Raw genomic sequence first — 223360 nt, forward strand, 5'->3', positions numbered from 1 at the left:
TATATGTTATGTATAAAAAAGACAATGAACATGTTTAGGATTGTGCTGTAAAGCTTTTTACATAAAAATAAGGTTCAGATAATCACTACGCTTTAGGATTGGAACCTGTCATCCTATCACACAAAATAGTAAATATGTATATTAATTCTGGAGTAAATATTGGAGAGCCGGTGGGGTGTAGAGCTTAGTGCTGGTTTAGAAATTGGGACTGGGGATAAAATAAAGTTAAGGAATTATTGGTATAGGTGTGGATAGGGGTTTTGATTGATGTATTTAAGTGCTGGACTGGGAAATCATTTTTGGCTGGCATTTTGTGTTGAAGTGGGAGAAATACTGAGCATTTGTTTCCATCTGTTGCTCATATTGTGTATTTACATGTATTTTATTGCTGGCTTTTAACTTAACTTTTTTAATTGATAGGATCATATGCTTGTGGAACCTAATATATTATAAATGGGAGAAAATGAATTATTAGGAACCAGAAGGGAGGCCCTGCTTGCATGTCCACCATCCACAACAATTAGATTGGAAGGCACAAGAGACAGGGATTTTCGTGGCAGCCTCATAGTTGTGGAAGTTCCTTTCAATGGTTTGGCCCAGTCTTTATTTACTTTTACACAGTTCTTGAAAATCTGTTTGTTTTTATCTTCTTCTAGCTAGCATCACCACCACTAGGACGCCAGTTCAGGAGGATGAAGATGGGCGAGGGAGGGGTTGGGAATGGCCAGAGAGTTACTGCTACTACCTCCAACATGAGCTACCTGAGGCAATGGCCTCAGTCTACCTAATGGTAGAAACCAGCTTTGAGTAGTTCATATTCCGCAAGTCCTAAACTTGCAGAACTGCAGTCGGTCAAAGCAAAGCACTTGGCAGTATAGCTCAGCAAAGAGCTATATTGTGCATCACAAACCTCACTGTTTCATTAAAGTGGTTTGGCTTGATAAAATCAGCTTATTAACAGCCTTAAATGCCAATAACATTGTCTTTGGCTAGTCTGCAGATTTAAATTTTATTATATTATTTATTTAAAGCATTTTTATCCTGCTTCTCAGCCAGAGGGGCTTATAAATGTAAGTGATAATGCAGTCTCTGTCCTCAGGCTTACAATCTAAAACACATGACACAAAAGGAAAGCGATTAGCAGGGAGGAAGCAAAAAAACAAACACAGGCAATGTTTCCTAGTTACAGAATTCTTGTAAGGACCAGTTGAAATGGAAAGATTTCAAGAAAAGGAAGAGCCAAAGATTGCTGGACTTTCACCAGAGTAGATGAAGAGGCTCTGCAGTGCTGTCTCTCATTCTCCTATAGTCTACAGAAAATACAGCAGCCATGCCATCGGAGGCCTGGGATTCAGAGCAGAATTTCTTGCAGATGATAAGTTCTATGAGAGCATCCTTAGACTCCTGATTAGATATCTCCAAGAAAGACCTCTGATAAGCAAACACTGACAGGGTTTCCTGTGAGAAACAGGATGTTGGACTAGACTGGACTTTGGTCTTGTCCCACAGACTTAGGGTTGATCCTACCTCAGGAATATACCAAACCGATTGTATACAACAGGATTATTAAAGGGGCTAAAGAGTCATTAGTCTACACAAACAATGCAATAATGCACATGTTTACTTGGGAGTAAGTCCTGTGTTCAATAGATCTTACTCCCGAGGGGGAGAGGAGTCCAAACTCTAGCTGGGAAATAGTGGTGTAACTGTAGCCACATACACAGCCCCACTGCTCATGCTGCCTAGGGCAGAAGGTGACAGGTAAAACCCTGCTACACCAGCCTGGAGCTGGCATAGTAATCCGCCCCACATAGGACACCAGTGTCATCAAGTGGTGGTAGTGGGGCCATTTGGAACTTTTTTGTGGGCTACCACCAGTGGGAATCCCAGCGGCAGTATGCCTGCCTGCATGCCACTAGACAGAATGCGGAGGTCCATACCTGAGAAGTGACACTGGTGTCACTCTGTGGAGACCAGCAGAGCTGTCCATGACCCTCACCCCCAAGCAGCAGATCCAAGGGTTTGGATTGCAGCATAAGGTTGCCTAGAATTGTACTGTTGGGGATCTTGAAAAAGCTTATTACATTTGATGGTTAAAAGAAAGTTAGTGAAAGATCACAGGACTTTATAATGTAGTACAAAGAGTGGAGCATAGAGATTCTGAAATGTTCTTGTAAACAGTTCAGACTGGTACCTAACTGCCGTGAATAAGTTGAAATAATGTATGTATAAAATTATCCCCAGTTACTGTTTACCTTTATCAATAAACCAACTCTAGCCATCCTGGTTTATTTTCTTGAAAGATTATTTATCATATAACTTATGAAAAGCTTATTTTTTATTATTTCCATTTCGGCAGTGAAGATCATTTGGATCAACAATGGATAAAAAAAGACTCCTTCCGTATTGTTGTTCATAAAAATTCAGAAATATGAGTTCATCTTGGAAAGAAAAAAATCAGGTTCTGGATGATTACAAATGTTACATCTTGGTGATTTTGCAGGCAGGATGGCATGTTTCCTGTCAACTGAAGTGAACTGGGATTGTTCAAATACACAATAAATCTCAACAGCATTGCTATTGGCATGCAAATCAAGAGAAGAGCTTTGTTTGCTTTTATATTTGCTGCTTTATTATAGTTGTCATTATTTGAAAAAAAATTGAAGGGGCAGTGAGAACAGCTTATGGTGGAAAAATAAAGAACAGTCAGAATGAAAATGTGTTGGGCAACAAACAACGCTGTTTCTGTTAATTTCTGTAGAGTACAAATAAACACCATGCTTTATGAATCAGATGGAGAGCAAAAGCTTTTCCCAAATTATTCACACATGAACCCCTCTAATTATACAAACATCCTAATGAGTATTTCCAGCCCCAGCTGTTTGACTTCTCAAAATACAGCTGTTACCAGATAACATAATAAGAATTTTTATTCAGAAGTGGATTTTCAATAACTGCAATATATTCAGCTGTCACAATCTAAGTGTGTGGGATATGGAAACAACAATGTCAATGATTTTTTAATGATTTTATCTTGTGCGTTTTATCAGTTTTTCATTTACATGGCTTACAGAGAATTTTATGATTAAGATTTTAAAAATCTTTCTAAATAAAAAGTTATGCATATGTGGGTGGAAAACAAACTCAATTGCACTACAGTACCAAAAGTGCCATGAAATGCATCTGTTTCAGGATTGTGGTGCTAGCCTTTCCTTCAGACAAGGATGATGAGGTGCTATCAAATTGCCTTATACTGAGTTAGACCACTGCTCCTTCTAGCTCAGTACTGTCTATACAGGCTGGCAATGATACTCTAATGTTTCAGGCAAAGCCAGGGATAGAACCTGGGACTTTCTGCATGCAAAGCACATACTCTGCTACTGAGCTTCACGCTTTACCTGTTACAGGTCTATTGATAGCTACATGCCACTGAGACATTAGTCGCTCTGATGCACTTGCACACATGCCCTGGATGACAAGGGGTCTTAGAATGTATACTGCAGATCAGGAATGGTACCACTAGAGCCAAGAAGTTAACAACCAGAGTCAATTCAGCTGAAGAAAGAAGGCTTCCTTCAGAGAATGAGTTGGTTACTATCTGTGGTGTCCATGTCCCATTAATTATCCAAAATGCACTGTCCCAGCCTATAGATCTATAAAATCTATAGTCCTGCTTCCACCTGGACCTATAGATTTATAAAGGGGTGGGTATTCCACTGCCAGATATTTATTTATTTATTTAAAACATTTCTAACTCGCTTTATCTTTCAAGAAACTCAAAACGGCGAACAATTTCAATATAAAAACATAAATACAATACACATAATAAACTATAATCACAAAAAATAAATATACTAAAACTACATAATAACATATACATGTTATCATAATCTATTAAAATTAGAACATTACCATTCCTCATTTAAGTTAAACACCATTTCTCCTTAAAAATTTTCCTATTCTTATTCCTATTCCTTATTTAAGTTGAACGCCACCCGGAATAGGAATGTCTTAACCTGGCGACGGAATGCCAAAAGTGAAGAAGTCAATTGCAGCTCAACTGGTAATGAGTTCCAAAGTGTAGGGGCGATGACAGAGAACGCTCTATCTCTAGTTCCCGAAAGATGGACTTGTGAAACTGAGGGAATCACAAGAAGGGACTCATCAGAAGATCTCAGGGGGCGGGAGGGTTCATAAAATGACATCCGATCGGACAAATAAACAGGGCCCAAACCGTATAGGGCTTTAAAGGTTAAGACCAGCACCTTGAATTGAGATCGGAAGCTAACTGGCAGCCAGTGGAGCTGTTGTAACAAGGGGGTTGTGTGGGTTCGAGGACCAGCCCCCGTCAGCATTCTCGCTGCTGCACGTTGAACCAATTTAAGCTTCCGAACTGTCTTCAAGGGCAGCCCTATGTAGAGTGCGTTGCAGTAGTCCAACCGGGATGTAACTAAGGCATGTGTAACCTTCGTCAGATCAGATATCTCTAGAAACGGGCGCAGTTGGTGAACCAGTCTTAATTGGGCAAAGGCGCTCCTGGACACGGCCGAAACCTGAGCATCCAGATTCAAAGCCGAGTCCAGAAGCACACCCAAACTGCGAACCTAAGTCTTCAGGGGGAGTGTAACCCCGTGCAACACAGGTAGATTCCCTATTTCCAGGTTTGTCCCACGATTGACGAAAAGCACTTCTGTCTTGTCTGGATTTAATTTCAACCTATTGACCTTCATCCAATCCATCACTGAGGACAGGCACTGGTTCAGGGGTTGGACGGCATCTTTGGCGTCAGGAGGGAAGGAGAAATAAAGCTGGGTGTCATCTGCATATTGATGATATCGGACTCCAAACCTCCGAATGATCTCACCCAGCGGCTGCATATAGATATTAAATAACAAAGTAGACAGAACAGAACCCTGAGGAACCCCACAGGTTAAAGGCCAAGGGGCTGAGCGGGAGTCTCCGAGTATTACCTTCTGCATCCAGCCCTCCATGAAGGAACGAAGCCAGCTCAACACAGTCCCCCCTAGCCCCATCCTGGAAAGCCGGTCCAGAAGGATACCGTGATCGATAGTGTCAAAAGCCGCTGAGAGATCCAGAAGAACCAACAGGGACACACTCCCCCTGTCGAGTTCCCTGCGGAGGTCATCTACCAAGGCGACCAAAGCCGTTTCGGTCCCGTGGCCAGGTCTGAAGCCAGATTGGAGAGGATCGAGATAATCCGTTTCATCTAGGAAACGTTGAAGTTGGGTAGTCACCACCCGCTCCATGATTTTACTTAGAAAAGGCAGGTTGGAGACTGGTCGATAATTACCTAAACACAATGGGTCTAAGGTAGGTTTTTTCAGCAATGGTCTTACAATCGCCTCTTTCAGGCATGCCGAAAGGAACCCTTGTTGGAGAGAAGCATTAACCACCCCACAAACCCACATGACCAGGCCCCCCCTGGCCTGTTTTATAAGCCAAGAGGGACAAGGATCAAGAGGGCAGGTGGTAGGTCTCATCCCTCCAAGAAGTTTATATCTCCAGGTTGAACAGGTTGAAAGGAATCCATCATAATATGACAAGCAGAGGCCAAAGGTACATCCTTAGAGACTGCATCAATATTGGCGTCCAAGTCGGAGCGGATCTGAGCGACCTTATTCGCAAAATAAGAAGCAAACTCCTGACATCAAGTTGGGGGGTGTTCCACATTATTCTGAGAATAGTCAGGGTTGAGCAGACTTTTAACCACTCGAAATAATTCTGCTGGCTGATTACTGGCAAACAGGGCAATGGTCCTGCACTTGTAGGGGGACAGGGAGGCTGGGCAGAAGGGGACACTGTTGCTCCCATGCATAGCAGTAGGTAGGAGCCCATCAGTGGCAAAGGCTACCTGAAGTCCTCCACCAGTCCTGAGAGTACATGGAGACTGCTCTCTCTGACGTCCAGGAAGATAATCATGGCAAGAGGTAGACCGACCTGCCTCACCCATTGGCTTGCTTCACCTCCCCTCTCTTCCTTCAGACTGCAGGGTTCTGCTCATTCCTACAGAAGGAAGGCTGCATATGCACATTTTATTCTAGAATCAAAGACAGTTCTTTTCTCCTGCCTAGTTCACACACAACCAAGATCTATTGCATATTTTTTTGCCCTAGAAAAGTGTTTTTTGACAAACGGTTTCATTCTGAAAACAAAAGCCCATTGCAGATTGATTCTGCATTGCCCCACATTTGAAAGATGTAGATGGTCCCAGCAATGGTGTATGTGCATGTTCATTTGTATCCAGACCTGCCCAATTCTGTTGTGGGTGGGTGTATACGAAGGTCATATAGGGAGGGTCTTCAAATACATATCAGGTAACCACACCCACCCACATGGATGGTGAGATCTGAAATGTAGATTAAGCGTGTTGAGGATGAGCATAAACAATTCTGTATAAAGAAAAACTACATTTTTAAACTGCTACAATTGCGTAAGTTTGTATGCAGCCTCCAGTGTTGTGCACAAGGGTGCTGCTGTGCCTGTGAAGATCTTCCAGACTGCTTCACTACCCTCACACATTTTTTTCTTTAAAAATGGGAAGGGAACAGTTGCAGCCTTGAAAAATGCACAAAAGTGGATGAAGAAGTGAGAAGGGTCTCTGTCTTTCTCAACTCTTTGAACTTTCCAGTCACCTGAGCAGTCAAGTGACTGGAAGAGAAAGCACCCTATAAAAATGTTTTAAAGACTGAAGAATTTATTGGGGGGGAGGGGAAGTTGCAACCAGACCTGATGCAAGCGGAAAGATGGAAAGTGAAGTTACAAAATGGGGGGTGGTGGTGGGAGGGAAGGAATGGAGGGCATTTGAAGTGAACCTGAGGTAATTGCCCCAGTGGGCAGGAGAGTTGGGTCCAGATATAACCAGAGGCTGAAAACAGTTTGAAGAATTTATTTAAAATAAAGCAGCAGAAAGTGTGTGAAGGCACTGAATAAGTCCTATAAGTGAGGGAGAATTCACTACCCAATGGAAAAAAACAGCTGGCTGTAGTAACAATTCTTCCATTGCTGCAAGGCACTGTGTCCTTGGGGCCTTCTTTGCATGCAGCTTCTTCTGTGCTCTGCCTTAGAGGCACAACTCTACAGTCTGGTTTTCCTCTAGGCTCTTTCATTACACCTTCCTTTTTAAGTCTGCTTCCAAAGAGAAATTTGTTTGCTATTTCATCCAGTGTTCTTCGAAAAGCCAGCTGGCGCTGAATGCTAAATGGCAAAGGAACAAAGGCACAAGTTCCAAAAGTATTTGGAAATGCTTTACGAGCTGCTGAAGCTGTTCTTTATAGCTTCTTACCCAGAGGCCTATGAGAGTACTCTTGGCTGTTGTTAGATGGTCATATCCTTCATAAAACAGATTTGCGTAAAACCTGCACATCTGTATTTATAGTACCTGGTTGCCCAAATAATGATTTGATTACATTAACATCATCATTTGGCTTGAGCTACTATTGCCCTATCACACAGTTATATGATACTCTTTATCATTTACATAGTGCCATAATGGGAATACGGCAAGGAAATGTACATAAACATATGATAACACTCCAAAACAGTCTATGGTGCCACTAAGTCATAGACCCATTAAAATCGATTGACAAGTTACTTGAGGCAGTTTTTATTTCCATTGCAAATTAAATGTGTTTTTAACTAATACAATTTATCTAGTGTGTTTTTCAATACCTGAATATATTCACTTTATATATCACCTTTCTACTTGATAGGGGTTGTATTAAAAACCAAGTTCTACAATAAAATCCATAAAAGAAAGAGGTTGCTTCTGTAGTTGAAGGATTAGAGCTCCAGAATAGTTTTTAAAAATCAGTTTTTGGAATAGGAAACATGTTTCCAATTATTACCAAAGCTACTCACTTCCTGTATTCATGTTAGATTTATACATTAGTCTGTATAGTGTATTATTTCACTTGTGATTATTATGATTGCATACTTGTATTTAATAGGCTCTAGAACAAATTATGCATGTAATAAAAAGATGATTCAAACTTTCTGGCAAATGGCCTCAAATCTATTATACATTCAGGAAAATATCCCTCCAGGTGCTCTTGTTTAACTGAGAAAACTGGCCAGCTGAGCAGTTGTGAATGGAACACTACACAAACTGAATGAAGAGGGGCAAAATGGAAATCGATTTTGACTTATGGCGACCCTATAAATAGGGTTTTCATGGTAAGTGGTATTCAGAGGTGGTTTTACGATTGCCTTCCTCTGAGTCTGAGAGGCAGTGACTAGCCCACGGTCACCCAGTGAGCTTCATGGCTGTGTGGGGATTCGAACCCCGGTCTCCCAGGCCATAGTGCAACACCTTAACCCAGCCTTTCCCAACCAGTATGCCTCCAGATGTGTTGGACCACAACTCCCATCAGCCTCAGCCAGCATTGCCAATGGATGAGGCTGATGGGAGTTGTGGTCCAACAACATCTGGAGGCACACCGGTTGGGAAAGGCTGCCTTAACCACTATGACAAAGGGATAGGAAAATTATTATGGGAAAACAGCAAAAGAACAGCATTGATTTGATTTCATCATTTCCAATAGCTTCATTAATTCACTGGTTATTTGTGGAAAAAACAAAACTATCTTAATGTAGCAGCATCTCTCTCCCCCCCCCCCAATCAGTTCAAATTAAAGATAATGGTGGAGCCAAATGCGATATATGCTAAGGTCAACATTCCCAACACCACCTCCTGCAAAAAGCAGTAACGATGCCCTGGACTCACCCAGTGAACCCTCTCCAGCTAGCTTTTATCAGCCTTGATGGGCAGAGATCCAGAAGCCACATAATTGGTCAGATACCTCTGTGCAACAGGTGTCATTCTACCTGCTTCATAGTCCAAAGGTTCCATGAAAATCAGGAGGGCCCGTAGGAGTGATTGTGTCAGTGGTCCTTTCTATCTCACAGTGACACTAGCTTTTTTGACAGAAGCACTGACCATGTCAAACAAAAAATCCCCAGAACTTGCAGGAATCCCTCAGATTCCATATGTTTTGGGGGGTGGACCATCCTAAGAGGTCCCCAGCCCCATAGGAAAAAGCTGCTGTCATTGCAAATTTCATCAGGCAATGGTCTGTCCGTGACAATGGCTTTATTAGAATATATATATATATATATTGGCTTTATTAGAATATATATATATTAGAATACACATATATCCTAGGTGTAAAACTTTGTGCTTATCCCTGTTAAATTTCATTCTGTTGTTTTCAGCCCAAGGCTCCAGCCTATCAAAATCTCTTTGAATTTTGTTTCTGTCTTTCAGGCTATTACCTATTCCTCCCAATTGCATCATGACTCAGCTTCATTTAATTGCCCCAGGTTCTATTGTTATGAAAGATGAAGAAAAACTTCTCTCTATCCACCTCCTGCATACTACTAATAATTTTATATGCCTCTAGCATGTGTCCCTTACTCACTTTTAAAAAAACCTTTTTTCTAAATTCTGCCAGACGAATCCCATCTCATTTTTTGATCAGGTAACCTCCCTGGTAGACTGTGGAAATCCTGTGGACATAATATATCTCAGCTTCAGCAAAGCTTTTGATAAAGTGCCCCATGATATTCTGAGTAGCATGCTAGCTAAATGTGGGCTGGATGGAACAACTATCAGGTGGATCCACAGCTGGCTACAGAATCATACTCAAAGGGTGCTTATCAATGGTTCTTTCTCAAACTGGCGGGAGGTAACAAGTGGGGTACCGCAGGGCTCAGTCCTGGCCCAGTGCTCTTCAGCATTTTTATTAATGACTTGGATGAAGAGGTGTAGGGAATGCTTATCAAATTTGCAGATGATACAAAATTGGGAGGGATAGGTAGTACTCTGGAAGACAGAAACAAAATAAGAGCAAAGTTCTACACCTAGGAAAAAGAAACCAAATGTACAGTTATAAGATGCATATACTTGGCTCAGCAATATGACATGTGAGAAGGATCTCGGGATTGTTGTTAATCACAAGCTGAATATGCGCCAACAGTGCAGTGTGGCTGCAAAAAGGCAAATACTATTCTACTCTGCATTAATAGGAGTATAGTTTCCAAATTGCATGAAGTATTAGTTCCCCTCTATTTGGCCCCATCTTGAGTACTGTGTCCAGTTCTGGATACTGCACTTTAAGATGGATGCAGACAAACTGGAAGTTGTTCAGAGGAGAGCAACAAGGATGATCAGGGGACTAGAAACAAAGCCCTATGAGGAGAGACTAAAGTAATGGCATATTTAGCCTTGAGAAGAGAAGGCTGAGGGGAGATGTGATAGTACTTGAAAGATTACCACACAAAGGAGGGCTGGGATCTCTTCTTGATTGTCCCAGAGTGCAGGACACGGAATAATGGGTTCAAGTTGGAAGAAGCCAGATTTCAACAACATCAAGAAAAACTTCCTAACTATTAAAGTGATACGACAATGCGACTAATTACCTAGGAAGGTGGTGGGCTCTCCAACACTGGAGACATTCAAGAGGCAGCTGGACAGCCCCAGTCGGGTATGCTTTAATTTGGATTCCTGCATTGAGCAGGGGGTTGGACTCAGTGGTCTTATAGGCCCCTTCCAACTCTATGATTCTATAATCATAAGATATGGTGATGCCCACCAAGTGAGATGGCTTTAAAGGGACAGATTCATGAAGAATCAGACTATGAATGGCTCCTAATATGGTGGCTTACACTACCTCCAGGATCAGACGCAGCTTGCCTCTGAACAACAATCCCTGGGGAATAACAGCAGTAGAGTGTTGTTACGCTCAGTCAGGCTTCCAGTAAGCATCCAGTTGGCCCCTGTGGGAAACAAGTTGCTAGACAAGATATGCCTTTGGTATGATCCAGTAGGATTCTTCTTATGTTACAAGATAACTAACCAAGCCCACAAAAACAAAACCAATGGGTAGAGCAAATCATAATGAGAAGGCCTGACCTTTGTAAAGCTCAGACTAACTGGAAAAGTGTTAAGGGGAGCAGTGCGCTCTTATTGTCATCAGATACTCTATTTTCTAGAGACACTGAACTTTTCACTTGTTTGCAAAATCTATCTCTCTGGCTGAAACTTCTCAGGCTGTGTACAGCACTACATTTTATTTTAGATTTACTGCTGACTGAGTTCTTGTTTGTTCTATGTAGTCCACACACAGTCTAGCATGGATAACCTAATCAAGAGCAATTATTAAACTATTTCCTAAAACACAGGAAACATTGCATATTTATTTGAAGTAATACACATTGCCATATAAAGAGGGCATTCCCCATAGGACCATTGGGTGAGATCCAATGTTAGTCAGATGCAGAGTAGAGTACTGAAATCAGTGGACCTACTCTTGAGTATGACTAATGTTAGATCTTACCCCTTAAGGACAATCTAAAATTACCTAACTGCCCCAGTGCACATTATAAAAACATATCTCCTGTCATTATTAATCTGCTACCCTATATATTTTTTCAGAAAACAATTTGGAAGAATAACACGGAATGCCACTGTTCATTCATTTTATTTGGGAGGCAGGGAAATAAAAAATGTAAAAACAAACAAACAATAAATCCAGCACCTCCACCAGTAGATGGTGCTATATTGTCATCTCAGTGCTGCTAAGCTATTGATAGCTGTTTTCTGGTATGGGGCAGGAAGAAATCAGGGGAATTTAACAATAAGTTAGATCTGCTTTGTTTGTTGCTGTACTGGGAGACGGCAGAGAGACAGTGTTCTCTTCTGAACTGCTACCTGGCAAGCAGATAAAAGAGCTTTACACAGGCTTCTCTGAGGGCCTACAGGTGCCTCATGTTGTCTGCTCCCGCTCTTTATATTGCTTTATAGGATGCAATTATATTGAATCCAACTACTGATTCAGCCTGCATCCATGGTTGCCATTTTAACACTGAATATCAGGTTCTCAATACATGCTACAAATCACATGTGGCTAATTAGAAAGTAGATTTCAATAATTAACTAGCTAGAAAGAACCACTAGAGAAGGAGCCCCTTGGCCTACAAAAACAAAACACTAGTATTACGCAGCGGAAAAAATCTGCCAGTGCACTGGAGCATATGCAAAAGAAAGAAGAAGAAAAAGCAAACACACAGAGACACAGCCTTAACAACTCTTAACAACAGCAGCCTTGACAACTGCTGTCAAAAAGTGCAACTTGACACTGAACTATCATTAGGATGCCTGCTGGAAAAATATGAATGACCAAAATATAATAAAGTCAATGTTTGTGCGTGACGGAGAGCGTAGAATTGGAAAAGTAGAAGGGGATTCAGTAACAGCCCAAGGATTTATTGATGTGGGACAATGATTAGTTTGGTAGCATTCAGTCTGGAAACCAGTACTGTCAACTGTGTAACCCTGGCCCCTAATCCTTGATATGTAAGCTACAGTGTTATTACTCAGTGGTAATAAGGAATTGTAGTTTGCATATCTCAGAGATGTTTCTTTTATTATTGCTTCGTATATTCCAGAGCTGAATTCTGAGACTAAAAATAGATTTGGGAGTTGCACTCTTCATGCAGAGCACGGGTGTGACCATACAACTCTCCTGTTGAAATCCTGCTGTTACAACATCATCATGAAAGCACAGGAGAACACTATGTCATCTTATCTTAAACAAAGGTAATGTGCAAGTGTTATCTAACGGATGTTTATCCTAAGCCCCACACAGTTGAATGGGGTTTCTTCCCAAGTAAGCATGGACAGGACAGCAGTTTAACTTTACCTGGACTTCATTTCCTGTAAAATGTACATCACTATAATTGCAAATCTCACTTATTTTCAGCTTAATGCAGGTTTGGCAAACACTGAAAGAATCAAGTTGCAAAAAATTATGTGCCTAATCATTTCTAAAGTGCATTCCATCTTGAATATGAACTTATTGAAATGCATCAGTGCTTCATATTCATAAACATCCTACTGTTTGCCTTTCATGGGGGTCTTTTTTTTTTAATCAAGCCAAGTTCCATCAGTCTCTCCAACAATAAATAAACATTAGTGAGGCCGCTTTTGCCCTAGCTAATACAACGCCATGGAATGATTGGTGCAATCTTGGTGAATCTTCTTCAGAAATCACTAAACTGAAAGTGAGGATATAGTTGTGTTACACACACATTAATCCACTTGGACGTATTTACTTTAATAACCATACAGTTTTAACTTTACAGTAGGGGTAGGGAACCTCAGGCCAGGGAAGGGGGGCTTGTGGCCCTCCAGGCCTCTCTGACTGGCCCTCAGGACTCTCCTCAGGCCACACATCCTCACCAGACCACACCTCTAGCCAGCCCTGCTCCATGCCTCTCTGAGTGTGTTTGCCTGCCTGAAATGTATCCTTGAAATGTGATAGTGCCTCTTGCTTGCTTAGACGGATGGTGGAGAGAAATGTGTGTGTGTGTAGAAACCTCTGGCCTTTTTTGTGGCTACAATATACACCACACAAATGTAAAAGGTACATCCCCGTCCACTTTTGCCTCTGGCCACAGGGCTGAAAAAGCTTCCCCACTAGGGTTACCAGATGTCCCATTTTTGGCTGGATACTCCAGCTTTTGGGGATCCTTTCTGGGTCTCTGGGTGAGTCAGCTTAATCTCCAGACTCTCAGCTTTCATTTTTTTAAAAAATTAAGTTTCTAGGTGGTCTCATTCTCAAGATATACACCAAAACAACAGCCCCACCCCACAACTGCCATGAAATGATCTCTTAGCTGGCGGCTCTAACCCCGCCCTTTCAGGTTTGTAGCCAATAAGTGAAGTCAGGGTTGTGATTGACAAGGGATTTCTGGGCCTCCAGGCAGTCCTTAGTCTCCATTGCAAAGATAGAAAACAATTGTTTTTTCCTGTTTATCTGAAAATCTCATAAACTGAGTAAGTATATAGCTTTCAGCAGTATCAAAAGTCTTTTTTTCTCGTGTTCACGTTTCAAACAACTTTAAATTTTCCTGGGCTGTTGAAGATGGCAGTGTTTTGAAAACCTTCCCAAGATGAAGCTTTAATCCAATACTTGCTTTTCTGGGAGTAAAGCTGCAATGTTAATCCCACATACCTGGCATAAACCCCAACTGAATTCAATAGGACTTAATTCTGAGTAGACATGGTTAGGCTTGTGCTATAAATTAATGGAACTTTTGAGTGAATATAGTAAAGAACTGTGTTTGTGTTGTAAATCTTTCTCTCCTCCAATCCTATTTTTAAAGCAATTAGGCAGGGTTTACATAGGTATCACTGCTTTTATTATGTAGGAAACCAATACTGATTTTTTAAAAAGAAAATGTTCTGCAATGACCAACTCATTTGGACAATAAACTATTATATGGGGTCTATGTATTTTTACATCTCTAGTGTGTGTGTGTGTGTGTGTATGGAGCCTTCCCAACAACCCTGTGAGGTAAGATTGCTGACTGGAAACCAAGGCAGCTCACAAGAAGAAATAAATCCTTTTAAAATCCAATAACTATAAAAAAAGTATAAACAGTTGCAAAACAGCTTAACGTGGTATGATTCTGAATTTTGAGTAGGGTGAGTGTTCCTTATCACTTGAGGCTGCAGTTGTGTGCACACTTCCCTGTTTGAGTAAGCCCCATTGACAGCATTGGGACTTGCTTCTGAGTAAACAAACACAGGATTGCACTACAAATATCTTTACAGGTTGTGTAAATAATAAACATCTTTGACAGTCATGCTTATATAAATATTTCTTTATTTAAAGCACATGACTTCCCCTAAAGAATCCTGGGAAGTATAGTTTCCCCCTCATAGTTCCCACCGCCCATAACAAACTACAGTTCCCATGATTCATGTGCTTCAAATGTGTGTTGAATGTGCTTTAAATGAATGGTGTGGAACTGCCCTAAGTATGATATGCATTCATTAGTGAATTGAAAAGAAGAATTTTAAAAGATACTTTTTTAAACAGAGGAAGGGCTGTAGTTCAGTGGTAGGGTATATGCTTTGCATGCAAAGGTCCAAAATTCAATTTCTGGAAAAACTACAGTAGGGCCCTGCTTTTCAGTGTTCCGCTAATATGGCAGCACCAGCGGGGCGATCAGCTATAGCGTGGGGAGCTCCAGCCACCCCGTTCCAGCTGACAACGATCAGCTGTAGCATAGGGAGCTCTCATGCTACAGCTGATCACTGTCAGCTGCAGCGCGGCAGCTGGAGCTCCCCACACTCCAGCTGATCATGCACTCCAGCTGATTGCTGCCAGCTGGAGCGCGGTGGTTGGAGCTCCCTGCACTCCAGCTGATCACTGTCAGCTGTAGTGAGTCGGCTGGAGCTCCCTGCGCTACAGCTGATCAACTGTAGCATACAATCAGCTGGAGCATGGGGAGCTCTCGCGCTACAGCTGATTGCTGTCAGCTGTAGCTTGGCGGCTGGAATACAGTAGGGCCCCACTTTCTGCTTTTTGGTTTTTGCTTTTCAGCGGGGGCCTGGAACGTAACCTGCTGTATAAGTGGGGCCCACCTGGAATCCTGGAGAGCCAGTGCTAGTCCATATCGTCACTACTGACCTAGATGGTATCAAATGGCCTGTTGGTATAAGATAGATTCGTTTGTTCCTAAAAGTGGAAAGAGAACCAAGGGCCACAGTGAATCTAAACTTTATTTATTTTATTTAGAACATTTATATACTGCTTTATTGTAAAAAAAAACCTAAAAGGAGTTTACAGAAGGAATTAAAACAGTAAAATGATTGGCGAAAATATTTAAAGACAGGTATTTAAAAACATTCAAAATAATAAAACCAACAATGAGTTAAAAACAGATAAAAAACACAATAGCTTCTACATGCCTGGATAGGCTTGCCTAAACAATAATGTTTTTAGCAGGTGCTGAAAAAAGTACAATTAAGGTGTTTGCCTAATGTCAATAGGCAGGGAGTTCCAAAGCAAAGGTGCTGCCATACTAAAGGACTTATTTCTTACAAGAGCAGAACAAGTACTATGTGGAACCCGTAGCATGGAAAGCACACCTTGAACTTGGCCTTGTAGTAAATCAGCAACCAGTGCTGATTTCGGAGCAGAGGTATTATGTGCTGATAGGATCTCACTCATGTCAGCAATCGTGCCACAGCATTTTGCACTACCTGCACTCCCCGGGTCAGGTTGTGCTGCATGGAGATTTCTGTGACCTTGGCTGACTGGCTGCCAGGATTTTTTTAGTTTTGGTTTTTGGTTAGGGATCCTGACTGGTTGTGGGATGCTGAGTTTCCTGCATTACTCATAGGAATTTTGTTGTTATTGGTATGGTATTGCATTTAGGAAATAATCACTTTTTTATTTTTCTCATTACATTTCATTTACCTTAACCCCAATCCCTTATATCCATAGCAGCAACAACAGTGGTTCCATGCGGTCAGCTCAACCCCCTTAAACCCACTGATGATGCACCTTGTTGGTTGCATGATTGTTTGTTTCTTGCCCAATAGTGACAAAAGAGAATTCACATACTGGGAAGTATGGCTTCAATTGTTGTTGTTCCCAGGCTGCTACCTGTGAAGGTAGATCAAACCATGTGTGTTTTCTCTCTGTCAATTATTACTCACTGGAATTGGATTGGCTGTCAAAGTGAGTTTATAGCAGCCCACAAGGTAGACAGAAAAGGGTGGAGAATCTTCTCACTCTTAATCATTTCTCAGAGCTCTTTCGGAATTGAAGGGTAAAATCTGTAAAGAAGTTTGGAGCAGCCATGTTGAAAGATAGGGGCAGGGCATTGCAGGCAGGGGGTTGCCAACCCTGCTTGATATGGATATCTTTGCGGAGCATCCCTAGTCAAGCTTTACCAACAGCACAATCCAAATCATATCTACTGAGAAGTAAGTCCTATTGAGTTTTATGGGGCTTAGTAAATGTGTTTAGAATTGCAGCTTTCAGGGGCAACCATCTTTACTCCTGAGTGCTCCCATCTAACATCTCCACAACACTAGGCTCCTTTCTTCCTACAATAGCCTTCTGGTGACTGGGATGGCCTGAGGGCACTTAAACCCTTCTTGCCAGAAGCAAGTAGGCTACATTAAATGTTCCCTATCCATCTCCATCGGTTAGCTAAGATTTCTATCTTAATTTCCAATCAGAGAAATGCTTTTGTTTTAACTGTATGCTCCAAGCAACTGTGGTTGTATCATGATTAATGACATCAGTTGGGCCCACCCCTGTGACATCACTTGGGCTTGCCCCTATGACATCACTACATCCCACCCCCGTGACATCACTATGTGCTGCCCCGTGACATCTTTAGTGCCCGCCCCTGAAATCTCAGGTTCTGGGATGTTTCTGACCTGGGAACCCCAGGGGTGTAAGCAGCCCTACTACTCTAAAACTTTTCCCTAGCAATGTCTATTAAAAGTGACCAGTTTGAGCTACATCTTATTTGCTACTCTGCTTTCAGGACACTCCTACTCCCATTCTAGGGCCCGAATGAAGTCTCTGTGCTTTGGGTGGCTCTCAATGGATGACTATTATGGAATTATAGGCCTGTATAGTATATAGCCACAAGAGTGGCTGTATACTATAGCCAGCGTGGATTCTTCACATTCCACAATGTTAAATTGAAAATAGCCCCCCATGCCATTCTGATGCTTCCCACAAGCTCATTTCAAAACAAAACCTTACAAAACTTATAGTCCTGAACTCAGAAACGCTTGCTTAACAACCCTTTCAATTTTCATGGTGATACACAAAACAGAGAGAATAAACAGTTCAAAGTGTAAAAAGAGTGAAAAAAAACCCAGAGCCCTTTTGGACTTTTTTCTGTCAGAGTTCTCATAATCTGTTGAAATTCATTAAAAATCAGCCATGTTCACAGAGTACCTGTAATCCTGTTAATGACCTTGCCCCATATTCTGACCTTCATCTTCTGCAGTTTAAAAGTTAAAAAATGCCTGGCTGATTTTTAATTAATTTAAGAAATATTGGCTGGAACCAAATTATAACATCAGGCATGCTCAGTACGAACCAACTGTCAGTGTTCTAAAAGCCAGACTCACAGCTGCTTAGCTTGGCTAATCAGGGGCCCACACCCACACCAGACCTTTATTTCACTTGAGACAGTCATGGCTTCCCTCAGAGAATCCTGGGAAGTGTAGTTTGTGAAGGGTGCAGAGAGGAGACTCCTGTTCCACTGAGAGAGCTCCAGTGGCCAGAGTGGTTTAACAGTCAGCCACTCTGAGTGAAGGTCTGTGAGGGGAACAGGGCGTCTCCTAGCAACTCTCAGCACCCTTCACTAACTACATTCCCAGGATTCTTTGAGAGAAGCCATGACTGTCTGAAGGGAACTAAAGGCCTGGTATGGACGTGGTCAGGGACAGCTTTGCTTTAAATTTGGATGGGAGGCCACATGTGCTTGCTGTAGAATAAAAAGATGAGGGAAACACTGAAAAGCAATGATACTGTTAACAATGTTTTCCTTTTGGAAAGGAAAGGGTCTTTGTGACACCCTTCCCTGGCTCTCCCTGTCAGGTTCCTACCTGCTTGTGGCTACTGCCTTTCACTAGGCACCACCAGGGACTCCACCAGTCCGGACTGTCCTTTTTTATGGTTTCTCTCTCCGCTCTAGCACAGATCTCAATAGATCCACCTGCTAGGCAGCACCACCAGTCACGTTCTACAACCAATGTTCCCAGAGACCTTGCCTGAGTCTCTCTATCCGGTTACATTTGTGACTGCGTGCCTATGCTGTTCCCAACCCCCTTGTATCAATGCAGATAACTCATAACTCGGGGTTGCTCTGGATACTTATAATGTTATCTTCTCCTCTTCACCGCTGCCACCATTTGTTATTGTTTCCCTTCAGCCTTGGTTATTACCTTACCCTCCCTTCTGGTCTGTGAAACCCCAGCCAAGGATCAGGCCTTCGGTAAACCAAAATAGTATTTATTAAATAACATTAATAACAAGATAACTTTGATAATGATCTACAAGCTTATGGTTTCATCTATTACTGTGATATTTGACTTATTACTAATCCAAACTCCACCTCCCTCTTTCTCCACACTCTTGTGACATACACCAACTCACACCCACCTCCAAACTCCACCAAAACAACCCACTAATGTCCACCACCCAGATTCAACTGTCATCCTTCCATTTATACTCTCAGCCATCCAAACACTCAGCCAATCATCCAGCATTCTACTGCTCATTTACTCCCCCCACCTCTTTCATTCCACTTACCACATATCTTCTATACAAACAGCACTTACCATATATACATTAATACAGGAACATCACAGTCTTCCTTTCTGCCCAGTGCCCACCCACCCAATCTCCTCCCCTGCCCCTCCCTCCCCTGCCCCTCCCCTGGGTCAGTGTTGGACTACAACCTGGGAGACCCGGGTTCGAATCTCCACACAGCCATGAAGCTCACTGGGTGACCTTGGGCCAGTCACTGCCTCTCAGCATCAGAGGAAGGCAATGGTAAAACCACCTCTGAATACCATTTACCATGAAAACCCTATTCAAAGGGTCACCATAAGTCCAGTCGACTTGAAGGCAGTCCATTTCCATTTTCAAACAGAAATAAATCCCATTGAACTCAAAAAGTATACAATCAAACCCTCCCTCCCTTCTCCTCCCTCCTATCCCCTCCCTCTTGCCCCTTCCCTCCCCTTCCTTTGCCCCTCCCTCCTATCCCCTCCCTCTTGCCCCTTCCCTCCCCCTTCCTTTGCTCCTCCCTCCCCATCCCCTTCCAATCCCCTCCTTCCCCATCCCCTTCCTCCCCATCCCCTTCCTCCTCCCCATGGTCAGTTTTACCTATCTTAAGCATCATTGCATGGAAGTAAATACCATTGAACTCTATTAGCATGCAAATGATCAAACTTGCCCTCCCCTCCCCCTCCCTTTGCCCCCCTCCAATATGCTCCTTCCCTTTTCCCCTCCCCCTCTTCCTCCCCCATGGTCAGTTTTTCCTATCCTAACCATGATTTCATAGGAGTAAATCCCATTGAACTCAATAAACATGCAAATGATCAAACCTGTCCTTCTCCTCCCCTCCCCCTCCTGCCTGCTCCCATCCCAGTCCTGCCCTCTGCCTTTCCTCTCCTCCTCCTCCCCTCCCCATCCCCTGTGGTCAGTTTCACCTATCCTAACCATGATTGCAGGGGAGTAAATCCCACTGAATTCAAGAAGCATGCAAATGATCAGTCAATTCTCAGCAAACTTGGACAGGATCACATTTCTTACCTCCTGGATTAAAAGGCAGGGAAATTTACTAATAGGCAAAAAACCTCGTGGTTTAAGAATGTACCTAAAGCCCACAGATATTTCTATCAAACTTTAAAAAGCAGGGGAATCGGGCAGCTATAGTGAATGCACCAGGGGAGCAGGACACCTGACCTCCTCTCTGAGATATTGTACTGCCCTACAAATTTGTCAAAATGCAAACACAATTTGGGTTGGTCTTTCACAGTCCAATCCACTTGCTGTGTAGCTTGGAAGAATTTGGTAACATGTGCCTCTTACAGCTTATGGATTTATGTTATTATCATTTATAAAGTGCTTATAGTGTTTATAGTATTTGAAGTGCTAAGTGCTCAGTAATGTTGCCTCAGAGTAAAGCTATGTTCCATTGCCTTTTACCTAGCACAAATTACATCAAAACGGAAATTGGAAAAAAATACTTTAAAACTAATTGAAGGACGATAATTTTGTAATTAGTGCCCAAACAACCTGTAAAACCTTTTAAAAAAATTAGACACTTACTTTTGCCAGCCTAGCTCACTGCAGACAGTACATTAAAGAAAAAGTCACTCAGCTTGGTGCCCCCTGCAGCTCAGTGTCCGAGACAAGTACCCAGCTCACCCATCCCTAAGGCTGGCCCTGCCACTAGGACAACCTTCCCTAATCTGGGGCTCTCTAGATGTTCTAACTCCCTCAGCCCTTGCCAACATGCCCATCAGTAACGGTTGGGAATTGTAGCCCAAAACACCCAAGAGAGTAGGCTAGGGGAGGCCCTTGCATGCACAGCTCCTCAGCCTGAGCAATTCATCACTGGGAGCTGTTGAGCAGCCTTGCCTCACCTTCCTTGTCTACCTTCTCCGAAATTTGATCATCATCCCGTCTTAGGCGGTGTCCTTTTGTTTCCACTCCTTTAGATCTTTAGCTGTACTTGAACCTGACCATGGTCTGTCTTACACACACCATATACTCTGCCTCTGGCCCTTGGTCTGCTTGTGTGTCAGATCTTGACCACCACCATCCCACTTGAAGCCAAATACCTTTTCTTTAAAGCAAGAGCTACTACTGGGCTAATTTATGTTGAAGAAGGAATACATATGCAAGCTTCTGGGTGGTGCAGGCTGTTTATCAAGCAGAACTTTTTTTTCTTTTTTGGTAGCAATATTAGCTCTGCAGGAGGTTGTTGTCATCTCCCCACCCCACCGACCCACAATCTCTCTTTCTCTCACACACAGTTAATATAGAATCTTTCTCTCACACACAGTTAATATAAAATCTCTCTCTCACACACAGTTAATATAGCAGCTTTGGTGGGGAAGAGATGATGGCAAAGAGTTAAACATCCTCTCCCGGAGAACTATTTCCTCAAATGGCCACCAACTTGGACGTATTTAAAAGAGTATTAGACAAATTGCTATTAGCATGATGGCTCTGCTTTCATAGGCCGAAGCAATATGCTTCCAAATACCGGTTGCTGAAAAAAGCAGGAGTGGAGAGTGCTCTTTGCACACAAGTCCTGCTTATAGGTTTCCCATGGGCACATGGTTGACCATTGTGAGAACAGGATGCTGGACTAGATGGGCCATTGCTCTTATGTTCTTATGTAACAACGTCCAGAAGAGTAGCTGTGTTAGCCTGTTGCAGCAAAAACAGTGTCTTGTGCCACTTTAAAGTTTTTTAAAAATTAAAAAGGCATAAACATTAATGGACCACAGTCCACTTTATCGGATGCATGGGGTATCACCCTGAGATGGCAGGTATATACATGGTGGGGGGGGGAAGAGAATGTTAGCAGGGAGAATAGAGGGAAATGAAAAGCCAAGCTTTTAATGTAATTACTACTGCTTATTACTGTGGACACATTGCTTGCATCTAGTACATACAGTTTGTACACATTGATGTTGCTGTTCTGTTGGCTACAGATCAGTGGAATAATGTGGGTAACATAACTTCTAACCTATGCTGTAACCAGTATCGCCTGACGTTGTCATTAGTAATTGTTCATGCAGATTTCTGGGGATAGTGGGAGCTTGCCTAAGAGCCACATTGCTACATCATCCCTGCATCCGTGAAATGACACAGGGTCATCTCTGTTCCTGTTGGATGCTCTATGCCCTACACTCTATACACAGACAGCATGAAGATACCCAATTATTTTAATGGGATTACACCCCTAAAACAGTATTACTTTAAAATGTCCAGGGAATGTATCATTTTTGTTTCTTTTCTTTTTTTTAAGTGCAGAGCTTCTAACAGCTCATTCCTATGGTATGTTTATTTGGAAGCAAATTCCACTATATTCAGTGGAGCTTATTATCTAGTTAGTGTGTTTAGGATTGCACCCTAAATCTGTTACTTTAACCAGAAAAGTGTAAATCAGATTTTAGGCCCCAATAAGTGGGCACTGCTGCAAGCCCCATGCATTATGTGGTGCTTCTGTATTCCTTTCTTCCAAAAGCTGGCCTGCCACCACACACTAACAAATCACCCTCTAAACTCAAGGGAGCTTTCACAGCAGCCTCTAACAGAGTGCAAAAATCTGCTTCTGGCAGAAAAATGTAAGACAACATTGGGTGCACCTGAAAAGGGTTTTCTGAAGCCTTTTCATAAATCCATCTTTATTTACTACTGCACCTAATTGCATCTCTTTTCTAAAATCTGTGCCCTGAACTTTTCTTAACCCATGTCATTTATGTACACAAATAAAACTGATTTTAAAAAAATTAAGTCACATAAGCATAGGGCAACAAATTTGAAATTTACCTACAAATTATCTAGTTCAGGCCCATACCTTCAAGTGGATCTGCCATGCATTCACACTCTGCATTAACCTACTTAAAGATTTTGACTGCAATCCTAACCCCCCTTATTTGGGAGTAAGTCCCACTGAATTCAACAGAACTTACTTCTGGGCAGACATAGTTAGATTGCACGGTAAGTCACCCCATTCTGATGTGATTTAATGATATATAATTCAGTATAAAGCTCATGAATTAAAAATTACTTTCAACAAGGGTAATGAAGAAGAAAGTCTGAAAGCCCATATTATTATTATTAGGGATGGGGGAGAAATTTGATTCAGTTTGTGTTTAAAGCCAAATTTATCAAGTTTGCACTTTCTGAAACAACATGAGAACTGAAACACAGCCAACCTTCAAATTTTGCACTTATCCAAATTTTGCAATGCAGTTCTCCAGGTAACGAATGTTGACAAAAATGCACATATTAGGGGAATGTGCATAAAAATGAATAAATTAGTAAAAATAATATACAAAAATTCATTGTATTAGGAGAAATTGCTTGCAAAAATGTGTACATTAGCCAAAACTGCATACAAAAATGTGTTTATCAGGAGAAATTCTCACTAAGATGCTGGAGAATTTTCATGAGGATTTTTTTAAAATTGCAAATTACTGCAGAAATGTGAAGGATGGAATTTAAGATTGGAAAAATATGAAACTGAGAGAACTGAAATTGACAGATCCTTCCTTCCTTAATTATTATGCATATTTAAGCCCATCGTGCTAAGCACACATAACTGAGTATAGAGCTTTAACCTAAATGTATTGATTTTGGGTGAAAATGGCTTTTGGATTACTAAGAATCTAACAAAAACTTTGTGAAGTTTCTCTAATGAACCTCATATTAAAGACAGGCACTTCGATCCTATACAGTCCCATTAATTTCAGTGGAACAACTCCAAGTAAGTTTGCCTAGAATCAGAGCCAGCATTAATCTGAGATTTCTGACCTAACTGTATTGGATAATCTGACCGAACTATTAAAATCTTAAACAAGAATGCTGTAGTGGTGGATGAGTTTCACTCTGAAATCAGCATCAGTGCTCAGAGATTAAGGGTAGAGACACACTTACTGTTCTGCAGGTTCCAGAACATCTCCACCTCTATTTTCTGAAAATAGAGGCACATAACACTAGTCAAACCTCAGCCCTTTTTACTGGTGAGATCAGCTTGAGTGCATTTTAAAAAATTTACTTCAAAGAGATTTTGCAACTGATCGGGAGATCAACCCGTTCTCTCTCCAGGTGTGGCCAATAGAAACGCTTCAATGTAGGTGACTAGTGTGCTTGCAGCCTGAGTCTAGCATGAAGTAATCAGAGCGCCACTGTAGTCAATGGGATTAGCACAATTTAAAATATAAATCAGGTCAGAATAAGGGCTCACATGCCTATGTATTAAAATCCATTCAACATTTCTGAAGTTAAATTGGGGAGAAAGTTGAGGCCTTGGAGATCTGACCCAAGGATTTATTTATGAAAATTTATGGCTAAATTCGATACCTTCTTTCATGAATAATCTAATTTACTATAATCAGATTACTCACTATAATAGGGCTAGACTGAATGGAATTACATAAATAAGTGTACATTAATTACAAAATATATGCAGGATTAAACTATAACAAGACAGCAGACTGGCTTACTAAACAACTCTTTGAAGAATGAAAGGTGTCAGTGCCTTTGTGGAAACTGAAGACCACCTGATGCATAAAGCATTATTTTCAGTTTATGCACACAAATACACACATGGAATGGGGGAAGGGAATAAGTAGTGGTGTTAAAAGACCATGAAATGCAAAGGATAGCCATAGATTTGTGACATTTCTATGCAGAGTCCAATTTTATAAAAGATAATGAACAGAATAACGCAGCTACCCCATTGGTATTTAAACTATAATAGGTTCAGTACATAATAGTGGAAAGATTACATCTTGTAAAGGGTATTTCGTAAGGATGACAAGTATCATTGGTTCAGTTGAACAAGAACAAAAGAAAACACCCAAGAAATATAGTTATCAGGAAGGTTTTGTGGCTCCACTGAGAGAATGCTCAAAGATTAGAAACATGGAAATAAAGTTCCAAGGGCTAATCTGTTCAGAGGCAAAGAGTTAGTTTGCTCTTCTATAAACTAAATACAAGATAACTGAGTGGGATATATCCTATGGACTCCCTATTATAGGCCAATAAAATTGTTACGCCCCAGTCCTAACTGTTTTGACTTAGAAAGGAGATCTAATTGACTACAATGTAACTTGGATTAGGACTGCTACTTTAACCAGAAATTACGTGCTGAAAAACAACCAGAAAACTGCTTCTCGGCAGTATGCCAGTGCAATAAATTAATCACAAACACAGTACTTTGCACCATAACATGCCGGCTGATCTCTCTGATAATGAAGACTAACCCCAGGTAATTAAAAACAACAGCTTGTACTCTATATTATTTATTATGTTTATTTATGTATTGAATTTATATCCCATCCTTCCTCCCAAAGGAACTACAATTCCAGAGTGGTTTAACCATTAATCTCTCTTCCCAGGGAACTCTGAAAACTGTAGCTCTGTAAAGGGAATAGGGGGTCTCCTAACAACTTTCTCTTCACAAACTACAGTTCCCAGAATTCATTGGGGGAAGCCATGACTGTTTAAAATGGTAAGATACTGCTTCAAATGTGCAGTGCAGGTGGTCCCTGAGATGGCATATAGGTCCGCTCCTCACAGTCTTCCTCACTATAATGAGATCTATTGTCTGCATTTACTCACTCTTTCTCCAAATGGCATGGGGCATCACCAAAATGGCTCATATATATATATATATATATATATATATATATATATATATATATATATGGTGGACACTGGCAGGGTTTCCATGCATGCAAATTTTGCTCCATTGTGAATTTTGTGGAGTGGTATTTTCCCCCTCCTGTTCTGGGGGCTGGGCAAGTATAGGATTTGGCAGACTTTGTTGCAAATTGTTCCCCAAATACTACATTACGACTCTGCCTTAATATGAGATTATAAGTTTTAAAAATATAAGCTGCATGGAAAAGGAGAGTGTGCCATGTCACCTGTGATCCCCTCCTCCCATTGTAATCCCATAAATCACAGTCAATAGTGTTTGGTAGGCTCACAACTCTCTGGAGAGGCTTCTTGAGGGATTCAGGGGGATGCAGATTAAGGAGGGGAAGGGAAAGATCATTTGTGTGAGCAACATTAGATATAACTGTATGTGATGCTGATGGTGTTTCTGCATTTATCACTAAAACAACAAACAATGGATAATAGAGCAAAAGTCTATTTTACATGCACAGCAACAAAGATCATTTAACATTTTATTAAAATTTTAGAAATTTACATTTTGAACAAATGTCTTTTTATTTTTGTCTGTTTTCTATAATAATGCAACATGTGTAGAAAAAATATAAATGTTGTTTTAGTGCATAGAAGGGCTTCTGTATAAGGAGTCTGGGCTCCAGGATAGAGACTATAGAGTGGCCAGAGAGCTAATCTAGAGCTGACTGGCTAGACTGTGCCAATTACCCAGAACACAATGGTATTGAAAAGTTTTCCTGCTCAAACAGACCCTTTCCAACTCTATCGTGCAGCTGACTTTACCCTAGTCTGAACCATGCTTATATTCCTGAAAGTGGGAGAACTGGGGAAATCAAATCCAGCAATAATCCATGCATCATCTATTTCTTCTAGGATACAGCAGGAAACTATGTGGGACAATGACATGTTTTCCTAGCAATTAGTCATGACTGTATCAATCTCCACCCCACATAAGCCTCCTGCTATCAGACTAGTGCAATGGTGCCAGGATGGACAAAGGTTGGGTTGATTTGTTTGACAGGCTAATTTATCTCATACAAGGCTGACCCTACCATTAGGCAGAAGGAAGTAATCACCTAGGCAGCATATGCTGAGGGTGGGAAGGGGCAGGAGCGGCAGCCTCCCCGACTGTTCTTCCTCCCCCCACCGGTCAAATCTTTCTGTTGGAGAGCAGAGCTATGAGTGTCACAGGCCTGCCACAGACCACTTCAACTAACCTGTTGCCTTCAGGTCCACTGGAAAAAACTCCCTCGTTGCCAGTGCTGAAGCAAGACTCATCTGCCAGTCCAATCAATTTCTGTACATTCCCCACTTGGTGCATAAGCCCCTTTGTTCCCCATTTGCTGCCCTTATGCCCTGTTAGGTTATAGGTATTCCCATCATAGCTTGTCAGTAGCAACCCTTTCCCATCAATTGAGGGTTGTAACCTACGGCCATGTTTGTGACCCCATTATGTTTGAAAGTAGTTTATACACTATAGGTCTTCATAAGACTTGATATCAAGAGGAAGTTCTCATATATATCACTATAATGAAGTTTTTAAAATATTTTTATTTGATTTTACATTATTTTTGTTTCATTTTGTTACATTATTTTTGTAAGCCATTTTGAACTATTTTTTTGGAAAACAAGCATCACAGTTCTTGAGACCAATATAGGTAAATTAGGAAGAGAATGAATTAACTTGCTTTTCTTGTGCTCTGGCATTCATATTTTACATCACTTCCCTCTCCCCCGCATTGTGTGAAAATAAATTTAAAAATCCAGAGATTATTCTCACAAAGTAGTTTCCCCTTCTTTCTAAACTTCTTCAAAGTAGTGCTGACCAGGAAAGCCCAGACCTTGGAGTCTGAGGTGGCCAATATAAGCAGCACCTACTTAAGACATTGTGCTGCCTGAAGCAAAGCTCAAATTGTGCTTTTCCTTTTTAGGGCCAATATTTAAAAAGTTGTCCTGTGCCATTCAAACATTCGTTCCTGCCTTCATCTATTCCTCCTGCATAGTGCTGCCTAAAGCAGGCCCTTCGTCCTGCTGAACTGCAGGGTCAACCTTTGATATAAGCAGATGCTTGTAAGCAAGTAATGGCATGTGCTATTTGAAGAATCTGATACTATTTTTTCAGAGTATCATACTGTGCAAGATTAGTTATAGTGCAATGATTTCTACAGTAAGGGGTAACCAATCTTTTTTGGACCTGTGGGCACATTTGGAAATTATATAAATTGTTGTGGGCATACCTCCCACAAACCAAGCACACACTGTAACTTAGTCTATTGGGTTCAGCAGAATGCTTCTTTCAAGCCTATTTTCAGCAAGGGAAGAGGACCCTTTGGGCAGCAGAGAAAGCCTCCATGGGTGCATATGTACCCATGGGCACCATGTTGGTGACCCCAAAATGTCTTGAAACTAGTAACATAGATGCAATATCACGAGGAAGTTCTCATATAGATCTTCATACTGTGTTTGATATGGAGTGATATAAGATAATCAAAAGCAGAATATGATTGCGATTTCGTTTAGATTGGTTATTAAGAATGAGAAGCATTAGGGTGTAAAAGACACTGAGAGAAAGGTACCATGAAATGGCAGAGATTTGGATTCTTTTTTTTTTTTTTACAATAATTTTTATTCAAATTTTCATAAAACATACAAAACAAAATCATAAAACATTCAAAGACAAAAAACAAAACAAAACAAAAATGATTAAACAAAAAAATAAAATGTTGACTTCCCATTTGTCGCAGATCAAATCAGTTATAGGTCTACAATATATAACAATCCTGTCTCTTAAATTATATTATAAAATCACTTTCCTCCAGTAGTTATCTTAATTAATCATCAAATCTCATAAACATTACTTTATTCTTTCCACAAAAAGTCAAAGAGAGGTTTCAATTCTTTAAGAAATATATCTATCAATTTTTCTCCAAATAAACATGTCGATTAATCCATCTCGTTAATAATAATAATAATCTTATTGTCATAACCATAGTCCAAATAAACATATCGATTAATCCATCTCATCAAAATCTGTTAGGTCCAATAATTTCAATAGCCATTATTCCATTATCCCTATTAATTCCATCTTCCATCTTCAATAGTCCTGTTAAGTCCAGTAATTTCAGTGTCCAATCTTCCATTATCAGTATTCCATAATAATCTTGCTGTCATAGCCATAGTCATATAATAAGAGTCTGATGGGAATTTCCTCTATCCCAAATATTTTCTTGCCATCAATTCTGAATAAGTTGCTGAAATATTGTTGTAAAGTCATATCTCTGTTCTTCTTTTTTACAAAATGCACTGGCTCATCTCTTGAGAGTTTTTCCATTGTCACATGGCTGCAGTTAATTCTATAGATTTTCTCTATATCAAGCTCCATCACGTCATTCCAGTCCAGAAGATTATCCAAGCCATTGATAACTTTATCTCTAATATCTTCATTAATTTCTTCAGAGATAACATTAAATTCCAAACAGTAGATTTTATTTCTAATATCCATAAACTCCAGATCTTTTTCCAATTCCACATTTGTTCCAATCTCCAGGGCTTGTATCTTCCCTTTATTTTTTCTTTTCTCATCTCTGACCTCATTCTCCTCTCTCACAGGATCCCCTATTTCTTTAAGCTCCTGCGTCATTTTGCTCAGTTCAATTTTCAGCTCCTTACTGCCCTGTCGCAGGGTTTGTTTCGTTATCTCAATCTCATCCATTATTTTCTGAAACATAATTACTTCCAGATTCTCAGCCACTTTCTTGATTGCCATTTTTAAAACCACGAAAACAAAACAAAACAAAAATAAAGAAGAACCACTTCTTATTTCAGCAACAATTGGGTTAATATTCCAGGCTTGATGACATCACAGTATAAACAGAGCAGCCTGCCTTATCTCTCTATGTTCAAGAATACAAAACAAATTTGGTTCCCAGCATCAAAACAGTTAGTGGCGTCGTGAAGAAGCAGATTCGTCAAAATAAAATAGACCAAAAAGAGAATAGTCCCAGACAATATAATGTTCCTCGGAATAGAAATCCCTCTTCTGTTTATATCTTTAGAATGCACTTCCAGGACAGCTTTTTGCAATAGAAACAGAGATAAGCTGTTAATTTCGTGAATAACAGAGAAGAGTTATAGCTCACCCAGAAGTTCTTTAAAGCTGATTCATTTGACAAATCTCTTTTTGCTGCAACAATTTAAACCAAGTAAAAAAAAAATAGAAAGAAGGGTGCTTGCCTGTTAGTCTGTTTTCTCTTTGAAGAAAAGATAAACGTATCGCATTAATCAGATAGAGCTTGTTCGGAAGTCCGTCCGGCATTGCTGGCTGGACCTTTTCTCATAAATTAATGAAATCCAGTCCTCCCAACAAAAACAGGCTTTTGAGGTTGATCTCTACGTTTCTCCCTGCCCGGGATAAATTTCAACAGTCAAAAAAAAATGTTCTGACTGATTTATATCTGAATAAGCTTCTTTTGAGGCGGAAGCCCATCTCAAAAGCAGGCACAAGCGAAGTCACCCTTCCCGGAAGTCAGAGATTTGGATTCTAAGAGAAGAAAATAACAGTGTATATTATGTATTATTAATTAGTGGATTTCGACCAAGTCATAGAATTGATATAGTAAGTCAAGTCCAATGAAATGTGATAAATTAGAAAAAGGTTAATGAAGTATGCTGTGTTTTAAAAGAAATCATAATAGAAGCACAGTTATAAACCATACCTGTGGGAAAAAAAATGGAAAACTGGGTAGTGGCCCAATGCAGTTAGGAGGTCACAGTGGTCATCATCTACATGGATTAATTAACAACTCATCTGTATCCAACCCCAGTCTCTTTACAATTGCTAACAGAATTCTGGAGAACTTTGGTACTGTTTGGTACCAAACATTACATTCTTAATGAGGGAGCATGAGAAATCAAGCCCCTTTCCATCAACACAAGACACTGGAAGAAGGGGTAAACGATCTCCCTTCTACCAGTAACCAATACAGGTAGTGGCAGCAACAATGACTAGAAAGTGTTTTAAACCATTAGTTCCATTCTCTTAGGTAACTGAGGAATCCCAAATGCATTCCACTCTACACCTATGTCTCTTGATTCATAGATCATAGAATACTAGAGTTGGAAGAGGTCTATAAGTCCATCGAGTCCAACCCCCTGCTCACTGCAGGAATCCATGTTAAAACATGTCTCTTAAATGGCTCCACTGTGTTGGAGAGCCCACCACCTCCCTATGTAATTGGTTCGATTGCTGTACTGCTCTTACAGTTAGGTTTTTCCTGATGTTCAGCTAAAATCTGGTTTCCTGTAGCTTGAGCTCATTATTCCATGTCCTGCACTCTGGGATGATCAAGAAGAGATCCTGGTCCTTCTCTGTGTGACAACCTTTCAAGTACTTGAAGACTGCTATCATATCTCCCCTCAGTCTTCTCAAGGCTAAACATACTCAGTTCTTTCAGTCTCTCCTCATAGGGCTTTGTTTCTAGTCCCCTGATCATCCTCATTGCCCTCGTCTGAACCCGTTCCAGTTTGGCTGCATCCTTCTTAAAGTGCGATGTTCAGAACTGGATGCAGTACTCAAGAAGAGGTCTAACCAGTGCCAAATAGAGGGGAACTATTACTTCACGTGATTTGAAAACTAAACTCCTGTTACTGCAGCCTAAAGGAGCCTTTGCCCTTTTTGCAGGCACATTGGCACTTTTGGCTCATATTCAGCTTGTGATCAACAGTTCCAAGATCCGTCTCACATCTAGTGTGCTGAGCAAAGTATCCCACATCTTGAAATGGAAATGGACTGCCTTCAAGTCGATTACAACTTATGGGCAACCCTATGAATAGGGTTTTCATGGTAAGCGGCATTCAGAGGGGGTTTACCATTGCCTTCCTCTGAGGCTGAGAGGCAGTGACTGGCCCAAGGTCACCCAGTGAGCTTCATGGCTGTGTGGGGATTCGAACCCTGATCTCCCAAGTCTTAGTCCAACACCTTAAACACTACACCACACTGGCTCTCTCCCATATCTTATAACTGTGCATTTGGTTTATTTTTCCTAGGTGTGGAACTTTGCACTTATCCCTGTTAAATTTCATTCTGTTGTTTTCAGCCCTATGCTCCAGCCTACTAAGATCATTTTGAGGGTTTTTTTCTTCCAGGATATTGTCATCTGCATATTTGATAAGCAGCCCCTGCACCACCTCATGCAAGTCATTAATAAAAATGGCAAAGAGCTACTGGGCCCAGGACTGAGCCCTGCAGTAGCCCACTCATTACCTCCTCCCAATTTGAGCAGAAACCATTGATAAGCACTCTATGCAGGCCCTCTTTAAAACGCAGCCCTGAAAGGCTCAAAGAAATGCATGCTAGAATAGGCTCCCATCAAGCAAAGCAGCATCTGAAAAATGCGTGTGTGCCATTTATTTATGTATTTATACATTTACACTGCTTTTCACTTTGGTGAAGAGCTATCAAAGTGGTTCACATGATTATACTAACAATGCATCACACAATAAAACCTAATCAATAAAATTAAAATCAAATAAAAAACTCAGGGAAACACAGGATCATGCTCATGTGTATGCATGCTCAATGCACAACCCCTTATCCTTTTGAGGATGTCCTCAAACTATGCCTTACAGTGCAATCCTAACTATGTCAACTCAGAAGTAAGTCCTATTAAATCCAATAGGACTTACTCCCATATAACTAGAGTTAAGATTGCAGCGTTAGGGAGCAATCCAACTCACCCTTCCGCCAAGCTGGGTGAGCTGGATGCTGCAAATCCCTGGTGGCGCTGGGAGGCTTGTGGCTCTGCCAGGCTCCACCAGCAGCAGCCCTCCACTGTGGCAGAGATGTGACTCCGCTAGAAGCCTCCCAGTGCCGCTGGGGGTCTGCTGGGACAGAAAATGGGGCATTCTGGAGGTGTGACAGGGGAGGAGCCACGAAGGGGGGACTTACACAAGATCCTTCTTGCATTCAGACCCCTACCCCGGGTCCCAATCCCCCTTTGAACGCAGCTGGCCAAAACGCCAGCAAAGTAAAAATAATAATAATTAAAATCCCATTCAGGCCTATGGGGAGTGCTTACTCCCTGGCAGGCCTGTTGGCTGGAGCCCTGCTTTCCGTTCAGCTTGTGTGCGTGGCTCCCAACGGAGCTGGTGTTCAGCTGGGCTGGCTGCTCCCGAAAGGATTCTGCTGAACTTTCCCTTAATGTATGAATTCACATATGCAAACCCAATGGTTTAAAAAGGTTGGAGGAAGGGAAGCGGACAAAGTGTAGAGAACATAAATTGTATATTCCCATCATGACCAGAGGACTGAGCATAGATAACAATATAAAATGCAGGATAACATTTCTGTGATATGAATTAACTGGGTGTCCAATTGTTTGCTTACCCAAAGGTAGTGAAATCTAGTTCAAATATAGTGTCTTACAGCACTTCTAGGGGAGTTTAAAAAAAACCAAATCCAGAGTGTGGCTTGTTTCACATACCTGGCTAGTTATTATTGGAGATATATCTGCCGTTATGGAGGCCATGAAGTCCCAAATTGACCCTAAAGAGAATCTTAGCATAAATGGTGAGGTTATTTCTCAACAAGCTCTTACATGATAGTTGCCATCATTGTGTGAAAGCACATTCATGTGAATCCACCAAAAGAGCTTAATGTTCCTGATCATTTTTTATCTTGACTATGTTGATTTACACAGGACTATCAGTGTACTTAGTACCCAACAATTACATAGGCCAAACCAGACAAATAGTCCCTGCCCCAAGGAGCTTACAGTCCAAAATAGAAGATGGAAAAGAAAGGTAAGAGAGCGAGGGAAGAATGCGGGCAAAGCTGTTATACGATGGATTCCGATGAGGATTAAAGACAAAAGGTGGGTTTTGAGAAGGGAGAGATGTGACATTCAGAGAGGGAGTTTCATGCACAAGGAAACCCTTCTCGTTCTAGAAGGCTGGTAGTAGGTATCATTTGGTTTTGTGGATCGAGGTTAACTATAGTTAAGGTTACCAATTGACCTGAGGGGAAAAAAGCCTTTTCTTGCTCTGTCATTAACAGCAGCTTGATCTGCAAGGGTCAGTAAGTGAAGCTTTTCACAGCATAGTGATAAACAATATCACCTGATAATATCAGCACAGTAACCTGCTGTCAAAGGCAGAACTACAGCAACTGGTTGAAAAGCTAGAAATCCTAATATTGTCGTTCTCTTATATTTTAGGCAGGAGTTGCCAGGAATGTATTACATATGGGACAAAAGAATATAAATGAAGAAATTTTCTTCTCATCACACTGATGTCTTAGAAAGGCTTAGATGACCAACTGATATATACCAGAAGAAGACACAGTGTCTTTCCTGTAATACATAGGGATAAATATCTAAAATTATCCATAATGCCAAGCACATTTAGCCACTCCATGAGTACTAGTCTCACAGTGTTCAAGTTGTGGATTTTTGCCAACCACTGTTAAAAAAAAATGTAACTGCCAATTACCAAGTGGTAGACACTTCTTTTCTGTCTTTTCTTCTGTACTCATTTACTTGGGAGTAAGTCCCACTGAAATCAACAGGATTTATGTGCAAACACATTGGACTAGGCTGCACAATGTCTATAGTAACATAAATTGGTTTCTCACAGAGTTGCCAACTCTTCAACCAGTCTCTGTAGCTATGCCTTCAGCTGCACTGTGATGGGACATAGGTGATCATATTTATTCTCCATGTTATTGAAAACAGCTTCTGATTTTTGTAGTCAAGCGGCTGTTAAAGGTTAAAGGCAGGCCGGACTGCAACCCTATTTCACTCTCTCCTCTTAACTCCTGGTTGCAGGATACGGATTCCATTGGCAGCTGGTGGGAAAGGAGAGCAGAAGTCAGCACTGCAGTCAGAGGAGTTACATTTGCTAAACCTCTACCTTCCAAGGAGCACCTGTCCCAACTGTGTACTTGGCAACCCTAGTTCACTGACAGTTATCTGAGGCCCTCACAGATGGTCATGGTGGGTGGAAATGGCACACGCTCAAATTGTTTGGGTCAACTTTGCCATTTGGCAAGTGGAATGATGCATACAAGCTCCATTTCCCCATGAAATACTGTATAATTAAACATGCTATTTAAGCTAGTCCCAGCAAGTAAGTAACGGAAGTATCTTAATTTTAGTTGGGTAACTGGGGTCAAGCACAGTTCCCTGCTTCATAAGGCTCCAATCCCCAGACATAAGATTTCTTAGACAGTGGCTTCTCCCCCCCCCTCCGCCGCCTTCATCTCAGCCTTCCCTGAGCATTTATTCCTGCTTTCTGCCCCATTCGTTGATCCGTCTAAAAATAAGAGGCTTGCCATAAAATGTAATATTGTGGAGGTGGCAGAGAAAGAAACGGACGGGAGGTGGGGTGGGAACCTAATGAAAAACAACAGCCCTGCCCTATAGGACAAATAAAACAAGGCAGTGTTCCTTGCGGCCATTTAGTAGGGGGAAATGGCTCGTTCCTCTCTCCGTTATTGCTGGTGCGCGGCAGCGTTGCAGTATAAAGCCAGTACAGTGGATCCGAAGGTTTACTTCCCTGGGATTTCATTTCGGGGGAAGGGGGGTGCGCGCTGAACGGAAAGCGAGAGAAAAAGTCCGCCATATTTCTGCCTTACCACGCCCGGAGAGCTGAGCCATTGAAGTCAGGCTGCCTACATATTGTACATGCACCACACTCTCTGCCTGCCCTCCTGCTTTCTTTCCCTCCCCCTCGGTACCCACCCCCCGTCCCTTACAGTAAGGGAAAGGCGGAACCGAGAAAGGAAGAGCTGTCCCTCCCTGGCCGCCGCTGTCGAAGACAAGCGAACTAAAGTCGCCTTCGTCTGCAACCTCCGAGCGGGGAGAAAAGTTTCATTTCTAAGATTTGGAGAGCGTCCCAGAGGCTTCTCGGGGGCTTGAGGAGGAGGGGGAGGAGGCGAACGACTTTCAACCATCTCCCTGCGTGGACAATTTGGGGCTGCCTTCAGTCCAGGGTGGGGAAAGTGGAAGGACGGGGGTGGGTGGAAGAGAGCGAAGAAAATGTGTGTGCGGAACGGGGGGAAGGCTTTGTAGCAATTCGCTTTTCAAGCTGGAGACGGGAAGGACACGCAGGGTTTAGGAAGCTTACAGGAGGTGGCATTTGAAAGAGGGGGGAGACTGGTTGCCGAGGAAAGCGGGGAGGAGGAGAGAAAGAGGGTGTTGCTTGTACACAAGGTCTTTTGCTCTCTGTTGGGTAGTGCTGCTGCTGCTGCTCTTTCTTCCCGGCTGGATGTTTCCCCGGTTTGGTGCATGACTGAAAGAGGGGAGGAGTTGGAAGCCGCGAGTGTATCTGGAGGGGTTGGGGGGTAGGTGAGGGAAGGTTGTGCTAGCCCGCGGCCGAGGTGTGTGTGGGTGAGTGGGAGGGGGGCACGTCGTGGATGTGTGTGTGCGCGCGCCTCCGCGTGTTAGCAGCTAGGGCTGTCCCTGGGTTCGCTTCGCTTTGCTGTTCCTGGGAGTGAGGAGGAGAGGAGGAGGAAGGGGGTGCTCGCAGCTAAGAAGCCGACGGGCTTTCTTGCGTTTGTGGCTCGGGGTGTGCGTGTTTTCAGAGTGGGGGTAGGGGCTGTGCCTCAGCCAGCTAGGAAGAATGACTCTGGAGTCCATCATGGCGTGCTGCCTGAGCGAGGAAGCCAAGGAAGCCAGGCGGATCAACGATGAGATTGAGAGGCAGCTCCGCCGGGACAAGCGGGACGCCCGCCGAGAGCTCAAGCTGCTGCTGCTGGGTAAGTCTGGCTCGGCAGCGCCCTTCACTCCATCCCAAGGCTGCTGCCGTGGATGGCCCTTTCTTCCTCCTCTCTCCTCCATTGCTTTTTCCTCCCGCACGAAAGTGTATGACGGCGTATGTGTGCCTGCAGATCTTCGATCTACGTGTAGCCATAGAGGAAATGCCCTCCCTTTTGTGAGTGTGTGGGGATGCAAAGACGCGTGAGCGGCTGGCTAGAGGTGGTGCTTTTGGTTATATTTGGATATATTGTTCTGTACAATTGTGCACATTGTGGCGCTATATACGAGCTAGCCGCCGCTGTAGGAAATCAGATCATGGTGGTGGGGAAGGTGTGTGCGAGGGAGGGAGCCGGAGGAGGCTTGGGGGGAGGTAAGGGAGGAGACATCCAAACTCGAGTTCCCTCCCCCTTCCTCCTTTGCTTTCTTTTTCCAGCGGGGCTTTGCAAGCGCCGTCGATTGATGTTCGGTATCGCGGGGTGATGGAGAAAGGAGTGCGGCGTGCCCGGCTCCCTTGGCCGTAGACGTCGCAGCCCTTTCGCTACATTGCCTATGCCTGCTCGTCTCTTCCTATGCAAAACAGATGTATGTAGCGGAGCGAATGGCTGCTTGCGGCTGCCTGTGGGAGGTTTTGTGTGGAGTAGGACGCCTGCCGAAAATGGAGAGAAAGGGGAGGGGGGCTGGGGATGAAAGAGAGGAGCCGCGCTTGCGGTGGGGGGAGGAGGAAGATTGAAAGAGACTGAGATGGCTGGCAAATAATTGAATTGGGGCTGGGAAGGCGGTGAGGGAGAAAACCTGTCAACAAAGCTGAAGGGGAATCAAGAGATGAGTGGGAGGAGTCGCCTTCCAGGATTGCTAGTGACAGGATTTAACATCTGCATTGTTCAGAGTGTGTTCCCGCCTCAGAAAGGCATGGAGTGACTCCTCTGTCTTCCTGCCCTGTGGTTGTGGCTCTTGCTTTTAAAGAAAGGGTGGCCATGCTTGGATCATAGGCTACTTTTAAGATGAGAGGGAAAATGGCTGGTTCTGCACCCACCCACGATTTGAACACCATACCTGAGAATTGTTAGCTTTCCCCTTGGACCTTCTGATGTGACATGGAATATACTTAAGGATGCTAGCTTAGAATGAACAAGGAGGCATACTTTGGACCAGGGATGACTGTAATATGGGCATTCTTTAATTGCTTTAAAATATTTAACTGCCTTTGTCTTGCAATCTGGCCTACTGCCTAGGGAGTGGAGAGTGTTTGAACCTATTTGACACACCACTCTACATCAGAAGATTCCTAGGGCAGTGTACAAAAGTATTAATACAACTATTCACACAAGACATTCTGCTATACGGTAGTGTGAAAAATGGAACTGTTACACACTTTAGGGCTATTAGGTTTAAGGATCAGAGCCACCCTGTTATGAATAAAAATACCTGGCAACTCTTTATGTATATTGCATGTTTTTTTAAAAAAAGAGTGGAAAGATTGTGTTAGTTATATCTGAACAACCACCCTGGGTCTTGCAGTGTGCTGTGGTGCACAGCTGAAGTCCAAGGGAAAGGTTGTGACTAGGAATAAAGGCCTGAAAAATGTCTGCATCGCTGTTAGTTGGGAAGGCATGGTGTTATAAAACTGGCTACTATGTGTGAAAGGCGTGAATGGACAATTGCTTTATTGAAGGCCCTCTCTCCTTTGAACACATTCAGCTTGTTTTAAGATTCAGTAAAGTTGTCTGCAATTAGGAAAGCTATAAACTTCATATTCAGTGATTGCATGGCAGGGTAGTTTTACCCATTTTTTCTTATGTAATTTCTGGGGTATGGCAGCGTATATGGAGAAGAACATGGTACTGAAAAGAAAAGGACCTTTAATTTTTGCCCTACATGCAGTTAGGTTATTCAGTGCTTCATGGGAGGCAGATTAGAAAATAAATACGTAGAACGTGTGTATGTGTTTGGTGTTATAATTCAATTGAGACACAATATGAACAATTTCTAGCATATTGTTGCTGTACTTGAGGTACATTCCAGGCTACACCATGACTGCATTTGTTCCCCATTACATGCTTTAATAAGACAGCAGTCCTATATAAATTAGGCATGATCTCAAATGGGAGGCAACATGGAGGCATGAAAAGTATGGGTTTGGAAACCTGGGGCAGACTCCTTGAAATATGTACATGCTGTTAAGCAGATAAATTAACCCATGTGTGGTGTAGTGGTTAAGGTGTTGGACTATGAACCCTGGCAGACCAGGGTTCGAATCCCTACATAGCCATGAAGCTCACTGGGTGACCTTATGCCAGTCACTGCCTCTCAGCCTCATGAAAACCCTATTCATAGGGTCGCCATAAGTCGGAATTGACTTGAGAGCAGTTCATTTACATTTTTACATGCTCAGTGTGACAGGTAGCAGGATCAGATCTTTGTAATCATTAATTATGTAAAGCAAAATGAACAGAAGTGGTTCAGTATATAAATACTGGGTTTCCCCCCTATTTCTGTATCTGTGAACATTAGGAATATTTGGCTGTTTTTCCCAACACCATCCATGTAGCAGTGCTGTTGGTTTAAAATGGGGTCTGTAGTAGTAGTGTGGCTTACTTGAAAGCTTATGTGGTTGGTCACTACAAGTCAATTAAAAAACCATAGAAGCAGCCCTACAGTGAGAATGTGCTGCCAGATTCTTTGACAAGGTAACCAAAACACTGTTCACCAGACACTCCTGCTGAGTACTGGGCTCTCTAAACAAGCTTTCCTGAAATGAATTAATACTGCAGGGCTTAGTAGATTTAGACTGTTGTAAACAAACTGGTGGTTTATACAAATTTAGATGAAATGTGGTTATCTATAACTAGCAGGTAAATTTAGGATTGTGAAATAAGCTCATTTAAACACAAATCAACCTCAATGAGATCAAATCTTCTTTTTTGAAGAACAAAGCCTGATACAGTTAGCTATCAAAGATGTAATAAATGTTACCTTTTTTTCTTAGTAGATCTTCTTGAAGCATCTGACAATATTTTAGGTAAAATGTTGATTCAACTGAATGTACCATTCAGAAAGCAACGAGACTACTTACATTTAAGCTAATGTTTTTAGGATTGGGGTGTCAGATTAATCTGAAAGATGCATACCTAGGAATGAATTTACTGCACTTACCTCCAGCTCCAAGTAAATGTGTTTGGTACTGGAGAATTAGCTTAAAATTTATCCTTGCATTGATGCCTTTTGCTTACTGCACTTCATCAGCAACATCTGTATAGCTGTTTATTGCCAGTTTCATCTTTTATTTATTTATCAGTGGTGTATTTTAAAATGCTTTAATATTTTCAATTTTTGTAGTGCATGGAAAGATGATTTGAAATGAAGTACTTTATCTTTTAGAAAGTGATCAGATGTTTAAGTAATGTTTTTAAGATCATGCACCTTAGTACAATCGTCTGGGAGCACCTAGTGGTGAAACTATGTGTGCTTTTGAGTATAGTGTACATATTGTAAACAATCTGATTTTGTTGTTGCAAACTTGTACTTTTATACTGTAAACAATAGCCATTTTCTAGGTGATCTGCAACAAGTAAAAATTGCTTTCTCATATCTAGGCAGGAAACAACTATAAAAACTAGCTCTTTCCTTTAAGCTGCAAATGACTAACATCAGGAAAATAAAAAGGGGCAATTTCTTCTATCTACACTCTTAGATATTCTCATTTTAAGACTTGTCAGCCTGTCTCCATATCTTGTCAGGTTACAGGGAGAAAGGTAAGAGGCCACTAGTGAATGCATAAACCTCAGCCCTGTCTTCCCAGAATTTACTCCCATCTTTCCTTAAATCAGTTTCCTTTTGTATCTTCCAGAGTTGTTAATAGCTGGTAAATTTGGGGCAACAAAATGCCCTTTTTCCTGTCATAAACTTAAGATTAAAATAGTGTCAGAGTAGGGGTCATAGGTCCCTTACTGAGATTTTGCAAAACAAAATTACTCTGCTAAAAACACTAGTATCATTGAGATGGGATGCGTTATATATCCTTTATTTTTATTTGGGTTGAAAAGCCCTAATTTTGAATAACCTCTTTAAATTTAATATTACATCAAATGAGATATATTTCCACCAATTGCCTTTGTGCACTGATTGTGCAGTTCCCAGAAGCATCTGGTTGGCCACTGTGGGAAACAGGATGTTGGACTAGATGGACCTTTGGTTTGATCCAGCAGGACTCCACTTTATGTATAAAACACTTCATTGTAGATGAATTATTCTAGTAGTGAAGTAGGAATGTATTTGCCACTTAGTCCTCCTTTCTACCTTTCTTTCGATATTTATCTAACTGAAGGGTCTTGCTAATATAAATTGTACATTTATCTGTTTAGAATCTAGATTTCTTGCCTGATGCCTATAGAATGTTTGGAATTTGGCCTGTTAAATCAGCAGTAAACATCCCTTATTTTTGACATAGTCACATAATAATCACTTGTGATCAAGTTTATTGTACGAATGGCCAATTGTGTCATTTTTGAAGAGGAAGAGAGAGAAAAAATGTGCACAATAATTGTAAGAGACATAACTTGGATGTTTCAGTTCTACTGTTGTTCAGTTTACATTTTCATTATATAACAATTTTATTGTTATTATTAGTTTTGATTGCTGAGACTGTTTACATCTCGATGTAGAACTCATTTGGTACCAGCGATGGCCTAAACAGTTTGCTGTTGAAAATTTACCTACATATATGAATGTATGTGGTAGATGTCAAGACACAGCTGATTAGTATGTTAACACTTTTCACATAAGCCACACCTCTCTGGCCCCAAATTGTGCTGCTTTATATACAGAAAATAGTTGGTGGCACATTGTAGAAGTAGGAAGCCATTTGGGGTAACTAACCTGGAGTTGCTAAATTGTCTAGTAATTTATATTTGAAAATATAATAAATTTGGAAATGACTTTTTCATGTTTGGTGTCTCAACTGCCATTAAATCTCCACAAATGAAGACCCCAACATTTTGAAGCAATTGTGAAGAGCCTTCATGGGTAGTGAGTTCTTCACCTCACACCTTTCCCTTCTTTTCGATTGTTGGGATGGACATGGTTTGTATAAATGAACAAAAGTAATTCTTCTACCCCTCAAATGCCAATTTAAAAAAGTTATGAATATAAACAGCATCCCCCTGCCTCGATTTTAAAATCAGTTTTAAAAGTGCTGGTGGCAATTTTGCTGGTGGCAATTTTGCTGCTGAGTCACATGTTAGGTTTATATATATATATGATTGAATTCCTACATTTTGTTCTTCCTACCCACAGTAATCTTCAGGTAAGGAGAAAGTGATTGGCTGGAGAGTCTGTCAACATAAATTGAATAATAGTGGTCAGAAAAGCAACTCCTTTGCTTTCATTTTATGCAAGGAAGATTAAATATTTCATTCACAAAATAATGAAAAAAGAAACAGGAAGTTTTCACATTAGAAGTAACGGTGAGAGTTGCTGTGAACTTGGAAGTGGGGGTAGGGGACGGGAACAAAACTTGAAGTAATTCAGTTTAACTTCTTGCTTAAATGGAGGAATGGAAATGCCCTCCTCCCTCCCACTTGATGGTATTAATGGATTCTAGCCTCTAGCTAGATTGGGGGAAAGTTCCTGTTTGCGGGTATAGGGGTGCAGGCTATGGTGTAATTTTTTTCTGTAAATCATGCTATCACAGTTCTTCGGACTTTCAAATAATTTGGAAAATTAGTGTGTCAGACATCAATAAGTGTCTTAAAATGGTGTCTGCATCACATTTGTATTGTGGATTTAAATGAAATAAAAATTACAAAGTTAGACATGTATTAGACATGTTATTACAGTTAAAAGAAAGGGCTATATTCCACTACTGTACAGCCATCAATGTGGATGAAAGGCTGACTGTATTAGGTTTGAGTAATCAGAACCAGAGAGAGAGAGAAATCCATGTTGTGTTCAGTTCTGATTTTTTTTAAAAAACAAGCAGACATAAAAGCTGCATAAGACTATATACTAGGATTCCATGGCAATGAGCAAACATCACCTAATCTTTTCCACTGAGGTTTTCAATTTCATAAACATTCTATTATGCTGCTCAGTTTTATTTTGAGCAGGATTGAACTGTTTTTCACTGTAATTTATGTCTTAATTTTTTACAGTTTAAGCTGTAATTTAATGTTTATAATTTCCTTTGTATGTTTTCCCCTTAGTATTCTTGCTAGAAACATAGCATTTTAATTTCATAATAAAGGTAAGGGCTGTTTAGATATTACATTTAAGATACCTTCATCATGAAAAAAATCATTGGAAAATATATACACAACCATTAAGTTAAAGTCTTATATCAGAAACTTTTGGTTTTAGAAAATTACATGTTTGATTCATAAGAAGCAAATGTAATCCATATAGAAAAGGTGGTTATTCTTTTCAGGTTTTTAAAAGCATTTAATGAGACAGCTGCTTGTTGGTTCCTTTGATAGTAAATTTCCAAGCTTTTTTTTTGTTCTTTGTGTGTGTGTAATATGCTACTTGAAGTAATAACATGTAATGACATGTATTAAAAATTGTAGATTATTTTATGCGCTAGCAGGAGTCTGTGAAGTGTGTGTGACTCTTAAACATTTGTGGTCAAATTGCACCCATCTCCTTTCTTTAAAAGGTGATTCTTTGGCTCCTTAAAAGAAGGAGATCTGTAAACTTCGTTGTGCTTTAGACAGACCTGGCCCTGGTAATTGGCCAGGTTAGGCATCGGCCAAGGGCTGAAGCAGCTCAGAAGGGCCCCTCACTGACATGTTTGAGTCTGATGCCAAATCCCACAGAGAGAGTGGCAAGGCTGATTGAAATCTGCCAGACCATGGATACGTTTGAGTAAGTAACTTGCTACTAGAAAGGTTGGGAGCAGACTGAGACTTTTTAAGCCTCTGTCTCCAAACTATCTCCTCCCAGCTCCATCCCCTTGTAGAGGATTTAAGAGTCTTAAAGGGCCAGCCATGTGGCCTGAAGATGGGCACTCCTCCTCTGTTCCATAGCTTCCTTTCTGGTGTGCTCTTTTTGCTGCCGCCCTGTGATGTGCAGTGGGAGGCATCTGGTTCTTCAGGGAGAGGTGCCCATGAGGGTCCAGGCTCAGGCCCTATGTGCCCTGGTGGTCTGGGATGTTCCTTTGTGGACTCCTGACCAACAGCGTCATATGCAGTGGTCTCCCTATGTTCCATGAGCTCTGAACCTGACCCGGCTCCCCGTTTGGTGCCCTTATACCCTCAAACTCTGTGTAGATCACTGCTGGATTCAGGGGTCATGACATTTACCAGACCAATCTGGCTGTGTGCCTTATTGACCTCAGCAGACCCCCAGGTCTTTTGAACAGAAGCCAAACTCGTCTCCCATCTGCAGTGGCCACCTGCCATTTTAATTTGTCTAAAATGCAATTTTAATTTCATAGATCTATGGTCAGGAATGAGAACCAGTGTGGTGTAGTGGTTAAGGTGTTGGACTACGACCTGGGAGACCAGGGTTTGAATCCCCACATAGCCATGAAGCTCACTGGGTGACCTTGGGCCAGTCACTGCCTCTCAGCCTCATGAAAACCCTATTCATAGGGTCGCCATAAGTCGGAATCGACTTGAAGGCAGTACATTTACATTTTTATGGGCAGGAGTATTACATTTTGGGTAAATTAAAACGGTGAGCAGCCATTTCAGCTGAGACCCAACTTTGGCTCCATTCAAAAAGTGGCAGTGATGTCAGCTCAGTGCTAAAGTGGATGACTAGGGGCCTGGCTAGAAGGGCAGTAAATGCTGTTACTATGGGGGCAGCAGTAGGTAAAAACATGACCTCATTGGGGGCTGTGTGTTGGGGGGGACCATTGACAGCACTGTGCTCCCCCTGTCGGGCCCTGGCTTTAGAAATTTCATGCATAATCTTTTGTAACACAAGGATTTTGTATGACTATATAATTCTGTAATTGTGGAACATAATTTGGTCTTGTATATACCTAGATTGTATTCTTGGCTCTAAAAGAGTTAGAGGACTATACATAGCAAAGTGAATGCAGCATATACTTTTTTCCTCAACTCTCCTACATTGATAAAAATAGAGTTATTATCAGGGCTGTGGATTTGTTTATACCTTCCACCACTGTTTAGTGTTGCGCAATCAAACTTTGTGCTTGTTCTGCTCTCTCCTTCCTTCTCCACCGTGCAAATCCTGCTTGATTATTTAAGGCAAACCATAGTTAGGATAAAATGAGAAATTACGATTTGCAGCAAACTAGGAAGTAACTTATTAAGTAAGGAGCTTGCAGGGAGAGGAGAGAGTTTGTGAGCACAGGGCTCATTTCATAGCACTAATCCATGCTCTCAGTGTTGTATGTGAAGCAGTTTTTGTGTTTTATTTTGTCTGTCCTCATCATTACTATGCAAGTGATTTGGTGGATTTTAATCTGTTACAGAATTCAGTGTGTTCAGATTTTCCCCCTAACAAGAGCATTTTCTAAACCTTGTGGCTGTGGAGAGAAACTTAGGAACAAACTGCTTTGTGAGGTCTGCCTAAATACCTTAAATAAACAAGAGAGCAGTGTCTGATGAAACCATGGGTATCCAAAGGACACAGGAGGAAAGAATTTCTAGTGGTTGTGATTTTGTGGGGGAAGAGTTAGTTCTGCAGTGCACTACCACCTTCTTGGCTGTACTACCTATCCTTAACATTCATACCCAGTCGCCATATTCCATTGGGATATGAAAAATGTAACAGTTAAGCATGATTTGTGTATATGCATGATTGTTTATAATCAGAGTCCAGTATTCTGCACTGTCACCTAGTTGTCATGATGGAAGGCAATTGAGAATAGACTTATGGTAAGCAAAAAGTAGGTCATGACCAGTGGGGCTCCACTTTATCTCTGTAGGGTCCATCAACCCATGGGTGATGTGACATGAGACATTATTACTGAACTGAGATGTATCTTCAGTTTGAATGGAGATGAAACTTGTACCCTGTGATGAGTTTAACTGAATGCTGGTTATTTTATTGCTATTCTGTGTTTTGATGTCTGTTTTAAGTTGCCTTGTGTAAAGGCAAGTATTTCTATGTACAGTCAACAATGTTGAATTTCAAATAAATATAGAACAGCAACAGAATCCTCTGAGTACATTAGTAAGCTATAGGTGTTCATTTCAGTGGCTGAGGTGGCTAATACTCTTGACTTGCAGTGCATCTGAGCTACTTGCCAGTAGTTTAGTACTGAACAGGCTACTTTAGCACTGCACTACATAAAGAAAAAGTGTGTATATTTTACCAAAACAGCAAGGGGGGCAGATGGGGAGGGAGAATTATCTGGCTCCAGCATACACATTGGGTGAGAAATATGTATGTGAGTTAAGAACAGCCATTTCCTTCTTTCCCCACTCTACTGTGTTCTGTATTTCTGTCATGGGGATGGTGGGAAGGGGGAAGGAACCTTAAGTTTGTTAGTTTGTAATCTCAACAGCAATTTTCTTTTTTCCTGATGAGAGAATAGCAGAATAGAATGCCTAAAGCTATTCGAGCTCATATTTCTGGGTAAATGGGTGTCAGCCAGGAAGTCAAACAAAAGGTTTCCTTAGTGTGACTACTGACTTATAAGGCCAAAATGAATTTGAGTACAAAAATTGGCAGGATGCCATAATTCCTTGATTTGTTTTTGTTCTAACCTCTAAAACCTGGGTGGGTGGGGAGAAGTATGCACAAAATACCCAACTCCTTTAGTCCAACCATTTTCCCTTTGGCAGAGGCTTCCATGTGCAGCTTTAGGTTTGTTTGTTGAGAAATGAAAAGCTGTTTTTAATGGAGTTGCTTCATGAATGCTTTAAGTGGTGCTAATGTGGTAAGTAACTGGAGATGATAAAGTCAAGTAGTAGAAAAGGATATAATCTTCTGGCAGTATGGAAGAGTATTAAGATGAATTTGAACTATTTTGTTGTTGGAAATCTAGTGAATTTTATTGAAAGTGGGACAGAAAAATTCTATTGGCAAAGATCTTTTAGAGGTTCCACATGAGGGGAGAAAATTCAGCAATATCTCAGTTAATGAAGTACATACGTTCCTGGGCATTACTTCTTTAACAGAAACTTTGGTACCAGAGGTAGGAATAACATGAAAAGAATAGGGATAGGTTCCTACACCACAAAAAAGAGCAGTTCAATGTATTTCAGCGAACTTTTTATTCAAAACTAACAATATGCATGTCTGAAATGAAACAACCAGGTCAGGTAAGCCTTGCATACAGACCACTTGAAGGCTTTGTACACTTGAGTAGGTAGGCAAGGGGCAGCCACCACCCTGTGCTTGCTCTCTCTCTCTCTCTCTCTCTCTCTCTCTCTCTCTCTCTCTCTCTCTGCCATCCTCCACTATTCTCAAGCAGATGCGTCTGCAGTAAATAGTGGTTCCAGGGCACCCGAAGCACTGCTTACTGCGGAGGCACCTGCCCCAGCTGGCAAGGAGTGCCATTCCAGCCACTTGAGAGAGAGCTGCCTACAGCAGCCACAATCCAGTAGACAAGGAGCCACATTCTGACTATGTCAGAGTGTGTGCCCACCCACTGCACCCAAAAAAGAGTTTGTTAAAAGGAGCTTCTTTCCCAGAGGATTTATTAACTGAGGTATTACTGTATATTTTTTTGCTTTTAGAGAGACCATGCAGTAAAGTTTGGCTTTTGTGATGCCTTTATGGGATCTGGGAGAAATGGGGACACAGTGAAATATATTTCTCTTAAGTTCTGCCTTGATGTTAATGTATTGTTTTGTGTGCGTGCCACTTTGCCCATTTAGGAGTGGATAAAACTGCTCAATTTTAATAAATAAATTATTAGGACTTTGATTTCTGTCTTTCAGGTTTGCATTCATGTCTCTTTGATTTGCTTGCTTAACTTGTTGATCAGCATTTTCCCTAGTCGACAGTGATGTGATGACTTAACAATCCACATGGGCATGTCATGCCTATTAACTAGAAATTGTTCTATTACTATGATTGTCAGTGGTGACCAAAAATTTAGTTTTGGAGGCAAGCATTGAAAACCCTCAGTACACTCACCTATAGGAGTAATATTTTTTAGAAGATGCTAGCAACGCAAGAAGCGCATCTTTCAAAATGGCACTAATATCTTATACTGGAATGCCACGTAAGTAATGTGGTTCAGAGAAGTGTCTTCTACTACTCCTTGGCCCTGAATAATTCCCTCACTGGGCGGTACATACAACAAATACGAACACTGCCTCTGTTCAATAAGAAGCAAGAAAGGTGAGGCTCACTGGCTACTGTTAATCTTTTTTGGCTACTAAGCCCAGTTTAAATGTATGTACCCCTGGTACAGTGAGATGTTTTTCAGTGGTTTTGAACATTTCATGGGGCAGTGTAGCTTTTAATGTGGTGCCCTTAGTAATTTGTTTGGCTAATGGCCATGGGAGTTCAAGAGCAGAGAGGTGCAATTCCTGTGCACTTGTGGTTTTCTCTCCTCCACCTAAATCCGGTGTGGCTGATTTTTTGAGCCAAGAAATCATTAGGTGTGATTGAATTTGTATATGAGATCATGGCAAACGAAACCTGTGGTATCTCTCCAATGTATATTGTGTGAGAACTTACATTTATTTGGATACTTGTGGCTAGAAAATTGAGAGAGGAGTGTTCATGATGCTTGAATTGTTGAGGCTTCATTGGAAAAATGAAGTAGAGGGTGAAGATGAATAACTTTGCAGCAAGTAAAGTAGTTCAACTGTACTAATTTCTATATTTGCATTTTTAATATTAAGATTGTAATCCCATACACACAGTGCAACTTCCTTCCGAGTAAATAGGAATAGAATTACATTGTAATACTAATGTTAATACAAGTGATATTTTTCTTCTTCTTTTGCCTTAGGAACAAAGCTGTTTAGCATCTGTTTCCAGAAATGCCTTTTTGTCAAAATTAGTGACTTCAAACAAGAGCAGTACATAGTGCATACAGCTGTGTTTACAGTAGATGTTAACATGGGGTGTACCTGTGTCCTGCCTGTCTTTGTAGGAGTTGGATGTATTTGATATGAGATCAGTGCTAATTTACTGGGAGGGGGAGGGAAATTACATTGATTTGAGAAAACCATCATGCATTTGAGTAGTCAAGACAAAAGTATTATTTCTACAATAATGTGTAGACTAGTGGTTCTCAATCTTTATGAGTATCGGGCCCCCTTTGTGAGCTCAAAATATTTTGTGACACCCCCCCCACGCTAATTGTAAGTTTAGTCTCTGTTAATTGAAAAAAATGGTGCATGGCAAAATAACATCTCCAAATATCTCTTTCCATAAAAAGCTCCCTGCAGACAGGGAGGTGTTGCTTTCTTTCCTTAATGCCAAGGTCCAATCAAATTGGGATCCCCTTACACTCCCCGACAGTCTTAAGATGTATAGTCCTGTATCCCAACACCAGTAGGTTACAGTGTTGGATTAAAATCCTGGTTCAAATCCCCACCCAGGCATGGAGCCCACTGGGTGACCTTGGGCCAGACACAGTCTCTCAGCCTGACCTATCTCACAGGGTTGGTGTAAGGATAAAATGGAGGGGGGGGGAGAGAACCATGTGTACCACCTTGAGCAACTTGGAAGAAAGGTGGAATATAAATGCAATAATAAATAAATAAATATATATATTTTGGCTGCAGTATGTGGATCCCAGCCTCTGCCAACCTGCTGAGCTTTTTAAAAATCATCATCAAGAAGCAGCAATGTGGTAGTGGTGGAGATGCTAGATTGTGAAGACGAAAGGGTGGATAGATTAATGAGGGGGGTTAGAGTTTTAGGCCTTGGGATGATCATCAGAACTGATAACTTAATTAGCATGCACTTGGGGGATGAGAGTGGAGCAGAAGACAGATCAGAGCACACACACACAGAAACACACTTGCCCCTCCTGCAAGCATCTGCAGGCGTGCATGCATTCAGGCTCATGGGAGAGGTTGGGGGCGGCGGAATGTAGGTGGAAGAATGTGGGGACATTGACACACACACACGGCCTCAGAGATGGGGGGCAAGCAAGTCATGAGCTTCCTCACTGCTCCTTGGCGCCGTCTGGGCTGAAGTCGAGATCTGGGCAGCTGTGCAAATAAGAATAAGTTTTAAAAGGAGGTGGCAGTGAAGCAGGAGTCAACAAAGGCAGGCTGGCTGGCTGGCTGCCAGGAAGGAAGGGGGAAAGCAGCTTTCCTTGCAGCCTTGTTTCTTTTTGCTTCTTGAAAAGCCCTCTTATCTCATTTTGAGTAAGGGCATTATCAGCAGAGGCAGTGCGAGGAGACAGGAGTTGGGATAGTAATCCCCTCTTCTTCCTGGTAGCTCCACCCTCAGCCTCTTTTGGCTTCTGCCATGTGTGGTATAGGCATATGCCTGCCCTCGGGGCACCTAAAAGATGCTCTGGCGCTTCCGCAATGTCTTCCCGTCTCGTTTGGAGCAAGGGGGAGGTGGGTTCTGCAGCGGCAGTGGGGAACAGGCATCATCCAGGGAGTGAACACTTAAAAACAAAAGTCATTTCTTTACCGTTCGCAGCCCCCTTGGGGGTCACAACCCACAGATTGGGAACCACTGGTGTAGACCAATTTCAGATGAATCTGATGTGTGAAAGATGCAGTTATGTGTTTCCCCCCCGTTATTCTGAAGTGGGACAGTCACAAGAGGTTCTATTCAGATGTATAGACCAGATCTACAAAAAAGTCTGTTGTTTAGAATTTAATAGGTCGATAGATAATGTTACTATAACAAGCTCTTAAGCTCTTTGATATTGTGTCAGACTGTGCAATCTGCAGTTGTGGCATATCTGCTTTTTTCCCATAGTGGTTGTATGTGTGCCTGCTAAACGAATTGTCTGACTTAGTTGCCACAGGCAGAAGTTTTGTATTCTGCCACAAACTTACGCAATGTGGGTGAGAGACGGCCTGTAAAATTTCAGCTTCTGTTCATGGCAAATGAGTCACCACAAGCCAGCAGTTCCCATAGGCACAAAATATGTAAAAGAGGATGCCATAGACAGCAAATTTGCAAGCACCAGCTCTAAGGCTAGGAGGAATTCACTAATAGGCAAAAAACCTTGCGGTTTAAGAATGTACCTATAGCCAACAGATATTTCTATCGAACTTTAAAAAGCAGGGAAATTGGGTGGCTAAAGTGAATGCATGAGGCGAGCAGGAGACATGACCTCTCTGAGATACTGTACTGTCCTACAAATTTGTAAAAATGCAAACACTGGATTGGTCTTTCACAGGCCAATCTACTTCCTATGTAGCTTGGAAGAATTTGGTAACATGGGGAACAGATTGGATGGGTGGGCACTGGATAGAGGGGAAGCCTCTTTCCTTTCTAAAAGGAAAACATTGTGAACAGTATCTTTCAGGATTTCCCCCACCTTTTTATTCTACAGCAGGCACATCTATCTCCCACCCAAATTTAAACCAAAGCTGTCCCTGGCCACATCTACACCAGCCCTTTATTTCACTTTACACAGTCATGGCTTTTCCCAAAGAATCCTTGGAAGTGTAGTTAGTGAAGGGTGCTGAGAATTGCTAGGAGACACCCTGTTCCCCTCACAGAGCTTCAATCAGAGCAGCTGTCTGTTAAACCAGTCTTGTCACTGGAGCTCTTTCAAGGGAATAGGAACACCCTTCACAAACTACACTTCCCAGGATTCTTTGGGGGAAGCCATGGCTTTCTAAAATGAAATAAAGGTCTGGTGTGGGTGTGGCCCCCTGATTAGGCAAGCCCAGCAGCTGTGAGTCTGGCTTTTAAAACGCTTACAGTTATTTCTTACTGAGCATGTCTGGCATTATAATTGAGTTCAACGCTGAATTTCTTAAATTAATTAAAAATCAGCCAGGTATTTTTTAACTTTTAAACTGCAGTAGATGAAGGTCAGAGTATGGGGCGAGGTCAGTAATAGTATTAGGTCCTCTGTGAACATGGCTGATTTTTAATTAATTTCAACAAATTATGAGAACTCTTGATAGAAAAAAGTCCAAAAGGGGTCTGATTTTTCTCTCTCTTTTTACACTTTGAACTCTCGGTGTTCTCTTACTGTTTGGTGTATCACCATGAAAATTGAGAGGGTTGTTAAACTAAGTTCAGGATCATAAGTTTTGTAAGGGTTTGTTTTGAAATGAGCTTATGGAAAGCATCAGAATGGGAAGGGGGGTATTTTCAATTTAACATTGCGGAATGTGAAAAATCCACACTGGCTTTAGTATACAGCCGCTCTTGGGGCTGTATAATATAGTTCAAAGTTCCCAGTTCTCTCAGGAATACTGGAATAATTGGTTCTGGTAAAGTTTTGTTGGTGGGCTGTTGTTTATATCATGTGTGTAGGAGCAGTCTTGGAAAGGAGGGACATGGGTAATGCCATCCCAATTTAAGTGATCATGGGTAGAAGGAGGTATAGCCATGGGGAGCTGATAAGCTAGCATGGAAGATGAGGGCAGGGCTATCTATGCCTTGTTCCTCGCTCACATTTCTTCCATGAAAGTTTACCTGGTTGCTCATCTGTGTCCACTGTCCTGATTGTGCTGCTGTTTAACACCAGCTCAGTATAGAATAAGAGAACACTCATCCATGACTTGACCATGGATGAGGTTGCCAATCTGGTGTGTATTACTGAGACCTGGGTGGGTTTGGTGAAGGAGGTGATCTGACCCAACTTTGCCCACCAGGATACTTGGTGCAGCATCAGCATAGGAGTGGGGGGAGGGGTGGTTGTTGTCAATAGAACTTCCATCTCTGTCACCAGGAAACCACTCTGTCTTAGAGCTGGCTGTAAGGGTCTGCACCTGGTGTCGGGCCAAGGAGACGATAAATTAGGTTGCTGCTGGCCCAGCAGCTTCTCTGATCAAGCTGGCAGAGGCTGTCTTGGTTGTGATACCAGAAGAGTGATAGTCCTGGATGGTTTCAATATCCATGCTGAGGTTGTTTCTAGTGTTCTGGCTTGGGACTTCATGGCCTCCATGATGACTATGGAGCTGTCTCAAGTTGTCACTGGTCTGACACATAGGGCATGGCACACCCTCGATTTGGTTTTTGCTCTAGATGGCGGAAGGGGTTGTCTGGAGTTGAGGGGGTGGATGTCACCCCATGGTCAGACCACTTCCTGGTGAGTTTGGACTTCGGCCCCAATCCTCCCTTGTAGGGGTGGTGGACAGATAAAGATGATCTGCCCCAGAGACTAATGGAATCCACTGGATTCCTGAATACCCTGGGGAAGTTTCCAGTAGATGGAGCAGGTGACCTCTGTTGAAGCCCTTGTTATGCTGTGGAAAAATGAGGTGTGTTGAGCTGTTGGCGCAGTTGCCCTGAGTGCCCTCTCTGGCATTGTGAAGCCTAGTTTGCACTTTGATACACCAGTGACCTAAGGGCAATGAAACAGGCCGAATGACAGCTAGAGCATAAGTGGAGAAAAGCGTGCTGTGAGGCTGATTTGGCACAAGTAAAACAACATAACCGTACTTAATGTGTGGTGGTGAGGGTGGCGAAGAAGGCCTATTTCTTTGCTTCCATAGCATCCTCAAGTAGCTGTCCAGTGGAGTTTTTTCATGTTGTCCGGGTTAACATCGCTTCCAGGAAATGGAATTTTAGACTCTTCAGAAGCCCATTGTGAATTGTTTTCAAGGTGCTTCGAGAGTAAAGTTGTTTGCCTTCCATAGCAATCTTGATGTTCCATCTACATACACTATAGTCCCCAGTGAGGTGTCCAGTGCAATGTCTGCTGCAACTTCTTGGGATCAGTTTCACTAGATGCGGCCTGATGACATGGACAAGGTGCTTGCAGTGATGTGGACAGCAATGTGTCCTCTCAACCCTTGCCCTTCTTGGCTTATTAAAGCTTGCCAAGGGGGTATGACTGAGTGGATCCAGGGTGTGGTGAACACATCTTCGTGAGAGCGAGTGGGCCCAGCCACCTTGAAAGAGGTGGTGATCTGACCACTTCTGAAAATGCCCACCCTGGGCCTATTGGGTTGTGACTACTTCCTGGTCACAAATACCCCCTTTTTGAGGAGGTGATCAAGAGAGTTGTGGCACTGCAATTGCAAATATTCCTGGATGAAACAGATTATCTTGACGCATTGCAATCTCGATTCAGGCCTGGTTATGGGAATGCATTGGCTTTGGTCATCCTGATGGATGACCTTTATTGGGAAAAGAGGAGGGGGGGTGCAACCTGGTTATTCTTACTGATCTCTCAGTGGCTTTTGATACCATTGACCATGGTATCCTTCTGAGCTGACTTGGTTAGATGGATATCGGAGGCACTGTTACAGTGGCTCTAATCCTGTCTTGAGGGTCGGTTTCAGAGAATAGCATTGGGTGATTGCCTTTCAGCCCTCTGGCAGTTGTGCTGTGTGGTGCCATCTTGTCCCCAATGCTGTTTGACATCTATATTAAGCTATTGGGAGTGGTTATCACAAGATTTGGGGCAATGTGTCAGCTGTATGCTGATGATAACCAGCTCTCTTTCTCTGTAACATCTGAATTGGGAGAGGCTGTGGAAGCCCTGGACCTGTCCCTGGACTCAGCGGTAGTCTGGATGAGGGCCAGTATACCAAGTCTGAATCCTAGCAAGATGGAGGCTCTTTGGGTTTGTAGTTTCCGAGTTTGGATAATTGGTCAATTGTCTGCTTTGGAAGCTTTCCCAATTGGATGTTTGCTTTCCCACTCGGAAAGGGTGTGATACATGGGTGTATTTTATCACCCTATTTGTTTAGTCTATATGCAGAACATATCATACAGAAAGCGGGATTGGACCAAGATGAAGGAGGTGTGAAAATTGGAGGGAGAAATATCAATAATTTAAGATATGCAGACGATAGCATACTACTAGCAGAAACCAGTAATGATTTGAAACGAATGCTGATGAAAGTTAAAGAGGAAAGCACAAAAGCAGGACTACAGCTGAACGTCAAGAAGACTAAAGTAATGACAACAGAAAATTTATGTAACTTTAAAGTTGACAATGAGGACAATGAACTTGTCAAGGATTATCAATCTCTTGGCACAGTCATTAACCAAAATGGAGACCATAGTCAAGAAATCAGAAGAAGGCTAGGACTGGGGAGGGCAGCTATGAGAGAACTAGAAAAGGTCCTCAAGTGCAAAGATGTATCACTGAACACTAAAGTGTGGATCATTCAGACCATGGTATTCCCAATCTCTATGTATGGATGTGAAGGTTGGACAGTGAAAAAAGCAGATAAGAGAAAAATTGACTCATTTGAAATGTGGTGTAGGAGGAGAGCTTTGTGCATACCATTGACTGTGAAAAAGACAAATAACTGGGTATTAGAACAAATTAAACCAGAACTATCGCTAGAAGCTGAAATGATGAAACAGAGGTTTTCTTCCCATGAGCCATATTAATGAATTCACCAGATCAAGACCATGAAGCAGACAAATATTGTGCAATACGTTTAATTGTTTTGTCCGATGTTCTAGGTGACTGTTATAAATTCACTACTCCTTAAGATATGTGATTATAGTTAAGTTTTGAATAATCCTTCTGGTTGTTAGACATTGCTTAATTTTGTTGCAAAGCATATTTGCTTCATGACATGTTAACATTTTTCTCTTAATGTTGGATAGTTTATAATTACAGTTGAAAATGAGCCTTTATTCATTGCCCTAAAAGTCTAACTCTGATACCCTTTGGAATTTTTAAGATGTCTTTTTTTGCAACAGTGGTTTTGAACTAGACAAGTTCCCTTTAACATGTCAGATTTTTAACATTATTTTAATTTTTCTTGCTCATTTTCTTTTTTCTACATTGTCTGGAGTAAAAAGGGTGTCAGAGTGCTGACATTTTCATCTTCATTAAGCAATAAAAGTTTCCTTCCTCATGTTTCAAGGGTTGAGTGTCCCTTTCCTGAACTGAGGTTCTGGATTATGCATCAGCAGTGGGACTGGGTGCCATTTCCTGGTTATATTATCAATCAACAGAGCAGTTTTGAAATGGTACCAAAAATAATCTTTGAGTGTAAGCAGCCAATTCTATGCATGTTGCCTTCAAAATAAATCCCACTCTTTTCAGTGGCACTTGCTTCCAAGTAAATGTGCAAAGGATTTTAATCTAAGACTTTCTAGACCTCAAACATAATTCTGTCTAAGTATTTATATATGATAAAAGAATGGCATATTTTTGGATACCACGCCTGTCCCTGCTGGTCTAGATGGCATTCAGAACATCATAACAGTCATAAACGTGTATTTTTATTACCACCAGTAGTAATAAAATCCAGTGCATGTTAGCAAGAAGTACTGTTTGATTACTTAACAGCTCGGCATCCAAACGTTTGTCTGGATAAGATCTACACAGCTTCCTAAATCTTAATGAGAAAGTACATTGGTAAACCTCCTCCAGGAATTCATTCCAGAGCCTTGAGGTTATTGTGGAAAAGGACCTGTTCTTTATTATGCACTAATCTTAACTGGCAGTAGTGAGTGTATTGTAAAAGGAGAGGTGGTCTCCTGAGATAAGCAGGCCCTTAAGCATGTTCTCTATCCCTGCCAGTCAGCTGCAAAATTCTCCACGCAGGCTTCCATTCCTTTCAGTGAAGGAAATGTTTCCAGGGTGGGGGTGGGGATCATGCTTCTGTTGGGATAGCTTTCATTGTTTAATATGCTTCCAATATAACATCAGAATTTTAATATGGCAAAAGTAAATTTTCATCTACTGACAGCTGCCACATCATGCTATATTCTTGGAGTGTTTCCTGGTTCTCCGTTGCTGTGTCTTTGAAATTAAAGTGCATCTAAAATCAAACACTGTAAATTATGACTTCTAGTATTTAGCTAGAATCTTGGTAATGCAGTTGGGCAGATAATCTCCGTTTCTCATTCATATACATAATGGCAATCTTGGCTCCATTTGTGGACTGCCAAAGTGAATACTTGGCAGTCAAACAGAGCAGACTGTGGTCCTTTCTTTGCTACTCCTTTGCTACTTTTCACACACACCCTCCCCCTGTAATAGCATATGCATGTTACATTTAAGTTGCTGGGGATATTCCAACAGTTAACGCCAATGTGTATGTGCTCACAAATTGTCCTGAGAGCACTATATGGCACAAAAATCACTGCTGTTATATTTTGTCGCTCTGTTAACAGTATATAAAAACCAAAGAATTGCCTGCCTTAATAAGACTGAGGCCAACTGTTACATCCCTGAATGGAACACGTGTGATATGGAGGAGATGGTCTTCCCTGCATATACTGTTCATGGCCAAATTGCTCTTGTACGTGATGGTTCCAGGTAGCAATATTGGCTAACATCCATTGGGAACTTGTCCGCCATGAATTTGTGTAAAACAGTTTTAAAGCAATATAAGCCATTTCAGTGGCTGGACTTTGGCTGTGTAGCCCCTTCTCAAAGGAGCCCCACCTTGCCCTTCTTGCTTCCTGATCTTCTTTGAATAGTGAAAATATTCCTTTATAGAAAAGTTTTTGTGCCTTTTAACATGTTATGCTCTTAGCGTCAATGGAATTGGGTTTAGGGACTGCTTCTATTTCAGTTTTTATTTTATTGTTAGCTTTTGGTGGTTGTCTTCCGTTTTTATTCTTGTATGACATTAATTCTTATTGATTGATAGCTGCCTTGGACCCTGAGGAATGATAGAATAAAATGTTTTAAATAATGGTGATCGTCACCATATCATGCAGAGAATTATGGTGGTGAATTCCATAAAATAATTGTGTCACAAAAGAAGTGAGTACTTCCACTGCTTGCAATCAATTTCATTGCTCACACCTTGACATCTAATAAAAGAAAATAAAAATACGATCTGTAACCATTTGTTTCACACTGGTCATAATTTCCATAACCCCTAATGCTTCATCTGTGTCTACTGAAGACAAATCTACACACGGTAATATCATAGTACTTTGTAGGAAGGTTGTTAAAAAATAACAACAGGTTACAGCATTCTATCATAGCACAAAACTACCAACAGTGTTTTATCTCTTGCTCAGAAGCAGGCAGCTAGACAGGGAAATGGTTAGATCATTTGATGACAGGTATGAGATTGTTGACAGCACAGTCCTTCACATGCATACTCAGAGGTAAGCAACATTGGCTTCAGTGGGTCTTACTCCTAGGCAAGTAGGTGTTGGGTTGCAGCCTGAGGGAAAATAAAGAGAGGTTGCAGAGGAGCTTACTGAGTTCATTGCACTAACCTTCAGAAGATGTCAGATAGATTCTAACACATGAAGCGTTTCTTTCAGGGAGGGTATCCGAAGGACTAAGACAAATAGGGGTGACCAGATATAAAGTTCTATGACCGATTAACACATTAGAAATTAACCAATCCCCAGGTCTAGACAGCATATACCGGAGAGTTTTTAAATTCAAATGTGAAATTGTGGATTTTTTTTCAATCTTTGGGTGATGGTCAAAATGAGACCAGTATTTTAAAGGCATCCAGAAAACTGCAGGCGTGTTAGCCTGTCCCAGGTAAATTGGTGGAAAGCATTTTTAAAGCTGCACATGTTTATTTATTCATTTATTTATTGTACTTATATACCGCCCCATAGCCGAAGCTTTCTGGGCGCTATACAGTAACTAAAAACATTAAAACAAATACACAAATTTAAAAATACATCTGTTAAAAACAATTTAAAACACAATTTAAAAATTCAAAACAATTTAAAACACATGCTAAAATGCCTGGGAGAAGAGGAAAGTCTTGACCTGGCGCCGAAAAGATAACAGTGTTGACGCCAGGTGCACCTCATCAGGGAAATCATTCCATAATTTGGGGGCCACCACTGAGAAGGCCCTCTCCCTTGTTGCCAGACTCCCAGCTTCCCTCCGAGTAGGCACACGGAGGAGGGCCTTTGATCTTGAACGTAGTGTATGGGTGGATTCGTATTGGGACAGGCGTTCCATCAGGTATTGTGGTCCCAAGCCGTGTAAAGCTTTATAGGTCAAGACCAGCACCTTGAATTGAGCTCAGAAACATGCAGGCAGCCAATGCAAGCGGGCCAGAATCGGTTTTATATGTTCGGACCGTCTGGTCCCTGTTACCAACTTGGCCACTGCATTTTGCACAAGCTGCAGTTTCCGAACCATGTTCAAAGGCAGCCCTACGTAGAGTGCATTGCAGTAATCTAATTTGGAGGTTACCAGAGCATAGACAATTGAAGCCAGGTTATCCCTGTCCAGATAGGAACGTAGTTGGGCCACCAACCGAAGTTGGTAGAAGGCACTCCGTGCCACCGAGGCTACCTGAGCCTCAAGTGACAGAGATGGTTCTAGGAGAACCGCCAAGCTACGAACCTGCTCCTTCAGGGGGAGTGCAACCCCATCCAGGACAGGTTGGACATCCACCATCCGGTCAGAAGAACCACCCAGTAGCAGCATCTCAGTCTTTTCTGGATTGAGCCTCAGTTGATTAGCCCTCATCCAGTCCATTGTCACAGCCAGGCACCGGTTAAGCACATGGAACCAACATCCTTGGTGAGTAAGAATCGGCATGTCTTCTGTAAAGCAGTGGTTCCCAGCCTGGGGGCCGTGACCCCCAGGGAGGCTGCGAAGTAATCCAGAGGGAGCCACGAACAGTAAAGAAATGAGTTATTTTTTTAAAAAGAAGTCTTCATTCCCTGGGCTGCTCCAAACGAGAGGGGAAGACTTTGCGGAAGCGCCAGAGTATCTTTCAGGTTCCCCGAGGGCAGGCAGATGCCAAAGGAGGCTGAGGGTAGAGCTACCAGGAAGAAGAGGGGATTACTATCCTGATTCCTGTCTCTTTGCACTGCCATTACTGACAGTGCTCTTACTCAGAATGAAAGAAGAGGGCTTTTCAAGAAGCAAAAAGGCTGCAAGGAAAGGCTGATTTCCCCCTTCTTTCCTGGCAGCTGGCCAGCCTGCCTTTTTTGACTCCTGCTTCACTGCCACCTCCTTTTAAAACTTATTCTTATTTGCACAGCTGCCCAGATCTCGACTTCAGCCCAGACGGCGCCAAGAAGCAGTGAGGAAGCTCATGACTTGCTTGCCCCCCATCTCTGAGGCCGTGTGTGTGTCTCAGTGTCCCCACATTCTTCCACCTACATTCCGCCGCCCCCAACCTCTCTCTCCAAGATGTTGCAGCAGTTGAGGGCTTCTCCTCTCCCATGAGCCTGAATGCATGCACGCCTGCAGATGCTTGCAGGAGGGGCAAGTGTGTTTCTGTGTGTGTGTGCTCTGATCTGTCTTCTGCTCCACTCTCATCCCCCAAGTGCATGCTAATTAAGTTATCAGTTCTGATGATCATCCCAAGGCCTAAAACTCTAACCCCCCTCATTAATCTATCCACCCTTTCGTCTTCACAATCTAGCATCTCCACCACTACCACATTGCTGCTTCTTGATGATGATTTTTAAAAAGCTCAGCAGGTTGGCAGAGGCTGGGATCCACATACTGCAGCCAAAATATATATATTTATTTATTTATTATTGCATTTATATTCCACCTTTCTTCCAAGTTGCTCAAGGTGGTACACATGGTTCTCCCCCCCCTCCATTTTATCCTTACACCAACCCTGTGAGATAGGTCAGGCTGAGAGACTGTGTCTGGCCCAAGGTCACCCAGTGGGCTCCATGGCTGGGTGGGGATGTGAACCTGGCTCTTAGTTCAACACTGTAACCCACTGGTGTTGGGAGACAGGACTGTACATCTTAAGACTGTGTGTGTGGGGGGGGGAGGGGGATCCCAATTTGATGAACCTTTGTTAAGGAAAGAAAGCAACACCTCCCTGTCTGCAGGGAGCTTTTTATGGGAAGGAATATTTGGAGATGTGATTTTGCCATGCACCATTTTTTTCAATTATCAGATACTAAAATTACAATTAGCATGGGGGGGACATGAAATTTTTTGAGCTTACAAAGCGGGTCCTGTACTCATAAAGGTGGGAACCACTGCTGTGAAGGAAATCTAACTGAGAGTGTCAGTCAGATATGTGGCTATGATAGGCTTTATATACTGGGCTTCCAAAAAGATTTTGATAAGGTCCCTCCTGAGCAAAGTCTCCCGAGTAAACGTAATAAACATAAGTAGTCATAGATAAAGAGGCACTGATAAAAGAACAGGGAGCAGTAAGTATTTACAAAGAAGGGAAGTAAGCAGCAGGTCCCCCTAAGGATCTGTACTACCACTGGTGTTATTTAAGTTGTTTATCAGTGCTCTGGAGTGATGGTGAGCAGCATGTTAGCCAGGCTTGCAGAATCATCTTGGCTGGCTGCTTTTGGAAACAGGATGCTGGAGTAGATGGACCCTTGCTCTGATCCAGCAGGGGTCTTCTTACATTCTTTATATAAGATGTGCCTTTCCACAGTAAGCAGTGGAATTACTGCCATCGCAGGAGTTTTAGACAATAATAATCCAGGTAGACTAAGCTTTCTAACTGCAAAGCAAAGCAGAGGTAGCACTCTGTGTTCAGCATGAATAGTTTAGTTTAATGAATATGTTTGTGCAGGGTCTTTGGAAAGTTAAACATGTTTGAATGTCGGTTTCATTGGGACCACCCACAGCGGGCTGTTGCTTGTGTTCTAAAAGAAGCAACTCCCAGAACCCCGATGCCAAGTACAAAGGAAGAAATTAGAACAGGTTAATAATATGCTTGTGGAAAGAAAGCAGTGTTCTTTCATTTAAGTAGATGTAGGGAATTATTAGAAAATGAACTGTAGGTAAAGAGGGAGAAGTCAGTTAATTTAAAAATTACAATAGAAGAGAGTTGCAGTACAATCCTGAGAATGTTTGTTTACTTGGAAATAAGTCCCTATGAGCTGATTGAAGCTCACTGTTTAGTAAATGTGTTTAGGATTTAATTGCAAAATACATGTTCAGCCTTATATCTGGCGTCCTTTGCTTAAAGTTTTTTCAGATTACCATATCTGGCTTTTCTGGGCACAACTTTGAATCTTGTTTGTTTTGCAGGAAGGCTTGTATACACCATATACAACCTACCATATAAGTAGAATTTGCAAAACTATGTAGCGTTTTCTTCTTTGCCTCCCCATGCTCTCAGGTGTCCATCTTCCTTTTCTGAACATATTCTGTGCATGTTGAGATTTTGTGGTTCACATAAAGACAAATTATGCAAATAGATGGTCATTATATTGGCAAGCCAACACTTGTGTGTTAACTAATTGTTCCATTTGTGGATGGAATATAATTTATGGCTTGAATGAGAAAAATGCAAGTGTTGACAGACACCCACATTTGGATGTGCATTTAGCCTCAGCTTTTTCTTCTCTCCACCTGATTTCCACAAGGTGCATCCAGCTACTAATCCATACTCATTCTGCTAGCAGAAAATAAATCTGAGATAATGTATGGTTGGGACGGTTCTCTGGCTTAGTGGAACAATTATCTGCATCAGAGATCAAAGCTGGTGGTTTGCTCCAGCATCATGATATAAAACATCCCTTTGACAGTGGTGTTTTTCCATTGGTAGGGTAAGAAGTACTTCTGCTCATGTGTTGCAGTTACCAAAAATATTAACTGGAGAATACTTTTTGAATTAGTTATGTGATGTATTGTTTTGGCTTTGGCTAGTCTTGTTTTACAGTCACAGAGATTGTACAATTTTGCTCCCATTGTTGGTAATCCACAGAAGGTGGAAGGGCATGCAATCCTTGGGACTTTGTGATTTCTGGTGCTGCTGCTGGAATGTCGCTGGAAATGACAACGGCCAGCAGCTCTGCAGGAGCAGTGGGTTGTCTGAGGATTTTGGATATATTGGGGGGGGCATCACAGAGGGGGCTTGCTGCTCTTCCTTCTCAAGGTTTGCAGTTGGCTGGATCATGACAGTTGGCACATAAAGTAAAAATACTCTTCAGGAATGGTAAATCTCTCATCCAAATAGTTGCTGTTTATAATAAACAGCAGGAAAGTATAACTTAATTTTGTATTCTATGTGCAGAAGAAAAATTAGTTTTATTTTAAAAAGATTTGAAACACAGTGTACAGAACTCTGGTACTATTTCATTATTTGTTATTCACATTTAACATTTAACATGACCCCTTTAAGGATTGTTAACTGAGACAGTGACTTGGTTTGGATGATCATATCTCAACTTAATAAATCAAGATAAGAACAAGCCTTTTGCCTGTGCATGCAGTCCTTTTGCTCCTCCCTTAGTGATGCAAGCAGTCAAACCTGGAAGCATTTAATTAACTATAGTTTTTCATTTCAGCTGAACCTGGAAACTATGATTATTAGTTCGAGCCAGTATATTAAACCAACTTAAAACCATGATTTAATATTCTAGCTTGATCTGATGCTAGTAGCCATGGTTTCTCTGTTTGGACAAAAATAAAACTATGGTTAATTAGAGCAGGGGTTGCCAGCCTTTTCCAACCTGTAGACATATTTGCAAGCTGGTAAAATGGGAACCACAAACGCAGCTACCTATTTTCAAGCCTAATTTCAGTAGGGAATGGGAGGCAGGTAATCCTGTGAGCACCAGGGAAGGCCACTGAAGGCACATGTGTGCCATTGGGTGCCACGTTGATGACCTGTATATCTAAATTGTACAGCTATTAGATTTGCTCACTAGTCCCCTGCCATGAACTAATGCCATTTACACATGATAATCAGGCCACCAGATCATACCACAATCCACACTAGAACTGTGTGTCAGGCCCAGGATGTGACTCAGGAACCAGACCAACGGCTGTAGTTAATTCGTGTTTTATTAGGGTAATGTCCAAACAAAGACTGCGTTTTCTCATGAAGCAATACAGGGATACAGGTCCTGCGGCATTGGGAGAAAGTTGACAGAGCAAGGGACTTCTTCCCGCCTGTTCTTTAAGAAGGGGCCAAACGGGCGCACAATCTTTCGCTCCTCCTTAACTGCCCCTCAGGTACTGCCCGCCTTCCCCCCTTCTCTCGTGTCTTTTCAGCTGTCTGCGTGTGCGCGGTGAGGGGGGAAGCATCACCCCCTCCTCTTCTGAAGTTTCCGATTCCAGGATGGGGGATAGGGGAGGGGCTGATGGTAAACTGCCTCCCCGCTTTTCGGCTGTGAGCAGCCCTCCCTCTTCCCCCTCTTGCTCTGAGCCTGAAAGAGGGGGAGGCGTGAGAATGTCCAGGGAGGGCTCAGGCTCCCCGTTGCTAAGCGACCTTATCACTGGCAGTTCCTCTGTTTCGTCTTCGCTCCAAAGGGGGGAAGTTCCTCCCCCTTCCCTCTGCCATCCATCCGAATACTCTTCTCCCAACTCTCCGGGATCCAGCTCCCCGGGATTGGGACCCCAGCTCTGCCTTCCGACACCATCCCCCCTCCCAGTCTGTGCCCCCCTCCCCTTGTCTGGCTTGGGACGGTGGGGAAAACGTTGATGGAAAAGTTTTACCAATTCTGGAGCATGCACATCAGCTGCATCTTCCCATTATCTGTCAGCCACCCCATAGCCTTTCCAGTGAATCAAGTACTGCAGCTTGTGGCGTCTGATCCTGGAATCTAAGATCTCCTCAACTTCAAACTCAAGCTGCTCATTTACCAGGAGTGGAGCTCCGGGAGGTTCCTCCGGCCGTAACTCACTGGGAGGGGCGGCTTTCGTTAAGAGGGATCGATGGAACACAGGATGTATTTTAAACGTGTCAGGCAGCTTCAGTCGGTACGCCACGGGATTGATTTGAGTTTCTATTTCGAAAGGACCCACCCTCTTGTCTTGTAATTTTCTACATTTGCCCGGCATCTGGAGGAAGCGGGTAGAGAGCCATACCTGGTCTCCCGGTTGAAGGGGGGGGCCCTCCTTCCTGTGCAGGTCAGCAACTCGCTTGTACTCCGTTTTGGCTTCGTTTAACTGCTGTTTCAGTGTCTGTTGCGCCGCTTGCAATTCCTTAAGGAAGTTCTCAGCTGCCGGTACCAGCATTCCTTCTGAGCTGCTTGGAAAGACTTTAGGATGGAATCCATAATTAGCGAAGAACGGGGTTTGTTGAGTGCTGGAGTGCAGAGAATTGTAGGCGAACTCTGCAAAATGCAAATATGATACCCGGTCAGTCTGTTGATAGGACACATAACTTCGTAAATATCTTTCCAAAACGGCGTTCAAGCGTTCCGTCTGCCCATCTGTCTGGGGGTGATGGGCGGAGGAGAGTTTTAATTCCGTCTGCAACTGTTTCCACATTGCTCTCCAAAATTTGGCTGTGAACTGAGTTCCTCGGTCTGAGACTACGCTGTTTGGCAATCCATGCAGCCGGTAGACTTCTTTGATGAATAACTTGGCCGTTTCTTTAGCCTCTAAGGCCCCTGCACAAGGAAGAAAGTGTGCCATTTTGGTAAGTAGATCCACCACTACTAAGATGGCTGTCATTCCTTGGGACTTGGGTAGATCAGTTATAAAATCCATGGAGAGGTCCTTCCAGGGTTCGTGTGGGACAGGCAACGGTTGTAACAGTCCTGCTGGTGTCCCTGTTTGTGTTTTTGTCCGCAGACAGACAGAGCAGGACTTTACATAACTCTCAATATCCCAACGCATTTTAGGCCACCAGAAGTCCTTGGCCACGTTCTGAATGGTCTTGTAAATCCCAAAGTGTCCCGCTGTGATGGAATCATGACGCTGGCGTAGGATTCTGAGCCTTAATTCCCCTTCTGGCACACATCTGGCGGTTTTGAACCATAACAGTCCATTTCTCCAGTGAAAGGTTACTTCTGAGTGTTGACCTTGTCCCGTCTCCTGCTGATATTTTAGCATGTCTGCATCTTCTTGTTGTGCCTTTTTGAGTTCCTCTTCCCATGAAGGCTGGCATACTCCCAACGTTAATTTCTCTGGTGGGATTACGTACTGAGGCTGGTCCTCGGATTCACTTTCTTTCTATTGTGGCTGTCTGGATAAGGCATCCGCTCTCTGGTTTTTGGCTTGGGCATGGTAAGTAATCTGGAAGTTAAACCTAGTGAAGAACTGGGACCATCTTATCTGTCTCTGGTTCAGCTTTCTGGCGGTTTGGAGGCTTTCAAGATTCTTGTGGTCGGAGCGCACTTCAATTCGATGAGAGGTCCCCTCTAGGTATTGTCTCCAGTTTTCAAAAGAGTCCTTGATGGCCAGCAGCTCCTTCTCCCAAACTGTGTAGTTCTTCTCTGCAGGCTTTAACTTCCGAGAGAAGTACGCACAGGGGTGCAGCTCCTTCCCTTCTTGGTCTAATTGTAGCAGGACCCCCCCGATGGCAAAATCTGAAGCATCTGCTTCCACTACGAAAGGGCGGTTCGGATCAGCAAAGCGCAGAATGGGCTCAGTAGCAAACCTTCTCTTCAGCTCCTCAAAGGCCTCGGTGGCGTTCTCTGTCCATTGAAACTTCTTCTTCCCCCTTAAACAGTCAGTCAGAGGAGCTGTTAATTTGGAAAACCCTGGAATGAACTTTCTGTAATAATTGGCAAACCCCCAAAACCGTTGTACATCCTTTTTGGTGACAGGTTGGCCCCAGTCCAATATGCAGCTTACTTTCCCTGGGTCCATCTCCACGCCTTCCGCTGAGATTCGATATCCAAGGAAGTCTAGAGACTTGAGGTCAAATCCACATTTTTCTAATTTAGCATACAGGTGATTTTCTCTCAGTCTCTTCAACACCGTCTTCACATGCTGGTCGTGGTCTTCCTGGTTCTTTGAGAACACCAGGATATCATCTAAGTAACAGATTACATACGTGTCCAACAAGTCTCTAAACACGTCGTTCATGAATTTTTGAAAAATTCCTGGACTTCCACAAAGCCCCAACGGCATGACCAGGTATTCATACTGTCCGTAAGCGGTCAAGAATCCTGTTTTCCATTCATCTCCCTCCTTCATTCTGATCAGATTGTACGTTCCTCTCAAATCCAACTTCGTGAAGATTTTTGCAGAGCGCAGTTGGTCCAGCAACTCTGAGATCAGGGGCAGCGGGTAGCTGTTGGGGATGGTGATCTGGTTTAATGCGCGATAGTCGTTACAGGGTCTGAGTTCCCCCCCTTTTTCACAAACAATAGTGGCGCTCCAACAGGGGATTGTGAGGGGCGTATGAATCCTCGCCTCAGGTTTTTATCCAGGAATTCCTTCAGGGCCTCCCTCTCATTCTCTGTGAGAGAGTAGATTCTCCCTGATGGGATGCTGGCTCCTGGCACTAGGTCAATCGCACAGTCGTAAGGGTGGTGGGGGGGTAAAGTCTCTGCCTCTTTTTCATCAAACACATCTTTGAATTCTTCATACTTTGGCGGCAGGGTCACTTGCTCGATCTCTTGCACTGCCACCGCTAAGGTGTTCTTGATTCCTTCAGGTTGACAGTTCTCCTGGCAATACTGTGAGGTGAACCACACCACCGCCTCCTTCCAACTTATTTTGGGTTCATGCTTTGCTAGCCAGGGCATTCCCAGAATCACCTCAAAGTTCGAGAGATCTGACACGTATAGCGAAATGAACTCTTCGTGCCCAGGGATTTGAAGTTTCACTTCCTCCGTGGCTTGTGTCACCCCTCCTGACTTCAGGGGTCTCCCATCGATAGTCTCCACAGCTAGGGGAGCATCCAGTTTCCACCGGGAAATTCCATGACGCTTGACTAACTTTGCATCAATAAAATTTGTGGAGGCGCCACTGTCAATTAAGGCAGTGGAATTAAACACCACTCCTCTGGAAGTTGTAATCCGAATAGGCAAGACCAACACCCCCTTTGAGGGAGGTTAGATCGTTGGGGGGCCTTTATACAACGCTGCCCCCAGTCCACCGGCCTGCACGTGGACTGTGTGTTCTAGTCTCCCGATGGCTCAGCTTTCCCCCCTTTCAGTCCACAGTCTCTGGCCACATGGCCCGGCTTTGAACAATAAAAGCATAAACGTTCCCGGCGTCGTCTTTCCTTTTCTTCTTCCGACAGTCTTGGCCTAGCCCCTCCCTGTCCCTCAGTTGCATTACCTGCCATTCCTGCAGTGGGAAGGGTCTTGTTGCGGGATGCCGAGGCTGAGTATCTCGGGACCTCCTGCTTCCTTTCCAGGCGCCTTCCTTCCATCCGGTGATCTATCTGTAGGCATAGCCGGATGAGCCCTGGTAGGTCAGCGGGGGGGGAGGTCCTGGCCAACTCATCCAGGATTTCAGCATTTAATCCACTCCGGTACATAAACATCAGGGCGGCGTCATTGTAACCAGTTTCCTGGGACAGAATTTTAAAAGCGTTAGTGTACTCGGAAACAGTCCCTTTAGCTTGCTTCAGAGCGCCTAGTTGCCGCGCTACTGTTTCAGCCCTTTGCGGGTCTTGAAACATCTCAGTCATCTCCTGTATAAATCCTCTGTACCTTCCTAAGACAGTATCCTTTCTCACGAGATACGGAGTCACCCATTTTGCAGCTTCTCCCTCCAGGAGGCTAATCACGAAAGCTACTTTAGCCCCATCGTCTGGAAATTCCGTGTGCCTGACATCCAGATATAACTCACATTGAGCCACGAAGGTTGCCAACTGATCACTTTGTCCCGCGTATTTTGGGGGCAATCCAATGGGAACCTTTACTACGGCAGCTGGAGGGGCTGTTCGCATCTGGTCTATCGTGGCCTTCAAGGTTTGATTATCCGTCTTCAGCGCCTTGACTGCTGCTAGCAGGGCTTGAACATCCGTCTGCAAATCAGCTACCTTAGTCCTCAAGAGTTCCACTTCTTCCGTCTCAGAAGTGGGGTTCGTCCGCCCCGCTGCTCCCTTTGACATCTTGTCCCAGTCAAGTGAAGAGAGCGTTGAGGGTGATTTAGGTGGCTCTGTCAAGCTGTCAGGGCCAGGATGTGACTCAGGAACCAGACCAACGGCTGTAGTTAATTCGTGTTTTATTAGGGTAATGTCCAAACAAAGACTGCGTTTTCTCATGAAGCAATACAGGGATACAGGTCCTGCGGCATTGGGAGAAAGTTGACAGAGCAAGGGACTTCTTCCCGCCTGTTCTTTAAGAAGGGGCCAAACGGGCGCGCAATCTTTCGCTCCTCCTTAACTGCCCCTCAGGTACTGCCCGCCTTCCCCCCCTTCTCTCGTGTCTTTTCAGCTGTCTGCGTGTGCGCGGTGAGGGGGGAAGCATCACCCCCTCCTCTTCTGAAGTTTCCGATTCCAGGATGGGGGATAGGGGAGGGGCTGATGGTAAACTGCCTCCCCGCTTTTCGGCTGTGAGCAGCCCTCCCTCTTCCCCCTCTTGCTCTGAGCCTGAAAGAGGGGGAGGCGTGAGAATGTCCAGGGAGGGCTCAGGCTCCCCGTTGCTAAGCGACCTTATCACTGGCAGTTCCTCTGTTTCGTCTTCGCTCCAAAGGGGGGAAGTTCCTCCCCCTTCCCTCTGCCATCCATCCGAATACTCTTCTCCCAACTCTCCGGGATCCAGCTCCCCGGGATTGGGACCCCAGCTCTGCCTTCCGACACTGTGCCACAAGCGGATGTAGCAAGAACTTGTTTTCAAGGCAACTTGTATGTAAGGCAGATAACTCAAGACAGTGAACAAATTACAGATCAAGGAATTAAGCATCCGGAGAACCTCTGTCTGTCTTATAAGTGGGGAATACCAAGATTGGTCAGGATGAATTAACCAAGATTACTGAAACGCTAGTGCTAAAGAGGATTTCAGTGTAGTCCTAGATTTTGCATCTAAGTCTTCCACCCCCATGCTGTCCCTTGTAAAATCCATAGCAAAACAGAAAGCTGGTCAGGAGCAGACAAGAGAGCAGGGGCCACCAGACTCATGCATAGGGCTGAGAAATTGGGAATTCACCATCATTTGACTGAGGCTGATCTACTAGTGCTGCTTCTCCTCTAGTCCTGCCACCACCACTGAGATCTCCACCCATTGCTGGTGCTCTGAGCTAAACTGCTCCAATCTCAAGGAGAGCAGAGAAGCTGGTTGAAGAGAGATTTTACTTAAAAGCCTTAAATTCCTCACTAGCTGAGCAGCTGGCACAAGACTGCCCCCAAACCAAGGTAGCCCTGCTCTTGTGTTAGTTGCTGCATCTGAGTGACACTAGTACAAGCCTCATGGCTTGGAAAATGACCAAGATACTATAATGTCAGTTTTCCTCTTCCTCTTTTTATCTGCTGCTGCTGTTCGCCAATCGCCACCATTCCATTTCAACCGTGGGACAGAGTGGCTGGAAGTAAATAAGCATCTCACCAACCAGATACACTACTCATTTCTCTTGCTTATAGGGACTAGAGGCTGCAAAGCCAGGAAGTGGCTATTTTAAATTTTGCATTTGAATTGCTGTTTATAGTTCTGAGACATCTACCTGTCCAGTATCATGTATGTGCAATGTTTTTATGTGTTTGATTTAGCTGAAAATCTTAGGATAATTTACCATTGTTAGCCAGCAATAGAAATGGCAAAACCAATTGGCATTACAGGAATAGAAAGATGCAGGGTGGTAGGATCAAGAAGAGAAGTGGAAGGAAAGAACAATTTATTTGTTCTTGTTTTTGTTTGTTTTGTTCTTGGAAGAGTATCTTCAGAATTGTAATGTAATGTAATCAGAAATGAAAACAAAGACAACAGGGTAAATCAGTGCATGGTTTTTAATGTTTGTCAGTACTAAGAAAACAGCTTCCTTCCCTTCTCTTTCTGTTCTGAGATCAACATTATGAATAAGAAAGAAAAGGAATAATTTGAATAAGAAAGAAAAAGAATGGGAGTTGTGGTTTTAATTGTACTTTCTCTGTCAGTAGATCAAAATGAGCATATGATAAAATACTTCCTCTCTTTAAAAATCTTGATTACAAAGAAGGCTTTAAGGTGGGTCCTGATTAACAGAATCAAAAGTTTCCTCTTGACAGTGACAAATAAAAATGTGCAGCTGATTGTATGTAAAATGTTGCTTCAATATATTTTACAGGGCTACAAAATGTTGCCCAGTCTTAACCCATCGCTAGTGCAGTTCTTCTGTAGTAGCGACCCTGGGTAGAATGGTCAGCCATGTATTCTCATTCTCTCTCTCTCACTCCCATCAACAATCAACTTGAGGACACTCCTGGCTCACTTCCCTACTTCCTGTTTATTGTGTGTCCTCATTAGTCCAGTGAGAGCTTCTTGACTGATTGATTGATTGCATCTGTATACAGCCCCATACCTGAAGCTCTCTGGGCGGTTTACAACAATTAAAAACATTAAAAACACATTTTTAAAAAGCAATTTAAAAACACATGCTAAAATACCTGGGAGAAGAGGAAAGTCTTGACCTGGAGCCGAAAAGATAACAGTGTTGGCACCAGGCGCACCACGTCAGGGAGATCATTCCATAATTTGGGGGCCACCACTGAGAAGGCCCTCTCCCTTGTTGCCAGACTCCCAGCTTCCCTCCGAGTAGGCACACGGAGGTTGGCCTTGGATGTTGAACGGAGTGTATGTGTGGGTTCATGTTGGGAGAGGCGTTCCATCAGGTATTGTGGTCCGAAGCTATGTAAGGCTTTATAGGTTAAAACCAGCACTTTGAATCGTGCTCGGAAACATACAGGCAGCCAATGCAAGTGGGCCAGAATTGGTTTTATATGTTTGAACCGTCTGGTCCCTGTTACCAACCTGGCCGCTGCATTTTGCACAAGCTGCAGTTTCCGAACCATCTTCAAAGGCAGCCCCACGTAGAGTGCATTGCAGTAATCTAACTTGGAGGTTACCAGAGCATAGACAACTGAAGTCAGGTTATCCCTATCCAGATAGGGGTGCAGCTGGGCCACCAACCAAAGTTGGTAGAAGGCACTCCGTGCCACCGAGGCTACTTGAGCCTCAAGTGACAGAGATGGTTCTAGGAGAACCGCCAAGCTACGAACCTGCTCCTTCAGGGGGAGTGCAACCCCATCCAGGACAGGTTGGACATCCACCATCCGGTGAGAAGAACCGCCTACTAGCAGCATTTTAGTCTTTTCTGGATTGAGCCTCAATTTATTAGCCCTCATCCAGTCCATTGTCACAGCTAGGCCCTGGTTCAGCACATTGACGGCCTCACCTGAAGAAGATGAAAAGGAGAAATAGAGCGGTGTGTCATCAGCATACTGATGGCAATGCACTCCAAAGCTCCGGATGACCGCATACAACGGTTTCATGTAGATGTTGAACAGCATGGAGGACAGAACTGACCCCTGCGGAACCCCATACTGGAGAATCCAGGGTGCCAAGCAGTGTTCCCCAAGCACCACCTTCTTGAGCCGACCCGCCAAGTAGGAGCAGAACCACCGCCCTGCAGTCCCTCCCACTCCCAACTCAGCCAGCCTTCCCAGAAGGATACCATGGTCGATGGTATCAAAAGCTACTGAGAGATCAAGGAGAATCAACAGAGTCACACTTCCCATCTCTCTCCTAACAGAAGTCACCATACAGGGCGACCAAGGGTGTTTCCATGCCAGAACCATGCCTGAAACGTGACTGAAATGGATCCAGATAATCGGTCTCATCCAAGAATGTCTGGAGCTGCCACCACTCGTTCCAGGACCTTGCCCAGGAATGGAATATTTGCCACCGGCCTATAGTTATTAAGATTTTCTGGGTCCAGGGAGAGTCTCTTCAGGAGTGGTCTCACTATCGCCTCTTTCAGGCAGCCAGGAACCACCCCCTCTTGCAGAGAGGCATTAATCACTTCCCTGGCCCAGCCGGCTGTTCCATCCCTGCTAGCTTTTATTAGCCAAGAAGGGCAAGGATCCAGCACAGAAGTGGTTGCACGAACCTGTCCAAGCATCTTGTGAACGTCCTCAAGCTGCACCAACTGAAACTCATCCAAGAAATCGGGACAAGGCTGTGCTCTGGATACCTCGCTTGATTCACCTGCTAGAACACTGGAGTCCAAGTCCTGGCGGATGCTAAAGATTTTATTCTGGAAGTGCCTAGCAAATTCATTACAGCGGGTCTCAGATGGTTCTACCATGTCCTTGGAGCCAGCGTGTAACAGCTCCCGTACAATTCTGAAGAACTCTGCTGGGTGGCAGATTGATGATTTGATAGTGGCAGCAAAATACTTTTTTTTGTTGCCCTCACTGCCCCTAAATACAGCTAACCATAGGCACTTACCAGTGTGTACCTGCATCCACCAGGAGTTCATCTCCATCTGCACTCAAGCCGTTTCCTATATTGTTTCATTGCTCTCACTCAGCTCTGGGGTATACCATGGAGCCGTACGAGCTCTACACAGGAGAGGGCGCTCAGGAGCAATCATGTCAGCTGCCTGGGTCATTTCTGTATTCTACAGTTCAACCAGGGTTTCGACAGGAGCGCCAGCCCTATCAGCCAGAAAACTCCCCAGAGCCCTTTAGAAACCATCTGGATCCATTAGTCTCTGGGGGCGGACCGCCTTAATAGGTCCCCCACCCTTGCAGAGGGGAAAGATCACTGTAAGTCTAAACTTCAGCAAGCAGTGATCTGTCCATGACAGAGGGACTGATGCAAGGCCCCCCACATTCAGATCACCATCTCCATGTCCAGTTGCAAAAACCAAGTCTAGAGTATGCCTTGCTATATGTGTTGGGCCGATGGCATATTGGGACAGTCCCATGGTTGTCATGGAAACCATGAAATCCTGAGCCGCCCCGGATAAGGTGGCCTCGGCATGGATGTTGACATCCCCCAGAACCAACAATCTGGGGGATCTCAACAGTACACCTGAGACCACCTCTGTCAACTCAGCTAGGGAGTCTGTTGGGCAGCGGGGTGGGCGGTACACCAACAGAATCCCCAGTCTGTCCTGCTGACCCAACATAAGGTGCAAACACTCCAGACCAGTAGTCACAAGGACAGGGTGCTTGCAGAGGGAGATGGAGCTCCTATAGACCACAGCAACCCCCCTCCCCGACCCTCAGGTCTACCCTGATGCTGAACCAGGTACCCTGGTGGCCATAGCTGGGAGAGACTTACACCCCCCTGCTCACCCACCCAGGTCTGGGTTATACATGCCAGATTGGGTGCCTCATCCACAATTAAATCATGAATGAGGGAGATCTTATTATGCACCAATCTGGCATTTAGGAGCAGCATCCGGAGGTCTGAGAGGTGGCTGATAGGGCAACCAACAAACTTGCAGGTGTGGGGAGGACTGGAACAAGGCACAGCCATTAACTGCCTGGGCTGCATTCCCCTTACCTGGCAAGTCCTCCTCACAATGCCATATCTCCTTCTACCAGTCACTACACTAATTGGGGGCCCCTCAAGTCTCCCCACTTGGCTCTGAGTCTTCTCTCCCAGTCAAATGACTCAAGACCTGTAAAAAGCCAGGCAATCTGCAAAGCAGGAGCCACCTCAGCCAGCCAGGGAAGGGACAGGTGGATGATATCAGCAACAGCTGGCTGAGTGCCTGGGGGCCTGGTCCTGCAAGGCGTGACACCTGCAGAGCAGAAGTCCAACAGGGAGAGGGTGGTGGTGGTAGCCGAGCAGCAGCAGCAAGCAGGCAGGCAGACAGCAGCAGCAGCAAACAGCTCTCCTTCCCTGGGCAGTGGTGGTCCCCTTCCTCCTGCAGGCACTGGGTCTTTAGATGAGGGTTGCTTTTCATCCCCAGAATTACTGCTTATACAAAATAAAAAATAGAAAAATGCACAGTCTCCATTAAGACTCTCCTGGTTGCCTTGCAGGCTTTGCAGTGATGCCAGCATGCTCTTTTAGGGCTTCTAACATTTCTTCCAGACTAAAGCTAGTGGTAGCCTTTTTAAGCCCTATTTGTAGGAATGCCAGATAACCTTTAAAATTAAATGTAACTATTTTTCAGTCTTAATGCCCAAAAACAAAAAACTGTATTGCAAGGGACTTGTTTACCAGCTACATATTTACATGGCAGCATATTCTAACATTTGGCATTGCATCTTTTGCTCTGAATATCTGCATTGTAGTCTGTATAACCTGGAAGATTGCTTTCAGCATTTTAATGGTTTTTTTAAAAAAAAACGAGAGGAACTAGTATAGTCAAATATGTTATCTCACACATTTGATGGGTTCAGTACTATTACTAGGAACTCTGGGTGGTGTAAGATATAGGACTGGCACAAAAGGTGATAATTAAAATACATTAAGCATGAGAAAAGAGCTCACCAGAAGACTCTGTTCTTAGCTGCCTCAGGGCCTGGTCTGTCTCTCTCTCTCTCTCTCCCTCCCCCCCTCTATGTAAGACCTGTAACAGAACTGATCCAAGTCCTGGTGAGCTGGAAACTGGAGTCAAAACACTACGGACAATATTCAACTAACCCATCCAGTCAGTACAAGGATTACCACTAATGCAAGGGACTTACCCCTCTCCTCCCCCCACAGTCTCTCCAAATCTGCTCAGGAGGGCTGGGGGATTCTCTAGAACAGATTTAGGGTGCACCCTGGGGGGGAGGAAATGAGGAGAACATTGCATTGCTCAAGCGTCCTGGCCATGATGGAACGACTTACTTACTTAGTTGAATACAGCCCGCTGTCTGGAGTTGCATATTGATGGGAGAAGCAGCTGGTATATTTTGGAGGCCTGCATACCTTCAAAGTGTGAAGGAATTTGTGTCGGCATTTATTTATTAATAATTTGTATTATGTATATATTATGGCTTTATTGTGCATTTTTTTTTACAATAATTTTTATTCAAATTTTCATAAAACATACAAAACAAAATCATAAAACATTCAAAGACAAAAAACAAAACAAAAATGATTAAACAAAAAAATAAAATGTTGACTTCCCATTTGTCGCAGATCAAATCAGTTATAGGTCTACAATATATAACAATCCTGTCTCTTAAATTATATTATAAAATCACTTTCCTCCAGTAGTTATCTTAATTAATCATCAAATCTCATAAACATTACTTTATTCTTTCCACAAAAAGTCAAAGAGAGGTTTCAATTCTTTAAGAAATATATCTATCAATTTTTCTCCAAATAAACATGTTGATTAATCCATCTCGTTAATAATAATAATAATCTTATTGTCATAACCATAGTCCAAATAAACATATCGATTAATCCATCTCATCAAAATCTGTTAGGTCCAATAATTTCAATAGCCATTATTCCATTATCCCTATTAATTCCATCTTCCATCTTCAATAGTCCTGTTAAATCCAGTAATTTCAGTGTCCAATCTTCCATTATCAGTATTCCATAATAATCTTGCTGTCATAGCCATAGTCATATAATAAGAGTCTGATGGGAATTTCCTCTATCCCAAATATTTTCTTGCCATCAATTCTGAATAAGTTGCTGAAATATTGTTGTAAAGTCATATCTCTGTTCTTTTTTTCAAAATGCACTGGCTCATCTCTTGAGAGTTTTTCCATTGTCACATGGCTGCAGTTAATTCCATAGATTTTCTCTGTATCAAGCTCCATCACGTCATTCCAGTCCAGAAGATTATCCAAGCCATTGATAACTTTATCTCTAATATCTTCATTAATTTCTTCAGAGATAACGTTAAATTCCAAACAGTAGATTTTATTTCTAATATCCATAAACTCCAGATCTTTTTCCAATTCCACATTTGTTCCAATCTCCAGGGCTTGTATCTTCCCTTTATTTTTTCTTTTCTCATCTCTGATCTCATTCTCCTCTCTCACAGGATCCCCTATTTCTTTAAGCTCCTGCGTCATTTTGCTCAGTTCAATTTTCAGCTCCTTACTGCCCTGTCGCAGGGTTTGTTTCGTTATCTCAATCTCATCCATTATTTTCTGAAACATAATTACTTCCAGATTCTCAGCCATTTTCTTGATTCCCATTTTTAAAACCACGAAAACAAAACAAAACAAAACAAAAATAAAGAAGAACCACTTCTTATTTCAGCAACAATTGGGTTAATATTCCAGGCTTGATGACATCACAGTATAAACAGAGCAGCCTGCCTTATCTCTCTATGTTCAAGAATACAAAACAAATTTAGTTCCCAGCATCAAAACAGTTAGTGGCGTCGTGAAGAAGCAGATTCGTCAAAATAAAATAGACCAAAAAGAGAATAGTCCCAGACAATATAATGTTCCTCGGAATAGAAATCCCTCTTCTGTTTATATCTTTAGAATGCACTTCCAGGACAGCTTTTTGCAATAGAAACAGAGATAAGCTGTTAATTTCGTGAATAACAGAGAAGAGTTATAGCTCACCCAGAAGTTCTTTAAAGCTGATTCATTTGACAAATCTCTTTTTGCTGCAACAATTTAAACCAAGTAAAAAAAATAATAGAAAGAAGGGTGCTTGCCTGTTAGTCCGTTTTCTCTTTGAAGAAAAGATAAACGTATCGCATTAATCAGATAGAGCTTGTTCGGAAGTCCGTCCGGCATTGCTGGCTGGACCTTTTCTCATAAATTAATGAAATCCAGTCCTCCCAACAAAAACAGGCTTTTGAGGTTGATCTCTACGTTTCTCCCTGCCCGGGAGAAATTTCATCAGTCAAAAAAAAAATGTTCTGACTGATTTATATCTGAATAAGCTTCTTTTGAGGCGGGAGCCCGTCTCAAAAGCAGGCACAAGCGAAGTCACCCTTCCCTGGCTTTATTGTGCATTTTTTATAATACTTGTTCTACTTTACTGTATACCGTTTAGATCTTTTTATATATTAAGCAGTATAGAAATAGTCAAACTAAATAATTAATAAAATACGGAGATGTTTTTGTACCCACTTGTTGCCTACTGTGAAGAAGAAAGCAGCTACACAGGTATTTAGCAAATATCCAGATGGATACTATCAAAGGTTTAAGCCTTCTGGAATATTTGGAGGAAAGTAAACAACGGAGATGCGTTAGTACTCTGTATACTCTTTGTTTTGCCTCTGGCACACACGTATCTCTCAAGTTGCTGCAGCCAGCTTTAGCCCTATTTATAACTCATGGAACTTACTGTTGAAGGTGTGGTGAGAATATATGTAGACCTGTAGCGGTAGTTCTGTCGGTGGAGCACAGTGCCCCATTTCCTTTGTTTGCTAACAGTTGCTTAATTGTTTTGTGGCAGAAAAAAAGGTTTGCCTGACTACTGTGTGCAGGTACCAGGTGCTAAATATTTTGCTGCCTTGGGCTCCTACTTGGAGGAAGGGTGGGATGATATAATAATAATAATAATAATAATATATGAAAGGAGCTGAAAACGATTAGCAGCAAGATAGAGATTATTAAAATATGATGTTCTGGATCTCTGCATGCAAGAAGCAGCATGATATTGGGCAGGTAAAGAAAATTGCCAAGTTGGTCAAAAGTTTTCCACAGCTCAACATATTTTATTGACCAAATGCTAGTAGTTAATAGGTTGGCTTTAAACGATATGTGGTGAACTAATATTAAGAATGGTTTTCTAATCCCTGTTAACTGTTGAGGGGAATTTAGAGCAGTAAGTGTCCTCCTTGGAAGCACTAAAATCCTTCTGAAATGTAAACTTTAAATCATTGATCCTCCTAGTCTGTACTACCTAATGTGTCATAACAAAGACAGTGCAGTAAAGTTAAAGCATGCAAAAGTAAGATTGCACTGAATATAAGAAGTTAACTTGGGGAAATTTGAAGTTAGGTTGTTCACCTGACATTACAATATCTTTGCAGTACTGTCAGATCAAGCTCCTTTGCTGTTGAGGAACAAGACACAAGCCAGCAACAACAGGTCTTGCAGTTGCTCAGATTTGCAGTAAGCTTGTATCAGATCTGGGAGTATCACCTGAGCTACTCTGGTTTGTAGGTGGAAGGAGATTTCCTTAGCTAGTATAAGTAGCTTCCCTGCAGTTCCCTCCTGGCCTTAGCTTGTGGCCAGGATGCATGTGTGTAGCTCTAGGTTCCTTTGGGGGAAGGGTAAAAAAGAAACTTAATAAATAAAAATAAAATAAATAATAGCCAGGTCTAAACCTTGCCTGACATCACTTGGGTCACCACTTCAAGGCTCAAGTCCTGACAAATATCCCAGCTCTGTTCAACTGTGTGCTCTTGTTTTGCATAAGGAAACTTGATTATTTTATGGCAGCATTTCAAAAATACAGCATTTGCCCATGTATATTTTCATAATCATAAAAATTTTTAAATTCTTTATTACAACATTACCTGACAGAAGCACATTGGGAAGGTTTTGCTCCGCAGTATCTAGAGCTCAGGACGCAACTGCATCTTGTTCACTTATTAGGCCTCAGAATGTTAATGATAACATTTTGGATCTTTGATCTTAAAAGAATTGGAGATAAATCTGGACCATCTGAACAGGTAACTCAAGAGGTGTTTTTTTAACAAGAATATCACATAAGAGGCAGTATTGTCAAGACTGGAGAGGTGATAGAAAAACTTGAGGCCTCCTGGTGTTAGCAGGTTCTGAGGTTGAAGATCAGGCTTAAATGTTAGAAGAATGCTGAAGTTCTGTCAGATATGTGGTGTGGTAGCAGTATTCTGAGGTGAAATTTCAAAAATATGAACTATCTTTGGACAAATGTGCATAATGGTAAGCTGCTTACACAGTGCATTGCAAAAACAGATGTTCAAGTAAAATAATTTCGCTATAGAAAAGTGAAGGGGTGTGTGCATCCATGTACACGTTACCTGCTGAAATATGGTCAGATTAAAGACTTTGAGAGGATTTAAAATTGTCTATCAGATCCTCAGGTTGATCTGTGAGTCTATTGAAAGTGAATTAGGCTAATGCTAGCAGGACAGTATGAGGATTTTTATTTGAATGGCATGTTGAAGTAAAGCTCCATTCTCTGGTCATTTTCTGGAGCAGCCAAGTGATGCACAGTAGCCTATTCTACATTGCAGGGTGGTTGTTATGGTGATAAAATGGGAAAAGGCACCATGTATGTTGCCTTGAGTAATTTAGTGAAAGGGCAAGATAAAAAATGTAACTAATAAAGCTAAAGAATAGTTGTGTATTGTATTACTTAGGTAGTTCTAAAGACGGTGGAGGACAATAGTTGGTCCCTGCCAATGCTGGTAAATTAATTGAGAGACCCATGAAACATTACCTAGCCACGAGGAAGCAGCTTTTCTGAGTGGCTTCTGCATAACTAGGATAACATTTAAATGACCCAACAGATTGGTATAGCTTAATCACATGAATCTTTTCCATGGAATCAGGATCTCCTCTTCTAGAAAGTAACCAATTTTGTGATTGGGAGCCACTTGCAAAAAGCACCTTCCACTTACAGGACCCCTTCCATTTGACTTAGATTAATATCTGTAATCTCCTCTTCTGTCCAAAATTACATGACTGTGGAAGTGATTCCCTAGTGATGTCATAAATCACACAAACTTGATGGTCCTTTGAATTGTGGAAAAAAGCATACTCTGGGGAATAAAGATATTACTGAAAGTAAGCTGAGCCTTGTAAAAGATCCTGTGACAGTGATTGGTTGCACAATTTCAGTGTCCCACATGCCTCCATCACCAGGTATTGAGTTGAAGCTTCCCAAGAGAGGAGGAATGACTTCTTTAATCTGCTAGTGATTGCCTGAAGTTACTTTACACAGAGCCTGGGAATTATATTCTATCTTTATAGGATGCTCTTGCCTTTCATGATACTGAGTTCTTTAGTCATTGTCTGCGTGAAGTTGGGTTGCTGCAGATAACTATGCATTTTTTATTGTTTTAATTTTATTTCCCATTAAATTGGTAGGAAAATGTATACCATCATCCACCAGTGGACAGTGCTTCAATTTCTGTTGGACCATCTAGTGTCTGATTATTGAAGTCTTGCAAAGAATACTGGGCCTTGGCCCTATCTAGCAAGGCAGTTCTTATACAAGAGCGCCTATGCACTCCCATTTTACCAATTGAAAACACATTATTCCATCACAAGCAGCGATGCGGGTTTTCCAGAAAATTTTGAATTGGATTGTTTTATGTGTTTTAAGTCCCCTTCTTTGGTTGTAGGGGTAGTGAAATTCAGCTGACTTGCATTGGAAAAATGTTCAGGGTTGTATGCAACATAGCACACAGTCCCATCAGCACAGGGATTTCTGCTTGAGCAATAGGACTTCCCTAATCCTCCAGAGCAGATTTGGGGAGGGTATGGGGAGAGGAGAGGAAAAAGTGGATATCCTTGTGCTGACAAGACACATTAGTTGAATACCGCCCTCAGGTTCCTGTGATGCTCTTCTAGTTCCAGGGGCCACAGAATTGCAACTTTAATAATTTTTTTCAGGTTTGATTTCTTGCAAAGAGGCTCACTCTTTGAGAGAACTGCTTCAAGATAGTATTCCTACACATATGCTTTGTTAATGTGGCAACTGGTCTACCCAGTGATTTCTTCAGACCCATGCACTGCTTTCCAGCTAAATCTAGGTGGTTGCTTCTCAGTCTTTTGTAAACTAATATGCTTCAGTTTGACCCCTAGTAAAAAAACCCTTTCTCTATGCTCTTATGGGTGTTATGGAGGGCAAAACATACAAAATGTAGCTTGCTCCATAAGGGAGATATAAACAGAACTGAGATGTTACTCTTGAAACTTCAAACTTAATATAGCTCATAAAATGATTTTTGTTGTTGTAGGTTTTTGTTTTGTTTTTGATCTTGGTTCATCATAGTGCTCTTCAAGTATTTCTTGAAGAAAAATCGTGAGAAAACGGAAGTCCTGTAGGTGGGTTGTTCCCAGGTTTAGGAGCTGTGAAATTTGCCTATTCTAGGTGGGATTGTACTCCCCCTCCAAAGGAGCAGGTATGTGATCTGGGGGGTGCTCCTTGATTTGTCACTGGAGACCCAAGTAGCCACATTGGCTAGAAATGCCTTGTGTCACCTTCAGCCAGATACAACCATGTTCCTGGGCAGGGATAGCCTTGCCACTGTGACTCATACATTGGTCATCTCAAGACTGGACTATTGTAATGTGCTGTATGTGAGCTGCCCTTAAGGCTGGTCCAGAAGTTGCAGGTTATGAAGCGGCTAGGTTGTTTATTGGGACATTCTACTGCACACATGCTACACAACTCTTGGAAGAGCTGCACCCGCTGCCTATACACTACTGGGTCAGCTTTAAGTTGTAGCTCTCATTTATAAACCTTTGGGACCAGGCTATTTGAGGCAGCACCTTTTTCCATCCCGAGCTGCCTGATCACTCAGATCATCTTATGAGGCCCTCCTGATTATGCTGCAACCTAAATAGATTATCTTGTGGGGATCGGGGGAGGACATTTTCAGTTGTGGCACGCTCTCTGTGGAATTGGCTCCTGTCTGATGTCATTTTGGAGCTTGCTAAGAACTTTAGGCTGCCATCCAAAACTGATCCCCTCTCCCACTAGTAGTGCTTTATGAAGGGGTGGAAGATGTCATGAATCCCAAGGGTTGGCAATGGAGTGAGGAGGAGGAGGAAGAAACAGACTTGGACCAATGGGAAGGCACCAAAGACATGCCCCCAGATTTGGGTGAGCTTGAAGGCTCCCATGCTTCTGACAGCCCCACCCTATAGCTCCAGTTACTACCAGGGAGGCACTGCCCAATCAGGAAGTTGACTTGCCCCCTTCCCTTGGCCCCCCTTCCTTCTCACCACACCGCTGCCGAGCAGGCCAGCTCCTGAGGGGGATGTAGAGGAAGGGGTCCAACCGCCCTCACCTCTGACACATAGGCTGTGGCGCCGGCAAACTCATGAGTCCTCACTGTCCCTCTGAGGAGGAGCATTCATCTGCGCATGTGCTCGCCATAGTGATACTCGGTCCACACAAGTAGGGTGCCTGCCCATCTGTACTTAAGGTCAGTAAGGAGGCATGTCTAGTTGCTGCAACATCTTAGTGCAGTGTAGTCCTTGTCAATCCTAGTAATGATGCTGAATCCTGTGTAACTTGTAAACTGATTCATGAAGCACTCTGGATGGAAACTTGGTTTAAAACTGCTAAAGAAAAGCACAGCTCTGCATTTGTGTCTGACTCCAGTGGGTTCAGGCGGGACAGAAGTACTGCTGCATCTGCAACCCTGCCATGAATGGCAGGTAGGGCGGAAGGTCCAGTGGGGAGAGTAAGATCACTGTGACTTATCCTGGAGTTACCACAGCTATCGGGCCTGTTCCATCATGCATTAACACTGAGACTGGCTCAGGATTCAATGAACCCTGGGCCACCTTAGCCCCTTCCTGCCTCTAGAACATCCCATTTTGGGATTTTTCATTGGCTACCATCAGCAGGCATCCTGCGGGTGGCATTCCTGCCTGCACATTTGCTGGGTGGAAGGGGGAACACTACACCAGTGAAATGACACTTGCATCACTCCATCATCAACAGCTGGCAGGAGACTGGTTTCGCCTGGTGCAAGGGGGGGTTTGAATTGCTCTGTTATTTGTTTTGTCAGGCTTTTGCTGGACTGACTGATAATTTTAAACTGATCTCCAGAACATATACCATATGTGCATCCTATTGTGTTTTATATAACAGTTTTAAATGTTTTTCCCCAAACAACAAACAGTTCTGCTATTTAATGTAAAATTAACTTGCATGGGTCTTTATCTTTAGTTGGGACTGATTTTATTCCATGTTCAGTGACTTAAGTCCAAATGCTCTCTGTCCATTTTTATGGCTTTCACTGTTAGTGTTGGGAATTGATTGATTGATTATTTGATTTATATCCCCCCCCTTCCTCCCAGGGCGGCAAATGTAAATCTTTGCATTCTGTTTCTTAATAAAGAGATGTATCAATGTGGGTATTAAATTACTCTGTGTATGCTAAGAAAGAAGTGTTTCCTTTAAATTTGGTGTATTAACCTTTTATTTAGTTAGTACATTTGCAGTGTACTGAGAAACTTAAGCAGATTCTTGGGGTCTCCTTTCCATCCAGTGCTCATGGCCAGACATACACTTAAAGTTGTCTTGTATTTTCAGATACTGCTCCCCCCCATTAATGTATGTCAGCTTGTGCTTTGCTGTTACTTCATTTGAAGCCGGTTACTCCCATTGTCCTAGTTACATTAACTTGCATTACAAATTGCCCTCCAATAAGAACTGTTAGGACTTTACTAGTTCAAGGTCATCAGTCATGATCCTTCTCCATGTACTATTTCCATCAGAAGAACTAAGGTTATCTTCAAAGGAGGTGGCTTTCCAGGCAGTGGTGTCTGGTTATGTCATGCCCTCCCAACAGATATTAACTTTATTTATTTCTTACAGTGAATTTATATAAATTTATTTCTTACAGTGAATTGTGTAACTTTTTGTCTGTTCATGTTGTGAGCCGCCTTGTGCATACATTGTTATGGAAAGGCGGTGTACAAATAAACAGTGGTGATGATGATGATGAAGAACTTGGCACCAACATTACTAAGGCTTAGGTGAAAATATTTCTGTTTACCCAGACTCCAGGCTTAGTCAAGCTTAGAATAGCCCTATTTAAATCAGTAGGATTTAAATTAAGTTGTGACTAACTTTAGATCCAGTGAATTCAGTAGGACACATAAGCATGACTAAGTTGGAATCCCAACCCATAACCAAAACAAAACACGAAGTCAGCACAACCGACTCTTTAGAACATTGTAGCATATGTGTCCTTTGACTTGTAATATTCAGAGAAACGGTGCACTTCATAGAATTTTCCAGTGTTGCATTTATAATATGCATTTTGTACTTTGCATTCCTTGATCAAGTAACCAAGTTAATCAACAACTCCTTTATCTTTCTAATCAATCATCTTTAAGTCCAAAACCTGTTAGAAATCACTGGACTAAAACTCGTTGTTATTGATGATCTTTGGACCAGGGACTATCCAAGAAACGATGAAATGTCTAAGATAAAAAATAGTATGGACATTCCAAAGCATAGCTTCTCTTTATGACTACTAATGCCCCACTGATTTTAATGTCTGTTTAATGTATACCTACCACAGTAGTCTCTGGCTGTGTGCAACTGCTGTTTCCAGAAAGTCACAAGAAGTGATTGTTAAAATGGTAGAGCCTTAGATGTAATGAAACTTTAATACCAACAGCAGGAATACAACCTCATCTTGAAATTTGGAGCAAAGGATACTAGATGAAGAATGACTCTGCCACCTGCTTTCCCACCTCTCAGTACTTTTTTTTTTTAAAGTGGCTGCGTTTTGGGCTGCTTTAACATTTTACTTCAGTTTTAAAATATGTTTGCATCTGACAATATTTAAAAGAAAGGAGGCAAAGACATGTATAATTGAGAAGAAAAATGTGTGAAAAATTTATAATCAAGAGCTTATACTGTTACTGCAATTGCTTGGTCAGCTGTGCCATCCTGCAAATGTAAAGGAGGATTGTATCAGACATTAGGTGCAGAAGTGTAATAATATAGTTGTCTGTATGTGCCCCAATATTTTTCAAACCATGATAGACATGTGGCATATTGACATGCTCACTAAGCCTAACTTGAACATATCTTCACAAATGCAAATTCAAATCCATTTCAAAGCTGAGGGCCATTTCTTACAAAACCTTTGTGTATTTAGGTAGATGCCAGAATGCAAAATACACATCTGATATAACAAATATTAGATGCAGACCGGTATAAACTTTGCATATTTATTTCCATGTGGATTTTAAAAGGATTGCAAAAGGATTTTAAAAGGACATATACAATATGTACACTATGTATACATTTTATATGTTTATATCTGAAATTCTAAATGTATTGTAAGAAATTGTCCATTGATTTAAACTTTTCTGCTTGAAATTAGGTTGGAATTGATGCAGCAATTGACTCAATGTGATTCATGTGTTCTCTTTAAACCTGTGCTTTTTTTTTTTTTTTGCTGTACCTACTTCTATGTATGATTAGGCATTAGAGAAATAGCCAAATGAACCCATAGGAAATCTGAGGCTTTGTCCAGCCCTCTCTCATAAACAGAGACACTGTTCAGAAGAGACTGACCTCACTGTAAAAATATGTTGTTCCAAAACTATTTAGGAATGCTTGCTGCCTTTTTTTCTTTTAGAGAAACACAGAACCCCTTTTCAGTTTTATCTCCCTAATTCTGGGGAACTTATAATCAGAATTTTGTGTATACTTTAGTTCATATTTAATATAATGACATAAATAATAATCCCTGAGATGCTGGTGTGTGTCTTACAGGTAAAACAGATTTGGCAGTAAGGCCTTGGTGAGTGATAGAGTTAAGCACTGTCTAGAGAACCACAGAATTTACTATGACAGCCCAGTGAACAGGGCTGTGGAGTCAGAGTCATGGAGTCGGAAGCAATTTTGGAGAGAGTCGGAGTCGGTAGAAATGTACCAACTCTGGATTCAAAATAAATTTTGATTGACAAATTTTTAAAAATATAAATTCAAAATGTCAAAGAAGCTTCCCATGAAGTCAGCTGTAGTTGAGCATTTCACCATAACTCAGGATGGAAAACATTTTGTGTGTCAGTGTATGACACAGGACCCAGATGAAGACAAATGCTGTGATGCCAAGATCAGCGCATATTCAGGCAGCGATAAAAATGCTGCTATGAGAGCTTCCAATTTAAAAAGACATTTACAGCCCTCTCCAGGGCTGTGGAGTTGGAAGCAATTTTGGGTGGAGTTGGAGTCGGACAGTAGAAAAATAGAGGAGTCGGAGTCGAAGGTTTGGCGTACCAACTCCACAGCCCTGCCAGTGAGACTTCTCAGTTTTCCCCACTGAAAAACTGCCCCTCATCCCACTGTACTGCCCACCATTTTTGAAACTCAGAAGAATTGCAGAACTATGTATAATGTAGCATTAGGGGATGGTTGCTGGATATGCCTAAAGAAGCTCATGAGCGTCATTTTCAGGTCAGTAATAATTTTTTCTCAGCAAATTTGGGGTTTGGTCCACCCTAAAATAAAAATGCTTTCTACATACTTTACTTTCTAGGTATACAGAAATATAGAAACTTATTAATATTAAAAAAAATTAAACTAACAACTGGCTATATGAGAACCTGTGAGCTTCTAGGATTGACAGAATGTACGAGTTTAGGGATTAGAAAAATCTGGACTGACTCATCCCGTTGTCTACTGATGAAACTTCTAGGTTAAAAACTGATGCCAAAGACAGGGACTCCTGTTGTTCACAGCTATGCTAAAATCCTGAATTTCTCAATTGTTTTCTATGGTCATTTCTCACATCCATTCTAGAGGTGAGAAAAATATGGTCTAAAGGAACCAGAACTTTGGCAGACTGAGTATATGGTTGAGACATGGAATGTTAGGGTGTCATTTCAGGGAAGGGTATTGAAATGGAGGAAAGGGGAGGGATAAAACTGGACTGTTCAAGCCCATAGCAGCTTGTAGTGAGTATATGGAAGGGGTTGGGGTGGTGGTGGTGGATTTATTCAATGGGGTTTAAAGGAAATAACTTCCCTTCCTATGTTATAGGGACACATGTCAGGCAGAAAACAAGGGGGAAAATAATGTTTTTCAGTTCCCATTCTCCAGAGCCAGCCATTTCCACTAAGTAGCCATAAAATATTCTGTGTCAGAAATGGTAGCCAGCCCAAAGCTGAGCTCTCTGGCACTATATAAAACATCAGGGGAAGGTCTGGGATGGGGGAGAAAAGGGTGTCTTTCCCACCTTTTTTTCTTCTCTTCCTCATCAACTTCTCCAAAGAAGCCAGTACAAAGTTCCTGTTCTTGTCTGGCTGGTGCTCTGAACAAGAATTTTCCTGGGTGGTAGGGATACACTGCCAATGTTTAGTTGTAGGTTCAACTTGTTAGCTTCTGAACCTGAATTGAAATGGAACAAATCTTCAGGTTTATCCCAACTGCCCGAATCTAAGACAGGCACAGATTTACACCCATAGGCTGTATTTGCACATAACACTATGCCATGGTTTGTTTTAACCATAATTTGTTCAACCAATGGTGTCATCTCACAGATGAGCAAACAAGTCACATCTTGTTTCTCCAAAGCTTGTTTTCCAGCTGTTCTTGTCTTGGTCACTATAGGTTGGTGAGCACCTGGGATAGGGTAGATAAACCATTATTTGTTCAGACATAACACCAAACCATACTTAAAACAAGGCATGGCTCATAAATACTTTAGCTTCACAAACCATGGTTAGTTTGCTGGGCTGAATTTGGATATTCAGAGAAGCCACACTTTGGCTTCACAAACCATAGTCCGGCATTATGTGTGAATCAGGCAACTAATAGAGCAGATAAGAGCATCCAAAAACAAGTCACAAAGATGCAGGTTACTGGTCCTTCCCCTTGCCTTACTGTGTGGGAGAGGGAGACACCCAGCAGAAGGATAACCATAGGTATAGAATTGAAGTGTCCCTAATGGATATTCAGAGGATAGTGCCATCATTTATTTATTTATTAGGTTCCTATCCTGCCCTTCCTCCCAGTAGAAAAACCCCAGAAAAAAAGTTTCTTTATATATGACATTCTGCTTTTATAATGAAACTCATCAGATCTTAAGAGGAGGAAGCCTTTGAGCAGCAAGGGGATTGGCATCAGAAAACAGTTTGACAAAGGAAGGAAAGAGGCTCTTGTATTGAGTCAATATCTGAAGTTCATATTACCCCAGAGAGGAACATGAGGAAAGGATCGTCATCAACACCTTCTTCCAGGAACTGCCATCTCAAAAGGGGCAGGGTTTATTTCAATAGATGGAGAAAGGTGATCAATCATTCCCAGAAACTAGTATAGTTCAGTGGAAGCAACAGGATGTCATGACTTATTTGTAATGAAGCCAATCAATTACTGTGGATACCTGTGCAGCTAAGCTGCCATTTTCTGGTGTACATGCAGCTTTGACCACAGCTTTCAGAGAGTCGGAAGAAGTTTTAGAAGAGACCATGTTCAGTTACATGAAGGATTTCCTCACACATTTTGTTTAACCCATTTCTTTTAATTCATTCTCGCTCACTCTCATGTATGTACACATTTGTATACATGATTTCTCTCTTCCCTCATTTTAGCTGTGATTCTATACACGGAAACTTAAACATGTTTTAGGACACTGTTCTCAACCTTGGGTCCCAGATTTTGTTGAACTGCAATTCCCATCAGCCCTAAACATTGGCTAAGCTGGCTGGAAATGATTGGTTTTAGTCTTAACAGCATCTGGTGACCCAAAGTGGAGTGGACATTTATCCTTATAGTGTCATACTTAATTCTAATGTTAAACACTGTGGAGAGGTGAGATTTAACCAATAATTTCCACATGAAATTTCCCATGTGTTAAGCTCTGCATCAGAGGCCCCTCTATGTCTCCCAGAAATAGGTTGATAGCTGCTGGGGAAAGAGCCTTTTCAGTGCTGACATCTCAACTATGGAATAGTCTTTCCAGGTGGCTCACCTGGGTTGAGTGATAAAAATGTTAATCGCCAGCCTAAAACTTCTTTATTCACCTAGACATTCAGCTGATTTTATCTGCTATTTTTATGGTAACTTGTGCTGTTCTGCTGTTTTTGTTTTCAGTGGATGATTAATTTTTATTTTTAAAAAAACTTTTTGAGATTTCTTGAAACCTTGGATGATGTCAGGAACAAGAAGTACAAGTATCTCATCCTTTCTGATTCCTGAGTTTGTAGGATAATGGACAAAACAGAAACTTTGCATCTCTTCTCAGCTGTCAAGTGTATACTGTCCCACATACTGTGATGTGTTTGTCATGGATTAGGTGCAAAGCTTCATAAATGTCCTTATTTTCTAAATTACTTAGGAATTTCAATTTAGTAAAACTTTAAAACTAAATTTGATAAGTTCAGAAATTGTCAGGGTTTTTTTTTTAATATTTTTTTTAAAAAACTGATTTTGGATCTTAAACTATATTCCAGTTAGGCTTACTCTGTCTCATCTGGCTATAATATTACTGAGTTGATGTAGCTAATTGCTTGATGGGAATATTGCTCAGTGTCAAGGAACTATACGTGTGAAGTCAGTTTTTACATTATCCGTAAAAGTGTTTAATCATAAGGTTATTGTGTTTATACATCTTCAAGTGGTGATGTCAGGGCAGGGATTGAGCAATAGCAACAACAATGTTATGGTTGAGTTAATACATGAAATCACTACAATTGTAAAAGGGAGCAAGTTCTGACTTAAATTGAACAAATGAAGTTGTGCAACTGCTGCGTTTTCTCTGAATATTATTGTCTAATGGTGCATCTGTATTTTAATATTTTTCAGGTACAGGAGAAAGCGGCAAAAGCACATTTATCAAACAGATGAGAATCATCCATGGTTCTGGATACTCTGATGAAGACAAAAGGGGGTTCACAAAGCTTGTGTATCAGAATATATTCACAGCAATGCAGTCTATGATCAGAGCGATGGATACGCTCAGAATCCCATACAACTATGAACATAATAAGGTAAGGTTTTTGTTTTCAATGTGCATCAAAACTTTAACTGTACTTCTGGGAATTGCATCAGAATGCTTTGAATTTGTGGATCTGCTTTGCCCAGTTCTGGAGGAGAAAAAAACCATCATTTGTAGAGACACCATAACTGAAAACTGTACCCAGCTGTGATATTTCTCCATCTGGTTCCAAAAGCTGGGGAAAAGGTATCTACAGCAGATACCCAATGTAGGTGGAGAGGAATACTGTGACTGTGGTTTACCAGCCTGGTGGACCTGCTTCCCTAGCCTAGTTCTCACTGTATTAGGTTGTAATCATGCTGACACTGAACCACTTCAGACTTCAAGTAGGAGCTATGACAAAATGTTTCTTGCTCCTCATAGAAAACTAGCAAAATAGCAACTAGGGTTCTAGCCTCTCGCAGACATACTAGTGTTTCTGTGTGGAGGTAATCTTGTTGCATGGAAGTATTTTCAACTGTGTGAGCTCCCCCCCTCCCCCGCTGGTAGTCTGAATTGATATAGTGCAACACAGATTTATTACCTCAGTGAGAAGTAGACCTTCAAAGTGCATCCAATGTTGATGTTGTGACGTGAGAGGAACATGATGTTGTCTGCAGTGAGAGAAACAGTGCTAAAGAACTGAATGGATCTTTCAGTATTCCCTTCTCCAAAATGTCTTCCGCAAGAAATTGGGGGCAGGGGGAGTTCCCCAAAAACATGTCTGGTTTTTACTTAGGGAAAAGGATATGAGAAATTTTGCCAGTTCTGCCTTTCCTGAGTCTGGAGTTATGATACACCGTTGCCAGGGTGATTTAAAATCACAAAGACTTGCCTGCATTATCATCATCAGAATGTATTACCTGCCCTTCACCCAAAGGTCCCAAGGTGGTTTACAACAATTTAAAAACATGCAATTAAAAATAATTAAAAACAACCCAAAAAAATCACAGAAAAGGGTGAATCCCCAAAATATACATCTCAGGTATTGAAGGCCAGGGTAAAGAGACACGTCTTAAGCATTCTCTGAAAGTTGTACAGTGAAGTTGCCAGATGCACCTCAGTGGGGAGGGAGTTTCATAGCTTAGGGGCTGCCACAGAGAATGCTCCCCCCTGAACGTCTGAGGGTTGCAGAACTACCAAAAGGACCCCCTGTGCTGATCTCAACATCTGGGAGAGTCTGTAGGGAAGGAGGCAGTCTTTCAGATAATTGGGACCTAAGTCGTTTAGCACTTTAAACATTAATATTAGCCCCTTGAACTGGGCCTGGAAACGAACTGGCAACCAATGCAGGTGTTTTAAAACGGGTTATATGAGTTCTAAAGGGAACCCCAGCCAGTAATCTGGCTGTTGCATTTTGGACCAGTTGAAGTTTCCGAGTCATCTTCCAGGGCAGCCCCATGTAGAATGCATTGCAATAATTCAGTCTGGAAGTTTACAGAGCATGGAGCGCTGTGGCCAAGTCTTCTCTGTCCAAAAGGGGCTGAAGCTGGTGAACCGGCTAGAGCTGAAAAAACGCACTCCTAGCCACTGAGGCCACCTGAACCTCCAGTGACAGTGTTGAATCAACGTGTACCCCCAGGCTGTGGACCTGCTCCTTCAAAGAAAGAGCAGGCTGCCTTCCCACCTCCTGGACATGAGAATTCTGGACACATAACACCTCTGTCTTTTCTTTATTTATTGGCCCACATCCAGTCCATCACTGCCTCCAAGCATCGGTTCAACACCTCAGCTGCCTCTCCTGATACAGATAGAATAGAGAGGTAGAGCTGGGTATCATCTGCATATTGATGGCACCTCACTCCAGATCTCCTGATGACAGCTGCCAGTGGCTTCATATAGATGTTAAATAGCGTGGGGGACAAGATGGAACCCTGCAGAACATCACAGGGTAATTCCCATGGTGCTGAACAGTAGCCTCCCATAACTACCTTTTGGAAGTGGCTCTGGAGGTATGAGCGTAACCACTGAAGCACAGTGCCCTCAACTCTTACCTCCTTGAGATGTTTCAGAAGGATACTGTGGACAACAGTATCAAAAGCCGCTAAGAGATCAAGGAGAACGAGCAGGGTCGCATTCCCCCATCTCTCTTCTGACAAATGTCATCAACCAGGACAACTAAGGCAGTTTCAGTGCCATGGAATGGATCCACGTAATCAGTTTCCTCCAAGCATGCTTGAAGCTGGACCGCCACCACCTTCTCAAGCAGCTTGCCCAAAGAGGGGATATTTGCCGCTGGGTGATAGTTCTGGGTCCATGGAGGCCCAGGGGGGTCTTCTTAAGGAGGAGATGCCCCACCGCTTCTTTCAAGGCAGATGGTACCTCCCCTTTCTCCAGCAAAGCATTAATCATTCCCTGGACCCACCAATTACTGTCTAAAAATTGATCTTGAGAGAGAGAAGCCTTGTGGGACTAAATCAGTAATTGTTTGAGGATCCTGGTATTGCACGAAATTTAGGCTATTCATTGTTTACATAACTTGGGCTGTTGTAAAGCTGGGGACAGAAATTGCTTTGACTTGGTTGTACTTTATCTGCCCTAAAACTATTCAGCCTCCTTCAACCTTGGGTCCCCAGATGTTGTTGGACTACAATTCCCATCAGCACCAGCTATGCTAGGGAATGCTTGGAGAAACTTTACCTACCCTAGGTCTGTCTTTCCCAGTTTTTTGAGCTATTTAGAATATACGCTGGAGAGCTGTAGTACTGAACCTTTCCCCATGGTGGTTTGTTCAGAGCAGAATACTTATACATTTGGGGCATTTTGTTTCCGAGAGAGCTAGTGGACATTTAGCTAATGTCAAAAAGTACTGGAGCTTTGTATGCATATAGGAAATTGATTTCCTCTGATCCATGTGAAAAGTCCTGAATTTGATAGCCAGTTTTGTGCAGGAGGGTTAATGTGACTGACATTAATATGACTGTATCACAACCCTTAGCACGTGTTCAGGTCCCTAGAATTTCTCATTACAGCAAAATGAAATAAAGGGGAGAAATCCTGTTACGAGTGTGTAGCTTTTCCCCAATTGCTATTATTTTGAAGTTAAATGGTTATCATTTAAATTCAGATTACTGTTATTGTATTGTGTAGAACTTCAAAATCTGTATTTTGTGTGATTATAGTCAGTATTTTTTTGAACGCACTATATATTTTTCTTCTGCATTTGCTAGCTTTTTTGGCCAGGGACTATAGAACTCTTTAGATGGCTATGAGATTTGAACAGGTCCAAAATTCTCCCTAAGGTATTTATTGTTTATCAGTAGAAACAATTGTAACGTTCTCCTGCTATCTATCAAATTAAATTAAATTAAATTAAATTAAATCATTAAAAAAAAGTCCTACTGAGGCAGTGCTTCTCGATACAAGCCAGAACACATCACAACCCATATGGGTGTGGCATTGTGTGGTGATTTAACTTGGGTTATGGTACTTGGATTTATGCTCCTCTGCCATCATTGACTTTAGACGGGTCAATGAACAGATTACATTTGCCATGTGGAACTCACTTTAAATCATTCCATGTGGCATTTGTCACTTTGTGTTGTACCATTTCTGTTCAACAGCTCACTGTGAAAACAGGGAACTTTCTTTGGTGCTCAGTGTGGTCACATGGGGAAAAACTGCAATCTCTGTGATGACCCTTGCAACATGAATATGTGTTGGAGGTGCCACAGGGGAGGACATTAAGTTGATATATATGTGACTACCACAACATGTGTACCATCCCTAAATCAACTTAAACTGAAGTACTCCAACCTATACATTTGGTTGCCACATAGTCCCCCAGTTGCATGGTGTTCACTATCTCAGACTTTCATACTATATTCACATGGATATGCAGCTTGTATGAACTAGCATCTCCAGAAAATGTCACCACAATGGAAATTTTGGCAAGTATGTATACAGTACTGATGTGGAGGCATCAATTCACACAAATGCTGCCTTGGTGTAAGAATGGCCAGTCTGTCTAGCATGCTCATAGTCCCCCTCCTCTACAGTCACCTGAGAACCAGACTTTCAACAGCACCTAAAGTTCTACACTCTGATACTTTTTCGTCTGCAGAATTACAACAGCTATGATCACATTAATCAAAAGCTGAACCTAAATTTACAAGGAAATGTGGTTTTGCTAAATATGTTTTGGGTAGTATGAAAATGTAAATTACACAGAAAATTGTCAAAATCCCAGTCTCTCAGTATTGGATAAACAAGAGCCAAAGTTGTCTTAAAACCTAATTCCCTTCTGCATCATGTTTCCGAATCTTCTGAATATAAACTCATAACCTGGACAACCTGGAAAATACAGGAAAGGCACTTCCTAATCACTTGAATCTCATATCAGGATATCCTAGCCATACAAAGCTTTGTTTTTGCTTTAAGTATGAGTAACAGGTTATTTTTAGTAAGTCACTTGTTTTTCCCATCAGTTTCAAAACTTATGTAAATGTATTTAGAAAGTGGTTTGGGTTATTGAACATTGGTAATAAAACTGGGAATGCATGCGTTAAGAGTCTTAAATCTTTGGTGATATTTAAGCTTTAATTACCATAATAAAAAAGTGTAGTTCCATATTAACTAATATGTTTATAAATTATTTTCCCCACTCCTAATAATTGCAATTTGCAGTGAAAGCTCTAAATATGTTTTTTAAAGTAACATTTTCATGAGTTATACATGCAGCATAGTTCTGTGTATGTTTACTCTGAAGTAAGTCTTGCTGTGTTCCATGGGGCTTTCTCCCTAGTAAGTAGGTTTAGGATTGCAACTTTAATTGGTGAATTGTAGCCTGGTTCGCACATAATGCTAAATCATAGTTTAAAATTTAACTATGGTTGACAGAACACGTAGCATACTAGTGCACAAAAATTCATGAGCCGTTTCTTTCTTTCCCATGTAGAAGAGGAGACCAGTGACTTGTCATTATGTGTGAACCAGACTCTTGTTTGTTTCTTCTTAACAAAGCATGATGGTAAGCAAAAAACACGCCTCCTAAAACATGTCCACATTTCATTGAATACCATGATTTGACACTCATCCTCCTTTCTGTTGTAAACAGAGGAGAGGTGCAAAGAGGTTTTTCTGTGAGTGAGCGTGGCAGTGGCTGGCTCATGTAGCTTCTTGCCCCCCGCCATTGATGGGGAGACATAAGGGAGGGGCAAGCCTGCACAATTCTGTACTCCTGTCTTTTTTTCTGCTCTTTTAGATGTAGCAGCCATTCTGTTGTCACACCCTCAGAGCAGCCATTTTGCATCTGCCAGCACCAGAATTTTTGTAAAAGTCCAGATCTGCCTATTGGCCCCAAAAGCTTGTCAACCCTTGGTTTAAAGTGAAGTGCAAACCAGGTCCGTGTGTGTATAAAGCAGGAATGGGGAACCTGTGGCCCTCCAGATGTTGTTGTATTCCAACTCCCATCAGCCCCAGCCACTACGGCCCATGGTCAGGGGAGATGGGAGTTGTAGTGCAACAACATCTGGAGGACCTCAGGTCCTTTGTCTCTCGTATAAGGATGAGTAAGAGATAGAATGTGACTAGTTCAGGGATGGCTATCCTTTAGCCCTCCAGATGTTGCTGGATTACAACTCATGTAATCCCTGATTATTGGCCATGGTGGCTGGATCTGATGGGATATCAAATCCAACAACATTTGGAGCACTGCAGGTTAGCGACCTCTGAGTTAACTATTGGTGTTGATGTGATGATGGAAGAGGTGAGGGATATTTGCCTTTTAGTGGGAGTTACTGTGCTGCTCAGCAACCTTCATTGCAAGAGACTAAGAAGAGCCTGATGTGGTGATCTTAAAAACAGTAGAAAGGAAATGTTAGATTAGGTGTTTATAGGACTAATCTGTAGCATTGCTTAATCTGCCTCTTAATGAGGTATGTGGCTACTTCTACCTTCTCCGAGAAAGCTACAGTCCCCATGATGCAGCACTGTTATACTAGTTCCATATACTAGTATTATTTCTCATGGGACTGGAAGTGGCCTATTTGATAGCCATCTTCTCAATTTTTTGTGAGCTGTATGTGCTTAAAGGAATAAGGATGGAGTCAAGAGTTCCACAAAGGTAGTACCTTGGTTTCCACTGGTGATCAGAAATCTGTTCCCAGTGATCGTATTTGTGGTGAAGTACAATCTCTGCGCTTCACAGGGAACTGGTGTGTGTGTGAGCGTGTCTTTTATGCCAGGTGGGAGAAACAGGGTGGTATCCAATTAAATAGATCTGTCAGCACAAGGACTTTTAGCTACACAAAGGAACTTCCCCTCCCTCTCTTTCCCTATGCCCACCCTAATCTGTTCTGGGCTTTCCCCCAACCCTCCGGCTCAGATTTCAGGAAGGTGCAGGGAGTGCACAGGGAGGGGGAGTTCCTTTGCACAAGCAGAAATCTTTGTGCTAGTGGGTCTATTTAGTTGGATACTGCTCACAGACTTTGCCCCTCTTGGTATGTAGGGAGGATTTGGAAAGGATCCGCATATTACTTTGCAAAGTGAATGAATGACCAGCTGGCCCAAAGAGGGGAAGGTTGGAAGTCCCACCTCAATCCGTGCTTTCAGGGTAATAGGAACTGGTATACCAGGCTAAAACAGTCAATGGGAGTTTCAGGAATGTCTTATGCTGTTTATGATGGCAACCAATGCATGGCATGAAGGGAGAGAACATTATTTTGGAACTGGGGGGAAAGGCAGGACCATTCACCTTGACTCCATGCTTTAGAGCAGCAGTGGGGAATCTCCAACTGCAGCCTTCATTAGGTCCATGAGACTGTTTTCTCCAAATCATGCCCACCTGCCCAACATCTGATGTCCTATGTGATGTCAGGTGTGGGGCAGGTAAAGACGTGGCTGGGATCCCCATTGGGAACTCCCTAGTGCAGCCAGTGGCGCGGTGCTCAGTGCCGACCAGCTGAGGAGCACTGTAAGCAGCCCATTTAAATGTGTGCTGACAATGGTAGTCAGCCAATTGGTGCTGACAGCGCACTTTCAAAGGATCTCCTCTCAGCACTAGTCAGCTGATGGGCACCGAGAGGAACTCCTTTGAAGTCTGTTTGCGCCTGCAATTGGCACTGAAAACACACTTTCAACGGATCTTGTTCTTGGCACTGATGGACTCTGAGAGGGAGTCCCTTTGAAGGTACATTCTCAGCAACACAGTCAGTTGATTGGTACTGACCATGCACTTTCAAAGTGGCTTCTCACAGCACCCATAAGTTGATGAGCTCTGAGAGGGAATCCCTTTGAAATAATCACCAGGCATTATAATGACATCAGGTAATTGGTGGGTAGCACTGCCCTCCTGTCAGAGTTTGCCTGTGGGAGATTAGGATCCATTCCATGGCGGAATCCATTTACTCACGACTGCTTTTGAGGCACTCTGCTTTGAAAGAACTGTGAAGCAGCTAGGAAGACTTTCCCCATTTCTTAGTGTGCCCCAGCCTCTGGTGAAAGCACAGCTGACCTTTCTCTCTCCCAAATCCTTTGAAGTGTTGCAATGTACCTCTTGTCAGGGGTGGTAGGAGAGCTTTGTTACAAGCTCTACCATTTGGAACAGAGGTATATGTCAATCTTGGACTAGGCTGAATGAAGGTTTTATACTGGGTATATTCATTTTATTATTTTTCAGGTGATGCACTTATTTCACTGTACTCTCTGTTCCTGATTTAAGTTAGGCATTTTCATTTAAAGAAATATGGTAGGAGAAATTTATGCAAGACTCCTTCAAGGTTCACTTGAACACAGGTTTGTGGAGTCAGTATGTCAAACCTTCGACTCCTCTATTTTTCTACTGTCCGACTCCAACTCCTTCATAAATGGCAAACGTATATTAATTTTTCTACTGTTTGACTCCGACTCCGACTCCTTCATAAATGGCAAATGTATATTAATGTATTAATATTAATAAATTAATATTAATATTATTTTGAAGTCGGAGTCAGTACATTTCTACTGACTCCACCCAAAATTGCTTCCGACTCCAATTCCACGACTCCGACTCTGACTCCACTTGAACAGGAGACTGTGGAATACTAAATAAGCCATTTAACAGCTTTTCACACCTGCAGGGCTCATTTTGTAATATCTCAGGTTGCACCCTGGACAGCTCAGGCTGCACCCTGCAGAAGCAGAGTTGATTTCCAGACTTTCTTGTGCAGTTATTTTAATAATAGGTCTTCTGACCAAAAAACCCCACAAAAATAAATAACAAAAAAACACCTTGGTGTATTCAACTTAAGGGGAATCTGACTTTTGGGAAATGAAAGTATGTGCAGGCCCTCAAGGGGATGATAAAGATTGGTCACTTGCAATAGCAAGAGATGGTTGGATGCCTTAAATATTCAGGGTGCTGTGCCCCCCCCATTATACAGCCACAAGAGTGGCTGTATACTATAGTCAACATGGGTTTTTTGCATTCCGCAATGTTAAATTGAAAATACCCCTCAAGCCATTCTGATGCTTCCCATAAGCTCATTTCAAAACAAAACCTTACAAAACTTTTGGATATTGAATCAAAGCTGTCCTTTAAAAAAAAAACACTCACACACAGCAGGCCAATGGTAATCTTAGATGGAGTTGGGATGAGTGGGAAACTACTCTGTAGCCAGAATATAAGGAACTGTGCAGGATATAGATGGCTCCTCTTTCAATCATCATGCCCAACTAGTTTACTAGATTATTCACTATGATCTCAAGCCATTGTCAGTGATACTGAGGACTAGAAACACACTTAAAAATGATTCTCAGGAGTTTGAGTTAATCAAGGAAATGTTCTCTTTTTTGATACAGTTTTGTGACCTCTAAAATTACAGGTTGCACTATGCATTAAATAACTTTGAAGAAAACAGGATAGCAATATGATTAAGAAAAACTTCTATTAATAATATGAATGGACTACCTTGTTTCACAAAAAAAGGTTGTGTGTCATTTGTTCATGCAGTGAAAAGTAATTTCTGGGATGATTCTATGTAAAGGATCCTCAGTTGCTGCAGAATCCTACTTGTAGGATCATTGCCAGTAAAATTACATTAATAGCTGATTTTGACACAATAGTGCATTCACTCACAGGAGCAACAAATGCTGTGTTAAAATTAGCTTTGTCAAAGAAAAGACTCTGTTAGTTGGCAAATAGTATATACATGAAATGGTTACTGACTGGGAAGCTCCCAGGAAATTCAGGAGCTGACAACAGCTTTATTCTGCTTGTGTGATAAATGTTGCTGTTGCACGGTTATCCTGTCCATAGTGTGGTTTAAATTATAATCAGCAGATGCAACATTGACTGCTTCTTGAAGCAATTCACTTGAAGCACTATTGTTTACCTCATCCAGGGGCTTCTTAGATAATTTTAAGAAAGCAAACGGCTTTGCTGTATTTGTATTTTATCCTATCCCTTCCCAGAAATAAATATATAGGATATGCGTAGCCTAGTTTGTCCTTTGTATTCAGCCAAATTTAGAGACACATCCTCTTTTGCAGTCTTCCTGTAGAGCTTCCTCTGTTACTTGCACATTGATGATACCGTGTGATTCAGCAATGTGTGTGGTGGCTTGACCATTTGACAAGAGATAAAGTTAAAACAGCAGTATTTGTACAGGTCCTGTACCAAAATGAATGTGTTCCAGACTACATACACTATAAATAATCCAGTATTCACAGGATATATATCACTTTAATCAAATAGATTTTGTGTGTGAGTAGTTCCTGCCTCTCAACAGACTATAAAGGAACTCTTTTCATCATATCTCTCAAGCAGTTATGGAACCAACTGCTTCACAGAAACATTGTTTTCATTGGTGTTCACACGTTAAAATGACTTTCATCCCTGTCCTACAACAAGAAAGAATAATTTGTTCATCATCCAAGTTGAAGCTCCATGGTGAATTTGTCCATTTGAAATGCATACTGTTTCAATTTCTTAATCAGGTGCATGTATTTGGGAGATGCCACTCCATGTTTGTGGCTGGTGCCCATCTTACAAACTGTTGAATTAGCTGGGGTTATCAAAAGATGTGCTATTTTAATCCATAAATCAAATGTCTTAAGGTGTGTTTTGCCCCCATAAAATCATGAGATGCAGTTAGGTCATCTCATGGAAGATAACACTATCAATGGCGACTGGTCATGAAAGCTATTTATTACCTCCAGGGTCAGAGGTAGTATGCCTCTGACTTCAAGTTGCTGGAGAACATGACGGGGAGAGTGCTGTTGTACTCGTATCCTGTTTGTGGGCTTCCTGTAGGCAACTGGGTGACCACTGTGATTACAGAATGCTGGACTAGTAGGGCTTTGGCTTAATCCAGCAGGGCTGTTCTTATTAAACAGCCACAAGAGTGGCTGTATACTATAACCAGTATGGATTATTCACATTCCGCAATGTTAAATTGAAAATACCCCCCATTCCATTCTGATGCTTCCCATAAGCTGATTTCAAAACATAACCTTACAGAACTTATAGTCCTGAACTCAGAAACACTTGCTTAACAACCCTCTAAATTTTCATGGCGATACACAAAGTCAGAGAGTATTGAGAGTTCAAAGCTTAAAGAGAGAGGGAGAAAAAACATCCCTTTTGGACTTTTATCTGTCAAAATTCTCATAATTTGTTGAAGTTAATTAAAAATCAGCCATGTTCACAGAGTACCTGTGATCCTATTACTGACTTTGCCCCATACTTTGACCTTCATCTTCTGCAGTTTAAAAGTAAAAAACTGCCTGGCTGATTTTTAATTAATTTAAGAAATTTAGCATTGAACCAAATGATAATGTCAGGCATGCTCAGTAAGACTCAACTGTCAGTGTTCTAAAAGCCAGACTCACAGCCTTGGCTAATCAGATGGTCACATCCACACTAGACCTTTATTTCACTTTAGACAGTCATGGCTTCCCCCAAAGAATCCTGGGAAGTGTAGTTAGTGAAGGGTGCTGAGAGGAGACTCCTATTCCACTGACAGGGTCCAGTGGCCAGAGTGGTTTAACAGCCAGCCACTCTGATTGAAGCTCTGTGAGGCAAACAGAGCATCTCCTAGCAACTCTCAGCACCCTTCACTAACCCTGCCATTCACTAACTACAGTTCCCAGGATTCTTTGGGAGAAGCCATGACTGTCTAAAGTGAAAGAAAGGTCTGGTGTGGATGTGGCCAGGGACAGCTTTGGTTTAAATTCGGGTGAGAGGCTACATGATGTACTTGCTGTAGAATAAAAAGGTGGGGGAAATACTGAAAAAGGATGATAGTTTTCACAATGTTTTCCTTTTGGAGATCAAAGGGTCTTCCCCTCTGCCCAATGCCCACCCATCCAATCGCCTCCCCCTCCCTGCCCCTCCCCCAGGTCAGCTTCACCTATCCTAAGCATGATTGCACAGGAGTAAATCCCACTGAACTAAAACATACAAATAATCAAACCTGCGCTCCTGTCCTCCCTATCCCCTCCCTCTTCCTTCATCCCCTTCCCCTCCCCTCTCTTCCTCCTCTTCCCCCATGGTCAGTTTTACCTATCCGAAGCATGATTGCACAGGATTAAATCCCATTGAACTCAGTAAGCATGCAAATGATCAAACCTGCCCTCCCCTCCTCCCATCACTTCCTTTTGCCCCTGCCCTCCCCCTTTCATCACCCCTCCCCTTCCAATCCTCTCCTCCCCCTCCTTCTGCTCCCCTCTTCCCCACTTCCTCCTTCCCTCTACTATCTCCTCCCCTCCTCCCCCCCCCATGGTCAGTTTTACCTATCCTAGCCATGATGACACGGGAATAAATCCCACTGAACTCAATAAGCATGCAAATGATTTCCCTTCCTTCCCCTCTCCTCTCCCTTCCTCCTCCCTTCCCCTTTTCCTTCATCCTCCTCCCCTGCCTACTCTAGGCCTCTCTCCCCATGTTCAGTTTTACCTATCCTAAGCGTGATTGCATGGGAGTAAATCCCACTGAACTCAATAAACATGCAAATAATCAAACTGCCCTCTTCCTCCCCTCCCCTGACCATGGAAATACAGGGTTGCCAACCCCTTGTTTCCTTCATTATGTCTAGTCCGCACCTGCCTAGTAGTGTTATTGTGGGACATGTTAATTCTAGTCTATTACTAAACCACCAAAATATATATTTGGACATTTGTAGGTTACAGTGTGGCATAGTGGTTAGAGTGCTGGACTATGACCTGGGAGACCAGGGTTTGAATCCCCACACAGCCCTGAAACTCACTGGGTGACCTTGGGCCAGACACTACCTTCTCAGCCTCAGAGGGAGGCATTGGTAAACCACCTTTGGATACCGCCTACCATGAAAACCCTATTCATAGGGTCACCATAAGTTAGAATTGACTTGAAGGCAGACCATTTCCATTTTCAGGTTACATATAAAGAAGACTTCAAATGAGAAAAAAACTGCATGTAGTTATAATGTCTCAAAATGTTATTATTTATTAGATTTATTTGATGCTTGATACCCAAAGGTCCCCAAGTGACTTACACAATGTTAAAACAAAAACAAGTCAAACTATTAAAACATAACAATAAACAACAACAAAACAATAGCAATAGCACCCCCATGCAGCCACAGGAAGGTTTGGCAGCATATTAAAACAAAACATCTCAATCTGTCAAATGCCTGGGAGAAAATGTATGTCTTTACTTGGTTCTGAAAAGATGACAATGAAGGTGCTGGGCGGACCTCACTGGGAAGCATATTCCACAGATGAGGAGCCACAAATGAAAAGCCTAGTGAAGCTTCTTTCATATTACTTGTGCTTACAAATGTTCTTTATTATTAAATGTGTTTAATAGGATGTAATTATTACTGAGTAGGAAGCCATTGCGTTGTGGACCTCCTTTCTTCATTCCCAATTAGTAGAGCCTTTAGAAACCACGTAGATCACTCTTTCTCATCTTCACCTATTCTATCCTGAAGTATTGATCTGCAGCAATTTTTCATTTGTTCAGAGAAGTAACAGGATTTCTTCTTCAAAGGAGAAATAGAAGTGAAAATTAGTATACAGTAGCATGCTAACAGTCTCAGAAACTAGAACTCAAGTGGTGGTATAGGCAATGAAAGACATATTTATACAGTCTAGGATCCTCAGGCTGCCTGACTTATGGCCGCAGAGTGCTTTTCTTATGAAAAGCAAACTCCCAGACTACACAAAGTCTGCACAACAGCAGAGATTTCAATGGTACATGTACACTTAGATAATTTATTGATTTTATTTATTTAAATTTATTTATTTAAAATATTTCTATCCCGCCCATCTACCCTATAATAGGGCACTCAGGGTGGATTTTATAGATACATAGGAGGCTGCCTGATTCACATAACACAGTAAGCCAAACTGAGCGAAACCAAGGTTAGTAGTGGTCAGGTCAGCTAAACTTCAAGTCCTGGTTCAAATCTTGGCTTAGCTCAGTGCAGTGCAACAGTGAAAAAAGACAGGGAAAGAGCAAGATCAAGGGGATGGAGCGACTCCCTTACGAGGAAAGGTTGCAGCATTTGGGGCTTTTTAGTTTAGAGAAAAGGCGGGTCAGAGGAGACATGATAGAAGTGTATAAAATGATGCATGGCATTGAGAAAGTGGATAGAGAAAAGTTCTTCTCCCTCTCTCATAATACTAGAACTCGTGGACATTCAAAGAAGCTGAATGTTGGAAGATTCAGGACAGACAAAAGGAAATACTTCTTTACTCAGCGCATAGTTAAACTATGGAATTTGCTCCCACAAGATGCAGTAATGGTCACCAGCTTGGACGGCTTTAAAAGAAGATTAGACAAATTCATGGAGGACAGGGCTATCAATGGCTACTAGCCGTGATGGCTGTGCTGTGCCACCCTAGTCAGAGGCAGCATGCTTCTGAAAACCAGTTGCCGGAAGCCTCAGGAGGGGAGAGTGTTCTTGCACTCGGGTCCTGCTTGCGGGCTTCCCCCAGGCACCTGGTTGGCCACTGTGAGAACAGGATGCTGGACTAGATGGGCCACTGGCCTGATCCAGCAGGCTCTTCTTATGTTCTTATGTTCTTAAGGCAGCTGTGAGCTCCTCTCTGAGAGCCCATGCGTTTGCATGCTTTCACTAAGCCATAGTTTGGTTTACAGTGTCATGCAAACCAGCTCACTGAGCTGGACCATTGGTCCCTTTCTCTTGGTATTGTCTGCACTGACTAGCAGTGGCTTTTTGGGTTTCCAAATGGGTCTTTTCCCAGTCCTGCCTGGAGATGCCAATGATTAAAGCTGGGAGCTCTTGCATGCAAAACATGTGCTCTGTCATTCTGAGCGTTGGCCCTTTCACCTCAGAGAATGGTGAGCGTTAGCCATTTCTTACATATTTGTATGATCCATGATATCACAAAACCACATGTTAGTTGCATGTTAAAATTAAACTTGCAGTATACAGATAAATGAAAAACCCAAAATGGCAGTAATCCACAAATAAAGAAAACTTTATTGAGCGGAAAGACTGAACAATGCATTCTCCTAACCAGTATTTTTTTATATTAACTTGGAGATGCAGTGAAAGAGTCCTCAAATCTTTCTGAAAGATTAGCTTTAGGGGAATAATCCTATTTCACGTTCTGTTTTTACCTAATACACCTTTGAACAGTGCATGACCAAAGGAGAACTTTTAGTTTCTTCACAACTATAGCTTCTGCCAGAACAGCCAGAATAGTCTCTCTTAGAGACAGAGCTTGTGTATTTGACAGAAACTCAACTTCGGGGGGGTTTCTGACAGGCTTGTGCTAGCTTTTAGGTCAGAGAGGATAGCCAAGTTAGGAGATGTCAGAGGCCTTTCCTGTCAAATATAATATGAATATATGGCAAAGCAACATAAATTTAGATCCACATACAACAGGCATTTGCCAAGTTCAGCAAGAAAGAACTTGGGAGTTTGGAAAGCAGATCCTGTTCCTTGATACAGTTATTTATGCCTCTGTAAAATGAGAGACAGGTGGCTATAAAACATTCCAGCTTGGAAATACCTTACACCTATTGCCCTTATCTGTATGCAATAGTTCTTGCATATGGAAGGAAGTAGAAGCTCCAGTTACAGAGTATAATCCAGCGAGAGGTAAGCAGTTTTAAACAGTACCATTAATTCCAGTGGTTTGACCACGTGCCTTGGGATCATGTCCCATCCAAGTGCATATTATGTGGCACAATAATGTTCCTAGGGAGAGAAGCTACAGCTGCACTCTTTCTGTAACTACATTAGAGCTGCAGGGAAGAAATAAATGAGCTGGGATTTGCTAATGGGAATGGTACAAGTGCAATTTGCCTTTTTGCAAAAATCAATAGAACACATTTCTTCAATGCTTGATCATCTTCAGCTTTCTAGGCCTTGATTTCATGGGAAGATATGCATGTTTAAAAACCTTTGGATGTTGTCCTTCCACAGTTAGAACATTATTTTGAATTTGACAAACCTAGGCAAACATCCTCCAAACAAGCTATTTTCAGATTTATGATTTTCCCTTGGCTTAAAATTTACAATTTCTGAAATTATAATCAACAAATGTGATCTTTTGTTTAAGTGCTTTATTTGATGCTTCAAATTTGAGTTCCTTGTACATTTTTAAAAGGTGCTATAGCTGTCTGTAGTGGCACTCTTTCTCTTCTCTTTACCCTCATCTCTGTACAAAACATGTTCCTTCCTTCCTTCCTTCCTTCCTTCCTTCCTTCCTTCCTTCCTTCCTTCCTTCCTTCCAGATTAGAGTGTCTGTACACATATCCATAGTGTGTACACAAAGCTCCTGCTTTACATGGCTGGCTCTGGCTCTGATGAGAAAGGACATGGAAAAGTATTTATTCAGGCATGCATGTTGAGAGCACACATGCATGCATGTCCTTTCCCTTCTCCTTCTCCCTTCCTGCCAGCTGCAGTGTGTGCTGTTGCTCATTAATGGTCCTGGCTTGGGGTGAGCAAATATGGATCAGGTTTAGAAATTAAATGGCAAGGAAGCAGATGAAAGTAATGTAGAACTGGTAGTGTATTAAGAAGAAAGAAACACAGAAGTCAAAGCCCATGTATAGACAATCACATCTAATGAATTAACCTTTGCCTGCACATCGCAACATGAGCAGGAAGTTTTTAGTTAACCCTAGTTTCCTGTTTTGTCTGAACCGGGAAGCTGTGGTTACCAGCTTTGGAACAAGCCAGAATATTAAACTATGGTTTGAAGTTGGTTTAACATCCTTGCTTATGAATCTGGTTAACCATAGCTTCATAACTGAGACAAAGGGGGAAATTAGGGTTAATCAAAAGTTTCCTGGTTTTATCTTGAGGAAAGGGAGGAGTGTAGGGACACAGGCAAAAGGAAAATCATTACATATTATTAAGCTGAGATATCATCTGCACAAGCGCAGAGAGGTAGATATGATACACCTTCAGATTTTGGAGGTAGAAACCACCCAGCAAGAAGGAAAACTGCTTCATTGGGATCTGGTTCCTTTTCATATGTTAGTCATACACTGTCATCTCTATTCCAGTGAAAGGTTTCCTGTGGTATGCATCATCTTCTAATTTGTACATCATGTCTCTAACTCAGCCTTTCCCAACCAGTGTGCCTCCAGATGTTGTTGGACCACAACTCCCATCAGCCTCAGCCAGCATTGCCAATGGTCAGGAAATACGAGAGTTGTGGTCCAACAACATCTGGAGGCACACTGGTTGGGAAAGGCTGCTCTAATTATATAATATTTTTGTAAGAGGTGAAACTGACATGCAGCAGTTTGCTTGGCCACAGACAGGTGGCGCCATGAACTACACTTGTGCTGGGCTCAAGGCCCAGCAGTGGAGAAGAAAGGCAGCCAGTGAAGAGGAGAGCAGGTGGATGGTAGCAGGCAGCAGCCAAGGCTGGAGGTTGGGGGAAGGAAGGCGGCCAGCCAAGTAGACAGCAAGAGAGCAAATAGGTGGCAGCCAAGGCTGGCGAGGGGAGGGAGAAGATGGCTGGTCAAGCAGACAACAGGAGAACAAGTGGGCGGCAGCTAAGGCCAGAGAGAAGGAGAGGAGTGGTGGGCAGCAGCCTGGGCAACCAGCAGAGCCATTTTATTGGAGTCCTCAGTGCCGCTGCTGAGAGGCCACCTTTTTCTCCAGGCTATGTGGGGGGTTGGCGAGACTGAGCAGAAAGTGGAGGAGGGGGAGGCACCTTGATGACCTGGGAGATGGCAAAGGACATGAAGCACTCAGGGATGGAGCCTCTAGTATCTTATATTTGTGTTACAATAAAAAATTTACAATAAAGTAAAAGAAGAATATGGCTGAATATTATCCTAATATTTATCATTCCAGAATATCACAAATCCTTTTTTCTACAAACTTGCTTAACTGTTATTCCTTCCTCTTTGTTCTATATTAATTTACATGATATTGTTATATTCCATATTCTATATTGTTATATTCCATATTCTATTTAAACCATCTGATAATAATGGAGCTGTACATTCTCTCCCTCCCCCCCAATGCAAATCCTTGTATTTCCATATCAATGCCCACAATTAAATCCTTTAAATAACCCAATAATAATATATTGGCTCTAATGATAAATGGTATCTGGTCATTTCCCTAGTTAAACTCTGAACTGAAATCCAAAAAGTTTGAATTATAGGGCGGTTCCAGAATATAAGCAACCCACCCAACTTCACCGCTTCAGACCTCCAGCAGTGACTGTGTATCAGTGAATAAATCTTAGTTACAGAGCAAACATAACTATAGAAAGTCTGTGTAACCTATGCCAGTGTGACACACTTATTCCAAACTCCATTCAGGAAGAATTTGACACCCTCTATGGTGCCTAAGTTCCACTGGGTTGCTAGGTCATGCGACTTGAACTGAAAGTGGTTTGGAATAAGTGCATCTCTGGCTCAGCCAGGAAGAGCCTAAGATCCACCGAATCCAGACTCTTTCAGCCCGGTGTATCTTGGGTGCTGATTCCGTTATTAATCTATATGGTGTTAAATGCCATTAAAACTGAATTTTTTAAAATCCTTTAACTCTGGTGTTATTAAATTTGATAGTTTCTTTTTTCCATATCCACAGCCATTCTGTAGCATTCAGGTCCTGCCCTAGATTCCTTGCCCATTTCTTCATAAAGGGACCTGATTTATCACCACCACCACTCCCCCTGCCAAATTCTATTAGATTATATAATTTCCCGTTCACAGGTGCCAGACTGCTAGCTGAATGATTCCTCTGCAGGTTTTGTAGCCTTCCACTTGAGTATTGACTGAATATTATAGTTTAGGTTTTGTTGAGCAACTTAACTTCAGTCCCCTCTTTAGTAGGGGCTGAGAGAGAGGCATGGATCATATTTAGTGGGATTAAATTTTAAGTGTGTTATCCTAGAGAAAGTGTAAAAACTGCTTTTATATCAACAAAATAGTTTTCTGTGCTTGACAGCGAAGAGAGCATAAAAGTTTTGTACTGCACCCAAAAATTCTAGTCTTGATGTACAAATGGAAAACTTGCCCACAAATCTTTCAGGTACAGATGCTTTCTTTGATGTCTGTGCTGCTTAATAAAAGCTGCCTAAGGTTCTTTTTTATTTATAACAAGGGTGGAGAACCTTGCGCTCTCCAGAAGTTCCTGAACTACAACTCCCATCAGCCCTTGCAAGCATGCCCAGTGGCCAGGGATTATGGGAGTTGTAGTGTAGTTACATCTGGAGGGCTAAAGGTTCCTGACATCTTATATGTGGCATCTCTATCTTCATAAAATCATGGAATAGTAGAGCTGGAAAGGGCCTACAAGGCCATCCTGTCTCTTTCAGGTAGCCTCAGACAGCTTACAACGTAAACACAAAAACAGAACAACATTGGCAAGAAAAAAGCAGATAAACAATAGAGCTGGCAATTACAATGATCTCTGATGGCATAAAAAGCCATAAGGTGAGCAGGACGGGCTTTGTCTGGTGCTTAAAAAAATGGTAGAGCCAGGTAAACACATCTGGGAAGGGGGGGCATAATTTGAGTGCCACCACTGCAAAGGCTAACCTCAGAGGACCTGTGTCCCAGACAAGGACCAAGTTTTTAATTGTTAGGCAAGCTGATCTGTATTTACGTTAAAAAATAAATAAAAGAAAAATGGCAAGTAATATTATTTATTTATTTTATATATATATATCCTGCCCTTCCTTCTAGAAGGAGCTCAGGGTGGCAAACAAAACACTGAAAACACTCTAAAACATCTTAAAAACAAAAGACTTTAAAACATATTAAAACTAAACATCTTTAAAATCATATTAAAATAAAGCATCTTTAGGAATATTAAAACAAAAAACTTTTAAAACATATTTTTTCAAAAAAATTAAGAGCTTTAAAACATTTTAAAAAGTAATTCCAATACAGCTACAGACTGGGATAAAATGTTTGTTGTTATTATTACTAGAATTTATTACCCGCCCTTCACCCAAAGGTCCCAGGGCACGTTACAACAATTTTAACAAACATAATTAAAAACAGTTAAGAACAACCTAAACATCTGGTGGGCCTCCCAAGCAGCAGAACAACTTCTCATTCAGTGCAATACGGGAGGGACTCTGGTGGGAAAACACGTGAGGCGTTGAACACACAGGTGTCCCTCTTCACACGTTACTCCCCCCCAACATGGATGTTAACCGCGCAAGCCAGCAGTAAGTGGATGCAATAGCATGTCCTGTTGCAAGGGTCCACCTACTGAGAAACGGGGAAAGGCATGTTCTCGGGGTTTGCAGCGATTCACAATGATCGGTACCAAGGCTGGGAAAAAGTAGCCATCGACGTTCAAGGCTATAGTGCGCAGGTGTTGAACCCAATGCCGCATTTCTTCCTTAAGAACGCCAAGCATGTGCAAACTGAACAAACAGGTGAGCCCAAACACGCTTCTCAGCCATGCATGCGCACTAGTCTTGCGCCATTTTTTTAAAGTACCCAACTCAGGAATGAGTAGCCATCCTGCTGTGAGGGGAAAAAGAAGTCACTGAGGCAGCGTCTCTTGTCCCCGAGCTGCAGCAGCAGATCCCGCCTGTGAACGGAGCCACCATGATCGGGCAGAAGATGCTGCTTTCGTTTTTCACAGTGGCACCCAGCAAGAAGTGGAGTCGCTCACCGGAATCCAGCAGGAACACTGAGGTAAAAATAGAAGAAAAAGAAAGAAAGGAAGCATGGAGCGGAACGTCTATTGAAGCGACGAGAGAGAGGCGTTAATATCATTGAAAGGCAAAATGTTGAAGTGTTGAAAGAGGAAGGTCTTCAGTAGGTGCCAAAAAGATAACAGAGATGGTGCCTGTCTAATACTGAAGGGGAGGGAATTCCAAAGGATAGCTGCTACAGCACTAAAGGTCCACTTCCTTTGTTGTGCAAAATGGACCTCCTGATAAGATGGTGTCTGCGAGACCTTTACCTGCAGAGCGCAGTGATTGACTGGGTATATAAGGGTAAGTGTCCTGATCCCAAGCTACATAGGTCTTTGTATACCAAAATCAGAACCTTGAACTTGGCCCGATAGCTAATAGGCAGCCATTGCAATTGGGTAATTCAGCAGCAGGGTAACATGTTGGTGATTCCCTGCCCCAGTGAGCAGTCACACTGCCGCATTTTGCACCAGCTGCAGCTTCTGAACCAACCTCAAGGGCAGCCCCACATAGAATGTATTACAGTAATCCAACTTGGAGGTTATCTGAAGCTGGTAAAACACAGTCTTAGCCACTGAGGTCACTTGGGCCTCTAGTGATAAAGACAGATCCAGTAGCACCCCCAGACTACAAACCTCCTCTTTCAGAGGGAGTACAACTCTATCTAAAACAGGCAATTGATGAATTATCCAAACTCTGGAACCACCAACCCACAGTGCCTCCGTCTTGCTAGGATTCAGACTCAGTTTATTGGCCCTCATCCAGCCCACCACCAAGTCCAGACATTGGTCCAGGGCTTGCACGGCCTCTCCCGATTCAGATGTTACAGAGGAATAGAGCTGGATATCATCAGCATACTACTGACACCTTTCCCCAAATTTCATGATGATCACTCCCAAGGGCTTCATATAGATGTTAAACAGCATGGGGGAGAAGATGTTACCTTGTGGCACCCCACAGCACAACTTCCAGGGGGCTGAAAGACAGTAATCCAATGCTGTTCTTTGAATATGACCCTGGAGATAGGATTGGAACAACTGTAAAACAGCGCCTCCAATACTCATCTCACCAGGTCATCTCAGAAGGATACAATGGTATCAAAAGCACTGAGAGATCAAGTAAAAATAGCAGGTCATACTCCCCTTGTCCTTTTATTTATTTATTTATTTATTATTTATTTATTTATTTATTAGATTTTTATACCGCCCGACTAGCAATAGCTCTCTGGGCGGTGTACAACAGAAAATACAAAATACATCTCATAAAAAGTGCATAATAAATATTACAAAAACATATAAAGTGCAAAAATCAGATTACATAATTATTTAAAATTTAAATTAAAACGCCATAGAAAAGAGGCAGGTCTTAATTTGGTGCCGAAAAGACAGCAGCGTCGGCGCCGTACGGACCACAACGGGGAGACTATTCCAGAGTTCGGGGGCCACCACTGAGAGGGCCCTAGTTCTTGTCACCACCCTCCGAGCCTCTCTATGAGTCGGGACTCGGAGGAGGGCCTTCGATGTAGAGCGCAGTGTCCGGGCAGGTTCATATCGGGAGAGGCGTTCCGACAGGTATTGTGGTCCTGCGCCGTATAGGGCTTTATAGGTTAAAACCAACACTTTGAATCTGGCCCGGAAGCATATTGGCAGCCAATGTAAGCGAGCCAGAACAGGTGTTATGTGTTCCGACTGCTTGGTCCTCGTTATTAATCTGGCCGCCGCATTTTGGACAAGCTGTAGCTTCCGAACTGTCTTCAAAGGTAGCCCAATGTAGAGCGCATTGCAGTAGTCTAATCGCGAGGTTACCAGAGCATGTACAACTGCTGTAAGGTCCCTTCTGCTCAGGTAGGGACGTAGCTGGGCTCCCAACCGAAGTTGGTAGAACGTGTTCCGAGCCACCGAGGCCAGTTGAGCCTCAAGTGACAGGGAAGGATCTAAGAAAACTCCCAGACTACGAACCCGCTCCTTTAGGGGGAGTGTAACCCCATCCAGGACAGGGTAAATATCCACCACCTGGTCAGAGAAACCATCCACGAGCAGCATCTCAGTCTTGTCTGGATTGAGCCTCAGTTTGTTAGCTCCCATCCAGTCCATTATCGCGGCCAGGCAGCTGTTCAGCACATTGACAGCCTCACCTGAAGAAGATGAAAAGGAGAAGTAGAGCTGCGTGTCATCAGCGTACTGATGACAACGCACTCCAAAACTCCTGATGACCGCACCCAACAGCTTCATGTAGATGTTGAAAAGCATGGGGGACAGAACCGATCCCTGCGGGACTCCACATTGGAGGTCCCACGGTGTCGAGCAATGTTCCCCAAGCACTACCTTCTGGAGACGACCCGCCAAGTAGGAGCGGAACCACTGCCAAGCAGTGCCTCCAACTCCCAACTCCGTGAGCCTCTCCAGAAGGATACCATGGTCGATGGTATCAAAAGCCGCTGAGAGATCAAGGAGAATCAGCAGAGTTACACTCCCTCTGTCCCTCTCCCGACATAGGTCATCATACAGGGTGACCAAGGCTGTCTCAGTGCCGAAACCAGGCCTGAAACCCGATTGAAATGGATCTAGATAATCAGTTTCATCCAATAGCGCCTGGAGTTGGCCAGCAACCACTCGTTCCAGGATCTTGCCCAGGAATGGAACATTCGCTACTGGTCTGTAGCTGTTGAAATTTTCTGGGTCCAAGGAAGGTTTTTTCAGGAGTGGTCTTACTGCCGCCTCCTTCAGACAACCAGGGACCACTCCCTCTTGTAAAGAGGCGTTTATCACTTCCCTGGCCCAGCCAACTGTTCCATCCCTGCTAGCTTTTATAAGCCAAGATGGGCAAGGTTCTAGTACCGAAGTGGTTGCACGTACCTGTCCAAGTACCTTGTCCACGTCCTCGAGCTGAACCAACTGAAACTCATCCAATAAAACATGACAAGACTGCACTCTGGACACCTCAATAGGATCAACTGCTATAAACTGGGAGTCTGTCCCGGCGGATGCATAGGATCTTATTCTGGAAGTGTCCAGCAAACTCATTACAGCGGGCTACCGATGACTCTACCATGTCCTGAGAGCCAGAATGAAGTAGCCATCGGACAACTCTCAAAAGCTCCGCTGGGCGGGAAAGGGATGACTTAATGGTGGCAGCGAAGTATTGTTTTTTCGCCACCCTCACCGCTTCTAAGTACAGCTTAGTGGAACCACTTACCAGCGCATAATTGCATCCATCGGGAGTTCGCCTCCACTTCTGCTCAAGCCGTCTCCTATTTTGTTTCATCGCTCTCAGCTCCGGGGTATACCATGGAGCTGCATGAGCTCTACACAGGAGAGGGTGCGCAGGAGCAATCGTGTCAACAGCCCGAGTAATCTCTGCATTCCACATTTCGACCAGGGCTTCGACAGGAGCGCCAGTCTTCTCAGCCGGAAAATCCCCCAGAGCCCTCTGAAAACCTTCAGGATTCATTAGTCTCCGGGGGCGGACCAATTTAATAGGTCCCCCACCCTTGCAGAGGGGAAAGGCCGCTGTAAGTCTAAACTTCAGCAAGCGGTGATCTGTCCATGACAAAGGGAGAGATGTAAAACTCCCTACATCCAGATCACCATCTCCATGTCCAGTCGCAAAAATAAGATCTAGAGTATGCCCCAACACATGTGTTGGGCCACTAACATTGAGACAGCCCCATGGTTGTCATTGAGGCCATGAAGTCCTGAGCCACCCCGGATAAAGTAGCCTCGGCATGAATGTTGACATCCCCCAGTACCAATAGTCTGGGGGACCTCAGCAATACCTCCGAGACCACCTCCGTCAGCTCAGTTAGGGAAGCCGTTGGGCAGCAAGGTGGGCGGTACACCAACAAGATTCCCAGTCTATCCCTCTGGCCCAACACATGGTGCAAACACTCCAGACCAGTAACTACATGGACATGGTGCTTGATGAGTGAGATGGAACTCTTATAGACCACGGCGACCCCACCTCCCCGACCCTTGGATCTACCATGATGCTGAACCAAGTACCCCGGTGGGCAAAGCTGGGAAAGACTAACTCCTCCCTGCTCGCCCACCCAGGTCTCGGTTATACATGCCAGATCGGCTGCCTCATCCACAATCAAGTCATGGACGAGGGAGGTTTTGTTATGTACCAATCTGGCATTTAAGAGCAGCAGCTGGAGATCCGAGAGTTGGCTGAGAGGACAACCAACAACCCTGTGGGTGTGAGAAGGACTGGAACAAGGCACAGCCACTACATGTCTGGGCCGCGTTCCCCTTACCTGGCACGTCCTACGCACAGCGCCATACCTCCCTCTGCCCGTCACTACACTAATTGGGGCCCCCTCAAGTCCCCCCGATTGGTGAAAGAGCCTTTTTCCTAGGCACATAATAAAACTATATACAGACACACACACACCACTCACATCAAAAACACTTACATATATACATTCGCATCCTTTTGAAACCAAACATACCAGCACAATCCCACACACTATACCAACAGACAGCAGCACCAGAACAACTCTCTGCCTAACAAACCCTCATCATCAGATGATATTAAGATGGTAAAAAACGCGTCAGATAGTCTCTGAAGGGCAAGCAGGTGGACAAGAGCGCCAACCGCAACTGGAAAGCCAACCGCAGTGGCGGTGACGAGGCCACAGAACGAACCCAGGCCGCAGCTAGAAAAATACAAGCCGCAGCGGCAACGCCTTCCAGCATGCCCAGCAGCTCCGTCTCAGTCACAACCAACAATTGTCCTCTTCTCTCCTTCTCGGTCCTGTTCCTTCGTCACGATGGGGGGGGCGTCGTCGCGATGGACGGGTGTCGTCGATGTCAGAGCCTCTCTCCCTCTCCACCATAGACGGAGACTCCGGCAGACAAAGCAACAGGCCGCAACCCCAAGCCGCCGCATCTCCTCCACCGCCGACCACTCCCCATCCGAGCAGGACAGATGCCCCAGGATCACCAGAGGGATGCAACCAGCAACAGCGGCAGGAGCACAATCCGCAGCGCAGAAGACAAGCCGAAGAAGACAGGGCCCCAACCAGCCCAGACAACCGGCCACAACAGCGATGGGCAGCAACAGCAGCAAACAATGAAGGCAGCAGCGAAGAACGCAGCAGCAGCCGCAGCAGCAAAAAACGACGGAGGCGGCAGCAAAAAACTCCAACCGGAGCAGCTGCGGCACCGGGAGAGCCAGCACAAGCCGGGATGGAAGGCAAAGCACGCCCGCCACAGCAGCACCGAGGAGCACAGGAACATCAGCAACAGAGAAGGTAAAAGGCCACTACCATCCCCTAGCTAAATTAACTGCGTCTCCCGGTTCCTGCAGTCCTCGCAGTTTCAGTCGCCGCGCCAAGAGTAAAGTGCAGAAAAGGGGTGGGTGGCAACAATAGGAAAAAAGAACATTCGCTCACCTTTACAGTCCCAGGGGAGCCCACAATCCCCAAGTGAGCCCACTTTTAAAGTGCTTTAAGGATGTTAGAAAGATGTTAAAAAAGATAAACGGGGGAGCTCTAAACACAGCTCCCAATTTATTTTCCCAATAAAGGTCATCCATCAGGGTGATCCAGGGCGATTCAGTGCCATAACCAGGCCAGATTGGAATGGGTCAAGATAATCCATTTCATCCAAGAGTACTTGCAATAGCTACGCTACAACCCTCTTGATCGCCTTCCCTAAAAAGGGAGTATTTGTGAGTGGGTGGTAGTTGTCACAAACCAATGGGTCCAGGGTGGGCTTTTTCAGGAGTGGTTGGATCACTAACTCTTTTCAGGGCATCTGGGACCACTCTCTCCTGCAAAGACATGTTGACCACACCCTGGATCCACTCAGTCATACCCCCTCAGCAGGTTTTAGTAATGTTGGACCTGTCTAGAGTCCTACCTGGTTTGGATGCAGTATCATTATTTTGCAGGGTATAAAATGTTGAGGACAAATCTGATTCCATTTAGTTAAACTATTTTTATGTTTTTTTAATGTTGTGTTCTTAAAATAATAGACCAAACTTATTTCAAAGCCTTTAAAAATAAAATTGGAAGCCACACTAATATTACAGAATATTTATTATTTCCATTCCTGCCCTTCCTTTTTATCAATTCATGATGCTAGGGGGAGTTACAACATAAACTATAACAATAGAATGCAATGACCAGTAAAATATAAGAATGTTCCACATTGCAGAAGCTGTCAACAATTTTAAAAACAAATCTTGATAGGCCCCAGAAGCTAGAGGCCAGTATGTGTGCAGAAGCAGTTTCCTGCATGTGTTGTGTGTAAACATGCTGCCTCTTATTGTCCAGGTACTCAGGAGGAGTCTGGATTTAGTTATTTCTTTCTCACTCTCCCTTCCCACTGGCATTCTTTTCCCCACCAAATAGCTGAGTTCTGCAATAGCTGGGTGTTTTGACTGTGCTATGCATGTGCAGCTTGATTGGGGTCAGTTTTTTTCCTTTGCTCTACACCTCCCAACACCCTTTGCTCTCTTTTTATGTGAAGTCTTCTGGAATCTTGATGAGCTTTGTTCTTTATGAGGAGACAGTGTTTTAAGCTGGAAAATTATCCAACATAATTTAGAGGAACTGAAAAAAGGACCACCATTCTCTTTTATTAGATTAGCTTTCTTTGAATGTAATGTCAGTTAACTGCTGAAGATTTTTATCACGCACAGTGCATCGAAATTATGAAAAAAAACATAAATTCCTCCAGCATTGTGAAGTACACATCTCTAAGCCAGTTCCCATCAGCACACTTGAAGAATACAGTTCCTCCAAACTTTTAATGCTGTCAGCCTTGCTGTTTGATGTGACTTGCCTAAATTCAGTCTGTAAGCCCTTCAAGGTCTGGTGTGTTTGTACTAGGACAGAGTCTACAGAACTAGCACAGTCAGTTGGTCACAGGAATTAAGTGGCTCAGCAGTCAATTAAGATGCCTATTTTCTCATTATCCCACACAATCTAATTCAGGCTGAGCTTTGGATCTCCCTCTTACTTTAGTTGCAGACTACCAGAAAGTGAACCATGGCTGGTACAGGTGTCCAAAGAAAAATATCTTAATTGAGACCTCATCTTTCTTTTTAATGTCTTCCGCTTTCCTTTCTTTCGTTTTCAGGATCCTTTTCAGGTTAGCATTTAGTGTAAAGGAGCCCTGGAGTTTCAGAAAGTCTTCAGTTACTAGTGTCACCATGTCATTAACATTTGGACTTGAGTTACAAAACTAAACTGCTCTTTTGCCTCTTGACAATGGTCTCTGATACTCAAGAGTGCTTTACTGGCATAAGTCCCACGCATAGAGAGAAGGTGGTCTCTAAGTGCTTTAAAGAACAGGCTGTCTGAGGACTGATATTTCATTAAGCAAACAAGGCTTGTGAAATTTGTTCTTTTCTCTGTCTCTTTTTAAAAGCTAATCTCTTCCTCCCTTGAATTGTTTTTAAGAAAACCTGGCTCTGCTCATGCAAGATTACTGCACCCATATAGGAAGAACATAGAAAGTTGCCTTGCTATAAGTCAGGCTATTGGTTCACCTTACTCATTGTCTACAATGCACTGACCAGCAGCAGTCTCCAGGGTTTCAGACAGGAGTCTTTCCCAGTCCTACCTGACAAATGCTGGAGATTGAACTTTTCACATGTAAAGCATGTGGTCTACCAGTGGGCTACAGTCCATCCCCTTATTTTGGGAAATTCTCTGCTCCCACTGCAGCCTCCTACAATCAGTCCACACTATTCAGGAGGACTCCCTAGTCCTCCAGACATGCTTTTTGGAATGCAAAGGGCATTTCAGGGAGAAGGAGAAAGATTTGCTTTATGTGTTGCCTTGTACTTGCACAGCATCTTCAGGGAATCTGCTTTAAACGCATAAGCATAACATAGCACAATGATAAAGCACATGCTTCTGCAGGTGGAAGGTTCTGTGTTCAGTCATTTGCATCTGTGCTTATCTCTGGTCATTTCATATGTAATGCCCATTATTCTGTAAAATCATACACCTGTTTTCCAGCAGTAAGTGCCCATCCAGAAAGCAGTCCTGAAGTTCCAGAAAAAGATCTGCTGATGGCTCTGCCTCTCTTTTCCTACCCATTCTCTGGAAGAAAGGAGAAGTGGTTTCTCTCCAGTGAACAAGGCTTTTTCAGGAAGAGTACCATCTGTGTCCCTCTGGTGGTGCCTCCCACAAAAGCTTACACAAATGGAAAGAGACTATTCTTTTTCCTCCTTATATGTTGGGCCTTCGCAGGCAGTAGAGCAAAGGCTTGGTTTTTTCTCTTTTGTCATTGGGCTATGCAGGAGGCAGCAACAGAGATATGTGGCTTGTTACCTTCCGCAAAAGCCCAGCATAAGGGTAAACAACAGTTTAATTCCCCAGGTTTTCTGCAAGGGAGGGTCAGTTTCAACCACAAATAATGGGTCTGTCTAGCAATTCATGGAATCCTGAGAGTAGTGGCCACGCAGAAATTAGCAAACCACCAAGAAATGCTTTCACCTGATAGGATTCCACTTGCTGGCTGTGATGTATGTGTTTTGCCATGTGGAGTTATTATTTTCATGCCAGTGGTTTCCTGACCAGTCAGACTAGTCTGGGCATTGGTCTGACTCCACATTAGGTAGCAGCTTATATCCTTATTCGAAATAATATATAACAGAGATGGCCAGACCAGGCAGAAGGCAGACCAGGCTCCACCAGTGTACCATTGGTTCCTTTTAGTAAACCATGTAGTACAGGGGTTGCCGATGCAATGCCTTGCAGGTGCTGTGGACTGACCAGCCCTAGCCAGAACAGTAAATGGTCAGAGATTATGGGAGTTGTAGTCCAGCAACATCCCTAACCTAGCATCTGCTGGTTACTGGGATTCATGCAAAGAATGCTGCACAGGTTAATTATGCTGTAACTCTCTCAAAAGAACCCAAATGGGCATTCTTCCTTTGTAAATTTAAAACACATTAGTGGACCAAGGGATTCTGGTAAATAAACATGAGTAAACTGCATGTGACTGAAGCCAGCCCACTTCTTCTGTATGCATTCTAATGAAACTTCATTGCCAATATGAGCATTCAGTACAAATACTTTTAAAGAGATTAAGGCTACAATCTTATGTCCATTTACTTGGTAGCAAGCTTCATTGAACTCAGTGGGAACTACTTAGCAGATATGTATAGGATTGTATTGTAATAGGAGACTTTCCCCATGAATCATGGTTCTGCTGACAAATATCAGAATTTTCAAATAAATAAACTATCCTTGTTTGGGATTACCTTGTGGGGGAATATGAAGAAGTGAAACTTGGTATGTAACATTTCTCAGAAAAGAAGCATTTTCAGTTCCTATCATATTCAAGGGTTTTAAAATGTCTCACACATACAGACAGACAGAGGGAGAGGTAGGGTCCGGGGGGGGGCTATTTTAAAAATGATTAATTTTATTAGTATGAATCTCTTAAATGTACTGTAGTCAAATTTTTGAACGTTTTAACTCAGGCAGAAAAGCTACCTAATTTTTTTTAAAAGGCTGACCTTTTCAAAATTGTGATGTGTCTTTTTTTTAAGTAAATTGCTACATTCACAATAAAAGTAGGAGTGTTGGTAATGCTTTTCTCTTGTGAAGCCAATTGTTTAGAGGCAAATGTAAGAGACATTGTTAAAAGGCAGTATTGTAGCTAAAAGATCTGCTTCTCATTTCTATCTCTCCATACTAATGTTCATAAGAGAGTCTAAACTAGACCCTGGACATTCACAGGCTTTGCAGTGGCAGGAGAGTACTTAATCTTGTTTAACAATAACTATGTTTTTCCACTGAATTCTATCCTAATTCCCCAACTGGCCTCTTCTAGTAATCACTTTTCTAAAAATGTTTATAGGACCAATTGCTTCCACTTAAAATTTGGAGTATTAGGAATACTGTTGTGATATGAGACACAGATATGAGATATTGAATACTGCACCCAGTTCTGGTCTCCACACTTCAAGAAGGACACAGACAAACTGGAACGGGTTCAGAGGAGGGCAACAAGAATGATCAGGGGACTGGAAACAAAGCCCTATGAGGAGAGACTGAAAGAACTGGACATGTTTAGCCTGGAGAAGAGAAGACTGAGGGGAGATATGATAGCACTCTTCAAGTACATGAAAGGTTGTCACATAGAGGAGGGCTGGGATCTCTTCTCGAACGTCCCAGAGTACAGGACACGGAATAATGGGCTCAAGTTGCAGGAAGCCAGATTTCGACTGGACATCAGGAAAAACGTCCTAACTGTTAGAGCCATACGACAACGGAACCAATTACCTAGAGAGGTAGTGGGCTGTCTGACACTGGAGGCATTCAAGAGGCAGCTGGACAGCCATCTGTCGGGAATGCTTTGATTTGGATTCCTGCCTTGAGCAGGGGGTTGGACTCGATGGCCTTATAGGCCCCTTCCAACTCTACTATTCCGTGATTCTATGACACATCTACGATGTGCAGCAGGAAAAACATTAAGCATTCTGCACCAGGGAAAATTGAACTATATAATTGTTGCAAAAACATGCACATTTAATAAATATAATTTCTTCTTGTGCTAGTCATAGGGAGGGACATAGCTCTACTGATCACTTTGACGTCCTGGTCTGTGTCCATGTAGGATCTTGCTTTGCCTTCTGACTTAAGAAATTTGATAGCACACTTCGAAGCTAATATTGGTGGTCTTGATGGCTAGAGATTTTGCCTGTTTAAAAAAACTGTTCAGATACAGAATATTAATTTTTAATACTTGCTCAGTGCTCTTATGGAATATACTCTTTACTCCATGTTGGAAAGGCAGGATCTGAGCTTCATGAACTGCTGTATGAGAAAATTCCAGAAGCATTGAAAGTTACAAGTTCGACTGGAACTCCTTTGTAACCTTTCTGGTGTTATGCTGATGTGTATGGTTGACCAAGATGAAGCCTTTCCCCTTTATAAGGTGGGAAATGTAACATGGAAAGTGGCCCACACAAAAAATGCCTCTTGGCCAATTTCTTGCATGCTTTTTCTTTTTCCTTTCTTTGTTTCTTTGTTCCTTTTAACTTTTTTTTGTTAGCCAACAATGGCAATAAAAATAGCATAAAAAGGCCTAGCATAAAAAAGTCTCACAAATCGAGAGGGTCCACTCACCGCATATCTTAAGTGTAACTTGAAGGGCAGCATAGAAAAAAAAGTTGCTGATACAAAAGTATTACTTCTTTCTGGCTTCCTGTGGAACATTTATTGGCTGAACATTCCCTGTTAGAGAACTAAAAGTGCCCGACTATCCAATTTACATTTCCCAAAAGGAGGATTTTTTGTTTGGGAAGGAATTGTAGCCACATCAACTTTAAACAAAACTTCAGTTAAATGAACTGTTGTTTAAAGCAGTTTCCTCACCTTCTGTTTCTTCCCTTTTGGGAGTTATGTACAATATATCAAACTGCTTCAGTGGTCAATATCTAAAACAGTGGTTCTTAATCTTTTTGGGGTCATGGACCCCTTTGAGAATCTGATGAAAGCTATGAATCCCCAAACATACATACAATTTATTTTATTGTACTGGAAACTGATTTGTGCGTGCGTGCTCAGTTCACAGACCCCCTGAAGTCCATCCATGGACCCCTTAGGAGTCCATAGACCACAGGTGCAGAACCCCTGATCTAAAAGGAGTGGTGCTGGGACATAAGCTTAACTAAATGCTACACTGTGCATGCTGGATTTCCAGTCTGCTAATGCCATTACGTGTCTGATGATTTTGGTGAAATAGGGTTGAAAACAGATGTAGCTACACCTTACCTAGGGTTACTGGCAGCTTTAATTGAGAACATAACATAGTATTTGGCGTTACAGAATCTTTTCTGCTGTGCTCCACATTGATTATTCCTCAAAGAAAACCATGTACAATTTTAAACACCATGTTTCAAGACAAATGTTGGCAGGTTGGAAAGATTCCAGAGAGTGAGCAGCAAAGATTAGAAATGATACATATTCATATAAGGAAAGGCTGAAAAAACAGGATATGATTTCCTTTGAATAACAAATATTGACGGATGTGATAGCAGTTTTCAAATACCAGCTAAATCTGTTGTTTGAGGAAGTTCTGAAACCTAAGTCTGGATACTTTTAGGAAGAAGATAATTGGACATTTGTCAAGGGTGCTTTAGATCAGGTGTGGGGAACCTTTGGCTCTTGAGATGTTGCTGACCTACAACTTGCATCATCCCTGGCCATTGGCTATGCTTGTTGGGGCTGATGGGAGTTGTAGTTCAGCAACTTCTGAAGTTCCAGAGATTCCCACACCTTCTTCAGATTATCTGCAGTGTACAAGGTTGGACTTCACAATTTTCTTCCAGGGGTCTAGAGGTAGCCTTTTTAAAACATCTCAGGTGACACAGGGTAAGTGTTTTGACTTTACTTAGGAAATAGGTTTACCACTTTCTCAAGCCAGCCCTTTGAACAGGAAGCTGGGTTATTACAGAGCTTCTCTTCATCAGCTTTATCCCCCCCCATTTTCTTTAGTTCAGCTTCCCCGACTTGCTGTGCTTGCTCATCTTTACCAACAGCAATATATAACTGACGCACAAAACTGTATCCCAGTTTATCATTTTTTAATTTGGTTGACAAGTGAGGCTGAAGTTAACATGACTGAGGGATGTTAAGAAGGCTTTGAAGCCTTATTCCTGGATGGCCTGTTTCCTCTCTCCCCCACCAATGACAATGATATAGGATTCAGTGGATGAAGCGCTGAAGAAGTCTTAAAGCAGATATATGGACCCTTCTACAGTCTTCCAGGTTTCATTAGTCTACCAACTTCCTTCATTCCTAACCATTGGCTATTCTGGCAGGGGCTGATGAGAGTTGGAGTCCAAGAGCAGCTGAAGGGCGGCAGGTTGAGAAAGACTAGTTTAAGAGATGTAGTAGCTTAAGAGATGAGGTTAAATGGTTTCAGGAGGTAAGTTGTTTCAACATACTGCATTTTTGTGTCTTGCTGTATGTGATAGTAATAAAAGTCATGCTCTGGTAATAAGAGCCTACATTTATGCCTATATCTCAAAATCTGAGAGTATGTGCTTTATAAAAGCAGCCGGGTGATATATCAGTTGAATGACCATACATTAGGAATATTGAAAGCCCACCCCCTAAATAACAGCAAGCATTTCACATGATTTGTATTGCATTTCTAGCCTCCACAACACTTTACAGTTTGTATCTCTGTACTTGCAACCTTTCTGCAAGATTGCCTCTTGCTTCCATTTTACAGATGGTGACTGTAGAAAGCCATGCACTAGAGCCGAGATTGATTTAGAGGGCAATCTCAACCCTGTCCAGGCATCAGCAGGGCTTAATGGAGTGGTAGAGTCACCATAGCATCCACAAGCACTGCTACTTATGCTAGCCAGGAAAAGCAGGTTGTTTTGCAAGGCATCTCCAGGGCTGGTGGAGCAAATGGGCCTGGATTGTGTCCCATGTTGAAAATTGCAGTTTGCTGTGCTGGCTCAGGATCCAGTGGATCCTTGGCTGCCCCAAGTCCGTGCCTTCTCTTCCTCTGAAATGCCCTTTTGGTCTTTACATTGATTATCTCCAGTGGGGATACAACTAGTGGTAGTTTCTGCTTGTCTCCACAGAACCTGGCACAGCCAGGCAGAGCTGGGCAACCAAGCCCTCTGTGGTGTGACAGATTGCAGTTTTGGATTGTGCTGTTAATTCCCTAAATCCCAGGGCCAAGCACTTTATCAGTGGGAACACACCCTGTCTCCTATCAAGAAGTGCTGATCCCTTTAAATCTCTTAAATCTGGCCCAGCTCAACAGGTTCCTTAACCCAGCTAACGGCTCATTACACCTATGATATTTTTCATGTAATATTACTAAGATCCTACAGAATGTATTACAAAATACAACATATTATTACAAAAAAATGACTTCCATTTTAAAATACATGATGTTATAGATTCTTTTGTGTATCTCAGATTCTTTATAAGACATTGAAGTATGTCTATTAATAGTATTGTACTGGATAAGCAATAACCTAATTCGTGTGGTGAAATTAATTACCAAGGATAATTGCAGGGAGCGCTGCTCCTACAAAATCCCAGCCATCATAGAAATTAATCTATGTAACATATCAGAGAGAGAAGATACCTCTATGAGGCCAAGAAGAAATATTCATGTCTGAAATTCTGCAGCATTTGAAGCATTCCTGTAGGCTGCCAAAAGTGTGACCTCATTTTTAGGCTTTATGACCTGAACAACATGTAATCCTAAAACAGGACTAGGGAACGTTTTTCAGCTTGAGGGCCACATTCCTTCATGGACAACATTGGGGGGGCAGATTCCAGTGGTGAGCAAAAGGGAAAACTAAGCAGAACAATGGCTGTGACTCTTAAATTTGTATAGTAGACAACATTTCAACAACAGAAAAATCAGAGTTCTATACCCACATCTGTCTCCATTTTCCATACAGGGAAGAGGCATTATCACAATTCGAGGACACATTCCAGCCAGGCAAAAGCAGGGTGTGGAACAGGTTCAGTGAGGGGTATGCCCTGGGGGAGTCCCAAGGGCCAGATAGAGAGCCCTGGGGTACCACATTCATCCCCCAAGCCTCTGTTATGTGAGAGTCCACACAGACATACTCAAACATAGCCAAGCCAATCGGGAGGAGTGCTGTATGGACCAAATAGCTTTTTTGGCCCTCTTCTCTCCTGCCCTTCTATTTTGCCTGTTAGGCCACCCCTGGCTAGTGTTCCAGCAGGTTTCATTGCCCTTACTTTCTCTCATCATCCCTCCCCCTGCAGACCAACTACCTGCTTACATACTCTCACAGCAGCACCCATCCAACTTGTGCGGCCTTAAGCGTCTCTCCCCTCGCAATACTGAAGGCCAGATCATACTAGGGTTTGGGAAAGGGTTTCTTATCTGCCACTCCCTAGCAACAAAGAAACAACGCAAGTGGCACAGTCAAAGTCTTTGTTGAACAGTATCCAGGATACAGTGGATCCTGAAAGGAAAACACACATTTGGGATTGCCAACCAGTCACCCCAGCAGGACTCCCGTGTCTTCAGCAGTGGCTCAACCAGCAGTAAGGTAGCAGGTGTGGTGTCTTTCATGACACCTGTTCCAGGTTAGGAAGACCTTCACCTGCTGCATAACTGTGTATCATGGGGCTTGCAAGGAGGCAGGTACCTCTCTGGAACAAGTAGGATGCCAACCCCATGAAGGAACATCCAGAGCATCCTGGTCATTGCTGCTGGTCGTGGGGTAGTTGTCCCAAGTGGCCTGCCTGGGTTGGGGTGTGGGATAGATTCTGTACCTGTGGAGGAGGTCTCCCTTTAGAGAGCAGAGGGAGATGGAGAAAGTAATGAGCAAGAGTCAGCAGCTGGATATAGTCCTGAATCTGGATGCAGCTGGTGTTTGTGAGCAAGTTGTGCCACTTCAGTGCTCATGCCTCAGCCTTCCCTCCCTGCCCCCAAGTTGAAGAGAGGGGAAGACTTTAATAGTTATGTGTGAATTTCCATCTTCCCCCTTGGTGGTTGCAGTTGGACCCTGCGTCTTCAGGGACATCGTGTCCTGATCCATGTATCTGTGCTGTGTACCTGCAAGGCAAAATTGCTTGTGAGTGCTTGGCCAGTGTTGGCAATGGTTAGAGTGGAGCACCTGGCCTTTGCCAACAGAGAGCTTACCTGTGGGAAGGGAGGGGAGTTTTAAGTGCTATCCCTGTGTAAGAGACACTGTTCTCCATTGTGGAAGGAGGGGATGTGTTTCAGTAGTCCAATTTAAGTAAGGCAAAGTATTCACATATAGCAGAAGGATGGAAGACATGGGAGAGAGCCGCAACAGTTATCATTTGCAGAATATGTCCACTTCTTTGGGTGCTTTGCCCATGTATCCCCAGTTGTTAGAACTAGGATGGGGTGTTGGGTGTTTGCATTTGAAGTTGCAATGCAAGACAGCTGGAAGGCTTCTAGAAATAAATATATTAGCAATATGCTCAAGTTCAAGCTGTTCTCCTTTTGTGCATAGTGCCCTTCCCACAGAGTTCTCCCTTGTGTCTTCTAACTGTGGATAATATAAGACCAAAGAGATATAGCCCCATGTTGTGCACCCTGCTTTACACCCTGTCATCTGAGTTCTGGTCTCCCTGTGTATGGGTATATATACTGCTGCTGGTGTGCTGTGATTGGGTGTTGACTTGTGCCCACATCCTATATTCTTGCTGCATTTGTACACTATGATAAGCCGGACTGAGTACAAGGTGTGTTCTGGTGCATTCTTCCTGATCACTCTAGAGGAGATTGGGAGTGGGGAGGGCGTATGGCTCATATGTAGTTCCTGCGCCGGGTGAGAGTCTGTGCAGTGAACTGAATGATAGGAGAACATTGCCAGATGCCTTCAGAGTGAGAGTCTGTAACTGGCAAAAGGCTGGCTCTCCTTGGGTGTCAGATGGGGGGAGGGGGAGTAAATGTGCCCTGTGTGAAAAATATTGAGTGGGTCAGACTGTTGCCAATTCTCACAGAGGCCTACTGGGATAATTGGCTCAGGTAGGTTTTGTTAGTGGGCTCTTATTGGGTCCATATCAGGTGTTTAGTAGGAATCTTAGTAAAGAGGGACATGGGTGATACCACCCCAATTTCAGTGATCACGGATAGACGGAAGCATAGCCATGGGGAGGTGGTGCATTATCACAGAAGACGAGGTTAAGGCTATCTACGCCTTGTTCTTGGCTGCCACTCCTCTCATGGATGGGTTCTTCGTTGTTCATCTGCTGTGCCCATTGGCCTGTGTGTGTTGTTGTAACGCCAGATTGGTACACAATAAGACCACTCTCATCCATGATTTGATCGTGGATGAAGGTACCGATTTGGTGTGCATCATCAAGATCTGGGTGGGTGAGCTTGGAGGAGTTGATCTAACCCAGATACTCTCTGCAACATCAGCACAAGCTGCAGGGATGGGGGCGGGTGGAGGAGTTGCTGTGGTCTACAGAACTTCCATCTTTGTCACCAGGAAACTACTCTTGTCTTGGAGCTGGCTGTGAGGGCCTGCAGCTAGTGTCAGGCCAAGGAGAAAGTAAACTAGGGTTGTTGCTGGTGTACCATCCACCCTGCTGTCCGGCAGCTTCTCTGACTGAGCTGGCGGAGGCCATCTCGGCTGTGGTGTTGGAGGAGCCCAGAATGAGAGTCCTTGGTGATTTCAATGTCCATGCTGAGGCTGCCTCTAGTGTTCTACCTCGGGACTTCATGACGACCATGGGACTGTCTCAAGTTGTCACCGGCCCAACTCATAGGGCAGGGCACACCCTCGACTTAATTTTTGCTCCAGATGGAGGAACGGGTGATCTGGAAATGGGGTAGTGGTGGATGTCACCCCATTGTCATGGTCAAACCACTTTCTGGTGAAGTTGAGGCTTATGGCTCCAATCCTTCCCTGCAGGGGTGGTGGACAGATTAAGATGTTCCACCCCCAGAGACTAATGGAATCCACTGGATGTCTGTGCTGTCTGGGGGAGTGATGGGAATTATCATCCAAAGCATCTAGAATGAACCAGGTTAGCAAAAGCTAGCTTGGTTACTAGTCTAAAGCATGCACAAGTCTTTATTTATAATATATTTTCATTTATTTACTATTCTTGTCATGTTTCGAAATGATTCACTTCTCTGAGGTCTGTGATTCACTAATCCTATATTGTCAAACACTTCTACAAGTGTGCTTTCTACAAATGTGTGCGTGTATGCTTTCTGTGTCTCTCAAAACCAAAATTGTGTCCCAACACTACTTCAGCTAATTCCACTTGAAAGATTGGCCACTTCACCTTGTAGCAACCTTCTATTTAGAGCCTGACACAGATTAATAACTTGATCCTATGCATCCTTATTTGAACATAACACTCACTAATTTCAATGGAGCTTATGCACAAGTATGTGTGCCCAAAGTTGGATTGTTGAACTGCACTTATCTGCATACACTAAATACTGGGGAACTCAGTGGCACAATTCTGAATAAATGTGGATAGGACTGGGCTGAAAATTGTAATTCAAGCATATATGCAATGTACACTTTTGAATTGGCTACATACACATGGGTTTGGACCCAGACTTGTCCCTCCGTGAATGAAAGGTTCCATCCATTCATGGATGAAACTAGGATGCAGCGTTGGCTTCCCCTTGGAGGAAAGGTGTGGGGCAGAACTTTTCTCTAATTACCCTTCCTCCTGCAGCCCTCAATGCAATCTCCCACACTGTTTCAAAGGCTCCCCCAACCTTCTACATTAGCTTTTCAGGGGCTGCAGTGAGAAGAAGAAATCTGGCCTAGCCCTTTTCCACGGCATGAGCAGAACTCTGGAGATGCACCTCTTCCACTATCACCAGCACAGTCCTTAAGGTCACCCATGTGTGTGCGCGCACACCTGTGGTCCCCATTAGGATTTGAGGAAAAGGAATACATAGAAGGGTCTTCTCCATGTTAGGGCCCCAGTTATGGAATGATCTCCCCATAGAGATATGTTGGTTGCTCTCATTCTTGGTCTTCAGACGTCAAGTGAAGACACTTCTGTTTACCCAGGCTTTTGTATTAGTGTTTTGAATTAACGTTTTAATGATTTGTTCAAATTTCTTTTTCTGGTTTTACTGTTGCGTGTGTTATGTTGTTTATGTGTCTGTTGTAGATTACCCTGAGATCCTTTTGGAGGGCAGGCAATTTATGAATATCCTAAATAAAATAAACTCCACTAAGCACATCTGAATCCAACCCCATGTATACATACACTGGAATAGATATATCTGTTTCAAATGTGATACTATGCCTTTATTATACCTAGGCAGTGCAAATTTGCAGTATCCCTTGCTGATATCAGCACGTATTTGTAATTCCCATTCAACATAATAACAACGTTTGATTGTTGCAGTAACTTGAAGATATTCGGCTAATTGTTCATGATGAAATAGTGATTCCCTGTAGAAGGCTTCCTTTGAATACTGAGGAAGATTTTTTAACATCCCTTAAAGGCAAGTTCAGAAGCTACCATTTTCTGTTTGCAGTTCTACAAGTGCCACACAAATTGTTCCACGTTTGTAAGGAGTCTTTCCTTTATTGCAGCAGCACCTGTGCTTTGGAATTCCCTGTCTATTGACATTGCAGGTGCCTTGATTATACTAGTTTAGGCGCCTACTGAAAATCTTTCTCTTTCAGCAGGCCTATCCAGAGACTTGATTTGGTGATATCTGTTTTTAAATTTGTTTTAATTTTTTTATTGAATTTAATTGTTTTTAGATGTTTTAAATGATTTAAATACATTTTTATCTTGTTTTTAATTGTACTTTTAAAAAACCATAGATGTTTGCTATCATGGGTTCTTTTGAGAGGATCGGTGGGATATAAATGTAATAAAATGAATGAATGAATGAATAAATACTGTTCATATTTCCTTTCTTGTAAGCTCTTGCTACTGTTTTATTAATATAATTATTGATATTAACTTAAAATGTTAAATATTAAAATCTATGTTTTGCTTTTGTCCACATAGGTATAACTTCTATTAAAAGGTTTAATCCAATATTATTATTTTAAAAAGACCCCAACTGGTTCAGTACAGGGCAGCTTCCTATGTTTATAAGAGACTTTTGTTTTGTTTGTTTTTAAATAAAGCTGCCAGGACGTCATGTTTCATTGTTTTTCTAAAGTTAAAATTTAAATTACTGGAAAACTTTGCTCCTATAGAACCATTTTCTTGTTGCTTCTAGTGACATAGCTGTGTGTGTATCTGTACTGTTCTAACTTGAATGTTAAGTTTGCCTTTTATTTCACAGTTACAGAATTTTAGATTTAGTCTGCTATAGATCTTTGATCTACAATTATAACAGCTATTACTTAATAAAATATTCCTCTGTGCTGAAAATTTGGTGAGATTATTTAACATTATAGGAGTGAATTAAAAGGCCTTCAGTTCTGAAGATCTGTCTGCAGATATTGGTGAGCTTAAGAATGGTGGATATAGTCTGTCCATTTTGTTATGTGCATCACAATCGGACTTAATGTTTTTAGGACTTACTCTGTAAAAAAGAGAGCAATGGCCAAAGACATTTGATTGCCTGTGTCTTGAAATTTCGCTTTTAGGCAGTTACCTTTTGCATGTGTTGCAGATTTCATTAATAGTCTTTGGCAATATTTGAATTAGAATATTAGAATAAATTAGCCTGTGCACTTTTCAGGCATTATGTGACTGGTGCCATGCTGGTTATTAATTTATTATAATATATACTTGTGACTGGCCTTTAGATGATAGTTAATAGGCTAATTATCGAATGGTACCATAAAACAATTTAATTATAGTGCTCTTTGGGCATCAGGAAAAGGTACGCCATATATCAAAATAAATACACAATACATGGGAGCTGGTTTCTCATGTACAATGCTTATTATAAGTCTTTTCCCAATGTGTGCTGTAGTTTCAAATGTACTTATGTCCCTTGTGAATTATCAGAAGGTGTAATGGACCGTGCTGATTTAGTCTGCATATTTTGTTGTTGTTAGAAGTGTGTTAAAATTATGCTGCTAAATAAGGGGTTGAGCTGCTTGTTCCAAATTGGGTTTTTTTTGGTGGTGGTGGGATTGCCATAGCCAAAGGTGAGCATCAGTATTTCAAGACAAAAGTGAAGCCAACATGACAACATTACCTTTTAATGATGGGTATCAGTCCTAGCTGAATCTAATGTTACAAATAGTTACACATAGGAATTAACTTTTTTATTCTTGCATAAGAAATACATTCTAGAAACTTTCCTTTACAGTGATGCATAGTCAGGCTTACAGTTTCAGGTAGCATCAGTGAATATTACTATTCCATGCCAGTTACACAAAGCTGGTGTTACATAAGTACAAAGTACAATGTTGTTTGGCTGTAACTTCAAGATGTTGTGTGATCCTTTAAATGTATTTGTCTTTAATAGACCTTCATTAGGCTTCCCAGGTAACTGCTTTTCTCCTTGCCCCCAATTCTGTAATAGGCTGGTAGATCTGCCTACTGAACAGGTTTTGCAGTAAGAAAGTCCACTCACTGAAAGAAAAGATAGCTGCCTCAGCTTGAGCCTGTATGCCATTGCTTTGATTACTTCAGACAGAAACTGAAAATTAAATTTTGAGCTTGTGAATTGTTTATTTAGCAATGCCGAATAGCTAAGCAAATAAAGGAGGGGGATTTCCAGATTATGAAAGTTTCAGTAGGTGTTTGTATTAAACGCATTGTCTATTCCAGACAGTTCCCTAACAGTATATAGTGTGTATAGTGAATCAAGTCAAAGATTTTTCATTTTCTGCATGAGGAAATGAAGATCATGTACACCATTTTGAGAAAATTCATTTGGTTGACACAAAGAGCACAAGGGCAGCTTCTTCACATGCTCTTGGGTGTTTATTTTAATTTTTTTACATTTATATTCCACCTTTCCTTCAAGAAGGCCAAGGTGTTGTACATGGTTCTCTTCATCCCCATTGTATCTGCCTAACAACCCTCTGAGATCCGTCAGACTTGAGAGAGAGAGTAATTGGCCCGAAGCTACTTAGTAAGCTTTGTGGCTGAGTTGGGGTTTGAACCATGGTCTCCCAGATTTTAGTTAGACGTTCTAACCACTATACCACACATATAACAATGGTAAAATAAAATCAGAGACCAATCCTTTTTCCCTGGATGCCAGGACATCATGTAGGTGATAGTTCCCATCCAGTGTGTCCGAGGACAGGAAATGCACTGCAGTTTCAAGGAAGTAGACAGCGTTACTGGCATGAGACCACAGTTCATTTCCTGTCCTTGTCCCAGGCAGATCCCACAGTCCTGGCTCCATCCTTAGCTATGAGTTTTCCCTTCCTACTGCAGTTTACTCTCCTCCTTAATTCCCCTTATTCACTGTATTCCTGGTCATTCCTTTTTTTTTTCCTTAAAAAAAAATTGAGAAAAGAAAAAGGGGAAAAAAGGAATGACCAGGAATAAAAGATCCCTTTTATTCTCAAGCCTTTTCAGTTTTCAACTGCTGCCTGCTGCCTTCATTTCTCAACCCTCTGGCTTTGCCTTTTGTGTCTTCTAGCCCCCTCCTCACGTTGAACATCCCCATTTCCCCAGGTTGTCTATCTTTACTGCCCCTTTTGTCTTCTTGGGCTCAATGCTACATTTAATTCCCTGCATCTAAGTTACACCCACCATTTTGTTTCCTTGAATTTTCCCTTCATCTTCTTTGGACTTTTGATTTTTTCCCCTGGTCTCTATTTCCTTCCCTCCCCCACCTAGGACATGCCTGGAGAGGCAGGTACAGCAGCTCAAAAGCCACTTAGGGGCAGAATGCCCCCTTTTTGAGACACACCTGGAGTTATACCCACCAGCTTGCCTTCCCAAGTTTTTCCCACCTTTTCTGTTTCTGATCCCCTGACCTCCACTCTGGTTCCTCATCCCCTCCCCACCTCAGACAGAGCTAAAGAAAGCAGGCAGAGCATCCCCAAGCCTCCTAAGCTGAGGAAGGGGATCATCCAAAGAAATACCTCTCATTTTCTGACTGCTACGGGCGGTAGCACCCATTTACTCCCCCCTCCCAAGTGCCAGAGAATTGCCTCATGTGGAGCAAGCAGGACATCTTCCTCAGCTGTGGGAATGGCAGCCATTATGCAGCATGCCCCCAACCAGCCCTGCTCGTAGGTAGGGCAAGCTTTACTCAACCAAATGATCCAAAGTACTGTTGCTGCAAAATGTCCTCAAGGTGGCCTCAGGTGCCAGATTACAGGGAGAGGCATCATAGGGGGGGGGAAGCCTAGGAAAACCCAGGGCTCATCAAACATCCAAACTCCTCCAGCCTCTAAGGTCACTAAGTTTCCTGCAGGGCAAAATATTTTGGCCAGGAGAAAAATATCCACAAGCTGCAATAGTTACGATCCCCCCTGTGGCCACTGAGCAACGTATGATAGAGGAATATAGATCAGAAGATGACTGGATGGTAAGAGCCATAGTGCTTGAACTTTTTAATCCACCCAATGGATCTGGTGACAATTTTAAAGATTTTTCTGGACAGACCATTCAGTCAACCCAGGCATCCATTCTAGCCAAGATCAGCCTTTTCAACTTTCTGCTGACGTATTATTCCAAATCAAGGAGGCTCTGTTTGGCTACCTCATTAAGGAACTATGACCACCTCCTACAGTCCATACCTCATCCAGCACCTCAAGGGAAACCATGGGGCATAAGGCCCAGCATAAGACCTGCTACCTTATGCAGGAGGACTACTCCTTGGAGGAGGAGCAGGGGTCATTCCCGCAACCCCTATGACATGTCCCATGGCAGATTCCTGGACCAATCTCAGCCCAACCTAACCTCTGAGCTTTCCGACCCGCTTGATCAGTTCATTAACCTGGAATGTTTGGAGGGGGAGTGGAGCACTGATCTGGAAGCAGAGGAGCCAAAGCCCTCTTCACATCAACTGTTCTAGTCTGTGCATTGATGCCTCTCCTCCACAAGACACCAGATGCCTTGGGCCTGGCAGAACTCGAGGCAGATTCTGCCCCCGCTCCTATGGGGTCTGCCATACTAAAAGAAACCGCCTCCACTACAGCAATCCCAATACTGGGACCTCTTAGAAAAATCGTGCAAACTACGTGGGATTCCCCCCCCCCTCGTTATTTTGCAGAATGGCTTCCCAGGCTAATAATTATTACTCTCTAGAACTGGACTTTACAGACTTATTGTGTGGACACCTAGTGTATAGCTTAGTTTCCAAATCCCTTTTGCCCCAGGAAAGGGAACCACAGTTGAAGGACGCCACTGAGCACAGACTGGATTTTGCCCTGTGTAGATCTCATGAGGCCAATGCCAATTCAGTCAGAGCTTCATGTGCTGCCTCATTCTTCACCAGGGTGTTCCTGGTCAGGTTGGATGAACTGTTAGATACCCCTCACCAGGATCCGGCAAGAATTAGAAAAACACTGCTAAAGCTTCATAGAATAGCATGTTTCATCATGGATGACACTTTAAATGCTACCCAGATTGCTGCCAGGACTATGGCAGCCAGAGTAGTTGCATGTTGGACCTTGTGGCTGCGCTACTGGGACACATAAAATCACCCTTCAAGTGAGACTAATGGTCCATCTTCATATCCCATTCATGTATATTTTAAAGAGACATCAGTGATGCATACATACCTGATACGATATGTGATACTTTGTACTCAGAGTGTTGGCAATGAAGTGCATAAAATTACACAAAGGCTCTAAGGTGCAGAAATAGGATTGAAAAAATTAGTGGTAAAGCAGATTTCATAAACATTTGCAAACTGAAGCAGAGAGACCAAATGCATTGATGACTACAGCGAAATGTATACCGGAATTTAAAATCAGACTCTAAAGATGACAACACTATTTATTTATTTGTTTGTTTACTATTTTTACTTTATTTATATGCCACCCCAAAACATTTTGTTATATAACAAAAAGTGTGGCGAAGTGTTTAGAGTGTTGGACTGTGACCAGGGAGACCATGCCTCAAATCCCCACTCGACCATGAAGCTCACTCGGTGACCTTGGGCCAGTCACTGTTTCTCAGCCTAACCTACCTCATAGGATTGTTGTGAGGATAAAATGGAGAGAAACACGTATGCCACCTTGAGCTCCTCGGAGGAAATGCAGGATAATAAATTCAGTAATAAATAAAATAAGATTAAGAATACAATAAGATAAAATACAACATTAAACACAGTGCGAGACAGGATCAAAACATATCAAAGAAAACAGCAGAAAATTAAAAAAAGGTCAGATGAAGATTGCAACATGATTTAAAAGGCTTGGGAAAATAAAGTGTTTTGCTTAGCACCAAGTAGATGATGGAGTAGGTGTCAGAAAGACCTCTTTGGAGAGGGTATTTCATAACCAGGGTGCCACCATTGAAAAACTCCTTTCACTCATAGGGGAAGATAGGAAGCTGCCTTATACCAAATCAGACTGTTGGTCCATCTAGCTCAATATTGTTTAAACCATCTGCCAGCAGTTCTTCAGGATTTTAGATAAGGGTCTTCCCCAGTACTACCTAGAGATGTCAGGAATTGAACCTATGAGCCTTGTGCCAATGCACTGTCTCCTCCCATTCCTAGTTGGCTGTTTTGTCTAAATGGATCAAGCAGTGACATACAGACCATACTTTGCTTAGTTTAGTTTAAAAGACATACTATTGTTTGGAGAGAATCCAAAGGGAATCTGAATATTAAAGGAGAGATGAGATAGGGAGGACAGACGCTAGCAGAAGGCTCATCCATGTAGCAATAAACTACAAATTTATACTATGTCTAATTCAGCTTTGTGGCTCTATTAAGATATCACACCCAACTTGGTTAAGGTAGTTTAACTGTAATTTGATGGTATGTCTGAACTCTGATATACCATAGTTTGTGCTAATTATAGTGGCATGTTGTTGAATTGACAAACCATAATTATAGCCATTCTAACACAAAGGCTACTAGGCAAGAGTGCCAAGCAGTCAGAATACGAACACATACTAACAGTAGGGTAGGTCCTGTAAAAAGATCTAATAGACCACTCCAGTCATATTTACTTTTATGTTGCAATTGTGAACGACGGTGAAGATAGAAGGCCTGTATTTAAATTTGACATTGTGGAAAAGTTAGGGATATATTTTTTTTAGGAAGATTGTTTTTAAGGAAGATCATTGTGGTTTCCAAGATACAATATTTCAATGCTGAGAAGTTCATTTTCTAATAAGAAATTGCCTATGGCCCTTTTCCTATAAATAGTCATATTATGAGAAAATGATTAGGGTTCAGTACATGGTGTATTGTGATTTCATAATGTTATTGTTGTTATATGCCTTCAAGTCGATTACAACTTAGGCGACCCTAAGAATCAGTGACCTCCAATAGTATGTATTATAAACCACCCTGTTCAGATCTTGTAAGTTCAGGTCTGTGGCTTCCTTTATGGAATCAATCCATCTCTTGTTTGGCCCACCTCTTTTTCTACTCCCTTCTGTTTTTCCCAGCATTATGGTCTTTTCTAGTGAATCATGTCTTCTCATTATGTGTCCAAAGTATGATAATCTCAGCTTCATTATTTTAGCTTCTAATGATAGTTCTGGTTTAGTTCGTTCTAACACCCAATTATTTGTCTTTTTCGCAGCCCATGGTATGCGCAAAGCTGTCCTCCAGCACCACATTTCAGATGAGTTGATTTTTCTCTTACCTGCTTTTTTCACTGTTCAACTTTCATATCCATACATAGAGATTGAGAATACCATGGTCTGAATGATCCTGACTTTAGTGTTCAGTGATACATCTTTTCATTGAGGACCTTTTCTAGTTCTCTCATAGCTGCCCTCCCCAGTCCTAGCTGCCTTCTGATTTCTTGGCTATTGTCTCCATTTTGGTTAAGGACTGTGCCAAGGTATTGATAATCCTTGACAAGTTCAGTGTCCTCACTGTCCATTTTAAAGTTACACAAATCTTCTGTTGTCATTACTTTAGTCTTCTTGACGTTCAGCTGTAGTCCTGCTTTTGTGCTTTCCTCTTTAACTTTCATCAGCATTCATTTCAAATCATCATTGGTTTCTGCTAGTAGTATGGTATCATCTGCATATCTTAAATTATTGATATTTCCCCCTCCAATTTTCACACCTCCTTCATCTTGGTCCAATCCTTTCTGTATGATATGTTCTGCATATAGATTAAACAAATAGGGTGAGAAAATACACCCCTGTCTCACACCCTTTCCGATTGGGAACCCATCGGTTTCTCCATATTCTGTCCTTACAGTAGCCTTTTGTCCAGAGTATAGGTTGTGCATCAGGACAATCAGATGCTGTGGCAACCCTATTTCTTTTAAAGCATTCCATAGTTTTTCATGATCTACACAATCAAAGGCTTTGCTGTAATCTAAAAAGCACAGGGTGATTTCCTTCTGAAATTCCTTGGTCTGTTCCATTATCCAACGTATGTTTGTGATATAATCTCTGGTGCCTCTTCCTTTTCTGAATCCAGCTTGGACATCTGGCATTTCTTGCTCTATATATGGTAAGAGCCTTTGTTGTAGAATCTTGAGCATTACTTTACTTGCATGGGATATTAAGGCAGTAGTTCGATAATTACTGCATTCCCTGGGATCCCCTTTCTTTGGAATTGGGATATATATTGAATGCTTCCAGTTTGTGGGCCATTGTCTTTCATATTTCTTGACAATTTTTTGTCAAAATTTGCATAGTTTCAGTTTCAGTAGTTTATTGCAACTCTATTGGTATGCCATCTGTTCCTGGTGATTTGTTTCTTCCAAGTATTTTAAGAGCAGCTTTCCTCTCACCTTCTAAAATTTCTGGTTCTTCATCATACAGTTCCTCCATGAATGAATCCATCATCCTTGCATTTTTTTATAGATTTCTTCAGTGTATTGCTTCCATCTTCCTTTTATTTCATCTCGGTCAGTCAGTGTGTTCCCTTATTGATTATTCAACATACCTACCCTTGGTTTAAATTTCCCTTTCATTTTTCTAATCTTTTGGAATAGGGCTCTTGTTCTTCCCTTTTTGTTGTCCTCTTCTATTTCTAGGCAATAACTATTGTAATAGTTCTATTTGTTCCTATGTACTGGTCACTGTGTTGTTGCATTTAGGGTTCTAACAATGTTTCTATCTCCTTTTCCTTTTGCTTTCCTTCTCTCTTTAACCATTTTAAGAGTTTCTTCAGTCATGAAACAACTTCAATTTTCTTTGAAATTAAGGTGCTTGAGATCAGGGTGCCTAAATTTCTCTCCTCCACACCGTTAACAATAGTGATGACATTGTTTAAGAAAAAGCTAGAGTGAGACATGAATTCATTTTTAATGAAATCAATATAATTTGACAACCTATATTTATTTTAAATGTTTTATTTTTAAAAAATTGATGATGATTTTAGGTATATTTGTTTTTAATTGGTTTATGGATTTTAACTGTGTCTTGTCCACAGTTTTGTTTGCCACTTGGAGATCTTTGATCATGCAGTTTATAAAAGTTCTAAATAGATAGATAGGTACAAATATGAATGATCTAACTTTGATTCTTCATTTAAAGCCACCATCTTTGCCAGTTAAAATGTATCACTTTTTCATCAGATACATTGATGCAGACATTTTACCTGATAATATGAAGTGAATAGGGCTGCAATCCAATACACCAAGGGTGGTCAAACCGCAGCTCGCGAGCCACATGCGGCTCTTTGACATATAATGTGCGGCTCCCAAATCAGTGCTGATGTTGCAGGCAAAATGCAAAATGATTTAAAGAATTCCCTTGCATTCAGCTTTGCTCTTGACGAATCTACAGACATACAAGACAACCCACAACTGGCGGTATTTGTTCATTATGTTTCCTCTGATGTAACTGTGAAAGAAGATATGTTGGACCTACTGGCACTAAAAGAAACAACTCGTGGTGTTGACATTAAAAATGCACTTGACAGAGCCTTAACAAATGCTGATATTCCACTGGATAAACTCATCAGTGTTGCAACAGATGGAGCACCTGCAATGGTGGGGGAAAATGCAGGATTAATTGCACTTATGAAAAATGAAATCTGTTCTTGAAATTGTCAATTTCATACGCTTAAATGGGAAGACCCACCAACAGTTCAAAAATTTTATTGAAGAACTGGAGCTTGAAGATAAACCCAGTGATGTCTCTTTCTACTGCATTGTGAAGTGGCTGTCAACCAGCAATGTCTTAAGTAGGTTTGTGGATCTGTTGGAGCCTATTATTACTTTTCTTGAAGAAAAGAAAAGATTCTATCCTCAACTGGAAAATGATGAATGGATGCAAGATCTAATGTTCCCTACTGATATAATGAATCATTTGGTATATATATGACATGTGTACTTTGTGATTATTGAAACTAATACAAATTAACAGTTTAAAAACTACATACATGAATAAATATTATTACATACATATATTTCTTAATAATTATATAAAATTTTTGTAACAAATTGTGCATGTAACAATAAAAACGTGTGTGTAATATTTGTTCACGTCTTGCGGCTCTCAAACATCTGAAGTTTATCGTATGTCGCTCTTACGTTAAGCAAGTTTGGCCACCCCTGCAATACACTCTTACCTGGGAGTAAGTCCCATTGAACACAATAGAGCTTACTTCTGAGCAAACATGTATTGGATTGCAATACTGCTATTCCATCTTGGCCTCAGTCACCTATGCAAGGCTTATATCCCACATAATATATTGTTGCAGTGCCCTTTTTTGATTTGTAAACTTAGGCTTATTATAGCCTTCATTTGTACTAGTGTAGAATAACTGATGAATTAAAGAATATGATTTTCAAGGATAGTTTAACTTAGACTTACAGTGGGGCCCCACTCATACGGCCGGTTACATTCTGGACCCCCGCTGTAAAGCGGAACTCATTGAATAGAATGGCGTGCGATGCCTGAAAAGCGCTGTAAAAACTGAACAAGCGCAGTATGAGTGGGGCTTTAGTCTAATTGTGTCTAATTGAGACCGCTGTATTAGCAAATCGCAGTAAAGCGGGCCCCTACTGTAGTCAATGTAAGGATTTTCCAGGATAGTTTAACTTCGGCATGTCTTCCAATTGCACCCCACCTCATAGCTGAGTGTCCATGCATCTTGGGCACCCCATGTTCTGTCACTGATTGTCAACCAACAATCTCTTCTCTTTCTCTGTTCCACTTCCTTTTGTGGCTCACTCTCTCATCCCAACATCCTGAATGCTACCATTGTCTTCTGCTTTGATAGTTTCTCTTTCTAAGCTGTTTTTTTATATAGCTGGCCGCATATTTAAGAAAAAATCTAGAACAGGATCTCTCCCAAACCCTTTGTGGGCACATTCATTACTTTTTAAAGTAAAAATCTGTCTGTACAACATAAAATATATTTTGTATGATGTGTCTAATGCATTTGAATGTAATTGGGTTTTGTTTTTATTATTATTATAGGGCAATGCACAGCTAGTTCGAGATGTTGACATAGAGAAAGTGTCCTCATTTGAGAACCGGTATGTAGACGCAATAAAGAGTTTATGGAATGACCCCGGAATCCAAGAATGTTATGACAGAAGGCGAGAGTATCAGTTGTCAGATTCTACTAAATAGTAAGTACAAATGTTCTGGACTGTAATCTTTTAGACACTTGTGATGGGCAATCATTTTTCCAGACCTTTCTGAAATGCCCAACCACTGGAAATATTTGTTTTTCAAATTTCCTTTTTTAATTTAAAATGTGTATTTGGTTATATTTTAGTATAGTTTTTACAGTTATTGATAATTTAAATTGATAAATGTAAATGTATGTACTCACAGTTTTACAACCTTGAAATTGCAAACTAGGTAGCATAACTTTTAGAACAGGCATTCTGAGATATTAAGTGTGATGTGTGTGTGTGTGTGTATCACTCACACACATGTATGTATATCTTGTGTGTACATGTGTAGATACATACACATACACACACACCAGTAATGAACTGCTGGCTCACAGGCCTTATTCCCACACACACACAATTTGGTGGGCTCTGTAAGATCACACAGATTTCCGCAGCAGCATAAAGAAAATATGTAAATTAGATGAAATGCTACCACTTTCATCTTCCTGCAGTGAGAATTGCCCCCATCCCACTCAGCAGTGGTACCCTTTTCCAACAGTCACAATATAATGCCCTTCTTGGCATCAGAGGCAGAGGATTTGCATGCCAGTTGTGGTTCTGGGGTGGGCGGAGAAGTCTAAACCTTTCCACCCAGACCAGTGCCACTATGAGGATGCAAAAGTCACCCTGTCACTGCTAATCAGATTTATCATCTGAAGAGCAGGGAGGGGCATTATTAACCCCCTAGTACCTCAGTTAGTTTTCACTGATCAGGTGAGGAGAATGGGCTAGGTGTCCTATGTGCGTGGTCTGTTTGTGAGAGTGTGCATATAGAATGTGGCATCCCCCCTCCCCCCTTGAGGGTAAGCCAAACATCTCTCAAGTAAAACATAGTTAACTACCCCTTCCTTTCACAGATTTTAATGAGATGTTTTTCTGGAGTGCTTTGACTATAATAATATTACCCCAAACTAGTAACTGTTGTGACCTGATAATCAGACTCGTCCAGCTGGCACACACCCGCCATTCACCCAAAGGTCCCAAGGCAGGTTACAACAGTAAGACAAGGCGATATTTATGACCCCTGAATGTAACTCTTTGTAAAAATTCAACCTCACAGTACCTTATTTATTTGGTGACGGGAACTTCTTCAGGAAAAAATGAAAGCAAAGCCCTTCCACATTATTTGAATCCTGCCCAAAAATGTCTGTATATACTGTATATTTTACCAGCTTCTAATTATGTAGTACTTTCAAAAGACATTTGAGATCTCTTGCTATGCAAGTTCAACAATAAATTATTCTTGTTGTTTAAGGAACTACCTTAGTTCAGTTCCTGACTTCCATGTTGTTTAATGGAAATTAAGCATGGGGTCATAACTACCGCACAAACAGGAGTACTGCAGAAATAGAACTGATGGCATGGTGAAGTTACATTTCAAACAGCTACATCTCTTCTAAGTGTATATTTGCACGATGTGAATAAAGAAATTTATCCTTTCTAGAAGTGCTTGCTATTTCACATGCTTGCTATCTTTTCTAGTCTACCACAATCCACTTAAACTAGTAAATCCAATTAAACTAGTAAATCAGCCTTGGGAAAAAATAGCTCGTGCTCCTTGTGGATTTCTGGCTAATAGCTTGATCCCTGTGTGACAGGTTCATATTTCTGCCTAAAATGATCAGAGTAACAGGGTATGGTGTGGTGGGAACTGTTGTAGTAATACACTCCCTTGTTGTAAGGAATTTTTCACTTGCAGAGCATTCTGGTTTTAAACATACATATACAGTTTCTTAATATATAATTTCCTCTAATAGCAAATTCAGGTGCTTCAGTGCCTGTCAGAAGCCAAGCAATGTGACCCATAAATAAGTGGTTTCTGCATAGTCAGGAGACTCCTTAGGCCAGGGGTGGGCAACCTTTTTTGGCTCTGTGGGCCAAATCCTTATCAGATACCAGTTTGTGGGCCAAATGTGAGATCTGACATCTGTGGGCAACTTGCTTGAGCAGCCAATCCAGCAAGCTTCAGCTCTACTGCCCCATCAGACTGTTTTTTGCAGGCACTGGCTTTGTGAGTGAGTTCTCCGCTAGGGCCTAGGCACATAAATGTACAGAAAATGTGTAAATTATAAGAAATTTAAATACAACCCCCAAACCTGCCTAAACAACCTTTGAACTTGCAGAATGTTGATGATTTATTTATTTATTTATTTATTTTTAAAACTTAAATACCGCCCGACTAGCAATAGCTCTCTGGGCGGTGAACATAGATACAATAAAATACAATATAATACAAAAACATCAGTCTAAAATCAAATTTCACAATCTAAAAACAGCAAAGGCTAAAATCAAATTACAAACATTACAATCATTAACAAAAAATTAAAATGCCTTGGAGTAGAGAAAGGTTTTAACCTGGCGCCGAAAGGATGATAGTGTCGGCGCCAGGCGAACCTCCTTGGGGAGACTATTCCATAGTTCGGGGGCCACCACTGAGAAGGCTTGATGACTGTTAAAACCTCGGAGAGAAAAGAAGGGTCTAAACTTCAGACTCTAAAGAAACCATAAATTAGGCAAAGTATGGAAGTCTGTAAAGTAATTCTGTGGCTGAGAGATCTTGAAATAGGTAATGTTTGTGTGCAGAGGGTAAAGGAAAGATAATATAAAAGAGAACTGGCCAGTGGCATCTTAAAGTAAGCATCCTGTGGAAGGGGATTTAGGATGGGGTTGGACTGTAGAGGGATGCTTCAATCTGTGGCACTCCCCACCCCCTGGCTATATAGCTATAAAATGCTAAAGTTTAGGCCTCTGGTACTCTACGGCAAAGTAGAAGAGCTGGGAGGCAGGAAGGTTTATCCTAACCGTAACCATCGCCCAGTCCTGAACTGCCCAGACCCCAATAATCCTGATAGGACTAGGAGGTTCTTCTTCCAAGAACCCAGAATATCAGCATTCCTCTCAAGGGGTAGAAATACACTGCAAGACTGTGTTGCTGTTCCCACTTACTTTTAAACTTTCTTTAGTTCTTTTACTTTGAAAACTCAAGGCAGCATTGCCTCAGCAAAATATTTGCTAAATATAAATTATAGCAGTTTTGCCCCTCAGTTCTTCACTTAGAACTGTTGGGCTGTGTGGTCAAAGCTGTGCGTCAGAATGATCTCATCTTTGATGTGGAAAAATCTGCAGACATGGAACCTGTAGTGCTGAAAATGATCAGAAATGGTGGATTGGAGAATGTCCTCCCACACCCTAATTAGATTTTCTAGGCAATGTGCACATCAAATGATGTGCCTATTTTAGCTTAAAATTATATAACTTCACCTTGCATCACTGTTGTGACAAATGAGGTCAAAACTGTATTCTTTGATAAAGCCATTTAAACTACCTGATCAAAAAAGACTATCCCAATGAGGTACAAACTATCAGTTGCTTCTCTGTCCAAGAATCCTAGGAGCAATCAGAGACATGCATATCATTAGCAGAGACTAATCCAGTCACGTCTGCAATCTCTTCCTAACCCCATCTAGAATTTAGATAGTTTGGGATAATGCCACATTAAGCCAATTTTTCCTTGTGCTCATCTGTGACATCCTTCCCTGGTTCTCCCTGTCAGGTTTCCACCTGCTTGTGGCTACTGCCTTTCACTAGGCACCACCAGGGATACCACCAGTCCGGACCGTCCTTTATATGGTTTCTCACTCCGCTCTACCACAGATCTCACTAGATCCCCCTGCTAGGCAGCACCACCAGTCACGTCCTATAACCAATACTCCCAGAGACTTTGCCTGAGTCTCTCTCTAGCTGGTTACTTTCGTGACTGCGTGCTTATGCTGTTCCCAACCCCCTTGTATCTTTATAGATAACGCATACAACTCTGGGTTGCTCTGGATACTTGAATTGTTATTATTCCTCCCTTCACCGCTGCCACCATTAGATACTGTTTCTGTTCAGCCTTGGTAATTACCTTGCCCTCCCTTCTGGTATGTATATCCCCCAGCCAAGGATCAGGCCTTTGGTAAACCAAATAAGTATTTATTAAATATCAGAAATAACAAGATTAGTTTTAGAATGTTTCACAAGCATATCATCTATTCCTGTTTTGTACTTGACTTATTATTAATCAGAACTGCAACTCCCTCTTTCTCCACACTCCCAACATCCACCCAGATTCAACTGTCATTCTTCCATTTATACTCCCAGCCACTCAAACGCTCAGCCAATCATCCAGCATTCTACTGCTCATGTACTCCCCCCTCCTCTTTCACTCCACTTACCATATGTCTTCTATATAAACAGCACTTACCATATTTACCCTACAAGCAGGAACATCACATTTCCCCCCCCCTTTAGAATAACAGCAAAGTATTATTCCTGCTCTAGGATTCATATGACGCATTAACAATAAAAAACAGTCTCTTTGGGGAAAATGTCTTTTTTTTGCACCCACGTCTGGGTCACATCACTGCAGTCCCGGCCACCTGCCTTGAAAGTCCATCGGCCAATACATTGTCCTTGCCTTTTATGAACTTGAAGTCCACCTGGTAATCTTGTACCAGGACCACCTCTGCAGCATAGTGTTATGATTTTTCATAGTCTGTAACCATAACAATGCTTGATGATCCGTCGTCACTGTAAATCTTCGTCCCCACACGTATGGGCGCAACTTGCTCAGTCCCCACACGACCGCTAGGCACTCCTTTTGGACCGACGAATAATTCTTCTCCCTTGATGTCAGCTTGCGACTAAGATACGCCACTGGATGTCTGGTGCCTCCTCTCTCTTGTAGCAAGACGACTCCGTAGCCACGATGAATGGTTGCTCGTAATCTGGTGCTATTAATACAGGCCCTTGGCACAAGGCTTGCTTCAGAAGATCAAAAGACTTTTGACATTCATCCGTCCACACCACACACTCAGCACACTTTTTCCTTGTTAGCTCATGCAAGGGGGTTGCAATTTCCCCAAAATCTTTTACAAATTTACGGTAAAAACCGGCCACACCTAAAAATGCCCTAACTTTAACTTGTTTCTTAGTTAAGGGGATGGGCCACGATTGTATTGCCTCAACTTTGCTCCATAAGGGGGCTATTTTCCCACTCCCCACCTTATGTCCTAAATAGATCACTTCATTCAACCCAAACTGGCATTTCTTGGCTTTTATTGTGAGGCCTGCTTTCTTAAATGCCTCTAATACTGCTGTCAGGTGTTGGACATGCTCAGGCACCGACTTGCTGAAAATGGCCACATCATCTATATAGGCCACTGCGAAATCTGACATGCTTTGCAACACAGTATTAATTAGTCTCTGAAAAGAACTTGGCGAGTTCCTTAGCCCCTTGGGTAAAGTCACAAACTCATATAACCCATCTGGTGTAGTGAAGGCAGTTTTGGCTCTGGATTGCTCGTCTAATTCCATCTGCCAAAATCCTTTACACAGATCTATGGTAGAGATAATGGTTGCTGCTCCCAATAGCTCTAACATTGCGTCCACCCTAGGCATAGGATACGCATCTGGGACAGTAATTTTATTGATTAAACTATAATCAATACAAAACCTTGTGGTTCCATCTTTTTTCAGAACCAGTACAATACTTGAGGCCCAGGGACTGATGGATTCCCTGATCACTCCTAGTTCCAACATGTCTTCAACCTCCTTTCTAATTTCATTCAAAACTTTCCCATTCACACGATACGGAACAGATCTGATTGGGGCATGATTTCCAGTATCAATTGAATGTCTGGCTATACTGGTTCGGCCAGGTTTATTGCTGAAGAGATCCCCATAATTTTTTAAAACTCTTAGAATCTCTTTCTTGACTTCTTCCTTCACCTCCTCCGACCATTCCAATTGATCTACCCCTCCTTTTGCTTTGCTTTCCTGTACCAAATCTGGAAGTTCAGGCCCACTTCCCTCAGGGAATAAGGTAACTTGCAACACCTTTGCATCCCTGGTGTGATAAGGTTTCAACATATTTACATGAACCACTTTATGCTTTTTTAATTGGTCTGTGGTTATCACATACGTCAGTGTGTCAAGCTTTTCCCTTATGGTATATGGTCCCTCCCAGTTGGCCTGTAATTTATCGTGTTTCCTGGGTATGAATGCCATAACCATATCTCCCACATCATACACACGTTCTCTGGCTGTTCTATCATACCAGTAACTTTGCTTCTGCTGAGCTTGACTTAAATTCTTTTGCACTACTTCCATCATTGATGGAAGCCACTCAAACGCTCAGCCAATCATCCAGCATTCTACTGCTCATGTACCCAGGGATTGGGCTCGTGGGAGTTGTAGTTCAAAAAAGTAACTTTCCCAAGCTCTGGATTCACGTGGTGGTGATGAAATGCCTTGTGCTACCATTTTACTACAATACATTTGTTATTACTAGTTAATATACATTTGCCATTTATGAAGCAGTTGGAGTGGGACAGTAGAAAAATAGAGGAGTCGGAGTCGAAGGTCTGGCGTACCAACTCCACAGCCCTGAATATCTTGATGACAGCTCCCAGCAGCTTCATATAAATGTTAGAAAGCATGGGGGACAAAATGGAACCCTGCAAAACACCGCAGGACAGCTCCCATAGCACTGAACAGTCATCATCCATAACTACGTTCTGGAAGTTGCTCTGAGATACAGTGCTCCCAACCCCTACCTCCCTGAGACTCTCCAGAAGCATATTGTGGTCAACAGTATCAAAAGCTACTGAGAGATCAAGGAGAACAAGCAGGGTGACACTCGCCCATCTCTCTCCCAACAAATTAATTAAATAAATAAATAAAATTTTATTTATTAGTCGCCCATCTGTCTGAATTAACGGACACTCTGGGCGACGTACAACAATATAAAATACAATATAATACAAATAAAGTCAACAATCATCTAAAACATCTTTCAATTAATACACTATAACCTTAATCTGCCCCGGCAATCCCATAGGCCTGCCTGAATAGCCAGGTCTTTAAGGCCCGGCGAAAGACCATCAGGGAGGGGGCATGACGGAGGTCAAAAGGAAGCAAGTTCCAGAGGGTGGGGGCCACAACCGAAAATGCCCTCTTTCTGGTCCGCACCAGCCTAGCTGTTTTCACCGGTGGGACCGAGAGAAGGTCTTGTGAGGCTGATCTTCTTTGGCGGCATAATTGGTGATACTGGAGGCGTTCCTTCAGATAAACTGGGCCGAAACCGTATAGGGTTTTAAAGGTCAGTACCAACACCTTGAATTGGGCCCGGTAAACAACTGGTAACCAGTGTAGATCTACCAACACTGGGGTGATATGATCCCGGCGGCGGCTCTGCTTTATCACGCGGGACGCCGCATTCTGTACCAGCTGCAATTTCCGGACCGTTTTCAAGGGTAACCCCACGTAGAGCGCATTACAGTAGTCTAAGCGAGAGGAGACCAGGGCATGTATCACTCGCGGGAGCAGATGTACAGGAAGGTAGGGTTGCAGCCTCTGTACCAGATGTAATTGATACCAAGCTGCCCCGCTCACTGCCGAAACCTGAGCCTCCATGGACAGCTGGGAGTCAAGAATGACCCCTAGGCTGCGGACCTGGTCCTTCAGGGGTAGTCTCACTCCATTAAGCACCAAGTCAAAATTTCCCAACCTTCTCTTATCACCCACAAGCAACACCTCGGTCTTGTCGGGGTTCAGCTTCAGCCTGTTCTCTCCCATCCATCCACTTATGGACTCCAGGCACTTGGACAAGGCATTCACAGCCAACTCTGGTGAGGACTTAAATGAGAGATAGAGCTGAGTGTCATCCGCATATTGGTGGCACTGCAGCCCAAAACTCCTGATGATGGCTCCCAGCGGTTTCACATAGATGTTGAATAGCATGGGGGAGAGGATAGAACCCTGTGGCACTCCACAATTGAGAGGCCAAGGGTCTGAAACCTCATCCCCCAATGCCACCCGTTGATATCTACCGGAGAGATAGGAACGGAACCACCGTAAAACAGTGCCCCCTATTCCCAATCCCTCCAGGCGATTTAAAAGGATACCGTGGTCAACGGTATCGAAAGCCGCTGAGAGATCCAGGAGGACGAGGAAGGTATATTCTCCCCTGTCCAATGCCCTCCTCATATCATCCACCAGAGTGACCAAGGCTGTTTCAGTTCCGTGTCCAGTCCTGAAGCCCGATTGGAAAGGATCCAAATAATCCGCTTCATCCAAGTGTGTCTGTAACTGTTTAGCCACCACTCGCTCAATCACCTTGTCCAAGAATGGTAAATTAGAGACTGGGCGAAAGTTGTTCAACTCTTGGAGATCCAAGGAGGACTTTTTCAAGATGGGCTTTATCACTGCCTCCTTGAGGGCTGATGGCATTGCACCCTCTTCCAAGGATGCATTTACCACTGCCTTGATCCCTCTGCCCAGTCCCTCTTTGCAGCTCATAACGAGCCACAAAGGGCAAGGATCAAGCAAGCAAGTGGTTGGTTTCACAGTCGAGAGCACCTTGTCCACTTCCTCAGAGAGAAGAGGCTGAAACCGATCCCAGCAGACCGGAATGCAACTGGCCGACTCTGGACCATTACCTGTAACCACGGCGTGTGGAATTCCGCTCTTCAGGCGCTCGATTTTATCAGCAAAGTGTTTAGCAAATGTGTCACAGGAGGCTTTAGAATGCTCCATAGGTTCCTGAGCAACTGGACCGACCAGGCTTCGGACCACTTGGAACAACCTCCTGGGACAACACTCTGCCGACGCAATAGAGGCAGCAAAGAATTGCCTCTTTGCTGCCTTTGTTGCCAATTGGTAGGCTACAGTTGCCGCTCTAACCAGTGTCCGATCGTCTTCAGAGAGGGATTTCTGCCACCGGTGTTCTAGTCGTCTCACCTCCTGTTTCAGACCGCGTAACCGTGGTGTATACCAGGGTGCAGTCTGAGTTCTATTCAGGGGGAGAGGACGTTTCGGGGCCACCCGGTCTATCGCCCCAGTGATTCCCTGTTCCACTCCATCACTAGGGTCTCGACTGGGTGTCCTTCAGTTAGCTCCAAATCATCCAGCGCATTCAGGAATCCCTTAGGCTCCATCAGGCGTCTGGGGCGGACCATCCTAATAGGTCCTTGTCCCCTGCGGAGGGTATGCGGCATTGAGAAATCCATATTCACCAGATAGTGATCTGACCATGACACGGGGTTAGAAGAAATAGTCCCCATTTCCAGAACACTTCCCTCCTCTCCCGAGACAAACACAAGGTCAATAGTATGACCGGCTACATGGGTGGGACCCATATTACTTAGGTGCAGTTCCCAAGAAGTCATGGTTTCAATGAAATCCCGAGGGGCTCCAGTGAGAGTGGCCTCAGCGTGCACATTAAAGTCCCCCAAAACTACCAAGTTTGGGGAGAGCAACCGCACACCCGAAACCACCTCAAACACCTCGGTCAGGGAGTCTGCCGTGCAGCAGGGTGGGCGGTACACAAGCAGAATCCCTAAACTGCCCTTTGGTCCCAACCTCCAGTACATACAATCGACAAACTTGGTCTCGTGGAGAGGAGGTATGGTGAAAACCAAGGACTCCCGATAGATAAATGCCACTCCCCCTCCCTGCCTACCAATCCTCGGCTGCTGTGCATATTGGAAACCGGCTGGGCACATGGCCTCAAGAATGGGAGCTGAGGCCTCATCCAGCCAGGTCTCCGTAATACACACCAGGTCTGCGTTCTCATCCAGGATAAGATCATGGATGAGCGATGTTTTCTGAACTACAGACCTGGTGTTACACAACAGCAGTCGAAGATTGGATGGAGTCTTACATCCCCCAGTTATCTTCTGGTTGTGGACAGGCCCGGAACAGGGGATGGGTATAATGCATCTATCCCCTGTTCCCCTATACTGGCGTGGCCTGCCACCCACACCTCTCCAGGATCTGCCGCCTAGCCTTGTAATGTCATGGCTTCCTGCCCCTCCTACAATACTCCCTTCTGGCCTACACATGTCCCCCTCCCCGTCCGCCGATCAGGCAGGCCCCCCACCCCCAATAAAAATTAAGAATTGCCCATCAACCAGGGTTACCAAGGCAGTTTCAGTGCCATGATCAGACCTGAAGTCAGACTGGAATGGATGCTTGTAATCAGTTTCCTCTGAGTATGCCTAAAGCTGGATCACCATCACCTCTTGAGCACCTTGCCCCCAAAAGGATAGTTGTTTAACAGATCCAACTCAACCCACCCCATTAAAAAGATGAGCAGGAAAAAAGGCCAGAAACATACTTTACCCTTAAAATTAATGTCCAAAAGCCTGGGTGAATAACAATGTTTTTGCCTGGTGACTAAAAACCGATAGCGATGGAACCAGGCTTTACTCCCTGGGAAGAACGTTCCACAAATGGGGAACCACCACTAAGAAGGCCCATTCCTATGTCACCATCCTCCACATCTCCCTTGGAGAGAAGGCTCATGGAGAAGAGCCTTATATGCTTTAAAATATATTAAAAAATTCTATTTGGGACAACACTGGCTTGCACTTCCCACAAAGTTCCTGACTAGTCCCAAAGAAAATAACAAACATGGCTTAGAAGCAGGGGAACTTGGAAAAAAGACAAGGAAGGAGTCTAGCCAAAGTTAAAGAGATCCTACAATGACCCAAGGACTTGGAAGCGTCTTGGAAAAGAGTAACAGGAGCAGCCTCCTGGGGGATTCTAAAAACCTGAACAAGTAGGGACTGAGGGTTATCCAGTTATAGGCAAGAGACTTCCTGATAGGCATTAGGTTTAAGAAAAAAGCAATGTTAAATATGGGTCTGGGTACAGGGGACATTAAAGGACTCTTTAGTGAGCTGTCAAAATATCATTTTCCCCCTGGAGAGAGGCAGGGATGTTATGAGGTGCCTGTGGACAATAAAAACTTTCAACTAGGTGACTGAGATGTTCCTCATAGGCAACGGTGGAGACATTTCCTAATAAATGTAAATTTAAACTTAATGCAGTTACCAGGGTCAGCTGCTTTCTGTAGGATGTCTGTTTGTAACTTTTCCTGGAGTCAGTGAACATCTGAATAGATGCATGGAGGTGGTTACTTGAATTAGATATGGCCAGGGTTCTGGGGATTGAGACACAAATGTCATTGTGGCTATAGTTGGGAAGTTCCTGGTATTGCAGCTACTATGGAGACGATCTTTGGTAGAAACCGTTGTGGCTTCCCCTGATAAGAGAACACTTGCATGAACTACACTGTCTTCCTCTGATTCCTTGAACGACACTGCTCATCGCTCAGATCAAAATAAACACTCTAGGCACAATTAGAGTTCCAATTGAACCAAGCTTCTCAGTAACAATTATGTATTGTAGGATACAGAAACTTGCTTGTGTGTTTAAGAAATGGAAGACTACTGGCTTAAAGCCATTGTTGCTAACTGTCTGTGTTCACAGAATTAATTTTTCATCCAGTTTTTGTGAGGAACTCATTTCTGTCAACTATGGAGCCCAGCACATTCTGGAGGATTCTGCAGAATGGGCTAGGGCAAGGATGGAGAACTGGACTTCCAGATGTTGTTGGACTACAGCTTGCATCATCCGTGATCATTGGCCATGCTGGCTAGGGTTGGTGGGAGTTGTTGTCCAACAACATCTGAATGGCCACAGGTTACCCACACCTGGCTTAGGATGCGCACTCAGTTCACACAGGGCACTGGCCAGGCCAGCTTGGCCTCACTTTTGCCTAATAAACTGGAAGTGTATTCCTGGTTGTGTCCAAAGCTTCCCTACACATTGCAGAGGATGTTTGGTTGTGGTGGACAAGCTTGTAATAGATCTTTATTTTTGAAGGAGCCCCAGTTAGGCTTAGAAGGAATGCTATGGTTCTCTGGAACATATTCTGAAAACTACAGCTTAGTTCTATTTTGGCTGTTTAACTCTGTAAAGCATTGTATATGCTGATAGTGCCTTACAACTAATAATATCACACACACTTTCAAGCTTGTAATAAGATTTTTGCTGCTTTGTGAATGCTGAAGATCATGTTTGGATGCAACACTAAAGGAAATTTCACTCAGAAGTCATGACCTTCAAGCCTGAGACAAGAAATTTCATTGACTGTTGTGGTTAAGAACTGATGCTCCTAGTTTTTGCATAATTTATAATTGCAGTAATGCTCTCTGAAGGTTTTCCTGGGAATTCTTGTTAGAATTCAGGCACCTTTGAAAGCAGTGTAGCACACATTCTCTCTCCCTCTCCCCCCTTCTCTCTCTCATACACACTCATGCTTACTTGCTATTTCAGTCATTTGCTTTTTATAGTTTGATAGATGCTGAAGATCTGGTGTTGTATCATATATGTTCAGTTAACGATTTAAGTAGGAAAATGACATACCTTTAAAAAAATTACAAATTGTGATATATTTCTAGTACAGGCCACATTTAAAAAGTTAATTATAGTTATAATTCATTCTGTAAAAATGATCTGGAGTGGCTGCTAAGGTAATTCTGTTGGGTTGCCATAGAGATAGGTCTGAGGTGCATTACCAAGGTAATGTGTGTAACAAGCTGTTGGCCACAATACTCTCACTGCTTTCTGACACAGCTGCAGAATTCTAGTATAGCTTGGGAGATATCGGTTGCAGTTATCAAACAAATAACAATTTCATGGAGATACAAGTCTAGATATTGCATTGGAGTCCTTTGGATAAGCTGGGGAAAACGTAAATTTCAGAGAGGAGTTTTAAAGGTTGCCTAACTGACAATAAGAACTGGGGTGGGGAGGATTTGCATTTTCTGACATCCTTCCTGACAGAATTAAGTTTGGCCCCATCTGCACTATATGTTTAAAGCAACATCATACCACTTGAAATAGTCATGGTTTCACCGAAAGAATCCTGGGAACTGTTATTGGTGCTGAGTTGTTAGGAGACCCCTATTCCCCTCACAAAGCTACAGTTCTCAAGTATTTTAACAATCCCTCATCCCAGGGAACTATGGGAATTGTAGCTCTGTGAGAATAGGGGACTCCTAAGAACTAGTCTAAGTTTAAATCTACTCAACTATGGTCATCTTCTCTCAGCCCAGAGTGCCTCACAAGAATTGTTGTGAAAACAAAATGGGGCAAGCTGCCTCCTTTTTGGTTTTATGCTGACTTTTTATTGTTTTATTGTGTCATTTTCTGTATGGTTTATTTTATGTACACCGCTTAGAAATGCTAATGATAAAGTGGTATATAATGTCTTAAGTAAAACAAATATGTTACCCTCCGTTCCTTGATAGAATATGGAGGGTATAAAGATGATAAAAGCACTCTGTCCTTTAAAAAGCTGCTTTGCCAGACTGGAGTGGAGAACATTTGGTTGACAGGGATGAACCTTCTTCTGGGACTGACAGGCAGGGTCATTTCCAATTTTCTGCCTCCTCTTCCAGGGGAGGAGCCATCTCTCTCACCAGACTGACCCTGTCTGTTGGATTGACAGGATGTGGATTTGTCTTGTTCTGCAGCCTTTTTTCCAGTCTGTTTTTTCTTTGCCAATTTTTTATCAGCAGTCCTCTCCTGTGTGTGTGGGCCCGTGAGTGACTGTGCCTTCTCACTGTTACTTGGGTCTCCTGGAGGTTTTCTCCTCCCCACCTTCAGACTCCCTTCAGTTTGATTGGATTTGAGGCAGGAGGGAGGCTCTAGGCAGGCCCGCCCCCATGTGCGGGGCCTGGGGCAAAAGCATAGTTGCCCCCCCCACATTCTCTCTCTCTCTCTCTCTCTCTCTCTCTCTCTCTCTCTCTCTCTCTCTCTCTCTCTCTCTCTCTCTCTCTCTCTCTCTCTATATATATATATATGGAAGTAGGAGCTAAAAGGAACTCCTTTCACTTTGGTTCCAATCAGCAAGAAAGGCCAAGGAAGCAAGTTAGAAGACTCTTCTCTGTGGCCAACGCACTCTCTTTCATGCTGAATGGCTCATAGGATGCTGGAGACCTAGGGACTCTGCTGGGACCTGGCTCTCAAAAAACTAAAGGGTCTAAGACCCTCCAAGACCCTGGAGGACTACATACACCCCTTGTGGTGGAGTATCTGTTTGGCATGCAAGAAGCCCCAGGTTCAACCACCACCCCCGCATCTCCAGCTGGGACTGGAAGGAACCCCTGCCCCAAACCCTAGATTTACACACACACACACACACGGCTCCTATAGGTAACCACACTGTAGAAGCGAAGAGACTAGCAATAAAAACAACTCTTACTGATCCTAGGAGGATTGGTGGTACAGTAATATAAGTAGCAAGCTGTACTTCTCAGACAAGGGCTCATACTACAGTAAGAGTAACAGCCGTGCTGTTACCAAAGAGGGCTGATGAAATAGTATGAGCAGCAGGGATAGGTGCAGCGCAGTCCGACACATGTCTACTCAGATGCAAGCCCTACTGAGCTCAATGGGACTTACTCCAAGATCTGTGTGAATTAGAATTGCAGCCTCAGAGGGCTAACATGGGTGATGTGCGACACTGACGTGTCCATGTATTTGTCGGCGTAGGAGGAGGCGGGCTGGGCGCAGGATTTGAGGGCGGCATTGTGGTGGCTCATGCAGCACGGGAAGTAGCCACTGCCGAAGTAGCCATAAGGCAGGGCGGCGGGCCCCGAGGAGCTCTGCACGGCAGCCAAGCAGGGTCTGCATTGCTTGACAGCTGCCCCTGGCTCTGCCATGCGGGCCGCGGGCACTTCGCTGGACGTGTAGGCTGCAGTGCTGCCTGGAGCGGGCAATGAGGCTGGGTGAGCCATCAGGTTCCGGCATTGGTTGGCCGCGGCGAAGTTGGTGCCTGCAGCCGCTGTGGCATGGAAACCGGCTTCCATGTTCTTGCTGATCTCCTCCAGGCTGTTTTCGTAGAGGAACATGACGGGCTCGATCCAGCGGGGATGGAGGAGCACGGAGGCTGTCATAGCCCGATCCGCACTGAGACTAGTGGGTCTTTTTTAAAAGCCCCAAAGACTGAAAAAAAACACAGCCGGCGTTTATCTCCAGCGGGCCGAGGGAGGGGCGTGGCTGCTCATCCAGCCAGATTTCCTCAGGCGGGCTGCGGGTGCCGTTTGCCTCCCCATGCTGCCCCCAACTTTAGGAAGCTCCCACTGCTCGCTCCCTCCCGCCCGCATCCTTCTCTGTCCCCGCGGACACCCCCCCGAAAACCAACAATGGGACCAGGGCGCACAGCAGAGCCCGCGCCATGAGGCCAATACCTGCCAGCGGGGACGCCTCCTCGCCAGCCCAAACCCGCCGCATGCAATGAGATAGTAAGCAGCCAGACAGATTGCCAAGTGCTGGGGCCCCCAAAAGCGCAGGGCAACTGCCCTGCTTCCCGGTGCCTAGGGGCGGTACTGGCTCTAGGTACCCGTCTTTGGGGTTTTTACATTATTATTCTTGTGGTGGTGGTTTTATTATTGTTATTCTTATTATGCTGTGCTGCCATTGGGAACCTGGGTGCCAGAGGTGAGGGCAGATACTTGCATATTTGAGCAGGAGAACCATTTTGAACCATGTTGACAACAGGTGCCCTACTCTCAGCACAGCCAATACTTTTGGTAGGAGCACCATTTTGAGGCAGTATGCAATCACATTGTCTGCAATTTTGGCAGGGGTGCCATTTTGGATTGTGCTTCCCACACTGACCATTTTGGGCCCACTTCCTCTCCCTGTTGTGACTGTTTGGAGATGGATTTTGGTGGGAGTGCCATTTTGAATCCTGTTCCTCATGCTGGGCTTTTCAGGCCCACTGCCTCTCCCTCTCAGTAAAACCTGATGTGTTGGTTTTGCTCTACACTCCACCTGGAGTCATTAAAGCCATTACTGATTGCCTCTTCTGTTAGCTTTTTCCCTTTGGGCAGGACAGGGCAGTGGGGAGGTTCTTTTCTTCATTTATGATGTTGAGTAAGAACATGGTGTCCCATGGGGGGTTGTTTCTTGAGTCCGTGGACACTTACTTGAGACTCAGTACTTCAGTAGTCTCCATGTCCTCCCCATCTGCTCAGGATCTGGCAGGGCCCTTGGTTCCTGAGACTTTGCAGGGGATGCTACTAGGGCTGTGGAGTTGGTATGTCAAACCTTCGACTCTGACTCCTCTATTTTTCTACTGTCTGACTCCAACTCCTTCATAAATGGTAAATGTATATTAATTTTTCTACTGTCTGACTCCAACTCTGACTCCTTCATAAATGGCAAATGTGTATTAATGTATTAATATTAATAATTTGATATTAATATTAAAATATTAATTTTATTTTGAAGTCGGAGTCAGTACATTTCTACCGACTCCGACTCCACCCAAAATTGCTTCCGACTCCACAGCCCTGGATGCTATCACCTGCAGTGGAGTTCCCCATGTTTTTTTCTTGGTTACATTTTTGTTTTTCTCAAGAACTAAGAGAGACCAGCTCAGCTCGTGCCAACTCATGTGGTTGAGAGGGGGCGTTCTTTCTCGTGGAGAAATGACAGGAAACATAGGTCCTCCAGATGGAGGTCTCATTGATTGGTTTCCGGGAGGGTGTTGAGGCAGTCCTCTGCTTCTTCCTCATCCTCTCTTTTTCACTCTTGACCCCCCCTCCAGGAAGAGGTCTAGGAGTCAGAAAGCCCTGACACCTGACAGGTGGTTGTTGCTTCTCCTGGGGAGTTGGTGGTGGATCTGATCTTGGGGGACAAGGCACATTTGGGGTTGGAAAATACATGACAGGATGAGGAGAAGGGTGCTCTCTGCGACAAGAAGTTGGAGGTAGTCACCTTGCGGCAGTGTCTTTTTCTTTCAGATGTTGTTCTGCTCCTGTTGGCTAAGACTTGAAGGGGAACTTGAGGAGGGGGATCATTTGGCCGAAGGTGCTAAGGTTCCTCCTTGTTCCAGGGGCTCAGAAAGTTTTCCCCACCCCTGTTGTTAAGCCAGCCACGGTGCCTTTCCTTTTATCCTTTGAGGATGTGTGGGATGCAGAATGGGTACATCCTAACAAGTTTTAGAATATCCCTCCTCTTACTGGGTGGCATTATACATTTTCTAGTAAGGTGATGCAACACCTGAAATTTTCCTCAGTAGACCAGCCCATGGCTACTTTGGCATCTAACATTCTATTGCCATTCCATTAGAGGGACAGGATGATCTGAAGGACCCTTGTGATAAATGCATTGAGGGGGTACTTTGGCATAGCTTTGGGGAAGAAGCAGTGAGCTTCAGGGCTGCTGTAACCTCCTTGGTTTTTGCAAGGGCACTATTAACGTGGGCTCAGGAGTTGGGGTTGAGGGATGATGTTCCCAAGTCCCTCAAAGATTAGTTGAAAAAGCTTTCTCATGCCTTGGCCTTGTCAGCAGATGCTTCTCTGGATGCGCTCCAGCTCACTGCTAGATCAATGGCAACTGCAATGGTGGCCAGACGCAACATTGGCTCAGACAGTGGGAGGTGGATCAGGCCTCTCAACAAAAATTGCTTAGCCTCCCATTCTCTGGCTCTCAGCTTTCTGGGAATCTCTAGAAAAGCATTTGGTTGAAACAAAAGACAAGAAAAAGGCACTTCCTTCAGTCAAAAAAGATGACCGGAAGGGGTACCAAAACAATTCCTTACATAATGCCATAAGCTTCATGAAGCCCAGATGGTACATTCATGTCAAAGCCTGCTTGGAGAGGCCTGGTGGGTGTGGGGGACAATCTGTCACTAAACAGGCCAGTGGTCCCTCCCCATCTTAATCCAGGTTCTCCGAAGCTGCCAAGAAGCCTACCTCTGCATGAAGTGACCAGGAGTCTGAATCATCTTCCAGTGGGTGATTAGCTTCTGCATTCTGTGAATGAGCAGCACAGCATCACCTTGAAAAAGTGGGTGCTGAACACCATCACATCTGGCTATGCCAGCCTTTCCCAACTAGTGGGCCACCAGATGTTTGACCACAATTCCCATCTTTCCTGACCATTGGCAATGCTGGCTGAGGCTGATGGGAGTTGTGGTCCAACAACATCTGGTGGCCCACTAGTTGGGAAAGGCTGGGCTATGCACTGGAATTCTGCCAGAGCTGACGCAACAGGTTTCTTCCAACTCCAAGACCCCAGAAATCTGACAAGCGTCAGAACTACAGGAAGGCTATCAACCATCTTGTAACCATTTGTGCAATAGAACTGGTGCCCATCTCGCAGGAGAGATATGGAGTTTATTCAATGTTTTTTGGGAGCCCGAGAAAAATGGTGACATCAAGGCCATCTTGGATCTCAAGTCGCTCAACAGAAACATGGTCAAAAAGAGGTTCGAGATGGAAACCCTCTGGTCAGTAATTGGGGCATTGAGGAAGGGGGATTGGATAGCCTCCATCAACCTCTCTGAGGCATATCTGCACATTCCGATCTTCAGTTCTTGTACGACAAAGCCTATTTCTGGGCCCTACCATTCAGCCTGTCATTGCCACCAGGGGTGTTCACAGAGATTTTGGTTGCCTTGGTAGCCCATCTGCGAACCACGGGGATGTGTCTTTATCCCTATCTGGATGACATTGTAGTCCGGGCTCCATCCTGGGAGAGGTTTCTACAGGGTATGCTGATAACTCTTTGGGGCCTACACGATCTGACTTTTGTGGTCAATCTGGAAAAGAGCTGGGCTCCTGCCGGGAGGAAGGGCCGGATATCTATCAATCAATCCATAAAAGAGCTCCCTGACTCCTACATAATCACTCATCCATTTGGGGCTACTTCTGGATATGGATCGGGTTTGGATCTTTCTGACTTCAGATCGGGTTCAGAAGTTGTTGCAGTTGTTCAAACTGGTAGTTGCGTCGCAGCCACTGGGCCTCATGGTCCTGGCTCAACTGCAGGGGATGATGGTTTCCTATCACAATCTGGTGCTGTGGGCTCAGTATCGTTTTCGGTTCCTCCAGCAGCTTCTCCTTCCCTTCCAGGACAAAATCATGGAACAGGCAAAACCAAAGCGATTTAAATCATTGATTTAAATCATTATATAAATCACCAAGAAAAACCCTTGATTTAAATCTAGCTTACAGGGCTGTGGAGTTGGAGTCGGAGTCGGGAGCAATTTTGGGTGGAGTCAGAGTCGGTAGAAATGTACCGACTCCGATTCCAACTCCTTCATAATTGGCAAATGTATATTAACTGGTAATAACAAATCTATTGTAGTAAAATGGTAGCACAAGGCATTTCATCACCACCACCATGTGAATCCAGAGCTTGGAAAAGTTACTTTTTTGAACTACAACTTCCATCAGCCCCAGGGATTGGGCTTGTAGGACTTGTAGTTCAGAAAAGTATCTTTACCAAGCTTTGGATTCACGTGGTGGTGATGAAATGCCTTGTGCTACCATTTTACTACAGTAAATTTCTTATTACTAGTTAATATATATTTGCCATTTATGAAGGAGTCGGAGTCGGACAGTAGAAAAATAGAGGGAGTAGGAGTCGAAGGTCTGGCGTACCGACTCCACAGCCCTGCTAGCTTTTCACTTAAACAATGGTGCAAGTCTGATTACTAAAACATACAAATTTACAACTCAACGTAGCATTTTACAAAGTGGGTACACTTTGTGTAATTGTTTAGGTAACTTGATTTTTATTAAGTTAGAAGATAGTATGTAATATCACCTGTGTCCAGCTGATGCTGCTTGTTTTTTGATAAAACAAGTATAGAATGGTGTTCCCTAGAAACACTGAGTTATGCTGAAGTAAAAGAGGGAATAGACTTATGGGATCACCATTATGGTCTGCTATGATATTCCAAAATAAGGTGGATGTTATATAATATAAAATAAGAAAATAACACCCAGTGCTAATTCTTAACTGCACTTTTCTGTACTGTAAACTTGGGTCATAGATTCTAAACCTAGTTAACTCATTTAACAAGCCCTAAGGAGCTAAGCTTCCCCCCATACTAATATCCAACACACCAAACAGCTTGTTGAATAACACTAATATTGAAAGGCATAAGAGAACCTTGACGAACAATGCATCCTGTAATGCATTACAAAGTAAATTATTCAATTTACTAACCAGCTGATCTTCATTGTTCTTCAGACATATCAACATTTTCACCCACATCATTTTCTCCCAATAAGCAGGTTTCATTATGATGTTTCATCATTCTTCCAACTAGGCCTTGCATGTCCTTCTTGCAGTGTTTACACTTTGCACATTTTCCTTTTTTTGTCCAGAGAAGGCATGTCTTCAAAATATTCCCAGATAGGTTCTCTCTTATGCCCAGAAGCCATGACAGTTCTTCTGTGACAAAAATGTGGGGGAATATAGGAACTGGAAGCTATGTCTGTACTATAATGTCTTCCCTTTTTTCTTTGTAGTCCTCGCCATTGTGCCTGTCTACTCTGCCTCCAGCTGTCCTTTTCTGTGTTTTTTCTGCCCTAGTTCCTTTGCTTTCTGTGGCCCAGCTCTACCACCACATAAGCTCAGAACAACAAACAATCCCATTGCCATCCAGCCTGTGTCTTTGCACATGTAATTTTAATCAGAGAAACAGAAACTGAAAGTCCAAAACTTCCAAGAACTCAGAGTTTGTAGTTAGGCTGGGCAGAGCCATTTTCATGAGATGAAAAACTGAAATGAATGCCCATGTTTAACTGGTAGATAACTCAATGTGTGAGAGTGTGATAGAGCCATTAATTCATTTTAATGAGACTGTAAATGTAGTTTTAGAATGTTTGTAATAAGATAGAATTGAATGAGTGTGAAATTTACTATTTTATTAATGATTTCATTAAAAAAATCTGATTTAAATTTTTTAAAATCCAATTTTTTATTTTAAAAAAGCACTGATTTTTATCCACCCTAACTGGAGATGGCCCTTCTGGTCAAGTTGTGGAGGGAGCTGTGGTGGTGGCTGGCTCCACAGCATCTGCTTGAAAGTGCGAGTCTGAAAGATCCTCAGTGGTTTGTACTCACCACCACCACCAGGCTATATAGCTGGGGTGCACATTTGAGAAACAATGTGGTGCAAGGTGTCTGGAACACCCAAGAGGTGCAAGTAAGTATCAGTTGCATGGAACTGAAGATGATTCAGCTTGGACTGCAGTGTTTTCAGGCTGATGTCCAAGGGATGTCCACCAGCTGCTCATTTGTGCAACAACACTTTGGCCAAGACCTGTGTGAACCAGTGGGGGGGGGGCTCCATTGAGGGTTCTTACCCTGGAGGACAACAGATTTGTGCATTGGGCAGAATGCCACCTCCTATCTCTCTGGACTGAACATCTGGCTACGGTGGACAGCCTGATGATGGACTGGGTCAGCAGGACCATTATCAGGGAGTCGGAGTGGCAGTTGCACCCTCAGGTCTTTGCCCAAGTGGAACACCAGCTGGGCCTACCCAATGATGGATCTGTTCGCTGCTGTGGAAAACATGCAGGTGGTGGCATTCATCTCTGGGTTCCCATGCAACAGCACATAGGGGATGGGTGCGCTGGAGGTGTCCTGGCCAAAGGGACTTCTCTGCACATTTCCTCCCTTCTCAGTGATTCAACTTACTCTGTGAAGAAAGCATTAGATCAGGGTGGAGGTGATTCTTATAATACCTTACTGGCCTCCTTGCCTGGAATGTTCAGACTGTTCAGTTGGTCTGTGTGGGAACCTTGAAGGATTCCAGTGAGGAAGGATCTGCTTCGGCATGGCCCAGTGGTTCATCCTCAGTCAGATCTCTTCCAGTTGACAGCCTGGATGCTGAAAGGGGCTGGCTGGGGCAGCTGCATTTCACAGGGGATGTCCTTGACACTCTGCTCTTCTCCTGCCAGGTGTCCACCAGTAGGTGTACTTGATGATGTGGCGTGTTTTTTTTACCCCACTTCTCAGGATGTTACACATCTGCTTGGTTTTCTCCAGGCTGGGGTGGAGAAGGGCTTGAGCTGCAGCACTATCAAATGCCAAGCAGCAGCACTCAGAAGCATTCTGACCAGTCTTGGGGGTCCAGTGCTTTCTTCACATCCCTTGTACAAGTGCTTCATTAAGGGGGTGAGCCTTAAGTTGTCACAGGTGGTCCATAGATTTTCTAACTGGAAGCTGATTTAGGTCTTTGCTGTTCTTACGTGTCCACCTTTTGAAGCCATGGCAACTTGCTGTCTTAAGTTGCTGACCTTCAAGATGGTTATCTGGTGGCTAGCACCTTGGCACATTTTGGAGCTGGGTGCCCTGTCCGATACTCCTCGCCTGTGCATTTTTTATTATGATAAGGTGGTCCTGCAGCCTGATCCCTCCTTCATTTCAAAGGTGACCTCAGTGTTCCACTATTCCCAGACAGTGGTGTTTCCTTTGTTCTGTCCCAATCCTTCCTGTATGCAGGAAAGGAAGTGGCACACCCTGGATATCCATCATGCCCTGCAGTTCTGCCTAGATAGAACCCAGGAATTCTGGAAACTGGAATTCCTGTTTGTCTCCTGTGCAGGAACATCAGCTGGCAATAAAGTTTCTAGTCTTCCATTGCTAGGGGGCTGAGAGAGGCTATTGGGGCAGCCTATGAGACTTTAAGGTAAGCAGCTGCCAGCAAGAGTGCTGGCTAATTCGCTGAGTGGTTGCTTCAGCTGCATACTGAGGTGGCTTTCCTGCTGTAGACATTTGTAAGATGGCTACCTGGGCACATTTTCACAAAGCCCTATCATGTGGACGTATTTTTTTCTTCTGATGCTACGTTTGAAAGGAAGGTCTTGCAAGGGGTTGTTCCCACTTAGGCATGTAACAGAGGAAGCCTTCCCTTGTATGGGACTGCTCTGTTACATCCTTGTCAACAGAATGTCCTCTACTCCAGTCTGGCAAAAGCAGAAATTTTACTTACTGTGAACTGCTATTTGCGTTCTGCCTTCCTCCAAATATCCATGTGCCAAAGGCATTTGAGGACTGCATCCTAAACTTTTGTAGTCACTCCCTTATTTCATCACAGTGTCATTTATATCTATTCAAATATTTTTGCCATAAAGCATACTTGTTTTTAAAATCTGCAGTTAATTTACAGTGAATGGGTGTGGGAGAAGTCTTATAAATAAATTCACTAAAAGGCAAAAAACCTTGTGGTTTAAGAATGTACCTATAGCCCACAGATATTTCTATCAAACTTTAAAAAGCATGGAAATTGGGCAGCTATACTGAATGCACCAGGGGAGCAGGAGACCTGACCTCCTCTCTGAGATATTGTACTGCCCTACACATTTGTAAAAATGCAAACACAATTTGGGTTAGTCTTTTCACAGTCCAATCCACTTCCTGTGCAGCATGGAAGAATTTGAGAGGGTTGTTAAGTAAGCGTTTCTGAGTTCAGGACTATAAGTTTTGTAAGGTTTTGTTTTGAAATGAGCTTATGGGAAGCATCAGAATGGAATGGGGGGTATTTTCAATTTAACATTGTGGAATGTGAAAAATCCATGCTGACTATAGTACACAGCCATTCTCGTGGCTGTATAAGAAACACTTAACTAACTACCTGTCAAAATCACAGGAATGAAAACCTTTCCTTTCAGTGCATACATATGGATCATGTGGAGGTTCTACTCTTTTGGTTATTTTGAAGAGAGATCAAGAGGAACAAGTTATAATGTAATGAGTTTGCGAGGCACTTCCAAGATAAGATCATAAACATCCGTCGGGACCTTGACTCCAATATTGCAACAGTTGAATCTAATGAGGTGTCCAGAACACAGTCTTGTCCTGTTTTATTGGATGAGTTTCAGTTGGTACAGCTCGAGGATGTGGACAAGGTGCTTGGACAGGTACGGGCGACCACTTCCGCTCTGGACCCTTGCCCCTCGTGGCTAATAAAAGCTAGCAGAAATGGAACGGCCGGCTGGGCCAAGGAGGTGATTAATGCCTCCTTACGAGAGGGAGTGGTCCCAGTTTGCCTGAAACAGGCGGTAGTGAGACCGCTCCTAAAAAAGCCCTCCTTGGACCCTGACAATTTTAACAACTATAGGCCGGTAGCAAATGTTCCATTTCTGGGCAAGGTTCTAGAGCGCGTGGTCGCTCACCAACTCCAGGCCCTTTTGGATGAAACTGATTATCTGGATCCATTTCAATCCGGCTTTCGGCCGGGGTTTGGTACAGAAACAGCCTTGGTTGCCCTGTATGATGACCTCTGTTGGGAGAAAGACAGAGGGAGTGTAACTCTGTTGGTTCTCCTTGATCTCTCGGTGGCTTTTGATACCATCGACCATGGTATCTTTCTGGGGCGACTCGCGGATTTAGGAGTTGGAGGCACTGCTTGGCGGTGGCTGTGCTCCTATCTTGGGAATCGTCTCCAGAGGGTGATGCTTGGGGAACATTACTCGAGTCCCTGGGTGCTACAATATGGGGTCCCGCAGGGCTCAGTTCTGTCCCCCATGCTTTTTAATATCTATATGAAGCCGCTGGGCGAGGTCATCAGGAGTTTTGGAGTGCGCTTCCAGCAATATGCTGATGATACGCAGCTCTATTTCTCCTTCTCATCTTCTTCAGGTGAGGCTGTTGCTGTACTGAACCGCTGCCTGGCCGCGATAATGGACTGGATGAGAGCTAACAAACTGAAACTCAATCCTGACAAGACTGAGATGCTGTTGGTCGGGGGGCCCTCTGCTCAGATGGTTGATGTCAGACCTGCCCTAGATGGGGTTACACTCCCCCTAAAGGAACAGGTCCGTAGTTTGGGGATCTTATTAGATCCGCTTCTGTCACTCGAGGCCCAAGTAGCCTCGGTGGCACGAAATGCGTTCTACCAGCTTCAGCTGGTAGCCCAACTACGACCCTATCTGGACAGGGAGAACCTAGCCTCAGTTATTCACGCTCTGGTAACCTCTAGATTGGATTACTGTAATGCTCTCTACGTAGGGTTACCTTTGAAAACGATTCGGAAACTTCAGCTAGTGCAGAATGCCGCGGCCAGAGTTCTTACTGGGACGAAGAAATTCGACCACATAACACCTATTCTGGCCCAACTGCACTGGCTTCCAGTACGTTTCCAGGCCAGATTCAAAGTGTTGGTCCTTATCTATAAACCCCTTAACGGCACTGGACCGCAATATCTGATGGAACGCCTCTCTCGCTATGTTCCTACCCGTTCACTCCGCTCGACGTCTAAGACCCTTCTCCGGGTCCCAACTCATACAGAGGCCCGGAGAACAGTAACAAGATCTAGGGCCTTTTCGGTGGTGGCCCCTGAATTATGGAATGCCCTCCCAGATGAGATACGCCTGGCGCCTTCTCTGTCATCTTTTCGGCGCCAGGTAAAAACCCACCTCTTCACCCAGGCATTTTAAGCTTTTTATTTTAATTTAATCTTATGTTTATTTTCTTTTACTCTTTTTTAAATATGTTTTATAATTGTATGCGCAATACACACTTGCTTGTATTTTAAATATTGTGGTTTTATCGTGTTGTACACCGCCCTGGGAGCTGTTAGCTATAGGGCGGTTTAGAAATGCAATTAAATAAATAATAAATAAATAAATAAATTATAGTTTCCAGTGTATTGAATCCATTGGCCTAATTTGTACTTAGGGCTGTGGAGTCGGAGTCGTGGACTCGGAGTCGGAGTTGGAAGCAATTTTGGGTGGAGTCCGAGTTGGGTAGAAATGTACTGACTCCGGCTTCAAAATAAAAACTTTCATATGAATTTAGGAAAGTTTTCTTGTTCAGAAATTTTAATCAAATAAATATATTTTATGTTCTATCAATCTAGCCTGATGATTCATGTGGTGGTGATGAAATGCCTTGTGCTACCATTTTACTACAGTAAATTTGTTATTAATAGTTAATATACATTTGCCATTTATGAAGGAGTCAGAGTCGGACAGTAGAAAAATAGAGGAGTCGGAGTCGAAGGTTTGGCGTACCCACAGCCCTGCTTAACACTAAGACAAACCATGGCTAAGCGTGAACGAGCAAATGAGTTGGTGTATAGTTTGAAAATTATGGGAGCTTCACTCCTCTCCTGTTACATCTAACCCAGGGGTTGTGGTTTGTATTGCTCCAGAAAAACTGTGAGAGCAAGCCAAGAACAAACTTTGGTTAAACTTTATGGTTTGTTTGGAGTGATACAAACCACAACCCCAGGTTTGGATGTAACACCAAACCAAATCATGGCTTGGTTCCCAGGAGCATGGCAGAAGTGGGGGAGGAGCGAAAGGGTTGCAGTTTTCTAGCAAGCTTGGTCTTTCACACTAAGCCATTGTTTGGCTTAGTGTTACGTGTGAACCAGGCCATTGTAATACTGTTTTAATGTTATGTATATGGCATAACACCTGATGTTGATGCTACCCCAGTTCAGCAACTGCATAACATGTGCATAGCCTAATAAAATTTTGTAATATAATTTAAATGTGTTAACCTTATTATTGTTTTGATAAGAATATATATTTTTTAAAAGTATCATCCCCCACCGCATGGTTTGGCTTAAGATTTGGGGGGGGGATAAGAGAGACTAAGCCCCATTTAGTTCCCAAGAAAAACTACAGAGGACTACAGCCTTACAGGGCAATCCTCTACATGTCTGTTCAGAAATAAGGCCCTCTATGTTCAGTGCTGCTCACTCCCAGGAAAGTGCAGAGGACTGTGAGTAGACATGTATGGGATTGCATTGTTAGGTTCTGAAATTTGATTTGAGGCTGCATTCCTTTACTCACTTATGTAGAAGTAAGTCCCATTGAATCCATGGGACTTACAGCTGAGTAGACATGTATAGGCTTACACAACAGAGTTCAAGTTTAGCACCATTAGCTCAGGTGTGGGAAACCCCGGGACCAAATGTGAGTCTCAGACCTCTGTATCTGACTCTTGGTATTCTCCCTAGGCCAAACCCCCTCTTCTCTTACCATACCGCAGCACACTAGCCCAACTCTGTGACCTCTTTCAGTATTTTGTCTGGCTGAAATGCTTTCTTGAGCTGTGATAATGCATCTTGCCTAGATGAAAAGGTGTGTGTATGTGGAGAAAACTGACTTTTGTATGACTAGAATGTAGCCAATTCTAGGTACACATCTGTTGCTGCACTTACTTTTTGCCTCTGGCTCACCCACTACTGGCCCTCAGCCCCTGAAAGGTTGCCCAGGAAGGAATTCAGCCCTTGACTTATCCGTATAACGTCAATAGTTGGTCTACAAGCAGTTTCTTAATATGAAGCTTTAGGGGGAAATCTTTGTGGAGGAAGATTCATAATAATTAATCAAGTTTCAGCCTAGGTAAATAAATGTTCTTAAGGATAATTTATTTTATCTTCTTCCAGGCATTTTAGCATGTGTTTTTAAATTGCTTTTTTAAAAAATGTGTTTTTAAATTTGTATATTTATTTTTAATGTTTTTAATTGTAACCCGCCCAAAGAGCTTTGGATATGGGGCGGTATACAAATGCAATCAATCGATCGATCAATCTTAAACAGATGCTGATTTAAAGTTATCCATTGACTACTAGCAAGTCCAATTTTTTGTCTGATTTAAAAGTAATAGAATTTATTACTTTAGTTTTTTCCCCTATATTAAACCTTAATGTGGGTGCCAACTAAAAGAATAACACACTATTTTTGTGATATACACAAGAATACAGTATTCTTGTACCTTGCAGTTGTAGAATGAGCAGGAATCACATTTCATACTGTAGTGTGAAAGAGGATGATTGGCAAAGGAATAGGTTCAAGCAGCATTAGGCATTTGGTAAGGAGAAGGGGTTCCAGAGTTGCAAGCAGTAGGTCACCAGCAAGATGTATAGGATCAAATGTTTTGCAGGAAATTTATATTAGCTTCTCTGTCTCAATTTTAGAAAGAACTCTGCTTTATCTTGTAACCACTGGTATTTTTGCTAACTTAATTAGCTTGAAAGCATAGTTGGTAAACAGGATTAGGTGTGAGAGCACTGTTGCACTCGTGTCCTGCTTTCAGGCTTCCCATGGGCATCTAGTTGGCCACTGTGAGAACAGGATGTTGGACTAGATGGGCCTTTGGCCTGATCCTGGAGGCCTCTTCCTACATTTCTTATGTTAGGACTGCAAACTGTGGTTAAGCTAATGGTGGTTAACAAAAATGCCAGTGCATATGTAATATTAAACCTTGTTAACTCCAAAAATGAAAAGGAGGGCACGCGAGGGGAAAGGAGCGTGAGAGCCAACAGGAAAGTCTTAGGCTCTGAACCAAGATTAGCTGATGATACAGTGGTATCTGCAATTGGTGGAGGCCCGAGTGTGCTCTCAGCACAACACTCTTGAAGGGCCCCCAACCCCAACTACTAGTCCCCTTTAACCACTAGATCCTCACTGCTCTCCCCCTTGACATTGTCACTGGCATCTGCCAAAACATGGGACCCCAGTTTTGCTGCAGTCACCAGATACTCCCTTTCTCCTGGACTGGTTTTCCTGGAGCTGAGTAGCTGCTTGGTTCTGTATTTCATTTTGGGAGTTGTAACATGGCAGCCACCTGGTGCCAAGTAGTTGTCAGATTCTACTGCCATTTCCACTATTCCCAGCATTGTAACCAGCACTCACCACCATTTGGGCTCCTGGATGTGAAAGATGGTCCATCAGGGTAAATGGGGCACTGCCCTACCAACCTCAGTCTGGTTTCAGCCAGCCGCCGCCGCCTGCCTACCTTCTTACTTATAACCATCCAGGGACTGGCAGTGGCTGACAGCTTCCTCCTCCTTAGTTTCAGTGTTGCATTTGTAGAACTCAGCTAGGTGGAGGATAGAGGCAAAACTAGAATTGTTGATGCTATCCCTCTTTGGCTCCGGCTCCACTTACTGTTGGTCTCCCTGCTTTCTGCTCTACTAGCCCAAATGGGTCATTCTGCAGCCATCAATCATCCCCTCTTCCCTGATGGGTTATCTTGGATGGGTTTTCTTGGAACTGAGTGGCTACTTGGTTCGGTATTTCATTATTGCAGTTGTAACATGGTTTCCACCTGACACCAATCATCTCTCTGTTTAAACAAATCCAGGGGAAGGGTGTCTCCCTGCCAGGGCCGGTTCCAAAAGGCAGCTAGGTTGGGCACTGCCCAAGGGCCCCGCAGCTACAGGAGCCCCTGGGGGGCCCTGAGGGGTCCTCCGCTCCCCTTCCGCGATCCGTGGCACAAGCGCTGCATGCCATCAACCAAGATGGTGGCAGAGGCTTCAGTCCCTTACGGAAACCTTGGCCGCCATCTTGATTGATGGCAACCCAGTGCGCGCAGCCGCAAAGAACAGCAGAGAAAGGTAGGTGAAGCGGGAAGATGGTGGCAGGTGGCTCGGAAGCTCTTGTCTTTCGATCCGCAGTGCAGCTCATGCCACGGATCGCGGAAGGGGAGCGGAGGGGCCCGGGGCAGGCTGATGCCCAAGGGCCCCGGCATTCCTAGAGCCAGCCCTGCTACAGTGCTACCAAGTCCTGTGCCCACTCCACTGGAAGGCCCAAGTGGAGGTGGACAATGACAGCAGGGATCCAGGCAAGGTGATAGAAGGCCTGGCAAGCCCCAGTCGGTGCCTGAGTGTGCTACAAATGGAAGGTAACCCAAAATTGTTAGGTTGGATCCAATCAGGATCTAATCAATATGTGAAGAAACAGGAAATAAAATAGGATTTTAAAATTTGTAGGGGTTTCAGAAGTGTGAAGATCACACTGTGCTTATGAAAATGTCTGTTCTTCAGCCAGGTGTGCCTAGAATCTAGGCTTTCCCTGATGGGGGTTGTTGTTATTAATTTATTAATCACCTTTTGCACAATTGTCTCAAGGCATTGCCCAATAAAAACAGCAAAATCCACAAAAATAATAGATATATTTCAAAACAAAACACAAACAATACAAAATCAATACCCATGGCGGAGACCCATTCATTAATCTGGGAAAGCCCATGAGAACAAAAATCATAATTGTTTCCAGAAAATGCAGGTGGTGACACCTGTTGACAGGAACAGAGTTGATCCAGTTATGTTGACGTATTCAACTGATCTGATTTCTGGTTGTTTTATTAATGCAATTTTATGGTGGATTTTATGCTGTTTTATGCTGTTTGTTCCATGATATTTGTGATAATGTTGGCAGAGCAGATTTGTTTTTTAAAAAATAAATATATCTACTATCGTGTATCAGAAGCTCATAGGGCTACTGAAGACGATTTGTAGAAACTCAAGGAAACAACTGAATCTCAAGCATGGCCTTCAAAAACTTGATTTATTATCTGAATTGGTGATACTTTGTTAGGGAAAACAGTGCTATATAATACCATCTTTGTTTTATATTATGGCAAATGTAAGATTATTTCTCAAAGTACCCAAACAAAACTGGTTGTTAGGTGGTATTTTAATTTTTTTAGTATTTTGAGTTGTTAGAGGCTGCTTCTGATGTCTATATTTTATTTTGTATGGCTTCATACTTAAAGTAGGAATGAAGGGCCTGTGGTCCTCCAGATGTTACTAGACTACATAATCCCAGACTGTTCATTGGCCCTGTTGGCTGGAGTTGGGAGCCCACCAACATCTGGAGGGCCACAGGTTCCCCACCCGTTTTAAATGACAAAATCAAGGAAATGATCAGCCATCAAGGGCAAAGAAAAAGTTTTAAAATGCTATTCAAGAGTTGCTTGTAAGAGGTATGATAAAAGTTTCTGTAAATAGTGTGTAAAAGAAAATGTGGATTAAAGAAATCAAATTATTTGGATTTCAACAACTCTTTCCTCCTGTCCTTCTCATCATAAATGCTGTATTATATAATCCTGGTATCTCAGTATCCTAATGTAAGAGGTAGAATTTGAACTGGGATTTGAAAAGTGCCGGCCTTACAGAGGGATAGGGTGGAGGTGGTGGTGGAGGAGGAGGAGGAGGAGGAGGAGAGAGAGAGAGAGAGAGTTTGAGTGATACCATATATGTCTCCTATTGATTTTTCAGTATTTATTAGGTTTTATGGGTACCTGATTTGACTCACCTATCCCTTTGAGTATAATTAATACCTACTGAGAATGTAATGAGGAGAGGGACAATAGGCAGTTGGCACCCACCAGAAATATATGTATTAGCCCCAGGACAAGTTTCAATTCTCCTTTCTTGCCTTGAAACCACATGCTCTTCTTTTTAAAATCAGATGGAAACAAAATTAGTTGCATGATGAGCTCTCCTGGAGAGCAGCTTCCATTACTGCTATACTGTGGGAACACAGTACAAAGGCTTTTTTTCTTGAGATGCTCCTTGTCTCCTTCCTTCCTTCTGTGGAATGCAGGTGTTTGTAGGACATGGACATGAATCATGAGAAGGCAAGGGATGCTAAAGGGTCAACCACTCTCTGTACCAAGCTTAGTGCCTGTATTTATTTGGTTATCCTTGATTTGTATTAATGTAATGTTATAATTTTATTAAAAGCTGCCTGGGAAATGTATTTATGGAAGGACAGTAAATATCTCTATGTAACAAACTCTCACTCATCTGCATCTTTTTAGTTGGCTCAAAATTCAGAGAGAGAGAAATGGTTTGATAATTGGTCATCATAGATAGCATTTTATCTTTATTTTGTAAAAATGGGAAAAGGAAAACATTTTTTGCTCTTGATTCTTTTTATTTTTATTTAGAAAATGTGTAAACTGCTTGTTCAATTTTCCTCCCAAGTGGTAGACAAGTTAACCACCACCATTACACTTCATGCCCCAACAGAGTATCCTTTTAGTTAGTTTTCAAGTACTTAAGAATATAGTGAAAACTCTGTGGTATATTTTGATGGACTTATATACATCCAGATATTCTTCTCACCCTCTACCCTGAGTAATTCAGTGTGTACTTGTGAGTGCTGTAAACTTTAACCTGTTCACTTGGGGGGAATTGATCTAATTGTAGAAAGGCTCTTGATTGCCATGTTCTTTTCATCAGTTTCTGTGGAAAGGCTTTCATTTTGTCTGGATCTACTGTGAACAAAATGTAATTATGGTATGTTTTAAATTCAGTTCTATGGTTTTGAGAGCATTTTTAAAGGAAAACTGCTAAATATCCTAACATTTAAATGGCTTTTGTTTCTTAATTCATTGCTACTCATGCTCCTATTAACACATTGCAGACAACACATCTGTGTAATAGGAGATAATAGTTATTACATTCTATTTTTCAGCACAAGAAGATATTCCATGCTGTATATTGCAGTCAGTGCTCTAGCCTAATTCTGATTTATATATCCTGGAAAGTTTGATCTTTCCATATCTATTTCACAAGTAACATATTTTGTTCAAATATCCCTCCACATGGTGAGAGTTGATACTTACCATGATAGATCAACTCCAGTTTTCAATTGCCTTCCTTGAGATCTTGAACATTCTTGGGGCAATTTTCAGCCACAACTGATTAGAACAATGAAAACAGTAATACACAGATTTTATAGATTTTGGTGTCAAGATGCTTGATTCTTCTACAGTTCTTCAAGAATTTATCTCATTCCATTATAGTTGCATTTTTACCCCATGTACTCCAAACTTTCTTCCTCCTTTAACTTCATGCTGTGCCTTCCTTCAAGGGGAACTATAGCATCACTATATTTCATTCCTTCTGTTTATCTCCTGTCTATAGTTACCTTAACGATTTGGACCGTATAGCAGATTCTGGCTATCTGCCTACCCAGCAAGATGTGCTTAGAGTTCGAGTTCCAACTACAGGAATAATTGAATACCCATTTGACTTACAAAGCGTCATTTTCAGGTAGAGAAAAGACTTTTTAACTTTTCAGTTACTTGATATATTACTTTTTGGTTTCTTTGGGGTTTTTTCAGCATCTAAAATTAATGTTAATGAGATGTGAGAAAATATTAATTTTGAAGGATCCTCCCCCCGCCCTTCTTTTTTTAAATGGCAAGGACAGTTTCCATGTGGGTGCAAACTCGGTCAAACCATTCTCAACCTGACATTTTCACCACCTCAGAAAAGAATGTGTTTATATTCTACATTGTTCAAGAATGAGGGGTAGAGAAGAGAATGATTTGATATTCGCTTAACCCGTAAGAAAAAACTTCAGTATGTACTTTTATTTGCATTAATGTATGAGTACAACTTATTCATTGTAATTACAATTTAAATATAGGCTGTACACAAGCATCTATTTTTTTATTATTCCTCCATATATATAATTGCAAATCTATGTAATAGATTGCATCCACTAACCAGATGCTAATAAAAAATCTTGCCTGCAAACTTTGTCTCATCTTGAGTCATTTATAAAATAAACATGAAAAATAATAACTTGCTAGTGAATAGAAATCTCCACAGGTTATGTGTTTTACTAACTTATTATCCTGTAATTAGCAGTGCATGTGTTCCCTGTGGAATTCCCTCCCCTTAAATATTAGGCAGGTGCCATCTCTGCTATCTTTTTGGCACCTTTTGAAGACTTTCCTCTTCCAACAAGCCTTTTAAGTTGAGACCTATCCCAGTCTGCGTCTGTGTTAGAATTGCTTTTAATATGTCTTTTAATATCTTTAACCCTTTTTATAAAAAAAGATGTTTTTAAAGTTTTTTTAAAAAAAAATTAACGTTGTTTTGTTTTAATGTATTTTAAGGTCTTTTTATGACGTTTTAAAGTGTTTTTAGTGTTTCTGTTTGCCGCCCTGGGCTCCTGCTGGAAGGAAGGGCGGGGTATAAATAAAATAATAATAATAAAACATTCCAAAAGATTATCTTAATCAATTTGAAAGGAGCAGACCCTTTACCAGGTCAAGCAGAAAGCTTTATTTCAGAATCTTTTTTTAGTTCCAATTGTAATTAGCTATAATGTGTTTATAACATCTTTTACAAAAACTTTTTTACTTGAATTAAGAATGGATAAGTCTCTTGTGCAGTGACACGTGGGGCACTACAGTTTCAACCAAAATTGAAATCCTAATTTGAATATATTATGCATTCTAAACATTGTAGCTTTTTGTTAAATTTCTTCTTAAATTTCCTTAGGAATTATAATCCAGCAAACAAAAAACTTTCTTTGTCTGATTTGTCCATAATAATTTCCCATCAGCTCGATTCCATTATTCATTTTCCCCATTTAGATTTTTTCCATAGAATTAAACCTAAATTATATAATTGCTAGCTTTCTCTTGGATTGCTATCTTTTTCTTGGAAGAAGGTTTATTTGTACAATGCATGTATGAAAAAATATTTAATACGATGCGTACTATTTTAAACCATCAGTGTAGCAGAATAATGTAAAATACTTGTTACTTTTTCATAATGTTTTATGGTTGCATTCTCACACCATAGTAAACTAGAGTTTAGCATTTCAAGAATGAGCTTATGCTCATTACTACAACAAGACAACTTCAAATTGTGGCTTATGAAGCTGGTTTGTTCCAAATAAACCATAATTAAGATTAACCGCAGTTTGTTTCAGTAAACTGTGGTTAATAAAAGAAGAGAATGCTTCCAATTTCTTCCCTGTGGCTATATCAGAATGATGGGGGGAGTGCTCATTATAGTAAAACATAGCTTAGCATTACATGCAAATACAGCCACAAAGTAGAGCACATGTTGGCTTTTGTTCCACACCTATTTCCAGGATTTGTATATTCACATTAATTTTCAGAATCTTTTGTGTCCCAGTTAAACCCCTAAAGGATATTTCAAGCTCAAGCAAGGTAGGTATCAGTATCTGATGCCAAATATTTATATAAGTCAAATATTTTCCATAATATTTTTCATGGTGTGTATTCGAAGGTATTAATGATGAGAATTCTTAAGGCTGCACCCTTCAATGAATTTACTATGGAATAATCTCATTGAAGTTTTATTCATGTATGTTAGGTTATTACTGAGTTACTGCACACTGGCTGCCTCGTGTAGTTCACACTCATACAGCAGAACACATCCTGTGGATGGAATGCCATAGTCAATTGGCTCTAATGCCATTTAAATTGATTACAAGAATATAATGCCACATATCTATAACACTTGTTGCATCTTATCTTTTTGACTCGTGTATTTTGCTAATATTGCAGAATGGTGGATGTGGGGGGCCAGCGATCAGAGCGAAGAAAATGGATACACTGCTTTGAAAATGTCACCTCTATCATGTTTCTAGTAGCCCTTAGTGAATACGATCAAGTACTTGTGGAATCAGACAATGAGGTAAGCAATTTAGAGCATAGATGTAACTCTAGAAGTAAATTAAGGCAATCTCTGCTCGCATGTGAATCTCCCCATGTGCTAGCATTTCTTCATGGTATTCTGAGGTAATGCTTTTGTTATGAGCAAGAACTTTTCTGTGGTATCATCCCTGCTCATAGATGTTTGTCAAGATGGTTCTCCCATGGTCTTTTGGAAATTGCTGAGACCTTTTTATTCCACAGGGTTTTTGAGAGGTTGCTGAGTTTCTTTTGTTATTTTTGTCTGATGTCTTATGGCTTTATAAAATCCATAATTCCTTCAATCAAGGTAGAGGATGGATACAAATCTTTGTGTAGCCCTGGTCAAATAAATTTGTATTCATTTAATGTGATTGATACTTTTATAGCAGAAATTAACAGCAGATTGTAATGAGTTTTGCTGAGATTACTCTTGCTTAAGCTGTCAAGAGGAGTAATTTCATTTCATTTCATTTTATTAAATTTATATACCGCCCATAGCCGAAGCTCCCTGGGCGGTTCACAACAATCAGCATAAAATACAATGAAACACATATTTAAAACAGTTTTTTAAAAGCTTAAAATATAAACTTAAAAACATAAACATTTTTACACATACTAAAATACTAAATAACACAAAAGGACAAAAAGAAAAATTAACGTGGAGGTTTATCACATCATTTCAGGTTAGGTAATTTGTGTGTTCACTGTTCCTAGGGTTGCCATATTCCAGTTCCACAAATCCGGGCAGGTTAATTTGCATATTATGTAAAGTATTTGCATATTATGCAAATATCTGCATATTAATATTTGGATTGTCCAGTTGTTTTGTTTTTGTGCCTAGGAATTACCACCAAAAACTGGGGAAAGATGTGAGAAATCTTTTTTTTAAAAGCAACATTTTCAGCTTTAAATGCCTAGACTCTAGTTTCCAACACTATGGAGTATTTATTGATTGATTAAGAGAATTTATATCCTGCCCTTTTGCTGTTAAAAACAGAGCTCAGCACAGCTTACAAATATAATAAAAACATTAAAAATACACAATCAATATAAAAACATAATAAAAACACAAAATAGCAACAAACATAAAGTAAGTCAGGGCAGCAGTACGGTTAACCATATACGATATATTTCAAAGATGTGGTGGGTGGAGAAAAACAAGAAGCCAAAATGTTAGGAAAAGGAGTCTTTCATACCACATGCTCAGTTCTAAATACTGTTGCAGCAAGTTTTACAAGTTCCTCCAGTATTCCACTGGTGCAAGCACTCAGACATTCAAAGTATCTGTATGTTTCTGTACGTTTTATAAAAGCAGAGCTTTGCGTAACTCAAAATTTCTTCTCAACCACATCTACACAGGTTCCACCTCCATACTCAAAATGAAACTGGGCCTGGAAGTGTGCAACAACCCCACACATACCTTGCTAATTAGATTATCAATGCCAGGATGTTTGTCTTATCGACTACTCTCCTGCTCCCTCCCCCGGGCATCATGAAAGACCCAGTCCTGGGCTCAGAAACAAAATAAATATCTGGTCCTCTTCAAAGTATTGATAAGCCTCTTGTTTTAATTGAAATAATAATTATACATTCTTGTTCTTATCACTAATGGGAGTTAATGATCTTGCATATGCTGCTGTTGCTTCTATGGCTGTAACGGAGTGAGGTTAAAGATAAGTGAAATGCAAATAGAAAAAAAAACACAGAAGGCAGTAACACTTTCCTAAATGTAATACCATACCAACCACAACAAGATTCCTATGAGTAAGGCAAAAAACTAAGCATCTCACAACCAGTCAGGATTCCTAACCAAAAACCAAAAATATGATAAATGAAGAAATATTTATATAAGCATGACTATCAAATATATTTATTATTTACACAAACTGTAAAGATATTTATAGTGCAATCCTAGGTTTATTTATTCAGAAGCAAATTCCAGTGTATTCAGTGGGGCTTACTCAAACAGGGACAGAAATGCAACCTCAAGTGATAAGCAACTTCATTCACACAACCCAAAATTCTGAATCATGCCATTTTACACTGTTTTGCAACTGTTTATACTTGTTTTTATGGTTATTGGATTTTAAATGGCTTTATTTCTTGTTGTGAGCTGCCTTGGTTTCCAACCCTACCTCACAGGGGTGTTGGAAAGACTCCACACGCACACACACACTGCAGATGTATAAATACATACAGCCCATATAATAGTTTATTGTCAAACCAGTTGGTCATTGTAGAAAAATCAGTATTAGTTTTAAAAAAATCAGTATTACTTTCCTACAGAATAAAAACTATAATACCTAAGTAAGCCCTGCCTACTTGCTTTAAAATAGGACTGGAGAAGGGGGGGGGCAGAAAGAGAACACAAACACAATTCTTTTTTACATTCACTCCAAAGTCGCATTGATTTTCAGCACATTCATAACTATGTCTACTCAAAAGTAAATCCTATTGAATTCAATGGGATTTACTCTGGGCATATGGGATTAGCATTGCTTTTACAAAAGCAAGCATTGGGAAGGTTTTCAAAACACTGCCCAAGATCTGACTCCTACACACAAGAGGAAAAAAAACTGAAATGTATATACTTAACCAATTTATGAGATTTTCAGATAAACGGGGGGAAACCACCATTTTGTTTTCTAGACACTGCCTCAGGTCAATGAAACTGAAACACAATCCTGAATGGGCGGGGCTAAAGCTAGGAAGTGCTGTACTGTTTAAAGAAAGATTTAGCAGTCGGGGGGTGGCTGATGTTTTTATGCATATCTCGAGAACCAGACCACCTAGAAACTTTTTTTTTTTAAATTAAAGCTGAGAATCCGGGCCACCTAAGGAGCTAGCCGGGCGCCGGGTGGCATGCATAGAATCCGGGTAAAACCCGGCTAACCAGGCAATATGGCAACCCTAACTGTTCCTTACACAATGTAATGGAGCATAGTGCACACTTTCTCCACTACTGTCCCTTCCTTCCCCTAATCCCCCTCAGCCCACTCTGTTGGTGGAAATAATGCATTCCCAGGGACACTGAGACTTGTAATCACGTCCTCAGCCAACAGCTGCCAACCCAAGTTTTTTTTTATCATTAATTTTTATTCAAATTTTCAAAGACAAAAAACAAAACAAAACAAAAATAATTAAACAATAAAATAAAATGTTGACTTCCGATTTGTCGCAGATCAGTTATAGGTCTACAATATATAACAATCCTGTCTCTTAAATTATATTATAAAATCACTTTCCTCCAGTAATCTTAATTAATCATCAAATCTCATAAACATTACTTTATTCTTTCCACAAAAAGTCAAAGAGAGGTTTCAATTCCTTGAGAGATATATCTTTCAATTTTTCACCAAATAAACATGTCGATTAATCCATCTCGTTCAAATCTATTAGGTCCAATAATTTCAATAGCCATTCTTCCATTATCAATATTAATTCCATCTTCCATCTTCAATAATCCTGTTAAGTCCAGTAATTTCAGTAGCCATTCTTCCATTATCAGTATCCCATAATAATCTTGTTGTCATAGCCATAGTCCAAATAAACATATCGATTAATCCATCTCATCAAATCTGTTAGGTCCAATAATTTCAATAACCATTCTTCCATTATCAATATTAATTCCATCTTCCATCTTCAATAGTCCTGTTAAGTCCAGTAATTTCAGTATCCATTCTTCCATTATCAGTATCCCATATTAATCTTGCTGTCATAGCCATAGTCATATAATAAGAGTCTGATGGGAATTTCCTTTATCACAAATATTTCCTTGCCATCAATTCTGAATATGTTGCTGAAATATTGTTGTAAAGTCATATCTCTGTTCTTCTTTTTTACAAAATGCACTAGCTCATCTCTTAAGAATTTTTCAATTGTCACATATCTGTAGTTAATTCCATAGATTTTTTCTATGTCAAGCTCCATCACATCATTCCAGTCCAAAAAATTATCCAAGACATTGATAACTTTATCTCTAATATCTTCATTAATTTCTTCAGAGACAACGTTGAATTCCAGACAGTAAACTTTGTTTCTAATATCCATAAACTCCAGATCTTTTTCCAATTCCACATTTGTTCCAATCTCCAGGGCTTGTATCTTCCCTTTAATTTTTCTTTTCTCATCTCTAATCTCATCAATCCCCTCTCTCACAAGATCCCCTATTTCTTTAAGCTCCTGCGTCATTTTGCCCAATTCAATTTTCATCTCCTGTCTACCCTGTCTCAGGGTTTGTTTCGTTATCTCAATCTCATCCATTATTTTCTGAAACATAATTTCTTCCATGGTCTCAGCCACTTTCCTGATTGCCATTCTTAAAACCACAAAAACAAAAATCATTTCAGCCACAATTGGGTTAATATTCCAGGCTTGATGACATCACAGTGTAGACAGTACAGCCTGCCTTATCTCTTATATGTTCAGGAATACAAAACAAATTTAGTTCCCAGCATCAAAACAGTTAGTGGCGTCGTGAACAAGTAGATTCGTCAGAATGAAATAGACCAAAAAGAAAATAGTCCCAGACATATAATACTCCAAAGTTCATAAATCAAATTTATTTATTTCTTTTCCTCCTCGAAATAGAAATCCCTCTTCCGTTTGTATCTTTAGAATGTACTTCCAGGCCAGCTTTTTGCAATAAAAACAAAGATAGGCTTTTTCAATTTCTTTCCTCCTTAATTTCGTGAATAAAAGAGAAGAGTTATAACTCACCCAGAAATTCTTTATAGCTGATTCATTGACAAATCTCTTTTTGCTGCAACGATTTAAACCAAGTGAAAAAAAAATAGAAAGAAGGATGCTTGCCTGTTAAAGTCCATTTTTCTTTGAAGAAAAGATAAACGTGTCGCTTAATCAGTTAGAGCTTGTTGGAAGTCCGTCCGGCATTGCTGGCTGAACCTTCTCTAATAAATTAATGAAATCCAGTCCTCCCAACAAAAACAGGGTTTTGTGGTTAATCTCTACGTTTCTCCCTGCCCGGGAGAAAATCTTTACCAGTCAACAAGAACGTTCTGACTGATTTTAAAACTGAAAAACCTTCTTCTGAGACAAGAGCTCGTCTCAAAAAGCAGGCACAAGCGAAGTCACCCTTCCCGGAAGTCCAGCTGCCAACCCAAGTTTTGAGACCCTGCTTCTGGTCTCAATGACAATTGTGGCTTGTGGAACAATGATACAAGACAGGGTCTTTTTGGTGGCAGTGTCCCAATTGTAGAACTCCCTCACTGGGAAAATGCATTTGTTCTCCATGTTGACAGTTATTTGTCATTGGCTGAAGCCCATCTGTTCATCTGGGCTTTTTGCCTGCTGCACTTAGTTTTTTGGTTTTTAGATAATGTAGTTTCTATGTATTTTCTTTACTGTTTTCTGATGGTTGTATTTTACTGTACAGCAAAGGGATCCTGCTGAGGGGAGGCAATTTTTGCAGGTTTCTCCCTTTTTTGCAGCCCCCAGCCCTGGGGGCTATGGGAGGGAGGAGAATTGGTAAAGTTCATTACTCTACTTCCACCAGCAGGAGTGACTCTTTAGCTACACTCAGGGAAACCTGACAGCAAGAAAGAAGTCTGGATTCAAATTGCAATGTTTTTCAAAACCGTAGGAACTCCTACACTGAACCACCTCATTTAGGAAGGCATATATCACTGATCAACTGGATGTTTCTTTTTTCTCTTGTGTAGTTTTTCTTATTGTTTTTTGAACCATATTTAAATGCAAATGTATATGGAGATAATCTAGCCTGGACAGCACTTACCTTTGAACACTTATTATGTATAAGGGGGCTTATTAATGTATTATATGACTTAAAACGTATCTTACCTCAAGTTTGAGAAATATATAATAGAACAAAAGTTTGATTTTTTTTAACGTTCATTTTTCTATGCTTTGGTCAAGCACAAGTAATTGGATGAATTTTATTTTCACATAGTCAAAAATCAGTTTTGAGTTAAGAGCCCTTATGAAAATCTCAACACAAAAGAAAAACTGACAGAGAACTCAAGCCTCTAACTTCATCCTTTAGCACCACTAAGTCAAACCTATGATATAATATAATCCCATTTTGCATCTGTTTGATCTTTTAATTTCCTAATTAAGAGATTTTATTAAACAATACTTGGTTGCTCTGCTTTGTTACTTCAATACTTTATTAAATCATGCATATTACAAGCAGCAGACTTTTTAGCTATGTTGGGGAGAGGAATGAGCAAATTGCTTTATTCAACGCATTCTCAATTTTTGTGCTTTTTTCTCTTGCTAAGAAATAATTAAATAATTGCTTTCTGACTTTTGTTTGTAGGCTTCTTGAAGTGTAAGTAATCTGATTTTAATGTATTGATGACAGAATAACTGGTTTGCATCATTTGAGACTGCCGGTTCTGGTATCAGTATGGAGCTGTTTTGAGGATTTTGGTATCTTTCTATCCAGGGTTGTGTAGTAGAATGGGCACTTCCATATCAGTTTATTTTGTTTAAATGATTTTTATCCCACTATTTAGCTAAAAAAGGCACCCAGAGCTGACACATAGTGTCAGGGAACTAGATCTTACTAGCTGACACATGGTGTCAGGGAATTAGATCTTACCAGTAAACCCAAAGCCACGTGTGGGTGATCAGGCCAGGAGATAGTGGGAATGAGCAGAAGGAATGTTGGGACCCCACCAATATAAAAGGTTTTAAAAGATTTATTGAAAGATGTCAATTGTCACAGCCAGAGATGCTCTTGTGAGTCAACCATTGCAGGAATGGTAAAATGAAAATTAGATATGCCCAGTAGTCCTGATCTTTCATACTTGCATAGTATTACGCAAGTAACTAGGGGTCAGCCAGTACTGTAATGAGGAGAAGCAGGTGGTGCACTCCCAGGAATCTTGGGTGGTAGACTGTGATAGAAAACTTCTAAAATCTTCTGGTGAACTGGGGTGTCTTCATAGTCAGATAATGTTTTGATGTTCTTTTGATATCTTCACTGAGTCCTGGTATCTCATCCATCAGTTGGTCAGCTGGTGCTTGTAGTGATGTCAGTCTCCTGGCACATCTGTGTTCTCAGGACTGCATCTCCTCATTCTCATAACAACTTGGTGTCTATCAAGGGCACTGGTCATGGGATCTGTTTTAGGGTACTCTGACTTACATTAGAATTATAACCTTTGTTTATGTTTGATGTATTCCAGACACCCACCAGTTGTCGTCTTGATAACCTTCAGTTTCACCCATAAGCCCTAGAAAGAGAAATTCATTCACACTCACACATCCTCTACATGTTATGATAACACAGACCACTCTGTCATCGGTGGCCTTGGGTAACTAGCTGGTTCCATAGTACGTACAAGCAATGTAACAGACACTGTGCTTTGTTTTGCAAACAAGATGCAGAAAGTTACAAACACTCCTGGCTTTATCTCAGACACAGTATTTCTGCCATTTTCCATACTAAGAGCATTTCTTATATATATTTTAAAAATACAATTATAAAATAGTATTTATAGTGAATGCATAGCAGTGCAGAAGCATGTAGAAATATTCCAATAGCAGTATCAATAATAAATGGCATGAATATATATGTGCGCAGAGGTGTTAAGGCATTGATACATGTAGGATGGAAGAAAATATACAGCAAATATACGTGTCAGAACAGCTTGCACATCAATAAAAGCAATAAAACTCTCAGGTTTACAATGTAAAAGAGATGGCACAAAAGAAAAGTGGATTGGGAGGGTGGAGGAGGAATATATTAGCTGGGGACAACCCATAGATCAGTGCTGAAGTGCATGCATAAAGGCCTAGATTCAATCTATTATTAAAGGATTTCAGGTTGTATATATGGGAAATCCTCTTGCTTGAGATCTTGAGAGCCATTGCTTGTTGAAATATACAATACTGGGCAAATGGACCAATTATCTGCCTATTCTATAGTCTGCAGCTTCAAATGCATATGTTAACTCATGCAAAGTAACAGCTGTACAAAGAATTTGTTACCCAAGAACAAGCTTTCAACTGTGAATCCCAACATATCTAATAAAGGGTGACCATGAGAAAAAATTGGCCTTTTTGAGAACCTAAATTACATGCTTTACTTCCTGGCTCAAAACTGTGTTAGCACTCACTGCTATCAGCCTGAGAATGCACTCAGTGGTTTCCTTCTTCCATGACCCTTTGATGGAATATCTATTCTCTGTTATCTTAGGTGTTATGGGCCACAAATCTTAGTGGGACATATTTGTGTTCAATCTAGATGTACAATGCAGATGTTTGCTGCTAAATCACAGAATTATCAAGCTTTTGCTGGCTTATATGAACAAGTTAATGATTCTTAATTGACAGAATTGTAGACATGTTCAGTATATTCCCATTGATTATGCTGGGACTTGAGTATGTCAAATTACAGCCTTTGATGGAATGTATTATATCCACAGTAGAGATGAACATAAAGGATCCAAACACTTTGCACTGAATTATTTAAAGATATCCACATAAAAAATTATCCTGATGAGAAAGGGCAAGATAAGTGAAATATGGCTGGAACATAGTGAGAAGTGCATTCTGTTTAATTTTGTGTATATATAAATGGCTAATGTGTGGTTTGCATGCTTGCTTGTTTGTGCGGGGGGTTATTTTTAGAGGTACAAATGAAACTGAAATTTTCAGTTGGGAAATTTCAGATATGGATATGTTAAAAAGCAAGCATGTTAACATGTAACCATATGTTGTATGTCTGAAAGCTTCACTTGATTTCCCACACTTGTGCAACTTACCAGCAATAGCTTAGTTCATAGAGTAGCAAACTTGAAATTTTGTAATGGAACCCTTGTGAATACTTAGTATACAAAGTAGTTTAAATTTTCTTTTTATTATCTTGAGGCTTGAGTTTATATCCTTTAGGAAAATAGAGAGAGAGAGAGAAGAATTTATTTATAATGAAAAAAACATAGTTAACGAGTAGTGTAATTACAGGTTAACCATAATTGCTTACATTCTTAATCTCTTGATGAATGTGACAAACTTTCAGTAAAGCTTAAAAAAGCAGTATGAAAATGTTGATGAATATGTGTATACCCTGTCTTTTCTTCTACAAATGGTCCATGCTAACCTAATTCTTCCATTGTTTAGTGAAGCGTTAGTATGCAACAGATATGGTTGGCATCGCAAGTGTTCCCGCCCCATTATAGAAAATTGTTAAATGTTCCTCCAATTCACCTGGAAGTTAATTACAAATAAGCGTGGTGTTTTATTTCTACTACTTGAACACTAGATGGTACTATAATCATCTGGATAAAAATATCTGGATTAACCTCCATTCAGACTAGTGTGCCAAACATTTTTCCTACTTTTTATCATTCAGTTAATGAGAAAAGAAAATGGATTAAAAAATTATCAAATAAGACAAAAATAAATTCTGTGAAATTCTTACAGGTGGGAGACCAGGGTGTTTGAGGCACTTTCCTAATGAATTCGTAGTATTCAACAGCTATACTAAAGGCCAGGGGTGTTTCTTTCATTCTACAAATCATCTCTCCTGTGGTTTACACTCTGCAGCTTTGTCAGGTACCTGCACTTCTTGAAAATTCTATAGGTTGGAATTTCCTGTAAGGACATGTAATGTCAGTGATGTGCAGCCCTGTTCTGTAGGTATTGCTTCATACAAAAGGGACTTTCGTGTGAATGTAGCCTACCTGCAGCCTCACAAACTTCTTGGGAGCTTGCTGGGGGGCTGTCAGCAAGTATGAGCTCTCCTATGATGACTGCAAAATCCAACAAGTTTAAGAACAGAGCTTACATATCGTCCCACATTATTCCAAATACAACACTAGAGACACTTCAGCTGTGAGATAGTGATGATGCTCATGAATGTGTGAATCTGCTGTTGAGGTGGTGTAGAAAAGCACTGTGGTGCCTGCAAGGTGAAATTGGCCCGATTTATCTTCTCCCCTTAGAAGTCCTTTTTGTTGAAGCACTTCCTGTTTGGAGATTATAATAGAGTAACTGCTTCAGTGAAGGACATTGATTCAGTGCCTGTATCCTGACACGTAATCAGTTACTATTTTTGCCAGGGGAAAAATCTCAACATTATAAGAAATCTTACTATGAGTTGGAACACTATGCCATAGACCCTTTTGAGAACATATATCACTTGTGACAGTAGTTATTTGATCAGGCAAATAGTATGATTGTACTCCGTTAAGGAACTTTCTGAAAAAACCTCAAAGTACACAGTTCTGAGAACAGTGCAGTACACATGTGTGATGCAGTTACTACAAAAATTAATAGAAAATTGTCATTAAGACCTTACTGAAAGGCTTGTACAGCAGTGTTAAGGAGCATAAGGTTGGAGTTGGTGTTTGGAGTGGTTGTTTAATTGTTGCTATGTAGTAAAGCACAGTGCTGATGGAGCTAATGAACAAAATCTCTGATTTAAATAAAGCAAGTTAGTTACATTCAGCATAAATCAGCCTTGATCAGCGAACTCAAAACAAGCTGGTGTTTTGTTTATTCAGTATGCTGATGACCAGGTGTAGACAGGTTTGAGTGCTTGTTCCAAATACTTTGACGTGATCATTATCAGCCAGCTGTTAATAATTTTTGCTGTGAATATTCTAAATTTGCTTTTAGGTCATATTTGCTGGGCTGCTCCCTGCCTGATTTTTTAGCTGCATAAAATACTACAATTAGATATGAGAAATGAATCTGTTTCTGCACCAGACATTTTTTCTACAGCTGTCTTTAAGGTTGTCTGGTGACCCCAAGAGTTGGTGACATGTTAAGATTTTGCCCAGCAACCCTATATACTCACTGTGAGCCCCTGTCTGCTTTCCAGAGCACTCACAGCCACTTCCCCTTCTCTGGTAATATCTCACCTGCTAATATCTTGGCCATCTCCATAAATCCCTTTTGTATTGCAATCATGCATGCAGAAATCAATGGTTGCTGATGGAAGTCCAGTTTTGAAGTTGCCCACATTTCTGATTCAGTTTAGTTCTGGGATTACTTCATGTGCAGTATCACATCGAAATATAAATTAAACAATTTATATTTGTATGATTTCCTTATGCATAACAATTACTTTATTTATCATTGACAAGCATCCAAATCTGGAATAACAAGTAACTGTGATATCACTATGGATAACACTGTGGTTTTTATACATAAATGTGAAATAAAGGACCCAATTGAAATAATATATAATAAATCTATTGAGATAAACTCTAGGTGAATATTTCCTTTGAATGCCAGTTATACTCCACAATGTCATTGCAAATCCCCTTGAACGTGGACGTAGTGATATACAAGTGGGGGTTGGACTTGATGGCCTTAGAGGCCCTTTCCAACTCTACTATTCTGTGATTCTATGATTCTAAGTAATGAAAGGAAAAGAAAAGCATAGTGTCAGAGTAATGAATGATTCCTTGTTCTTTGGCATGCATAGTGTGTATACTGTAGCCTGTAGCCAGGAGAGTATTTCATTATAATCTTGAGCAGTTTTTTTGTTTTAATTATTCTGGGGAATGAAAACAACTTACTCCACATCTGCTTATGTTTGACATCCCTAGAAATAGCAGTCTCTGTGGGCTCGTGTCAGGAGTTTACTTAAAATATTCAGGAGAAAATCACATGCTTTTTTTTTACATAGGACATGTTCATGAAGCCAGTGTGGTGAAGTGTTTAGAGTGTTGGACTTGGACCTGAGAGACCAGGGTTCAAATCCTCACTTGGCCATGAAGCTGACTGAGTGACCTTGGGCCACTCACTGTATCTCCCAGCCTAACCTACCTCACAGGGTTGTTGTGAGGATAAAATGGAGGCGGGGAAAGGTGGATATAAATATTATAATAATAATAATGTATTAAACTTGTATATTCACACAGCACCATCTCTTGGGTTTGGGCCCCCTGCCTAGAATCATAGAATAGTAGAGTTGGAAAGGGCCTATAAGGCCATCAAGTACAACCCCCTACTCGGTGCAGGAATCCAACTTAAAGCATACTCAATAGGTGGCTAGCTCCATGAATACCTCCAGTGTTGCAGAGCCCTCCATCTCCCTGGGTAATCTACCTTCAGGGTCCCAGACTTCTCTGCAGGGTCTGGCACTAATCATTTTGGGGATGGAGGAGAGAGAAATAAGGTACCTGAGTCAGTCACAGCAGCCTCACTACTTGCTTTGATCTTGGAATTTGACAGGACTATCCAAATGGTCTTGCTTGTTGACTACATTGAATGGGAGATGTCTCAGCAACAGCAAGCTTTTGGAGGATAAGTTTATCAATGGCTGCTAGCCTTGTTGTCAATAGGAAGCCTCCAGGTTTAGAAGTAGTATGTTGCTAAGTTCCAATTGCTGGGAGTAACAGAAGGTGTGCGAGAGAGAGATCATACCTTGCTTGTGGCCATCCCAGAGGCACCCAGTTGACCTCTGTAGGAAGTAGGGTGTTGGAATGGATGGACTGTTGCTCTGATTCAGTAGGGCTCTCCTTTTAGCATTTATAATAATATCCAGAGAGAGACTTGATAGGATTGACATCAGTATATTAAAAATGTACACTGTGTGAAAGTAATATAAAATGTGTAGTAAGATTTTTCAAGTGAATTATTTTTTTTCAATAATTTTTATTCAAATTTTTCCAAAAACAAACAAAACAAAGTCAAAAAGACATAACAATACAACAAAAAATAAAAATAAAATAGTTGACTTCCGATTTGTCGCAGATCAGCTATAAGTATATAATATACATCAAACCTGTCCCTTAATGTATACATACAGAATCCCTTTTCTCCATAAGCTGTCTTAATTAATCGTCAAATCCCAGTATCATCATTTTATTTTGATCTTTCAACAAAAAGTCTAAGAGAGGCTTCCATTCCTTAAGAAATGTATCTGTCGATTTTTCTCTAAGTAAACATGTCAATTTATCCATTTCTACTAAGTCCATTAATTTCAATAGCCATTCTTCCATTGTTGGTGTTGATTCCATTTTCCACTTTTGTGCATATAATAATCTTGCTGCCGTAATCATATACAATATTATTCTTCCATATTTCTTTTCTATTTGTTTATCCATAAAACCCAATAAAAAAAATTCTGGTTTTGACTGAATATTTATCTTTAGAATTTTTTGCATCTTCCTACCTATCTGTGCCCAAAATGATTTTGCCTTTTTACACAACCACCACATATGATAAAATGATCCTTCTTGTTGTTTACATTTCCAACAAACATTAGAAACATTACTATACATTTTTGACAACTTTTCTGGAGTCATGTACCAACGGTACATCATTTTATAAAAATTTTCTTTAAGATTATAACATAGTGTAAATTTCAAACCTTTTTTCCACATATTTTCCCATTGATCCATTTGTATGTTATAACCAAAATTTTTTGCCCACTTTACCATACACTCTTTTACTTGTTCTTCCTCCATATCCATTTTCAATAAGAGTTTATACATTTTCGCAATTATATTTTCATCATTTGTACACAATCCTATTTCAAAATCAGATTTACTTATTTCAAACCCATACATTTTCTTGTCCATTTTATATCTTTCTAACAATTGTAAATAGGCGAACCATTGAAAACTATATCCTTCCTTTGTCAGTTGTTCTCTCTCTTTCATTATATATTCTCCATGTACATTTTCTAATAGTTCTTGATAAGTTAACCATTTCTCTTTTCCAGCCATTTCTCTTCTATAAAACGCTTCTTGGCTTGAGACACATAATGGTATTTTCGAATAAAACCTTGGTTTATATCTATTCCATATTTTCAACAGAGGACGTCTTATAAAATGATTGTTAAAGTCTACATTTACTTTTACTTTGTCATACCATAGATATCCATGCCATCCCCACTTCAAGTTATGACCCTCCAAATCCAATAGTCTTTTATTCCTCAATAAGATCCATTCCTTTATCCAGACTAGACAGCAGGCAGCAAAATAAAGTCTCAGATTTGGTAATCCCAGTCCTCCTCTTTCTTTGGCATCTTGTAGTAGTTTAAATTTAACTCTTGGTTTTTTTCCTTGCCATACAAATTTAGAGATATCTTTTTGCCATTGTTTAAAAGGTAAATCAGAGGATATGACAGGTATTGTTTGAAACAAAAACATCATTCTCGGTAATACATTCATTTTTATCACAGATATTCTACCCATTAATGACAGTTGTAGTTTATCCCATCTTAGCAAGTCTTTCTTAATCTCTGTCCATAATTTTTCATAATTATTATGAAACAACTTTGAATTTTTATTTGTCATAATGATACCTAAATATTTCAACTTTTTCTCTATTGTAAAATCTGTCTTGTCCATTAACACTTTCTGTTCCCTTAAAGTTAAATTTTTCACCAACATCTTTGTTTTTTTATTGTTAATCTTAAATCCTGCTAACGGTCCAAATTCTTTTAATTTGTCCATCAATACATTAATTCCTTCCAAAGGATTTTCTAGTACAATTATCAAATCATCAGCAAATGCTCTCAATTTATATTCTTCTTTTTTTATCTTTAATCCCGAAATTCTTTTATCTTGCCTTATATCTCTAAGCAGCACTTCTAAGACCAGAATAAATAAAAGGGGAGATAAAGGACATCCCTGTCTTGTACCCTTTTATATTTCACATGAATCCGTTAAATCTCCGTTAACAATTATCTGAGCCTTCTGAGATGTATAAATCGATCTAATCCATTTTATAAAATTGTCTCCAAAATCCATTTGCTCCAAAACCTGAAACATAAATTTCCAATTCAAATTATCAAATGCTTTTTCAGCATCTAAAAAAATCAAAGCTGCTTGTTTATCATTTCGTTGTTCTAAATATTCCAAAACATTCAAGACATTCCTGACGTTGTCACGTAATTGTCTTTTAGGTAAAAACCCTGATTGATCTTCCTGAATAAATTGTTGCAATATTATTTTCAATCTTTCTGCCAAGATCATTGTAAAAATTTTATAGTCATTATTCAATAGAGATATTGGTCGATAATTTTTTGTTTTAGTTAAATCTTGCTCCTCTTTAGGTATTAATGTTATATTAGCATTTTTCCAACTATCCGGTATCTTTCCCTCTTGCAGAATAAAATTCATTGTAGACTGTAAAGGTAGTAAGAGTTCTTCCTCCAAACATTTATAATACATTGCAGATAACCCATCTGGTCCTGGTGCCTTTCCTAATTTAATTTTGTTTATAGCTTCAGATATCTCTCTTGACGTAATAGGGCCATTAATAGCTTGTCTCTGAAAGTCTGTAATTTTAGGCAAATTCTGTTTAGATATATACTCTTCTATTTTTTCAGATGGAATTTCCTGACATTTGTACAATGTTGAATAATATTGATGAAAAATCTTTTTAATTTTTACATTATCTGTCAACGTCTCATCTCCTTCTTGTATCTTTAAAATAATATTTTTTTGATGTTCTTTTCTTAATTTATATGCTAACCATTTCCCAGGTTTATTTGCAAATTCAAAAGTCCTTTGTTTAGCAAAATTTAGTTTTCTTTCAATTTCTCTAACTGTCAGCATTGATACTTGCTTCTGTAACATTTTAATTTGATTTACAATAGAAACTTTAGTTGGATTCTTTTTCAATTCTTCCTCTTTTTGTTTTATTTCTTCCAAAATTAATTGCATTTTCTGTTGTTTCTTTTTTTTAAATTCAGAGTTACATTTAAGAAAATATCCCCTCATAAATGCCTTACTTGTATCCCAAACGATATTTTCACTTGTTCCTTTATGTAAATTATGTTCAAAAAACTCTTTTAATTTCTTCTTACATTCTTGTACTACTTTGTCATTCTGTAATAAAGATTCATTTAGTCTCCATCTAAATCCAAGATTTTTCTTTTTTAAAATTAATATCACAGGGTTATGATCCGAAAAAGTTTTTGGTAATATATCCATTTTAAAAGTATCCTTCGCTAAAATTTTAGACATCCAAATCATATCAATCCTCGAGAATGTTTTGTGTCTTTCTGAGAAATAAGTAAATTCCTTTGCATTATCATTTATATATCTCCAGGTATCCACCAATTCTAAATTTTCCATCAGTTCAAAGCAAATCTTCGGTAATTTACCCTGTGTCTCTTTGATATTTTTTTCAGAAAGCCTATCAATTTTTGGTGAGATTACCCCATTCCAATCACCCATAACGCACCAATGGTCATATGAAAACTCTGACAATTTTTCCATAAGTCCTGTGTAAAACCTTGTTTTATCTTCATTGGGGGCATAGATACCCACTATCAAAATGTTTGTACCCTGTAGAGTAATTTCAACCCCCACAAATCTACCACTATCATCCAGTAATACCAATTTAGGAAGCAATTGTGGGTTAATGTAGAGAACAACTCCATTTTTTTTTTTTGGTCCAGCCGAAATAAATTCTTCACCCAAATTTTTACAAATCAAATATTTGGAATCTTTCTTCTTAATATGAGTTTCTTGTAAACAAATTATATCCAATTTTAATTTTTTCAAATAATGAAACACTTTCTCTTCTGCGCCGTATTGGCTCCATTTATATTCCAAGTTAGATATTTGTAATCCATCTTTAAGCATGTATTTTAAAATGTGCCTGATGCTCCTTTTAATCCATCATCTTCCTTCCCTTCCTCTGCATATCTTTGTTGACTTTGTTTCCCAGGAATTATATCCATATCTTTGAGTTTATCTTCATCCATGTCTTTTGAAGCTTTTCTCAAGAAGTCCCTTGCTTTTTGAACAGTATTCAATCTATATTTCTGTTGTCTGAATGTAAAGATCACTCCTTCTGGAACATCCCATCTAAATTGAATTTTGCGTTGCTTAAGTTTCTCTGTAAGGAAAGCATATTCTTTTCTCTTACGTAAAAGTCTAATAGGAATTTCTTTCATCACCAGTATTTCCTTACCATCAATTTTAAAGGTATTTTTAAAGTGTTGCTGTAATACCATATCTCTGGTCGTCTTCTTTATAAAATGAACAAGCACATCTCTTGGAATTTTATTCATTGTTGCATATCTGGAATTAATTCTATACACTTTGTCTATTTCAAATTCCATCCGATCTTCATTCAAATCCAGAAATTTTACTAGAGCATTAACGATTTTATCTCTGATGTCTTCACCTGTTTCCTCAGGAATTGCACGGAATCTCAAACAATGTTCTTTATTTCTCATTTCAGTCACAGCCATATAATCCAGGTTTTTTTCTAATTCCAGATTTAATATATCTGTTCTATTCTCCAAGATTTGTACCTTTTCTTTAGTGTTTTTTGCATCCTCCTTTATTTGCCCAATTGTCCCTTTGATCTCATCCACTTGTGTTTTAATATAGTCTTTTATATCTGTCAGTTCAGTTTTCATTTCCTGTTTTATATCATTAATCCCTTCCATTATTTTTTGAAACATATCTGGGGGTATAGCCCCTTCCTGTGGATCAGTAGAACCTCTTCGCTCCTGGGCCTTAGTTGCTTTTCTAGTTGTCATTTTCAAGAGAAGCCTTTAATTTCTGATATTAATCACTGTTTCAAAACCTAGAGGCAGTCTATTTCTTTTTTTTTTTCCTCCACCAACAAAAGAGTTAATATTCCAGGCCTGTTATTGAAGTCCAGCCAGCACAGCACAGTTCTTATCTACATCCAAGAATGCAAAACAATTCTGGTTCCCAACACCAAACAATTAGTAACATATACGAGCAGCAGATTCGTCCAAAGAGAAATAGTCCAAAGAGAAAAATAGTCCAAAATATAATAATTACCTCTCATCCGTTTTTAAACTTTAAAACTCCAAATTCAGGCCAGCTTTTTGTCGTAAAAAAAGTATATAAGTTGTTTACATTTTCTTTCTTCCTTAATTATATTTAAAAGAGAAAAAGTATGACTCACCCAGGTTTCTCAGTTGCTGATTCGTAAATAAATCCCTTTTATTGCAGTAATTTAAGCCGAATGATAAGATTTAGACAGAAGTAGGCTCGCTGGTTAAGAACGTTTTTTTTTAAGAAGAAAAAAGAACGCTTCGCTTTTTTCCAGTACAGCTTGCGTGGAAATCCTGACTCCGTCTTCAGCCGATCGGCATGCCTTCTTATCTCAGGAATTTCCTGATCAATTCCAGCCGCCGACAGCTCAACGAAGTCTTGTGGAAAATCTGATCGGTTCTCCTATACCTTGGAGAACATTTAAGCCAGTCCAAGATTCCTCTTGGCTGGCTTTTAACCTGAAAAAAGCTTCCTCTGAGGCAGAGCTCCCTCAGAGACAACCACCAGCCAGCACTACTTCCGGGAAGTCCCGATTTTTCAAGTGAATTATTGTGTGTCTATAAAAATAGCGCTGTATTGATAGTGTATGTTGAAGTATCAAGATCCTCACATAATTTACCCTTGTGGCAATTTTTTGTAGTCATTAAATGCATATTGTTGAGCCTCAGCTCCCCCAGAAGGGACAGGAAGGGGGGAGGCATGAGTTTCAGGTGCCTCCGCTGCCAGGAGACACAGAAGACTCGGGATTGTTGAGTCTGAGCGAGACCTTGGAGGGGGGGAAGCGAGCCTGAATTCCAGCCAGTTCCCATGGAAGGTGCGATCTCAGAGGAGGAGAGTGCGCTGCCCCCAGTTGCTGCTGAGGACCTGTTGGGGGAAGCTCCAGCAAAAGTGCCAACTCCTCCCTCACCAAGCAGTTCCCAGGATGCCACCAGTGTGACGCACCCCCCTGACCTCGAATCCGTTACTCAGGAGCAGGTTGTGATGCGTCCTTCCCTGGCTCTCCCTGTCAGGTTTCTACCTGCTCGTGGTTACTGCCTGTCTCTAGACACCACCAGGGACTCCACCAGTCCAGACCGCTCTCTCTTATGATTTCTCTCCCCGCTCTAGCACAGATCTCAACAGATCCCCCTGCTAGGCAACCACCAGTAACGTCCCAATACTAGTATTCCCAGAGACTCTGAATACTGGTATTGTTATTCTCTTCACCGCTGCCACCATTTGTTACAGTTCCCCTTCAGCCTTGGTCATTACCTTACCCTCCCTTCTGGTCTGTGAAACCCCAGCCAAGGATCAGGCCTTTGGTAAACCAAATTAAGTATTTATTACAGATAACAAAGCTAACAAGATTAACAAGATTTCTTCTTAAGGCACATAAGCATATGGTTTTACTCAATACTAATCCGAACTCCACCTCCCTCCTGGTAAACAACTCTCTAAACCCCACCAAGCAATCCACTCTTTCTCTTCTCCCCCCCGATTCCACAGTTCACCACCTCACATTCACCCAGATTTACCTGTCATCCTTTCATTTATACTGTCAGCCATTTTAAACATTCAGCCAATCATCAAGCATTCTTTTGCCCATTCACTCCCCCTCCTCTTTCACTACTTACCATGTATACTCTAAACAACCAGCACTTACCATATATACACTAATATATAGGAACATCACATTTCCCCCCCCCCTTAAACAACGGCAGAGTATTATTCCTGTTCTAGGATTTATACGTCGCGTTAACAAATAAAAGTCTCTATGGGGAAAATGTCTTTCTTTGTTCCTCTGTCTGGTCACGTCACTGCAGTCCCAGCCACTTGCCTGGAAAGTCCATCGGCCAGTACATTGTCCTTGCCTTTGATGAACTGGAAGTCCACTTGATAGTCGTGTAGGGCCCAGGACCACCTCTGCAGCATAGTGTTATGGTTTTTCATAGTCTGCAACCATAACAAGGCCTGATGATCCGTAGTCACTGTGAATCTTCGTCCCCACACGTATGGGCGCAACTTGTTCAGTCCCCACACGACCGCTAGACACTCCTTCTGGACCGACGAATAGTTTTTCTCCCTCGGCGTCAGCTTGCGACTCAGATACGCCACTGGATGTCTGGTGCCTTCTCTCTCCTGCAGCAAGACGACTCCCAGCGCGAGGTCTGATGCATCTGTAGCCACGATGAATGGTTTCTCATAGTCTGGTGCTATTAATATGGGTCCTTGGCACAAGGCTTGCTTCAGTAGATCAAAAGCCTTCTGACATTCATCCGTCCATACCACACGCTCAGAACACTTCTTCTTGGTCAATTCAGGCAAGGGGGTTGCTATTTCCCCAAAATTTCTCACAAACTTCCTATAAAATCCAGCCACACCCAGAAATGCCCTTACTTGTTTTTTGGTTAAGGGGATCGGCCACGCTTGTATTGCCTCCACCTTGCTCCATAAGGGGGTGATTTTCCCACTCCCCACCTTATGTCCTAAATAGATTACTTCCTTTAGTCCAAACTGGCATTTCTTAGCTTTTATTGTGAGGCCTGCTTTTCTTAAGGCCTCCAATACTGTTGTCAGGTGTTGGACATGCTCAGGCACCGACTTGCTAAAAATGGCCACGTCATCGATATAGGCCACTGCAAAATCTGACATGCCTCGCAACACAGTATTGATTAGCCTCTGAAATGAACTTGGTGAGTTCCTTATTCCCATGGGTAAGGTCACAAACTCATATAACCCATCTGGTGTACTGAAGGCAGTTTTGGCTCTGGATTGCTCGTCTAGTTCCATTTGCCAAAATCCTTTACAGAGATCTAGTGTAGAGATAATGGTTGCTGCCCCCAATAACTCTAACATAGAGTCTACCCTAGGCATAGGATACGCATCTGGGATAGTAATTTTATTGATTAGCCGATAATCAATGCAAAACCTTGTCGTTCCATCTTTTTTCGGAACCAGGACAATACTTGAGGCCCAGGGACTGATGGATTCCCTGATCACTCCTAATTCCAGCATATCTTCCACCTCCTTTTTGATCTCATTCAAAACTTTCCCATTCGCACGGTACGGAACAGATCTGATTGGGGCACGATCTCCAGTATCAATGGAATGTATAACTATACTGGTTCGGCCAGGTTTGTTGCTAAAGAGATTCCTATAGGTTTTCAAAACTCTCAGAATCTCTTCTTTTACTTCCTCCTCTACCTCCTCTGACCATTCCACTTGATCTACCCCTCCTTTGTCTTTGCTTTCCTGTACCAAATCTGGAAGTTCAGGCCCACTTCCCTCAGGGAATAAGGTAACTTGCAACACCTGTGCATCCCTGGTATGGTAAGGCTTCAACATATTTACATGAACCACTTTGCTTTTGTTTAATTGGTCTGTGGTGATTACATATGTCACTGTGTCAAGCCTTTCTCTTATGGTATATGGTCCTTCCCAGTTAGCCTGTAATTGGTCATGTTTCCTGGGTATGAACGCCATAACCATATCTCCCACATCATACACATGTTCTCTGGCTGTTCTGTCATACCAGTAACTTTGCTTCTCCTGTGCATGACTCAAATTCTCTTTCACTACTTCCATCATTGATGTTAATTTATTGCGGAATTCCAATACAAAATCTACTACAGATGTTTTGTACTCTCCCAGAGTTCCTTCCCATGAATTTTTAGCAGTTCCAAAGGTCCCCTCACTTTTCTAGTAAACATGAGTTCAAAGGGTGAGAAGCCTGTTGACTCCTGAGGGACTTCTGTGTATGCAAATAAGAAGCATCCCAAACGTTCATCCCAGTCTTGTGGGTGATCTTGAACATAGCTTCTTATCATGCCCTTCAAAACTCCATTGAATCTCTCAGTTAGCCCATTAGTGGCGGGATGGTAAGTAGTGGTCTTTAGATGTTTTAGACTACAACATTTCCACATACATTGCATCACTTCTCCCATGAATACACTGCCTTGATCTGTCAGCACTTCATGAGGGAAACCCAGCCTCATAAAGATTTTTAATAAAGCCTCTGCCACTACAGGGGCTTCTACAGATCTCAGTGCTTCTGCGTCTGGGTACCTGGTGGCAAAATCCACCACCACCACTAGATATTTCTTGCCATGCCTTGTGGGTTTGGAAAAAGGGCCCACCAAATCTATTCCCACTCTATAAAAGGGTTGTCCAATTATAGGAAGGGGCTTTAAGGGTGCCTTGGTCTTTACTCCACTCTTTCCCACCTTTTGGCATATTCCACAAGATAGACAATGTTGTTTTACATCCTTGGAGATATTTGGCCAATAATAATGTGCAGCCAATCTCCTCTTGGTCTTTTTTATTCCCAGATGTCCTGCACATGGGACATCATGGGCTACCTCTAGCAATCTGGTTCTGTATTTGCTAGGTACTATCAATTGCTTCACTGGTTCACATTCATCCTTTCTTTCAGCAGGCATCCACAGTTTATATAAAATCCCATTCTCACACACAACTTGATTCCTCAGTTTGTCAGTGAAAGGAATCTGTTGGGTCAGGGCTTGTTCCTTTACCTGCTTCAAACTGATATCTTTATGCAGCTCTTCCCTGAATTGATCTGCTTCTTCCCCAGAGACCACTTGATACAGTTTGTCTTCTTCAGCAGGCCTGCTAGTGGTTGCTATGGTGACCTGAGGCTGGTTAACAGATTCCACCCTGTTTGTTTCAGCCCCCCTTAATATGGCTTCTTTTTCTCTGCCAATTTGCTGTCTGGTCACTACATAGATCTTTTCTTGGGCGCCCATTACATCCCTTCCCAGTATTACTGGTTCTTGTTGCTGGGCATTAATGCCTACTTTATATCGGCCCTCTCGGCCTCTCCAAGTCATTTCCACCAGGGCCACAGGCAAACTTTCTGGTTGACCCCTCACTCCTTGGATAGTCACAGTTTCCTGAGGTAATATTACCTCAGATTTTATTAAATCTGGCCTCAGTAATGTCTGAGCAGCACCAGTATCAAGCAGTGCCCAATAATTTGCCCCTTGTACTCTCACTTTCTCTCTCAGACTTGAATCAAGGTCTGTTACTTCTGTCCAGTTTATCTGGCAAAACTGAACCTTTTTCGCTGTTTCTAAAGCCTTGGGCTCTGTTTTCACTGCCCTTGTCTGAGCAGGATTACTAATGGGGTTGGCAACCTCACATTGAAAACGTAGGTGCCCTGGTCTACCACATTTGTAGCATAATTTCTCCTCACTTTTAGGGTACACAGATCCACTCTGGGGTGTCCTGTGCCCTTCAAATTTTAATGGAGGACTCACTCGCTGTGGTACCACATCCCTTCTGCCAGCACTATATGGTCTGGGTTTAAACTCTCTTGATGTTTTTCCCACCCAGCCAGTTTTATTGGAGGCGAAGTGATCCGCCATCTCTGCAGCCTCCTGCACAGATGTAGGGGAACGGTCTTTGACCAGGAGCCTTATTTCTGGTGGTAACTGATGGTATAATTGATCCAGTATCATGAGGCTTTTCACCTCTTCCACTGACTGAGCTTTGGCACTACTCATCCGCTTTCCAAATATATCCATCAACTTTGCTCCCAGTTCCACAAAAGACCTCCCTGTCTGTATCTGGCAATTTCTGAAAAGCGTTCTAAAATAATCAGGCCCCAGTCTGAATCTTTTAAACACTGCTTCTTTGAATTCAGCATAGGTGACGGGCTTGTCTGAGGGGAAATATTGGTATACCTCAGCCAATTCCCCTTTAATCAGGTTTGATAAATACTGCATGTATTTATCTTCAGGTAGCCCCCACAACTGAGCTGCTTTTTCAAAGGTGTTGAGGTAAATTTAAGGATCTTGACCAGGCTCATAGACAGCAAAGTCCTTTGGAGTAATTTTTATTTTTGCTCCATCTCTGTCTTTCCTTGTCTCCTCAGAGTGAAATTTCTCTCTATCAAATTTTAACTTTTCTACTTGTAATTCAGCATCCAATGCTCGTTGCTTCTCCCTCTCCTCAAACCCCAATCTCAATCTCTCAGCTTCCAACTCCCGCTGTTTATCTTTTTCCTCAGCCTCCATCCTCAATCTCTCAGCTTCCAACTCTCTCTGCTTGTCTTTTTCCTCAGCCTCCATCCTCAATCTCTCAGCTTCCAACTCTCTGTTTTTCCTTCTCTGCACCTTCCATCCTCAACTTCTCTCTCAAGTACTCTATATAAGCGGGATTGCTTAAATATCCTTCTGGGGTCTCTTCTCTGACAGGTTGTTTTTGCTGGGCAGTTGCAAATCCTATAAGTGCTACCCTCAATTCATCTACCCCTTTACCCTCATGAGGTAAATTAAATGTTATGCACTTCTCCACCAGCTCCTCTCTTTTCATTTTTATGTATTCAGCCATGGTGTTTGAGTTCACTCACTCTTTGCCACACACTCTTTGCCAGTCACTCTCACAAGTAATCTTGTTTTGTTATTTCTGTTTGCCACACCACTGTATCTGGATTCTCTGTTGTTCGTATCCCACCGCTACTGACACCACATGTGATGCGTCCTTCCCTGGCTCTCCCTGTCAGGTTCCTACCTGCTCGTGGTTACTGCCTGTCTCTAGGCACCACCAGGGACTCCACCAGTCCGGACCGCTCTCTCTTATGATTTCTCTCCCCGCTCTAGCACAGATCTCAACAGATCCCCCTGCTAGGCAACCACCAGTAACGTCCCAATACTAGTATTCCCAGAGACTCTGAATACTGGTATTGTTATTCTCTTCACCGCTGCCACCATTTGTTACAGTTCCCCTTCAGCCTTGGTCATTACCTTACCCTCCTTTCTGGTCTGTGAAACCCCAGCCAAGGATCAGGCCTTTGGTAAACCAAATTAAGTATTTATTACAGATAACAAAGCTAACAAGATTAACAAGATTTCTTCTTAAGGCACATAAGCATATGGTTTTACTCAATACTAATCCGAACTCCACCTCCCTCCTGGTAAACAACTCTCTAAACCCCACCAAGCAATCCACTCTTTCTCTTCTCCCCCCCGATTCCACAGTTCACCACCTCACATTCACCCAGATTTACCTGTCATCCTTTCATTTATACTGTCAGCCATTTTAAACATTCAGCCAATCATCAAGCATTCTATTGCCCATTCACTCCCCCTCCTCTTTCACTACTTACCATGTATACTCTAAACAACCAGCACTTACCATATATACACTAATATATAGGAACATCACACAGGTGTCTTCCGATGAGCCGTTAGAGACACGCCCCCCGTCACCTCGCTCGCACTGCCACGAGAAACGGACAGGGCAGAGACAGGACTTGCGAAGGAGTCAGAGATTACGATCGAAAACGTTCCCTACTTAAGCTTGCCGCTTACAGTGGAGAGCTGCTGTGTCAACTTCCTTCATACGCCGCAGAGCATGTCTAGAGTGTAGCTAGGGATTTTAGTGAGTTAGTGCAGGTTTTTCTATGAAGCACAATGCATTTGATGTATCCATTACTTTAATAAAACGAGATTTAATTGCGCCCGCGTCTCAGCCTCGTAGTTCCGGCTCTAGACGGGACACATATACAGTGTGTGTTTATACAGTACTGTATTTGTCAGCTATGGATTTTGCTTTACCTTTTATGGCAATGTATAATTGATCTCTTGGAGCTAATGGGAGACCTGCTTTAAGCAGAAATGTTGACTCTTAAGTTATTTTCACAGCTTGTTGCTTGGCATCATTCACAAAAAGAAAGCATATCAACTTTCTAGTAATTATATTTTCAGACTGTAACTTGAAATTTTCTTTAGAAGAAGGATCACAAAATTATGCAAACTGCCATATTTTGTTTCTGTGGCATGAGATATGAGAGAAACGTCTGCATGATAGAGGAGGCTCAGCCAGATGTTTTAACCTCTTGTGAGCAGTTCTGGAAACTACTGATGGTTTGTCTTCCATATTAAGTGCCCAAGGTGCCATGTCTTAATTTCACATTATTACTCAAAGGTCTAGTTAATCCAGCAGGCTTTCAGTTTTATGCTAGAAATAAACATTTGTTGGAAAGATCCAAGCCTGTTTTGATGGCTGAAGAAAAGGCTTTGTGGAATACAATCAAAAAAAGTGTTTGAATGATATGAAACTTATTTTTGAAGAACCACTTGAAGGATCTATATGTAGATGTGATCCAGCCTTTTGCAGGCACAATGCTAAAGTTAATCAGACTACCCATTGTGAGTGCCAGTGATGCCAAATTGCATATGGTTCTTGTATGTAGTGAGGATATGTAAGAAATAGAGGATATTAGCAATAGATCAAACTGATTTTATTTGTGGGAACAACTAAATCTCTGTGGCAGAAACTAAGGGTTAATTCATACACACATACACACACCACCACAACAAGAACAACACATCTCTTGACATCTCAGCACTCAGTTTAAACATGTGAAGTGTTGCTGTTGAAACTTGTTTCAGTTCTTTCTGTAAGGATGAATCTGTGATAGCTGATTCAAACACAATGACTTCTTATTCCCACAATGCTTAATACTGCAGTCAGTGAGCAATGAACATAGCTTTTTTAACTGGACAATTTCAGTTTTTAAAATTAACAGTAGCTAGATTCTGATTATGCTACAATAATTTTAACTCTGTAAGGTGCTACAAGACTCTGCTTTTATTTTTGCTGCTGCAACAAACTATCATTCTGGAAATTGCTATTTAGATAGATGTAGATGTACTGCCTTCAAGTCAATTCCGACTTATGGCGACCCTATGAATAGGGTTTTCATGAGGCTAAGAGGCAGTGACTGGCCCAAGGTCACCCAGTGAGCTTCATGGCTATGTGGGGATTCGAACCCTGGTCTCCCAGGTCGTAGTCCAACACCTTAACCACTACACCATGTTAATTTTTAAAAAAACTACATTTATGTCTCACCTTACCTCCAGGGAGCTCAAGGTGGCGTACATAGTTCTTCCCCTCTCCAGTTTATCCTCACGACAACCCTGTGAGGCAGGTTAGGCTGAGAGACAGTGGCTGGCCCAAGCTCACCAAGTGAGCGTCATGGTCGAGTGGGGATTTGAAACCTGGTCTCCCAAGTTCCAGTCTGACTATACCACACTGGCAGTGTGCATATCAACAGTTTGCATATAAAAACTAATTACAAAAAAAATGTGGGAAAACTCCAGAAACTAGTGATATGCTGCTTCACACATTCTACACAAGCCGAGATTGGATGCATGAGTGACTCATGAGTTGTCCACTTCCACTTCCAAGTCTCAAGCAATTGGGGAAATATATATTTGCCTAATAATGATGATACACATTTTTCCCACAAGTCAAGAAATGTTATAACCTGCAAAAGTAAATATAATGTAGCATAAGATCATATACTTTGTGACCACAATGCTATTTTATAGACATGCATCACTGGAAAAATCTTACACTTTCTCCATGAGACAGAAAGGAGGTATTTCTGGCAAGGTGGATTGATTTAAATCATTCTTTGAGAGCCACCCACACCACAGGGCAAAGACTTCAATGTGAACCTATAATTGGGCCAGGTGTGTGTTGAAAACAGAGCAGCAAATGAGAGGTAGCTTGTTCTGGACCTTTTTCATAAGCATTGCTGGGGAAAGTCTGGGAGTAGCATTGTCTGTTACATTGCTATGTTTTGCAACCGTGCACAAGCCATACAACATGATGATACTGCAAAGCTGCAGGGCTTTTTACCCCAGGCCCCCACAACATAAGGACATCTTAACTTCTGTGAGTCCCATTGGCCCCTGCCCTGCCCCTGCCACATTATTCACCAAAATTCTTGGTATTTTGTTTAAAGTTTTCATAAAAAGAAGAAACAGTATATTACAGTGATGACACTGAAACTCAACATGTAATTATGACATAATGGGACCTCAACCTGGCCATTCTGAAGTAAATATTTGACATAGTTTTTTATGAAACAGAATAGATGCTAATTTGAGGCTTAAGCAGGCTATACAATGTATCCTTTGGAGACTGGAAGGGAGGGACCTGCTTATTAGCAAGTCCTGTAGTCTAACTTTAAGAGAGTTTAAACCAGTCATCGAAAGGAAGAATCTTTATGTCTGGGCAGCAGAGATAAGACTGGTCAGGCAAGCTTATGACTGGCCAAGTAGCCCCAGTTACAGAGTTTGTTGTAAGGAGAGAAGGAACAGGGAAGGCTTTAAGGAGGGATTTTGTGGCAGAGTAGGTGGTCTGTTTTTGTCAGTGAACAAACTGCAGTCCACTGGAGACAGTTCAAGGAGTGAGTGAGTGATTGCCACCTAAGATTTTTAGGCAAGGTGCCACTGGAGAGTAATTTTCTGTGACAGTTATCACAGGGAAAGGGACAAGTGGTGTATGGTGTGTAGTGTGAGGCCAGGCCCTGAGTGAGTGAGTGAGTAGTGGAGAAGGGCAGCAGCAGGCCAGAACTAGAAGACCTGGGAGGCTGAGTCGAAGGAAGCTCTGCTAGAAGGGATTTGGAATATGAAGGAGGTACTCAGGAGAAGCACATCCCGATCCCTTATCCCCATGTAAGAAATAAAAATGAAGCACATCTGTCATTCCACTTGATCCCAGGGCAAGGAGAAAATTCTCATATGTAGTCTGTGCATGCAATCATTCTCACACATGGCTTGCAGCTTTGTACACACATGTATGAGTCCTTGTAGGGGGTAGCAGCAGGGGCCCCAACATCATACCTGCACCAGGCCCTATAAACCCTCTTGGTGGCCCTGCAGAGCTGACCACAAGGGGGGCCCCAAAAGCACTCCTCGCCAAGGGCATTATTTATCCTAAGGCCGGTCCTAATTATAATGTCCTCCTTTTTTACTTTCCAGTCCATTTCTGTCATAATCCCTTTGCCTAGTGTGGCCGAGCTCCACCCCCACATAAACTCAGAACAACAATCCCATCCAGTCTGTGTTTTTGCACATGTAACTTTAGTCAGAGAAACAGAAACTGAAAGCCCAGAATGTCCAAGAACTCAAGAGTTTGTAATTAGGCTGGGCAGAGTCATTTTCATGAGATGAAAAACTGAAATGAATGGTCATGCTTGATTGATAGGTAACTCAATGTGTGAGTGTGCTAGAGCCATTAATTCATTTTAATAAGACTGTAAGTGTAGAATTGAATGAGAGAGACATTTACTATTTTAGTCATGACTTTTTTAAAAAACCTAAAAATCCTTTTTTTTTTTTAATCACTGATTTTCATCCACCCTGGTTTCTGGAAGTCACTCATCCTTCCTCTCTTGCCAATTTTATAGAAAGCAGTAAGTTGTCCTGTGAACCTGTCTTTGTTGGGTGATATTTAAAAACAAACCAAGCTCATGAGGTTTTTCTACTTAACTGAGGCTAGAATCCAAAGACCCACATTCTGCTACAATTAGAATAGAGATATGATTGTTGGTTGATAGAATTGCACTTTTCACATTTTTCTTTTGTAGAAATTTAGTGGGAAGTTTTGCTAACACTTAGAATCTGATCTAGAGATGTAAAATTCTGGAAAAATCCTGGGATTTTCCCCCCAGAAAAAAACGAACAAAAAAAACTTGGGGGGAAATTAAAAAATATGCAATACTTAATTTTTTACACCTTTTACATATCAACTCACTTTATTACTTTAGGAATTTAAAATGTATCATGTATAACTTGGTTTGCCATTAAATTATCATGTTTGGTATATTAAAAGCACAATTTATTCAAACAATAATAACAAATTTAAATTTACTTTTTAAAAAAAAATTTTTTTTTCCTTACAAATGGAACTATAAGCTGCTGAACAGTAAGGAACCCAGCATCTCTTTCATTTTGCCAAATTATGAGGAGCAAGCAAAAAACAATGAAAACAGGAGAAACCATAAATGTTACAGTAAAAAAAGAAACTATGAATTCTGGACCTTATTATGTCTCCTCTAGTCCTCCATAGTGTCAGGCAGATGTAAAGCACCAATTTCCATAAAAAAAGGGGGGGGGGAACAAAGGGGAGAAAACTAAGACTGGTTGAATACTACATGAAATTGACTCAGTCCTATTTTCTGAACTATCACTATCAGTTTCTGCTTCTTCATATTTGTCTACATATTTATCATGGACTTCAAAAAAAGTGAAGATTTGCACGGATTAAAACAGGCTTCCCTAATCTTTCACATGTCATAATCCAAAATGTTCTAATTTTTAGGAAAAGCAACAGCAAAAAGGCTTTGAGGGGAAAACTGGGGGAGGGGGTTCCCTTAATATTTTCAGAGTTTTTTCTTGGCCTTCACATTTCTAGACCTAGGGCCATACTGAAATTGCAAGAACTCCAATTGGCTAGATATAATTATAAAGAATGTTTTACCTTCATCTGTTCATCTCACTGGAATTACATACGCTCCACAAATACCGTACTGTACCTGATCCCTTGCTTACCGGATACTTTTAAGTCTATATTGTATTGTAGTGAAGAGGTTGTTTGAAGGATAGGCCTACATTTGGTCTAGACAGGCAGTTTGTTCCTTTCAACTTTATGAATCCATGCTATGTAGGCTTATGTGGCTCCCATGTTCTTATTAGAATCCTGAGAGATCGTAGCACTTTTTTGTTTTTACAAAACAATGTTTCAAGCCCTCATTATTGGAATAATACATTTTAAAATGTTTTGCTACAATAATTTGAAAGTGTTCTTCAGTGTCATGTAAGCTGACCATTTTTTATAATGAAAAGGGACTGGCACTGACTATGAAGTATGTGGATTAAGTTGAAAAACTGATGAGGCTATTTGAAAAGGATATGATTTCTCCCTTGTCACTTTAATTCCTCTTCCAGTGTGAACTGAAGTTAACATTAAAACTCTATTGAGAAAAAATCTCCAAGACATGGAGAATTGGAAACATACAGAGGGCTCATCTCTTCCCTTCTCCTTCCCTCCTTCTCACAACTTCCCTTTAAGTTTCCTTTTTATAACTAACTGCAGTTAGTATGCCAGTCTGGATGTGGTAGCAGTGCTTAGTGCTTGCCCTCTAAACCAGGACAAGTGAGTTTCTAATTCTGGTTTGGGGACACAGCAAGAGCACCAAGGATAGATGGTTTGTTCAGACATTATAGCTAAGCAGGCAAATGAACTGGAAGTTGTGTGTAAGAGGAAAGGAGGGAACATGCAAGCACTCAGCTTGTTTCTAGTTGATTAATTATTAATTTATTTATTAAGACGTTTCTATACTGCCCTTCACCGGAAATGGTCACAGGTGGTTTACAACAAGATAAGACACAAATATAAATTTTATAAAATATAAAATACAATACATAATTCAAAACACTGAGAATACTTCTCATAAAATACATAAATAGCATAATTAGCAGCATCATAATCTTAAAATGGCTTAAACTGTTGGCCTCTGAAAGACTAACAAAATAGTTGGGGCAAGACACACTTCAGTGGGGAGGTCATTCCACAGATACAGACCCACCACCAAAAAGGCTCTTCTAAGAATATAACCAGAACTCCATTTTCATATGAATGTGACCAAATATGATATGTTTACTTTACAGATTATGCCCTTAGAACATTTGTTAATGTTAACATGTAGTGTGTGAATTGTATGTATTTTCTGATTTAATTATATATTTTTCCTCTCCCAGAATCGAATGGAGGAAAGCAAAGCACTATTTAGGACAATTATCACATATCCCTGGTTTCAGAACTCTTCAGTCATTCTGTTCTTAAATAAGAAAGATCTTCTAGAGGAGAAAATAATGTACTCCCATCTAGTTGACTATTTCCCAGAGTATGATGGTAAGAGAGTTCCTTGCATAAGATCTTATATTGCAGTTCATCCCATAGCAAGAAAACAACACTGCAGGGCTGGTGGAATATAACAGGCTCAATTATCTATCAGTCATCTTCAGATCTACCAGTGCAAAATTGAAAGCCTTGTTGCATATAAAAAATGTATATTTTTCATAGACAATAAGGCTTTTCAGTTAAATGGTGCATTCTTTTCTTAACTGTCTGTTTGTAATGAAAGATGGTGGTTTGGTAACTAGCAAAACAATCCCTGAAGCACCACTCCTGCACACCTTCCATTCATCTGAGTGAAGGAGCAACATTTATATGAGTGAAGGAAGCTACGGGGCAGTACTGAAAGCTATACTTGTTTCTGTGAATACCGGCAAGGAGAGAATATTAGGAGAGTAGTTTTAAAAACTATTAGGAATAGGAGAGATAGTTTTAAGACTATTAGGAATAGGAGAGATAGTTTTCAAAATCTTTACTATTGTTCCCCGTCTAATGTGATTGATATGCAAAGAGATTGCAAGCATGCTGAAAATTTCTACAGACACAGTAGCGAACAGCTTTTAATTTTTTCTGTCCTCCATTTCCTGTGCTCGTTTCTCCCCCACCCCTGGACATCCACAGTTCTTGGCTCCACTGCCCCCCCCTCCACTTGCTACAGTGCCTTGACATGCACAGACTCTTCCCTCTCTTTCCAAGTGTGGCCAGAATGAGGTTTGTTAGCCAAAAGATTTGCTCTCTAAACAAGATAATAGCCAGCAGGGAAGACAAATACTTCTAAATACTCTCATTCTCTAAAGGATGTTTAGAAGCACTTACCTTCCCCACTAATTCCTGTTCTGTTATCCCACCCATTCCTCTTGTTAGCTTATAGTGCAGTAGGTGATCACACCCCATCCTAGACCCTGGAAAATTCTTGCCTATGAACAATTTTTGCAAACTCCTTCAACATTTTTGAAGAGACCTGACTTGGTGAGGCAAGTATAGGATCACTCATTAGCTGTTGTGTAAAAACGGATGCTTTTTTGCATGTAAACGTTGTTTAAAACCATTTATTTTCCCATTTCTTATCTAGAGATAATAGCTACAGAGATAGTAGCTGTATATTTAGTTTGATAAAGCTGATCTAAACTACTGCTTTTTGTTGTTATAACAGGACCTCAGCGGGATGCACAGGCAGCAAGGGAATTCATTCTGAAGATGTTTGTTGACCTGAATCCAGAGAGTGAAAAAATTATCTACTCCCATTTCACGTGTGCCACAGACACGGAGAATATCCGCTTCGTCTTTGCTGCTGTCAAAGACACTATTCTACAGTTGAACCTGAAGGAGTACAACTTGGTCTAACTGTGCCTCTAAAGTCTCCACCACCGCCCTTGTCCCCCTTCGGGCAATTGAAGATATTCAAGAGGGACTGTATTATCTGTGAAAATGATCTGCATAATACTAATTTATTGCTGGCCTGGACTCTGTGAATGTTCACAGAGTTTATAGTAAATATTATGATTTTATTTAAACTTAATGGAGGAAAAACAAAAAATGCTGAACTACATTCACAGCACATTCCTCTTTTTTTAGTCAAAACCTTGTAACTCAATGTGTGTTGAATTCTCAGTCGTGCACTCACAAAGGATAGGAGCTTGGATTGATTTTTTTTGTTACTGAAGCAAAATCAAGTTGATGTCTCCCCCCCCCAGGTTCTCTGTTGTTATTTTTTTAAATGTACAATAGCCTTTCCCACCAAGTTTCATCATTTTTTAATTTATAGTGATTTGGTCAGGAAAAAGCTGTCACTAGAGTTTAAGCCATCAGTGGTTCTAATTTTACAATAACTACTTCTTTTTAAAGGGATCAAACATATTGAAACTCTAATTTTATTTTGTTTTTCATTTAATTTTTGGCAGAGATGTCAAATACATCTGCTTCTTGGTACTGTCTTTGCACTGAAGGCTTGGAATGTTGTTCAGTGGGAACATTAATTGTAGCAGTGTTATGGAATTTACCTTTAATTGTACCATGGGAACTTGGCAAACTGCACAGAACACAATAACAAACTAGTAAGACACAAAAGCAAATAATGAAATAGGATAGCTTTTTGTTTTTTAATTGCCACATGTCAGTACAGAGTTATACTTCCCCCTCCCTTTTTATTTTCCTAATCATAGATGCCAAACAAATGTCATGGATACTACAATAGTCTGGAAGTATTTTTTAATTAATCAGACCATCTTGATTAACCCATTTTTACTGTCTACAAAAGTGTCACATTGCCAAATTTGGCTTTTTAAAAAATAAAATAAAAATAGTATGTTCAAAATGTAAGATTTAAAATGCCAAGTTAACAGACTGAAAATCTGTCTGTTCCAGACTGCCAAGTGTTGAAGCAGCTAGAGTCCCACTTCTCTTTCCCCCTCTTTCTGTTAGAAAGTATTCCATTCTTAATGCAAAAAAAAAGTGTGAGTGAGAATGCTATTTGGTGCTACATACGTATGGTCTACTAATTCGAAGTCAGTTTTACTCTTGTCTAGATGACATAGGTTTGCACAGTATTTTTCCCTTAAGGCACCTTTAATTGAAAAACACATTGGAAGTAAAGCATCCTTGGCATGGTTGCTTAATTGATAGATTTGGGGATTTCTAAACAGGAGCTTTCCTTAAGAGTTTTATTATGTATGAAATGGTTGAATAAACCATATTGGAAGGCAAAGGCTGCAGCCCTGTGCACATTTACCTGGCAGTATGTCTCATTGAACTCAGTGGGAATTTCATCTGAGTAGACATGTATGGGATTGTAAGTATACCAATTTTTAATATAATGGGGGTGGGGGAGAGAGGAGACTGTGCATGCCTTGATGAATATCTCTTTCACATCTTGTTATTTACAGGGTTCTTTTACACAAAACCTAAAAAATTATTGTTCACCACAAGATGTGGTCAAATTGCAGAATTGTGTATAAGGGGTAGAGAGATCACAGATTTGAAGTTGGACTGATTTTTCTAAAATGCCACGTTGCAGCACTTAAGTAGAAACTATAGCTCTACAGCAGCATTTGTGGCAGAGGGGCAGTGGGAACAGCTTACTACTTTAGTACAAAAGTTTAACTATGGGTGCAATCTACCAAGCATTAATTTCAGTCACACTGATGCAGGATTCCGATTTACAGTTAGAATGAGTGGTACCGCAGCAGTGCTTGGTGGATACTCCACAATAAATACTAATGAGATGTCATTCACCCTTAACCCTTTCCATTAAAATTAATGAAAAGTTGGGCTGCTTTTGTTCCCTCAAAATGAAACATCTTGTAATTTAAAAATGATTGTAGGTATAGTGCAATTATGAATGCTATAATCATTGTACATACATATATATAATATATATATATATATATATATATATATATATATATATATATATATATATATAGCAGCATCCATATTAGCTTTGTAATCATTAATTTTGGCAGATTGAATGTGCTGTATTGATATGTATCTATGTAATTGTAATGTATGTCTTATAGATAATTCACATTTTAAATAATGTTATTTTATTTACTTTTTTAAGAGAGAAGAATGTAAATTTTTGTCAGTTTATTTCTGACTAGGGTTTTTTATTTTTATTTACAAAAAGAATTATTATAGTGCAGAGCGGTACTAGCATCATGCTGTGGAAAATGATTTGCACAACCCTAAATAGAAGTGGACTGAAAACACACACACACACACACACAGCCATTCTCGTTTCTATACAAGTTTTCAAAGAGTTGCACACTTGAGGTAGAAGAATTTAGGTTGTATGCTGCTGGACTGCATTGATCTTTGGCAAAGGAAAATAAGGCCAGTTTTACCTCTCTGGCCTTGTCCTGAGGGTGGCTTCGCAAACTTTTTTTTTACCACCAGGTGATGCTCTTCTCTATAGTATCCAATCTTGTGCGAGTTCAACATACTTCTGATTGTTCAGAAACAATATGATTGGCAAACTTGCTGTTTTCTTAGCCTTGCCTTTGTGTGTGTGGTGATGGGATAATCTGATGTATATTGAACCCATTCCACAAGAGTGGGTCGCATAGATCTTCAAATAACAGTGACAGTAAAAAGTCACTTTGAGTTAGAAAGACTAGTTTTGGCACCATTCTTGGGCCACTTCACACATGCCAGTTTTCCTACATGAAAATCACTTCAATGTGGGAACAAACATATATGCCACTAATATACTTTGAGTGTGATGCCTATATCTCTTTGTGTATGTATGACGGGGAGTTGAGATACAGAAATATGTCTTATGAGATGGTTTTAGCAGCTGCCTCAATCCTTTATGCAAACAAAGCATTGTGTGTACATTGCTACTTTCTTAAATATGCCAGGTTCCAGAATTTAGTTTGTCAGACCCAACTAACATTTGAAAAGCTGTAACTTACTTTAAATATACAGCAAAGTTACCACTGATACAGTTCTAATTTTATTTTGCAATTTTATGCTGCACAGCTATAAATGTTAGGCATAGAATGTCAAAAGTGACACTAAAATGGGGCGGTGTGGGAAGGAAGTGACACCTCAAATCTTCGCTAACAGTGTTATGGAATTTGTCCTAATGTTTGATATAAACAAAAGATATAACACAGCAGGAACTGTTGCTTATGCAACTACAATTCATTTCTATTAAGCTTAAGTATTCCCCTGCACTATTATTTTTAATACATACAGCATTTTATTTTCAGTTTTTACTGCATTCTCAAAATAATTCAGTAAAATAGATTGTTATTGTGGGGACTAAACCTCCAAGTAGCATTGGACTAGACAAACAAGCTCAGGCGGCCTGTGGAACTTTCCTTTAAAAGATTATTTTTGGACAAGAAGCACAAGCAGTGTCAGCCAGATGCAGAAGTGGACGTGCACTGACTAGCTGTGCTTGTTATCTGAAGTCACCTTGAAATAGTGACTTGCTGCCTGACAAGTCCATGGCAAATGTTAGATCTGAAGCTAGGTCTACCAGATTTTTATGTAGTTGCCCACAAACTATGGTCTTGAATGGAGGTTGTGGTGCATTAATTCTGGTGGCTTCTGTTTAGTCCTGGGTTTCTCTCCCCCCTATAAACTCAGGAGTGTATGACAACATTCCTTCTCTAGAACAGAGAATAAATTGGCCACCCCAGTTTAATTTGATTCTATTTTCTTTTCTGTTTTAAATAAGCAACAGAAAAAGGAATGGAAAAGTCTAAAGATGATTTGGGGAGGGAGTATTTATTACTACGTGTGTTTGAGGGTTAAAACTTGTATAACAACGAATCAAAGTTTACTTAGGTCTCGTAGTTATATTACCAAAATGTACCACTAGCATATTCTAAGAAATGTAAGACTTGTGGCAAATGTTTAGAGCATTGAATTGGGTTTTCAGTTGAAAGAGGGGGGACCTTAATGTGCCAAGGCAAGCTTATCTTGAATTGCCACTGCAGCATTGCCATGTGCCAGTTCCTCACAGCCATTGCTCTTCCTACTTGTGATTTATATTGCTCAGATTTATTTTTGTTTGATAAATGGTTGATTATTTTCTGCTATGCCTTACACAATTTGAGCCCAGACATTAGTGCCTCTTTAATGCTGAGCTAGAGCAAAACTAACAAAAGAAAAATACTTATATCTTTGCCAAAACAATGTAACATAGAATATCATAATGGACAAACAGGGGAAAAGGAAGCTTATTGGAATTGTGAGTCCTTGATGTTCATCAGGAGTACAGTCCTCTAGAAAGTTGTGCTCAATCCTTTTAAAAGATAATAGCAGTTTTGAAAGAGCATCTCCCTTTCAGCTCAATGGACCTTGCACAGGAGAACTAGATAATTGCGTCCTAGCACATAAAAGCTATTAATATATGAGATGTTCATGGGTGGTTAAAAAAGAAACTCTTAAAGCTTGTTTTGCTCACAAGATGACTAGCGCTCTCCAGATATATGAAGGATAAACACATGAACAAGTTCATTTTCATTTTGTATTATTCAAAACTATTTTGATTGCCAATATTATATGAACAGTTTAATTATATTACCACATTAGTATAGATATATATTTCCCCATCCCCTAGTTTAAAAGTGGAGCAGACTTTTTTCTTAATGTGGTATATCAAGTCGGAACTGACTGCATGATTTGCAAAAAAATTACATGGGAGTGGGGGAAGGATTGCATATTAAGTGACTGCTAGGCTCTCCCGGCCTTTGGTTGTAAGATGCAAATTACCTTTGACTTAATGATTGACCTTTCCCATTGGTTTTGCCTTCCTCACAAAAGCCTGAAATGATAGAAAATCAAAAATGTTAACACACATGAAAAAAATAAAATAAAATGTACCCAAATAAATTATAATGATGTGTTGCTCTTCTTGAAATTCTGTTTTAAAAAATAATAATCTTTTTGTATCAACTACAACAGTATTTGTACTTAACTAATGGTGTGCGCTTGGTGTGTTAACATGGCCTACCAAAGACCTGCCTTAGCCGAAAACTAATCATATGGCCAGCTCATGTCTTTGGCATTCCATCATAATGCCACCATTGAATTATGACATGTGTTGCATATGATTAACTGCTGTGTTTTGGACATTTTTTGTAAATAACAATCCTTCCAACACACACCCCTTACATATTAGTATGCATTAATTGTGTATCATCTGTTCTGTGCATATCCCTACGCCAATTCAGAAATTATATTACATACGTTTCTCCAAGTTGGGCTCTGATCAGAGCTGGTGTGTACCTGGGAATTTAGTTTTGTTTGTGAGTGGGGCCTTTTAGCGCCAATAAACAGCTGGAAAATATTTTTTTCTTCCTCCACTGAAGTAACCCAGAAGCGGCTAGGCAAGAAAATTCATGTACACCTTGAACTTCGCAAATTACAAGGAATTGCCAGATCAGGGTGAAGAAATCACACGTTTTCTTTATTCTGCTAGGGAATTGGTTCCTTTAACTATTGTTACATGTGGGTCACTTGGTGGCCACATAAATATGACTGGTCCCACTTATTCTTAGTATACTTATGCAAGTTGGTCACTAATTGTATTTTAAAAAATAGACATTTGATTGCAATTTTTAAAATGTCACAGAACATGTTTTGAGCAAGCTTGTTCTGAAAAAAAGGGGGTGGTGGAAAGGGTACATGTTAAATAGATTATAAAAGATTTAAAATACCAGACAGCAGAAAGATCTGGATGCACCAGAAAAAAAATTCCCCAAAGGATACTCTTACGATGCAATTTGTTAATGGTTTCTTTATACCACCACCTTGGGAGTTCTCCTTATAGGACCTGAGTATTTAACAGGTGGGACTCATGATTTTAACTTGGCAGTATTTTATAAATTGCACTTGTTCTTAATGTCCTTCAAATGCATGTATTGTCTATGGTTCGGGGATTGGAAGTTTTTGACAAACTAATGTTGTATAAATACCTCCCCAAATGACCTTGCTGGTTAAAATTACATATTTTTGGCCATACTTTTGTACTCCAGTATCTTCGTTTCTTTACATTTGCATCTCTTGGCTTACTGTTCTCCTTAAATGCTTTTTTTATAAAATTATATTATTGGAATAAATATCTTTATTCCATTGATTACTGTATAGTGAAGTGCTTTATCCTCTGTTAAGAGCAACATTTCCTGAATATATTTGTAACAGCTCAAAGGTTCACATCTTCCCTCCCCCCTTGCATTGGAGAACATCTCTTCTACATTATTCATAAAGATGGATTGGTTTACACAGAAAACCCTTAAGGTATGTCAGTACATACTTACTTGCGCTATTAATAGAGAACTAAGCTAGAATGAGACACAATTGTTTCCTAGAGAACATCTTTCAAAAGTAACATTTTTTTCATTTGTGTTGGAATTAATAGGGTAACAGATTTGTATTTTATATTCAGTAGGTTACTCCCCCTCCAAAACTGTAGTTACGCATTTTAGAGATGACGACTAGCTCAAGTGCAAGAAAAGCACAGTTTCAGACACTGATAGAAACCTAGCGGATTGAATTTAGAGTATTTGCCCTCAAGGGACAATTCAGAAGAGTCAAAGAAGCTGCAACCAGGAGACATACAGCACATTGATGTTAGTAGTTAGCAGCAGCCAATTTCCTGCTTATGTACCAAAGGGTTTATCAGGCGAGCATTGTGTAGGCCCTAACCCATGGGTAATTTGGTTGCACAGCTGGCTTGAAGTCACTGCCTATCTGCTAATAGATGGTGGCTTGAAGCCTGTTGGACTTCCCAATGCCCCACTTTGGGCATGGGTTGGGAACTCACTAGCACAACCGATCCCTGCAGGCTTGACCTCATCACCAATCAGCTGATGAGCAGTGGCAGCAAGCTTCCCTTGTCAACGCAGTCAGGAGCTGACTTTAAGGATCCCGATCGTTGTGCATTGGCAGTTGTGTTTCTACCTGCACCACACCTGATGTCATATAAGGGTGTGGGGTAGTGGGTGCTGCTTGAGGAAAACAGCTTCACATGCCAAATGGGGACCTAATTAGGCCCACAGGTTCCCCACCCCTGCTGTAGAGGGTGTGTTTTATCCATGTATTTTTAAATAAGATGGGAATTTTAAAATGTAAAACAGGAAAAGCCAAGCTGACTCATATCTTGTCTCTTTGGAACAAAAAAGATAAATTGCTCTTACAGGTGATCAAACTAATCCAGATTTTATCAAATTTAATAGTACTGTTTTATACTCAAAAGACACCCAATAAAATGAATCCTGCAACATTCAGGACAAACAGAAGTCTTCATATAAGTACATCCTTAACCTATGGAATTGGCTACTACTCAGGTTTAAAAAGATTAGAGAAATGGATGGAGAATAGGACTCTGAATTGCTAGGAAAAATGAGCAAGAGAGAAGTATTGCACTCATTGCCTGCTTGTGGCCTTCCTATAGGATGATTGACTAGATGGGCCTTTAGTGTGATCCAGCAGGGCTCTTGTTATAACTTTGTACATCATATACCCTAGTCTTTAAAATGTTGTCAAAGAGGAAGTAGGCTTAGCCAATGGTGTGCTTTGAAAATTGCAGGGGGTTTTCTTTTAATCATTTGAGACAAAGGCTGCATTCCACTTTTTACAGAAAGCCATATGCCAACTGTGATCTCAATTGAGCTGTTGATGTATTCAGTTGTATTGGATGGTCCTGACAGAGGACTTAAAATGTATTATGTTGCAATAGAAAATGTAGCAGCAGTAATAAATTGTACTATTTGACTTACTAGTATTGAACAAAACTGAATGAGCATATCAACAAAGCACCACTAATTAAAACCAACCAATTCCCAAAAGTTTACCAAATGTTTGTCCATAACATTGTTAATAATCTGCATAGGATAAGACAACTAATATTCTAATCATTCTTGGCAATTCTTTTGATATAATTTTGCTTGCAGCAATATATGAAGTGTTACTGAAGATAAGACATCAGCCTCCACAAACTGCCTTCTAGAAGGATGAGTTTATGTCAGGGGTGCCCCTCCAAGATGTCATTCGACTACAGTTCACATAATCCCTGGCTATCAGCCATGCTGGCTAGGGCTGATGTAGTCCAAAAACAGTCTGGAGCACCACATGCTCCCCATCCCTTGTTTACAAGATGATTGTAGGTATTTCTTGATTATCTGTTTTCAGTTCATTGCAAATGGTTAGCTCAATTCAGGCCATTGCTAAGCAAGAAGAGCCATGCTGGGATAACAATTATATTAAATAATTGCAGTATTTTAATATTAAACATGCCCTATTACAGTTAAGATATAATGAATCCTTAAATTCATTTGAATTTGGTAAACAAGAAACCAAATGGCCATGGCACACACTCCCCATTTTTAAAATGGTTGTGTACTAATAGCATTTAAGACCAATTGCAAAAAAGTTGCTTTGTAACATTTTCACTTGCTTGCTTTTTCTCACTGTGTCGGCACTACTGACTGGTAAAACATAGGTGCCTTTCATGCCTTGAATAAGCATTCTGTGTTCTATTAAGTTGCTGCTTGGTCGTGAAACATCTGAGTGGAAGACGTTGAATTACCCTTCTGCTAGGAGGCCCCTGTGCTGAGCCTTCACTACTCTCTGGAGTTGCTACTATGATAAAAGATTCTGAGGCTACTGTAATCTGTTTTGTAGCCCTGGCTATGTTACTCCCTCTTCCAAGAGTTCCCACCTGGCTAATATTGAACTACCTGATTGGTTCTTATGCCATCCACTCAGATTTATTTTCTTAGCACTGCTTCTAGAGATATGAAGGCCGGGGGAGGCAGAAAAAACTGGGGAAATTGTTTTTTTCTCCCATTTCCATCCAATTTTAGGGGGGGATCTGCAAAAATTCAACACCCCCCAAAAAAACATCCTTCCCCATTTTTTCCTGTTTTTTTCCCCCAGGCCTTCACTTCTCTTAACTGCCTCCAAATTAAGACTGAAGTAGGAACATAATAGATTTGTATATATTTAAATTGGCTTGTGCAAATTAGCACCAGATATTGTGGGAAATTGTGATGCCACAGAATATTAGACGATAATCTATGCCTTTGGCTGTAATCCTATCTACACTGTAAGTAAGCCCCATTAAACACAATGAGAGTTTTAGACTGTAATCCTTAACATACTGTGAAGTAAGCCCTTTTTGACACAATGGAAGTTATTTTCAAGTAAATACACGCAAGACTACTATTATAAGACTATTCAATAGTCTGCCTGCAGGAGACACATAGCTTGTGACTGGCAGCCTGTTTCCCCACACACACACACTTCCTGTTGTTGAGCCTAAAGGTGTTCCCTGCGAAAAGTTAACACGGATTGTGGGAGGGGGAGTCATGAGTAGAATTAAACATAATTATGGCTCACATTAATTATTCACCTCAGTTACAATAAAGGAAAAGCCAATGGAGTTCATAAGTTGTTTCATTTCTCTTTCCTTTTTTTTTTTAATTCTATACAGAATTCCACAGGTCAGGAGACAGGTTTTAAACTTCTGTGACATGAGGGATTGCTAACTCTGTGTTGAGGCTCAGTTTTTGTCTCTGTTGTTATCTCACTTAGTGAATGTTTAACAAATTTTTCTAAGAATGTTTTTCCAGCCCTAAACTGACATAGCGGAATCCTGAGAACTGTAGTTCTGGGAAAGCATGGAAGAAATCTCCAACTGAGAACTCTTGCACCCAACTACAGTCCCTAGGATTATATGGAGGAAGCCATGACAGCTAAAATTGCTATAATACTCATAAAAGTATGTGGTATGAACATGTCAATCTCTGTTGTGTTTTAGCATGCATCAAGAAGGCATTTTAAGGAAAGAATTTGAGCAGAGTGGTAAATTTATCGTGGAAATGGTGGCATTTCCTTCTTTAGGAGGCCTTAGGAAAAGACATGATATGCATATTACTAAGAGGAGACCAACCTGAGCCCTGTACTTCAGGGAGTCCTGTCCTATGCCTAGGAAAGGTGGCCTAGCCAGCCCTGCTGCCTTCTGAGGACATGGCAAGATTCTCCATCTCCTGCCATCATAGAGCAAGGAGCGAGGGAGGAGGTGGAAGCAGTGGAGCTTGCTAGCACTGCTGCCGCTAAAGCTGTGGTAACAGAAAATGTACGGCGATGGGAGAGGCCACTGCTGCTAAAATGGTGGCACCCCCTCCAATTAGTAAGCCAGGGGCAGGGGAAGAGGACAGGCCATTGCTGCCACCGTGGCCATGAAGTGGAAGAGGGATGGTAGAGGAAGGTGGAAGATGAAGGCAACGGGGCCCACACAGTGTGATTTGTCCCAGGCCCTGCACCCTCGTAAAGATGATGCTAATTATGGTGGACTCAACTGAACAGTTGATCCACTCCATTCCTATTAATAGTGAATCCTAGTAGGTCAAGAAAGGAGTTGGAGGAAATGTGCATGCTGCTTTAGAGAACAGCAAGAAGACAGATCCCTGCCCCAAGTAGGTTACAGTCTTAAAGTGGAGACAAAGGAGGAAAATGAGAGGAAAATGCATTTAATTAAATTACATTAATCAAGCCTTAGTTTTAACAGGAAGTGAGTGCTAACAGCTTTTTCAAATACTTTGTGGGAAAGGTGTGCTTTTTAAAAGGAATTTGAAGTGGGATGGAGAGGTGGCATAGCTGTTTTAAGAGAAAATTCCAGGCAAGTGGAAAGGGCAACACTCTTTAAGGAAGTCTGAGTCTTCAACTGCCTGAGAATTGCAGAGTTTGAGATGTGAAGACGAAAAGGTAGACAAGATCTTGGAGGGCTTTGAAGGTGAGAGTGAGGAGTTGGTGCTCAAGACAGGGCAATAGGAAGTCTTCAGAGGAGAAGGTTTCAGGAGTCAGCAATCAGAGATGACTACACTGTGCACCAGAACTGGAAAGCTGAGGAGGGACATAACATTGAATATGAGGAGTCCAAGAGGAATAAAAGATAAAGCCAGTGCTTCACACCTTCATCTAGAACAGTGGATATGGACAGTATTGCAAAAAAGCGGCTTGCAGGAAGAAGTAAGAAATTGAGTATTTGATATACAGAGTTTAAGATGATGATGAAATAGCCACTTGGACTGTCCAAGTAGACAGGCAGCTAGATATACTGAGCTGGATGAAGAGGGAGAGTTCTGGGGTGCTGGAGGATGACTGGGTGACGTTGGTGTATAGATGGTACAAAAAGGCATGGTATTTGTTATGGGACAGTGTGTGTGCAAAGGGGGAGAGAGAGAGATGCCTGAGGGATCCCAGCAGAGAGAGGAATACATATGAAGAACAAAGCATGTCGAATTAGGTTGGAAGAGGAACCACTGAAGTCAGAGTCTAAGAATGGGTGAATCTATTTTGGTTTCTCTGTTTTTCATTTTTCCCAATCTTAAGTTCAGTCCTCCACATTTCCACAACAGTTTGTAATTTCTAAAAGTCCTTATGAAAATTCATCAGCATTTTAATGTAAATGTCTCCCAATACACACATTTTATTACACAATTTTGTGTAATGTACACATTTTTGCACATCAGGCAAAGCAATTTTCACTAATAATATGCATTTTTGCAATTATTTTCTCTGTGCATTTTAATGCACACTTTACCCTAATATATGCATTTTCCCTATTGTTTGTGTGTGTGGTATGTTTGTGTATGAATAGGTGGTGGTGGTGGCCATACATGTTCACTTTAGGCTCTGGCCCTGCCCAACCCAGGCATGCTGCTCCCAGCCAATTATCCTCACGATAATGCAGCCTGGCCAGGGGTTGGCGGTGCTTCACCCCTGCTCTATGGAATGGGCAGCAGAAACAGCAAACTCCTTGAAAGGATAGCTCTCCAGGGCCTGGCAGGCCAAAATGCAGGACTACCTTTCTGCTTCTCCTTCAGCTGTCGCTCACAAATTTTGCAGGCTTGATTTTTTGCTCAGTGTAAGTCAGACCATACAAGTTAGTAGCATTTTGCAAGAAGTAGCAGACATTGAAAATTACATATCAAGGAGCCCTTTAAGCAATCTTAATGCAGTTGTTAGTTATATGTGCTGTATACCATTTAAAGATAGAAGAGATTCTCTATCTTATACTGTATATTGAAGAACAATAGCTGGACTGGAACTCTAACTAGAATTCACAAGAAAATTCAATTAAGAATAATTAGGTGGTGGGAGATACTACATTTAGTCCCACCGGAATGTTTATTTTTAAAACATGAGCCACAATGCTGATAAGTTCATTATGCCTACATCTAGGCTTGCTGGCTTTGGAGTAGCTTCTGCGCCTCCGGCTTTAACAGCAGTCTGATGTACAAGCCTTGGATTGTATCCAGTGAAGTCATTCCCATTTGGTGCAATGGAACTTCCCTTCCCTCTCTCTGCTGCGTGCCCCCCCCAATCTGTGGTGGGGTTCCCTCCCTTAACCCTCTGGAGCAGATGGGGAGACAGGCGTGGGGAGAGGAGGAGGGGAAGTTCCACTGCGCAAGCAGATGTCCTTGCGTGAATGGGGTAACTTGGTTACATTCATCCCATTAGCAGAAAACGTTCACCATGCAGTGAAAACCTTCACATGCTGATTTTTGCCAATCAAACTGCTGTTAATGGCACAGGGTTAATTCCTCCACCACCCTCGTTAGGTGTCAACCATATCTGCAGTGAGCACAACAATTAAAATTTGCCACAATCATCCAATATTTTGTCATTGACCTTAGGTTCTGAAGCTACTTCTTTTACAGGTCAATGTTCTCCCATCTTTTTCTCATTTCTCTCCAGATGAGTATTTGTCGTTTTTGTCAAGCTAAACCAGGGATGGGGAAACCTGTTGCCTTCCAGATGTAGCTGGGCTACTGCTTGCATCATCCCTGACCATTGGCCATGCTGCCTGAAAGTGATGGGACTTGGAGTCTAAAACATCTGGAGGGATGGAGCTTCCCCATCCCTGCACTAAAGTCTGTCCTCCTAGCTGTTTTCAATGCAAGTTTCCTTGCCATTCCAGTTGTAGTTGTATTGACTGTATATATATAAGTGGAATGAGTAATTGCCATGTGCTGAGGTAACCTTCAGTGGGAAAACAGCTATTGGGGAATGGTTCGAGCTAGGATGGGAAACCTATGGCCCTCTAGATGTTGCTGGACTATAGCTCCTCTCATCCCCGACTGTTAGCCCTGCTAGCTGAGGCTGATGGGAGTTGGAGTTGAATCTGGAGGTTCTCTACCCCTAGTTTAAGCAGTCTCTTTCATGCAAAGTTGCAAAGGCTGTTTTTCATCATTATTATTTTTAAAACACTGTTCAGAGGGCATTTTGGGTAATGTCTTTGTCTGAACTGACAAAGGTGTGGGGTGTTGATTTTAAGGGATTAAAAGGTTACAGGGAACATTCCAGAAATACTGTAATGCCTAGTATTCATATGCTGGACACAATCCAAAGATCATAATTTGAATACAGGTGTGAGTCTTTCTTCATAATTCATAGAAGTGCTACGGTCATGAAGGCAAGTGTTGAAGAGTGCGTTATGAAGAGTGTCAAATACCCCTGGCTAAACCCCTCAGGTCCCTGACCCCCAGGTCTTTGCTTCTGAGATCAGTCCCCAAACCCCTGGGCAATTGTTCTCAGGCAGACACTTCCCATGCCTCACCTTACCAGGGCTGAGTTGCAACCAATGCCAACCCTACAAGGTAGGTAGACTGCCACCACCCCTTAACCTGGTTTTCCACTCTGAGTAGGGGGAACTCAGAGCACCCACTAGAATGACAAAGATCCCCAAGAGCAAGAGCTATGGTTACACTCCTTGCCTTGGAACCTTAAACCTGGAATAATAATCAGTAATCAGTAGCATTGTGGCCAAGGACTAGATTTAGAGCCAAAGCCCCAAAGTAACACACACCAGTAGTAAGAGGTAGTTTATTAAAATATAAAAGGGTGCACATAAAAAGAGCAGCATACAAATTCCTTTAAGCCCAATCACCCCCAACAGGGTTAGGCACAGTCAACACTTACATAAACACAGTGAGATGTTCAACAGACAAGAAAACAACAAAGCTTACTAGCCTAGCTAATACTCACTCCAACACGTATAAGAGCCTGGTTCCCTGAGGCTCCATATACCACATAACGTCCATAGGCGAGTCAAGATGGATGGAAAAGGAACAACTGACTGAAGAATCACCTTTTTATGGGGTTTTGCTGGCAACAGCAAGAGGGCCAATTAGCCAATCCAAATGTCTGCTTCAATCTATGATGCAAGGTACTTTTACTTAATGACACTACCTCATTCGTAGCCTCCAGCAGTTTTACATGTGATTTGAGTTAGTTTAAAAATGGCATTGTAATAAGTTTATTCTTATTCCCTTCAGTTGCCATCAGTTATAGGATGGTAAAAGCAATTGGAAATGGACTGCCTTCAAGGTGATCCTGATGGCTACCCTATGAATGGGGTTTTCATGGTAAGCGGTATTCAGAGGGTTCACCATTGCCTCCCTCTGAGGCTACTCCTCGTCAGCTGGCTAGGGCCTGCTCAGCTTGCCACAGCTGCACAAGCCAGCCCCTTCCTTGTCCGCAACATTTCACAGTAAGGACACTATCAGAAATCTACATCCATTCTGAAGAAAAACATGGCAGTTCTTAAGGCGTGACAAAGTAGATAGGATGTAGAGTGGAATTGGTTGGATCCTGGTTTTCTGTCGCAGGAAGGATATTAAGCATGTGTGCAATACCCCTAGATCAGCCTTTCCCAACCTACTGCCCTCCACATTTTTGGACTACAAGTCCTATCAGCCCCAGCTTCTGGTTCAAAACTTCTGGAGGGCACCAGGTTGGGGAAGGCTGCTCTAGATAAATAAGATCTATCATATTCTGCAGATCCCCTTTTTCTTTTGCAAGTGAAAAAAAATACTTAATGACACAGAAGCAGATCCTCAGATAAGCCCTGTAGTGATTCTGGATAATAGTTGCCAGGTGCTGTATATTAAAGGAAACTTAAAGAAAACATTAAATAAAATTTTAATGAAAAATGCTAACATGCCTCCAACAAATCTGAAATTCAATAGGCTGGATCCAGGCCAAGTCTGAAATCCTAAATACACACCCACATCCTAAATATACACCCACCTGGCTGAGAATAATCCTCATTTAACTCAAGTAGACATGAATACAGTTGTGTTAGTTCCACTTAGGTCCCACTGAAATCAATGAGACAAGTTAGTCATGATTTAAGTCCTACTGATTTCAGTGGGAACTGAGAATACAATCCTGTACATACTTACCTAGGAGTAACTCCCATTGAAATTCTCTGTAGATATGCACACGATTACATTGTCTGTCCCAATATATTTATGTATTTAAATGTTTTGTTTCCTGTCTTCTAAAAGGCTCTGGGGTAGATAGCAAGTCAACTGTTATGCACAGCAGTTCCCACACTATTCAGGCAATGCTGTATATGAATCTGCCTTAAGACAACTGAAATGGAAGGGTCATGAACTTTGCCTCAGGATAGTGGTGGCACAAGAAGAGGAAACTGAAGTGTTTGTGGAAAGAGACAGGGAGGAGGGAGTTACAGAACGGACGTGGGGAACCTTTTTCATCCCAAGGACCAGATTCTTATATGGCCATTTCCGAGTTCCAAGTTTGTTGTTGTTGTTATGTGCCATCAAGTCGATTATGACTTATGGCGACCCTATGAATGAGCGACATCCAAGAGCATCTGTCATGAACCGCCCTGCTCAAATCTTGTAAGTTCAGGTCTGTGGCTTCCTTTATGGAATCAATCCATCTCTTGTTTGGCCTTCCTCTTTTTCTACTCCCTGCTGTTTTTCCCAGCAT

At 41.7% G+C, this 223360-nt stretch overlaps 2 protein-coding genes across 5 annotated transcripts; one reads left to right on the forward strand and one right to left on the reverse strand.

Moving 5' to 3' along the window:
• Positions 1–28727: 28727 nt before the first annotated feature.
• Positions 28728–35473, reverse strand: LOC133385112 (uncharacterized). 2 transcript variants are annotated; one of them, XM_061627479.1, is made up of 2 exons: positions 35425–35473; positions 28728–30333 (listed from the first exon to the last, which is right to left on the reverse strand). In XM_061627479.1, the coding sequence occupies exon 2, from the start codon at positions 29557–29559 to the stop codon at positions 28936–28938; it is 624 nt and encodes a 207-aa protein (XP_061483463.1). In that variant the 5' UTR covers positions 29560–30333; positions 35425–35473; the 3' UTR covers positions 28728–28935. The 2 variants fall into 2 exon arrangements, with proteins under 2 accessions (XP_061483463.1, XP_061483473.1); XM_061627489.1 differs by lacking the exon at positions 35425–35473 and adding an exon at positions 33275–33447.
• Positions 35380–209360, forward strand: LOC133385104 (guanine nucleotide-binding protein G(q) subunit alpha). 3 transcript variants are annotated; one of them, XM_061627465.1, is made up of 7 exons: positions 35380–35781; positions 89432–89616; positions 139591–139745; positions 172123–172251; positions 174534–174663; positions 205942–206095; positions 207252–209360. In XM_061627465.1, the coding sequence occupies exons 2-7, from the start codon at positions 89470–89472 to the stop codon at positions 207440–207442; spliced, it is 906 nt and encodes a 301-aa protein (XP_061483449.1). In that variant the 5' UTR covers positions 35380–35781; positions 89432–89469; the 3' UTR covers positions 207443–209360. The 3 variants fall into 3 exon arrangements, with proteins under 3 accessions (XP_061483449.1, XP_061483430.1, XP_061483439.1); XM_061627446.1 differs by lacking the exon at positions 35380–35781 and adding an exon at positions 35800–36546; XM_061627455.1 differs by lacking the exon at positions 35380–35781 and adding an exon at positions 37028–37129.
• The last annotated feature ends 14000 nt before the right edge of the window (positions 209361–223360 follow it).

This window comes from Rhineura floridana, chromosome 1 (genome assembly GCF_030035675.1).
Source record: "Rhineura floridana isolate rRhiFlo1 chromosome 1, rRhiFlo1.hap2, whole genome shotgun sequence".
Classification (NCBI taxonomy): Eukaryota; Metazoa; Chordata; class Lepidosauria; order Squamata; family Rhineuridae; genus Rhineura; species Rhineura floridana.

Excerpts from the sequence above, each read along its gene's own strand:
- LOC133385104 (XM_061627446.1), top strand. The coding sequence starts at position 36,411 with ATGACTCTGGAGTCCATCATGGCGTGCTGCCTGAGCGAGGAAGCCAAG. Across the intron at positions 172,252-174,533 it reads TTACAAAGCGTCATTTTCAG|AATGGTGGATGTGGGGGGCC; the intron begins GTAGAGAAAAGA and ends CTAATATTGCAG. Across the intron at positions 174,664-205,941 it reads TTGTGGAATCAGACAATGAG|AATCGAATGGAGGAAAGCAA; the intron begins GTAAGCAATTTA and ends TTCCTCTCCCAG.
- LOC133385112 (XM_061627479.1), bottom strand. The coding sequence starts at position 29,559 with ATGGCAATCAAGAAAGTGGCTGAGAATCTGGAAGTAATTATGTTTCAG.